General features: G+C 66.5%; 8 protein-coding genes and 5 long non-coding RNA genes across 86 annotated transcripts; 6 read left to right on the top strand and 7 right to left on the bottom strand.

Moving 5' to 3' along the window:
* Positions 1 to 56,287: 56,287 nt before the first annotated feature.
* Positions 56,288 to 70,175, bottom strand: IFITM10 (interferon induced transmembrane protein 10). The gene is made up of 3 exons (XM_070059820.2): positions 70,014 to 70,175; positions 68,787 to 69,239; positions 56,288 to 56,900 (listed from the first exon to the last, which is right to left on the bottom strand). The coding sequence occupies exons 2-3, from the start codon at positions 69,027 to 69,029 to the stop codon at positions 56,751 to 56,753; spliced, it is 393 nt and encodes a 130-aa protein (XP_069915921.1). The 5' UTR covers positions 69,030 to 69,239; positions 70,014 to 70,175; the 3' UTR covers positions 56,288 to 56,750.
* LOC138845911 (uncharacterized) lies at positions 57,119 to 64,227 on the top strand. Of its 2 annotated transcripts, none has more exons than XR_011383231.2 (3): positions 57,119 to 57,707; positions 58,282 to 58,836; positions 63,999 to 64,227. It is a non-coding gene; the product is annotated as an uncharacterized LOC138845911 (long non-coding RNA). The 2 variants fall into 2 exon arrangements; XR_016218779.1 differs by having other exon boundaries at positions 57,296 to 57,707; positions 58,282 to 58,856.
* A 2,592-nt stretch (positions 70,176 to 72,767) lies between the features above and the next one.
* On the bottom strand, positions 72,768 to 80,452 carry CTSD (cathepsin D). Its single transcript, XM_070059797.2, has 9 exons — positions 80,319 to 80,452; positions 78,561 to 78,747; positions 77,180 to 77,303; positions 76,794 to 76,912; positions 75,407 to 75,621; positions 73,936 to 74,058; positions 73,688 to 73,832; positions 73,495 to 73,593; positions 72,768 to 73,417 (listed from the first exon to the last, which is right to left on the bottom strand). Exons 1-9 carry the CDS (start codon positions 80,384 to 80,386, stop codon positions 73,250 to 73,252), a joined length of 1,248 nt encoding a protein of 415 aa, XP_069915898.2. The 5' UTR covers positions 80,387 to 80,452; the 3' UTR covers positions 72,768 to 73,249.
* Positions 80,453 to 97,913: 17,461 nt separating this feature from the next.
* Positions 97,914 to 99,090, bottom strand: LOC149128237 (uncharacterized). The gene is made up of 2 exons (XR_016218741.1): positions 98,966 to 99,090; positions 97,914 to 98,484 (listed from the first exon to the last, which is right to left on the bottom strand). It is a non-coding gene; the product is annotated as an uncharacterized LOC149128237 (long non-coding RNA).
* An 11,630-nt stretch (positions 99,091 to 110,720) lies between these two features.
* On the top strand, positions 110,721 to 121,303 carry SYT8 (synaptotagmin 8). 6 transcript variants are annotated; one of them, XM_070059762.2, is made up of 9 exons: positions 110,721 to 111,001; positions 119,257 to 119,364; positions 119,469 to 119,638; positions 119,872 to 119,961; positions 120,039 to 120,197; positions 120,283 to 120,450; positions 120,543 to 120,648; positions 120,745 to 120,878; positions 121,004 to 121,303. In XM_070059762.2, exons 2-9 carry the CDS (start codon positions 119,268 to 119,270, stop codon positions 121,235 to 121,237), a joined length of 1,158 nt encoding a protein of 385 aa, XP_069915863.2. In that variant the 5' UTR covers positions 110,721 to 111,001; positions 119,257 to 119,267; the 3' UTR covers positions 121,238 to 121,303. The 6 variants fall into 6 exon arrangements, with proteins under 6 accessions (XP_069915863.2, XP_069915831.2, XP_089167138.1 ...); XM_089311012.1 differs by having other exon boundaries at positions 110,743 to 111,001; positions 119,253 to 119,364; XM_089311036.1 differs by lacking the exon at positions 110,721 to 111,001 and adding an exon at positions 116,670 to 117,125.
* A 1,032-nt stretch (positions 121,304 to 122,335) lies between these two features.
* TNNI2 (troponin I2, fast skeletal type) lies at positions 122,336 to 124,498 on the top strand. Of its 2 annotated transcripts, NM_001082783.1 has the most exon segments (8): positions 122,336 to 122,387; positions 122,917 to 122,946; positions 123,136 to 123,142; positions 123,517 to 123,558; positions 123,651 to 123,779; positions 123,862 to 123,951; positions 124,052 to 124,228; positions 124,321 to 124,497. In NM_001082783.1, coding segments are annotated over 7 exon segments (549 nt in total). In that variant the 5' UTR covers positions 122,336 to 122,387; positions 122,917 to 122,938; the 3' UTR covers positions 124,417 to 124,497.
* A 5,874-nt stretch (positions 124,499 to 130,372) lies between these two features.
* On the top strand, positions 130,373 to 160,442 carry LSP1 (lymphocyte specific protein 1). Of its 24 annotated transcripts, none has more exons than XM_089309967.1 (12): positions 140,163 to 140,526; positions 150,915 to 151,028; positions 152,575 to 152,730; positions 154,244 to 154,376; positions 154,645 to 154,731; positions 154,976 to 155,019; positions 155,179 to 155,260; positions 156,156 to 156,290; positions 156,566 to 156,643; positions 156,769 to 156,871; positions 160,029 to 160,044; positions 160,143 to 160,442. In XM_089309967.1, exons 1-10 carry the CDS (start codon positions 140,192 to 140,194, stop codon positions 156,856 to 156,858), a joined length of 1,254 nt encoding a protein of 417 aa, XP_089166093.1. In that variant the 5' UTR covers positions 140,163 to 140,191; the 3' UTR covers positions 156,859 to 156,871; positions 160,029 to 160,044; positions 160,143 to 160,442. The 24 variants fall into 24 exon arrangements, with proteins under 24 accessions (XP_069915416.2, XP_069915391.2, XP_089166852.1 ...); XM_070059230.2 differs by adding an exon at positions 145,263 to 145,336 and having other exon boundaries at positions 140,314 to 140,526; positions 160,029 to 160,442; XM_089310522.1 differs by lacking the exon at positions 140,163 to 140,526 and adding exons at positions 144,842 to 144,883; positions 145,263 to 145,336 and having other exon boundaries at positions 160,029 to 160,442.
* PRR33 (proline rich 33) lies at positions 157,273 to 162,507 on the bottom strand. Of its 3 annotated transcripts, XM_089309869.1 has the most exons (3): positions 162,402 to 162,486; positions 161,867 to 161,962; positions 157,273 to 159,282 (listed from the first exon to the last, which is right to left on the bottom strand). In XM_089309869.1, the coding sequence occupies exons 2-3, from the start codon at positions 161,884 to 161,886 to the stop codon at positions 157,983 to 157,985; spliced, it is 1,320 nt and encodes a 439-aa protein (XP_089165995.1). In that variant the 5' UTR covers positions 161,887 to 161,962; positions 162,402 to 162,486; the 3' UTR covers positions 157,273 to 157,982. The 3 variants fall into 3 exon arrangements, with proteins under 3 accessions (XP_089165995.1, XP_069915764.2, XP_089165966.1); XM_070059663.2 differs by lacking the exon at positions 161,867 to 161,962 and having other exon boundaries at positions 162,402 to 162,507; XM_089309840.1 differs by lacking the exon at positions 161,867 to 161,962 and having other exon boundaries at positions 157,273 to 159,277; positions 162,402 to 162,479.
* TNNT3 (troponin T3, fast skeletal type) lies at positions 160,590 to 178,151 on the top strand. Of its 41 annotated transcripts, none has more exons than XM_089300717.1 (18): positions 160,590 to 160,762; positions 165,943 to 165,981; positions 166,124 to 166,137; positions 166,535 to 166,552; positions 167,579 to 167,596; positions 167,696 to 167,725; positions 168,497 to 168,517; positions 168,738 to 168,752; positions 170,073 to 170,108; positions 170,453 to 170,471; positions 172,394 to 172,439; positions 174,604 to 174,720; positions 174,799 to 174,876; positions 175,098 to 175,211; positions 175,313 to 175,422; positions 175,521 to 175,611; positions 176,896 to 176,936; positions 177,911 to 178,151. In XM_089300717.1, exons 2-18 carry the CDS (start codon positions 165,965 to 165,967, stop codon positions 177,963 to 177,965), a joined length of 840 nt encoding a protein of 279 aa, XP_089156843.1. In that variant the 5' UTR covers positions 160,590 to 160,762; positions 165,943 to 165,964; the 3' UTR covers positions 177,966 to 178,151. The 41 variants fall into 41 exon arrangements, 36 of the variants coding, with proteins under 36 accessions (XP_089156843.1, XP_089156741.1, XP_089156700.1 ...); XR_016211245.1 differs by lacking the exon at positions 160,590 to 160,762 and adding an exon at positions 163,986 to 164,040 and having other exon boundaries at positions 165,940 to 165,981; positions 176,307 to 176,936; XM_089300615.1 differs by lacking the exon at positions 160,590 to 160,762 and adding an exon at positions 163,986 to 164,040.
* A 2,420-nt stretch (positions 178,152 to 180,571) lies between these two features.
* On the bottom strand, positions 180,572 to 203,529 carry LOC149128236 (uncharacterized). The gene is made up of 2 exons (XR_016218513.1): positions 203,309 to 203,529; positions 180,572 to 180,898 (listed from the first exon to the last, which is right to left on the bottom strand). It is a non-coding gene; the product is annotated as an uncharacterized LOC149128236 (long non-coding RNA).
* MRPL23 (mitochondrial ribosomal protein L23) lies at positions 187,505 to 192,734 on the top strand. 2 transcript variants are annotated; one of them, XM_070058393.2, is made up of 5 exons: positions 187,505 to 187,539; positions 188,914 to 189,036; positions 189,435 to 189,517; positions 190,102 to 190,175; positions 192,526 to 192,734. In XM_070058393.2, the coding sequence occupies exons 1-5, from the start codon at positions 187,523 to 187,525 to the stop codon at positions 192,685 to 192,687; spliced, it is 459 nt and encodes a 152-aa protein (XP_069914494.1). In that variant the 5' UTR covers positions 187,505 to 187,522; the 3' UTR covers positions 192,688 to 192,734. The 2 variants fall into 2 exon arrangements, with proteins under 2 accessions (XP_069914494.1, XP_089167073.1); XM_089310947.1 differs by lacking the exon at positions 190,102 to 190,175.
* A 12,660-nt stretch (positions 203,530 to 216,189) lies between the features above and the next one.
* Positions 216,190 to 216,697, bottom strand: LOC127486901 (uncharacterized). The gene is made up of 3 exons (XR_007913452.3): positions 216,563 to 216,697; positions 216,354 to 216,479; positions 216,190 to 216,262 (listed from the first exon to the last, which is right to left on the bottom strand). It is a non-coding gene; the product is annotated as an uncharacterized LOC127486901 (long non-coding RNA).
* Positions 216,698 to 260,852: 44,155 nt separating this feature from the next.
* Positions 260,853 to 267,256, bottom strand: LOC149128235 (uncharacterized). The gene is made up of 2 exons (XR_016212182.1): positions 267,023 to 267,256; positions 260,853 to 261,083 (listed from the first exon to the last, which is right to left on the bottom strand). It is a non-coding gene; the product is annotated as an uncharacterized LOC149128235 (long non-coding RNA).
* Positions 267,257 to 270,546: the final 3,290 nt, after the last annotated feature.

Below are 270,546 nucleotides of genomic sequence, written 5' to 3'. Positions count from 1 at the left end.
GGCCCTCAGGTCTAGGCAGCAGCTCAGGAGGGGAAGCAGGCGAGGACCCTCCCGTGCAGACCCTGCCGGGCGCCCAGGAGGCTGCGCAGCCACACAGGCGGGGACTCTGGACTCTCCCTGCCCAGGCAGTGCCGCGGGGCCTCCTGCGCCCTGGGAGCTCCTCTGCCTCTGCTGCTTGCTTCTGGCGCAGCACTTTCTCGTTCCTGCTGCCTCTTTATTCATCTGAAAGGCACACAGACAGACACACAGACAGACAGACGTCTGCCGTCCGCTGACTCCCTGCCCACATCCAGGGCTGGGCCCCGCCTAACCAGGAAGCAGCAATGAATCCAGCCTCCGTGTGGGGGCAGGAGCCCAGGGCTGTGCCATCACCCACGCAGAGTGGCCGGAGCGGATTGGAAGCTGAGCTGGCACTCGGACGGCTCTGACACGGGGTGCAGGGTCCACACTGAGGATTTTTTTGTCTCAAGATTTATTTTATTTTTTTGAAAGACAGAGTTAGAGAGAGAGATGGAGACAGAGAGAGGTCTTCCACCTGCTGGTTCACTCCCAGGTGGATGCAACGGCCAGAGCTGTGCCTATCAGAAGCCAGGAGCCAGGAGCTTCTTCCAGGTATTGCACGTGGGTGCAGGGGCCCAAGGACTTGGGGCATCCTCCACTGCTTTCCCACGCCACAGCAGAGAGATGGATAAGAAAAGGAGCAGCCGGGACAAGAACCGGCGCGAATATGGGAAGCCGGCACTTCAGGCCAGGGCTTTTATCCCCTGCACCACAGCACCGGCCCCCCAGTGCAGTCTTAACAGCTGTGCCACAGCCGACCCTTTGACTCACTGAATTTCCAACCCCCTCCTTGCTGGCCTCAGTTTCTACATTTGCCACAGGGCCAGATCTCTGTAGCAGGTGCAGTGCTGCCTGCTAGCGGGTCCACGGAGCAGCTGGCCGTGTGGCCGGTGCCCAGGTGCTGGTTAGAGGACGGACAGGAAGAGAGGGCAGTGGGGGGTGAGCGAGGACAGGAGCCTCGGGGACAGGGGGAGGCACAGAGGCTCGGGGACTCCAGGACTCAGAGGACAATGAGACCAGCGCGAGACAGCAGCAGTGTGGGGAGCGAATTTATTGAAGGACCCTGGGGGACAGCTCGTGTTCAAGAGACAGCATCAGAGAGAACAGGTCCCTACTGGGCCAAGAGGGTTCCCTAGACCTGGCCTGTTGAGTGGTGAAGGAGACTTCTGTCTCAAGAGTGTCTCAGCCTGGGTGTGTGGGAGGCACCATCTGTCTCCAGATCATCCATCTGCATGGGTGTCGGGAGGCAGGGTAACCACAGGGAGGCTGCCTTCAGGGTGGGGCCCTGAGAGGCCGTGGAGTTGATGAGAGGCATCGCTCACTGAGAACAGGAGAGGCCGAGAGGCCACGGTGAGAGCCCTGGACGCCCCACGGTCGGGAGACTCTGCTGCCCTCAGCTGGGAACTGAAGACCCGGGGGGAGGGGCTCAGGGGTGGGGACGCAGCTCCTGTCAGTGTGGGGAGTGAGGTCGCAGGGCTGATCTGAGCTCAGTGCCAGCTCCTCCCATCTGCCCTGGAGCCACGGGGCTCCGACCACGGCATTGGGGGCAGCAGGGCTGGCGGCAGCCGGACTAGGAGCAGCCACAGCTGGAGCAGGAGCAGGCGGGCACACAGCAGCACACGGGCTTGCAGCAGCACACGGGCACACAGCAGCTGGAGCCACAGCTGCCCTGGCTGCCCCCACAGGAGCCACAGCTGGCCTGGCTGCCCCCACAGGAGCCACAGCCCCCACAGGAGCCACAGCTGGAGGAGCAGGCGGGCACACAGCAGCACACGGGCTTGCAGCAGCACACGGGCACACAGCAGCTGGACTGGGAGCAGCAGGGTTTGCAGCAGCTGGACTGGCAGCAGGCACTGGAGCCACAGCTGGAGGAGCAGGCGGGCACACAGCAGCACACGGGCTTGCAGCAGCACACGGGCACACAGCAGCTGGAGCCGCAGCCCCCACAGCTGGAGCCGCAGCCCCCGGAACAGCCAGAGCAGCCCATGGTTCTGGAGGTGGAGGGGAGTGGTCGCAGGAGCAGGTGAGGAGGGAGGTGTCTGTGTGGCGCCTCCCCCTGCTGGGCCCTTTATATGCCTGCCCCTTGCTCCTGAGAGGCACTGGCCACCTTCCTGGTGTCTATTTTTGTATGTTCCCCAGGGAATTGCGTGTCATTTAAAATAACAAAAACACTGCCTGACCTGTGACATTCTTCCTATTAAACATTGTTTCCGTCCCTAAGGCGTCATGGTGTTGCCCCTTCCAGCTGTGGGGTCCCGGTGAGCGCCCAGCCTTGAGGTTTCTAGCTGAGTCCAGAGGTTCCCCCTGCCTGGGACTCTAATGCAGGGACCAGTGTTTCCTCCTGTCCTGGTGGGGGGGGCCAGAGGTGGGGCGTGGGCCCCACCCAGTACTCCCCAGACTCAGCTCTGGAGGTGGGCATGGGGACAACTCTGGACTCTGTGTCCTCACTCTCTCCGTGTCTTCGGCTTTGGAGGTCCGAGTCCCTGCAGAAGTCCTTGCTCTGATGCCCCAGCCTGTCTGCTCCTCTCCCCGTTGTGCCCGCCGCTTCCACCGCCTACACAAGGAGCTGCAGGTCTCAGGGCGCTGCCCGTGCTGTGTGTGCTGAGACCGCCACGTGGACCAACCTCCCAGAGTCAGAGAGCACACAGGACCCGACTCCAGGGACGGCGCGGACATCCAGTTACGCTGAAACTGTTACAAGGAGATGTTGCAGTTTGTGTAAAGACGGATTTTACCATTTCTGATGGAGACCATTTCCAGGTGGTTAATAACATGTTAATACACACTTTCAAAATCCTCATGGTAGTAACAGAACATCAACTTCGATCTTGGGTCAGTGTAACTTTGCATTAACACTCAACCTTCAGAAAACTCTGCAAACAATATTGAAAATCGTAACTTTCCTTCTAGGATTAATTACTCTCACACTTAGTGTGAGTTGCTCACACCTTTCTAAAGTTAAACTCAGGGCCTGCATTGAGGCGCAGGGGTTAATGCCCTGGCCCCAAGTGTTGGCATCCCACATGGCCACTGGTTCGAGTCCCAGCTGCTCTTCTTCCAATCCAGCTCTCTGCTATGGCTGAGAAACCAGTAGAAGATGGCCCATGACCTTGTGCCCCTGCACCCGCCAGGGAAACCCGGAAGATGCTCCTGGCTCCTGGCTTCGAATTAGCGCAGCTCAGGCTGTTGCAGCCTACTGGGGAGTGAACCAGAGGATGGAGACCTCTCTCTCTCTCTCTCTCTCTCTCTCTCTCTCTCATTTTCTGTTTCTGCCTCTCTCTGTAACTCTGTCTTTCAAATAAATAAAATAAATCTTTATAAAAAAGAAAGTGAAAGTTAAACCCTCGCTCCTGTCACGTCGTCTTGAGTTGCCATGGATGCACAGCCTGTGAGCACACACGTTCAGGAGCCCAACAGTCGTCCTTACAGCAGTGAAGGTGCTAAGGGCACACACGTTCCCTTTGCGCAGGTGTACTTAGCAACGACGCTAGATGACGTAAGACCATGAGATACGCATGAGTACCACGCCGTCATCTGGATGAGCTTAAGGTCAAAATGACACCTCCATGTTCTAAGTAACGGCCAAGGACAAACCCACCTGGACAGCACACACAGACACTAGTGCGTGTTGGCAGCTTTGGAAAGACCTTCATGCTTGAAGGAAACACGTTTGGACACATCACCAAGGACACAGGCGAACCGAGCGAACCCAGCGGACCCACGGGCGGCAGGACTCACCCACTCGGGAAGCTGCTTGCCGGGCTTCCTTTGTCAGCACCACAAAGGCTGCACACACAGAGCTTGCTCTCATCCCTGTAAGCCCACTCTGTCTGGACAGCAGCCTGAACACAGCACAGCTCCCACATGGGTCAAGCCTTGAAATGCACGCTCCGTAACCTGAATCCACTCAGACAGCTGTGGTGTAGCAAATTCAAAGTCTCGTCCTTTGAGAGTTCCTGGGATCCGACGGGGAACCTCAAAGTGGGAGACGCGGTTCGGAGTCTGTAGTTCAACCTGAGCACTTGAACCAGGCTGCGGCCAGGTCTGATCAGAGGGAAGGGAACCTCTCAAGCATGAGAAACAGAGATCACACAGACCCCTTGTTTTTTCACGATTTATTTTATTTAGGTGAAGACAGAGTAACAGAGAGAGAGGTAGATAAAGAGAGACAGAGAGAAATAAGGAGAAGTCTCCACCCGCTGGTGCACTCCCCAGTGGCCTGCAACAGCTTGAGTTGCGAGTCTCCGAAGTCAGGAGCCAGGAGCTTCTTCTGGGTCTCCCATGTGGGTGCCAGAGGCCCACACACTTGGGCCATCTTAAGTGCTTTGCCAAGCGAAAGCAGAGAACTGAGACAGGGAGTCCTGGGCGGGGTCAACCCTGCACCACAGGACCCGCCCACAAGGCAGCACTCGAAGAGCATGGCCAGGAGGAAACACTGGTCCCTGCATTAGAGTCCCAGGCAGGGGGGAACCTCTAGACTCAGCCAGAAACCTCAAGGCTGGGCGCTCACCGGGAACCCACAGCTGGAGGGCGCTGCACCATGACGCCTTAGGGAGGGAAACAATGTTTAATAGGAAGAATGTCACGGGTCAGGCAGTGTTTTTGTTAGTTTAAATGACACGCAATTCCCTGGGGAACATACAAAAATAGACACCAGGAAGGGGGCCTGTGCCTCTCAGGAGCAAGGGGCAGGCATATAAAGGGCCCAGCAGGGGGAGGCGCCACACAGACACCTCCCTCTGCACCTGCTCCTGCGACCACTCCCCTCCACCTCCAGAACCATGGGCTGCTCTGGCTGTTCCGGGGGCTGCGGCTCCAGCTGTGGGGGCTGCGGCTCCAGCTGCTGTGTGCCCGTGTGCTGCTGCAAGCCCGTGTGCTGCTGTGTGCCCGCCTGCTCCTCCAGCTGTGGCTCCAGTGCCTGCTGCCAGTCCAGCTGCTGCAAACCCTGCTGCTCCCAGTCCAGCTGTGGCCAGTCCAGCTGCTGCAAACCCTGCTGCTCCCAGTCCAGCTGCTGCCAGTCCAGCTGTTGCAAACCCTGCTGCTCCCAGTCCAGCTGCTGTAAGTCCAGCTGCTGCAAACCCTGCTGCTCCCAGTCCAGCTGCTGTGTGCCCGTGTGCTGCTGCAAGCCCGTGTGCTGCTGTGTGCCCGCCTGCTCCTCCAGCTGTGGCTCCTGTGGGGGCTGTGGCTCCTGTGGGGGCAGCCAGGGCAGCTGTGGCTCCAGCTGCTGTGTGCCCGTGTGCTGCTGCAAGCCCGTGTGCTGCTGTGTGCCCGCCTGCTCCTGCTCCAGCTGTGGCTGCTCCTAGTCCCGCTGCCGCCAGCCCTGCTGCCCCCAGTGCCGTGGTCGGAGCCCCGTGGCTCCAGGGCAGATGGGAGGAGCTGGCACTGAGCTCAGATCAGCCCTGCGACCTCACTCCCCACACTGACAGGAGCTGCGTCCCCACCCCTGAGCCCCTCCCCCTGGGTCATCAGTTCCCAGCTGAGGGCAGCAGAGTCTCCCGACCGAGGGGCGTCCAGGGCTCTCACCGTGGACTCTCGGCCTCTCCTGTTCCCAGTGAGCGATGCCTCTCATCAACTCCACGGCATCCCAGGGCCCCACCCTGAAGGCAGCCTCCCTGTGGTTCCCCCTGCACCCCGACACCCAAGCAGATCGATGGGCTGGAGACAGATGTTGCCTCCTACACCCCCAGGCTGAGACACTCTTGAGACAGAAGTCTCCTTCACCACTCAACAGGCCAGGTCTAGGGCACCCTCTTTGCCCAGTAGGGACCTGTTCTCTCTGATGCTGTCTGTTGAACACGAGCTGTCCCCCAGGGTCCTTCAATAAACTCGCTCCCCACACTGCTGCTGTCTCGCCCTGGTCTCATTGTCCTCTGAGTCCTGGAGTCCCCGAGCCTCTGTGCCTCCCCCTGCCCCTGAGGCTCCTGTCCTTGCTCATCCCCCACTGCCCTCTCTTCCTGTCCCTCCTCTAACCAGCACCTGGGCACCGGCCACACGGCCAGCTGCTCCGTGGACCCGCTAGCAGGACCAGCACTGCACCTGCTACAAGGATCTGGCCCTGTGGAGAGTATAGAAACTGAGGCCAGCAAGGAGGGGGTTGGAAATTCAGTGAGTCAAAGGGTCGGCTGTGCCACAGCTGTTAAGGCTGCACTGGGGGGGCCGGTGCTGTGGTGCAGGGGATAAAAGCCCTGGCCTGAAGTGCCGGCTTCCCTTATTGGCGCCGGTTCTTGTCCCGGCTGCTCCTCTTCTGATATAACTCTCTGCTGTGGCGTGGGAAAGCAGTTTAGGATGACCCAAGTCCTTGGGCCCCTGCACCCACGTGCAATACCCGGAAGAAGCTCCTGGCTCCTGGCTTCTGATCTGCACAGCTCTGGCCGTTGCATCCACCTGGGAGTGAACCAGCAGGTGGAAGACCTCTCTCTGTCTTCATCTCTCTCTCTAACTCTGTCTTTCAATGAAATAAAATAGATCTTGAGACAAAAAAATCCTCAGTGTGGACCCTGCACCCCGTGTCAGAGCCGTCCGAGTGCCAGCTCAGCTTCCAATCCGCTCCGGCCACTCTGCGTGGGTGACGGCGCAGCCCTGGGCTCCTGCCCCCACACGGAGGCTGCATTCATTGCTGCTTCCTGGTTAGGCCGGGCCCAGCCCTGGATGTGGGCAGGGAGTCAGCGGACGGCAGACGTCTGTCTATCTGTGTGTCTGTCTGTGTGCCTTTCAGATGAATAAAGAGGCAGCAGGAACGAGAAAGTCCTGCGCCAGAAGCAAGCAGCAGAGGCAGAGGAGCTCCCAGGGCGCAGGAGGCCCCGCGGCACTGCCTGGGCAGGGAGAGTCCAGAGTCCCCGCCTGTGTGGCTGCGCAGCCTCCTGGGCGCCCGGCAGGGTCTGCATGGGAGGGTCCTCGCCTGCTTCCCCTCCTGAGCTGCTGCCGAGACCTGAGGGCCTGGAGGGTCCGTTCCGTGCTGTCCTCGAGGTCTCCCTCGGCCCCGGGGTCGCAGTTCAAGTAGCTGAAAGTCAAACAGAACACAGTTCATGGGTGCAGGACCGTGGGTTCAGGGGTGCTCTATCCATCCTCACACAGCCTGGGGTCCCGGCAGCCACAGGAGCACAGGGGGACAAGCGCTGTCGGACTAGGAGCACCTGCCGGGTGCTGTCACCCAGGCCAGCGCCTGGTCTGGACCCAGGATTTCCTGCTGTGTGCCGGGTCTGTACCACCTCCTGACCCCGGGTGGCTCTGCTGAGGAAATGTGTCGTCTCCCCGTGCAGGAGGGGACGGGCCTGCGGTCAGGGGGCAGAAGGCCTGCTCACCGGATCGGGGACCACGCCTGTCACACCATTGCCAGTCCTGCCCCTGCTCCCCCTGCCTCCTCCTCTCCAGTGTGGGGTGTCCTCAACTCTCTGAGTTGGGCACCGAGTGACATGACGGCCACCAGGTTACCCAGGTAACCACACTCAACCTTTAAACCTGAGGATGGCCTGTGGCTTAGGGGACACTGCCACCACCCACAAGGCTGGCACCCACGTGGCGATGGTTCCAGTCCAGGCTGCTCCAGTTCCTACCTGTCGCTCCCCGTCTTCACGGAGGAACGACACAGGACCCTGCGCTGTTCTTTTGTCTGCTCGGCCCTCCCCGGGTTTGCTGCTGGTTCTTCCCGGGTTGGCTACCGACCCTTCCACCTCCGTGGAAGGGCGGTTCCCCCTGCCACTTTCCCCACTTCCGCAGGGGAGCGGCACGCCGCCGGCCGGCTCTCTCGGGGGCTGCACAGGTGTTCCTTCAGATAGATGTTCCCCTTAGATGTTCCCCGTGCATGTTGTCTCTCTCCTCCTTTATAGTCCTCTTCCACCAATCCCAACTCTGCTACCCACACGCCGAGTACGCTGCTCTCCTCCAATCAGGAGCAGGATCAGCTCCTGCAGGTCATCACTCAAGTTGTCGAGAGACAGCTGTGTAAAAGCTGTTTCCTCCTCCCCAGCGCCATATTGTGGGAGAGCAGATGCATAGAATAAGTCTTAATTCCAGTAACTTAGTCTAGTCCGAGTTGCTCCCCACACTACCCAGCTCCCTGCTCATGCGCCTGGGAATTGCACTGGAAGATGCCCAAGTCCATGGGCCCCCATCGCCCACATAGGAGGCCCTGATGAAGGTCCAGGCCCTGGCTCCTGCCTGGCCCAGCCCTGTCCACTGGGGCCATCTGGGGACTGAACTGACAGAAGGCAGATCTCTCTCTCGGAGCCTCTCTCTGTAACTCTGACTTTCACAATAAATACATCATTTATTAACAAAACTATATCACTGTGTTTCATAAGATTCTCTCAGTGTAAGTTAACATTCTCTCCTTTGCACTACAGCATTGTTCACAGACACTGGGGGTTCCACGTGGACCCGGGTTCTGGCTGGGTCACCTGGGCTGCTCCCATCCCCGGAACGCCCACTTTTGTCCCACAGGCAAAACCCTTCACCCCGCCCCCAGAACCTTCCCCTGTCAGCCATGGCGGCGCTGACTCTGACATACCCCGCACCTGCCCCAGGCCGTGGTCTAAATCCTCTGCCCTCGCCCAGGTGGGACTCTGGACGTCACCGCCTGGAGCTGTCCCTCCCCCGAGAGTCTGGAACCAGAAGCTGAGTTCCTGCGTGCCAGCGCACGGTGGGAGGTCGCAAGGGCGTCCTCCCTGGGGAGAGCTCAGGGAGCCAGGGGGCAGCCAGGCCTCGAGGGCTCCACCCAGCCGGGCGCTCCCGCAGCCACACCCCGGGGGCCTCGGAGGCCCCGCGCCCAGCTCGGCGCCATCTCTCCCTCCTGCCCTGAAGCTGGCGGCCACGGCTGCGGGGTCTGGGCCGGGTCCTGCCTGTAGCGTCTCCCAGGCCATCCTGTCTCTGGTCCTCCCGTCCAAGCCACGGGGGTGCCCTGATGGTCTGACCAGGGTACCCGGGCTCTAATAACGGCCTTTCTGTCCCGGTCTCCTGGCCAAGCCTGTCGCGTCCACGTCTGCACCGACCCTGCCTTGAGGCCACGTGGGCTTTTTCTGTAAAGACCTCCCAGGCCTCCAGCCTCGCCGTCTGCCTCCGTGCGAGGCCACGGCCACGAGTTGCAGGAGCTTTGCTCAGGGACCCGCGCAGGGGAGTTGGAAGCTGCCCCTCCTCCGGCTGCCTTGGCCATGACCGCGGCGTGGTGGCGGGTGTCCCGGAAGTGCACGGCTGAGTCCTGCAGCCCGGGCGTCTCCAGCCAGGGCAGCCGGGATGCCCTCCTCGGAGCTGCAGGGCAGAGCTGGTGCTTCGCCTCCGTCCTCCGCGGTGGCCCCGCTCTGCAGCGCCCTGGCCGAGGCCCTCCTGCGGCTCTGCCCGTGCCTCTGCCCCTTCTCAGGACTCCCGGGATGCTCCGTGTGGTCCCCTGGCCACTGTCTCCTCCCGCTGCCATGGGCGGGTGCCTTGCCCAGAACAAGCTCACACGCATAGCTCAGCCAGGCCCGGCCCCGCGGCCGAGTCAGGACTGGGAGTGGGCGGTGCTCGGGGCCACCGCCAGCCCTCCCAGCACCCACGGCTACATGGGCAGTCTTCACCCCGCACCCTCGGTGGTGCTGTGATGCACCTGCCCGCGTGGTCTGCACGCTGCTCCCAGAATCCCTCACGCATGCACACAGGGTCTCTTCATGCCGTTTCCATGAAAGCGTTTTGTGTGCGTGGTGTGCACACGATGGAGCATGTGACGGTGCGTTCACATGGGTGTGTATATGGTGTGTATGCCTGTGTGTGAAGGTGCAGAGTGGGTGTGTGGTCATGTACGTGTGTGGAGTGGGTGTGGCGTGTGCACCGTGTGCATGTGTATGGTGTGCGCACTCTCGCATGTGGAGTGTGTGAGGATGTAACGTGGAGACTGTGTGTGAGCTCTGTGTGTCTCTGTACAGCGCATGTGCCAATACTGTGTGTCGTGTGTGCAGTGTGTGCTCCATGTGTGTGTGGCATGTATGCTGTGTGATGTACTGTGTACTGACGGATGCACACAGGAAGGGCATAGCGTGTGTAGTGTGTGTATGGTGTGTATGTGCCGTGTGTGTACAGTGTATGATGTGTGTGCTGTGTTTATACAGTGTGTGTACAGTGTGTGTACAGTGTGTGTGCTGTGTGTATACTGTTAGTATAATGTGTGTGTACAATGTGTGTACAGTGTGTGTATAATGTGTATGTACAGTGTGTATATTGTGTGTGTACTATGTGTATACAGTGTGCGTACATTATATGTGTATACTGTGTGTACAATGTGTGTGTACTGTGTGTGTATAATGTGGGTTTACTGTGTGTATGCAGTGTTTGTATAATGTATGTGTACTGTGTGTGTACAGTGTGTGTATAATTTGTAGTGTGTGTACGGTGTGTGTATAAAGTGTGTGTACTGTGTGCATACAGTGTGCGTATAATGTGTGTGCCAGGTTTCTCCCCTATTTCCCTTGGTCCCATAGAGACCTGGAAAATCTTCCACCTTTCGTTCTATTCTCGTTTTTCTTAGAAAGATTTATTTTATTGATTTCAAAGACAGAGTTACAGAGAGAGGTAGAGGAGGGAGTGAGGGAGAGAGAGAGAGAGAGAGAGATCTTCTATTGTCTGGTTCACTCCCCAGATGGCCGCAATGGCCGGAGCTGCGCCGAGCCAAAGCCAGGAGCCAGGAGCTTCCTACGGGTTCTCGCACACAGGTGCAGGGGCCCCAGGATTGGGCATCTTCCACTGCTTTCCCACAGCACAAAGGGAGCTGGATTCGAAGAGGAGCAGCCTGTGGTCGAACCGGTGCCTATCTGGGATGCCGGCGCTTCAGACCAGGGCTTAACCCACTGCGCCACAAGCCCCACCCCACCTGATTTTATATTTTCTCAGTGCCGTTGGCTGATGATCTAATGGCCTCCCCAAGGCCACCGTGGTGCAGGGCCGTGTCACCTCCACCCACACGGAGCTCCAGGGCCGTCTCACCTCCACCCACACGGAGCTCCCAGGCAGCTTTCTCAACCCTTAGCACATCTTTCCCTTGTGAGGTTACCAGCAACTCCCGGGACCATGACCACACGGTGCCCACGTCCCTGCATCACGTCCTGCTCCTCACCCTCACGTCGCTCCCCTGCTCGAAGCTCGCAGGCCTCCGGGCTGCATCTGGCACCTCCCTCTGCTCAGCCCAAGCCCCGGGCTCAGCACCCAGGGAGCGTCTCTGTTCCCAGGAGGAGCCGCTGCCCGCTCCCTGCCTCTCCAGCCCCGCCCCCACCCTGGCCCTGCTCCTGTGTCCCTCTGTGACCTGGGTGTGTAGGATCCCCCAGGCCTGAGATCCCTGAGGCAGAGAGTGTGGGTCCAGCCGGCCCAGCCCCCACCAGCTGGCCGGGTGACAGGTGCCCAGGTGCTGGTGCAGACACTGACGGGCAGAGGAGGCACTGGGGTGAGCAAGGACAGGAGCCTAAGGGGCAGAGGGAGGCACAGAGGCTCGGGGACTCCAGGACTCAGAGGACAATGAGACCAGTGCGTGACAGCAGCAGTGTGGGGAGCGAGTTTATTGAAGGACCCTGGGGGACAGCTCGTGTTCAACAGACAGCATCAGAGAGCACAGGTCCCTACTGGGCAAGGGGCTGCCCTAGACCTGGCCTGTTCCTGTTCCAAGGGGACTTCAGGCTACAGAAGTATCCCAGGCTGGGGCAGCACTGACTGCCACAGGCCCAGGCCTTCCCTGGGTGTCAGGGTGCAGGGGGAACCACAGGGAGGCTGTCTTCAGGGTGGGGCCCTGGGAGGCCGTGGAGTTGATGAGAGGCATCGCTCACTGAGAACAGGAGAGGCCGCGAGTCCACGGTGAGAGCCCTGGACGCCCCTCGGTTGGGAGACTCTGCTGCCCTCAGCTGGGACCTGAAGACCCGGGGGGAGGGGGAAGGGGGTGGGGACGCAGCTCCTGTCAGTGTGGGGAGTGAGGTCGCAGGGCTGATCTGAGCTCAGTGCCAGCTCCTCCCATCTGCCCTGGAGCCACGGGGCTCCGACCACGGCACTGGGGGCAGCAGGGCTGCCGGCAGCCGGACTAGGAGCAGCCACAGCTGGAGCAGGAGCAGGCGGGCACACAGCAGCACACGGGCTTGCAGCAGCACACGGGCACACAGCAGCTGGAACCACAGCTGCCCTGGCTGCCCCCACAGGAGCCACAGCTGGCCTGGCTGCCCCCACAGGAGCCACAGCCCCCACAGGAGCCACAGCTGGAGGAGCAGGCAGGCACACAGCAGCACACGGGCTTGCAGCAGCACACGGGCACACAGCAGCTGGAGCCGCAGCCCCCACAGCTGGAGCCGCAGCCCCCGGAACAGCCAGAGCAGCCCATGGTTCTGGCGGTGGAGGGGAGTGGTCGCAGGAGCAGGTGCAGAGGGAGGTGTCTGTGTGGCGCCTCCCCCTGCTGGGCCCTTTATAAGCCTGCCCCTTGCTCCTGAGAGGCACAGGCCCCCTTCCTGGTGTCTATTTTTGTATGTTCCCCAGGGAATTGCGTGCAAGCCTGGGGGTGGGCAGGCAGTGAAAAGGGGGCCGTGCAGGGTGGCGGCTGGCGGGACAGACTCTGGGGCTCCAGGCCTCAGGGATGTTCTGCTGTAGGCTGGACTCTGGCCCTAGACGCCCACAGCTCAGGAAGGGTGCCTCCTGGGGAGTGAGGCGGCCAGGGGAGGTCTGGCTCGGGGGTGTGATTGGTTTCGGGTCAAAGGCAGGCCCTGGCTGGCCCTTCCGCCACCCCTAATCACCGTCTGCTCCAGGCTGGGGCAGTGCCTGCAGCCAGAGGGCTCTATACGGGAAAATATTTATAAAAGTCCGTGGGAAATGGAATTAAAGAATATTTTTTTTAAGATTTTATTCATTTATTTGAGAGGCAGAGCCACAGATAGAAACAGGGAGAGACAGAGAGAGGTCTTCCATCTGCTGGTTCACTCCCCAAATGGTTGCAATGACTGGAGCTGGGCAGATCCAAAGCCAGGAGCCAGGAGTTTCTCCCGGGTCTCCCACACGGGTGCAGGGGCCCAAGCACTTGGGCCATCTTCCACTGCTTTCCCAGGCCATAGCAGAGAGCGGGATCGGATGTGGAGCTGCTGAGACTCGAACCTGTGCCCATATGGGATGCTGGCACCGGAAGCAGAGTCTTAGCCTACTACGCTACAGCACCAGCCATTTGGTTTCTCTCCACGTTGCCATGGCGGGTGAAGGAAGCACACTGGTAAGAGGTCAGGGTGCAAATCCTTGGGTGGGCAGGGTGGGGTATGAGGAGGAGGAGGAGGAGGAAGGCGAGGTGCTGTCCCTGGAGCTCGTCCTGCACTTCGGCTTTGCATGTGGCTGCGACGGGACAGGGAATCCCTGCACACCAGGAGCTCCCTAGCGGAGCCCTGTGCTGGGACACCACCCCCTCCGCTCCCCGCGAGGGAGGAGGGCGTGCACATGCAAGGAAACTGCTCCAGCAGGGAGGCCGCAAGGGGGCTGGGCAGCCTGGGGCTCCGGCCGGCCGCAGGGAAAACAGGGCTGCTTCCTTTCCAGGACCCCTGCCGCTTGCTCTAAGGACCCCTGGGGTTGGAGGGGGTCCGGTCCATTGATGCCAGCAGGTTTGGTTCTTTGAGCAAACAAAGAATCCCGCTGTGAGACAGAGAGGAGTGTGGGGGGGCAGCTCAGGTGAGGAGCCATGAACCACAGGGAGGAGGAGGCCCCAGGGCAGGCTGCTGGCAGACAGGGAACAACACAGAGAACTTTCCAGAGAGGGTACCCACAGGCAGGCTGGGGGCAGCCCCCAGCACTGGGGAGGGGTCTCCTGGGAGGGCTCCTCAGGTGTGGGTGTGCGTGTGGGCGGGGCTGCGGCATCCTGCAGGGACAAAGCGCTGTCAGGACTGGTGGAGGACGGAGCACCAAGTGACTGTGGTCCCTTTGGTCCCTGCTGGAGGTGTGGCTTGGGACAGGCAGGGGAGGGGACCCTCACCCAGGACACTACAGGGGTGAGGAGGAGGGACCACGAGAGTGACTCTAAGGTGAAGCCAGGTGTGGGCTTGGAGTTCTGCTTCTGGTGTTGAGGATGTATCAGGGCCTGCACGTGGGCCTCCTGAGGCCCGGGACAAGCGTCCTCAGACCTTGCACTGGCAGCACACGGGCACACAGCAGCTGGACTGGGAGCAGCAGGGTTTGCAACAGCTGGACTGGCAGCAGCTGGACTGGGAGCAGCAGGGTTTGCAACAGCTGGACTGGGAGCAGCAGGGTTTGCAACAGCTGGACTGGCAGCAGCAGGGTTTGCAACAGCTGGACTGGCAACAGCTGGACTGGGAGCAGCAGGGTTTGCAACAGCTGGACTGGCAGCAGCCACAGGAGCCACAGCTGGAGGAGCAGGCGGGCACACAGCAGCACATGGGCTTGCAGCAGCACACGGGCACACAGCAGCTGGACTGGGAGCAGCAGGGTTTGCAACAGCTGGACTGGCAGCAGCCACAGGAGCCACAGCCCCCCTTGGAGCCCCCACAGGAGCCACAGCCGCCCTTGGAGCCCCCACAGGAGCCACAGCCCCCCTTGGAGCCCCCACAGGAGCCACAGCCCCCTTTGGAGCCCCCACAGGAGCCACAGCCCCCCTTGGAGCCCCCACAGGAGCCACAGCCCCCCTTGGAGCCCCCACAGGAGCCACAGCCTCCCTTGGAGCCCCCACAGGAGCCACAGCCCCCCTTGGAGCCCCCACAGGAGCCACAGCCCCCCTTGGAGCCCCCACACGAGCCACAGCCCCCACAGGAGCCACAGCTGGAGGAGCAGGCGGGCACACAGCAGCACACGGGCTTGCAGCAGCACACGGGCACACAGCAGCTGGAGCCGCAGCCCCCACAGCTGGAGCCGCAGCCCCCGGAACAGCCAGAGCAGCCCATGGTTCTGGAGGTGGAGGGGAGTGGTCGCAGGAGCAGGTGCAGAGGGAGGTGTCTGTGTGGCGCCTCCTGGGCGGGGCCCTTTATATGCCTGCCCAGGTCAGGGGAGAGGCCGGGCTCAAGGCCGCTTCCTGGTTCCTGTTTGGGCCACTCATCTAGTGAAATTTTGAGGGCTTTGTTTTCTAGCAGTTGTGTTTTCGCTGAGTTTTTCCTGGATGTGCTGTCAGGTCTATTATGGGATGTCACACTGTCCAGCGGGCGGCTGCCAACTTCCCTTCCTGTGCCCAGGGGGCGGCACCATGGGCACGGTGCTTCCTTGGTGTCTAGGTCCCACCTTGGGTTTGTCCCCACAATGGCTGCAAGGTTCCTTTGCTTGGGGAGAGCCTGATCCTGAGTCCCCAGGACCTGGGCTTCCGTCCTCGGGGGTGCGACCTGCTTGTTTAAGATCCCGGGGGAGACTGGGTGATGCTGTGTGCTCCGGCCTCCCCACCACTGCACAGACCACCGGGGCTCATGGACTAAATGCACCTTTCATACTCTAGCTTGGCTGGCAGATCAAATACAGGATTCCCAGATAAACCAAGGACGTGTTAGCGTCCCTGCACCAACTGTTACCCCTGTGCCAGGAGGGGAGGTCCCCGCTGCTCTTCTCGCTGACGCCACACGGTGTCGCTGTGGAGAGCGGGTCCCTCTGTGTCCATAGCCCAGAGGGCTTCCTCGCGGTGGTCAGCAGACCTTGGGCAGAGGCCGCTCCAGGGAGGGGAGCCGCAGCCCCCGCCCCCTCCTCGCCCCCGACACCCCGCCTGGGGCTCCGAGTCCTGCATTCTGCCCGCTGGACGCTCAAGACGGCCTTTGAGGACAGCGGGTGTGAGCCCCGCAGGTGTCATACGCGGCTTAGACACACAGCGCTCCGGGCGGAGCTCCCCTGGGCTCTGTGAGCACCCAGCTTGGGGCTGGGGCCCAGGGAGGGCGCAGCTCCACCACAGAGTTTTTTAAAAATATATATATATATGTATTTGAAAGGCAGAGTTGCAGACAGAGGGAGAGAGACTCTTCCATCCCCTGGTTCTCTCCCCAAGTGGCAGCAACAGCCAGAGCCGGGCCAGGCCGAAGCCGGAATCGCCGCTAACCCAGGCACATGAGCCTGGCTGGAGCAGCCAGGACTCCAGCGGGCGCTCAGATGGGACGCGGGTTCAACCCACTGCTCTGCGAGGCCGGCCCCAGCTCAGAGCAGCCTTTGTCTGCCCCCGGCTGGTCTTGGGTCCCTGGAGCCTGGCACATCGTCCCTGGTGCTTCCGCTGGTAAAGCCCATGGCAGTCTCTGGATGGGCTCCCTCCCCAGCGTGCTCCGGGGACAGTTGTTGTGGGCCCCAGGGCTGAGCGGGCAAGGAGGGCTGGCGAGGGTGACAGCCGCACTGCGGCCTGCCTGGCCCTTTCACGGCCTGCACCCACCCAAGAGCAGCCCTGGGCAGGGGCTCTGAGATGTGTGCAGCTCTGTGATGTGCGTGGCCCCTGCTGAGCCACGCATTACATGGGAGTCAGCTTTAAGTTCCCATCTGTGTAGCCCGAAACGTGCACACGTGCGTTCTGAGGTTGTCTTTGCGTGCCCGACGCCGGGGACTGGACCTGGAGACCACATTCTGAACCACTTCTGGCTCAGGCTGGCCCCTTTGGAATGGAAGTCCTGCCTTGCAGAGGCCCGCTACAGGCACCAGAACATGACATATATTATTTTAAAGATTTATTGATCTATTTGAGAGAGAGAGAAAAAGAGAGAGAGAGAGGTCTTTCATCCGCTGGTTCACTCCCCAAATGGCTACAGCAGCCAGAGCTGGGCCGATCTGAAGCCAGGAGCCAGGAGCTTCCTCTGGGTCTCCCACGTGGGTGCAGGGGCCCAAGGACTTGGGCCATCTTCCGCTGCTTTCCCAGGCCACAGCAGAGAGCTGGAATGGAAGTGGAGCAGCCGGGACTCGAACTGGTGCCCATACAGGGTGCCGGCACTGCAGGCGGAGGCTTAGCCCACTATATCACAGCACCAGGTCCACAGTGCTTTTTAAACATGGGAAGGTGCTGACCGGTTTAGCCGAGCGAGGCAGTCTGAGGCCGGCAGAGGAACCCCGAGCGAGGATGTCGGGGGCAGTCAGCTTGGGATTAAGGGGTCGGCGGGCTGACAGCTCGCGCCCTGGACACGAGGTCACTGAAGGTCGTGGGCCCCCTCCTCCGGTGCCCAGGAGCCCCACGCCGCTCCTGCACTGCTGTGAGCTTGCTGCCCAGCTCCCAGTGCCGCCCCGCGGACTGGGGAGGGTCTGCTCTCCCCGCCCCCGCTCTGCCTCCTCGTCCTCAGGGTCCTCAGGCTGCTGGGGGTCTCTGTTCTTCCTCAGGCGGGGACCGCCCTGCTTTGCAGGAAGGGAGCAGCGCCTGCTGGCTCCCGTCGCCTGTCCCCAGGGCAGAGCTGCAGGCAGGGGTGAGGGCCAGGCGTGAGGGCCTCTCAGGTCCGGCTCGGCCCCCGACTGGGCACGGACTCTGCTTCCGGTTCCCAGACCCCGGGACCTGTCCCACCTGAGAGGATCTCACACGGCCACGCCCCTCCCCCCAGGTCTTGGGGAGCTCCTGGGAGCAGCCTGACTTGGATGTGCCTCTCAGCCCTCGGTCACCGACCGCATCAGCACCCGGAGTCGCGAGCCTCTGAGCTGCCCACCTCCTCTCTTCCCAACGGGACAAGGCCACCACGCCCCAGACATCTGCATTTTCCCTCTGACGAGTTAGCTGGGCAGGCAATACAATGAAACGGCAGCTCAGAAAAAGTGGCTTGGCTTCTAGAAAGCCGAAAGCTCACCTCACACGTGAGCAAAGCACGCGGGACTTGAACAGCACAGGAAACAAGTGAAATTAAAAGGTAAGGTTAGGGGCCCGCTCTGGTTAGTCCTCCGCCTGCAGTGCCGCCATCCCACATGGGCTCCAGTTCCGGACCCGGCTGCTCCGCTTCCCATCCAGCTCCCTGCTACGGCCTGGGAAGGCAGCAGAAGATGGCACAGTGCTTGGGCCCCTGCACCCACACGGGAGACCCGGAAGACGCTCCTGGCTCCTGGCTTCGGATCGGTGCAGCTCCAGCCATTGCGGCCAATTGTGGAGTGAACCAGCGGGTGGTAGACCTCTCTCGACCTCTCTCTCTCTGCCTATCTTTCTCTCTGTGTGTAACTCTGACTTTCAAATAAGTAAATAAATAAATCCTTTTTAAAAAATGTCCAAACCACGCAGTTTTTTCATGATGCACACAGCTATCAACTTTTCTGAAGACCCCTCATGTGCAGATTTCAAATTTTTTGCACCAAAACACACTTGAATTTTCATTCCATTCTCCAGGAACTTTTTTTTTTTTAACAGGCAGAGTGGACAGTGAGAGAGAGAGACAGAGAAAAAGGTCTTCCTTTGCCGCTGGTTCACCCTCCAATGGCCGCCGCGGCCGGCGCACCGTGCTGATCTGATGGCAGGAGCCAGGTGCTTCTCCTGGTCTCCCATGGGGTGCAGGGCCCAAGCACTTGGGCCATCCTCCACTGCACTCCCTGGCCACAGCAGAGAGCTGGCCTGGAAGAGGGGCAACCGGGACAGAATCTGGCGCCCCGACTGGGACTAGAACCCGGTGTGCCGGCGCCGCTAGGCGGAGGATTAGCCTAGTGAGCCGCGCGCGGCGCTGGCCTTCTCCAGGAGCTTTTTAAGATGCTTTTGTGTGCGTACAAGGAGTCTTGTTTCCTTAATCCACAATAGCCTTTAAACAATGAAGAGAAGGCAGAAAAACAGACCTTACATGGGAGTGAAACCAGCACACTGACTAACGGGAAATCAAACCGTGAACCAAACACTCCCTCCCTCCGTAGGATTCGTGATGACGCTGAGTTATGCGCACGGCCGGGCGGGAAGTGGCAAATAACAGCGGCTTCCGGGAAGCCCTTCCTCCTCACCCCTCCTGGGAGCAGGACAGGTGACCAGGGGAGTGCCAGCGCCTGACCAATGAGGAAGTGGCCCCATTTAGAAACCTGAAGTAAGGGTCAGATGGGGCCATGAGGACGGGACTTCAGCAAACACAGCCTCAGGGAGTACTGAGGTCAGCCACAAGGGGGAAGCAGTGAGGCCGCTCCCCGACCTGGGCAGGCATATAAAGGGCCCAGCAGGGGGAGGCGCCACACAGACACCTCCCTCTGCACCTGCTCCTGCGACCACTCCACTCCATCTCCAGAACCATGGGCTGCTCTGGCTGTTCCGGGGGCTGCGGCTCCAGCTGTGGGGGCTGCGGCTCCAGCTGCTGTGTGCCCGTGTGCTGCTGCAAGCCCGTGTGCTGCTGTGTGCCCGCCTGCTCCTCCAGCTGTGGCTCCTGTGGGGGCTCCAAGGGGGGTTGTGGCTCCTGTGGGGGCTCCAAGGGGGGCTGTGGCTCCTGTGGCTGCTCCCAGTCTTGCTGCTGCAAACCCTGCTGCTGCCAGTCCAGCTGTTGCCAGTCCAGCTGTTGCAAACCCTGCTGTTGCCAGTCCAGCTGCTGCAAACCCTGCTGCTGCCAGTCCAGCTGTTGCAAACCCTGCTGTTGCCAGCCCTGTTGTTGCCAGTCTAGCTGTTGCAAACCCTGCTGCTGCCAGTCCAGCTGTTGCCAGCCCTGCTGTTGCCAGTCCAGCTGTTGCAAACCCTGCTGTTGCCAGTCCAGCTGTTGCAAACCCTGCTGCTCCCAGTCCAGCTGCTGTGCGCCCGTGTGCTGCCAGTGCAAGGTCTGAGGCTCTGCTCTCGGGCATCAGGCGAGTCCCTGGTCTTGGTTCCAGCTGTGATGTCCTAGTGCCTCATGATGGTGGCCCCAACCTTTACCGATGGTCACGCCCTCCAGGTCTTGGGGGGAGGTCACCCCACTGTCTGCCGTCCCCATTCCAGCTGAATCGCCCCTCAGCCCTGGCATCACAGTGTCGTCCACCCAGCAGTCTGGCCTCTGCACCCGTGCGGTCCACCCTCTCTTTCCACCTAGGAGGCTCTTGGTGTGTGTCTTTGGTGGGGGGTGGATTACAGAGGCATCAGGCTGAGTGTTGCAAACCGATAAAAACAGCCGACAAGAGGCCGATCCGATGATTTCTACGCCATCCGTCATGACTCCTGCTGTTGATACTGCTTCCTGGTGTTTGTCCTTGGCACGTTGGAAACCCGGGAGAAGCTCCTGGCTCCTGGCTTTGGATCGGCACAGCTCCAGCCATTGTGACCATTTGGGGGGTGAACCAGTGGATGGAAGACCTCTCTCTCTCTCTCTCTCTGCCTCTGCCTCTCTGTAACTCTGCTTTTCAAATAAATAAATAAATGAATCTTTAAAAGAAAAAAAGAAAGCGGTGTTTCCTGGTGGGGTGGGCTCCAAGCCCAGAGGAAGGCAGACATCTCGGTCCTCAGTGCCTCTGGGGGCCAAGGTGCTACGTCGGGGCTGGCGGGTGGGGGGACGGTCGGGAGCTCAGACCTGGGGTGGGCACTGGTGAGGTCAGGCAGAGACTGGGCTGTCCTGGACTTGAACCACATGGACCCACGTGAAGCTGGGGACATTTTGTCCTCACCACGGCTTCCTGGCTCGCTGAAAGGCGCATGGATCCACAGTGGCAACAAACCTTCCCAGGACCCAGACCGCTGCTTTAACTCCGCTTCCCGCGTCCGGAACCTCGCGTGGGGGGGAAGGGACTGCGCATGAGCAGAATCATTAGAACCCCGAGTTGTCCCAGAGCTGAGGCCGCCTGACGGAAATCGGGGTCAGCCTGGCCAGCCGCGGGCAGCGCGCACCTCTCTTGCTAACAGGGTCTGAGACGCATGAAACGGGAGGAGGCTCAAACCCACGCGTGCAGGACCACAGAGGACACAGCTCGCTCTCCTGACCTGAGCGAGTAAAGAGGCGAAGCCAGCACCGACCGTGGAAGCCGAGTCAGGAGGCAGGGAGTGCGGATGTAAATGAAGGAGAAGCGGAGGAACCGGAAACACCGTTCTGTGGCCGGCGCCGCAGCTGACTAGGCTAATCCTCCGCCTTGCGGAGCCGGCACACCGGGTTCTAGTCCCGGTCGGGGCGCCGGATTCTGTCCCGGTTGCCCCTCTTCCAGGCCAGCTCTCTGCTGTGGCCCGGGAGTACAGTGGAGGATGGCCCAGGTGCTTGGGCCCTGCACCCCATGGGAGACCAGGAGAAGCACCTGGCTCCTGCCATCGGATCAGCGCGGTGCGCCGGCTGCGGCAGCCATTGGAGGGTGAACCAACGGCAAAGGAAGACCTTTTTCTCTGTCTCTCTCTCTCACTGTCCACTCTGCCTGTCAAAAAAAAAAAAAAAAAAAAAAAAAAAACACTCACCGTTTTGTAACCTGTCAGGAAGGAACTCACTGGCTCTCACTGGATGCAGCCAGATCAGTGCTCGGAGGAAAATGCGCAGCCGTGAAATCTGTGCGAGAATTAACACGAGCGGCTGAGAGGTCATGGAGCTGCAAGCCCGTGTGCAGGACCGACAGCCGCCACGCGGACGCGAGTGGGGTGGGGCCAGGGCTGTGTGGGGCAGTGTGAGTCCCCCTCTGAGATGGCCGGCGGCCCCTCTGGGGTGGGCGTGGGGGGATGCCCTGCGCCCTGGGCAGGTGCTTGAGGGACCCCAGCCATCGCTCACATCCACTGTTCCTTCTCCCTTGGTGACGGACGACCCACGCGCCACACGTCAGCTGCTGCTCCAGAGTGAGGACGCGCGGGGCTTAGCCATCGGCTGGCGTCTGGGGCTTTGCAGCCGGGGCCAGCCTGGGCCCCTGAGGTGCAGAGGGGCCTTGGCTGGGCCCCAGCGGAAGAGGGCGCACCAAGGAGAGCTGCCCCCGACCCCTCGGTAATCAGCTGAGCTCCCCCAGGAAGAAAATGGGCCAGGGGCTGCGTTGTGGCACAGGGGGTAAGCCGCTGCCTGTGATGCAGAAATCCCACGTGGGCAGCGTTTGGAGTCCCAGCTGCTCACGTCCGATCCAGCTCCCTGCTCCTGCACCTCGGACCGCAGCTGAGGGAGGCCTGGTGCTTGCCCTGCCCCCGCGTTGAAGGCAGGTGGAGCTCCAGGTGCCTGGCTTTGGCCACTGTAGCCATCTGGGGAGTGAACCAGCAGGTGGAAGACCTCTCTCTCTCTCTCTCTCTCTATCTCTCTGTCTCTCTGTCTCTCTCTCTCTAACTCTGCCTTTCAAATAAAATAAATAAATCTTTAAAAACAGAAAGAGGGCCAGTATTGTGGTACAGTGGGTTAAAGCCATGGCCTGCAGTCCAGCATCCCATACGGGCACCAGTTCGAGACTTGGCTGCTCCACTTCCATTCCAGCTCTCTGCTGTGGCCTGGGAAAGCAGTGGAGGATGCCCCAAGTCCTTGGGCCCCTGCACCCATGTGGGAGACCTGGGAGAAGCTCCTGGTTCCTGGCTTTGGATCGGCGCAGCTCTGGCCATTGCAGCCATTTGGGGAGTGAACCAGCAGGTAGAAGACCTCTCTCTCTCTCTCTCTCTCTCTCTCTCTCTCTCCCTCCCTCTCTCTCTCTCTCTCTGTCTCTACCTCTCTCTGTAACTCTAACTTGCAAATAAACAAAATAAAAATCTTCTTTAAAAACCATGGAAACTGCATGTTATGAAAAATGCTGGCTCTCAATACTTTGGCACCAACGCGGAGTTACCCTATAACTCCATTCCCCGCATCCTTTCTGAAGCATGACCACACGCATTACAATCTCAGTGACGAGTTTCGTGTCTTTAAAACAATTGCGACTTTCCCTCCTGCCCAATGAGGAGGAAAGGGGACAGGTTTAACTTTCAAGAGTCGGCTGATATAATTAGCTATGCTCACAACCTATCAAGGAAATTCACATGATTACCCCAGCGAAGGCAGAGCAACATTTGTTCTTGATTGAAAAACAAAAACAAAAACAAAAACAAAAACAAAAACACAACAGCAAACCAGGAACAGCAAAAACATCCCTCAGCCTGAAAAACAGGAGAGAACAGCAGCTCCGGGGCGAGGGAGGGGTGCGCCCCCTGGCGGCCTGTGTTGCACACTGCACTGGAGCTCCGGCCAGGCTGGCAAGAAAAGATTTAAAAAGCAATCAGGTATGATCTTTCCTGTAGATTCCCAGGGCGCGGTCGACAATCTGCCGGAATCAATAACCTAGCGAGATCAGAGGCTGCAGTCAGCCCCAGGAGGAGATCTTGTTGCTACAAACTGGCAAAGATCAGACAGTGAAATTCTGTAAAAGGGTGAGGGGTAAAAGGGACCAAGTATGTGTGAGATGCACACTCTGGGGACCCGGAGACGGTGGCGAGGAGCTGCAGGAAACCCGCGTACCAGGAAGGGTGCAGCCCGTCCGGGCACTGTCCCCAGTGGAGCCGCACACTCCGCACAGGACCGGCCGGGCTCCCAGACTGCAGCTTTGGGGCTGGGATTCAGACATTTGGTTCTCAGTGTTGTTAGAAAGCAAAGTGATCTCGGGAGAGGGCATGAGACGTCTCCTCCCCCGTGTGCACTGGGTACAGACAGACCCGCACACGCCTGTCAACCCACGCAGAGGCGTGTGCCCAGGCACAGACAGACCCGCACACGCCTGTCAACCCACGCAGAGGCGTGTGCACCAGGCACAGACAGACCCGCACACGCCTGTCAACCCACCCAGAGGCAAGTGCCCGGGCACAGACGTCTGCGTGTCAGCCGACTGTCACTGGAGGCACCAGGGATTCCCCTGGGATGAAGCAGCAGCTGGGAGATGACAAAAAACAATGGCTCTCACCCCTCCCTCACCCCGCACACTGGGGGCGGGGTCCAGCACTGAGCTCACCCCTCCCTCACCCCGCACACGGAGGGGGGCTGGGGTCCAGCACTGAGCTCACCCCTCCCTCACCCCACACACGGAGGGGGGCTGGGGTCCAGCACTGAGCTCACCCCACCTCATCCCACACGGCACTGACACAGAAGCCGAGACTCTACTGCGCCCCGAAGACAAACCCAGGAGGCTACTCAGAGGGGCCGAACTGGGCTCCGACACAGACACTCTGCTGGGCAAGCCGGAGAGGAGGGGAGTGTGGGCCACGGCAGAGCGGTGACAGCCACAAGGCGAGCACAGACCAGAGCGGCCCAAGGGCCAGTGTGAGCGCTTCAGACAGCGTGGACGAGTACGAGGAGCGGCGGATGGGCCGGGTGTGGAGCACGCCGCCGCCGGCTTCTCACAAGGTTCACGGTCCGCCCACGACCCTGGACGCCCCACCCAGTGGGCGAAGCCGCGCCTTCCCACGGGAACCACGGGGGCAGGTCCTGCACAGCCCCAGCGTCTGCGCCCGAGAGGGCAGCTTCCACCCCGAGCTCACGGCGCGGCCACGTCCAGGGAGGAAGCAGCGGCCGTCAGTGTCACAGCCACGGCCCCAGGAGGACACGCTCAGCCAAAGGCAGGGGCACACGCGCCCCCTGCAGGATGCGACTGTCGCCTCCGTCAAGCAGAATTAAGCGTTTGGAAAGTGAAAGCCCAGCAGCGGCGTGGCTGACCGGGCTCCGGGGGTCGTCCCGGGACGTGTCGGGGCCGTCTGCGCCTGTGAGATGCTCACAAAGGCCCTGAAGCCGACCGCGCGCGGGGCTCTGGGGGCTCCGACTCTGACGCGGCTTCGCAGTGGTGGTCACGTGGGCAGGAAGGAGCAGGGACAGCAGCCACGGCCACGGTGAGCCCGGGGCTTCAGCTTTGTCCCACGGGCTCAGACCATTCGTGCTGGTAGCCGGGGGGGGGGCAGGGAGAGTGGGACTGTGCATTTTTTTTTATTTATTTTTTTGACAGGCAGAGTGGACAGTGTGAGAGAGAGACAGAGAGAAAGGTCTTCCTTTGCCGCTGGTTCACCCTCCAATGGCCGCCGTGGCCGGTGCACTGCGCTGATCCGAAGGCAGGAGTCAAGTGCTTATCCTGGTCTCCCATGGGGTGCAGGGCCCAAGTACTTGGGCCATCCTCCATTGCACTCCCTGGCCACAGCAGAGAGCTGGCCTGGAAGAGGGGCAACCGGGACAGAATCTGGCACCCCGACCGGGACTAGAACCCGGTGTGCCGGCGCCACAGGCAGAGGATTAGCCAAGTGAGCTGCGGCGCCGGCTGGACAGTGCATTTTTAAGTATGGGGATTTTTAAAAAGATGTATCTACTTACTTGAAAGTCAGTTACAGACGAGAGAGGGGGAAGAGAGAGAGGGGTCTCTCATCTGCTGGTTCACTCCCCAGATGCCCACAACGGCCAGGGCTGAGCCAAACTGAAGCCAGGAGCCAGGAGCTTCATCCGGGTCTCCCACATGGGTGCAGGGGCCCAAGCACTTGGGTCATCCGCTGCTTTCCCGGGGGAGCAGGACAGGAAGGGGAGCAGTCAGGACTCCTACTGAAGCCCCCTGGGTGTCAGCACTGCAGGCAGCAGCTTCGCCCGCTACGCCACAGCGCCAGCCCGGAAGTAAGGGGATGGAGACTCCGCAGCGCCCAGGGGACAGCCGGGCCCCCTCCCAGGGACACCAGGGCCAGGACCTGGGCACCGAGCCCCCCACCCCCCGCACCCAGGGCGGCAGCTGCTCCCGGAGCTGCTGGGAAGCTGCTGGAGGAAGCTCAGCTTCTTATTACAAAGGAAAATCGAGGAGGAAGAGGCCGCACTTCAGCGCCGGGGAGAGTGGACCTGGGCCGCAGAATGACAGCTCAGGGGACTGGGAAGGCGTTGAAATAGCGCCGCCGTGCGACCCGGGGAAGCTTGAGCAGGAGTCGGCACAGACGAGGGACAAACACCTGGGCAGGTGCATAAAGGGCCCAGCAGGGGGAGGCACCACACAGACACCTCCCTCCTCACCTGCTCCTGCGACCACTCCCCTCCACCTCCAGAACCATGGGCTGCTCTGGCTGTTCCGGGGGCTGCGGCTCCAGCTGTGGGGGCTGCGGCTCCAGCTGCTGTGTGCCCGTGTGCTGCTGCAAGCCCGTGTGCTGCTGTGTGCCCGCCTGCTCCTCCAGCTGTGGCTCCTGTGGGGGCTCCAAGGGGGGCTGTGGCTCCTGTGGGGGCTCCAAGGGGGGCTGTGGCTCCTGTGGGGGCTCCAAGGGGGGCTGTGGCTCCTGTGGGGGCAGCAAGGGGGGCTGTGGCTCCTGTGGGGGCTCCTGTGGGGGCTGTGGCTCCTGTGGCTGCTGTCAGTCCAGCTGCTGTGTGCCCGTGTGCTGCCAGGGCAAGATCTGAGGCTTGGAGGCAGCTCCCAGGGCCCTGTCTGAGGCCAGCGCCCGGCTCGGAGGCAGCAGAGCCGCTCTCTGGCTCCATCCTGGCCCCAGAGTGCCTGCCTGACTCCCGACAGAGGGAACTCAGTGTCGCCTGCTCGCTGCCTGGCCCCCATTCTGGCTCCAGCTGCCCCCGTCCCCAGGACACCCCTGCACCTAGGCCCCAAGTTTCCTGCAGAGGCCCGGGGGCACCAGGACACCCCCGGCCTGAGGGCGGCCCCTTCCCAGGAGTACGGCTCCCTTCCATCTCCCTGGGTACCAAGCCCACGCCTCTAAATAAACTCTGCCCCAGCACAGAGCCCCTCCTCCCATTCCCCCAAGCCCCTCCCATCTGCCCTGCCCCCAGCCTGCTCCAGGCTCGACCATTAAGCCCCCAGGAGTCCCGCCCAGGAGCACCCGTGGCTCCCTGCATGGCTGCGCGCGGGCTCTGGGGCTCAGTGCACGGCTGGGCACAGCTAGGCGGGAACTGCCAGAGGCCGGGCTCGAGACCTGGCCACTTTCGCCTCCAGCCAGGCAGGGCTGCTGCCTGTGGGCGGCCGGGTCTCCCAGGGCTTTGCCACTCAGGCCCCTGCACACACACGGGGGCCACTGCCTGTGCCTCCTTAACCTTCTGATTGGGGTCATTTTTTGTTTTTGTTTTTTTTTTTTTGCTTTTTTCACAAATTGATTTACTTATCTGCGTCAGAGTTACAGAGAGAGAAGGAGAGGCAGAGACACAGAGATCTTCCACCCACTGGTTCACTCCCCAGATGGCCACAATGGCCAGGGCTGGGCCAGGCCGAAGCCAGGAGCCAGGAGCCAGGAGCTTCCTCCAGGTCTCCCGCACGGGTGCAGGGGCCCAAGCACTTGGGCCATCTTCTGCTTTCCCAGGCCACAGCAGAGAGCTGGATGGGAAGTGGAGCAGCCAGGACTCGAACCGGCGCCCATATGGGATGCTGGCCCTGCAGGTGGCGGCTTTCCCCGCTGCGCCCCTGCACCAGCCCTCGCAGTTTGGCAGGCAGGGTGCAGACGCCAGGTGGCGCGTGAGTGACAGGTGCGCACACCTGGGCACAGACCCCGGCCACACTGGGGGAACCCCAGGTAGATGCAGCAGCAATGGCAGGTGCCGCTGCAGCCCGTGGGGACAGGGCCCTGGCGAGCCAGCGTGTCTGTGCCCAGAGCAGACAGGGGCACGTCCCGCGGGGGCCGAGGACCCACTGTCCCGGCGCCGCTAGGACTCTGTGGGCCATGGCGTGAACAGCCAGGCCCGGGCGCAGGGGCCGAGGGTCCGGTGGGAAAGGCTGCCTTCTCACAGGGAGCTTCAGAGGGGCCGGCTGCAGGAGAGCGAGCGGGGGTGACGGGCTGCACCTGTCATGGGCGTGGGCCCCTGGAGTCACGAGGCCACGTTGGGGTCCTGGGCCTCTCCGGTTCACACTTAGACTCTGGGGTGTGCAGCGCGGTGTAGGCTGCTACCTGCGTCCACACTGCAGGCTGCACCTGGGGGCTCACTCCGGCCTTCGTCACGGTCACCGGGTTACTGCCACAGACTCGGCATGTGTCGCCAATACTCACAAAGGATCAGACACCAGGGGACCACCCACCTCTGGCCGGCACGCCCGGCCCCGCGTCCCGGAACACACGCAGTCACGTGTGTCCCACACGGCATCGAGGGGAGGGGACTTGGTTCTGTAACATGGTGAGGGCGTCGGGGCTCCAACACCAGTGCCCAGGGCCCGAGCCGGGGGCCGGGGAGGTCGCCGCCAGCCTGGGTCCCTCAGTGGGGCTGGGTCCCCCGGGGCCTCTCCCGCCCACGGAGACAGGACCCCTACTCCTGCTTCTCAGCGCCCACCCCTCCAGGGCCTTGAAAGATTTGTATAAAGGTCAGAGAAACACGCCCCCCCGTGACGGCGGCTTCCCCCAATGCACCTTCCTCTGGCCCTAAGCGCACCTGCGTGATCGGAGGTCACGTGACTGCTTCCTGCCTCCCCCGGCAGAGGGGGGAGGTGCGGCTCAGGCTGTGGCCCCCGGCTGGAGCCCACGCTCTATGCACCCTGCGGCTGGGACTCAGACGTGGGTGTGTGTGCTCACCAGCTGAGCACAGCACCACCCCTGCCTCCCTATCCCCCATTTCCCTCCATGCCCGGCCCGCTCCCAGGGTAGCGCCCCCAGAACAGGGCTCGTGGTTTGGGCCACCGCTGTGCCCTCTGGGCCAGCGATGGCGCCCACACTTAGTGGAAACTCGGTATTTGAACGCGCGGACACTGGGCCACCTGCTCCAGTTCCAGGTCAGAGCACCGCCTGCTCGCCTCAGAGCAGCCACCAGGGGGCGCCGGCGCTAACCGTTGAAGTCTTGCAAGTGCGACAGGTGGCCGGGGCTGTGGGTTGCCGGCTGGGGGGAGCTGGCAGCCTCACAGAGCCCGGTCCTTAAGGACACCCGGACGTTGTAGCCTACACGAGCCGGGCACAGTTTCCATTTGCGTTTTTCTCGTTTGTTGCACGAGCCAGGAGCAGGCCAGGGCAAAATGGCCCAGGGGCTGAGACCAGTTCAGGGAGGGAGCTCCATCGCGGGGGAGAGTGTGAGAAGTGATTTATGGGAAAAATCGTCCTATTGGGTGCACAGGGCGCTTGCCCCGGCGGTCCCTCACCCACCAGAGCGCAGGCTGGTGACACAGGATTTCAGGTGGGCGGTGCCTCTCCTGAGCCAGTGAGGAGGCGGGTCTCAGCACCCCCCCCCCCCCCAGCTGCTGCGTCTCTCACAGTCCCCACCCACTGAGCACCTGGCCTGCTGGGAGGGCAGCAGCCGCAGCCGGGGCAGTGACCGCAGCTCGGTCACTCTCAGGCGTCGCAGCGGGCGCAGGGCAGGACGCCGGGTCCCTCGGTCCAGTCCAGAGCCCAGATCCTTGCCTCCTTCAGCAAGTACCGGGCACTTACACAGCAATAAAACACCTTCTGGAATATTCCCGACAGTGCTAAGGGCAGGCCTGCGCCGTGCAAGGGTGACCGTCCGAGGGCGCAGAGCCAGCCTGGCGCCTGGGGGTGGACGGTGTGCGTAAATAGGGCCCAGCCAGACAGAAAGTGACCATGCCCCCAGCCCTCGGAAGGTGGCACGGCCCCAGCTCTGGCTTCTGCCTGGCCAGGCTTCGAGGACCACAGGCTGGGGAGCCCCGCCCCCTGCGAGCCCTGGGGCTGCGGGGAAAGCAGCGCCATGATGGAGGCAGCCCCGCGTGCAGGCCCTGGCCGGGACCGCGGCCCCGTGAGGCCTCCCAGAGGGGGACGGGGTCTCGGAGGCAGAGCCGTTCTGTCCCCGAGCAAAGTCGGCCTCCGCAGCCTGGTGCCCTCTCCTCGGCTGGCGTCCGGGCTCCTGTGCAGTGGGGTGGGGACCGCCGGGCGCTGCCCCCTGCGGAGCCGCGTCGCCTGCCTCACGCCCGCCTCGTGCAGGGAGGCGCTGTGGCCGGGCAGCTGTCCACGCCCAGCTTCAGCCGGGCCCTGCTGCAGGCCGAGCTCCCCTGAGCGGTGGCCCCGTGGGCCCGAGGTGTGGGGGAGGCGTGGGGGAGGCCGGCCACGGCCGCGTGGTGGACTGCACACTCCTGGGATCTCACTGTTCTGTGGCCATTGCCACGGCACACGCACAGCTTTCTAGAACATTCCGGCGTCTCAGCTCGAGGTCCCCGTTCCACGGCCTGGCTGCCTCGTTGCTTTGCTGGTTTTGTGGCTCTCCGGGGGGACTCCCTTTTCATTCTCCCTGTGTTCTGTCGTGGGGGCTTCTTGGTCTTCAGACGCCGGCCGTTGTGCCCGGCGATGCCTTCCCGGGAGGCTCACCTGGCCGGTGCCGCTCCCGGGCCTCTGCTCGCAGGGCGTCCTGTGCCGGTGGCCCTGTGCGTCGTGTGCGTATTCAGCCACGTCGGTGAACTTCTATTCCCGGAAGTGGTCCTCACCCCAGAGGGCTCCGGCAGCTCCCACGGTGTCGCGTTGCTCGGCCGGTTTCCCTTCCGACAGTCGCAGGTTGTGTTGGAGCAGAGGCCACGGACGCGGCGTCCGCTGAGCGGCGGCACCTGCGTCTCACCCGGGCGCACTGGGAGGCGCCGGACTCAGGGGAGCAGGGTGGGGTCCGGTTCCTGCCGCAGACACCGACTGCCGAGCGGTCAGCCCCCGGCCCTGGCGCCCGCCGAGCCGACAGGTTCATCTGATTTTCCCGACAAGTTCATCTTGCCTCAGACAAAGATGCTCTACGATCAGGAAAGGAGGGGAAAACGCTGATTTCCCGTGCGAGGCGTAAAAACCCGGGCACCACTAGAAACCCAAAACCGTGAGAGGCCAAAGCTCTGCTCTGGGGCCCCCGCCCCGCCGAGAAGGGCCTCACCGCGGGCCCGGACGCCGCGTCACGCACGTGGCCCAGAGCGCACAGCCGCGCACTTCGGAAAGTCTGAATTCTTGCTAGTTTATGTTCACTCGCTTGCAAGGCAGAGTGAGACAGAGACCGGGAGACGGACAGAGAGCAGAGCTGGCCCCTCCGCCGTTTCAGCCCCACACGCCCCCAGCAGCCCCATCAGGGCCCCCAGGCCAGGGACAGGGGCCCAGGCACCTGAGCCATCACCAACTGCCCCCCAGGCTGCTCGCTGGTGGGGAGCCGGGTCGGAAGCCGGGCTGGGACTGGATCCCAAGCCCTCTCTTGGGGAGCTCGGGCGTCCCCAGTGGTGTCTGACCGGCATCCCCACACCACCCTGACTCGCGAGGTTGCAGATCCTTGGCCGCCGAAAGGCCCAAGGCCGTTACAAGAAGCCGTCCAAGCCAGTCTCTGCCAGGTGTCCGGGCAGGAGCCCTGTGTGGCTGCGGGCGCAGGCGCTGCGGGCAGCCATGGGCGGCAAAGGCTGCGTGGCCGTGGGCACCTCTTCTCGCCGGGAGACAGGTGCCCTGGGCTCCGGGACTGCCGGGGTCTCCGTCTCCCTCGGCCCCCGACCAGCGAGGGCTGATTCCCTCGGCCAGCAGCGGGTCGTCCCGGCTCTGTGGTTCTACCAGAATGTTCTCGCGTGGGAGAAACGGACTCACCACGGGTTCTGCACTTACTCCCTGCCTGACTTCTCCCCCCAGGCTCTCTTGTCAGGCAGTGAGGCCTGGTGGCTTCAGCGGAGAGGGGCGGGGCTCAGGTCCTCTGCCCGGTGCCCTGGACCCGTCTCAACTTTGAATTCTTGCATTTCTGAGTGTTTTTAATGACAAAAGTCACAGTGGCTCAACAAGAAAAGGAAGCAGAGAACCATGGGAAAGACCTGGAGCTCCAGGGTCCCTGGTTTCCATGGAGATGGCCCAGGGGGCACCAGGAGACCCTCTGCTGCCTGAACACAGCGTCCCCGCAGGCCTGGGCAAGCCTGGGCGTGAGACCCGGGTTCTGGGGTGGCCAGGACTGAAGGTGAGGTTGCATCAGGCGCTGTGGACAGTGCTAATGTGGGGTGTTTGGGTTTTCACAAATGTTTATGTCTATCTACTTGGAGGACAGAGTGAGAGCGAGAGTGAGCAAGAGAGAGAGATCTTCCATCCACTGGTCAACTGCTCAAATGCCCCCAAAATGTTCAGATGTAAAACCATCTTCACAAAGGATCAGCTCTTACGGGGTCAGGGCTGTGGTGTAGCCGGTAAAGCTGCACCTGTCGTGTTGGCATCCCACATGGGCACTGGTTCGAGTCCCGGCTGCTCCACTTCCAATCCAGTTCCATGCTAATGGCCTGGGTAAGCAGCGGAGGACGGCCCTAGTGCTTGGGCCCCTGCACCTGCGTGGGAGACCTGGAAGAAGCTCCTGGTTCCTGGCTTCAGCCTGGCCCAGCCCTGGCCGTTGTGGCCATCTGGGGAGTGACCCAGCTGATGGAAGATGTCTCTCCCTCTCTCTGCAACTCTGCCTTTCAGCATTAGTCTTTAAAAAATAAATGACCAGCATCTCCAGGGAGCTTTTGCCTGCCTGAGGTCTCCTTTGAGTTGGTGACGCTGGCCACCACCAGAGGGCGCAGTAGCGGCGCCGCGGGGACTTCCAGGGAGGAGTTGGGGCAGGCAGTCGGCCCCAGCTGTTCTGCGCCTGTGCCGCCCGTGGCTCTGGGTGGCCGCAGCCGGGCTTGGAGGAGGGCAGCCTGTGCTGTCCACTGACCATGCCACAGCTCCTGACCCCAGGGTCTCAGTCCTCCTTTTCCCCCGCAGCCCGTGAGCACCTGCGGGGGCACACTCAGATCTGGCCCCCAGACCCCCCCAGCTCCAGCGTCCTGGAGCCAGCATGGGCAGGGGCAGCCAGCACCGGGCAGGCTGAAACCCAGAGCCAGCGGCTCCATCCGGGTCTCCCGCCCACGTGGGCCAGCGCCACTGCCTCCCCGGGTGCCTCAGCTGGGGCTGGGGTGAGGCGCAGCGTGGGGGTGTGTGTCCAGGGGCTGGGGTGCAGTGCGTGCCCGGCCTCCAGCCGGCCTGACGCTGCGGTGGGAGCAGACCCTGAGCGGCTGGGGTGGAGTTGGGGGGCGCTGTGGTTTTCAGGTCAGTGGGACTTTGCCCGGGTCCACGCCTGCAGGGCCAGGGTCGGGGGTCCAGGCCACAGGGCCAGCAGCACACACGGAGGACCCTGTCTGTCCGGAACATCACCAGAGGCGGAGTCTCGGCCATCACTGTATGCAGTGGTGCTCAGTAGGTGCGCGTCGATGGAGGGACCCCCCGCTGGGCGCTCCCCCAGGCCCAGCACCCGCTGTGGCCCCTGCCCGCCCGCCGGGCCTCATCGACATTCCTGGCTGTGCACCTGTCTGCCAGGGCTCTCCAGAAAGAGCCAGCAGGGACCAAGGTTCCAGAAGGTTCCAGGAGGTGGAGCTCAAAGCCAAGTTTGTTCTGGGGCAAAGCACGTGAAAGGCGGGGTAGTGTTTCCACGATTGGCAGCCGTGGGCTTGTGGAGACCCCTACGTCGTAAGCACGGATTTTTTAAAACTTTTTATTTATTTATTTGACAGGTAGAGTTACAGAGAGAGAGAGAGAGAGAGAGAGAGAGAGCTTCTATCCCAAATGGCTGCAATGGCTGGAGCTGGGCCAGGCTGAAGCCAGGAGCTTCTTCCAGTCTCTTGTGTGGGTGCAGGGGCCCAAGGGCTTGGGCCATCCTCCACTGCTTTCCCAGGCCACAGCAGGGAGCTGGATGGGAAGCGGAGCAGCCGGGACTTGAACCGGAGCCCATATGGGATGCCGGCACTGCAGGCGGTGGCTCAACCTGCTATGCCACAGCGCCGGCCCCGTATGCGTGGATTTTGAAGCGCTTGGCACCGCAATGAGCTTAGCTTGCGTCTGTCCCGAGGCCTCTCCGAGGGCCCTCGCGGATGGAGACAGCGCCCATCCCAGGGGAGCAGATGTCGGTGGTTCTGCCTCTGTGGCTCCCGCTGTCCGTCCACGCTCAGCTGCAGGTCCCAGGCGGAGAGAGGCTGGGACAGGAGCGGGTGTGTGAAGGAACTGTCTAGTGCCATAGTGGGAACGGGCAGTGCAACCCCACAGGGCGGGCCTGAGAGCTCCGGCCCGGATGCATGCTGCCGCCCGAGCCCCGGGGTTCCATCCTGCGTGCAGGGGCCTCGTTCTCCCTCGCTCAGGCCTTCACCCGCGGGCTGAGGCCCGGCCACCCTGCAGGGGTCGCGCACTTCACCCCGAGTCATAGCAATGCCCACACTGGTGCTAACTGTCCCGGGCTGTGGCCGGGCGCTGGCCCCCTCCCCAGGGGTTTGCTGCCCGTGCGGGAGGGGTGTGGCCGGGGCTGAGAGGCCGTGCCGTCACCAGCGCAGGTCTGGACAGTGGGGCAGAGGAGGTCTTCAGGGCGTCCTTTGCAGCTCTGGGCTGGACCAGGCAGCCGGGGCCCCCGTGGTCAGGGTGTCCGCGTCCAGAGGCGCCCACCTGGGCACTGGGTACCCTGGGGACAGCCTATCCCTGTGAGTGGGTGCCGGCGGCTGTGGGCGGGCATCCCGGCCATGAGTGGGCGTCCAGGCTACGAGTGGACGTCCAGTTCGTGGGTGGGTGTCCAGGGCCGTGGGCAGAGTCCCAGCTCCGTACTGTGAACCTCCTTCGAGTCACTGAAGTGGCCGTGACCACGGCAGAGCCACAGGCAGGGCGGTCGTCCTGCTGCGGCCCCAGTGGGGACAGGTGGAAAGCCCAGCCTGCCGCCCTAGCTGAGCCGGGGCCCTGCCCAGTGCTCTATGGGAGGAGGAGCCTCGAGAGATGAGCAGGGGTCTTCAGGAGACGGGAGGGAGGGGCCAGGGCTGGCCTCGGCGGTCACCACGCCCTGTGCCTGGCCAGGAAGGGGAGCCCTCTGTGCCGACACCTCCCCAGCCCCTCGTGTCGGAGGGGACACTCCGACGCCAGCCCCACCCCCTGACCACTCCCTGGCACCACTGGGCTTCCCTTGACGTGAGCACGAAGCCACAGGCCTGAGTGGTTTCCAGCCACGTGGGCGGGGGGACTGCGGTCACCTGGCCCATGTCCTCTCCCCGGGAGCCGGCCGTGCCGCAGCCGTCAAGGACAGGCCTGCCGTCCATGGAAGCAGAGGGGCTGCCCTGACAGCCCGCGCGCCCTGCGTGGAGCCCCCGGCCGGCTGGGGAGGAGAAGCGGCATCACCCTTGTTCAGGGCACCCGGACGGCGCTGCCCCAGGCTCTGCTGCTCCCTGGAGCGTGATTCTAGGAGCTTCAGCCCCTTACCCGGCTCTTGGCGCAAACGAGCCCAAGGAAGCACGCGGCACAGGCACCTCCGCTCCAGAATCTTAGCAACTGGGACCAGGGAGGCCTGGCCGCTGCAGCTGCAGGGTCGGCCACCAGGTGGCAGTGTTGTATGGCGGAAAGGAAGGGGAGCCCCCAGGAGGAGGCCGAGGGTTCCAGAGCTGGGGGAGCTGCGGGCTGCAGGGCTGAGTGACACTCTCCTTGGGTCAGTGCCTGTAGGTTCTCAAGGGGCCACGAGGCCCCCGCGCGCCCTGTGGGGTGCAGGACGGGGTGGCTGATCCCAGAGACTGCCCCCCAGCGCCCCAGACCCCTGAGAGGTTCCCTGTGACGGTGCCTGCCTGCCCACGCGGCCGCTGCCCTGTGCCCAGCTCTCCGAGCAGCGGTCAGGGCCTCTGCAGGACACGCCTGGCGTGGACACGGGACCGCACCAACACGCCGGACAGGAGTCTCTGGGCCTGCCCCCCATGCCTCCGCCCTCAGATTGCCCCATGCCTCCGCCCGCAGGCAGCCCCTTTGCCTGCAGGCTGTGGCCCCTGCCTTGCCTGTGGAGCCTGGATGGCCGGGAAAGGCTTCAGCCTGGGTCTCACGAGGCCCTTCCTGCCCCTCCCCCGTGCCGTCCCTCGGCGCTGGCCCCTCGCCGCTTGGGGCCGGCCGCTGCCCCGCGTGGCGTGTCCTGCCTGATCCCGGGGCCCCTGTGTGGGGCTCAGGCTGCTGATCGGCCCCGAGCTCTCCCGGTCTCGCTGGCACCAAACGCTAGGGTTCGTGTCTCCGAGTATTTAAACATTACCCGGAGGAGCAGAGCCTGCCCCGTGGTGCACAGCGGTGGCCACAGCGGATGGCGCCTGGTCCACAGGCACGGCTGCCTCCGCCTCGCGCTCTCTGCGTCTCTGGCCCTCCCCGTGTCCACGTCTCCCTGTCTCTGTCTCTGTCTGGGAGACGGGGCAGTGGGCGGTGGCTTTGCCGAGCCCCTGCCCCCCGGGGTGTGTGTGTCCAGGTCGGGTCTTCAGACTCACCGCTGACCTGGCTGCGGCTGTCTCGGCGCCCTGGCCAGGCGGCCACCGTCCACCACGTCTCTGTCCGCCCTCCAACAGCTGCGGCTGCGACAACCCCCGACCCCTGACCCCTGACCCTGCACTGCCCCCGCCCTGTGCCCACCCAGGGTGTTCCCTCGGGGTTGAGGGCCAGGCTCTGGAGCTTGGCTGCACAGAGCAGGGTCTGTGTGTTGCACGTGTGTGTGCATGCGTGTGTGCACATGTGTGGGATCCTGGCCCCCTCCCTCCCCATCTGGCTCTGCCCGCACCCCCAGGAGGGTGGAAAGTGAGGGACCCGGAGACAGAGGAGCTCAGAGACCCCAGGCTTGTGATGGACGCAGCCGCCTGCCCCAGGTGCCCTGTGTCCCCACCTGCAGGGCAGGGCAGGGGCAGGGACGGCCAGAAGGCCTGGGGAGCCTCTAAGCCCACGTGGGCCTTGGTGCCATCGGATCTGGAGGCAAAGGCGGTGGGGAGGGGACCTCAGCCCTCGGTCCCCATCAGCCCCCAGAAGGAGCACGTCACGGTCGGCTGGGCCCGGGCACTCCTGGGACCCGCGAGGCTCTGGGCGGGGAGAGGGGACAGCGTGGAGCCCGTGTGTGGCCGAGGGCGGCCACCCCCACACTTTGTTCAGGGACCCGGGGGCGAGTCCGGCGCCATCTCTGTCCACAATGATTCAGTGGCCCCTGAACCACTCCACACAGGGACAGGAAAAGGCCTCGGTGGGCTGGGGACGGCTGGGAAGGCGACAACCGGCTGGACCCAGCGTGGGCGTGGCCTGGGCTGTCCTCTCTTCCGCCGTGGAGACTGGGAGAGGCTGTGGCCCTGCCTCGAGAAACCAGTGAGCCCCACAAACCCCTGCGCCTCGGGAAGCACGGGGCTGACGGGAAAGATGGCGGTGGCCAGAAGCCCACCAGCACGGCCGACGCCGGGGAGACGCTGGGTGCAGAAAACCAAACCCGGCACCCGTTCCCAGCAGCGTGGCAAACAACCAAGCAACGGCCAAGACTCTCGGGGGCCCCGGCCCTGGGGTGAGGATGGGACGGCGCCAGGGCCTGCCCTTGGCCCCCAGTGTCTGCGCCGCGAGACCCAGCGGGGCCGAGCAGGGCAGGGGCTGTGCGGAGCAGCTCAAGTGCTTGAGGACCACGTCCCACCATCTCCAGCCACGGGCGGGGGCCCCCGGGAGGCTGGGCTGGGGGGGGACAGAGCGGCCCCCCGTCCTGTTGCAGCCAGCCCTGCACATCCGCCGCCCTGCCTCCTGTGAGCTCTCACCTCGTCTCTCACGTCGGGGACGCGCTGTTCCTTGGCTCTCGCGCTGCTCTGCGAGCCCACGGAGCAGCGTGTCAGCTCGGGCTCCTCCGCACAGGACGCCGCAGCTGCGGCTCCGCCATGGAGAAGCACAACAGCAAACACGCAGCGTGGAAGCCAGGCCCCGGCCCCCGCGGCTGGTGGGACACAGGGTGACGCCGCGCACCATGGGGACGTGTGCACTGTGTGTTCCCTGCACCGTGGGGACGTGTGCACAGCCAGGCTGACCTCTGTTCTCTGCTCTGTGGGGACGTGTGCACTGTGTGTTCCCTGCACCATGGGGACGTGTGCACGGCCAGGCTGACCTGTGTGTTCTCTGCTCTGTGGGGACGTGTGCACTGTGTGTTCCCTGCACCATGGGGACGTGTGCACGGCCAGGCTGACCTGTGTGTTCTCTGCTCTGTGGGGACGTGTGCACTGTGTGTTCCCTGCACCATGGGGACGTGTGCACGGCCAGGCTGACCTGTGTGTTCTCTGCTCTGTGGGGACGTGTGCACTGTGCGTTCCCTGCACTGAGGGGACGTGTGCACTGTGCGTTCCCTGCACCATGGGGACGTGTGCACGGCCAGGCTGACCTCTGTGTTCTCTGCACCGTGGGGACGTGTGCACGGCCAGGCTGACCTCTGTGTTCTCTGCTCTGTGGGGACGTGTGCACTGTGCGTTCCCTGCACCATGGGGACGTGTGCACGGCCAGGCTGACCTCTGTGTTCCCTGCACCGTGGGGACGTGTGCATGGCCAGGCTGACCTGTGTGTTCTCTGCACCGTGGGGACGTGTGCACTGTGTGTTCCCTGCACCGTGGGGACGTGTGCATGGCCAGGCTGACCTCTGTGTTCTCTGCACCGTGGGGACGTGTGCACGGCCAGGCTGACCTCTGTGTTCTCTGCTCTGTGGGGACGTGTGCACTGTGCGTTCCCTGCACCATGGGGACGTGTGCACGGCCAGGCTGACCTCTGTGTTCCCTGCACCGTGGGGACGTGTGCACGGCCAGGCTGACCTGTGTGTTCTCTGCACCGTGGGGATGTGTGCACGGCCACGCTGACCTGTGCGTTCCCTGCACCTTGGGGACGTGTGCATAGCCACACTGAGCTGTGCATTCTCTTGTTTTAGAAATAAAAAGCAGCCGTAGACACGTGGGCAACAGCACAAGGAGCCAGATAAAACCCGCCCCACGGGAGCCGCCATTCGTTGGGGGGTGTGGGCTGCCGTGGGGAGGGCCGGGAGGAAAGTGGCCCAGCTGGTCTCTCCACCAGTGTGTGTGCGTCCAGTGGCACCGAGCACGGATTCCTCCCTGCTTACAGGGAGAAGAGTGGAGGGGAGCCGTCCTGGCCGTTTCGAAATAATTACAAGCGAGTCAGGAGCAAAGCTTCCGACAGCACACTCCACACAAGAAAGACAAACGCGTGAAGAAACAGAAGAGGAGGTCACACAGGAGGCTGAGTGGGCCCAGGGCTGCTGTCCCGCAGGGCGTGGCCGGGGCAGCAGCATCCCGTGCCGCCCCACGCCCCGGCGGCCCAGGCTGGAGAGCGGCTCCTCGGCCCCGGCATGGACACAGTCCGCATGAGGCCAGCACGGGCTGGGCCCCGGCAGCCTTGCGCCGTCACGGCACCAGTGGCTCAGTAATCATGGACAATGGGATGAAAATGGGGCTGGTGCAGGGGCGTGGTGGGCTAAGCCTCCCCCTGAGACACCGCGTCCCATGTGCGCGCTGCTTCGAGTCCAGGCTGCTTCCGATCCAGCTCCCTGCTACTGCACCGGGAGAGGCAGCCGAAGATGGCCCAAGTGCCTGGTCCCTGCCGCCCACTGGGAGACCAGGATGCAGCTCCGGGCTCCTGGCTTTGGCCTGGCCCAGCCCCGGCTGTTGGGGTGAAGCAGCCGATGGCTGCTCCTTCTCCCTCTCTTTCTAACTCTGCCTTCCCAACAAATAAAACAAATCTTTAAAAACAAGAGACAAACACGGCTTAGATGGGAGGGAGGAAGGTGGGGGAGCGGTGACTTCGTGGGGAGCAGGAGCTCCCAGCAGGGGAGCAAGGCTGGGGGGCACACAGGGCAGCCCCTGCGCAGTTCCAAGGTGAGAGACAGAGAGCAGGCCCAGGGTGACTCAGTTTCCCCCCAGGGACAGTGCTGTGCAGGGGCGCTGAGATCTGGGAGCCCCGGTCGGCCTGGGAACACGCGCTGTTGGGCAGTGGGGGCCGGAGGCTCCTGCGGGGGTCGCTTGTCCACAGCCAAGGGGAGAGGGAGAGGGTTCCAGGGAAGGGGCAGAGGCCAGGACGGGGAGACGGAAGTGGAGGCAGGGGAGGGGCGGGGGGCATCTGAATTCTGGGTCTGCTCCCTGGGTGGAGGGTGTGGAGCGGGCGGGGGACAGGAAGGCACATAGCGGTCTTGGTGAGGACCGACCCCACCGGCTGAGAGGGCCAAACTTCCATGTTTGCATAGCCCCGGCCCCTGGCCACACGGGGACAGGCAGAGGGCAGCTGCCCAGGCAGGGGCCGGCCCTGGGGACCCCACGCGGCAGCCCCGGGCCATCATGGCAGGGGCACGCACTCGGGCAGCAGGGGAAACGTCTGGGAACACATGACCCGGAAGTGACTGGGGAGGCCGGGGTGGGCAGGGGCCCGGGAGGAGGGTCAGTGTCCCCCCGGGAGCCGCAGGGCCCCAGCGGCCGTGGCCGGAAGCCAGCGCGGAGCCCGCTGGACCCCGCGTGCCTCCCAGCCCCTCTTGGCCGCCCCCGATGCCACGGACCCCGCTCTGAGGCCGGGCCGGGGGCACTCACCCCCTGCGGGCTGGGGCCTCCCGCGGTCCCCACGGTCCCAGATCCAGGCCCCTCTCCCAGCCTCTGCTTCCAGGACTCCCAGAGTTTCCGGGGTCCTGCCCTGGTTCCAGGCGTGCAGATGGCCCCCTGCCCTCACAGGGGCCAGCAGAGGGTCCCAGCCCCACCCCCGACCCCAGCTCCGCCAGCAGCCGAGCCCCGGCCTGCCCGGCCCCCGCGGGGCCCTGGGCCTGCACAGCGTCGGCGCCAGCGCAGGGCCGGGAGGAGACGCAGGCGTGCGCTGCTGTAAACAGTCTCGGCGCAATGCAAGCCAGACTCGGCCACGACGCGGGGCCCACGTGCGCCAGCCCCGGCCCCGCGCCTGCTCTGGGACCCCTCACGTCCCCGCCGAGACGGCCCTAATTAGCCCAGATCGGGCCTCGCATTCTTTCGCTAAATCCCCAAGATTTGGGCCATTGCAGGGCTCCGCAGACGCAAACACTGGGTGATTGAATGACATGGGGGAGAGGGGGCCGGGGTTCTCGCCCGGAAAACGCCACGCGGGGCGCGGCCCTGCCTCCCACCCGGCCTGCTGGGCTGGGGCCTGGGGGCTGGGGGCTGGGGGCCGGGGGCCGGGGGCCGGGGGCCTCTCCACCCGCCCTGCAGCGGCCTCGCCCCTTCTCCCGGGGCCCGGGCAGCTGCGCGGGGCGGAGGAGGCCGTGCTGACCTGGCTCTCTGATACCAGGGCTGGGGGCCGTGAGGCCCCTCATTGCGTCCAGCTGTGCTGGCAGCGGCGTGGACAGCGACCTTGGCTGCAAATTCCAGAGATCAGCTCCCCGCACTGCCGCAGGCCCCCACCCCGGTCCTTGAATCCTGCCTGAACCCCAGGCCCATCTGGGCGGGGCGGGGCCGAGGGGCCCGGGCTGGGCTGAGCTCAGGAGCAGGATGCTGGCTGGATGCCACACTTCTGCCTTTACTCCATTTACCTTCTCCCTCCTTTTGCATTTTATTTAATTTTTTTGAACACGCAAAACTTTGCAAAATCAGAATTTCCTGTCCTCACCCGTGGGTGCCCGCTCTCTGCTGCCTGTGTGCGGGAGGACCTGCGGTCCTGTTTCTCTGCTGTCCACGGAGGCCTCGGGACACGATCCTATTCTCCTTGCAAAGCTCCTCATTCTAAAAGTGTGCATGCTGAAATACTGAGATTTTAGAAACTGTACAGAGAGAGCCTCTGGACCCTAACGCAGTGAGCCGTTGGCTCGGGGCACGGGCGGGGGGCTTTAGCATAGCACGGGGGCACCAGGAGCAGCACAGCCACATGTGGGAGCTGGTGCCCTGGGAACTCAGCCTGTGCAGCCACGGGCCAGCCCCAGGAGACAGCACCCGGCACCGCACGGCCCTAGGAGACGGCACCCGGCACCGCACGGCCCCAGGGCTGCACCCCCTTCCCGGCCCCCTGAGCTGTCTGCCCTAGCTGTTTGGGGCAGGTCACGGGCATGGACCTGTGTAGCCATGGAGACTGGTTCTTTCCAGCCCGGGGCAGCCGTCGGCTGGCCCCTCTGTGCCACACGCGCTGGGTCCCTGGGTCCCTGGGTCCCTGGGCCCCCCGACCCCGGCCCTGGCTTCCGTGCTGGCTGCGTGCTCCCGGGTGGCACCGGCGGGGACGTCTGCTCCATCCGCAGCCGTGGCCCAAGGCCTCCGTGAGACCCTGCCCCGCCTCACGGGTCTCGGTTGTTGATTTTTTTTTGTTTTCCCTTAAAAGCAGATGCTTTGGGTGAGAATTCTCCACCCGGGCCTGCACGTCCACTCCACGCCTTGCTCTCGACTTTTACAGGTTTTTTTTCAGGTGACTTTTGCAGAGGCTGTGAGCTTAGGGCTGAGGCCACGGTGCCGATCTCACGGTGTCAGGAAGGCCGCCCGCTCCTCCGCCGGGCCGTGCGTCCACCCCCACCCGGGGACGTCCCTGCCCAGACCCCCTGCTGCGGCCGGGGGGCCCGCCCCTGCCCTGGATCCCAGCAGCACGACTTCCCACTTCGCCCCCCACTTTGCCCTCACGTGCAAATTTCAGAATCAGTTTATCGGTTTTTGTTTGTCAGTTTGGTGAGAGCGCCCCGGGGTCAGCTCCCCCGCGGGTGATGGGCTGCCAAGCCAGGGTCGGCAGAAAGCTCACAGCAAATGTGCATTACAGAAAAACTGTGTGGATCAGCATTTTTTTTTTTTTTTTTTTGCGGGGGCATAGGCCTGCCTTTAATTCCGTTTGCCCCTAGTGCTGGGGAGTGGTGGTCTTTGCTCACTGCCCCGTGTGACCGATGTGGGCGCTGTGACAGGGCACGTGTGCACGGCCGTGCTTGCTAGGACATTGCTCTGTGACCGGGAGTGACAAGAAACTCTTGCAACTGCAACAGCCCCCTCCTCACTCTCCCCCTGCTCCTGTGTTTCCCGCTCTGCTTCTAAGGACCCCTCCCCAGGACCCAGCCACGTCCCCCGCGTGTCCCTGCAGGGCTTCTGTGGTCGTGTCTCTGTCCGCCCGAAGTCGCTCGCGTGTTTGAGCTGAGATCTCCTTGGTCTACTTGGAACGAGCGGCGAGGCTGGCAACGTTTTCTCAGCCTCCCCCTCCCTGCCGGCTCGAGCCCCAGCGCCCACCGCGGAGGCCTGGGGCAGGTGGGCTCCCGGGGGCCCCCGGGCGGACCGGCGCCGCCGTTCTCAGGGCTGTGGCTCCCCGGGGATCATCCATCACCCGGCCTGTTCCTCCGCGGTTCACTTTCAGAGCTGGAACGCCGGCTCGTGCACGTCCGGTCTGGTGAGAATTGCACAGAGCACTTGGCAGGACAAAATAGTCATTTATTTTCCTCTGGAATGGCGTTAAATGTACAGATTCCGTGCCGGGGAGGCGAGTGCTGGGCCTGCCGGCGCTCTCCGCTCGCTGGAAGGCTGCCCTGCCGTTACTAAATCACGGCGGGACGTGGCACGGGGCGGCTGCTCCGTGCGCTCTGCTGTTTCTGGACTTGGCGTCCCGTCCCGGGCTCCATCTGCCCTCCCCGTGGTATTTCTGCTGTTTAACTGTTCTGTCCGTGTTTACCTTCCATTTTTCACAGGGCTGTCATCTGCAGCAGTGTTAGCTCGGGCAGCCGCACTGTTTTCCCCTCACGGTTCACCTTTGTATGAATTTAATAGCGATTTTTCCTGGGCGGCTTCCAGAAACGAAAGATATTGCCAGTGTTATACGGTTTCTTTCTTTCTTTTTCCTAAAGTAAAATCTGAACTTGAACCTCTTGAACTGCATAGTACTTGACACACCTTTGCAGCTTGTGCTCTGACCTGGTCACTTCTGGGGCTGCAGGGCCACCCCCGTCCCTCTTTCTGGAATGAGGCAACTCCAAGCCACACATGTCATGGACGCCCAGGGAGCACCCGGCGGGGGGCACGCAGGAACCGAGGGGAGGATGTGGAGAAGGCCCCCCCCCCGGGGTCAGGCGGGGCCTGCTGAGGTTGGGGGGGGTCACGCTGAGAGCCCCAGGCCCGGGCCCCGCAGTGAGGCCCAAGGTGAGGCCTGGGCTGGGGGTTCCGAGCCTGGGCACCGAGCCCACCCCCGGAGGCTCCCTCCCTGGCCTCGGCCTGCCCCAGCGCCCCCTGCTCTCGGCAGGCGGGGTCCCACCCTGCTACTGTCCCTTGTGGATACCACGGGGGGTCCCCTAGCTTCCGGTGCAACCGCAGCCGTCTGTGCCCAGGGCCGGGTTCCCCTTGGCCGCCCCTGCCAGCCCCTGTTGCAGCCGTGTGTTGAGTCCGACTCGGTCCCTTTCCCATTCGTACTCTGCTGGGCCCACTCCCTCCCGTGGCTGTGCCCTGAGGAGCCTGGGGTCCCGGGAAAGCCTTGTGGGGAGGGGGCAGGGGAGTCCCCGGGAAAGGCGTGAGGGCGCCCGGGCTGACGCCCACTGCCTGAGGGCTCGGTGGTTTCTGCCCCCGGGGTGGGGCGGGGTGGGGGCGCTCAGGGCCCTGCACGTCGGGAGCGAAGCAGAGCAGTGGCGGGTGCCGCAGGGGTCCCACGTGTTGGAGGAGGCACACGCTCTCGCCTCTGGCGGGGTCCAGGCCCAAAGGCGTCCCCCACCCCATGAGGAACCTTTCCCTGGTGGCACGTCCCCCGCCACAGTTAGCCTTTGCCCAGGGATGGCAGCGGGCGGCAGGGCCCTCAGCTACTTCTGATCCGGGCATCTCGGGCCAGCGTCCCTCCTGCCGCCATCCTGGTGACCGCGGGGACCGAACCGGAGCGGGCAGGGGGTGGGAGGGGCACCGTTAGCACACTAGGGACGGTAGGGTTAAAGGGGGCTTATGAAAAACCAGGTGGGCGGCAGAGCCTGGGCCGTGGATGAAATCACACATCCAGGGCGAAGCCTGTGACAGCCCCCGCCAAGAGAGGACCCCGACCCTGCCCAAGCCCAGGGAACTCGAGAGCATTGCCCAGCTGCTCCCCCGGCCACCGGAACCAAGGCCACCGCGGCAGAGCCACGACGGCCCCGCCAGGCCTGGTGCTGACTCGTGTAGGCGGACCCGTGGGTTATCTACAAGATGTGGGGATGAGCTGGACTTGGAAAATCCTGAGTAATTCTCCCTATCGACGAGCTAAGCAGAAAACTCGCTGATGCAGGGAGCTTTCTGGAGGGGTCTGTGCCAACGCTGGCTCAGCTGGAAAACAGACATCTCGTCCACTCTGATAGGGAGGCTCCGAGGGGAGACAGGCCAGGGCTCCACGCCCAAACGTGCAAGACTCAGCGCTCCCCGGAGACAGGGAGCCGCAGGACCGCCCACGCCTGGCCCCTCTGGTTCACGCTGGGATGAGATCCTGGCCAGGGCAGTGGGGCAAAGACAGGCAAACAGATCATAAATCAAGCAGTCGGGGAATCCCAGGGGATCTTGCAGATGCCGGAGCTCAGAGCGAGTTCAGCAAGAATGTGGGGTACAAGGTCAGCCTGCAAAAGTCAGCTGTCCGCAGTGGGACAGCAAGCAGGCCGGTGACAAACACCCAAGGTGTCTGCACAGGAGAGGCCGGTGGCCCCGGGCACACGGAGACGGGCACACACCTCCCCGGGAGGAGCGGGTGGCATCTGGGGGACAGGCAATGAGCCCTGGCGTGCCGCTTCTGGGGGCACACATGTCCCATCGCTAGGGAGCTGCCTGACAATGTCACACACAGGTTCCTCCCCCAACTCTGAGTACACACACCGACACGCCACACGGCGCTGGGGCCGGGGCCCACGGGGCAGGAAGGGACGCTGCTTCTCCAGGGGGTGTCCGGCTGATGACCGTGGCATGCACCCTTGGGGTGGTAGTGTGCGTGAGCCACGCCTCGGCCAGGCCGCCGGAAGTGGGTTCCATTCCCGTAGTGGAGCAGCTAACAGCAGAACTGAACCAGAACTCCAGACACAGTCACACAGCCAGTGTGAGGGGCCGAGACCCCTGGGAGCATGGCAGCGGGAGGGCGGGGAGCAGCAGGGACACAGACCCCCCACGGGGTCCCCCGCTGGGTCATGGCCCTGACACGTGGGGCGGCAAACCCCTCAACCCACGGGCAGAGCCGAACCCGTCTAATAGGAATGGCCAGAGATCATAAAATTCCCCCCCAACGTCTCTCTCTCCATCTCTGTCTCTCTCTCTCTCTTTCTGGCTCTGTGTCCCTCTCTGTCTCTCTCCCCCTCTATCTCTGTCTCTCTCTCCCCCATCTCTCTCCCTCCCTGTCTCTCCCTCTGTCTCCCTCTCTCTCTCTGCCTCTCCCCCTTCTCTCCCTCTCTCTCTCTGCCTCTCCCCCTTCTCTCCCTCTCTCTCTCTGCCTCTCCCCCTTCTCTCCCTCTCTCTCTCTGCCTCTCCCCCTTCTCTCCCTCTCTCTCTCTGCCTCTCCCCCTTCTCTCCCCCTCTATCTCTGTCTCTCTCTCCCCCATCTCTCTCCCTCCCTGTCTCTCCCTCTCTGTCTCCCTCTCTCTCTCTGCCTCTTCCCCTTCTCTCCCCCTCTGTCTCTGTCTCTGTCTCTCCCTCTCTCTCTCTCTGTCTCTCCCTCTCTCTCTCTGCCTCTCCCTCTTCTCTCCCCCTCTATCTCTGTCTCTCTCTCCCCCATCTCTCTCCCTCTCTGTCTCTCCCTCTCTGTCTCCCTCTCTGTCTCCCTCTCTGTCTCCCTCTCTCTCTCTCTCTCTCTCTGTCTCCCTCTCTCTCTGTCTCTCCCTCTCTCCCTGTCTCTTTCCTTCTCTCCCCCTCTGTCTCTCTCTCCCCCATCTCTCTCCCTCTCTCTCTCCCTCTCTGTCTCTCCCTCTCTCTCTCCCTCCCTCTCCCCCCGTCTCTGTCTCTCTCCCCCCATCTCCCTCTCCCTCCCTCCCTCCCTCTCCCTCTCCCTCCGCCTCCCTCTCCGACAAGCCCCCCACGCCTGTGCCAGGCTGAGCAGAGGTTCCCTGTGAGGACTCATTTCTGTGTCAGCCTGCAGGGGTTCCTGGGCCAACTGAACCTCTGGGTGGGCTCCGGGTGAAGCTGGGTGTCCTGCGTGACGGGGTGGCGCCCCAGCCACGGAGCGGCCCGACCCGGACCTCCGGACCGGCCTTCCCGAGCGAGGAGAACCTTCCCGCACGCCCAGGCCCTGGGTCTGCAGCCGCAGCCCGCCTGCCTCCTGCAGCCTCCACAGAGCCCAGGAGTGTGTTCCTTCTAAGGAGCCTATGTGTACACACGGATGCACACGTGCACACACACACACACGCGTGCAACACGGCTGCCGAGGGCGGCAGAGCGCTGAGCTGGACCCCGCGTGTGGCTTCCCCAACGCCTGAAACCACACGTGTGGCGGGAAGCCGGCAGGGCGGCAGGATCCGGCTGGAGGGTCCACCCTGCCAGATGTGGGGGGGAGCCAGCCCCCGGCAGGGCCCCACGATCGATCAGCCCTGGGCTGGGACCGCGCAGGGTGCGGCCGCGAATGAGGCCCACCGTGGAGCCCAGCCCGACTGAGTCACCGCGACCCAATGTACTCTCCCCGCTGCCAAAACAGGATGTCAGCGGCTGGGGGGGCGCCCCCAGGTCCCCGGCCCGCGGCAAGCGCACAGGCAGCCTGGCCGGCTGAAGCCCCCTTTTCTCAAATGTGAGTGGGGGTGAGCGCAACCCCGGGGTCACGCCCTCACCCTCTCCTCGCCCCTGCCCCCCGCAGGACGTGCTCACGGGAGTGGGGACAGGGACAGTCACAGGAGGACCAGGCCCCCGAGCAGGGCGTGGGCGCCCGTGGTCCCGGTGGTGCCAGTTTTCTCTCGGAACTGGGAAGCCGCGCTGCGGGATCTCACACGTGGACGCCCAGGAGATCAGCCGAGCGCGGGCAGCATGGGGACGACACGCTGGGCCTGCCCCTCCCGCTCCCCCGGTGGCCCGGCCGGGGACAAGGACTTCCCTGAATGGCCTCCCTCCCTCGGGCCTCAGGGCCTGACTCTGCACCGGGAGATTTGAGCCTGGACCAAGCCCCCGGCGGGTCCTTTCCTGGGCCTACCGTGCCCCCCCCCCCGAGAGCCTCTCCCTGCCCTGCGTGCTGTGGGCCTGTGGGCGCGAGTAGGTGTGGGGTGTCCGTGCCTGGCCCTGTGCTCCAGCCGTGCCCTCCCAGGGAAGCACACCACAGCCACTTACACACGCCTGTGCGTGTGGCACTGAAGCCCGCGCTGGTGCCCCCCGGGGAGCGGCCAGGGACGCAGCCGACACGAGCAGGGCGCTGCCGCCCACCCCGGGCGGTCTGCTCTGTCTCACGAGGACGGAGGGGGCTCTGGAAGACGGGGCCTCCCTGGCGGCGTCCTCTCCAGCATGGACGGCTGCACTCTATGGACTGAAAACTCCCGGCGCAGGGTGGACGCTGCCTGACCCCGGGCTCCGCGTCCACGGCAGATGGCCCCAGGCCTTCCCGGACAAAGATGGCTCCTGCCCGGGGACGAGGACTCAGCCACGGGTCTGCGCAACACTGCAGCCTGCGTGTGGGAAAGTGGCCGGGACGCCGGGTAAGGAGCCGGAGCTCAGGTACCCATGCGACTCCACCGCTGGTTTGCGTTTGGCCGAACGAGAGCCATGCACTGTGGGGAGCCATGGCTGCAGAGCAGGGCACAGTTCCAGGGTCAGCCTGGCCCCGGGGCTGAGGGTCAGAGACAGCAGCACCCTGCGCCCTTGTCGCTCGCTGGGATGGCACGAGCGCTTCTCAGAGGGACACAGCCAGCACCATGCCCCACGCACACCTGGGAGGGGACGAGGCCGTGGGAGAGGCCCTGAGCCCAACACGCAGAGCTGAGCTGGGAAGACAACGCGGCAGCCTCTGGGGTCAGAGCAGGGGCAGCCCAGGCCCGGGCCCCTCGGCCCCGCCCCGCCCAGATGGGCCTGGGGTTCAGGCAGGATTCAAGGACCGGGGTGGGGGCCTGCGGCAGCGCGGGGAGCTGATCTCTGGAATTTGCAGCCAAGGTCGCTGTCCACGCCGTTGCCAGCACAGCTGGACGCAATGAGGGGCCTCACGGCCCCCAGCCCTGGTATCAGAGAGCCAGGTCAGCACGGCCTCCTCCGCCCCGCGCAGCTGCCCGGGCCCCGGGAGAAGGGGCGAGGCCGCTGCAGGGCGGGTGGAGAGGCCCCCGGCCCACGGCCCCCGGCCCCCAGCCCCCAGCCCCCAGGCCCCAGCCCAGCAGGCCGGGTGGGAGGCAGGGCCGCGCCCCGCGTGGCGTTTTCCGGGCGAGAACCCCGGCCCCCTCTCCCCCATGTCATTCAATCACCCAGTGTTTGCGTCTGCGGAGCCCTGCAATGGCCCAAATCTTGGGGATTTAGCGAAAGAATGCGAGGCCCGATCTGGGCTAATTAGGGCCGTCTCGGCGGGGACGTGAGGGGTCCCAGAGCAGGCGCGGGGCCGGGGCTGGCGCACGTGGGCCCCGCGTCGTGGCCGAGTCTGGCTTGCATTGCGCCGAGACTGTTTACAGCAGCGCACGCCTGTGTCTCCTCCCGGCCCTGCGCTGGCGCCGACGCTGTGCAGGCCCAGGGCCCCGCGGGGGCCGGGCAGGCCGGGGCTCGGCTGCTGGCGGAGCTGGGGTCGGGGGTGGGGCTGGGACCCTCTGCTGGCCCCTGTGAGGGCAGGGGGCCATCTGCACGCCTGGAACCAGGGCAGGACCCCGGAAACTCTGGGAGTCCTGGAAGCAGAGGCTGGGAGAGGGGCCTGGATCTGGGACCGTGGGGACCGCGGGAGGCCCCAGCCCGCAGGGGGTGAGTGCCCCCGGCCCGGCCTCAGAGCGGGGTCCGTGGCATCGGGGGCGGCCAAGAGGGGCTGGGAGGCACGCGGGGTCCAGCGGGCTCCGCGCTGGCTTCCGGCCACGGCCGCTGGGGCCCTGCGGCTCCCGGGGGGACACTGACCCTCCTCCCGGGCCCCTGCCCACCCCGGCCTCCCCAGTCACTTCCGGGTCATGCGTTCCCAGACGTTTCCCCTGCTGCCCGAGTGCGTGCCCCTGCCATGATGGCCCGGGGCTGCCGCGTGGGGTCCCCAGGGCCGGCCCCTGCCTGGGCAGCTGCCCTCTGCTCTCCTGGGCAGGCGCCGGCCTCCCCCGAGCCCGCACCACCTCGGCTGCCCCCCGGCCCTTCCCGACCCTGCCCTGGCTCGGGGCCCTGGCTGCTCCACCTCAGGCCTAGCTCTGCCCTGGCCGTGCCAGCTCCCCAGGACTCCCAGGAGCTGACCCAGCAGCTCAGCACCCCTGACCCCATTTCCTGCCAGCAGCCTCTGGGCCACTGGCCACTGCCCCACGCTCCTGCACCTCCCGGCCGCGCTCCTGCCCCCCCGACTCCTGACTGCCCTCGGGCCCTGCATGGCTAGGCTCCCAGCGTGCCACGTGCGGTTTCTGCCATCCACACTGCCAGCCCCGCCACGTGCCTCAGCCCACGCCCACAGCCCCGGCTCTGTCTTTGCACTCTGAGCACCAGGCCTCACCTTGGTCTCTGTGGGGCCGCCCCTGCCTGTCCCCTGTGCCCCTGCAGAACTGGCCTGGCCTCAGGGCCCAGCCCCACCCACAGGCTGCCTCATGGTGAGAGGACTGTCACCACAGTGGCGTCTGGGTCAGGGCCCAGTGGTCCTTCGACAGGCCCCCTCCGTCCCCCTCGGCCCCAGGGCAGCGGGCCAGGCTGTCCCCACACCCTGGCTCCTCAGTTGAGTGCTGAGGCCACTCCTGATTCTCTGCTCTCCCCTCCCCGAGACACCCCAGGCCCCGCCCCCACCCCGTGGAAGTGCCACTCAGCCCCCCTCCCCCTTGTGCACGGAGTCCAGGCCCGAGGCCGGGACAGTCTGGGGCAGCTGCGGAGCCCACGCTTCTGAGCACAAGCGGCCTGGGTCCTCCCCATGCTGGGCTCCCGTCCCTATCCCGGCCTCTGTGTGGGAGCCCAGGCCAGAGGTGGCCCAAGGCCGCCCTCTGCTTTGTCCCTGTCCTCGTGACAGAACCGCGGAGCTGCACCGGGCCTCTTCCCCAGCCTGGCGCTGGCAGCTGTGGGCACCACCCGGCAGCCCCTCGCCCTTCCGCCCGGCCCTCTCTCTTCCTCGCCCCCTCCCTGGCTTCCGCAGTGTGTGGCGGGGATCATGACACATGTATGACACACGTAGCACACGGAATGGGACTCCCACGACACAGGTAACGTCATCTACTACACACAGGACACATGCAAAAACATAAGACTATGCCACAGGTGACACTACACATGTGACACTAAAGTGAAAAGGAGACTGAGCAGTGCAACACACATGACACAAGTGACACGCATGGCCCAGGTAACACCAGCATGGCACATGCGATGTGACACATGTGACACATGTGACCCTGGTCGGGGCTTCCTTCCGCCTTATCCTTGCTCCCATGTCCAGTGCGTTCTCGGCTTCGCGGGTTTCTAGACACCAGCGGCGGCAGAAGCGGCCCTTGTGCCTGACAGCGCCTCACGGAGCCGGGCTGTCCGGCCGGGAGCCCAGTTCTCTGCTTAAAGGTCAGGGTTTGGTTCCCGCTGAGTAGCAGGTCCAGCCGGGCTCCGCCGTGCGGTACAGAGTGCGCCTCAGAAATGGTTGTTGCAAGGAGGGGCGACTGGCCGAGTGGTGCGGGGTGGACAGACCGGGGAGTGGGCCTGACCTGCATTGCCAGCGCCCCGGCCAGTGGGGCTGGGTGAGGAGGGGCCGCGTTTCCAGGGAGGCCCTTGCGGGGGGGCAGCTGGAGGTCTCCAGGACCCTGGGAGAAGCCGCGGTGGGACACTGAACCAGAACAGGAGGTGCAGCGGCGGGCAGCGCAGAGGCGGCGGGCGCCTGCGGCGAGGTCCCGGCCACTTCCCACCTCCCGGGCACCGGGCGTTCTGCCCTCCCCGCTGTGGGTCCTCATAGCAGCCGAGGGAGGGACACTGAATGGCATTCGTCCACCAGGACCCTGAGGCCCAGGGGCTTGGGCCTACCTGGAGTCGCTCCCTTGGAAACGTGCCTTCTCCACCCCGCCAGGGCAGAAGCCCCCAGGGGCCTGACTCGAAGCAAGGTCAAGGCATTGGCCAGCATCTGGACCCAGCCCGTGGAGAGCCCAGTGGACAGAAGCTCACTGGGGGAAACCGCTGTGTGCGTCTCCTGCCACCAGGTGGCGCCATGCGACACACACGCACGAGCCGCTCCAGGAGCCATTGCATTTTCTCCAGGGTGAGGCCGGGCCCTGTTACAGCCCTGCCGTCCCGCAGCCGGGAACAGGAGGCTGCGGAGCATAAGAAACCGGGGGACGTCACCAGGGGGGCAGTGGTCACCCGGGACCAGGTGGTGGCCGCTGAGCGGTGGGGCAGAGGCTCAGGTGCAGGGACCTGGAGGGAGGGGATGGAGTGGGGAGACCACCCAGCAGAGGCAGGAGCTGCTTCCCAGGGGGGCCAGGGCGAGGGGCAGCTGGACCAGGATGGAGGCCCGCGGCAGCTGGACGCTCAACAGGAGGGCGTCTGGTTGCCCGTGTGCAGGGCCTTGCTGCTCTCGTGGTTCCTGCCGGTCCCAGGAGGGTGTGATGGGCAATGCAAGGCGCAGGCAGGAAGACCCCGTGGAGGCCAGGGCCAGGAAGGGGTCATGGCCCCCGGGCTTCCTGGCCCCATAGCCGGCCTGTGCCGGGCCCCGTGGGAGCTGTGGGCACCCAGACCCTGAGACCCCCACCCACGACCCCCTCCCGGCCTGGTGCTCGCCCCAGACGCTCACTGCCAGCAGGGGGCGCCCATGCACCGCTCAGTGCCAGGATGGCCAGCTCTGTGACCTCTGCTCCTTTGAGAAAGAGAGGCTGCTGAGTTCAGAGAAACAGGAGCCGCGGGGGCCCTGGGCCCTGGGGTCCCCGCCTGCCCAGGAGGAGGCCAGGCGCACCCCTGGCGGTCCTTCTACCAAGGGTGGACTCTGTCCTGGGGGCGTGCCCAGGCGGCTGTCGCTGGGAGGGGGGTGTTGGGGTCCAGAGCAGGAGGAAGCAGGACTAAAGTCACCCCTGAGATGCAGCCTCGCACGCAGGCCCCCACCTGGAGGTTCCCGTCGCGCGTGCACCAGGGCATGACTGACCACTGGCGTGGGACCCACAGACAGCACACACAGGGATCAGGGCATGACTGACCACTGGCGTGGGACCCACAGACAGCACACACAGGGATCACGGGACCGAGCCAGGAATGTTCACCCACACGGGAGTGTGCGATGTCGCAGCCAGGGCACTGCGGGGGGTGGAGCTGCTGGGCAGAGGGCGGCGCCCCGAGATTAAACACGGAGCCTGCGCCCCACGGCTCCGGGTGCACACCCCACATGCACTGCAGGGTCCAAGGACACGCCAAGGTCACAACAGCACCCGGGTGTCTGAGTGCTCTGCTTCCGATCCAGCTCCCTGCTGTGGCCTGGGAAAGCAGCGGAGGATGGCCCAGGTCCTTGGGCCCCTCACCCGCGTGGGAGACCCGGAAGAAGCTCCTGGCTCCCGGCTTTGGCCCAGCCCCAGCTGTTGTGGACATTTGGGGAGTGCACCTGCAGAGTCTCTGTGTCTCACAGCCTCCAAATAAATAAATAAATAAATACAATCCTGTAGTCACCACAGGTGCAACCTTCAACAGCAAAGCTTCCGCCCTGCTCCAGGGTCCGTCCACGCCCGTCCAAACCCCAGGATGGAGGTGTGTGCGCCTCCCACGAGGGCTGGGCCACGCCCTCGTGGTCATCCTGCCTCCTGTTTTCCCAGGCCGAGCCCAGGGCCGCCTGTGCTGGTCTGGGACTTGCGGGGGACAGTGAGCGAGCCAGGATCTGAGGCAGAGGCTTGTGTTAGGGAAACGCCTGCGTGGGAGGGGGTGGAGAGGGGGCACCAGGGCTGAGGACTGGCCTGGACGGGACACGGCACGCCTGGTGCTGAGTGAGGGAGCGACGAGGGCGCTGTGGGCTGCGGAAAGCCGCGCAGTGCCTCTGGGGAGCGCTCACGCCCATGGCCCGCACAGCACCTGGCCCCTGGCAGGGAGCAGCCCACGGCTGGGGCGTCCACGCAGCTGCCGGGCCCTTGGATGGCCGCTGCTCACCGCAGCACAGGGCCCCCAGCGCCACAGCTAAGAGACGCCGCCTGCAGGCCACGTGGGGAACCAGCGCCACAGGTGTTGCTGTCAAGGAAATAGGCGCGTGGGGCACAGCTTCCGCTCACGGTGCCACCGGGCACGGGAACATTCTAGAACATTCCCGGAGGCTTGGCTGGTCGTTACGACCGCACCGTGGTGGCAGACGGGGAGGCTGGGGCGGCTTCAGCGAGTGGCAGTGGGGTTCAGCCGGACGACGGAGGCGTCTGTGGGCGCTGAGCGGCTGTGCACGGAGCGCGACGTCAGAAGTGCCTACACCTTTCTCTTCGCTGCCGTTCTTCACCGGGAATAAGCTGCAGGCTGGCATCCCACGTGGGCGCCGGTTCCAGTCCCGGCTGCTCGCCTTCCGATCCGGCTCCCTGCTAACGCACCAGTGGAAGGTGGCCCAAGTGCTTGGGCCCCTGCACCCATGTGGGAGACTCAGAAGAAGCCCCTGGCTCCTGGCTTCAGCCTGGCCCAGCACCAGCCATGGCAGCCATTTGGGGAGTGAACCTGCAGATGGAAGACCTCTCTCTCTCTCTCTCTCTCTCTCTCTCTCTCTGTAACTCTGCCTCTCAAATAAATAAATAAAATTTTTTAAAAAAATGTGCAACAAGGGATACCTCTGAATAGAAAAAACAAAAGCCAAGACTTTAGTAAAGGCTGGAAGAATGTTTTGAGAGACAGAGAGTGAGACAGGCAGACAGACAGAGCGATCTCGCATGGCCTGGTTTACCCACACAGGCCTGCAGCAGCCAAGGCCAGGAGCCTGAGGCTCAACCAGGGACTCCCGGGCAGGTGGCGGGGGCCCAGCTGCTGGAGTCAGCACTGGGAATGGGGCGGGGGCGTGGGCCCCTCACCCAGCATCTCTCCCGCGGCGCCAGGCAGCACAGGCTCAGAGGCGGGCGGGCGGGATGGAAGATGGAGGACAAGGCTCCTCTCTCAGCCTCGCTTCAGCCATGCACCTGTGACCCTGAACCTGTCACGGACACGCTGTGCCTGCCCCAAAGACAAGGTGGCAGTTCTCCTGTGGGGCTTGAGGGTCGTGGGGTGGGAGGGGCAGAGCGGGATGCCCGTGGGGAGGACGAGGGAGCGCCAGCCCCACTGGGAGAATGAGGGAGGAGGCCACGTCCCTGCTGTCACTCTGGGGAGAGGGAGGCGGCCGTGGCTGTCACTGAGCCGTCTCAGGGAGGGTCTCTGGGGCCCACGACCCTGTGTTTTTGCCACCCCTGTCTGCTCGATCGTGACTCACAGTGGAGCCTCCTGGCCTCGTGCCTGGGACCCGGAACCTCGACGACAGCGGGCGCGCTGGACGTGTGGACCGTGGGGCCCCTGGTGTTCCTTTGCCTCCGGTGTGGCCGGTCCTGTCTCCCTGTACCCCAAGGAGCAGCCGCCGCCATGGGAACGTCCCCAGCGAAGCTCATGCAGAAGTTACCCCACCACGTGGGGCCATTAGGACGTGACAGTCACACGGACAGAGGAGCAGGTGCACGAGTGGTCCAGGGGCTCAGACGCTACCCCAGACTGCGCCTCCCCAGACCTGCCACGGCGTCGCACCTGTGCCTCCCCCTCCCCCAGCCCGGCCGCCACCCCAGCGATGAAGGCAGATTTCTCGGGGTTCTGGTCCCTGCCAGAGAGGCTGCTGGGGGGCTTGCTGCTTCCGGGTGTCCGTGGAGGGGGGCCCGGTCCAGCAGCCCCCAGGCCCAGTCCTGACGGCGGCTGCTCAGGACCTGCAACCATCTCTTTGCTCCCCACAGGGAGCAGCCTGACTACCACAGCCCCATGCGTCCCATGGTCACTCCTGCTCCCCACGGCTGCGGCCCCTCCCTCCTTCACGTGGGCTCCTCCCACTGGCACCTGTGGACCTTCAGCATTCATTCCCCATCAGGACCCCCGCCCAGGGCCAGCTTCCTCCCCAGGCTCCTCTCCTGGGGGAGCCCGGGGATGCGACACCTCCCCTGCTGTTTGCACTCAGGCCGAGGACGCACAGACACCTGGTCACTTCTGTTTGTGACCTGGCGCAGGCCGGTGTGACAGCGTGAGCACGGGGAGGAGCACCAGGATGGAAGGCCCAGCCCCACGGGAGCCCACGGGGGCCCAGGAAGTGGACAGCCGCTGGGGGAGCCATGGCCAGGCCTCGAGGAAAGCCAGGCTTGGGGGATCCCACGCTGTTGAGTCCTGCGCGGGGGTCGGCCAAGACCCCGTGGACGGGTTCCCGCTGGCTTTCTGTGCTCGGGCTTCGTCCATCTCACATTCGTGGGAGCTGCGTTTGATCAGCGGGCGGGGGGGTAACCGTGCATAGGCTGTGTCCACGTCCCTGTGTCCACGTCATCTCTGGCCCACCCCCCACGTGTCTGTCTGCCAACCAGCCCTGCCACCTTAGCCCAGCTCAGCAGATGGACAGGCAGTGGGGGAGGGGAGACACCTGCCCCTTTCCTGCCCCAGAGTTGTCCTCTCCACCCCCTCCCCGTGCCTTTGGGCAGCTGCCTTCATTCCAAGGTCAAGGGTGACTGGGGGACCTGCAGAAGGCCCTGTGGCTTCTTGCGGTCAGAGCCCCCACCCCTGGTGCCGCCCCCCACCGAGCTACTTGGCTGTGTCCCGCGGGAGCAGGGAGGACCCACAGAGCACCATCCCTGATCCCTGAGCCCCGGCAAGAGGAAGGTTCTGGGGCGGGCGTTTGCACGCTTTGGGGCTCTCACATCCCAGGTCAGACGGCCACCTGGGGCAGCGCAGGGAGCCGAGGGCCAGCATGCCGGACCTCCCTCCCTTCCGCACGGGGCACGGACAGAAGTCGAGGCCGGAGCAGGGAGCCGGACGGGGGTTTTATTGAAAGGTCACAGGACGAGTACAGAGCAGGGTTGCAGCTCGGAGGAGGCGGGGACGGGGTGGGGGACAGTGACGCCCAAGCTGGTAGCCTTCCCGTCCTGGGAGCTCCCACATAAGCCCTTCTTGCTGGGTGTCAGGTCTGGGGGCCCCAGGAGCCTGGGTGGGGACCCCGCGGGGCAGGGCAGGCAGCCGCCGGCAGCCAGGGTGCACAGCACGGCGGAGGAGGGGGAGCCCAGGGCCCCCGCACAGGCAGAGGTCAGGAGGCGGCGCAGTGGCTGGGACGAAGCTCGCTGCTCCCCGGGCGGGTCGGCGTCCGGAGGCCTAGGTGCCGGCTCGCAGCCCCTGGGGCACCCAGGGCGGAAGCCCCTCTCTGCCGGCCCTCATGTGAGCCTGCACTTCCGGGGTCCCGCCGAGAAACGCGTCTCAGCGCCGGCTGCGGCTCAGTAGTCGGTGAGCGGGTACCGCAGGAAGATGAAGACCAGGATAATGCAGGACGCGGCCAGGGCCGAGCTGGTGATGTTGAAGAGCCGCGCGGTCTTGGCGTCCTCCACGGCTCCGTTCAGGTCATTCAGAAGTTTCTTGTCCCGGACCTGCAGCGGGGAGGAGGGGACGAGACCCTCGGTCAGGAGGGCGGCGGGCACGGGGCCAGCGGCCGACGCCCGGGGCCCACGGCTGCCGACGTCTGTGGGGACGGGAGGCGGCCGTGTGAAACGGTGCAGCCCCAGGCAGAGCCTCCCACGGACCCGGAACCATCTCCCGGGAACTCAGGACGGCTGAGGCATGAATGCTGGGACAGCTGCACATCGCCATCGCAGGTGCACGGGTGCCGGTCCTCGGACACAGGGGCTCAGCGTGGCCGCTGAGCTCCCAGCGGCGCCCCTGACCCGCAGAGCTCGCAGCCAAGGGCTTGGGGGCACAGGGCCCTCGTGTCTGGACCTCTGGCTGAGAGCTCACAGAGGAGGATTCGGGAGTGCACGCAGAGAGCAGATGAGAGCACACGCGACACACGGCTGGCATCTGGGGCGGCCGGGGGAGCGGCCACGGGAGCTCTTGGCTTCCGTCTTGGTTTTGCAACTTTCGGTGGCTCTGAGAAGATCTACGTGGGGAAGCCGGCCTCAAGGGCGTAACACGACCGAAGCCAGCGTGGCCCGAGCCTGCCCGATTGCACCCTTGTCTCCTGACTTCACTGGACGCTGGGAAGACACGGGCCAGGCAGCCGTCTCCTGGCCTCTGGGAAGAGACGCGGAGGAGCAGGGAGGGCTGGGGGCCAGTATCCACGCAGCAGGGAGGGAGACAGCGGACAGGACGGCACCGAGCCCCGCGGCCGCTCTAGCCCAGAGCGAGATCCAGGACGCCCACTGCCCGGAGCTCTGTCTCCAAAGTCCACAGAAGGACAGGTGTGGGCACGGCATGGTCTGAAACCGGGAGAGCAGAGAGCGGGAGCAGCAGGGCAGATGAAAGGGGAGGCGAGAGCAGCTCGAGGGAGGAGGCAAACGGACGGCGCCCAGGGGAGGGGGGCGCGCAGTGGGCAGCCCGAGGGGACGGGGCGGTGACAGGGCAGCGGGCAGGCTGCCTGGGGAGGACGGACGGTGGACACGGGACGGCAGACAGAGAAGCAAGGGCAGGGCGAGTGGACGGGCTAGGGTGGGGCAGGGTGGGTGGCATGGGTGGGCAGAGTGGGTGTTGTGACTCGCAGTGTGGGGCAGAGCGTGGTGGGCCCTGTGCGTGCAGGAGGTGTGGTGGTGGAGGAATTCAGAGGGAAGGAAAGGCACCGGCGAGGGGCAGCTCAGTGGCAGGAAGAGGGGCCTGTGGATGGGACTGGGCGCAGAGGGCGGGGGCACGGGGGGAGGAGCCTGGAGCCTGGGGGCAGGCGGCGGCAGGAGAGCCTGTGCCCCCTGAGCTCGGGGGCCAGGATGCCGGCTCCGCCGAATTCCGGCTTGGTCCCTTACTTCGCTTTTCACCCTAACGCAGAACTTCATTTCTAACGGACCTGGTTCCGGCCCACGGCCTCCCGCAGGCTCACGCTGTAGCCCGCTGACCCTCTGCGCAGACCCGAGCACGCCGGCCTCACAGTCAGCTGCAGTGCCCAGCAGTGCCCGCGCGTGGCTCCGGCCTCTGTGGGGTCCTCAGCTCAAGCTGGCGCACGGAGGCCCCGGGATTGCGGCTGCGCGGCGGCCAGGCGGGCGCCCCGCGGCCCCCACGAACGCTGCAGGCCTGTCCCGTTCCGTGGCTTCTGCTCCACAGGAGGTGGAGAGGACCTCACCCGTCGGTGGACACAACTCGGGGAACAGGGCACTGGCCGCGGGGCGCCCACACGAGGGAGCCTTCCGGAGTGGCCGCTGGGCAGGGAGCAGCCAGCCTCACCCTGGGGACAACGCGCACTCCGCTCTCGGGGGCTACGGTGGTGCCGAGACCATGGGCTCTCCCCGCTCCCACACTCCTGACCTTGCTGAAGGCCGCTCATGCGCGTGGATTTCAGTTCTCTGCACCCAAACACCTAAATGTCATTTTCTACCGACTGATTGAGTAAGACACGGCAGTGGGAGGTGGGTGTAGAGTGGGAGGTGGCTGTAGCACTGGGCGCTGGGTGGAGTGGGTGCTGGGTGCAGCAGCGGGAGGTGAGTGGATGAGTGGGTGCTGGGTGTGGGAGTGGGAGATGGTGTAGAGTGGGAGGTGAGTGGAGGAGTGGGCACTGGGTGTAGCAGTGGGAGGTGAGTGGAGGAGTGGGTGCTGGGTGTAGGAGTGGGAGGTGGGTGTAGGAGTGGGAGGTGGGTGTAGGAGTGGGCACTGGGAGTAGGAGTGGGAGGTGGGTGTAGGAGTGGGCGCTGGGTGTAGGAGTGGGAGGTGGGTGTAGGAGTGGGAGGTGGGTGTAGGAGTGGGAGGTGGGTGTAGGAGTGGGAGGTGGGTGTAGGAGTGGGCGCTGGGTGTAGGAGTGGGAGGTGGGTGTAGGAGTGGGCGCTGGGTGTAGGAGTGGGCGCTGGGTGTAGGAGTGGGAGGTGGGGTGGGTGTAGGAGTGGGAGGTGGGTGTAGGAGTGGGCGCTGGGTGTAGGAGTGGGAGGTGGGTGTAGGAGTGGGAGGTGGGGTGGGTGTAGGAGTGGGAGGTGGGTGTAGGAGTGGGTGGTGGGAGTAGGAGTGGGAGGTGGGTGTAGGAGTGGGCACTGGGTGTAGGAATGGGAGGTGGGTGTAGGAGTGGGCGCTGGGTGTAGGAGTGGGCGCTGGGAGTAGGAGTGGGAGGTGGGTGTAGGAGTGGGAGGTGGGTGTAGGAGTGGGAGGTGGGTGTAGGAGTGGGAGGTGGGTGTAGGAGTGGGAGGTGGGTGTAGGAGTGGGAGGTGGGAGTAGGAGTGGGAGGTGGGAGTAGGAGTGGGCGCTGGCTGTAGGAGTGGGAGGTGGGGTGGGTGTAGGAGTGGGCGCTGGCTGTAGGAGTGGGCGCTGGGAGTAGGAGTGGGAGGTGGGTGTAGGAGTGGGCACTGGGTGTAGGAGTGGGAGGTGGGTGTAGGAGTGGGAGGTGGGTGTAGGAGTGGGCGCTGGGAGTAGGAGTGGGAGGTGGGTGTAGGAGTGGGAGGTGGGAGTAGGAGTGGGCACTGGGTGTAGGAGTGGGAGGTGGGTGTAGGAGTGGGAGGTGGGTGTAGGAGTGGGCGCTGGGAGTAGGAGTGGGAGGTGGGTGTAGGAGTGGGCGCTGGGAGTAGGAGTGGGCACTGGGTGTAGGAGTGGGAGGTGGGTGTAGGAGTGGGCGCTGGGAGTAGGAGTGGGCACTGGGTGTAGGAGTGGGAGGTGGGTGTAGGAGTGGGAGGTGGGTGTAGGAGTGGGCGCTGGGTGTAGGAGTGGGAGGTGGGTGTAGGAGTGGGAGGTGGGGTGGGTGTAGGAGTGGGAGGTGGGTGTAGGAGTGGGTGGTGGGAGTAGGAGTGGGAGGTGGGTGTAGGAGTGGGCACTGGGTGTAGGAATGGGAGGTGGGTGTAGGAGTGGGCGCTGGGTGTAGGAGTGGGCGCTGGGAGTAGGAGTGGGAGGTGGGTGTAGGAGTGGGAGGTGGGAGTAGGAGTGGGAGGTGGGAGTAGGAGTGGGCGCTGGCTGTAGGAGTGGGAGGTGGGGTGGGTGTAGGAGTGGGCGCTGGCTGTAGGAGTGGGCGCTGGGAGTAGGAGTGGGAGGTGGGTGTAGGAGTGGGAGGTGGGTGTAGGAGTGGGCGCTGGGAGTAGGAGTGGGCACTGGGTGTAGGAGTGGGAGGTGGGTGTAGGAGTGGGAGGTGGGTGTAGGAGTGGGCGCTGGGAGTAGGAGTGGGAGGTGGGTGTAGGAGTGGGCGCTGGGAGTAGGAGTGGGCACTGGGTGTAGGAGTGGGAGGTGGGTGTAGGAGTGGGAGGTGGGTGTAGGAGTGGGCGCTGGGAGTAGGAGTGGGAGGTGGGTGTAGGAGTGGGCGCTGGGAGTAGGAGTGGGCACTGGGTGTAGGAGTGGGAGGTGGGTGTAGGAGTGGGAGGTGGGTGTAGGAGTGGGCGCTGGGAGTAGGAGTGGGAGGTGGGTGTAGGAGTGGGCGCTGGGAGTAGGAGTGGGCACTGGGAGTAGGAGTGGGAGGTGGGTGTAGGAGTGGGCGCTGGGAGTAGGAGTGGGCACTGGGTGTAGGAGTGGGAGGTGGGAGTAGGAGTGGGCACTGGGTGTAGGAGTGGGAGGTGGGTGTAGGAGTGGGCGCTGGGAGTAGGAGTGGGCACTGGGAGTAGGAGTGGGAGGTGGGTGTAGGAGTGGGCGCTGGGAGTAGGAGTGGGAGGTGAGTGTAGGAGTGGGCACTGGGTGTAGGAGTGGGAGGTGGGTGTAGGAGTGGGAGGTGGGAGTAGGAGTGGGCGCTGGGAGTAGGAGTGGGAGGTGGGTGTAGGAGTGGGAGGTGGGTGTAGGAGTGGGCGCTGGGTGTAGCAGTGGGATGGCAGGGCACGGCAGGTGTGTGGGCATGTAGGGGACGGGGCGGATGGACAGGTGAATAGATTTATAATGGTAGGTGGATGGATGGATGGGTGGGTGGATGAACTGGTGGTCAGGTAGGTGGATGGGTGGATTGGTGGATGGATGGGTGAGTGTGTATGGGAGACTGTGTGGGTGGGTGGGTGGATGGGTGTGGGTGGGTGGGTGGATGGATGGGTGTGTGTGTGGATGGATGGGTGAGTGTGTGTGTGGGTGGCTGGATGGGTGTGTGGGGGGGGGTGGATGGGTGTGTGTGTGGGTGGCTGGATGGGTGTGTGTGTGAGTGGGTAGATGGCTGAGTGTGTGGCTGGGTGGGTGAGTGTGTGGGTGGATGGGAGTGGATGGGTGAGTGTGTGTGTGTGTGGGTGGATGGGTGTGTGTGGGGGGGTGGGGGGTGTCTGAGTGGGTCGGAGGCAGGGCTACTGCTCAGTGCAGTGTAGACCAGTGGGTGGCACATGGACAGACAGGTTCACAGGCTCCTCCCTCACTGTGCACCTGTGCCTGCTCTTTGCAGTTGTTGTTCTAGGTCGTGGCCCTGTCACACGGAACAGAGCAGGGTCCATGCCCACACGGAGCTTCCACTCTAGGGAGAGGTCTGCAGGAGGCTGAACACGGTCACAGAGGCTGCGGGGGCACCGAGGGGCACTTCCAGCACAGTGGCCGGGGCGGGGGGGCTCCGGAGTGCAGGGGCCTGAGTCAGCCAACGTGGGACAGCCCCAGGCACTGCGGCCTGCAGGGACAGCGTGGCGGGCAGGGCACGGGGAAGGCAGGCGGGGCCAGAAGGTCCTCAGAGTGAGTTAGAGCCGGCGACACAGCCTGGCTGCACAGAGTCCCGCCTGGCGACTCTGGCCATCCTGCAAAGCACACATCGAGGTGGGGCAGGGGCTGGCTGCACGCTGAGACGCTGCGCTGCACACCAGGTGGGGAGTGCCTGGCTGGAGCTGGGGCAGCCGCTGGGCTCCTGGATACGCGCAGGTTGACAGGAGAGCTGATGGCAAAGTGGAGACCCGGCACACGTGAGCGAGCGTCCTCACTGTCCCACCCACCGCTCCATGTGAGCTTCTGATGGCGCAGTTATTGCGCACGTAGTAAATGGATGGGTGGTGGAGGGGCGCCGGGGCGAGTGAGTGAATGAACGGACAGGTGATGGTCAAGGTCGCAGTGAGGGACAGCGATGCTGACACAGCACAAGGGAGGGTGCGGGGAGGAGAGAGAGGGAGGACAGGTGTGATGGCTGGAGCCATTGATGGAAGGAGGTGGGTGAGGAGGAGGTGAGAACGAGACCAAACAATTCCCCCCACCGTGGTGCGTGACAAACTGCAGCAGAAATGGCGGGCAGATGAGGGGCTGGGGGGCCAGGTGCGGGTGGAGGGGGAGACAGCGGGCTGGAGGAAGGCAAGGGGGGCGGTGCCTGGGCAGATGCGTGGATGCCCGGATGGATTCGCACACAGGGTAGTTGGTAAGTCAAAGCAAAGTGGCAGGAGGGACTGCGGACACGCGTGGGGCAGGAACGCGGCTGGGAGGTGAGAGGTTCGTCTGGACGCGTGAGAAAGCCGGGAAGACCGAGGCCGGTTCATCCACGAGCCGGTGGGTGACTACACTGATGACGGCAGTGTCGGGACAGGCAGGAGTGGGGAAGGGAGGAAGAGGAGAACGAGGGAGGGAGGGTTCGGGGACACAGAGCTGGGAGAAGGTGGATGCTTAGTCAGCCGCGGGGCAGGTGGCCGAGTCAGCCGCGGGGCAGGTGGAGGAGCAGAGGGGACAGCACAGGATGGATGCATGAACTGACAACAGGAGGGAGGAAGCCGGGGGGGGAGGGGGAGGGGAGTGGGGGGGAGGAAGAGGAGGGGGAGGAAGAGGGAGAGAAGTGGGGGGAGGAGGGGAGGGGGAAGAAGAGGAGGAGGAGGAAGAGGAGGGAGGTGGAGGAGGAGGAGGAGAGGGAGGAAGAGGGAGAGGAGAGGGAGAAAGAGGGAGAGGGAGAAGAGTGGGGTGAGGGGGAGGGGAGAGGGAGGGGAGGAGAGGGAGGGGAAGGGGAGGGGGAGGGGAAGGAGGAGGGGGAGGAGGAGAGGGAGGAAGAGGGAGAGAAGTGGGGGGAGGAGGGGAGGGGGAAGAAGAGGAAAGGTAAGAGGAGAAAGAGGAGGAGGAGGAGGAAGAGGAGGGAGGTGGGGGAGGAGGAGGAGAGGGAGGAAGAGGAAGGGTAGGAGGAGGGAGAGGAGGAGAAGGGGGAGGAAGAGGAAGGGTAGGAGGAGGGAGAGGAGAAGGGGGAGGAGGAGTGGGAGGGGAGGAGGGGGAGGGGGAAGAGGAGGGGTTGGGGAGGGGAGGAAGGGGAGGGAAAGTGACTGAGAGGGAGGCACGGTGCTCCCACTGTCACGTGCATCACTTCTCTTGGCCACACGCCGAGGGAGGGGCACACCCATTCCTACAAGGAGGAAGACAGCACAGACCTAGCTACCCAAGGTCTCCCAGGCAGCGAGCGCCAGGGACAGGACTCGAACTCTCGCTCTGCGCCCAGCCACCGTGAATCCTGGATCACGGTCACACAGGACACAGAGGAGCAGAGAGAGAAGATGGAAAACTGGGTGATGAGTGACTCATTGGCGTGGAAATAACTGGGAGAAGGGGAGAGGGAGACGTCACGAAAGATCATCACAGGACCGGCGCTGTGGCGTAGCCGGTACAGCTGCTGCCTGCAGTGCCAGCATCCCATATGGGCGCTGGTTTGAGACCTGGCTGCTCCACTCCCTATCCAGCTCTCTGCTGTGGCCTGGGAAGGCAGTGGAAGATGGCCCAGGTCCTTGGGCCCCTGCACCCTCATGGGAGACCCAGAAGAAGCTCCTGGCTCCTGGCTTTGGATCGGCACAGCTCCAGCCGTTGCGGCCAACTGGGGAGTGAACCAGCGATGGAAGACCTCTCCCTCCCCCCCCCTCTCTCTCTGTGTAACTCTGACTTTCAAATAAATCAATAAATCTTTAAACAAAACCATCGGAGAGTGCAGAGATGGGTTTGTGGATGCATACGCTGGAAACGGGTAAACGGTTTGGTATTTTCATGGACGGCGAGGATGAGTTAAGCAGCAAAGGGGATCGGGAGGGAGGTTGGTGGGAAAGGGAAGGAAACAGGTGGGGAGACAGCTGGATGCACGGACGGCTTCACGACGGAAGTGCATGTGAGTGTGCACAGGTAGGCAAAGGATGAGCGGACCCACAGACCCGGTGAGCAGATGGACAGAGGGAGGGAGGGAGGAAGGATGGGTGGAGAGAAGCCTGGGTGGGTATGTGGATGGGTGAGAGAGTGGATGGGAGAGTGGGTGTGTGATGGGTGGGTGCACAGGGGGGTGGTGTGTGATGGGTGGGTGCACAGAAGGGTGGTGTGGGATGGGTGGGTGCACAGAAGGGTGGGTGTGATGGGTGGGTGCACAGAAGGGTGGATGTGATGGGTGGGTGCACAGACGGGTGGGTGTGATGGGTGGGTGCACGGGGGGTGGTGGGGGATGGGTGGGTGCACAGGGGGGTGGTGGGGGATGGGTGGGTGCACAGATGGGTGGTGGGGGATGGGTGGGTGCACAGGGGGGTGGGTGTGATGGGTGGGTGCACAGACGGGTGGTGGGGGATGGGTGGGTGCACAGGGGGGTGGGTGTGATGGGGGGTGCACAGACGGGTGGGTGTGATGGGTGGGTGCACAGACGGGTGGGTGTGATGGGTGGGTGCACAGAAGGGTGGTATGGGATGGGTGGGTGCACAGAAGGGTGGGTGTGATGGGTGGGTGCACAGAAGGGTGGTGTGGGATGGTGGGTGCACAGAAGGGTGGGTGTGATGGGTGGGTGCACAGAAGGGTGGATGTGATGGGTGGGTGCACAGACAGGTGGGTGTGATGGGTGGGTGCACAGGCGGGTGGTGGGGGATGGGTGGGTGCACAGGGGGGTGGGTGTGATGGGTGAGTGCACAGGGGGGTGGTGGGGGATGGGTGGGTGCACAGGGGGGTGGATTAGATGGGTGGGTGCACAGGGGGGTGGATTAGATGGGTGGGTGCACAGGGGGGTGGTGGGGATGGGTGGGTGCACAGGGGGGTGGATTAAATGGGTGGGTGCACAGGGGGGTGGTGGGGGATGGGTGGGTGCACAGGGGGGTGGTGGGGGATGGGTGGGTGCACAGAAGGGTGGGTGGGATGGGTGGGTGCACAGGGGGGTGGTGGGGATGGGTGGGTGCACAGACGGGTGGTGGGGATGGGTGGGTGCACAGACGGGTGGTGGGGGATGGGTGGGTGCACAGACGGGTGGGTGGGATGGGGGGTGCACAGACGGGTGGGTGTGATGGGTGGGTGCACAGGGGGGTGGGTGGGATGGGTGGGTGCACAGGGGGGTGGTGGGGATGGGTGGGTGCACAGGGGGGTGGATTAGATGGGTGGGTGCACAGGGGGGTGGATTAGATGGGTGGGTGCACAGGGGGGTGGTGGGGGATGGGTGGGTGCACAGACGGGTGGTGGGGGATGGGTGGGTGCACAGACGGGTGGGTGGGATGGGTGGGTGCACAGACGGGTGGGTGTGATGGGTGGGTGCACAGGGGGGTGGGTGTGATGGGTGGGTGCACAGGCGGGTGGTGGGGATGGGGGGGTGCACAGGCGGGTGGTGGGGATGGCAGAGGCTGATTTTCAGAAAGGGAAGCTTCCTCTCTCCTAACCCGTTCGTCCTCACCTCATCCTGCGCCTCTCCCAGCCCCAGGGCCTGGATCAGGCAGCCAAATGTCCTGGCTGCACCTGCCCCCATTCCCCGCTCTCTCCCGGGGCCCCCACACGGGGACCTACCCCTCAGCCTCTACCCTCTGCTGGTCCCCTTCCTCCTCGCCGGCTGCAGCTTATCCGATCCTCCTCTTCCGGTCACGGCACGGCCTCAGCCTTCCCGTGCAAGACGGTCTTCTCCAGCCCCCAGACGGGACGCGGCCCTGCGGATCCCCGCGACTGCCCGACGCCTGCTGCTCCCTCCTGAGCGGCTGCCTCGCCCGGGGCCGCCGCGAGGCGCTGCGTTCCTGAGTCCCTGTGAGGCCTGGAGGTTCCTGCTCGCGTCCACCATTCGGCCACCAACGTTCCTGGACCCTGTGCGGGTCAGGCCCACCCGGGGCACTGCTGTCACCGGAACAGAGCCTGGCCTCTGAACTCAGGCAGAGCCGGCACCCCAGAGTCACCTGGGACTAAGAGGGTGGAACCCAGACACGGAGCCCACAAGGTGGCCTAGGCACTGGGGCGCACGCTCAGCGGTGTCTCATGAGAGGGCCGGTTGTGGAAGCCCGAGTCGGGCCCAGCCGCTCCCTCCCTCTCTCCCTCCCTCCTTCCCTCCCTCCCTCCCTCCCTCCCCCTCTCCCTCCCTCCCTCTCTCCCTCTCTCTCTCTCCTACTTGGCTCACATGTGATCCTCCCTCTGCCCGCCCCCCACTGCCATCCACTACCCTCATCCGAGGCCCAGCAAACGGGCACACGAACCCCCCAAATGTCTCCCGGTAAAGTGAGCTGCCCAGGGGTTTCCTGACTGTAGGTGCTGGCGAGGCCGGGGCGGGCAGACGGGTCCGGGGGACTCAATGTCCCCGCAAACCCAGGTGTGCCCATGGCTCTCGGCGCACCTGCCGACTGGCTGGCGAGGCCGGCCCGGGACTCGAGGAGCACGGGACACCAAGAGGAGGAGGCTGGCTGTTAGCCAGCCCGCGCCAGCGTGCCAGCGGCCATCAGGAGGGCGCTGTGGGGGCCGCATGAATGGAGAATCAGCTTTCTGTGTCCGTTCCCCAGAGGCTGAGCAAAATGGGGCTGCAGTCTGGGTGTCCCACACCCAGCCTGCGCCAGCCCGCGCAGGCGGAAGGCAGACAGACGGGGTGATGAGCAGATGGACAGACGGCGGCAGGCATGGGCACAGCCCTGGCCTCACCCCCACGCCCTTGCGTGTGCCGGCTCGCATGCGCTTTGGTTCGGATCTTGTTTTGGGAACAGGCGAGGGGGCTGGGGCTCCGTGAGGCCGAACCCCAGAGCTGGGATTTGGCTGAGAGCTCCCGGCCCCGAGTCCATCCAGTGCCCTTGGAAGTGCCCACAACAGGCAGCTGCACCAACCGACGGGTGGACTCCGGCCGAGCCGGCGGCTCTGCGGCCCCGGATGGCAGCAGCTCCCCGGCACACCCCTCTCCTGGGGCCCCGCTGCCCCCAGGGAGGACCCGGGAGGAGCCACCCTGGGGCGGAGCACAGCCAGGGCAGGACCCCTTCTCACAACTCCTCCCCCCAGTGCGGGCCTGGTGCCATCTAGAAGCACCTGGCCTACCTACAGCCCGTACCAGATGGGCCTGCCAGGCCGGCCACAGCCGGAGCCAGTGGGGAGGAGGGACGGCTTCCGGCCAGGAGCTGGGGCAGCCAGACCCATGCCCGCGGGCCAGAGCAGGGCGTGGCCAGAGGGCAGCAGCAGGGGCGGAGCTCTGGCAGCCGTGGCCCCGGCTGGCCTGTGCCCCACATTGCTCTGAGGGCCCTGCACCCCAGACCCTGGCTGCCCAGCCTGTGCTGCCTCCTCTGCACACACACACACACGCACACACACGCACACACACCCTCACACATCTGCAAATGCACACGTGCAAAGGTGCACACTCACACCTGCACACACACCCACACACGCACAGCTACACCCACTGACAACGCGGCGTGCACACACACAGGCAGCCACGCACACACTCACACAGGACATTCTCACAGCGAGGGGGGCAGGAGGGCCAGGTGGCCGGGCCAGGGCTGGCACGCCGAGTCTGGTCAGAGGCGGGGCGAGTCTGTGACCTTCCTCCCGGAGTGGCCTCAGCCCTGAGCCCTCTCTCCTTGCAGCCCCCCTGCCGCCCCCCCTTCTCTGGGCAGCTGCCATGGCGGCATGCATCTGGCCTTGGCCGTCCCAGGCTGGGCGCAGGGGAACTGATGATCCGGCTAAACGTGAGCCAAGTCCCTGCTTCCGGAGTGGCGGGGAGGACACGGTGTCCCCCCGGCGCCCCCTCCGCCTCGGGCCGGGTCCCACTGCACAGGAGCTGCCAAGCCTCCCTCGGGGAGCTCTGCTCTGCCCTCAAGGGGAACGGGCTCTCCTCTCTGGGAGCTGCGCCCACTCGGGGTGTGCAGTGAGGGGAGGCTCGAGACTCGTGTCCCCTGCCCCCCCCCCGAGCTCCCACTGGGTGCCAGGGAGGGCGTGCCTCGGCACCTGTGTCATTCCTCCACCAGGGCTGGGATGAGGTCCCCAGGGGACCTGGCGTCACCCTTCCTCCCTTCCTCACCCCTCCTCAGCTCCACCCCCCTGCGCCCGGGGTGGCTGCTGTCCAGGCCAGAGCTCTGAGCTCGGCTAAGCCGGCTGTGCAGGGAACCGAGCCCTGGCGGCCCCAGCCCACCGGAGACACTCAGAGTACCCCTGTCTCTCTGGATCCCCCAGCAGGTGTCCCTCGGCCCCTGCCTGCCCTGCCCGTGGGGTCCCCAGGGAGGGTGGCACAGCCAGCGCTCCCTCCAGCCCGCCCGCGCCCCCCCGCGCCCCTACCCAGGGCTCACTTTGAGGGAGTATGCCAGGGCGATGAAGCCAAGGCAGCAGAAGTTGAGGTAGACGAAGTTGAAGATGGACCACAGGTAGTAGTCGTTGACCTCGGTGGTGTCCGGATACACCTCGATGACCGTCGTGGGGTTGGTCATGGTCTTCTTCTCGGCCAAGTGCTTGCAGGCCTGGGGGGCGGCGGCCGCACGCACGCTGTCCGTCTTGCTGCTCTTGGATTCCATGGGGAACAGGGTGGGCGCCATGGGGGGTGAGGCCGAGGGCTCGGGGCCAGGGGCCGCGGGCGCCTGCAGAGCCGGGGGCTTGGACACGCAGGCGAAGCAGCCCTTGGGGGAACCCGCCGGGGGCCTCGGGATCCAAAAGGCCCCGTCCAGGGGGCCTCGGCCTTCCTGGGTGCCGTCCGTGGTGCTGTCCGGGGCTCCCAGCGGGGCTGGGCACTGGCCGGGGCCCTGGGCCTGCAGGGAGGGCGAGAGTGAGGACAGGCAGGGCCCTGCCTGCCCAGTAGCAGCCACGCTGGAGGCCTGCAGCATCCCCAGGCCGGCAGCCCCATAAACAACCCCAGCTGAGCAGGCGGTCCCCGGTTGGGAGAGCGGGCAGCCAGCCGGCCACCTGCCTCTCCCCCTCCCTCCCAGCCACCGGCGGCCACTGCCCATGCCAAGGCCCTCCGCAGCAGCCTTGGCTGGCACATGGACACTTTTCATCACTTTGCCATCTGCGCACAAACACTCGGCCACCGACAGACACAGCAGCACCCTCCCCTGGCCCGGCGCACCCAGTGCTACCCCGCCTGCCACACTGTTGCCGGAAACGCAGCCCTTGCGCCCTGGGCGCGCACAGTGTGTGCAGACCCCAGCAACCGGCAGCGGGGCGAGTTCGCTGAGGCACCTGCCGCGCGCAGACCCCGGCCCTCGGCCAAGGCCACGCAGCTGGACACACACGGCGACACTGGCTGGGACGCCATCGCCATACGGTGCGGGGACCACAGACTCGGCGCGCATCGCACCACGCCAGTCCCCGCGGAAAGCGGTGCGGGACCCCAGGAGCGCAGCGCCGCACGGCCCCGCCCCCCCTCCCCGCCTCTCCGTCCTCCCGCTCCCCCGCCCCGGCGCCACACCGGAGGACCCTCTGCGAGAGGAGGACACTTCTCCAACGAGGCACCAGGCGCCCGCGCCCTGCGCCACCCGGCCCGGCCTGGGTCTGCGGCAGCCGCGGGACGGGCGCGTCCTCACCTGCTGGCGACTCCACGGCGGCCGCCCCGCGCGCCGCGCTCCGTCCGCCGCCGCCGCTCCGCGTCCCTCGGCCCAACCTTGGGGGTGGGGAGCGCGCGGGGCTCGGCGGCGCCGCTGCCTCCCCCGCTCCCGCGTCGCTCCGCAGCGCCCGGCCGGCCACAGCCAGCGCCTGACTCACGGCGGCGGCCGCGGCGGCGCAGCCTTCCCCGCCTCCCGCGCCGCAGGGTGGGGGCCCGGCCGGCCGGCCGGAAGCGCCGCCCGGGGGAGGGGGAATTGCGGCCGGCGCCCCTGCTCCCAGCCCTCTCGCCGAGCCCCCAGCCCGGCTCCTTCTGAGCGCCCCATCGGCCTCCCCAGGAGAGAGCCCCTACCCTGCTTCTTTAACTCTCCGTTCTGCGCCCACCCTCTTGGGACCCCTGCCCCTCGGCTCTTGCTCCTTATGCTAAGCTTCATCCCCGACCCTGGCCCCAATCCTTTCAACTCCCCACGAAGACCCAGTCCAGGTGGGAGCCTGCCGGGACACCGAGCTGTGCCCTCAGGCCCAGCCCGGCCCATCTGTGCCCGGTGCACCTGCACACTGTCCCTAACCAAGCCCCGTGATGCTCTGGCCCCTTCCAGCCCCCAGCCTCTGCACTCGGTCTCTCCCCAGCCCACTCCCACTTCCCGAGAATCTGACCCCCACCGAGCCGGCCCACTCTGGCTGACACAGGCCAGTCCTCGAGGGGGCAGCCTCTCCCAGGTCAGCTGGCCGGTACTGGCACAGGTGCCCCAGCCAGCTCCCCTCTGCTCACGGACCAGCTGTCCTGCTCCAGCCCTGGCCCCTGGCCTAGAGCACCTGCCCAGTGCAGCTCTGGCCCCTCAGCCCCGGCCCCCAGGCGTGCTCGGCCTCCAGATGCCCCCCCCTCCCCCCCGCCTGCTCCCTGCCCCTTTCAGACCCACCTACCTCTGGCATTTCCATCCCTCCCTCACTGCCGTCCTTCACGGATCTGCCAGCCCCCACCAAGCCCTGAACCGCCCACAGCAGCCTGGAGGTGAATGCACGGTGCCCCCAGGCCCCCCGCATCTCTCCAACCCCTGCTCCTGACCCAGCCCCGGCCTTGCTCTGCTCTGTCTCCAGTGCCCCTGGCAGTCCGCTTCCCTCTCCCCATGCCCGGGCCTTCCAAGGGACCCCCGAACTCAGTGGGTGTCTGTCCGGCTGAGGTCTGAGCCCTGGTCATCCCAGAAGCCCCTCCTCTCAGCCTTTGTGCCCCAGGACAGGCCCCGCCTCTCTCCAAGCCCCTCCCCTTCCCAAACCAGTCCCCACCCACCCCCGCCTGCTGACCCCTGGCAAGGCCTTGCCCAGGGCTCGCAGGATCCAGCCCCACAGACTGGATCTTAACCTGTGTTGAAACCCCAGGTGAGTGGGAAGAAGTCCCCAGCACCAGGCCCGCCCCCCACCCCTCCCATCTCCTGGGACATCCCAGACATCCCCTCACAGAGCCCAGGCTCCTCCAGGAACCCGCCCGCTGCGTGGGCAGGCAGGGCCTGCTGGGGGTGGGGGCGGGACAGGGCCCGGTGCTGCACACCCAAGTCCTGGCACAGGGGACCCCACACTCGGACGGTTGGGCCGAATGCAACCACAGGGCCCTCTCCACACCGCCTGTCTGAGCCCTGCCCTGGGCAGGCAGGCTCCCGGAGGGCCGATCTGTGCACAGGCCCCAGCAGTAGGAGGCGGGCCTGGGCGTGGGCGTGGGCCTGCCCAAGGGCACCGCCTCGCTCCTGCCAGCTCTCAGCCCCTGCTCTGAGCTCAGGTAGGCTCCAGGCCCGGGGCGCACGCCAGGAAACGCCGGGGAAACGGCTGACAGCACGGGCCCAGCTCCCACGGCGCCCCTCCGCCAGCGGCAGGCACCGCCGGCTCAGGCCGGTGAAGCCCCACGGCCGGACGCGAACCCCGCGTCAGACCCCAGAGCCCCGAGGACCTGGACCCGCGGGACGGAGGCCTCCAAGGGCAGCTCTGGGGCAGGAGGGGGCGGGGCCCAGGGCACCAGGCCCTGAGGACAATGGTCTCTCCTGGAAACCCTGCCAGTGCTGCGCTCGGATTTCAGTGCAGGGAACAAGGGCAGCAGTGTGCCAGCTTCCTCCCTCCCCTGCTGGGCGAACGCCACTCGGAGCTGCTGGTGCCTGAGCCCGGGAGGTCGCCAGCCCATCCCACAGGCGGGCAAGGCTCCAGGCCGACGGGCGTCACCTTGTTCCCAAGTGCACCTGCTGGGGGTGGCGGGCTCTGGCGAGGACTCCAGCACCACTGCCCCCAAGGGACCCTGGGTTCCACCAACAGGTCCCACACCAACTCCTACTCATGCTCCAAAGCCCCACTGGCTACTGCCATTGTTGAGTCTGAGCACAGGCGTTTCTGCTGGCCTCCGTCACTCCCGACCCTTCCCTGGCCACTTCCAGGGGCCCACGGGGCAGCCCTCCCGCCCCGCCCCAAGGCTCCTCCTCTCTGGGCCTGGGAGGGGCCGTGGGGGTGGGGATCGGAGGGTCTCCTCCGAGGGCAGCAGTGTCCTCTGCAATCGGGTGGTGGGCACCGTGCTTCGGTGCCAGCTCCACCCCAGCCAGCAGCCAGGGTCACACCCTCCCCCCGCTGTGGCCAGCAGGCAGGGTAGGCAGGGCGGCCTGGACTCCCACCGCTGCCCTCTCCCTGAGCCCGGTGAGTCAGCCCCCTGCCCCGAGTCTCGCCGGCCCCCGCTCCTTCCCCAAGCACACAGCAGAGACACAGAGGCCAGGCCAGAACACTGTATTCCCACCGCAGACCTGGCTTGGCCACCCCAGGAGGACAGCAGGCACCGGCCCCTGCCCCAGGGCAACACCGGGCCCCAGGGAGACCCACAGCCCCCACAGCTGGCTTTCCTCCTCTCCCGCGGCCAGCTCCTTCCTGCTTATCCACGGGGCCTCGGCGGGCCAGCGTCTCAGTGGTCAGGGACACAAGGACAGGTGGGGATGTGGCGCCTGGTGCCAGCTCCGGTTCGGGGGGAGGGACCCAGGGCGGGGAGGGGCCCCGGGGGAGGTCCCGAGGATGGCTGGGGGCACCAGGCACAAAGCCTTCAGCCCCTGTGAGTGAGGTCCACACGTGCCCAGGACGGCGCTGGACTTTCTGAGCCGGCGGGTGAGGCTGAGTGCGGGCCGTGGGCGGGCGGGTGTGTGGGGCAGGGGGAGGGGCCGGCTGGCCCCCACTGCGGTCTGCTCCGCCCCTCCGCGGGCGTCTAGAGCTTGGCAGCCTCCGCAAAGCCCACTCGGTTGCCGTCGCGGTCGAACACGGTGTAGTAGCGGCCGATGAAGACGTCGCCCAGGATCCAGAGGGGCCCGGCGGGCGGGGGGATGTCCATGCCCATGAAGCCGCTGAGGCAGATGGTCTTGCCGCCCTGTGACACCTGTAGCCAAGGGGGGGGGGGCGGGGTCAGCCAGGGTCGAGCCAGGCGTCCCCAACCCGCGGGGCCGCAGCGCCCACCTTGAGAGTGTAGTCCTCCGAGGACAGCGTGTAGTCCCTGCCTCCTAGCTTCAGGGTGACCGGGGGCAGGCTGGACACCTTCTCACAGGGGATGATGTACTGGGGGGCGGGGGAGCAGAGCAGAGGGTTGGGTTGCAGCAGGGGAGCCGCCTGTGCCCGCCGCCCCTGCCCCCCTGCCCCCGGCCCGCCTCACCTCGCCCTGGATGAGGGGCACCGCCCCGATGGCCCGCTGCAGCTCCCGCACTTCGTCCACGGGGCCCACGAGCAGGGAGGTGCCCGTGTCCACGATGGCCTCACAGCCCCCCTCGCACAGTGTCAGCCCGCTGCCCACGTTCAGCCTGGGGGCGGCAGGGGCCACGGTAGGGGGTGTCCCGGGGCTGCAGGGGGGAGGCAGGGCCCTTGTGCCCCACCCCATCCCGTCCGGCAGGGCCCCCCACTCACTGGTCCATGTGCACCTGCCAGTAGGCCTTGCGGGTGACGTTCAAGTAGGACAGGGAGCCCTGGTAGTACTTGGGGTCCACGCCGCCCAGCATCAGCTCACCCCCGGGCTGCGCGGCCGGGTCCCTGGGGCACAGAGAAGCCAGGAGTCAGCGGCTGGTCAGCAGGGACAGGCACCGGGGGCGTCTTCCCAGGAAGGGGCTCGGACCCCACACCTGGGTCCCCGCCGCTCTGTGCTGGCCTGGCCCAGCCTGGCCCCTGCCGATCTCACTCCTGCTCCAGGGTCAGCCACGGAGGACCCAGTGAAGCGGGTGTCGGGGCCCCAGGAGGGCAGAGACCCTGCTCACTCGGGGGGGGGGGGGCAAGCAGGCTTCCAGGAGGTGACCACAGCACGGCCCCGTGAAGCTGGCCAGCCTGTGCCTGCACCTGCTGCTCTGCGAAGTTCTCTCTGCCCTGGAGGCTGCCCTCACTGCCCCGCCCTGACCTCACCTCTACACAGACAAGGCAACAGACGCCTGGGCAGGTGGACAAGGGCCACTGCTGGCTCGGGTCTGTGGCCCAGAACACTCGAGGTTCTTTGTTAAATTGCCGGGAGGAGGTAGGGCTTCAACACCTAGCACATCCCACACCTCGGTGGGCACAGCTGTCCCGGGACTGCCCCCTGCCAGGCTGTGCCAGCTGCTGTCCCCCAGTCCCCGCCTCTCGGCTCCACCACGGCTCTGCCCCTCCTGCCATCACCTCTGACATCCTGGAGACTTGACCAGCCCTGCCCCCTCCAAGGACACTCACGCCATTGCACCCCCCCCCCAATCTCAGACATGGCCGACCTCCTGGGAACCCCTGTCCCTGAGGAGTGACCGCTGCAATCTGTGCCCTGGGCATCCCCGAGCAGGTCCCAGACTGGAGCCCCAGACTGGAGGCCACACTGGACGCAGGCCGGGGCGCGAGGGCCTCGGCAGGCAGGCAGGGTTCCAGGCTGGAAGGCCGGCATGAGTGTCCGGTCAGGGGTCAGGGTCAGGCTCGGAGCCCCAGGTGTCACATGGGCAGCGAGAGGCACTCCGGCCCAGGGCAGCGCTGGAGCGCGTCAGCGGGCAGCAACCAGGAGTGGCTCCGGGCAGGAGGCTGTCCGCTGACCCCACCCAGGCCAGGAAGCAGAGCCCAGAGGTGTGGTGCCCAGCACCCCTTACCTCAGGACCTGTGCCTGGCCTGGGAACAGGACACAGAGGCCAGGAGCCCAAGGTCCCCTCACTTCAGGTCACCCAGGCTGTGGCAGCAGCTGCCCGGGGCACGGAGGGACCAGGCCACCCTCCTGCTGGACAGCAGCACCGGCCAGGGAGCCAGCGTCCACACGCGATCATGGCCCACGGTCTCCCCCACAGCACCTGGGGTCCCCACCTTGGGAGCTCCCATCCCAGATCGGGAACCGCATGCCCAGGCCCCGCCCCTCCTGCCCCTCCCGCCCCTCCCGCCGCACCTGTTCAGGTAGAAGGAGAAGACGTTCTTTTCCACCAGCTTCTGCTGCATGAGGTTGTCGAAGACGGGCAGCACGTTGTTCACGGAGATGCGGGGGTAGGCCATGCCCAGGATGCCGTCGAACTTGGCGGCGATGAAGGTGATGCCCGGCTGCTTGGTGGCCTCCCCGAAGATCTGCTTCTGCACTTGGATGCTGCTGGACGCCGTGCAGGGCACCTGTGGCCGGCAGGGCGGGGGTCAGCGGGCCGCAGCCACCGGCTCACCCTGGGGCAGCCATGGCTGCAAACCCAGCTTGCTCATTGCGCCCAGGATGGTGAGATGGGCAGAAGGGGCCAAGAACAGCCGAGGACGGGGGCACAGGGGCCCGCGGAGTTCGGGAGCCAGGGCGGAGTCCAGGGAGCGGGAGGCCAGGATGCATGCTGGGCCCTGACCCCCTGCCGCCAGCCCCTCCTCCAGCCCTGGGACCAAGGCTGCAGATGGAGACCAGGGCAGGATGTGGTAAAGAAACGGCGGCGGCCAGGGGCTGACACCGGGAGGAGGGGAGCCGGGGGGCGACATCCTGTTTAGGCTGAGTGAGGCTGGGGAGGAGAAGCCCAGAGGGGCTGCGCCGGGAGTCCCACACGATCTGGACACCAGCAGTCCCCGTGGGGAGAGGCTCCCCGACCAGGCCCACACAAGACACGGATCGGGCCGCACCCGCAGAAACAAGACCAGCTGGAGCAAGGGGCCCCCTCGCAGACCCCCGGCCCTGCGGGAGGAGGCTGGAGCGGCTTCCTCTCTGCCCCCTGCTTGGCCTGAGCTGGTCCGGGGGCCACAGGGTGGCTTCCCCGCTGCTCACGATCCCCACCTCGTCCAGGGCCAAGAACCCGCCCAGTGGTGCAGGGGGCGGACAGCGCTGGCCCTCTCCTCGCAGGAGGGCACGCGACCCGCCCTGGGACCGGCTGTAGGAACCCGTCCATCGGCCAGCCTGGCCTCAGACGCCTCCAGAATGGAGCCGGCTGCTTCCCGGCAGGCTCCTCCTTCCACGGCCCGGGGCCTGGGGCCCGGGAGGCGGCTTCCCTCCAACACAGCCCAGCCGGCCCGGCAGGCCCCGCCCGGCACGCCTGCACCTGTGTCGCCACCACTGCTGGGTGCTGCAATTTCCTCTCCGCTCTGCTTCCTGGCCATCTGCCGCCTCCGGCCCATCAGCCCCGACTCTTGGGGAACCCCGGCCCTTCCCACCCTGGGGGTCCCGGCCGACCCTGCAGCCTGCACGGAGGACCAGGCCCGCTCCCACCCTCCTCGCTCTACAGCCAGGCTAGCTGCTCCGACCCCAGGGCCTTTGCTCCGCGGACATGGTCCCCCCGCTGGGTAGGCTGCTGGCTGGGAGAGGCCGGAGCGGGACTGACCGACACGGTGTCCTGGCTCAGGTACCCCGAGAGGCTGCCCGAGCCGTAGTGGATGTCGAAGGTGGTGCCGTTCTTCACGTAGGTGCTGGACTTCTTGCTGTTATACTTGTGATGTATCCCTGGGCGAGGGAGCGAGGGGCCGTGAGCCGCCACCCAGGCTGCCTCCCGGGACCGCCCTGCTCCCGGCCCCCAGCACCCACGAGAAACAAGGCAGCGGCTGAAGGAGCAGGGTTCCCCAGAAAGCAGGTGCCCGGGGGCAGGGCGGAGGGGCCAGGCCCAAGTGGCAGTGGCCAAGAGATGGGAGCTCTCCTGGCCAGGCCACCGGGGCCTCCCCCGCTCCCTCCCCTAGCAGCAGGTGCACAGGCGGGCGGGCGGGCGCCACTCACAGCAGGCGATGTCCAGTAGCTTGCAGTGGACGGAGGGGACCCACAGGTTGGAAGAGCCGGTGTCGAAGACGACGGTGAAGCACTGCGGGGGCGTCCCGATGCCGATCTCCCCGTAGTACTGGGCCTGGCGGGAGACGGCGGCAGGGTGGGGTCGCGGAAGGAGAAGGCAGCCCTGGCGCCCGCCCTCTGCTGAGCTGGGGTGGGGTAGGGGGGCCCTTGCCTAGGGACCAGGCTCAGCCCCGGCCTCTGGCCCTTGGCCCTGGGTACTGCCGCCCGCTTTGCCTGTCATACGGTGGACAAGCCGGGCGCCAGGCCAGTGTGGGCCCGGAAGAGCAGCGTCCTCCTCCCCAGAAGTCGGGGCCAGCTCTAGAGGCTGCAGTCCCAGCCCTGCCCCCGACCCCCGGGGCAGCCAGGGAACCAAGCACAGCGTGGAGGACGACAGCCCTGGCTGTGCTGGGCCTCAGTTTCCCCATCTGTCAACAGGGGCAGCTGAGGCTGCCTTAGGGTCAGGCAAACACAAGACGTCATGAACCCTCTGATCCTGGGGTCCCGAGGGCTTCCCCTGCTGTGGAATTCCGGGCCCCTGTCCCCTCTGCCCCCGCCCCGGGGCCACTGGACTGCTGACTCATGACCGACAGGAAGGCACCACGTGGTGGGATGACTCAGCAGTGTCCATGTGCAGAGGAGACAGGGGACCGGTCAGCAGGGTCCCCGTTCCCCCCCAGCCAGTCACATGCCCAAGTCTCAAGCTTCCTGTCCCGGCCAGGACCCAGGCCAAGCAGGACACAGGGCACAGCCCCGCCTCCCAGCCCTCAGGCCACAGAGCCCAGCCTGGGCAGCAGGGAGGGAGTCTTTGAGGCTGGGGGCAGCTCTGGCCCAGAACCTCTCCCCCATAGAGCTAGGACCAGGCCGACCAGGTCCCAGCTTGCTGTGTGTGTAGCTTCTGGAATGTTCCACCTCTGAGCCAGCTTCCCCTTGAAGGAGCAGGGGGTACCATGGGGGCTGCTGAAGGGCGTGAGGGGACAGAGAGTGTCCCCGGCGTCACCCAGGCCTCTCGGCAGGACAGGCAAGTGACGGGGCTGCAGGGCAGACCCTGACGGCCCAGGATCAGGGTCGCCCACCCAAAGCTCAGGGCCAGGGGACTGTGGCCGTGAGGACTGGCCATCGGCTCAGCCACGAGCAGGGGCTTGGAGCTGGGGACGCACAGGGGCGGCACCACCAAGGTGCTGTCTCAGCCCCAGTGGGGGCAAGTGGCCCCTGCAGGCTTGGAGACCCAGGGAGCCCGGGGCAGGGGAGCCAGGTGCAGGGCCGGGCCCCCACCAGCAGCACGTGTGCGATCCCACCGCCTCCCTGCCTGCGGCCAGGCCCCGCCCACACTCACATCCATGTAGTTTCTCAGGATCTCGGGCACGGGCTGCTTGGTCCCCACGGGCGCCTCCTGGGAGTACTTGGACAGGGGGCCCTGAGCTCCTGGCTCCTCCACGGGGCCCCGAGCAATTAGGTCCTCCACGGGCCCCCAGGCCTCCGACATGGTCCGCCGGATGGAGGTGAACTTGTGCAGCGGAATCCTGTGCAGACACACGGCGGTGGGGGCTGTGCCAGGGCGGGGCTCTGGCCGCCACAGCCTCTCCCTCCCACCCCGGGACCCGCAGCTGGGCGAGGGCAGCCGTCCCGGGGCCCGAGACCCTCACCAGGCACCCTCTGGGTGGGTCTAAGGAAACTGCCACGGGCACCTGGGGGTCCAGCTCCCTCTGCCCCCAGCCCAGGAGGCCTCACTCACCCAGCCCTCAAGGAGCCCACACGCAAACCAGGGGCCGCTGTGCCCACCCGCCTGCCTGTGCCGCCCTCAGCCCTTCAGTCTCCACCCTCCCCTGCACCTGCTCCTGGCTCTGCCCGGATGGTGGCCAGCAGCGTGCAGGGCTCCTCACCGCACTGTACCTGGCCTCCCAGCCACACCTCCCTGCACCTGCCTGTCCACCATCGGAGGGGTCTCTTCAATGCTAGCTCCCTGCCCTGAACCCTGACTGCCCCAGGGGCCCCCACCCCACTATGGGGCACTGGGGGTTCTGGGCCTCCTCCTAACACACCCCCCGTGCCCCTGCTTGGGGTGAGGCCTTGGGCACTGCTGTGCAGGAGAGCGCCCCAGGCCCAGGGCAGGTGTCCCGCGGGCTCTGATGCCCAGGGCCCCGCCCACTCGGTGTCTGGGCTCACTCCCCACTCGCCCAGCTCCTAATCACTCGGATGAGGTGTCGTCGTTGAGCCCAAGGTCACAGCTGGCTATTCCCGGCACGCCAAGGGCATGCTCCCAGTTGCCCAAGACTGGGTAGGCTGGGAGTCCTGGGCGTGGCCAGGGATCAAGGAGACAGGTGCCCTGAGTCCCACAGGACCTGGGTCAGGTGTGTGGGCCTCTCCCTCAACTGCCGGGCTCCCCAGGAAGTCCTGGGCTCCCTTCCCTACTACAGTCTCTGCCCTTCTGGCAGAGCGGAGGCTGTGGGTGGGGCGGGCAAGGCCCAGGCAGGCAGGCGGGCGCCGTGCCTGCTGCCCCACAGTGGCTGCCATGGAGCCTACCCCCCTCCCCAGGCTGCAGCCTGCCCCCAGCCCGCCCAGCCCGCCACCTTGGAGCTCACTCCAATGTCCTGTGCAACAGGCCCAATGCCCCCAGCACAGGGGACAGGTCCCTGGGCCCCAGGGCTCTCGACAGAGCCCCAGTCCCGGGGTGGGCAGGCTGGGCCACGCCCCGGGACCTCTCCACTCTCTGGCACCTGTGGGACTCCCAGGGCTGGGTAAGGTCCCCTGGGGGAAGCTGCCGGAGCGTCTTCCCCGGGCTCAGGGGCTCCAGGGCTTGCACCTGCCGGTGCCGCCTTCCCAGGTGAGTCCACACCTGACCCGAAGCAGCGCAGCTCCGCCCCACCTGTCACCCTGGGGCAGCGCTGCGCTCCGGGCTGCTGAACCCCCCAAGACGGAGGGGTGGCAGGAGGGTTAGGGCGTCCCGCGAGGGCTGAGCGCGACCCCTGCACCTACGGAGCCCGCAGGCGCTGGTGCATTCCCGCGCGAGAGACCACCAGGGCGCGGGGACCCCAGAGCCGCGCCCCCTCCCCCCGCGGCGCCCAGAGCGCGCTCCTGGGACCCGGGGCCTCACCTGATGATCGCGGTAGCCGACGCGGCCAGGAGGCCGAGGGCGAGCAGCAGGAGGCTGGGGGGCTGCATGGCGGCGGTGGCCCAGGAGCAGCGAGGTCGCGCGCTTATAGCCGGGATGACGGCGCAGTCGGGCCTGGTCAGCTGACCGCTTGTTTGCCCCCGGGCTGGTCACGTGGCCGCGGCCGGCGTGCGCGGGGCGGGGCGACCCAGTCCCTCCCGCCCATCTCTCCCGCCCCCGCCAGCCCGGCGCAGGCGCGCCCCGTCCGTGCCCGCACACGGCCCTCGGGCGCGCGCCCGCCGCCGCGCCTGTCCGGGCTCTCGGGGGCCCAGCCAGACTCACCCTAGAGGCCCTCTACGGACCGAGCGCCCCCGCCTGCCGCCGGGGCCAGCACGCGCGGGCGTGGGAAGCCCCCCCTCCCCCGCCGCAGCGCCTGCACCTGCTCCTCGCGCGCGTGCGCACGTCTTGCCTGGCGCTGAGGGGCTCCAAGGTGCCCTGGAGCATCCCGGTGCCTCCGCCATCCCGGCCACCCTGGCCCAGCCCCTCCCGGGAGCAGCTCCTCGCGGGGCTGCGCGGTGTCCTGAGCCCTCCTCCCTGTCCGTCCAGTCTGTAACCCGCGCCCTGTTCTCGACACCCGGACATTCAAAGGATGGCTGAACAAAACCAGAGAAGGGGTCTGGTCTCCCAGTGCCGGGCGGGGGCGGGGGTGGGGGGACCCCAGGATCTGTTTGCGGGGTGCCCTGGGCCAGAGGCCCTCGGCGCTACCCTCAGGCCATGCTGGTCACTCCTTCCCTGGTGTTGGGAACGGAGCGAGGCCCGGTACCTCCCTGCCTGAGCCGCGGGAGTGCCAGGCCTGCCCCGGGAGCTGGCAGGGGATGACAATGTCCTCAGGAGGCCAGCTGGGCAGTGGCGGAAGGTGGCTTCTGGGGAGGGGGACCGGCGTGGGTTTGTCACGTGCCTCCGAGAAAGCAAGGCAGGTGCCCGGGTGCTCAGGCGCTCACCCGTGAGGCAGCAGACCCTGAGCTGTGGCCGCCCCCCCCCCCCCAAGGCGTTCTGGGCAGAGGCGCCGCGGGACAGTGGCTGGGAGGCCCTTCCAGGAGTGGGCCGATGTCCGGCCGGCCGGGAGCTCCGCCTGGCCCCTGGGGGCTGCGGCCGGCTGCTGGGGGCGGGGGGGGGGGGGGTTCCCACCAGTGCAGTCTGCTAGTCCACTCACTAGAATCATCGGCCTGCTTCCCCGAGCCCGGAGGATTCTGGGAGGCCTGAAAGCCTGGGTGCTCCAGGTCCCGGAGCAACTGAGGCCCTGGGCTCCAGGAGGCAGAGGTGGCTTCTGACCGCTGACCTCCGGCTGCCTGGGCAGACCCCGCCCCGTCCAGGCCTGGGCTGGGACCCCCATGACCCAGGGCTGAGCTGCAACCGCGCCTCCAGGAGCCAGAGACACGGGAGCCCACCCGTCTCCCTGCCCGCTGAGGACAGAGACACGGGAGCCCACCCGTCTCCCTGCCCGCTGAGGACAGAGACACGGGAGCCCACCCGTCTCCCTGCCCGCTGAGGACAGAGACACGGGAGCCCACCTGTCTCCCTGCCGGCTGCAGCCCCCTGCCCCGGCCGAGCTGACCCGGGGCCGCTGGTCGCCTCAGGCCTGCCTGCGGGGCTCCTCAGCTGAGGGCGCCTACCTCCCCCTCTCTTCTTTTTAAAGGATTTTTTTTTTCATTTGACTAGAAAGGCAGATGGAGAAACAGAGAGAAATCTTCCATCTGCTGGTTCATTCTTCAAAAGCCAGGGCTGAGCCAGGCCGGGGCCTGGAGCTCACGGGGTAGGGAGCATTGCAGCCGTGGGGGTGCTGGGGAGAAGGGGTGGGGCTGTGTGGTGCACAACGCAGGTGTGGAGCAGGCCTGGGCTCTGGCCCGGCCTCTGCTGGCCAGGGCTCCTGCTGGCCTGGCCGGTGCCCATGTGCTTTCCACCCCAGACCTCTCCTGGCCGTTGGGCGCGTCCAGGAAGCAGGGGACGGGGATCGTGGGGAGGGAAGACGCAGAGAAGGGAGCCAGGTGTGCCGGCCCCCACTCTGCCAGCCCCTCCTGGGGGCGGGGGCGGCAAGACCCCTGAGGGGTGTCCCCAGGTGTCATAGCCAGGGTCCACCTGGGCGTGGCGGAGGCCAGAGAGGGCCAGAAGCCGCTGCCCTCAGCCAGGTGCCACCGTGCCTCCTGGGCCAGGCCGGCTGGGACCCTGAGCCCCCACGCGTTCGTCCCACACTCGACTCTGGGGCACCTGCCCCGGGCTGGGGACATGGCAGGCACAGCAGGGAAGTCGCCGCCTTGCGGAGTTGGTTCTAGACCAGGGCAGACCTGACGAGGCAGGAGCCATGCCGGGGACCTTGAAAGTGGGTGCAGGGCGCGGCACAGGAAGTGGCGCGGGGGCGGTGTTGCCGCCCAGCGGCCTGCTGGGAGCAGCCTGGAGGAGGTGAGGGGTCAGAGGACTGGGCAAGACCCACTGCCGCTGAGGTGGGGCAGGTCTGGCCTGTCGGGGGAGGGCCTGCCAGGTGACTCACCGGGCCTGCAGCCGCGGGGGAGGGGCAGTGTGGGACTGGGCGGGGCGCCTGAGTGGAGGCAGAGCCGGGGCCCACAGGGGCATCACCTAGGCTGCCCTGTGCGTGGAGCGAGTCTGGTAGAATCTCCCGACAGATGGTTCTGGTGTGTGATGGAGGGGCCGGCGAGGACACCGCAGGCGTCCACGCAAAACCACCGGAGGTGGCTTGTTACAGGCCCAGTGCCGGCCGGGAGGTGTCTCCCTCCTCCCCCAGCACGTGCACACACACACTTGCACACTCACACTCACACACACACACACATGCACATGGCTGCTGATTCCGGCCGCGGCAAAGCCTCTTGTTGTTTCAACGGTGCACCCACAAAAACAACACGCCTCGGAGAAGACACGGCAGTGAGAAGCCGAGCCCCGTCCTGGCGTGAAGAACTGGTCTCCCAGACAAAGCAGGCTTCCCGCGGGACGGCAGGAAAACAAACAGCCCGACCTAGCCGTGGGCGAGTGGTCTGAACGGACGCGGAGGCAGTGACGGGTGGGCCCACGGCCAGAACGAGGGCTCCTCCGGTGTGGACGGGGCACAGCCCCTTGGCTGCACCTGCTCTCGGCGTGGGGTCCAGCGATGCTGCCCTGGCGTGTGCTCGGAGATGCTGAGAACACGTTCCCATGTTCCCACGCGTGTTCGAGCAGCTCGACTGCTAACCGTCAAGAACGGGAAGCAGCCAGAGATGCTTCCAGAGTGGCACAGAGGGAGACAGAGAGAGGTCTTCCACCCACTGGTTCACTCCCCAGGTGGCCGCAACAGCCAGGGCTGGGCCAGGGAGAAACCAGGAGCCAGGGGCTTCGGCTGGGTCTCCCACATGCGTGCAGGGGCCCGAGCACTCGGGCCATCGGCAGGGAGCTGGATCACAAGTGGAGCAGCCAGGACTCGATGCTGGCCTCACGGGCTCTGCTGCAACACGGGTCCCATAGCCTTCCCAGTAAATCAGTGCACCTTAAGGAAAGAGAGGCTGGGGCCGGCGCTTGGCACAGCAGGTTCAGTCTCCACCTGCAGCGCCGGCATCCCTTATGGGTGCCGGTTCGAGTCCCGGCTGCTCCACTTCTGATCCAGCTCCCTGCTGATGTGCCTGGGAGAGCAGTGGAGGATGGCCCAAGTGCTCGGGCCCCTGCACCTGCATGGGAGACCTGGAGGAAGCCCCCAGCTTCTGGCTTCTGGTTCCTGGCTGCAGCCTGGCCCAGCTCTGGCCATTGCGGCCATTTGTGGAGTGAACCAGCAGATAGAAGATCTGTCTTTGTCTTTCTTCCTCTCTAACTCTGCCTCTCAAATAAATAAAAAAGTAAAAATCTTAAAATTAAAAAAAGGAAAAGAAAAGTGAAGTTGTAGACAAATGGGAGTGATGGAGTCGAGGAAAATCTGATGGTCGGAGCAGGGGGCCCTAAGCCCCCAGCAGGTGGGACGGCCACCACGGGCAGGGCCGGGCCCGGGGGTCGTGGTCCTCCTTTCCTCCAGCCCCCGCCCTCAGCTAGGGGCAGACGGGGCGCCGGGTTGGGGCTGTGGCCCGGCCCAGGCCGTCTCTGTTCACCCAAGCTCCATTTCCCGGGACTTGGCCCCATTTGACCTGGTCACACTGGGCAGGAGAGGCGTGGGTCAGGGGGCCAGCGTGCCTGGACGGGCTTCTCCCTCCTCACTGTCACGCAGTGCCTGGCCGCAGCTCTGCCCCGCGGAGTGGTGGGGCACGGGTATACTCTGGGCCCCCAGTCCTAGTCACACCCCCAACCCTCGGGCCTGGGACACCTGCTAGATCAGAGGGTGGGGGAGGGGGCGGGGAGAGGCCAAGGCCCCAGCTGATGAGGCAGGGGGAGCCCCGGGGCCCTGGCACCTGGATGGGACGCCTCCTGGGGCTCCCGGGGAGGGAGGGGCTGTGGGACTGGGGGCAGCTCGTTACGGAGAGGAAAGTGGTTTCTGGGCCCCCGCAAAGTGGGTGGGGAGGCCCAGGGGCCCTGAGTCACCCCCGTGTCCCGGCCCCTCCCTCTAGTTAGCCTGAGTCATCCCACTCAGGGCCCAGGCCACCGCCGGCCCCCAGAGGAAGGGGTTGGGGGGCGAGGCTTCCTGGGGCCATGGCCATGGGCCCTGGGTTGGTAGCGCAGCTGAGGAGGCCAGGAGAGGATTAGTCTCTGGTCAGCTGAGCTCCGCCAGGGGCTAGGGGGAGGGCCGGCAGCGATGGCTGGACTGTCAGGGGGAGGGGCACCCAGGCACAGGTGGGGAGGGGAGGGGGCGCCCAGGCACAGGTGGGGAGGGCAAGGAGATCCGGCGTAGCTGTTCCTGCCGCTGTCCTGGCCCAGGTCCTGTCCTGCTGAGTGCCCTGTGGGGCCCTGGCCTGGTGCAGCAGCCCCGCGCTGTGCTCCGCCTCGTCCATGATGGCCTTGGGGCCCCTGTGCCTGTGAACCTTAGTCCAGCCCCTTGCTCAGCGGGGGACCCATGGCCACACAGTGGGGGCCCTGGCTTGCAGGATTCCCAGGAGCACACAGAGCGCACAGACCCTGCGGGTGTCAGCTAGGAAATCGGGAATCAGCGTGTATGTGTGTGTGTGTGTGTGTGATGTGTTAGGAGGTCGGGAATTGGCCTCTGTGTGTGTGTGTGTGTGATGTGTGATATGTGTGTGTGTGTGTGTGTGTGTGCTATGTGATGTTAGGAGGTCGGGAATCGGCCTGTGTGTGTGTGTGTGTGATGTGTTAGGAGGTCGGGAATCGGCGTGTGTGTGTGTGTGTGTGTGTGTGATGTGTTAGGAGGTCGGGAATCGGCCTGTGTGTGTGTGTGTGTGTGTGTGATGTGTTAGGAGGTGGGGAATCGGCCTGTGTGTGTGTGTGTGTGTGATGTTAGGAGGTCGGGAATCGGCCTGTGTGTGTGTGTGTGTGTGCGCACGGGGCCGCGGGGCTGAGGAAGATGAAGGCCAGCAGCAGCTCACCTGGGAGCAGCCCAGGATTCACCCGACACGGTCCTGCCCAGACCCCGAGAACCTGCCAGGGCCCAGCCTCGTCCCCCAGGACAGCTCCCCGGGAGAGTCCTCTGCTCAGCCCCACGGGACACCCAGCCCGACACCCCACAGCCCCCGCCCCCGGGCAGGCCCCCCTAATGCACACTCAACAAACCCTTTGTTCTAGAAAGGAGGGAGGAAGGGGAGAGAAATGGTGGGAGGAAGTGGACCCTGAGCCTGAGAACTGGATGGGGCCATCAGGTGAGCTGGTGGGATGGGGCCATCAGTGAGCTGGTAGGATGGGGCCATCAGTGAGCTGGTGGGATGACGGAGTGATGATGGATGAGCTGGGGCTGGACAGAGTGGGCAGGCGGTCCCAGCACTTGGGTGGTTTGGCCCCCAGTCCAGCCTGAGCTTGTTTCTGGAGTTGGGTTCCTGACTGTCAGGGAGAGTTGAGCAACACCTGTTGATCTGCCCCGGGGTGGGGGCGCAGCTGGAGTGGGAGTTTCTCCTGGAACAAAGGCGCTTGTGCCCCGCTCCTGGCCGGGCGGGGGGGCTGTGCTCCCAGATGTGTGGCCCAGGCTGCTGGCCTCACTGGCCTCCCGCCCCGGCCCAGCTCTGGGCCGGTTGTTCTAAAGGACCTTGCTGCCCACCCAGGAGGGGGCCCTGGCTGTCTTGGCTCCGGGCCCTTCTGTCCACCCCAGAGGTCCCCATCTCCAGGTCCATGGTGGGTGCCTGGGAGAGGGAGTCGGGTGCCCAGGGCAGCTGCTGGCCACAGGAGAAGCTGTGTGCACACTCCACGGAAGGCCTTGCTTGCCCGCCCTCCACCCGTGGGTGGTGGTGGTGGTCAGTGCTCTCCGGGAAGGCCAGCTACATGGGTGCCATACCCCTCCTGGACAGCTGGACAAACGTGTCCGGGGCTGCAGGGCCCCCTCCCTCGAGGGTGGTGACTCAGAAGGACAGCAGGGAGCGGGGGTGGGGTCCTGATTCCTCCTGTCTGGACAGTGGGGGGCACTGCCCAGGGGGACCACGGTGCAGGGGGTCTGTGAGCTGGGCTGGGGGCAGGGTGGAGCAGCAGGCCCGGGGCCTGGCCCGCTCAGAGGCAAATCCTAAGACCTCCACGTTCAGGCACGGGGACTGCCAGTGGCGACCCCATTCCTGAGGGGTCCGGGACGGACCCCTGCCCAGCCCCTTTCGGTCAGCAGGAAGCACAGCTCTGGAGACAAGGAGACCACGCCCAGCAGCAGGTGCTCAGGGAGGCACCACCCCTCGCCCCCCACCCCCACCCCCGAGCTGCGGGCAGGAAGCCAGGCAGTCTCTACCCGCTGGGGCCACAGGTGGTGGGGAAGCGTGGGGGATGCCCGGTGTGAGCAGCTCCCGCTGGCCCGGCCGGATCCCAGGGGGCCCCTGGGGGCGGAGACGGACCCCCAGCTCCTGCAGCAAAGATGTGAAAAGCACGTCTCCGCCGTGGGTGGCACAGGCTCCTTCAGGAGGCAAGCCCCGGGGGACTGTCCACGCGTGTGCTGGGCATGTTTGGACGTGGGCTTGGACACCAAGGTGTGATCCACGGTGGCTGACCCAGGGCCTCTGCTCTGACTTCCCGGTCACTCCTGCTGCTGGCTGGAGGGAGGCCGTGGTCCCCTTCGTGGGGGCAGGGCAGCCTGTGGAACGTTCTAGGCCGTGGGGCAGCGGGGCTGTGGTTTCTGTGGCCTGGGGGCAGACGGGAACGCAGGAGCAGGCCAGAGTGGGCAGCACCCCAGGCGACCCGGCCACGTGCGCGTGCGCAGCAGACAAGGAGCCTGGCTGGACAGGGAAGGGCGCTGGGTCTGTGTGTGGCTGCGAGGACCAGGGCTTATGGGAGGCTGGGCCCCCGGCTCCACCTCGCTGTGTGGCTCGGCCCCGCCCATTCATCCCCTCCGAGTCCCTGGGAGCTGTGCCCAAGTCCAGGGGCGGCCCCGCGTCCTGGGTGCCTCCCCTGGGGCCCCTTCTCAGGAGGACTCCGTGCCAGACAGGAGGCAGTGTGTGCGCCCCAGAGCAGGCCGGAGCCCCCAGGCTGGAGCCGCCCCTGCGGGACGCTGTCCCCCGGGAGGCTGTGTGTGCCTCTGTTGTGGACTTGCAGTGAGCAGGACACGGGAGACCCCCAGGCTGGGGGAGGCACTGGCGATGCCGGTGAGGACTGGCGAGTGGGGGGCAGTGGCCGTGAGAGCAGGGCGGCAGGCACGGCCTGGGTGCAGGGGGGAGGGCCGCCTGGGACTCCCACTTCCCATGTGGGCGCTGGTTCGAGCCCCGGCTGCTCCAGTTCTGATCCAGCTCCCTGCTGAGGAGCCCGGGAGGCAGCAGGTCGCGGCTCAAGTGGTTGGGGCACGGCACTCATGTAGGAGACCCGGATGGAGCTCCTGGCTCCCAGCCTCGGGCCACGCTGTTGCAGGCATTTGGGGATGAACCGGTGGATGGAAGATCCTCTCTGTCTCTCTGTCTCTGTTGCTCTTTCAAGTAGGTACAAATAAACAAATAAGCATTACAGAAAAAACAAACAGGACTTTGGGGCAGGCACCACTCTGACCCCGGGGGACGACAGGTGGGCGGGGTGGTGGCTGCAGGCCCCGGGCGGTGGAAGGGCCCCAGCTGTGGCAGTGCCCGGCCCTGGTGACCATTGGCCCACATCCTGCTGACCTCCGAGCGCGTGCGGGCCCTTGCTTCAGGTCGCCGGAAGCCTGGCTCTGGGCAACTTCCTTCCCTTTGCAGGGCTGGCTGCTGTCCCCGCATGGGGGTCACGTGAGGCTGGCCTGGGCTGCCGTGGCTACTCAGCGTCCCTTCCTCCGAGGGGCAGACTTGCCTGGCTGTGGCGTCCACCCAGCGGGTGCCTGCAGAGCCGCTGTGGAGACCAGAGTGAGGTGGGGACAGGGTCCTGGCTGAGCAGGTGCGGAGTCACCCGCAGGGGTGGGCACAGCCTCCCCGGGGGCGCTGCACTTTGGTCATTAGTTTGGGCGTCCTCTGGAGGCCCAGAGGCTGGGTGTGGACGCCGAGTTGGGCGGGGTGGGGCTGCCGCTCAGTGCAGCCCCAGACTGCATCCCCGTGGCTTCATGGGCAGGGCCGGGTGGAGGTGCTCCCTGTCTCTCCGCTGCAGCTCAGCCTGGTGCCTGGCAGGTGGGACTGCCAACCTCCGCCGAGAGCCGCCAGAGGCAACGGCAAAACTCCTCTGCCTCCCACGGCGGCTTCTCGCAGGGACCCTTAGTGACAGAAACGGAAAGACCCACTCACACCTTCCATCCAGACCATGCCCACACCACTCACACCCTCCATCCAGACCACGCCCACCCCACTCACACCTTCCATCCAGACCATGCCCACACCACTCACACCCTCCATCCAGATCACGCCCACCCCGCTCACACCCACCCAACCAGACCACACCCACTGCCACTCACACCCCATCCAGACCACGCCCACCCCACCCACATCCATCCACAGACCACGCCCACCACTCACACCCATCCAGGGAGAACTGGGCAGCCCCCGCACCCCACCCAGGAACAGCCACCAGCTCCCCACCCTGCAGCTGCTTCACCCCCACCCGTCTCACCGCTGGCCCCAGAGCGGGGTGGGACCTGTCCCCGCCCCCAATGAGGAAATGCCACCCACCAGGTCAGGTGGGTGCTTTGCAGAAGTCAGCAGCCCCGCGGATGACGGTCAGGGCCCAGACGAGACGCGTTCCCCTTGCCGCGACCTGGGCAGTCCCGGACACGCGGGCGGCCTGTGCTTCTGAGAGGCACTTCCCCAGCCGCCCCAGCTTCCAGGGCCCAAGCTGGGGAGCCACGGCGAGAGCAATGCTTCCCCGTGGGCAGGGGCCTCTGCGCCCACGCGCCCAGCCTGTGGCCCGGGACAGCCACGTGGCCCCGTCACCCCCTCCTCCTGCCTCAGGACCTCAGCTGTGTCTGGTCTCTGCCCGCGGCTCCCACACACCCTTCCCGGACCCTCCTGGCCACCAAGACCTCCGTTCTTGGCCTGGGCCAAAAATGTCCCAGGAGGTCCATGCCCCCTGACCCTGAACCTGGAGGGCAGAGGTGAGACGAGAAGCTGGGAGGGGAGATTGTTTTGGAAGTCCCGGGGGTGGAGTGAGGGAGGTGGCAGAGTGAGACAGAGGGGAAGCCACGTGGCTGGCGGCGAGGAGGAGGACGGTGGCCTGTGGGCCCTGGGGGCTGCCGGAAAGATGGACCCAAGCCCCACGGAGAGCCCGTCCTGTTCACTCCTGCAACATGGCCGCTGTGGAGCCCTCTGACCACCCCCCCAGGGCTGTGAGGTGTTGACTCAGCTTCTGGGGACAAGTGTCACAGCCTGTGTCACAGCCCTGGTCTCCCAGGACTTTCCCTGTGGTCAGACCGAATCTGCTAGCCAGCAGTCGGTCACCTGCCCTGTCCCTCCGGTGTCCCTCATCCGTGGTAACAAGGCCCAGGAGGTGCCATGGTGGCTACAGGCTACAGAGGGACATCATGTGGAGAGAGGCAGCGCTGTCAGCCCACTTCACAGACGAGAACACTGAGGCAAGGACGGAGCCAGGGCCACCAGGTGGCCACGTCAGGATTCACCCTGGGACTCTGAGCGATGTCTCCCCCACCCCCAGCCAGGCATTCCCGAGGACATGGCCTCCGCCCAGGACCCCTCACCCCTGGGTGTCTCCCAGGCTCCTCTGCTGCTCTTTGCTGGGTCGCTGAGGCGTGGAGGTCCTTGGGGGTCCAGGCATCCCCAGGGCTCAGCCCTTCCTGCCAGCCAGCACAGAGGGCGGCAGCCCCTGGCCCAAGCCCCCCGGCCTGCCGTTGGGAGGGACCCAGGTGCCGTCCTGGCTCCACTGCCGGCTGCGTGAGGGACAAGGGGTGACCGAGTCCCTTCCTGGCCGCCCCTGCCCGCGCCCTGCGCCCCACACCAGCCACAGCCCTCAGGGCTGGTGGCTCCAGGGGTCCCCGGGATGACCAGCAGACACCCCTCGAGCCACCTGAGAGCAGCTTCCGGCCCGAGGGCGGCTGGCGTGTCTGTCAGGCTGGGGGCGGCCCTCACGGGCCCCACATCCCCGGAGGACACGCTTGTCCACTCTCACGCTGGCCCCTCCCTGGCCACCGCCCGCTGCGTGTCAGGCCGCGGCCTGAGTGACAGGTTGACAGCCAGGTCTGCTCGGGAGAGCGGGGTAGGCGGAGCTCAGAGCCCCGCGGCCGAGGACTGCCGGCTCCCGAGGCCTCCCTCCTGGGCTGGCGGCCGGAGTCTGCTGCCCGTGTGCTCCCGAGGTGTCCCTCTGTGTGTGTCTCTGTCCTCAGCTCCTTTATGACAAGGACACAGCCTGCCCGAGTGGCTTCGTTTCCACAAACCACCTCCCTGCGGGCTCAGCCTCAGGCAGAAGCTCAGGGCTTGGGGCCTCCAGGTCCAAGCCTGGGGACACAGCTCAGCCCCAGGCTCTGCCTGGCCCTCTCCCCTGCCCTGGACCCAGCCCCTCGGCCGCGCTGTCCGTGGGCACACAGCAGCCCGGCCTCCGTGGAACACCGAGATTACGTCTCAAGCCCCACGTCCACAGGGCACACGGGGCACGATGCTGCCGCACGGCGCTGAATCCCCTCCCCCATCCTGCAGACCCCCGAGGTCCCAGCATCCTCAGTGGTGGGACCAGCATCCTCTGGGGCAGCCCTCACCCTGCCCTGCAGGTGAAAGCCCTCTGCCCCTCCCGCCTCTACAGGCCCCATCCCCCGAGCCCTTGGTGCTGCAGGTTCTGCCTCTCAAGCTCCCCCAGCCGGGGACCCCCATGCCTGAGGCCCCATGTAGAGGCCGGATGCACGCCCGGGGGTCTCTGTTGAAGCCCCGACACCATTGTTGGCATTGCCTGCTCATGTGCTTCGCACGGTGGTAGAGTTTTCTGGTTTTTTTTTCCTAATGTTTTCTTTGGCGTGTAATTGATGGACAAGGAATCGCACCGTGTGAGGGGCAGTTGGGCGAGTTTGAGACGCACAAGGCAGGGAGCGGTGCACACGTGTGTCTGACATGACACCTGTTCTCTCACAGGTCCGAGGCCAGGATTCCCACACCGGTCTCACTGGACCCAAGTGGCTCTGCTCCCACCCCACCCCCCGGGGCTCTGACCCCTGCCTTCCACCTCCTGCTGGCCCTGCGGTAAGCCCAGATAATCTGGCCGTGTGATGGTCAGCTGGTCAGAAACCACACTCTGTCTGCAGCCCCAAGGCCGCCTGCCCGCGTGATCTCTCACAGCCATGGGGCCCGGAATCCGGGGCCCCAGCTCTGCCCGCCGCAGCCGGCCCTGGAGGAACCGACCGTCCATTTAGCTGTGGGAGGGACTTGGCTTTGGGGTGGATGTATGCCCGGGTTACCAGGGAACAGCTAGGCCGCCTGGTGCACGCATGGGCGGGCCTTAAAGAGGTGGACGTCGCTGGCCTTGGTTTTGTCTGGGGCCGGGGGTGAGCGCTGGAGTTGGTCTCCGTGCCTGCCTGTGATCCCAGCAACCCTGGTTTTGAAAGACGAGGCTCTCTCCACAGGGTCGCCGTGGAAAAGCCATGGACGGGGTGGGTGCTGCCTGGGACGGCACAGCCCGCGCCAGAGTGCGGGTTCCAGTCCCGGCTCTGCTCTCCATCTGGCTTCCTGCGAATGCTCCCTGGGAGGCAGCGGGTGACGGCTCAAGTACCCGGGTCGCTGTCACCCACGTGGGAGACCCGGACGGAGCTCCTGGCTCCTGGCTTCATCCCGGATCAGGCCTGGCTGTCACAGGCATTTAGCAAGGCACCCAGTGGGACGGAGGATCTCTCTCATGTTTTCACTCCGCCTTTCAAATTAAAGAACGATAAATAAGCCACCCCCGGCTGGGCCTGCAGGTCCACCCACGGCCCCGTGAGCCTCTGGCCCCTCGCTGGCTGTCTGTGTCCCTGCCGCTGGGTAGCAAGTCCCCTCGGCTTTTCCCAAGCCCTCCTCTCCATGTCTCCCAGTGTTGGTTCTCTTGTGGGCGGGTTCTCTCGTGGACGCCAGTGTCCACGTGGTCTCGGGCGCGCACAGGCAAGCGTCGGCGTTCGACTGCTGACCCCTGACCTGCCGCCCCGCCGCAGCCACACAGCAGTCTCTCCGTGGACGTGCTGGGATTGTCTGCGAGGGGACCCACGTCTTCCTCACGAACGGGCAGGTCCCCTTCCTCCTCCTCCCCCCACTTCCTTCCTCCACACAGGACACGCGCTCAGCAGGTGCCGAGTGGGCTCCCTGCTGGGGCTCCCCCCGCCTGCCGAGGACGGGTGCTGCCGTGCGGGCAGGGTGTTGTTCCTGGCAGCGCCGGGACTGGGTCTGATTTTCCTGCTCGCTCTCGGCCAGGGACCCCAGCTCCAGAGGGGTCCTGGCCGGAGGCCCCCGCACCTCAGCAGTGAGACCGGCACCCCCACCCTCTGCAGGAAGCTCTGTGTTGGGGGCTCCTGGAGCCTGGCGGCCCCCCCCGCCATCGCCCTGATTTAACTCAGCTCTTGAGCAACCTTAGTTGCACCTGCGTAATCCCCCCTCCCACCTCGTGCAAGGGCGCGCCCACAAATCCCTGGGAAGTGGAATTCCAGGATCCGCGATGGTGCAGGAGAAGTGTTGAGACCCCTGGAGTAAGGCTGAGGGCAAAGGTCAGGCTGCAGGGAAGGGGAGGGGGTTACGGCGCTGTCGGCCTCAGCCCAGTCCCGCGTGGTCCTTTCCCGGCTCTCAGCTCCAGATGCAGGGGTCGGAGTCCGGGCACGAGACCCCTTGCGTCCCCGTCCAGGCCTGTGGCGCGGCTGTTGGGGCGCTGAGGTCTGGGACTGCCATGCTGATGTCTCTGCCAAACTGCACGGCACATGCCTGGTGCTGTTCTCTGCCCAGTGAGCGCCGCCAGCCCCGCTCTGTGGATTGGCGCTAGCGGTGATCGTCTCTGTTGACTGGGTCTCCTTCTCCACGCACTCCCTGTTTCGTGAAAGGAGTTGGCAGGCCTCTCCTTGTCCAAGCAGTCCGCTGCCCGGCCGTCCCTGCTCTGACTGGTCGACAGCCGGCCTCGGCGAGCCAGCAGGGACACGGTGTTGGGGCAGCCACCCTGAAGTCCACAAGGGCTCCCTCCCGGTGTCGTCCTCCTGTGCGTCCTGGACCCGCCTCCGCTGGACCCCTGCCCCAAGGCCCGGCCAGCACGGCCCTTCCCCCGCCTCTGTGGCGTTGCCTTTCCCAGAGCGCCTGGAGCTGGAACCCCCACAGCAGGGCCTCCCGCTGCTTCCGCGGTCAGGCGGCCCCGTCTTTCCGTCGCTCTCCATCGCGGGGAGATGCCCGTCTGTCTGGAGATGGTGAACGAAGCCGCCGCCATCATCCGTGCAGGTTTTCGTGTGAACGCGTAACTCATTCAGCAGAATTGCTATGGCCATGGTTGGAGAACGAGAACGTTAAGGTTTTTTTTTTTTTTTTTTTAAGGATTTATTTATTTGTTCGAAAGGCAGAGTTACAAAGAGGAGGAGGAGGAGGAGGAGGAGAGAGAGAGAGGTGTCTTCCATCCACTGGTTCACTTCCCAAATGGCTACGATGGCCGGAGCTGGATTGATCGGAAGCCAGGAGCCAGGAGCTTCCTCCGGGTCTCCCACGCGGGTGCAGGGGCTCAAGTACTTGGGTCATCTTCCACTGCTTTCCCAGGCCACAGCAGGAAGCTGGACTGGAAGTGGAGCAGCCGGGACTTGAACCGGTGCCCGTGTGGGATGCTGGCATGGCGGATGGAGGCTTAGCCCTCTATAGCCCGGTGCCCGCCGGAATGTCAGGATGTATAAGACACGGCTGCACCGCTGCCGAGCTGTCTGTGCCGGAGCAGTGGGCGCCAGCTTCGGTGCCGTCACCGCTCTGGACGCGGCCCCATCTGATGGGCGGGGGGCGTCCGTCACTGTCGTCATCTGCAATTTCCCGGTGACGCACCAGGAGCCGCTCCTCGCACAGCCGCCGGACACCGCCGGCCCCTCCTGCTGAGCTGTCCGGTCAGAGCTTCCGCTGTCTTTGAGCCGTTCACCCCTGAAGTGTTGGGTTTTCAGGGGTCCTGCGGGAGTATTTTGGATGCAAGTGACTTCATATACGTGTCCCCCAAGTCCTCTCCTGGGGCCGGAGCTGTTGCTTGACATGCCCGCAGCCCACATGACGCTGCCCGCCCAGCTTCCCGGCGGTGTGCCTGGGAGGTGGCAGCTGGCGCCTCGCAACCTGGGCTCCCACCACCCCTGGGGGACACCTGGGTGGAGCTCCTGGCTTTCGGCTCTGGCCTGGCCCCGCTCCAGCTTCGCAGACATCTGGGGAGTGAACCAGCAGGCGGAAGACCTCTCTCCGTCTCTCCTCTGCCTCTCAAGCGAATAAATATAAAACTAAATTGTGTCTGAAATGTAGTGTCTTCAACAAAGAACTTCGTGGGAAACGTGTGAGAACGGGATGCACAGGGCCCAGAAATGAGCATGGCGTTTCCCGTGAACTTTCTCTCGCCGCCCCTCCCAGCCCTGGAAGGAGGGGTAATGACCCCCCCGGGGCCCAGCGGGGTGTTTAAGATGGGCTGGGGTGCGCGTGACTCGGGAGGGTGTGGGCCGCGATCCTGACCGCGATTCCGTCATTGTTGTTTCTGCTCCTCGGGCGGGACAGTCCCCTCCAGGACGAAACCAAACCCGGAAACCAAGGCTCAGCAAGACTGCGGACGCGGGGCCGGGCCCCCAGGCAAGGGACGAAGACAGGGCCGGGGCCGCCTGGGGAGAGGCCCCGTCCCCCGCAGGTGACGGCTTCCCACATGCCAGCCACGCCGGGCACAAGTCCAAAGGGCCTCGGGTGCGCCCGGCTGTGGGCGGCAGCTCCTGCACTAGGGCCCCAGGGCACAGAGCGGCCACTGGCCTGCAGGGCTGCTGGTCCCCAGGCCATCGAGAGCCGGGCGTGCAGCCTGCAGGCCGGTGCCCCGGCTATGGTGAAAGGCGGAGCACGGACTACCCTCAGCGTGCGCCAGAGACCAGCGATGGAGGGCGCAGCGGCTGCCACGAAACTCGGTCGGAGGGATGCGCGCCACGCTCGTCTGCTCACAGAAACCCTGTTCACAGACCAACGGGGAAACAGGCGGTCATCTGGGTGCAGCCACGTGTGGGCACCACCGTTCAGCACCCGGGCCACGTCTCGGGCCTGGGCTCCCTAAATTGCAAACATTTGTATCCCACAACCCCCCTGCAGGAATACATATCATTTATTTATTTGATGGAGTGACAGAGAGAGAGAGAGAGAGAGAGAGAGAGAGGATCTTCCATCCACTGGTTCACTCCCCCAAATACCCACAATAGCTGAAGCCAGGAGCCAGGAGCTCCATCCAGGTCTCCCATGTGGGTGGCAGGGGCCCAAGTACCTGGCCCGTCACCTGCCACCCACCAGGCCACGGGCAGGGAGCTGGACGGGAGGTGGCCGCAGGCTGCGGGCAGCCAGCGTCCCACCTGCCCACGTAACCAGCTGCCACAGCACCCAGCCGTCTGGGCAAGGCACTTATTTAAAGGACTTAAAGGAAGTGAGAGAGGATTGAAACCAACAAGCGCTGGAGACAGACAGCTAGGACCGAGTGAGGGCCAGGGTTTGCAGGGCCCGGGCCTGAGGAGGCGGTGTGGCTTCTGAGAGAAAGAGGACGGAGCTTGGGATGGGCAAGCAAATCCACACGGGGCAGCCACAGAGAGGGGCCCCAGATCCGCAGCCCAGCCCCTGGAGCCGGGAGGAAGCGGCCCCCCAGCTCACACAGGGTCCCCGCCCAGGGAGCACGGAGCAGGAGACAGGCAGACAGCCTCGGGGTCCCAGCAGCCCCAGGGCCATCGCTGGGCACCGGGCTCCAAGCACTGTGCCTGGAAGGTGCCCGGGGGATGCAGGCCCACAGAGAAGACAACATGCATTTTATAAACCTCCCTAGAAGTCGGGCGGGATTTCTCAACTCGCTTCACAGCCCGCCATGACCGCCACCACGGCCGAGCCAGACCGGGGCCTCCCAGTTATGTCGCGAAGCTTCCGAGAGGTTCCAGTCCTCCAGGCTCTGCTGCCTAGCCCTGTGGGCATGAGAGAGCCGTTTATGGGGCTGGGGCTGTGACACAGCGGGTAAAGCTGCCGCCTACAGTGCTGGCATCCTGCATGGGCACTGGTGCGTCCCAACAGCTCTGCTTTCGAGCCAGCTGCCGGGAGGCACAGAGGCCGGGGTGCAGCAGGGCACTCCGGGGACAGAGGTGAAGTCTCCCTCCAGGGCTCAGCTGGCCAGGTCAGCCGGTGGGCGTGCCCTGAGAAATGCTGGGGGGCCCTCAGCTGAACGTAACCCCACTGCGCCCCAGGCTCCCCTGGGTTGGATGCGGCTCCACTGCGCCCCAGGCTCCCCTGGGCTGGATGCGGCCCCACTGCGCGCCCAGGCTCCCCTGGGCTGGATGCGGCCCCACTGCGCCCCAGGCTCCCCTGGGCTGTGGCAGGCAGCCAGGGGCCTGGAGTCGCAGGCAGCTCGTGCTGGCGCTGGCCGCCGGGGACCCAGCCTTTGGTCTCTGGCATCTCAGCCTGCACCTGTGCAGTGTGTGTGTGGAGAACGTGTGGACCCAGGCACCTGGCAAGGCGAGATGAAGAGGAAACCTGGGTGAGCGGAAGGCTGGGCCAGCACCAGGAACCTCCATGTGGGTGAGATGCCAGTCACTGCACAGCCGTCCACGTGTTCAGCACAGCGCCAGCAAGCCACTCGTGTCCAGAGAGAGAGAGAGAGAGTCCTCCACTCGCTGGTTCACTCTCCAAATGGCCACAATGGCCAGGACTGAGCCAGGCCAAAGCCAGGAGCCAGGAGCTTCTTCCAGGTCTCCCACGTAGGTGCAGGGACCCAAGCACCTGGGCCATCTTCTACTGCTCTCCCAGGCCACAGCAGAGAGCTGGACCAGAAGAGGTGCAGCTGGGACTCAAACCAGTGCCCACATGGGATGCCGGCACTGCGGACAGAGGCTTGACCTTCCACTCCACGGTGCTGGTCTGAACATTAAGATTTATAAGAAACCGTGGCACTGGCGCTCCCATGAGATAGTGGTTTGCCCGCTGTGCAACAGTGCCAGCTCCAGGATTTTTTTACAAAAAGATTTATTTATTTGAAAGTCAGAGTTACAGAGAGAAAGGAGACACACACACACACACACAAAGAGGTCTTGCATCTGCTGGTTCATTCCCCAGATTGCCGCAATGGCTGGAGCTGCGCCAATCCGAAGCCAGGAGCCAGGAGCTTCTTCCGGGTCTCCCACACAGGTGCAGAGGCCCAAGCACTTGGGCCATGCTCCACTGCCTTCCCAGGCCACAGCAGAGAGCTGGATCAGAAGTAGAGCAGCCGAGACTAGAACCAGTGCCCATGTGGGACGCCGGCACTTCAGGCCAGGGTGTTAACCCACTGCGCCACAGCGCCGGCCCCGCCAGGATCAGTTTTGAGAGCAAACTCGGGAGGCAGCCAGCCTGGTTCCCCGACCAAACGTCCACACGGTGAAGCTGAGGCGTCAGAGACCACCACGGATCCACGGGGCTGCGGGTCAGGACGGAAGCTTCCAGAAATGGCTCCAAATCAGCGGAGAAAGGGCGGTCCATGCAGAGAAGGTGGGAGTGACGGCTCCACCGGGACCGGAGCCCTCTGCTGTTCAGTGTTCAGGCTGCTAGGAGTGAAAGCATAGGCGACCCGCTGCCCCGGGCGCGGCACTGTGGCCACGGCTCACCCCGAGACACTGAGCAAGCGACGCGCCTGGCCACGCAGCAGGCGAGAGATGCAAACACGCTTTGCCAAACCCACGCCACACACGCCCAGTGCCATCGGCGCCAGAAGAAGTCGGGCCACAGCTGGGGCGAGTTCCCGCCACGTGCCCGTGAGAGGGGCTCAAACAGAACAGAGAAGGCGGGCAGGACGCAGCCTGCGACAGCCCCTCCTCCGCTCCAGGGGGCGCCCCACACCCCTGGGCCCTGCCACCCGCGTGGGGACCTGGACCGACTTCCAGGCTCCTCGTGGCTTCCGCCTGGCCCAGCCGTGATGGCTGCAGGCGTCCAGGCAGTGACCAGCAAATGGAAGATGTCTCCCCGCCCACCTCTCTTCACTCTGCCTTTCAAATAAATAAAACCTCAAAAAATACAAAGACTTGCTGGAAAGAAAGACAGGCAGCATCGTGCGCTGCCGAGGCTGGCGCGGCGGCGTGGGCGGCCGAGTGTCCGGAGCAGTTTGGTGGGTGCCTCCCGGTGACCCGGCGCCCAGATGGAATGCCGCTACTACGGAAGAAAAGCATTTAAAATAGAAACACATTCTTTACTACGTTCATTTTTTGCTTTTGAAATTTTATTTAAAAGGCAGAGAGAGAGGGGCCGGCGCTGTGGTGTAGGCGGTAAAGCTGCCACCATCCCACATGTGCCGGCATCCCACACGGGCGCCGGTTCGTATCCCAGCTGCTCCACTTCCCGTCCAGCTCTCTGCTGTGGCCTAGGAAAGCAGTGGAAGATGGCCCAAGTGCTTGGGCCCTGCACCCACGTGGGAGACCCGGAGGAAGCTCCTGGCTCCTGGCTTCAGATTGGCGCAGCTCCAGTCGTTGTGGCCAATTGGGGAGTGAACCAGCAGATGGAAGACCTCTCTCTCTCCCTCTCTCTCTCTCTCTCGCTCTTGCTCTCTGCCTCTCCTTCTCTCTCTGTGCAACTCTTTCAAACAAATAAATCGTTAAAGAGAGAGAGAGAGAGAGAGAGAGAGAGAGAGAGAGAATCTCCCCTATGCACTGCTTCAGTTCCCAGACGCCCCCAAGGGCCAGGGCTGGGCCAGCCGAGGCCGGGAGCCTGGAGCTCCGTCTGGTCTCCCAGGAGAGTGGCAGGGACCCGAGGCCGGGAGCCGTCACGGCTGCCCCCAGGGTGAGCGTCGGCAGGAAGCTGGCCGGGAAGCAGGGCCGGGACTCACGCCAGGCCCCGTGATTGGCCGAGCAGCGTCTTCAGCCCTGAGCCCAGCCCCCCACCCCTGCCAAGTCCGTGCTCCGTCTCCCCACCTCCTGGGCAGCCTGGCCCCAGAGCCCCTGGCTCGGAGGCAGCAGGCAGCGGGTGGATTTCCCCCTTCATCCTGGCAAACGCAGCGTTCCATGGCGGTGAGCTAACGCCATCCTAAACGTCAGTGCACTCCGGCTCCTGGCCCTTCCGCGTTCTTCCCCCGACTGCCTGAGCTTCTGCAGCTTACCGTGGGGGAGGCTGAATTCCATGGGCACGGCCGCGTGGCCCCCGGGCGCCAGCTCCCCAGCCCCCATGTCTGGGGGGGGCCCTGTTCCTGGGGGAGGCAGTGAGACTCTGGCCGAAAGACCTGACGTCTGCCGCCGGCTCCCTGTGCCTGCGGGGGCTGCGGGAGGCGTCCGTGGGCGTCGGGGTCACTGCTTCCTGGCGCTCCCTCCTGGTGGGGGGCCGAGCTGTGGCCACTGCTGGGAACCTGGCAGCCAGGGCCGCGCGGGACACGTGGGCGGGGACACAGCTTCCCGGAGCTGCTGCAGGCTCCTGGCGGCTGCGGGAAGGCCCTGGCCCGGCAGGCACAGGGGCGCGCATTGTTCCCGGTTTCCGGATGATTCCAGGAGCGAGAGGGAAGGTGGCCTCCTTGCCACGGCCAGCTGAGGCAGGGCGTTCGAAGGTCAGCCTGTCTGGGGTGGAAAGTTCTAGAAAACGGGTCACACAGCGGGAGGCCGTGCACAAGCAGCCTCTTCCACCAAGCACTGTGGAAACAAGAATTATTCAGACACACGGAGCCACACAGACAGACAGACAGACAGACACACGGCACCCACCTGCTGTCCTCCACAGCCCGGGCCCTGGCTTCAACTGGAGCCAGGAATGCGACCAGGCCTCCCACGTGCGCGTGAGGGTCCAAGCCACGTGAGCCACCACTGCCGCCCCCAGGGCCCCGTGAGCAGGCAGCGGAGCCGACGTGGAACCCAGGCACTCCCGTGTGTGGGCGCGCATCCTCCCCAGCGTCTTCCCCGCCAGGCCCAACGCCCGCCTCTGGCTAATTCCTGGAGCAGCAGCCCCCTGCTGCCCACTGTCCCCCCGGGCGGCTGCGTCGCTCCGCAGTCCTGGCCCCACCCTGCCCAGCACGCGCGGCCGTCCTCCTCGGGGCCACGCCCCCCGGTGGAGGCAGCGACTCTCGCCGTGGCCGTGGCCGTGGCCCTGCTCCCCGATGGCTCTCGAGGCTGCGCTCTCACCGCTCGCTGTCCCTGGAGTTGCCGGGACGGCTGTGACATCTCCCACTTCCCTATCCCTCCGGGTTCTGTGTTCTTAGTGGTCGGCGGGAGTCAGCCCTTCACTGTGCACCCCCCCCCACCCCGCTTCGATCCTTTTCCTTTTTTCTAGAAAAAGGTGTACTTGTTGGAAAGTCAGAGTTCTACAGAGAGCAGGGGCGAGGGAGTGACAGAGAGAGAGAGAGAGAGAGAGAGAGAGAGAGAGGTCTTCCATCCTCTGGTCTGCTCCCTAAATGACCACAACAGCAGGGGCTGGGCCAGGCCGAAGCCACGACTCAGGAGCTCCACCGGGTCTCCCACGTGGGTGCAGGGCCCGAGCACTTGGACCACCTTCCTCTGCTTTCCCAGGCCGCAGCAGAGAGCTGGATGGGAAGAGGATCAGCTGGGACTTGAACCGGCGCCCATCTGGGATGCCGGCACTGCAGGGGGCAGCTTAGCTCGCTGCCCCAGCCCCAGCCCCCGTGTCTTCTGCACGTGCTCCAGCCTGCGCCCAGGACTCCTGGCATGCGTGGGAGCAAACGCAGCCTCCTGAGCGTGGACTGTGGTTCTCAGAGCGCAGCTGGCCCTCCCCACCGCCCTCTGCTGCCCAGGGACCAGATCCGTGCAGGCCCCTGCCCCACTGCTGTCCTGCACGGGGCCTCTCCTGCCCTCCCGCTGCCCCCTGCCCAGTGACCAGCCCCTTCCAGTCACTGAGCTGGGTCAGTGGAGCGGAAGAGGAAATCAGGGTCCACCCAAGTTTGACAGAGCTCCCCCAATCCTGGGAGCAAAGCCCCAGCGTCCCTCGATCTTTCTTCCGTGACAAAGAGTCTGGCAGGACCTGTGACCTGCTCCACCACTCTGCAGCTGGAGGCCGTGGGGTCGAGGCGTGTGCGGGGCCCTGGGGTCTTCCTGGGAGGCAGCAGCTGCTGGGCCCTTTGCCGGGGGCTGCAGCATGGAGTCTTCCTCCCTCTCTCTCTGTCTGTGTCTCTCTGTCTGTGTCTCTCTGTCTCTCTCTGTCTCTGTCTCTGTCTGTCTCTCTCTCTCTCCCTCTGTCTCTCTCCCTCTCTCTCTCTCTCTCTCTCTCTCTCTGTCTCTCGGGCAGAGCCGGTGGCCTGAACAGGTGCTGGTTCTCGCCCGCCCCTAGAGGATGCCTGCGTGCTGGGACGGGGCCTGGAAGCCTTGTGAGGGCCGGCACCTGTCGGCAGTTGTGATGAACAGCGGCTCACATAGCTGACGCCTGTGGTCTCGGGCCCCGGGCGCTGCTGGCCCAGCCCAGGTGTGCAGGGGCCGGCTCCTCCCCAGGCTGCTCCCCGGGGCCGGCGCACAGCGTCTCCTCCCACGCACCTGGGCCCTGGGCTCCTCTCATTTCCATTTCCCGTTTCTGTCTACCGGTCAGTGCTTGTCTCGGGGACGTGCTGCCCACCCTCTGGGAGCAGGTGCGCGGCGTGGCCGCTGAGGGCCGTCCCTGCAGGGAGCGAACCTTCCTCTGCTGGGGAGCCCCAGAGCCCTCGCTCGCACGTGGGACGTGGGGAGCCACGGCCACTCTCCAGGCCACAGGGCGCGGAGTGAATGCTGCCTGTGGCTGTGGCTGAGGCGCCGTGAAGCCACCTTACCTCCCCGAGTGTGCATTGATCGGGGGGTTTCCACGTTTGTACCACCCGATGGCTGCCCACGGTGTCTGAGCCGGAAGGCTGGTGCTGTGTCCGTCACCTTGATTGACAGATGCTCCGGCTGCATGAGGAGGACTCTGGGATTTCCCGCGGGCGCTGGTGTCGGCGTCTTCTCCGAGCGCTGGCCGGCCGTGGGCAGGGTGAGCCAGCCCCTCCCCGCCCGGGCTCGGCACCGCTGAGCTGCGCGATAAGAAGCAGCGGTTGTTATCTGCATTTCAGTACAATCGAGAAAACCCAGCACCCCTGGAACCAGCAAATATTTCCTAATCTTGTCGCCCAGAGACCGGAGGCCCCGGCACCCAGTGTGCGATCTCCAAACTCCCGCCCATGTCCCTGTCAGAGGAGCCGGGGTCCCGGGGTGCAGGGCATCTCCGAGACCAGCCCCGGACCCCAGCCCCCTCCCAGAACAAGGAGGCTGCCTTCCCAAACCACGATGTGGCCACTTGGAAGTGGCCAGAGACGTGGCCGCCAGCAGGTGTGACAATCACAACCTCAAGTCTCCCCAGACTGACAGCCTGTGCCAGCCCCTCCCCACGTGAGGGCAGAACCTGAGACCCGGGTGAAGACCCGGGTGCAGACCGAATGAAGACCCTCGAGCTGGCTGGGGGCGATTTTCCCGGGGACCTGACTGGGCGGCCGGCTCTCTGTACCCTGGGGCTGTGTGCTTTACTGGAAAGCCAGACACGGACACAGTCTCCACCGCTGATTCAATCCCCAGGCACCTGCAGCAGCAGAGCCGGGCCTCCCCTGTGTGCATCAGCGGCGGCAGAGCTGCGATGGACCCCAGGCACTCTGACAGGGGGCGTGGGCATCCCAGCCAAGGCACCAAGGCCCCGCCCCAAGCAGCGGTGACCGAGAGATGCCCAGGCCCTCTCTGAACTCCGACCTCTCGCTGTGGGCTTGGAAGAGCAAAGCGAAGTCTGCCCTGGGTTCCACGCCCCTGCGGGAGGGAATCCGGACACGGCCCCCACCGAGCTTGGGGCCAAGAGCACGCGGCGACTTTGGCCGGGCGGAGGGGGCAGCCGAGTGACACCAGGGTTCCCGGCCCCAGTGCAGCAAGGCCACAGGCGGGCTGACTTCGACCTTGGCGGTGACTGTGATTGGGGGGGGGCGCTAAGTACACATCAGAGAGTTTACCTCTGTGATCGCAAAACAGCTCACATGCTGGAAAGCCACCACTCTCTTCCCACACCGAGTGTGCACTGTGAGAAAGTGCATCTCTGCTAAAGAATTCTACAGGGTAGAGCCGGGCGAGGCCGGAGCCTGGCCCACACGGACACACTGCCGCCCGCAACTCCGGCATCCCCATGGGCGCCCGTCCGAGTCCTGGCTGCTCCACTTCCAATCCAGCTCCCTGCTGTGGCCTGGGAAAGCAGTGGAGGATGGGCCGAGTGCTTGGGCCCCTGCACCCGCGTGGGAGACCTGGAAGAAGCTCCTGGCTCCTGGCTTCGGATCAGCCCAGCTCTGGCCACTGCAGCCATTTAGGAAGTGAACCAGAGGATGGAAGACCTCTCTCTCTCTCTGCCTCTACCTCTATACCTCTATCTGTAACTCTGCTTTTTTTTTTTTTTTTTTTTTTTGACGGGCAGAGTTAGACAGTGTGAGAGAGAGAGACAGAGAGAAAAGTCTTCCTTCCGTTGGTTCACCCTCCAAATGGCCACTACGGCCGGCGCTGCGCTGATCCGAAGGCAGGAGCCAGGTGCTTCTCCTGGTCTCCCATGGGGTGCAGGGCCCAAGCACTTGGGCCATCCTCCACTGCAGTCCCTGGCCACAGCAGAGAGCTGGGCTGGAAGAGGTGCAACCAGGACAGAATCCGGCGCCCCGACTGGGACTAGAACCCGGGGTGCTGGTGCCGCAGGCGGAGGATTAGCCTAGTGAGCCACGGCGCCGGCCTGTAACTCTGCTTTCAAATAAATAAATAAATCTTTAAAACAAACAAAAATAATTACAGGAAAAATGTTAGATTTAGAAAATCAGTTTTGCAACCCTAAGGAAGTGCTGGCCCTGGGGCTGCAGTGCTGGGCAGAGGGCAGAGGGTAGTGGGCGGAGGGCAGAGGGCAGTGGGCAGAGGGCAGGGGGCAGAGGGCAGGGGGCAGAGGGCAGTGGGCAGGGGGCAGAGGGCAGAAGGAGTGGGCAGAAAACAGAGGGCAGGGGGCAGAGGGCAGAGGGCAGAGGGCAGTGGGCAGAGGGCAGAGGGAGTGGGCAGAAAACAGAGGGCAGGGGGCAGAGGGCAGTGGGCAGGGGGCAGAGGGCAGAGGGAGTGGGCAGAAAACAGAGGGCAGGGGGCAGAGGGCAGAGGGCAGTGGGCAGGGGGCAGAGGGCAGAGGGAGTGGGCAGAGGGCAGGAGGCAGAGGGCAGAGGGAGTGGGCAGAGGGCAGAGGACAGAGGGAGTGGGCAGAGGGCAGTGGGCAGAGGGAGTGGGCAGTGGGCAGAGGGCAGAGGGAGTGGGCAGAGGGCAGTGGGCAGAGGGAGTGGGCAGTGGGCAGAGGGCAGAGGGCAGGGGGCAGAGTGCAGTGGGCAGAGGGAGTGGGCAGTGGGCAGAGGGTAGAGGGCAGAGGGCAGGGGGCAGAGGGTGTGGGCAGTGGGCAGAGGGAGTAGGCAGTGGGCTTTGGGCAGAGGGCAGAGGACAGAGGGAGTGGGCAGAGGGCAGTGGGCAGCGGGAGTGGGCAGTGGGCAGAGGGCAGAGGGCAGTGGGCAGAAGGCAGTGGGCAGAGGACAGAGGGAGTGGGCAGAGGGCAGTGGACAGAGGGAGTGGACAGAGGGAGTGGGCAGAGGGCAGTGGACAGCGGGAGTGGGCAGTGGGCAGAGGGCAGAGGGAGTGGGCAGAGGGCAGAGGGCAGAGGGCAGAGGGCAGTGGGCAGAGGGCAGAGGGCAGAGGGCAGCGGGAGTGGGCAGGGGGCAGAGGGCAGAGGGCAGGGGGCAGAGGGCAGGGGGCAGAGGGCAGGGCTGCAGACTCGCTGGGCTGTCACTGCTCTGAGGTGCTGCTGGCGTCGGGTGGGCAGAGGCCAGGAGCTGATCTGCACCCTCCAGCCTGGGACAGAGTTATCTAGGGTGGCAGACAGAGCCTACCGTGACCTCAGTAACCTCTACCACTGCGAGGGGCGGGACTTGCTTCTGACGGGCAGATGATGACAAAGTGCTGACAAAGTGCTGGCTGTCGCAGCTGGGATCACATCCCTGTGCCTGAGACCCCAGCCACATTCACCCCTGCCGGCCTTGGTGAAGGAAGGGGGCCGGCACGTGGTGCAGCAGGTTAAATCACCGCCCGAGATGCTGGCATCCCACATGGGCGCCGGTTCGAGTCCCCACTGCTCCACTTCCCATCCAGCTCCCTGTTGATGACCTGGGAAAGCAGTGGAGGACGGCCCAAGTCCTTGGGCCCCTGCACCTGCGTAGGAGACCTGGAAGAAGATCCTGGCTCCTGGCTTCAGCCTGGCCCAGCCCCAACCATTGTGGCCATCTGGGGCGTGAACCGTTGGATGGAAGACCTCTCTCTCTCTCTCTCTCTCTCGCTCTCTCTCTCTCTCTCTCTTTCTCTCTCTCTCTCTCTCTCTCTCTCTGCTTCTACCTCTGCCTCTCCTTTTCTGTAACTCCGCCTTTCAAATAAATAAAAGTAACAAAGAAAGGAAGCGACCACGTGACTGCGTGTCATGTGACCATGTAACTGCCTGTGGAGGGTCCACCTCCCCAGGGACAGTGGGGGCCCTGCTGGGAGACCCCAGCCCCACAGCCACAGGCACTGAATTCTGCTAACAACTAAGCGAGCCCGGAGGCCGGCCCCTCCCCAGCCCGATCCCCACAAGGGGGACGCCAGTGTGTGGCTGTGACTGTGGCACAGACCAGGGACCCACAGCCACCAACGCGTCAGCCCCAGGTGCCAACAGGGCCCAGTGTGGGGACCCCGGCCGGGGTCCTGGCTCTCAGGGCAGTGGGCAGGGGCTGCTCGGCCCCGCCACTGGGGGGTTCCACCATGTGGGTTGGCTCCCAGCTCTGCAGGGCATGGGGGGTGGGGGGTATCTGCTTTGGGTCCCCCAGGCTGCTGTGGGACCAGCACCTCACCCCAGTCGTAGGTGGAACCCAGGTCCTCGTGGCTGCTGGGGGCTCCTCTCAGGTGCTTCCGGCGCCCCCTGGACAGCAGGCCCGGTGCCGAACTCCCCTGGGGCTCGGCCGCAACTTCCCCCAGCCGGCTCTGCTCCCCTCTGCCTGCCATGCCTGCGACAAAAGGCCTGGGAGAATCGGCTGTGACGGAGGGGGGCATGTCCAGCTCACACTTCGTGGGGCGCTGGGGCAGGGTCTGGCGTCTGCAAGGGGAGGGTGGGGTCGCGTGGTGAGCGGGGAGGCAGAGCCTCCCACCTCCTGGACCCTTAACCGGCGAAGCCTCCACTCCCGTGACTCAGGTCCAGGGGCCGACTGGCCAGCAGCAGGCTTTGGTTCTAGGACGTAACACACGCACGGGTGACGCCGTCCATCAAACTGTGTGTGCACAGGCGGCTGCTGAGCTGCCGGAAGCGTCACCAGCAGCTGCTAAGACCGGAGCTCCTGGGGATCCGGGCCATGGAAGGTTCTAGGCCACACCGAAACCCACTGGCTGGGCCACCCACACCGCAGGGCGAGAGACGGAGAGCACGCCCCCTTTCCCGCTCACGCTGAGACCCGGCCGTGAACCCACCAGGTCTGAGGTCTCAGGAGAGATCTGGCGCCCGGAAGAGCACCTGGCACCCGGCAGGGGCGCCATCCGGGAGCTGCAGGCGTCGGCCACACCTCGCTTCTTCACAATAAAAAAGCGGCAGGAATTCAGACAGAGGCAGGGAGAGCGCCGTCCCCTGGTTCACCTGGCAAACGCCCACCAAGCTGGGGCGGCGCGGGACCTCAGCTGAATCTCCCACGTAGGAGGCAGGAACTCAACTTCTCCAGCGTCACCACCTCCTCCGGGGTCTGCCGCAGCCCACGTGGGAAGCGGGCTCCTGGGTGGCATCTTGCCGAACGCCCATCCCCATCCCGGGACCACCTATGAGTCAAGAGGGGCTCAGGGGCCGGCAAGGCAGCGAGTGTGGCGGGGAGCTGGCGCCACCGTCCGCGAGAGCCCCTTGGGGGACACCTGGGCACCCCTGAGCCTTTTGTAGAGCTAATGCTGCGCTCAGGAGTGTGTGGCTGTGGGTGCCGGGGGCTTCCTTTCAAGAGAGTCCCCGTCTGTTGGAGCCCCGAGGACAGAGGGGCCGGCAGAGGACGAGGCGGGCGGGTGACCTGCGGGAAGTCGGGGCTCCTGTGGGGGGCGGGGTGGGCTGGGGTCCAGGTGGGGTCGCCGTGTGCTCTGCGCTTCCGTATGGACGAAATTCTGCCCGCGGGAGCACGGCCATTCTCTTCCAGTGACGGCCAGGCCAGCTAGCCCAGGGCAGAGGGGACTCACACAGAGACCCCGCAGTTCCCCCGGACCCCGGGGCCCCCGCAGATGTCGGGTGGATCACAGTAGCCTTGGGACCCCGCCCCTCACCGCTCAGCTCCCGGGCTTTCCCCCACCTGCGGGCCTGGCTGGCCGAGCACCTGACTCCAGGGCTCCGAACCCAGCCAGGGGCCTCGCTCCCGCCCCGTCTGACCTGGGCTCGGCCGACACCGGAAGGCCGACACCGGAAGGCATTTCCTGAGCCTTCAGCAGCAGGTGCGCGTGGACCCCGTGCAGCAGCGCCGGGGACGCCCCTCCCAGCGCAGGGGCCGGCACCGCCTCCCCAGCCGCCCCAGCCGCCTCTGCGCTCCTGGAGCCTGGAACCCTCCACGCCCGCATCTGCTGATGCGCTGGGGGTGGGGCTTTGCTTTCGCATAGGCCGAGCTGGACCTCAGGGGCTCTCGGCACCTCCCACCGAGCCCCCTTTCGTGCAGGGCTGGGGCCCAGGGTGGGCACCGCCGCTGGGAGCCCGCGTGCCCTGTCCTGCGCTGACCCCTGCAGGGACATGCACTGGACTCCTCCCTGGTTCCCTGGAGCAGCCCGGGCCAGGCCAGCGATGCTCTCAGAGCTTGGTGGGGGCCGCCCGGGGTCAGGGGTGGGGGGCGTCTGCATCCCACAGCCCGTCCACTCCGTTCTGCCAGCGTGGACTGCTCGGCTGCCTGGAGGTTCTTGGCACCGCAGCTCCCTCTCCTCCCTGCTCGGCTGCCCCGGCTGTGTCCCCGGGCTCCAGGGCCCCTGGAGCTGATGAGGTGTGACCAGCAAGGCCACAGGCGGAGCAGTGAACGCAGTGGCTTCGGGGGCCCTGTGCCGAGGGCAGAGCTCTGGGGAAACTGCCTGGCTGTGCTCACGGCCACAAGTAGCCCCTGGCCGGCAAAGCCTGTGCGCAGGCTCCTGTGCCCCACTCCTGTGGCCTCGGGCAAATCCTCTGGGCCTAAGGTCTCCAGCAACGTGGACCCGGACACTGGAGAGAGGGAGGGAGGGAGGGTGGACCGGAGGGTGGGGGACAGGAGGGTGGGAGAACAGGAGGGTGGGTGGAGGAGTGGGTGGACAGGAGGTGGGGGGACAGGAGGGAAGATGGAGGAGTGGATGGGTGGACAGGAGGGTGGGTGGAGGAGTGGGTGGACAGGAGGGTGGGGGGACAGGAGGGTGGGAGAATAGGAGGGTGGGGGGACAGGAGGGTGGGTGGAGGAGTGGGTGGACAGGAGGGTGGGGGGACAGGAGGGTGGACAGGAGGGTGGGCGGACAGGAGGGTGGGGGGACAGGAGGGTGGGGGGACAGGAGGGTGGACAGGAGGTGGGGGGGCAGGAGGGTGGATGGAGGAGTGGGTGGACAGGAGGGTGGGGGGACAGGAGGGTGGACAGGAGGGTGGGTGACAGGAGGGTGGGTGACAGGAGGGTGGGGGGACAGGAGGGTGGGTGGAGGAGTGGGTGGACAGGAGGTGGGGGGACAGGAGGGTGGATGGAGGAGTGGGTGGACAGGAGGTGGGGGGACAGGAGGGTGGGTGGAGGAGTGGGTAGACAGGAGGGTGGGTGGACAGGAGGGTGGACAGGAGGGTGGGTGGAGGAGTGGGTGGCGGTCGGGTGGAGAGAACTGATGGGTGGGCTCACAGAGACCAAGAGGTGACACAGGACACACGGGCAGCAGTGAGGACATGCTCAGAACGTGCCTTCACTCCCCAGTCTCTGCTCTCGGCACTGCCCACCTGGGAATCCATGGTTCTCCTGGCCGCCCTCGGAGGCGGGCACTGGTACCGCCCGCAGTGGTGGAGGGGAGCCGAGGTGCGGAGGGGTCCCCGCCCTGCTCAGAGCCCAGCGGACAGCCCAAGACGCCTCTCCGGGACCCACGGGCCCCTCGAGGCCGGACAGATGCCCAGCTGGGAGAGGCAGTGGTGAGCGACCCAGAAACCCAGGAGCTGTCACAGCATGCGGAGGTGGGCGGGGGCCCGGCAGGCCCACGCAGCTCGCCCCAGCCCCCACACACGGTCTCCGACTCGGGGGTGGTGCTCGGCGGGACACGAGGCTGGCGGGGTGCCTGAGAGCAATCGGGGCAGGGCCGGCCCCTGGCCACCAGCAGAGGTGACGGATGTCACCATGCAGTCACTCCAGGCCTGAGGCAGCAGCAGAGCTCCCCCTGCTGCCACCCACGGGCCTGGGACCCCAGGAGGATGCCCAGGGCAGGCAGGGGACGATGGCTGGCCCGCATTCTCGCCCCTGCCCCGTGCCCTCGCTTCCCTGGGCACGGATGGCGCCCTGAGACGGAGGCCATTCCCCAAAGGGCAGAAACAGGGAGTGGAGCCCTTGGCCAGGTCACCCAGGAATGCAAGCAAGGGGCTGCCGGGAGGAGCAGCGTTTCCTCGGGTCAGGTGGGCTCCTGGCCCTCGGGGGGACACCGACGCACCAGACGCTCCCAGCCCTGCGCCCGCCTTCCAGGAGCTGCCCTGCCGAGGTGGCGGGGGCCAAGGTGCCTCCGATGCAGGACGGACAGGCAGCGAGCTGGGTGGGGCTGGGCAGGGGTGCCGGGAAGGGCGGCGGCCAGGCCTCCTCCTCACCCAGCTGGACAAGGCTGGGTTTGGTTCTGGACCAGGCCCTGGCCACCGTGGAACCCCATGTGCTCTGTCTGGAACACAAGGCCGCGGCCAGTGGTCAGGAGCAGGGCTGGAGGCGGTGAGACCCTGGGCTCCAGCCGAACACGGCCCAAAAGCACCAGGCAGCCCAGCCAGCGCCCACGGGGGCCCCGGCCTGCCCGAGTCGGCTCACGGGGCTCAGGCACAGCCGCTGCGTCTCTGCACACCACTCGGAGCTGGTGGTCTCTGGGGAGCTGGGACCCCTTTCTCCCAGGGCAGGTTCGTGAGGCCGGGGCCGCCGCCAGGGCAGGGGGGTGGGGTGGGGGGGACTCCACGAGGACACTGGGGCCTCAGCTTTCTGAGAGGAGAGAGGGAGCGCATGCGTGTGCGTGTGTGTGCGCGTGTGAGTGCGTGTGCACGTCCCTGCGTGAGTGTTGCAGGGAAACGTGCCACACAGGTGAGGAGAGGCACCTGTACCTGCCGCGAGGAGGAGGCTGGGGCGCAGCAGGGGCTGCGGTGCTGGCGCCCTGGGCAGCTGCAGGCTGCCTCTTCCCCTCTGCCTGCCCCCTTCTCTGTTCCTCCTGCTGCACCTGCTCCCCACCCCCCACCCTGACTCTGCTTTCCTGGGGCTGACGGGGGCCGGGCTCCCGCTGCCTCCCCCAGCTGCTGGGGTGGCTCTGCGGTGCCTTTGATGCCCTCTGGTCAGGAATGCAGCCGGGGGCACCCTGGCTGGGGCCTGGGGGGTGGCCCAATCCTCTGCTGTGCCCAGGTCTCCTGGATCCGGCCAGCCTGGCTGGGTGGGAGAGGGTCTCGGGGAGGAGGGCTAGGGGCTCTGACTCCCGGGGCAGAGGCTGGCTCGCTCGCAGAGGCTCCTCGTGGGGGGCCAGGGGTCCCAGACAGACAGACAGGGTCAGGCCACAGGACACCTGCGTACGGAAGGGGGCGCCCGAATGCCTGCTGGGGCCGCCGGGGCTGAGCAGGCACAGGCGGAGCCGGGCTGGGCTGGCAGGCAGGAGCAGGGGTCGGGCGGGAGCCGGAGGTCAGGCCGCCTCCAGGCGCGGCCAGCGGTCGGCAGGGGGAGCTTGGAACCCGGCTGATTGCTCCCTGCTTGGTCACCTCTGCCCGGCAGGGCCTGCCCCCACTGACCTTGGGCTGTGCATGCCCCCAGGCCCAGCCGCTGCCCTGGGGTGAGCCCAGGGAGACTGAGAGGGGCCAGGGGAGGGGGACACATGCGGGGCTGGCCCTGGAGCAGCTGGGACACAGCTTGGGGTCACTGCCCTGTCACCTGCAGACCCCTCCCCTTGGGCCCGGACAACTTCAGGCTTCAGGCTTGAGCCTGTGGGTGCCCGAGCCCAGTGGCTGCAGCCCTGGACAGGCGTGAGTTACCGCCGCCTCCGCTGGGGTCCCCACGTGGCGAGGCTGTTCCCCTGGGGCTTTGGCTGGACCGGCCCTTCCAGCTGGGCATCAGGGCTTGGGCCGCCCACGGGGCCTGCCCATGTCTGAAAGGGCGCCTTGTCTGTCTTCCCAGAAGCCCTGGGAGCTGTCTCTGGGCAGCCCCTGACCTGGGGGGGGGGCTTGGGGTTGGGGGGCAGTGGCCCCATGGAGCACCCAGGCCAGGGAGAGGGAGAGACCGAGACCACCAGAGGGCTCAGAGCAGCCCCTCACCCAGGGTGCGGCCAGCTCCCCTCACACCCAGAGGACGGGGCCGGGGGGCTGCCCTGTGACAGCCACAGAGCTGGGTCAGCCCCTAGCGCACAGCCAGGGAGGGGGCTGTGTGACATCAGGCGGCCCCCGGTGGGGGGAGGGGGGCCACACGCACGTTCCCCTCTACGCTCCAGCTCCGCGGGGGGCCTCACCGGCTGCTTCCCCAAGGGAGGGCTCAGCGCCGAGACTCCTGGCCAGGGGTCTGCGGCATCAGAGGTGGCACCCCACAGCCCGCCCCCGCCCAAGCTGAGGCCCGGCAGCCAGTGGGTGGGCAGTGGGGCGGCCCAGGCAGGAAGCGGCAGCCAGGGCGGAGGGGTCTGGAATATTCCGCCCACCCTGCGCACTCAGCCACTGCTGCTGGCAGCCCGTCCGGGACGTGCCGCCCACCCCGCCGTGCCCCTGGCGGGCGGACACTGTGTGCTTTGGACGGGCTTCGATCACAGGGTCCCCCCGCCCCGCCACGTCTCCCGCCCGCCCCCCACCCGGTTCCCGCGCTGCCTAGCGCCAGCGAGGCCCGGGGTTTGCGTTGGCTCCCTGCCAAACCCCGGAATGTGCTGCTGGCTGCCCGGCAGGCGTTCCGGGAACGGGGCCACAGCGCACAGCCTGTCTCTGAGACGTGGGCGGACGGGGTGCAGACGGCCCTGTGCCGCGAGACAAGAATGAATGGGCTCACACACGCGGGCCCAGACACCCCTGAATGGGCTCGGGGCGGCCAAAGACGCACACGGCTCGGGCCTGCCCGCCCGCGGCCCCGACCAGGTGGGCCTACATGAGGCCCGGGAGGCCCGTGGCAGGGGCACACGTGTCCAAGGAACCCCGGCAGTGGGGAGCAGAGCACCCCAATACTCAGGCTCGCCAGGGGAGCCTGCCCCAGGCACCCAGCTGTCCTGTGCATCTGGACCTGCACAGAGGCAATGGGTCAGGGAGGGCAACGCACCCAGGGTCGTGGGTCAGTGGGTCCCCACCCCGCTCAGGTGCCGCTGAGACGGGTGGCTTGGGGCCTCCAGGGAAGGGGCACCGAAGGCCCATGGTCAGTGCGGGCAGCAGCCGCCCCGGCGCCGTGCAGGGACAGGGCAGAGACCCGGCGTGCAGGCGGGAAAGGACTCCAGCGGCTGTGGCTCACCGTGCAGCTGCAGTGGAATTTGGATCTGGAGCCCAGCGGTCAGGGGCTCATGGGAGAGATGAGCTGAGAGGAGAAGGCTGCCAAGGGCCCCTGTGTGCGAGAGACAAGCTGTCCAGACCCTCAGTGGACAAGGAAGAGAGGCGAGGGACTCGCACTGTGACGCCAGACCCAGCGTCGGCTGGATGCACACGCAGCTGCTCAGGGGCTGGGGGAGCAGCCTGGGACCCTGGAGAGTGGGCAGTGGCCTGTGGGGCTGGCAGCTGAGGTCCTGGGACCCGGATGTTCCGCAAGGAGGATCCGGACTGCCCAGGTCCCAGGACGCGGGAGCAGGGGCACCCACACGGGAGCTCGCTTCAGCAGGTGCAGGGAACAGGTCCTCAGCGGGGCCTTCAGGGAAACAAGAGATCCTCTGTCTACCCGCAGGAACAGACGCACCTTGGCACACGTGTGCAGAGTCCCCACACTCCCCAGGCCCCAGGACACACGTGTGCAGAGTCACGTGCTCCCCAGAGCCCAGGACACACGTGTGCAGAGTCCCCCCACTCCCCAGGCCCCAGGACACACATGTGCAGAGTCCTCAAACTCCCCAGGGGACCCAGGAACACGTGTGCAGAGTCCCCATACTCCCCAGGCCCCAGGACACACGTGTGCAGAGTCCCACACTCCCCAGGGGACCCAGGAACATGTGTGCAGAGTCCCCATGCTCCCCAGGGCATGTGCAGAGTCACGTGCTCCCTAGAGCCCAGGACACACGTGTGCAGAGTCATGTGCTCCCCAGAGCCCAGGACACACGTGTGCAGAGTCACGTGCTCCCCAGAGCCCAGGACACACGTGTGCAGAGTCCCCACACTCCCCAAGACCAAAGACACACGTCTGCAGAGTCCCCACACTCCCCAGGGGACCCAGGAACATATGTGCAGAGTCCCCACGCTCCCCAAGGCCAAAGACACACGTCTGCAGAGTCCCCACACTCCCAAGGGGACCCAGGAACACGTGTGCAGAGTCCCCACGCTCCCTAGGGGACCCAGGAACACATGTGCAGAGTCCTTGTGCTCCCCAGGCCCAGGACACACATGTGCAGAGTCCTCACACTCCCCAGGGCCCAGAACACACGTGTGCAGAGTCCCCATGCTCCTTGGGGAGCCCAGGACACACGTGTGCTGCCTGTGTTAGGAGCACTGCTGTAGGGGCAGCTGGAGCCAGGAGCAGGACACGGAGCAGAGCCACACGGGACAGGGCTGTGTGGGCCTGCGGGGTTCCGGTGGCTGGGTTACAAGCTGGCTGTTCACATGCACAGTTGAGCCCGGCAGCCACAACACAGACAGCAAGGATGACCAGAAGCCATGGGACTCTCCAAGGAATGGGTACAGACCCCAGAAATCAGCGAATGAGCAGAGACTCAGATCCCCAGACAACCACATGTGGGGCCCTGAGGCTCCAACTGATGGGGTTCAGGGGGCTCACACCCTGAGTGATGGCTACACCCTGAGTGATGGCTACACCCTGAGTGACGGCTCACACCCTGAGTGACAGCACAGCTCACACCCTGAGTGACAGCTCAGCTCACACCCTGAGTGACGGCTCATACCCTGAGAGACCGTGTGCAGGGTTGTGACTGGCAGTGTTCGGGGAGCAGACCCCCCCTCCCGATCTGCAGGGACCCCTTGGGGTGACTGGGTGGAGGCGGCTGTGACAGGTCAGGGCCAGACCCGGACACCAGCTGTGCCATGGAATGAGCGGCACAGAGAGCGCACACAGGGATGAATGGGACACTCACAGCCGTGAGGCGGCCTGGCACAGCAAAACCACGGGAACCAGGAGCAGCTGCAGGCCGAGGGCCCGGCACAGGCCAACCTGCCGCACGTCTGTGCAGGCGCTCAGCGGCCCTGGCTTGGGGAGCAGGCATCCGGGAGCTGTCCAGGAGCCCTGAGCGCTGTAGGACACCCTCTACCCCTGGCTCATGTATGTGGGGAGACCCTGCCCAGGTCCCCACCAACTGGGTGTGTTCCCCAGGTATTCTCAGGAGATGGAGAAAGTCCCGGGGTGTTCCGGGTGGACACGGCCGCTGGGGCCAGGCGGGGGTGGCCTGGGCTGGGACGTGGAAGGTGAGGCCCTGGCCGCTGGCCCCTGAGTCCCTTGGGAGCTGCCATCAGTGGGGCTCCCAGGGAAGCCACGTGCTCTGAGCTGGGGCTGCCGGGAACACACACAGGGCTGTGTCCCCAGATTTCCAGGGACAGCACAGACACTCCCAGGAGCGGGGCTCACAAGCCCGGAGACCCAGGCGGGCAGGCACGGCTGGGACCCGCACAGGACTTGCTGCCAGCACGTGCCCGCCCTCAGCCCTCTCCCCCTCCAGCCGTGGGGGTCTCCCGGGCGGGGTCACGACGAGGTCAGCGTGGGCAGTGTGTGCACATGCTGACCCAGCACGCCTGGCTCTTCTGCGCCAGCCCCTCGCGCCGGCCCCCGCCCTGCTGGCCCCGTGTTCCAACCTCAAGCATCCCCCAGGCGACCTCAGAGGAAGCGAGGGGCCAGGAGCCCCGCCAGGGTCTCCGCGGGGCGGTCGGCAGCCAAGCCGCCGGCTCGGGGCCGCGGGGCTGGCCTGGGGCTGCAGTCCTGTTGGTTTTCTCCTTCCTGCCTGGACCCCCCGAGGCGGTGGTGCCACAGAGGCGCCCTCTTCCCCGGGAGGAACAAAGCCCCCACACAGCCTCCGGCAGCTGCGTGCAGAGGCACGCGGCCTCCTGCCCCGCGTGGCAGGGAGCAGCAGCCCCTGCTGTGGGCGCCTGGAGCCACTGGGGAGCAGCAGGGGTCCCCACGAGCGCGCCTGCAGGGGGCCCCCAAAGCATCGTCAGAATCTGGGCGGCCTCCTCTGGAGGTGGTGAGACAGGTTCTGCCGTTAAGTATTAACCAGCCGGCCGCCAGCAGCAGATAAGCGGGCACCCTGGCCTGGGGAGGGACCCGCAGTGACCGGCTGGGCAAGAGAGAGGGGCTCAGCTTGGGGGCAGGCCCTGTGGGCCCCCGCGCAGCACAGGCCCCGAGCACAGGCTGCAGCAGGAGCTCCGGGCTCCCTCGCCCATGGGCCGCACGGCTGGGGCGCTGCTCACGGGAGACCAGGAGCGCCAGGGGCTGGGCCAGCCCAGGTGGCCACACGGCCACAGGCAGAGTGGTCCCCAGTAGCCGGCGCGGCCCCTGGAGGAGTATGCCCTGCACTGCCTACAGCAGTCCCGCGGCCACCCTGCCCGCTGCCCACCGTCCCTGGCCCGGTCCCTTGGGCAGCAGCCGCAGGGCGTCTGCCCAGAGAGAGATCCCCCCGCGGCCCCTCCTGTGGGCCAGCCAGACAGACTGTCACCCCTCACACACAGCCTGGTGACACTCGGAGGGAGCCCCGGCCCTCGGGAGGGACCTCCTCCCCGGGGACTTGCCCGGCTTCCGGCCGTGAGGTGGGGCTGCCCGCAGCCCGGCCTCCCACACCCCCTGCCAGTCACCAGAGGCAGTGCTGTCCCACAGGTGGACTGGCCACAGGGGACCCGGGGCCCGAGAGGACAGCCTGGGGCTGACCGCAGGAGGAGTGGGCATCAGGTGAGGCCTGGGTAGTCACCCCTTTCCGGGGAGTGGCCCTGGACACCTGTGGGCCAACAAGTCCAGGTAGAAGCGGCAGCTCTGGGGCCCAGCCACCCCTGCCTGTGGACGCCAGGGCTCCCGGATGCCGGCGCACCGTCAGCAGGCCCTGGGGCCGGGGGGGGGGGCCTGGAGGGCTCCCTGGAGGTGGTGGGGCTCACACAGGTGTTGAAGGGCAAGCAGAATGGGGTGGGGAGGGACGGGTGTGGGGGGGCTGCCCCCTTCCAGGCTTCTTTTCCTGAGCAAACTGCACCGACTCCCAGGGAGGGCTTCGCCCAGCAAGACCGGCTGCCCCCGGCTGCCCCCGGCTGCCCCAGCCAGAGTCCCTGGGATGGGGCAGGGGAGCCTGCACGTCTCTCGGCACCCGCGTGTGGCCTCTTCGGGGTCTGTTGCACTGGGCTCCTGGGCGTGGACCCTGCAGGATGGACGCTGCCCCATGGTGGGAGTAGCGGGGCAGACAGCGCCACCTGGTGGCCGCGTGCGGGCCTGAACCTTCACCACCGCAGGGACCTGGTGGTCCTGAGGGACCTGGGCCTCTCCAGGCCAGGGGATCCGCCCCCTGGGCTGGCCTTTGCCATTCCTGGGTCATCCAAGTGGGACACCTGCACGAGGAGGCTGGCTCAGGAAGCCGGCCAGGCCTGCGTTGCCGGTTCTCAGACCCCCAGAGACGAGGTATGTGCACAGGCGTGCCCAGGCCGAGCCTGTGCTGACCGATGCCAAGGCTCAGCCACAGTGGCGGATCCCCACAGATGCGCAGGCCCGGCCCTGTGTGACCCTCACCCCTCTGCTGCCATGACGGGGGCCCTGGCAGCCACGGGACAGGGGGCAGGACAGAAGGTGGGGCTTCCCAACACAGAGGGAAAGTGAGCCATGGCGGGCATTAAACCAGACCCCGTGCGCAGGGGCAGCCCTGGAAGCTGGCCCCAGGCTGTGCGTCCCTTTCCTGTCCCCCACATGCTCCTCATTCAGGAGGCCCACCAGGCCTGGGCCTCCTCGCCGACCACACAGGGGCGCAGGAGCCGGGACCCCTGGGGTGTGGTCTGCAAGTGTTTGGGGCTCTGGGCTCAGCCCCCTCCCCTGAACACTGAGGCCCTGGAAGGCTGGGAGCCGAGCCCGAGGAGGGGTGTCTCTGCCATTGCTTGGGGTCCCTCTCTGTCCCATCCATTGTGTGTGGGGGGTCTGGGCCCTCCTGGAGGGGGTGGCCTGCGCTGGGCCCCTGAGGCGTCGCAGACTCCTGGGGCCAGGCGCAGAGGCCGCTGGCTGCTGCAGGAAGTGGGTTGAGCGCTGCCCCAGGCCAGGGGTCACCGCGGCCCCCAGCCCCCTGCTAGGAGCTGAGGCCTCTCTGTGGGCCAGCGTCGGCGGGACGGGGGGCAGCCCTGACAGATTCACTCCCACCCCAGGCCCTGGGCAGGTGGGGTGCTGGGAGGGGCCCAGGCGGGCGTGGAGGTGCAGGCGAGCCTGGGCAGCCTGAGTCAGCCGCCTAGGAATGTCCTGGCCGCTCCCTGGCCCTGCCTGCCCCCACCTTGCCCTTGTCCCCAGGAGCTGCTGGCCCAGCCCCCCTGCCGGGAACACACCCTCAGCCCTCAGTGGGGGCCTGCTCAAACCAGCTCCCACTCCCTCCCGCAGTGGTCGGCTCCCCTCCCCCATGACCCCACCAGCCCCCGACCCCACATCCCAGGTTGCCTGGGCCTAGGCCTGGGCCTCCACATGTCCGCCTGTGCCTGCCCCGACGTGCTCTGGTGGGGCCTAGGGCCCCTGCTAAGCTGAGACATCCCCCTCACCCAACCCCAGGCAGGGCCCAGGGCCTGGGGCGGGCAGGCAGGGAGGGAGGGGACTTCCTGGAAGGGGTGGTGGGGGTCGCTCTGCGGGGGATTCCGGGGACCGGCTGCATGGGCCGGGCCTGCTTGGCTGGGGCTGGGGCTGGGACTGGGGGTGCTGGCCAGGGCCGGCCCGTGCCTCCAGGCTGACATACTCTGGCCGAGGCCAAGCCCCTCCCTCCCCTCGTCCCTGGCCACGCAGGCTGCCCGGCAGATGTGGCAGCGGGTCACTCCCCTCTGTGACCTGGCCCCCCTGGCCATTTCCTCCAAGACAGCTGGTGGGAGGATGGGGCGGCCCACGGAGACCCCCGGTGCCCCGGCCACAGCTGGCACCACCACGGCGCTGCCGGGGCTCATTCCAGACCTCGTGTCCAGGATCCACTGTGAGTGGCAGGACCCCCAGGGGGAGTGTGGCTGGGCCGGGCCGGGCGGGGCCGGGGGTGGCCGTGGCCGCCCGCAGACGCACCTCGGCCCTCGGTGCTCCCAGGGCCCCGCTGGGCACTCGTGGTCCTCGCTCTCGCTGCGGGAGCCCTTGTCCTCTCCTGCATCGTCTGCGCCGTGTGCTGCTGCCGCCGCCGCCAGCGCCGCAGGAAGAAGCCGGGAGACAAGGAGGCCGTGGGCCTGGGCAGTGCCCGCAGCACCACCACCACCCACCCGGTGAGCGGCGGCCCCGGCCTGCTCCATCTGGAGAGGGTGACCGCCAGGGTGGGCGTGGGGCAGCTCAGGCACAGGCCAAGGGCGAGCCCACCCCCCAGGGTGGTCCGAGTGGGGGTGCGGGAGTCAGCCGGTGCCCGGGTGGGTCTGGCCGGCCTTGCGTGGCTGAGCCCTCTGGTGGCCTGGGCGGGAGGCGAGAGCCTGGACCCACAGGGTGGAACCCCTGTCCACCGCAGGTGCAGCCGGAAGTGGACGACCTGGAGTCGGGCCTGCAGCCGTGGGGACGCCTGCAGCTCTCCCTGGAGTATGACCCTGCGGCCCAGGAGGTGGGCACCCGGCGGCGGCGGGGGGCGGGGCCGGCCCCGGGGAGCCCCTCGGCTGAGCCCACCCCGCCGGCTCCCAGCTCAAGGTGGGGCTGAGGCAGGCGGCCGCCCTGAAGGCCGCGGGCACGGTGGACTGCTACGCCCGCGCCAGCGTCTCCACGCAGCCCGGACACAGGCATGAGACGAGGGTGCACCACGACACGCCGTGCCCCGTGTTTGACGAAACCTGTTGCTTCCACGTGAGTCTGCGCCCAGCCGGCCGGGGCCGGGCGGGCAGGGCCGGGCCAGCAGCGCCCGGCTCACGGCCCTGCCCGCCGCCCTCAGGTCCCCCGGGCCGAGCTGCCCCGCGCCTCCGTGCGGGTGCAGCTTTTCAACTTCAGGCGCTTCTCGGAGCACGAGCCGCTGGGCGAGCTCCTCCTGCCCCTGGGCAGCGAGGACCTGCAGCACGTCTTGGAGCGCTGGCACCAGCTGGGCCCGCCGGGCAGCGCCGAGGTGAGGCCCTGACCAACCGGCGCCCGGGGCGGGGGCAGGGGAGGCGGGCGGCGGCTCAGCCCGATTGAAGCCCCTCTCCCTCGCCGCCCCAGCCTGAGCAGGTCGGGGAGCTGTGCTGCTCCCTCCGCTACGTGCCCGGCTCGGGCCAGCTGACCGTGGTGGTGCTGGAGGCCCGAGGCCTGAGCCCCGCGCTGGCAGGTGAGAGCCAGGCTGCCCCGCCCCCACCACAGTGGAAGGAGGGCTGGGGTCCCTGCGCCCGGCCCTCAGCCTCGGGGCGCCCTCTCGCCCACACAGAGAGCTTTGTGAAGGTCCAGCTCGTCCTGAACCGGAGGAAGTGGAAGAGGAGGAAGACCTCGGCCCGGAGCGGCACGGCCGCGCCCTATTTCAACGAGGCCTTCTCCTTCCCCGTGCCGCTCAGCCAGATCCAGGTGGGCCGCATGGCAGGGGCAGGGCGGGCTGCAGCCTCGCACGGCCCGGCTGACCAGGCTCGCTCGCTGTCTCCTTTCTCTGTCTCTCTCGCTCCTCCATGGACCCGCTGCCCTGCTCCGCCCAGAGTGTAGACCTGGTGCTGGCCGTCTGGGCCCGGGGCCCGCAGGCCCGGATGGAGCCGGTGGGCAAGGTGCTGCTGAGTGCCCGGGCCTCTGGCCAGCCGCTGCAGCACTGGGCCGACATGCTGGCCCACGCCCGGCGGCCCGTGGCCCAGTGGCACCGGCTGCAGCCCGCCCGGGAGGTGGACCGGGCCCTGGGCCTACAGCCTCGCCTGCGCCTGCCCGTGCCTCGCTTCTGAGCGCTGTGGGCGCTCGGCCGCTCCGCCCTGCGTGGGGACCCCCCAAATAAATGCCTTCTCTCTCTCCTTTGTGTCCTGCTTCTGCCCTGTGGGGACACGGTGGTGGGGGACACACCGCTCTGCCCTCCTCAAGGACGGGGAGGAGGTGGGGAGGGGAGGGGGCCTGGGTGGCGGCCGCGGAGGGAGGGGCGTCCCCTCTGCCTCCCGCGCATGAGCAGCAGGGGGCAGCAGACATCTTTGCAACGTGCAGGGGCCTTTGGGGGCCCAGCCCCAGCCCGGATGTGCTCCTAATCCCCGAGCATCTGGAAAAGTTCAGCGCCCCCAAATCCGCCCTCGTCAATGTGCCGCTGATCCTGCCCCGGGGGCCAAGCACGGGGCCCCAGCAGGGCGGGGCCTGCCCGGGCAGCCAGGCAGCCTGGAGCCCCTCGGGTCACACAGAGGTTCCCGGGCGGCGGTGCCGTTCTGCCCCCGTGAAGGGGCCCGCGGGCTGGGCGGGCGCAGGCTGGGAGCCCCCCCCACCACCGTGCGCACATCTCCAGGGCACCCGCTCCCCGGCGGTGGGGACACAGGCCCATGCGGCTCCCTGCCTGGGGCTGCTTGGAGGTCCGGGCCTTAGCCTGCAGGAGAAGGTGGATGTGGCCAGCGTGGGCCTTGGCCCTGCTCCAGGACACGGCAGGGGCCGGTGGGGGGTGGGCCTGGCTGCGGGAGGCTGGGGGGCCATTAGGAGCAGAGTTTCACACCGCTGGGCCAAGGCTTCGCGGGGAGCCCCGAGGCCCACGGGCAGAGCCGGCCGCCACGGTCCCCGGCCGCCGCGGTCCCGGGCCACTGTCCTCTCGGGCTCCTTGCAAGGATCAAGAAGGCATCTCGACCCCGTCACCGAGCCCTAAATAGAACAACCCGAGTGGCTCCCCCCACACGCATACCCAAGACTTCTTGGACGGGCCAGCAGCACGCGGCCGGCGGCGGCCTGGGCTGGGCCGTGGGGAGGTCTCTGGGCTCCGTGTGCCCCCATTGGTCTAGGGAAGACGCTGTCTCCTTTCCGAGCAGGGGCCCAGCCCGGGGGAGGGCATTTATAGCCTCGCGGGGGCCCACCATCCCAACTTGCCACGGCCAGCACGACCTCGCTCCCAGCCCTGGTCCCCGACGTTAGGTGAGGCTGGGCCCGGCTTCGAGGCCCGCGGACAGGGTGCTGCCCCGTGAGCGGCCCGCAGGGCTTCCCGGGGCAGGGGGCCTGGGGCTGGGGCTGCCGAAGAGCCAGGAGAGCGGAGCAGGGGCAGCTGCCGGGGGAGATGGCGCAGACCGGGCCGGGAGCCTGCACCGGCGGCAGGGGACCAGGCCTGCACGCTCAGGACCCCCGGGAGGGCAATGGATGGGTCCCACGACCCCAGGGCCTGCGCCCGGAGCCACACCGGGGAGGGTCCTCCCGCATGCCAAAGGAGCAGAGTTAAAAATAACCAGGAGTCCGGGCAGCCACCTGCGCTGGCCCGTCCCTCCTGCGGGACAGCTGCAGCGCCTCAGGCCCTGCCCAGGGCATTCTGGGAGCCAGTCCTCGCCCCGGGGTGGGCGGGAGTCCTGAGACATCACCCCTTGGGAGTGGGAGTATGAGGCCTGTGCCCCCCAGCCCTGCCAGGCTGGTGTCGGGCGGCGCCAGGCCCTGACCCCTCTTTCTGTCCCCACAGGCTCTGAGCTCCAAACCTCAGCATGGGAGAGTAAGTGGTGCCCAGCCCGGGGTCCCCCCCACCCCGCCTTCCCCTCGCCCTGCGGGGGTCCCGGCCCCCCCAGCAACTCCCCTGCCCTCCTCAGCCACCGCCCCCTCCCCACCTGCCCTGTCATACCTGCCACCGCTCCCCCAGCCGCAACCTAACCTCTCTCTCTTCTCCCCTCTTCCTCCTGCGCAGTGAAGAGGTGAGTACCTTAGGGACCAGAAGTGTGGGGGCTCCGCGCCCCTGTCACCTCGGGGCCGCTCAGGGGTCAGGGCTGCAGGGCCCTGGAGGCCCAGAGGAGACGCCCAGCACACACACACCCCGCCCCAGCCCCCCCCCCCCAGATGCTGATGAAAGAGGAAGTGGCTGCTGGGGGCCTGGTGGGGCGAGGGAAGTGCAGACGGGGCCTCCTCACTTCTTCTTTCTGACCTCTGCACCCGGCCTCCCCCTCCCCCAGCCCGGTCCATCCAGCCCAATGGCACCCACCATGCAGCCCCGTGCCCCTGGAGCAGGGCCCCGGGCGGGAAGGGTGTGGGGTCCCCCGGGCCCGGCCCTGACCCCCGTTCTCCCCTGCAGAAACGCAACAGGGCCATCACGGCCCGGCGGCAGCACCTGAAGGTAGGAGGGGGTCCTGGGAGGGGGTGGGGCGGCCCGCGGGTGGTCTCTGCGCAGGACACAGGCTCACTGCCCCCCTCCCCGCGCCCCTGCAGAGCGTGATGCTGCAGATCGCGGCCACCGAGCTGGAGAAGGAGGAGGGCCGCCGCGAGGCCGAGAAGCAGAACTACCTGGCGGAGCACTGCCCGCCCCTGAGCCTCCCCGGCTCCATGGCCGAGGTGCAGGTAGGGACCCCCGCGCGGCGGCCCGATGGGCGGGGCTCCCGCGGGGGCCGGCCGCCCACCCACGCGCGCCGCCCGCCCCCAGGAGCTGTGCAAGCAGCTGCACGCCAAGATCGACGCGGCCGAGGAGGAGAAGTATGACATGGAGATCAAGGTGCAGAAGAGCAGCAAGGAGGTGAGGGCCGGGGAGGGGGCGGGAGGGGCGCGGGGGCCGGGCCGGGCGGGGCGCAGCCGCCCACCTGCGCCCACCCGCGCCCGCCCACGCCCGCCCGCAGCTGGAGGACATGAACCAGAAGCTGTTCGACCTGCGGGGCAAGTTCAAGAGGCCCCCGCTGCGGCGCGTGCGCATGTCGGCCGACGCCATGCTCAAGGCCCTGCTGGGCTCCAAGCACAAGGTGTGCATGGACCTGCGGGCCAACCTGAAGCAGGTGAAGAAGGAGGACACGGAGAAGGTGAGCGCCGCGCGGGCGGGCGGGGCGGGGTGGGGCGGGCGCTGGTCCAGCCCTCTCCCACCGCACCTGCCTGCCTGCCCACCTGCCCCCAGGAGCGGGACCTGCGCGACGTGGGCGACTGGAGGAAGAACATCGAGGAGAAGTCGGGCATGGAGGGCCGCAAGAAGATGTTCGAGTCCGAGTCCTAGGCCGCCCGTGCCGGGGCTGGGGAGGGGGCTCCGGGGGTCCCCCCGCCTCCTCGCAGTGCTCAATAAAGGAGTCCCGCCCCCATGTCTGCTCTGGTCAGCTTCTGCCCCAGCCCACCCCCGCTCGTCTGCAGCCTCCCTCCCCACCTCGCGGGACCCTGCAGAGTGGGGGCTGCTTCCGGGGGTGGGGCATGGTCCCAGGCTCCCCGTGGACGCCCCCAACAACACCACAGGGCCGGGGAGAGGGCACGGGTGTCTGAGCAGGGGTCCCCGCGTGAACCCCTCCGGCCCTTCAGGGGTCATCCGAAGAAGGCCCTGCACTGGCCCGCAGAGACCCCGCCCCTGTGGGAGTCCAGGTGGTGCCCTGGGCAGCCCCGGCCGCCTTGTTCTGGAGGCCCCGTGTTCCTGAGTAGGGGGCCGAGGGGCTGCCCAGTGCCTGCAGCCAGGACTCTCATCTGGGGCCCTCCCCACCACGCACGAGGGCGTGGAGACCTGGGCCGTCTCAGGGCGTGGCCTCGGAGTTGGGCCGGGGTGGGGCGCTCTCGACCTCTGACCTCAGGTGCTCCCACGCCTGAGACTGGCGGCCACGCCAGGGTGGCTGCACGGCTGAGCACACTCCTGTCTCATCGCACTCGGCCAGGGCCCCAGGCCCCTGCTTGCCGTCCAGCGCGGTCCCCACGGGAACTGCCCCGGCCCCTCTGTGCGATCACGCAGCTGGGTCCAGCACGGTGGCCGTGCCCAGGGAGGGCTCCTGCCTTGCCCACTGGAGCCCCGGCACTGGCCCGGTCGGCCTTGGGCCCCTCCAGGGCCTGATACCAGTGCCGCCAGCCGCCCCACCCAGCCCAGGGATCTGCTCTGCCCCTGCCGGCAGCAGAGCCCCCACAGGCCTGGGGAGTCCCTGCCCTGAGCCTCTGGGGAGCCCCTTGCGCAGCTGTGAGGGTCCGGGGTGGGGGTCCAAGCAGGCAGAGCGGCGGGAGCCCCTAGGCTGATGTCAGTTTTGGAGAATGGGCTCACCTGTGGGCTCCTGGGCGGGTTTGTGGGTGCTGGTGACATTGTGCAGCGAACTGAACAAATGAATGAGGGAATGAATGAAGAGGCCCATGCCCATCAAAGCCAGGCCGCCCTGGCAGGTTCACTCCCTGCCTGCTCCTGCCACGCCCCCCCCGAGCTGTCGGGAGGGCCGTCAGGGGCCCTGACTGTCAGGGTGTCGGCCTGCATTCTAGAAAGATCTCTGGATAACAAGCCGTGAGGGGCTCAGCTGGAGGGGGCAGTGAGGCGGGCGCACCATGGTCCCCTGGGGGGGGGGGAGGCAGGGGTGGAGGCTGGCGGTGGAGCCCAGAGAAGCAAGGGGTTTGAGGGGAGGAGGGGCTTTGCTTTGGGGCTGCTGGGTCTGGGGCCCTGGAAGTCCTGGGGGACACACAGGGAGCTGCGGACAGCTGATTGGGACGTTGTGGGCAGTGAGGCCTGGGTGCACCTGCTGGGTGGGACAGAGGGGATGTGGGTGAGGCCAGGGGCTGGGGAGGAGGCCGCAGCCACAAGGGGCCCCAGGTGACCCTCACAGTGCCCAGGAGGAGGCAGGAGGGAGCCCCCAGGGCCTTGCTCTGGAAATCGAGGCTGCTGGACGCCGGCGAGGGCGCAGGTAAGCTGGGCAGCAGGTGTGACCTGTGCAGTGTTTCGGGCTATGTGTGCCGGGCGCCTGAGCTGCTCTGACACCCTGGGGGTGGGGGTACCTGGCGTGCAGAGCTGGGCCTCTGCCACCATCCCCGGCCAGGGTGCCCCGGGCTCCTCGGAGGCACCGGCGCTGCCCAGGCTGGGCGGGAAGTGCACAGGTTGGCCGGAGCACCCCGTTCCTCCAGAAAGGTGCCAGTGGTCGGAGCAGGGACGAGATAAAGCTAAAGGAGGTCATGGGGACAGAGGGCAGGGGTGTGTCGGGGTGGTGCCTGTAGGGTCGGGGTGTCACCTGTAGTGTCGGGGTGGCGCCTGCAGTGTTGGGGTGGCACCTGCAGTGTCAGGGTGACGCCTACATGTCGGGGTGTCACCTGCCATGTTGGGGTGTCACGTGCAGTTTCGGGTGTCACCTGACGTGTCGGGGTGTCACCTGCTGTGTCGGGGTGTCACGTGCAGTGTCGAGGTGTCGCCTGTAGTGTCGGGGAGAAGAGCTGTGAAGTCCTGGGGAGTGGAGGGAGGAGACGGCAGAGGGAGAGGCCTGGACAGAGAGACGGAGAGAGACACAGAGGCTGAGAAAGGCAGGCAGAGAGCGAGGGACAAAGCGAGCGGTGACAGGCGGTGACCAGTCGGGGGTGGGGGTGGGCACAGGCTGCCCCAGCTCCTGGGCTCTTGAAGCTCTTCAGTAACCTGGAGTCCCCCTCCCCTCGTCCCTGTCCCCCCCACCTCCTCCTCCCCCTCCCTCTCATGGCCAGTGACCCTGCCCTGACTCCACGCCTCAGGCCTGGGGACCGCCTGGCCCACGAAGACAGTGTCCTCCTCCCAGGACCCCCACCCTGTCGCACCCTTGCAAAGTCCACCTCGAGGTCCCTGCTACCAACCACCCCCGCCTCACTTCTCCAGAGCCCACTCCTCTGTCCGCCCGGGATCCCCTGGCCCCCAGCTGCCCCCAGCAGCACCACCCCAGGACCATGGAGGGCTGGGCCAGGTGCCCAGGGGTGTCCAGCCCAGCCCCACCATCTGGGCCTCACCTCCAGCCCCGCAGGCCCCAGAGCCTCACACCCCATCCCTGTCACTCCGCCTTGGGGACTCGTGTCCGTCCATCGCAGCCCCAGGTGCGGAGTCCCTGCCTCCTTGGCTAACCCTGCTCCCACCTCCAGGCCCCTCTTCTACTGCTTAGATGCCGTCACTGTCCTTACTGGCCTGACCACTGTCCAACTCTCTCTTCCGTTCCCCCCACGGCACCCATCAGTCCCCGGCTGTCACTGTAGCTGGGCATTCCCCATGGGACCCATGCACCTAAGCCCTGGAGGCCCTGGAGATGCACGGGGCACGCACGACTCTTGGCCTGAGGCCTGGGTGCCCCCTGGACACCCACCTGGATGACCTGCAGACAGAGTAGGTCCAAAGTGACCCTGATTCCAAGCAGAACCACGGTGAGGGACACGACTCAGCCCCAACAGGAGGAACCAGGCTGTGCCCCAGGCCTGGGGGGTGGGAAAGCTGGAGGGGAGACACCCCTTCCCCAGGCTGGATCCACCTAGACCCTGTGCCCACCACGCCCATGCCAGGCGGGGCCAAGGGGTGGGTCAGGGCAGGTGCCTCAGTCCATGCTCTGTCACCGTCGCCGGACACCTGGACGGGAAGTCTAGAGAATGGAGGTTTGCAGGGCCCCTGGCTCTGAGGCCCCGCCTCTGCTCAGCCTCTGGGGAGGGCCTGGGGCTGGGGTCGTCCCTGGGGGACAGAGCAGCAGCAGCACGGCCGGCACCTGCTGCTGCCCAGGGCGATTGGCAGTGGAGGAGCCAGGACTTGAACCAGGCGTGTCCTGTCTGGGCAGCATTGTAGGGGTGCCAGGCACGGAGAGAGCGAGCTGGAGCCCTGCAGGCCAGGACGGTGTGGGGACGGGCGGCAGCTGCAACTTGGCCTCCTGCCTCCAAGGCCTCGGGGCTCCTGAGCCCAGCTCCCAGCCGGTGCACCCCCTGGGGGCAGGCATGAGGGCTCAGTGCTGGGCCCCTGCTGCCCGCACGGGAGACCCGGCTGCAGCTCCCGGCTCCTGGTTCTGCCCCACCCAGGGCCAGCCATTGCAGGCATCTGGGGAGAGAAACAGCAGATGAGCTCGCTCTCTCTCTCTCCCTCTCTCTCTCTCTCCCCCCATCCCTCCCCCCCAGGGCTCTGTGAAGCCGTCTGCACCGGAGGTGGGAGTGAGGACTGGTGAGGTGGGGGAAAGCCCTGGGCTCACTGTGAGGTTTCATTTCCAGTCCAGCCCGCCCAGGAGGAGCCTCCACCAGGCCACTTGGAGAGCTTGAGCGTGTGTGTGCGTGTGCGTGTGTGTCTGTATGTGCATATGTGTGTGTGTCTATGTGTGTGTGCATGTATGTGTGTGTGCATGTGTCTGAGTGTGTGTGCGTGTGTGTATGTGCATGTATGTGTGTATATGTGCTTGTGTCTGTGTGTGTGTGTGCATGTGTGTATGTGCGTGTGTCTGTGTGCGTGTGTGTGAGGGTTCTGGTTGTCCGATGATCCTCTATTGAAACATCAGATTTTGTACTTGTTAGAAAATGTGTTCAGAGGGCCAGCGCCGCGGCTCACTAGGCTAATCCTCCGCCCGGCGCCGGCACACCGGGTTCTAGTCCCGGTCGGGGCACCGGATTCTGTCCCGGTTGCCCCTCTTCCAGGCCAGCTCTCTGCTGGGGCCTGGGAGTACAGTGGAGGATGGCCCGAGTGCTTGGGCCCTGCACCCGCATAGGAGACCAGGAGAAGCACCTGGCTCCTGGCTTCGGATCAGCGCAGTGCCGGCCGTAGCGGCCATCGGAGGGTGAACCAACGGCAAAGGAAGACCTTTCTCTCTGTCTCTCTCTTTCACTGTCTAACTCCATCTGTCAAAAAAAAAAAAAATGTGTTCAGACGCCGCTTTTCTGTTAAACGCCGGAGAGACAGCTGGTTCTCCCATGATGCCCTGCAGCCCGAGCGCAGGCACAGAGCCGGTCAGGGCGCCGCCTCCCAGCGCTGCTGCATCTGGGGTCCGAGCTCCCCTCCCGGGGGTTTCAGCGGCCACTGGCCACTGCGGTCCTGCAGAGCCGCCCAGGCGCCTCCTCTGGCCCCTCTGTTGCTGAGCTGGGCCAAGGCCCCGCATTCGCATTTCTCTCAGGCCCCTGTAGGCAGCAGGAGGCAGACGGCAGGGACCCTGCCCCCCACTGCCTCTTGTGGGGAGGGCCCTCCAGTTCCTGGCCAGGAGCTGGGGCCTGACCTCACTGCAGGCCAGAGGCGGGGCCCTGAGCAGCCCTCGTCCCGCCGAGGAGGGGAAGGCGCAGCCCCAGCACCCCCACAGATCACATCTGTACCCCAGCTTTGCTGTCTGGCCCCTCCCATAGCCGCTCAGCACTGCTCACGGACCCGGGTCCCTGTGTGGCCGTCCCAGCAGCCTGGATAGTCCCTCTGTCCCCACCTCGGAGCCTGTGGCCCTACCAGCCCAGGGGACAGAGGGTGAGAGGAAGCGGGTGCAGGAGGAGGGACAGAGAGGAGGCTGCCGCCCAACAGCCAGGAAGAGCAAGAACGTGGGACTGTGGGGTGCAGGAGACCCGGGCTGCACTGCGCAGCACCTGCAGCCCACATGGGCACCGGTTCGAGTCCCAGCTGCTCCACTTCCCATCCAGTTCTCTGCTGTGGCCCGGGAGGGCAGTGGAGGATGGCCCAAGTGCTTGGGCCCCTGCACCCACATGGGAGACCTGGAGGAAGCTCCTGGCCCCTGACTTCAGCCTGGCCCAGCCCTGACCGGTGCAGCATCTGGGGAGTGAGCCAGTGGATGGAAGACCTCTCTCTCCCTCTCTCTCTGACCTCTTGGTCTGCCTTTCAAACGCAGCAGTCCATGAATCCTATTATAGAAGACAGTATGTGGGCGGCCCCACGTGAGGCGTGTGGCCCAGGCGGGTGCTGGAGGCGGTGGCTGAGAAGCGGGGAGCTCCAGCGAGGAGGCTGAAGCCTGGTGGGGACCCAGCCGGTGGTGCCGGCCAGTGGGCGGGGCCCCAGGGGGCGCGTGGGGCGCCGGGCGGGGCTGTGGGATGCGCCCCCTGCCCCGTCACCTCTGGCCCTTGCCACTTGCTTCACACTTCCTGGCCCGTGGTTGGGTTTCTTGGTTTTTTTTTTTTTTCTTTCCTCTTCTTGCAGCAACAGAGTAAAACCCAGCACCCCCAGCACAAACCTCAACCTGCAGCCGGAAGGCGGAAGTGAAACCCAGCTCAGGGGGCCCGGGGCCGCCACCCCAGGAAGCACCTAGAGCCGCAGCTCACACGCACGCACACCCAGCAGGACCCCGGCCATGGCGCAGGCTCCCAGCGACCCCGGCTCCGAGGAGCGAGAGGACCTGCCGGAGGAGGAGACGGCTGGGTGAGGGCGCACGGCCGCGGGCGGCGTGCGGGGGAGGGAGTGCGGGGGGTGGGCAGAGTCTTCCCGGGACCCCCTTGTCACCGCGGGGATGGGTGTCTCTTTCGTCTGCCTCTGCAGCCTGGTCCCCTGGGGGAGCCTGGGCTCCCCCGTAAGCTTGTGGGTTCCAGGACGAGACAGGGGCATGGACGATGCGGCCTGGGCTGTGGGCCGTGGGCAGGCAGAGGGTGGGGCCAGAACCCTGGGCACCCACCCTGAGGGGCTGCCCTGCCTCGAGCCACCCCCCCCCCAGCCCCCAGCTGCTGCCCTGCCGGTGCCTGTGGCCGCCCAGGTGCTCGGTTGGCTGCTGGCTGGGTGGGGTCGCCCAGGGCTGTAGGTCCCCTCGGGCAGCTGTGCCCCATGGATACACCGAGCGCCTCACTCAGGCCTGGTGCCCAGAGTCCCCGAGGAGACGGCCGTCGGAGGCCAGGCCTCTGACAGAGCTGGGCCCAGCTCAGAGGGAGAGACGCCCACATGCTACACCCAGAGGCCGGCTCGAGGCCGCCAGGTGACCGTTTCCGTGGGTGCTGGCCCCACCCCAACACTGCTGGTCAGGGGCCTATGACGGCCGAGAGGGCAGAGCGTGGGGGACCAGGGAGGCCGGGGTCAGCGGCGCCCCAGCATCCGTGCCGAGCCCCTGACCCAGGGCGCCGGGTGCCAGGAGTGGAGGCAGAGGTGCAGCAGTGGCGGGGCCAGTGGTGGCCAAGGGCTGCGTGGGGGCTGTGGAGGTCACGCTGCCTGCCCTTGGGGGGCTCCACGGGGCCTGGCCCCCTAGGATGGACGGCCTTGCTGTGCGAGTGGCTGGAGGACACCCTGGCCGGGCGGGGCACCAGCAAGAACACGCGCTGGGGCGGAGGGGCGACAGCTGTGTCCCTCACGTCAGCACTGTGCCCGGCGCTGCTCTCTGCTCCTTGCGGCCACCTCATGCCCATAGAAGGGCACAGCAGGAACGTCCTGGCTGGGCGCCCCCGCCTTGCTCCTCGGCCCCTTCCTTGGCCACCCCCTCCCAGCTGTCGCCCTGGCAGGCATGGCTGGTCCCGGGGTGTCGCCGAGCGGATTGGGTGCCTGAGGCTGCACCTGTGCCGGGGCCATTGGAGAGGCCGCAGAGCCGGGGGGGCGGGGGGGCGGGGCGCTGAACACAAGTACAGGGCGGACCGGACGCCCACCTTTCAGAACGAAACTGAGACCAGACTGGGGCACGGTTTTGCGTCACACGGCGAGAAGGGAACCGGGGACTTTCCTGTCCAGAGAAGTCCCGGTGCCCAGGCACAGGAGATGTAGCCGGGGAGCCCCCACCTGGGAGTCCCCAGGAAGGCCAGGGCTGGGCAGAGTCAGCCTGCGGGCACCGTCTCCCCCTCCTGCCCCGCTCCGCCTGCGGGAGGCTGGAAACTCCTGGTCACCAGGGTTTTAGGAGACCAAGGCAGGACTAGACCCCAAAACCGGGGAGCAGCCCCGCCCCACAGACACCCAGGCCAGGCCTCCGGGGAGGGGCCCTGGCTGCCCTCCCCTGTGGGTACGCTGAGCAGCTGCTGCACCACCACTCTGGGGCGCTCGCTCCCTGCCCGGGCGGCCGTCGGCTGGGTCACGGGCATGTCCTTGGCCCTCAGGGCTTGGCAGTGCCCCGAGCCGCTGAGACTGCCTGGCTCCCTGGCCACACGGAAGGGGCCCCTCCCTTCTGTGCTCCTCCCGCACCCCTGCAACACTGGCCCGGCAGGGGTCCTCGTGCTCACTGGGGCGGACCCGGCCCCCGCCTGGCTGAGACCCCAGCCCTGGTAGACTCCAAGCCTTGCTGCCCGCTCCAAATGCCTGCCCAGCCCCCAAGGATGGCCCCGCCACTGTGGTTGGCCCTGTCCTTTCCCGTGGCTTCCTGCTGGCTGGACAGACCAGCCTGGGCAGGGTCTCTCCCGGCCACGGCCCCCAGCCCTGGGAGTCGCATGCTCTGCGGGGTGGGGGGGGAGGCTGGGGGGGCTGCCGGGCCCAGGACAGAGCATCCCAGCTCCCAGAAGCCCGACTCCACGGTGCCCCCTGCAGGAAGGGAGCGCTCCAAGCCCAGGCGAGTCAGGTGCAGGCCCTGACCCGGGGCCCAGGTTCCGACTACTGAGGGTGGGAGAACTGGGGGCCGAGGCCTGAGGCCCCCTCCCAACCCTACCTGGGAGCCCGTTCGGACCCCAGAACCCCCATGGGCCTCCTCCCCTCATCTCTCCAGGTCCGGGGTGGGCGCCCAGAAATTTCCCAGGGGCCGGGGGTGCTGAGCACGCCCAACAGTGGGCAGCTCTCTGCTGCCCCCACCCGGACCCCCCAGAGGAGTGGACGCCCCACCTCGCTCGGGGCCACCGCAGGCCTGCACCCCTGCCACGCGGGATGCCTTCTCCTCCCTAGGCCCTCGCACACATCCTGGGCCACACGAGGGCACTGCTGACGGCCAGGGACTGGGGCAGCGGTGCGGCCTCAGAGTCCCCAGCCCAGCTGGGGGTGGGTGTGGGGTCACAGCTGCAGCGCCCCAGGCACGTCGAGCACCGACTACTGTTCCCTGGACAGGGACCTTCTGGGACGAGTGGCCCCGCCCCCCCAGAGGCCTCAGTTTCCCCAGCGCTCCCTCCCCTGCCACCCGTGGGGTCGGGCTGGGGTGCACACAGGGCGTCCACGGCCAGGCAGCAGCAGAAATGGGACTTTGCTGGCTGGCGGGACTGCTTCTCCAAAGCTTCGTAGAATGAAACCTCAGCTTCTCGCCAGCCCAGCCCCACCCCCAGCCCTTGGGCTTCGGGGACCCCTCTCCTCAGGGGCTCCCCTTGGGGCCACCTAGCAACCAGCAACGCAGCTCCTAGGTGCCCCTGAAACAGAACTGGGCCTCTGTGATGACGCTAGCTGAGCCCTGGGGCGGGGCGGGGGGATGCCTCTGCAGGCCCCCCCCCCACGCTCAGGACCCCGAGAGAGGGGATTAGGGGGTCGAGGGAATCAACCTCCCAGCCCCGCCCAGCCCAGCGCAGCCCTGCTGGTGCCAGACACAGGCAGATAAGGGGGTGTGGGGGAGCCGAGGGAAGGTGGAGGGGGAGCACCCTGGGCCCTTTCTTGGGGCCTGGCCAGCCCTGTGCCGACGCCATCCCCTGCCTCCAAGTTTGGAAATGGTGAGTCAGTGGGGGAGGGTGACTGTGACCTGCAGGGTGCCAGGGAAGGGCTGCCCGGGAAGCAGGCGTGGCCTCTGCCCCCTTGGAGCCATCATCTCCCCCAGACGGATAGAGAGGCCTTGGGGAGCTGTGTGTGGGGTGCACACAGGGTCAGCCCTCACACCTGCACAGCTTGACACACATACCCCCCCCCCGGTTTCCTTGGCTACTGGGTGCGGAGGGAGGCGCCCCCTGTGCCTCTGTGTGCACATGCGCTGTGCGCACACACAGCCAGGAAGGGCCCCTGTGTGTCAAGCCCTGCCTGCTGGGGGCACAAGGGGTGCTTCACCCAAACCCCCCCCCAGAGCCTTGGCTTGCCCAGCTGCTACCCGCACAGGCAGATGGGGACCCCACCCCTTCCCATGATGGGGGAAGAGCACCCCACACCAAACGTGTCTACGACCCTCTTTCTTGGGTTCGACCTACTCTTTCAATGGTGTGGATTCAGAGGTGAGCCAAGGCTGCCTCCCGAGAACCACACGACAAAAGCAATGGACGTGAGATGGACAAGGGTAGCCTTTCTATTCCAGAAGGGTCTGGAAAGAATCTTTTAGCTTTTCTCCTAACCCCAGCCCCTGCCAAAGTCCAGACTTCACCTCCACCCAGGCAGGACCCCGATCCACTCTTCCTTTGTCAGAGGTGCTCGCTTGGGCAGAGGGACACAGGGGACAGAGGAGTGCCCTCAGCATGTGGAGGTTGCCTTCTCTGTAAACGAGAACCAGCCCCACACTCGCTCTCACCGCTCACTGTGCCTCTCCCTGAAAACTGCTTCTGTGAGCACATGCGTGGCGGGACGTGTGTGTCCCGGGCTCATGAATGTGTGGACAGGGACACCTTTCCAGTCCCTGCTCCCTTTCCACTGCAATACCCAGCTCCTGGGCCATGACATTCGGCTGTCTCCTTGGGCCGTGAGTTTATAAAGTACATCTTAGGCATAGAGCAGACATAAAAGGAAAATAAAAGAAGAATTAATGACGGAGAAAAGTATGAGTCAATGGAAAAGCAGATAAAAAGGCAGGAAGCAGGAACAGCTGGATGGGTGCATGGATGGATGGACAGGTATTTGGAAGGAAGAGAAGGGGAGGGAGGGAGGAGGGGAGGATGAATGGATGGGGGAGTGGAGGGATGGATGGGGGAGTGGGTGGATGAAAGGAAAGAAGGGAAGGGGAGGGGAGGGGGAAAGGGAGAGGGGAGGGGAGGGAGAAAGATGGGTGGGTGGATGGCTATTTGGAAGGAAGGAAGGAAGGGAAGCAGAAGAGATGGGTGCACATTCGGAGGAATGAGTGGAAGGATGGATGGATGTGCGGTAGGATGTTTGTGAGCGGCTGGGTAGGAGGATGGATGGCTGGGTAGGAGGATGCGTGCATGGTGGATGGGTGGGTGGACGGATGCATGGATGGGTGGATGGATGGAAGAATAAATGGATTGGTTGTATGGAGGGATGACTGGATGGGCGGGTGACAACTGGATGAGTCAGTGGATGGACGGATAGATGATGGATGGATGGGTGTTTGGATGGATGATGGATGGATGGGTGTTTGGATGGATGATGGATGGATGGGTGTTGGGATAGATGATGGATGGATGGGTGTTTGGATAGATGATGGATGGATGGGTGTTGGGATAGATGATGGATGGATGGGTGTTGGGATGGATGGGTGTTGGGAGGGATGCAGGGAAGTTTAGATGGGTGGCAGAATAGTTGGGTGGTTGGAGGGATGGATGAACTTGGGTGGACAGATGAATGAAAGGTCAATGGAAGGATGAATGAATAGATGTTTGGAAGTGTGGATGTAAGGATTGGTGTTACGCATGCTTGGATGGATGAGTGGATGGATATATGTTGGATGGATGGATTTTGGATAGGTTTATGAATGGATGGATGTTTGCATGCTTGGACGGATGAATGCATGTATGGGCATTGGGTGGATGGATTAATGGATGGATGAATTAATGTTTGGATAGGTTTATGGATGGATGGATGGATGGATGAGTGGATGGACTGATGGATGTTTGGATGGGTAGATAAATGGATGAATGTCTCAATGAGTGGATGAAGAAATGATGGATAGATGTCGGGGTGGATGGAAGGCTGAATGAATGGATTGATGGGTGTTTTGATAGGTGGATAGGTGAATATATGATTGTATGGGTGGATGTATCAATGGATGGATAAATTAAAGAATGGAAGGTAGATGGATAGATGTGTGCGATGGCTGGTTGGAAGGAAAACAGGACAGAAGGATGTTCTAATGTATGAACAGATGCATAAGTGATGACGGACACAAAGAAAATTTCATGAATGGATCCATGGACAGTGCATGGGTTCATCAGCCAAGGGACACAGGAAGGAACGTGGAACTGGCTGTGTGAATGGGTGAATAGGGGGATAAATAGATAGATAGGCAAAATAATACACACACACACACACCTGTATATATGTACATTTTAATGGATGCACGGATGGATGAATGTAGATGGGATACTGAAAATATTTAACAATAGTTATGGTACAGATAGTAACCTATCAAAAAGGGTGGTGACTTTAATCAGTTGAACATATTATATTCATATTCTTAAAGATTTATTTATTTATTGGAAAGGCAGAGTTACAGAGCAGCAGAGGCAGAGAGAGAGAGAGAGAGAGAGAGGTCTTCTACCTTCTGGTTCACTCCCAAAATGGGCCACAATGGCCAGAGTTGGGTTGATCTAAAGCCAGGAGCCAGGAGCTTCTTCCAGGTCTCCCACATGGGCACAGGGGTTCAAGCACTTGGATCATCTTCTACTGGTTTCCCAGGCCACAGCAGAGAGCTGGATCGGAAGTAGAGCAGCCGGGACTCAAACCACCACCCATGTGGGATGCCAGCACCCAGGTGGCAGCTTTACTCACTACTCACTATGCCACAGCACTGGACCCTATATTCATATATTTAACCACGATTATATTTATATACTCAACTGTGCTGTACCTGTCTGTATATACCAACTGACCATAAAACCCCAGATAGATGAAGGAACAGGTATACCAAAAGAGGGATGGATGGATGGACGGACGGAGGGATGGACAGACAGATGGATGGATGGATGGATGGACAGAGGGATGGACGGATGGATGGATAGATGGATGGACGGATGGATGGATGGACAGACGGATGGACGGAGAGATGGATGGACGGATGGATGGATGGACAGACGGATGGACGGAGAGATGGATGGATGGATGGATGGACAGACGGATGGACGGAGAGATGGATGGATGGAAGGAGGGATGGATGGATGGATGGATGGACGGACGGATGGACGGAGAGATGGATGGACGGACAGATGGACGGACGGACAGAGGGATGGACGGATGGATGGATGGACAGAGGGATGGATGGATGGCATAAACAGAAGATGAGATGAATTGGTAATGGGCACACAGGATAAAACATAGATAAGCAGATGCATGGAGTGTGGACAGGTAAATGACTGGACTTAACAGAATGATATCAAGAGAGGTGGACATATGGTTGCTTAAGAATAACGGATAGGTGGATAGGTGGGCAGATGGATGACTATAACGAGATGGATGGGAAAAAATCAGTGGAATAATGAACCAACAGAGGATGACTTGGTGCCAAATGAACTATTGAAAAGCAGGTGGGAGAACAGACAACCCTAAACCAGGGGTCTTGCGTTCTCATCCCAGCGGGACACTTCCTGCCACCATACGCAGCCCTCTGCTCTGCTCTGCTCTGCTCTCCTCCTCTCTCCTCTCCCCCCCTCCCCTCCCCTCCCCCCCCCCTCTATTTCTTTAGTTTCTTTCCACAAGGCTTTCTGGACTATCGTATATAAATCCTCGTTTCCTCCAGAGCACCGTACGCCCTTTCTCTGGTTCGTATTTTCTGCTGTGTCTACCACCATCCGATAATTCCAACAGGTAGTGTTTACTTATTTTTCCTGCTAAGGTTTCAGCATCACGAGAGTAGGGTCTTTATTAGTGCTGAATCCCCAAAACCTTAAAAGTGCCTGGAATTTAATAGAGCCACATACGTGAATGGAATTTAATACAGCCACACAGGTGAATGACGTACTAACGGTATCCTAAGCAGCAGAATATGTGGACGGATGGATGAAAGCAAGGACAGAAAGCTATTTGGAGACAGAGAATGTGTCGGCTCATTGGTGGGCCAGTAGCTCAAATAGACATTCAAGTTGGTGGGTGAACAGACAGATGAGGGGACTAAGAGGTGATGAGTGGTCATTGTGCTCCAAATGATGGATGTCTGGGGCTGGCGCCATGGGTCACTTGGTTAATCCTCCACCTGCGGCGCTGGCATCCCATATGGGTGCCGGGTTCTAGTCCCGGTTGCTCCTCTTCCAGTCCAGCTCTCTGCTGTGACCCGGGAAGGCAGTGGGGGATGGCCCAAATGCTTGGGCCCCTGCACCCTCATGGGAGACCAGCAGGAAGCACCTGGCTCCTGGCTTCAGATCGGTGCAGTGCCGGCCATAATGACCATTTAGAGAGTGAACCAATGGAAGGAAGACCTTTCTCTCTGTCTCTCTCTCACTGTCTGTAACTCTACCTCTCAAATAAATAAATTTTAAAAATGCAAGCAAATGATGGATGTTTTACTGAATACATATGGCTGTTGTATACCTACCAAGACATTTAAATGGGTAGATAGATGGATGGATTGGCAGATGGATGGATACTTACTCAATGAAGAAATGTAGAGATGGATGATCATGGGTGTGTGTATACATATAAATATATATAATTTATGTATGCTCAAATGGAGTGATTGAAAGGGGAGCTTATGTCCTTATAGATAGTTGGATGGATATATGTGTTGAGAAAATGAGGTATTTACAAACGACCCATGGAAAAACAGATATTTGTCTATAGAGGATGAATGGGTGGGTGCATGGGTGGATGTGTGGATGGGTGGATGGAAGGATGGATGATGGATGGATAGAGATGAGTGGTTGACAAATGAGTGAATGAGCGGATGGACGGGTGGATGGGTGGGGAGAGTGAGTGGGTGGATGGATGTGTGGGTGGGTGGATGTGTGGATGGGTGGATGTGTGGATGGGTGGGTGTGTGGCTGCATGAATAATGGATGGAGATACGAGTGGTGGGTAAATGGGATGAGTGGGTGGGTGGGGAGAGTGTTTGCGCGGGTGGGTGGATGGGTGGATGCACACGTGATAGAGGGGACATAAAGGATTCTGCCCTATTGTCCATAAAGGGAGGTGTCCTTTGCAGCACCGTGGCTCTTGGCTTCTGCCTTGGAAGAGCGGCTGCGGCCGCCTCCCACCACCAGCTCCTCCGCAGATGGCCGTCCTCTAGCGACAGGGAACTCCCCCCATCCCAAGGCAGCTGTCGCCCCCGTGGGAAGAGTCTTCCTTCCTCAGAACCAAAACACGCCTTGGCCACATTTCAGAGACTGGGAGGAGACAGGCGAGTGGAGACGCAAAGGAGGCCCAGGCTGGCTTCCCAGGGAGGGGCCGGGGGCGGCGGGCAGCCCGAGGTCGGCTCAGCCTGCTCCCTCTCTGCCCCCCGGCCCTGCCTGTGGACGCTGGCTGAGCGCAGTGGGCACCGCCGGATGCCGTGCCCTTGACGTTCCGGGGCTCGGGGGTGGGGCGACAGCGTGGGACCCAGCCTGGCCCGTGTGTGGGCTGGGGGTCCCGACTTCCCCACTGCCTGAGTCACCGCTGACCCGAGCGATGACCCACGTGGAATTCTCCCGGCACACACCTCCTTCCCGCCGTGATTCACTCGCACGTCCGAGTGCCTGTCCCTCGGTTACAAACCCACCCTCGGTGGATTCAGTGTTTCCCAGGTGTCTCCGCGGCCCTGTCTGCCCGGCCTAGCGAGGGTCCTACTAGCTCAGGATGCCGAAGGGGCCAGTGCCCTGGGACGCGGGGACGTGGGCAGCAGGGGGCTGGCCGGCTGCACGTAGGGAGGCGCTGGCCCCCGTGGCCACTGGTCGGCAGAACTGGCTCTGGCTCCGGCTCCGGGACTGTGGATGCCAGCGCTGCTGGCCCGCCTCAGTGTCCAGATCCAGGACCCGGGTACGGCGGCGGCGTCTGTCTCTGGGGGTGGCTGTGAGCGTTGGCGAGCGGACCTGGCTGCTGGTTGTAAGTAGAACCGCTCGCCCCGGGCCAGCCCGTGGCGACTCCCGTGAACGGGTCGGGTCCCTCCCCGTGTCCAGCCACCAGCCTCAGTGAGTCACGGCGACTAAGCCCAACCAGGAAAACAATGGGCTGGGCTCCCTCTGGGCACTGGCCAGGGGACCGGGCAAGGGGGGCTGGCTGGCGAGGGCACCGGCCCGCTCTGGTGCCCGCTGACCGCATCTCCGAAGCATGGCTCCCGGCGCCCAGGGCAGCTGCAGCGTTAGTGGCTTGGTGCTCTGAGCGCCATCCGCGGGGCGTCGGGGAGGGCAGCGGCCTCCCCATTTGGGGACCAGAAGGGATTCCTGGGGTGCCCGACTCCCCCTGGAGGTGATAACCAGAGCCCAGGCTGGGAATAAACAAAGGGAAAATGAGACCCGGGAGGGAGGGGAAGCAGGGAGGAGAGAGCGAGGAGGGAGGGGAGAGGAAGGATGCGGGGAGAGCCGGCGCTCGGGCAGGCGAGGGAGACAGGCAGAGACCTGGAGGAGGCAGAGAGGAGCTAGGGGCTGCGGGTCACCGGGCAGAGGGGGGCAGGCAGGTCCAGGGGGGCCGGACCCTAGGAGGAGGCCCACAGGGCCAGGCCCGGCCAGGGCAGAGGGCAGCAGGCCCGGGCACAGGGAGGCCCGGCACCCAGAGCCCATGGACAGGGGACCCGCGAGCGGCCCGAGGGGCGAGGCAGGAGCGGCCTCCGTGCTGCCCATGGAGGTGCGGTGCGGTGCGGTGCGGTGCGGCAGCGGGGAGGGCTTGCCTCTGACAGCTTTACTAGCCTGGGACGCAGGGGGAGGCCGAGGGGGGCGGGGGAGGGGGCTGGGGGAACAAAAGGGAAGCAGCTGTGGGAGGCATAGGGAGGAGAGCCCCAGAGTCGCAGGACCCGCAGGCAGGGCGCGGGGCTGGGGGCGGCCGCAGACCCCCTCCCCGGGGGCAGGGGGCTGAGACGGGGCGGCCGGAAGGTCGCGGAGATAGGCAGGGGCGGGCTGCGGGGGCTCCGGGGAGGGGGCGTCAGAGGCAGGGGCTGGCGGGCCCGGAGCAGAGCGCACAGGCAGCCGGGGAAGGGGGTGCGGGCGGCGGCGCCAGCAGCCAGGAGGCTCTGAAGCGTTCCCAGGGCCGGGGTCAGGCCAGGTCGCGGCGGGCGGCGGCATGAACGGCGCGGCGCTGCCGAGGAGGAGCGCGAGCAGCCAGAGCCTGCGCGAGCTCCTCAGGTAGGTCCCGGGGCGCGCCGCGCTGCGCCAGGCCCCTGCGCGCACGTGCGCGCAAGCGCGCGGCGGCCGCACGACGCCCGCGCCGCCGCCCCTTCCTCCCCTCCCACCTGCGCGCTCCCCGGGGTCCTGCTGGCCCCCCGGGGCACCACCCAGCCAAGGCTTTGCTTTGGACCTCCAAGCGCGACCGCCAGCCAGCGCTTGGCACGGCGCGGCTGCGGTCAGTGCTGGGGCCCCAGCCCAGGGCAGCGTCCTCTCTGAAGTCGTGGCGTGGTGACACCTGCCTGGCAAGCTCAGGGCCGGGGGCGCTGCCCCGAGCGTGGTCCCTGATGGCTTCTCTCCGGGCAGTCTGCAGTGCCCTTCCTCCTCCCCCGCGCTTCCAGGCCCGTAAGGCTCCCCAGTCTGCACTTCCTTCAAGAAGTCTGCCTTGGTTCTCCCTGCCTCCTGTGCCAGCCCGGCGCGGGGCACAGGGGCCGGACCCCAGGCCCAGGCGGGCGGAGCTGGACTCTCAGGGTCTTCATGGTACCGCAACATGGGAGAGCTGGGGTGTGGGGGCAGCCCGGTTGCCCCAGCTCCAGCTTGCTGGGTCTGTGCCGACATAGAGCGAGCGAGCGAGCGAGCGAGCGAGAGAGCTCTGTCCCGTCCCCACCTCCGTGCCGCTGCAGGGTCAGTGCCAGAGCCAGGGCTGGAGGTGGACCCTCCTGGCAGGCCCCCTTGCACCCGGGCCCTGGACCCCTGGGGTCGCCTGTTCTTGGGCTTCACTTGGACCTTCCCAGGTGACCGGGAAACCCTACACACACACACACACACACACACACACACACACACACCTGTGCAGAGGCCTCGTGCCTGCCTCAGGTCCCCAGGACAAGGAGCCCGGCTGGGATGTGTCCCCAGGGGAGCCTCTTGTCCCCCAGGGAGCTCTGTGGCCTGGGAGTTGTGCAGCACCTAGGACCCATCCCTCAGGCCACCTGCACTATTTAAGATGAAGGCCTGGGAGCGGGCGGCAGGACGCGCTGGAGAGGCCTGGCCACGAGCATCGTCTGGCTGTGGCTTTGGCCACATGTCCAATCCTGCCACTGGGCTACTGCCCAGACGAGCGGGGCCGCTCAGAGACCTGCCTGGTGGAGTGTGGAGCCAAGGACCTGGGCAGGAGGTAGGCGGGGTGAAGGGACTGTCCCTTTAAGCACCCTGGCAACTCCGGCATGGAGGAGGGGGTGGGCCGCTGAGAATGGCAGGGTGCACTCGGGGCACACGCCCTGCCCACACATGCACAGGCACGGGCCTTGCTGCTCCTGGGACAGTGATGCCCCTACTGCTGTGGCCGTGGCTCCTGTCTCTATAGAACCTGACTGTCCCACGGCCCAGCCCAGCAGACAGGCGCCTGTCCCCGAGTGACAGATGAGAAGCCCGGCTCAGAGAGGCTGAGTGACTAATCCACGGCCACACAGCAGAGGGTGGGACCAGCTTTGCCCCAGAACCCTCTCCGCCCCGGGGAAGCCTAAGGGTGCAGGGCTGGCGGGGGGAGGGGGCTGCACAGGCAGGCGCTGTGTCTGCTGTGGCAAGCTGGGGAGGGGCGAGCTGGCACCGGTGGCGGCTGGGTGTCAATTGGATCCAGTTGGAGCTCATTAAAATCTGTGGTTGGAGCCAGCGGGAGAGTGTCGTCCCCGGCCCGCCCCTTCCTTCCAAGTGGTGTCTGCGGGGGCTCGGCGGCACCCAGACTCCACTTCCTCCAGGCTGCGCAGGCTTCAGGCTGGCGACGCCCCTCCCCCAGCCCCGTGCCAAGCCCTGTCTCCTCCCAGCACTGGGACCCCCATCCTCCCGGCCTCCTGCCCACCCATGTGTGAGCCAGGGCTCTCCCCAGGCCCACCTCGGGCCAGGCCCGTGGGCGGGGGGTGGTCAGGGGGCCTCAGCACGCTGCCCCTCCAGTGGCGGCCCCCACTCCTAGCGGTCTGCCAGGGCGGGGGGTGGGGGAAGCTGGCGTCTGCAGGGAGTGGGGGTACCTCGCAGCCTGACCCAGGGCAGAGAGGCCGGGCCGAGGGTCCACCCTGGCTGGCATCCTTATGGCGCCTTCCAGCCGAGGCCTCTCGGGCAGCACGAGCCCCGCTGGACACCTGACTGCCTGCGGACGCGAGGCACGTGCCGGCCTCCCGGGGAGGAGCAGCCTAGGCTGGGAGGCTGGGGGGACTCTGGTGTGGCCGGTAGGAGCCAGGGCTGGCAGCCTGCTGGCCTGGCCCCGGAGGGGCTGGGGAAACCAGGCCTCCAAACCACACTGTCCAAAGGGGCGTGGCTCCCCCAGCCCCCTCCCCCCAAGACCCGAGATCCCGAGGGTGGGGTGGCCCCCGCCCTGGCAGGGCCGAGCGTCTGGCGGGTGGCACTGCCGAGGGCCCGGGTGGTCTGTCGGCCAGAGCCCGGGAGCCCGGCCGAGCAGGCAGCAGGGGGCACGGGGACCGAGCGGTCCAGCCTCCTGGGCAGGGCGTCAGGGCCGGAGCACCGAGGGCTGAGGTCCAGGCTGCAGTCCCAGCTGACGAATCAGAGCTGGGCAGATCGGGAGCCAGCGGCAGCCAGGGTGCCGCGGGCACCTGGGGACTTGCCTGCCACCCACGCCCCTGCCGGAGCCCCAGGGTGGCACCTGGGCCTCCCAGGACGGCTGGAGGGGCCCAGCCTCACCAGGCACCGTGTCCGGCTCCAGCAGCTCGGCGCTGAGCGTGAAGGCCGGCAGAGCACAGGTGGGCGCAGCGGTGGAGCCGGGGTCCGGGAGAGGGCGCTGCATGGCAGACCCCCGGGGTGGGGTGTGCAGGACGTGTGTCCCCGGGAGGAAGCGTGGCTGCGACCAGCAGGGAGGACCCTTGTGGAGGTGGGGGGGGGTGTGGGGCTGGGGTTGCGCCCCTCCAGGGAGAAGGGGAGATGGCGAGGTGGCGGGGATGGGAGCAGGGCGGGGCAGGGCCGGGCCGGGTGGGAGAGAAGGCCACCAGGAAGTGGCCAAGAGACCGACAGGCAGAGACCTGGGCGGGGGGTGGGGGGCTGCCGTGGCTGTCGTAACTAGACGTAGGACGTAGGGGTCTGCACCTCCCGTGTCCCCTCTCAGATGGGGACTGGGACCCCAGGCCGGGAAGGGCACCCAAAGGAGCGGAGGTGGCACCACCTGACCCTGTGCCAGGGCTGTAAAGAAAGGGGAGGAAGGAGGCAGAGACCCCAGGAGACCGGGAGGCGGCAGCAAGGGCCCTGCCCTGGGTGGCGGTGGGAGGTCTGGCCCTGGCCGGGGGCCCCCAGACTTCCCCAGGGGCCCCAACCTGATCTCCTGTGCCCAGTTCCCAGGGGTGGGTGGCTGGGAGCCTCGGTGTGCTTGTCCTCGGTGCTGCGGGTCGTGCTGCCACCATCCAGGCGCCGGTGCCATGGGTCACAGGCAGAGGACCAGGCAGAGCCGTGGACCTCAGCTGTGACAGCCAGACGTCCACCTGGGTCTCCCACAGCCCATGGCGGCTGGCCTTTTCCCCTCTCCCCAGGCTCAGTGGTGGGCAGGGGTCTCAGGGCATGGGCAGGGGTCTGCAGCATCAGTTGGGGGAGGGCCAGCCCGGTGCAGAGCCCCAGATCTCTGTTTGGCCACCGGCTCCCTGGCTCCCCAAAGTGACCGCCCCACTGGACCCTGAAGGGAGCCACAGAGGAGGGGCTGGTGACCGGGCCGGGTACCCGGGGCTCCGCCGGATGCCCAGGAATGGCGGGGGTTGGGGGGGGCATCAGTGGGTGCCGGCTGCTCAGAGCCGGAGGCAGGGACGTCCCTTCTGTGTCTGGGGCCAGGGGCTGTCCTGGCGGCGGCCAGGAGCGGGACAGGCAGTGGGATGCCAGGCAGATCTGCCAGGCCCCAGGTGGGCAGCCGGGTCTGAGCGCGTGGCTGCACGCAGGGAGGCAGCGCAGGGCAGCGGCCGTGAGCAGGGCTGGCGGGTGTGAGGCGGATCTGGGGACGACCGGCCAGGAAGGAGAGAGCGGAGGATGGCAGAGCCTCGAGCCGGCGCCAGCACCGTCGCGTGTCAGGGCGCGTGCCAAGCCTTGCGTCGGGAGCACGGCCAGGCTCGGCAGAGCAGCTCAGCCGAGGGAGCCACCGGCTCTCCCGGAGTGCTGTCGGTGGCACCCCCTCGCCCCGTCGCCCTGGCTTGGGGGGCAGCGACTCGCAGGAGCGGGGTGTGGGGGGAGGAGCAGCAGTGCTGGGCAGCCCTGACCTGCGACCCCGGCCCCCGCCCCGGGCAGGCCGACCTGAGCCGCGGGGGGCAGAGGAGCCGCAGCCCCCGGCGAGGAGGCTGCCACGGAGCACATCACGAGAGGTAGGGCAGCAGTCTGGGGAGGTGACAGGCTGGTCAGTGGGACAGCAGGCGCAGGGCAGGACAGACGGGGCCAGGCCCCGCCTCTGAGGAGCCCCAGGAAGCCTTGCGCCAGCAAGGTTGGGGCGTCTCCATTTTCTGATCAAACGCGGGATCTTCGAGGGGCTGGGGCCTGGGGCGCTGGGCGCTCCCGTGAGGCAGGTTCTGGGGCCTCCACGCGTGGGCCCCTGCCCATCCGCAGAGTGGGCGCGAACCCTGGAGGGCGGCAGGCAGACAGATGGGGGCTGGGGGAGTGGGCTTGGGCCTGGATGTGGGGATGCAGGCTGCAGGAGGTGGGGTATCCTGACCTCGCCCCAGATACCTCGCTCAGGTGGGGCGGGTGGAGGAGGGGTGTGCTGCCGAGGGCTGCAGCCGAGAAGTGGGGGGGGGCCCTTCCCCTGGGCCCCGGCCTGGACCCGCCCACTGCGACTCCAGGTGCCACACAGCTGTGCTCAGAGCAGACTTCCTGCTGGTCCCTCCCTCCCTGGGAAGAGGGGCCCCCCTGGGTGGGTGCGTCAGGGCAGGCCGGAACGTTCCCCCGAGGGTGGGTCCCCAGCACCTGGGGAGATCAGGTGCCAGGAAAGGAGGGACGGCACAGGGCCCTGGCAGGCCGGCCTGGAGCCCCTGGAGACGCTGGGATGTCAGTAAGAGCCCCCTCCCCATTGGAGAGACCCGGGGCACGGCTATACAAGCAGGACAGGGCTGAGTGGCAAGGGAGCTGGTGGGCGGGGCCCGCGGGCCCCTTGCCCTGGGAGGTTCAGGTGGGGTGAGGGGCCCCGTGGTGGGCCAGGGCCCCCGGTGATGGCGGCGGCTGTCTGCATGAGCCAGCAGGGGCGGGAGGTGGGACGGCAGATCCAGCCAGGGACAGGGGAGGGGCCTGGGCAGGGGCGGCCGCTCCCCTGGCGGCCCCTCGGCGGCTGAGCTCTGGGCAGTGGGGCTGGGGGGTATGGACTGCAAGACGCAGCCCTAGAGGGGTCTTGGCTTTGGGGGTTCTGGGTGGAGGCCCCTCAACGAGACCCCCCAGGCATGGCCCCACAGAGGAAGATGGGTGTGGGGGGGTCCCTTGTGTTGTGCAGATGGGGCTGGGGGCGAGGAGGGGGCGCGAAGCTTCCTGACCATGCTGCTGTCCCTCTACCTGGGGGATGACCGCCTGCCCAGGTCACACAGCGCCTCCTCCCCGCGGGATGGGGCGGGGGCGGCTCAGCCTCGGCAGGGCTTCCCTCCCCAGCCACTTCCTCTTACCCGGGGGACGGGGCTGGGTGTCCTGAAGGCGCAGGCCACCCCCCACCCCTGCAGGCAGCACTCCCCACCCCCCACCCCCATCTGTGCCCCGTGGCTCTGAGTGAAGCCAGCTGCTGACTGGGCCCAAGTGCCCCCCTCCTCCGGGGAGCCCTCCCAGATGTGATCCCAAAAGCTGGTCCTGCTCTCTGAGGGTCTCAGCTCTTATCCGGCTGGTGAGGGCGGCCGCCTCCTTTCCCAGCTGGATGGAGGCCAAGGCTGGGGTCTCCCCACTGGTTACCTCGGGCCTACGTCCCCCAGAGCCCCGCCCCTGCTTCTCCAGGTCGAGCTAGCCCCCCAGGAGCCCCAGGATTCTGGCCTCCACGCTACCCCCTCCTCCTGGGTGTGGCCTCATCCTGGTCCCCCCAGGGGCAGTCCCAGCCACCCCCACAGTCTGCCCCAGCCCCGTGTGCCACGTGGCAGCACCTCTTGCATTCCAGGCAGGGCTGAGTACCTCCCACAGGGCGGCCCACGCAGCCCAAGGCCCAGGGACTGCCTGAGTGTGCAGGCGGCCAGAGGCTGGGGGTGAGGCGATGGGGACTCCCGTTCTTGTGCCCCCCACATGTCTGCCACCAACCTAGGGAGCACCGCTGAGCGGGGGAGGCGCCCTGGGGCTGGGGTGACGCTGGCCAAGGCCACAGCTTCCTTTGTCCCCAACCCAGCTGCCCTTGGTCACCTCTGAGCCTGACAGGTTGCCGCCCTAAGGGTCTCTCCGAGGTCATCCCCCCCCAGGGTAGGCGGCCTCCTGCTGAGCCAGCTCCCTGTCCCCTCCCCGAGGGCAGCGGCGCCCAGGCCGGTCCCGATGTCTCCCCCAAGTCCGAGACCCACACTCTGCCTCTCACACGGATGGACCCAGGGCAGTGCTGGGCTGCCGCTGTCCCTGTCCCCGTGCCCCACGGCCAGCCGGTCGGTTCCCCTCTGTTCTGCCCTGAGCCTGCTCCGTGCCCCTAGGTCCCACCCCTCCGGCTGCACTGCCTCCCCAGCACAGCCAGGGCTTGCTCCTGACCCGGCGAGGGCCTGCCGGGTCCCCCGGGCCACAGGGACCCCTCCTCTCACCTCGGCCCCAGCCCCACTTTTCTTGCTCCTCCTTGGGATCTGAATTCTAGGTCAGCTCTGCCCGCGCAGGCAGCTCCCTGGGCAGCGGGGCTGGGGTCTTGTCCGTGGGCATCCAGCCATCCCCAGGGCTCTGCCCTCCCCCCACCCCCCGCCGCTGGCCTGCCCACACGGTGCCCCCGAGGTGCCCACCAGGGCAGAGCCGCACCTGTGGCCCCTCCCTGGGCTGCCCCCTCCCCAGAGCTAGGACTCCTGCCCTGTGCAACCCTGGGCCTGGTGGCCCTTCTTGGGTGGTGCCCAGAGCCATGGGGCACAGCCACTGCCCCAGCTCCCCCAGAGCCCACGCTCTGCCCTCCTCGTGCTGGGAGTGCGGGCTGCTGGGCCTCTCCCCTCTGGGAGACGCCATCTTTCCTCCCCTGCCCTGGGCCTTGCGGGCCCTTGAGGGACAAGTGTCCTCCCCAGCCACGGTGCGTGAGAACCCAGGGGCGGCTGGCACCCCCCGGGACCGAGACCATGGCGGCTGGTGGGGCCCCGTGCCGCCTGCCACCCCCCACCCGCCGCCTTGGAGCTGAGCTGCCGGGCAGGGGCCTTTGCAGACGCCGCCAGTCGGGGGCAGGGTTGGGACGGGACTGAGGGCTGCAGCCCCTTGTGGAGCCCCCTCCCCCGCCCCGCACCGCGGGGGCCAGCCCAGGACGCCCACCCCTCGCTTTGGAGGGCCTGGGGTGCAGGGCGCAGGAGCCGGGCTGGGGTCTGCGTGGCGTCCCTGCGTGGGAACGGGCCCCGGGGCGGGCCCCAGGCCTGTGAGGGCGCGGGGCACACGGCCCCCAGCCGGCCCCTCGGGCTGGCCCCGGGCTGCGGGAGCCAGAGCAGACACAGGAAACGGCCTAATTGCATTTGCACAGGGACAGCAAATCCCCCACAGCTGCGCCGGCCGGCGGGCCAGAGCCTGACAGCGCCGCCGCGCGCGCCAAGGGGTCTGGGCCGCTGGCCGGGGGGCGCCTTTCCCAGGCCAGAGGCCCCCACCCCACCCCAGGAGAGCCGCCCCCCTTTCAGTTCCCAGAACGGGCCCAGCTGTGGAATAGTGAGGGGGTGAGGTCATGGGGAGGGGGCCCATGACTCACATCCTGGGGCAGGCAGGGAGGGAGGAGGCAGGGACGGGGCCAGAGGCCGCCTGGTCCCCAGGCTGCTGGGTCAGCAGCTGGGGGCCCCGCGGGCTGCTGCTCTGCGTGGCACTTGAGGGGGGAGCACCAGGAGACCCCCGGCCCTGTCCCCCACGTCCTTGGCAGAGGGGCCGCTGAACTGCCCATGGGGCTGGGAGCTGGGCTGGTCCCCCCAGCAGGGGCAGGCGGCCGGGGGTCCCGGAGGCCGTGCCCCAGGCTGGGGCCGAGTAGGAGGCCCCAGCCCCACAGGGTGGTCTGCTCATGCACGGGGCATCTGTGTATGAACATGTGTGTCAGTGTGTGTGACTGCTGTATGCACATGTGTGTGGGGTGGGTGTTGCGAGTGTATGTGTGACAGCAAGTCGTGTGTGTGCACGTGTGTGAGAGCGTGTAAATTGTGTGTGAGGTGTGTACAAGCACACATGGACATGTGTGAGAGGCACCGTGAGCACACGTGCTTCAGCCTGCGTGTGAGCACATGTGTGAGTGTGTGAGAAACGTGCACATGTGTGTGCGCATGTGTCTGTGTGACAGAACATGTGTGCATGTGTGTGAACTCACGAGAGACAGCGTGAGCATGTATGAACACACATCAGAGGCGTGTGTGTGCATGTGTGGGTGCGGGCGCGAATGCACACGGGCGCATGTGGGCGGGTGTGAGCCGGCTGTGCCTGCTCCTGCCCGTGTGCACATGTGTGTGCTCTGGGGCTGGGCCCCGGCTCCCTCGTGGGCTCGTGTGTTGGGTGTGAGCTGGGGTCTCAGTGCTCTTTGCTGCTTACCAAGGCCCCTGGGGTACCAGGAGCAGGAGGGAGCTCCCACAGGGAGCCCATGGCCCTCTGGGTAGCTGCACACACGCGTGTGCACACTCCAGGACTTCTGCAGACTTAGACACGTGTGGGTGCAGACACACAGAGACTCAGTCTGGGGAGCAGAGTGGCCAGGTCAGCCCCTCCGAAGAGGGTCCCTGCGCTTGGCAGGCTGCGGGCGCACGCAGGGGGCACGGCCCTGCCCGCAGGCCTCAGCTGCAGCCCCAGGAGCCCCCCAGCTCTGCCTCCCTGGCCCCACGGCCCCCAGCCCAGCCGAGGGCTGCACACGCAGGAAGCCCCGCTTCTCCCTGTGCGCGGGGCAGGGGCACGAGAACAGGAGGGAGGGTCTGCCGTCCTGGGCCCAGGCTGTAGACTCGGTTGGGGGTAGGGCTGGGGGTGGGGGTGCGGAGGTAGAAGCGGAGGCCCTGCAGCTGGAGCCCCACGTGGCAGCAGTGGGGGAGCCAGCCCTTGGCCTCGGGCCCGTGAGGACGCCTGGTTTTCATCTGTGAGGCTTAGGGGAGACCCGAGAGAGAGAGACAGATCGTGTGTTGCAACACGGCCTGGCCAGGGGGCTGGAGGCCCGGCGGGGAGCCAGCCGTGGGGTCATGCGGCGGACACGGGCCGGAGAGGAGACCCTGCGGTGGAGAGACCCTAGCCCTGGGCTCTGGCTCTGGGTGACGGGCAGCAGTGGACGAGCTGGGTCAGGTCTAAGGATGGCTGTGCCCAGTCGGGGCTGTTGCCTCGGTCTTCCCGTCTCTGAAATGGCCCAGGGAGTGTCCACGAGGCGCTGAGCTAAGGGTGGGGGTGCTGCACACCCCCCGCCCCAGGGCCCTGTGAGTGAGGGGCAAGTGCCTGGTTTTCATCTAAGCTAAGGATGGGGGGGCTGCTCTTCTCAGCCCGGCTGCCCCCTCCCCACTGGCTGCAACGCCCCCAGCCCAGGCTGCTAGGGCTCGGCTGGCCAAGGTCAGCTCTCCCTGTACCGCTAGCAGCCATGCTGTCCTCGTGTCCACGGGGTGCGGGGCTTCCTCAGGCCTCCATCCGGGTCACCCTGGGACCACCCCCTGGGGCCAGAGGCCGCCCTCCCACCCGTCTCACATGGCCTCTGTTTTGGAGATGGGTAAACTGAGGCCTAGGGGCAGGGGCAGGGGTTGTCCTCCGTCCTCAGCACGTGGCCCCAGCAAGCCTGTTGGGGTGCAGGTGGCCCCTTGTCCCTGCTGGGGCCTGACTGCCGCCCTGTGCCCCCAGGCTCACCACTCAGTGGGGTGCAGAGGATGAGGAGGAAACTGCCCGTGAGCCCCTGCAGCAGCTGCAGGCCCAGGACCACCGCGCAGCCGGCCAGGCCCCGGAGCAGGAGATCCCGTAAGCCCCCCGGGCCGCGACCCCCACTTCCTGCGGCCCCATGCCTGTGCAGAGAGGGGTCCCAGCAACAGGATGGGGTCGAGGGGGCCCGAGCCAGCGCAGGGTGGGCGTGGGGGTGTGCTCAGAGCTGGTCAGCAGCCCTGGTGACCCTGACCACTGCATGCTTCCGGGAGGGGCCGCAGAGCAGAGCGACCACCAGGCCCCGCCCGCCCGCCCAGGTCCCTGACTCGGGCTCTGGATGGCGACGTGGTCCCAGCCTGTACTTGGACGGCCGCTGACCCCAGCTGAGGGGCCCGAGCTCCCCACTGCCAGTGACTCACGGGCGCCACGTCCAAGTTGGCGGCCACGGGCCGCCGCGTTTCCTCCCTGGGCCCAGGGGGCCCCCGCGGCTGGGCTGGGCTGTTTTTCCAATAATGCTCCCTTCCCCCAGGCCCCACTCTGTTCCATTTTCTCAAGTCAGCAGCTTGGGGCGGGGCAGGGCGCTGCAGCGGTCACGGCCTCTGCTTGGCCCACGGGCGCCCAGCCTCGGAGCCCTGCACAGCCCAGCCTGCCCCGAGCCGTGCGGGCACCCAGGAGGCCGGGGCAGCCTTGGGACCCCAGCCAGACGGGGGGTACAGGCGTGTTCTCCCCAGACTGCTGGAGGAGGCACAGCTCCGCCCTCAGGGAGCCCCAGACTAATGGTGGAGGCAGAACCCTGCTCCTAGGGAGCCCTAGACTGATGGGAGAGGTATAGTCCTTCCCTTGGGAAACCCTAGACTCCTGGAGGAGGCACAGCCTCACCCTCAGGGAGCCCCAGACAGATGGGGGAGGCACAGCATCGCTCTCAGAGAGGCAGGATGATGGCAGAGGCACGGCCCTGCTCCTAGGCAGCACTGGACTGATGGTGGAGGCACAATGCTACTCTTACAGAGACCCAGACTGATGGAGGAGGCACAGCCCTGCCCTCAGGGAGCCCCAGACTAATGGTGGAGGCACAACCCTGCTCCTAGGGAGCCCTAGATGGATGGGAGAGGCATAGTCCTATCTTGGGGAGCCCTAGAGCGATGGAGGAGGCACAGCCCTACTATTAGGAAGCCCTAGACCAACTGAGAATGTACAGCCATGTCCTCAGGGAACCCCAGACTGATGGAGGAGGCACAGCTCTGTTCTCAGGGAGTCAGGCTGATGGTGGAGGCACAACACTACTCTTACAGAGACCCAGAATGATGGAGGAGGCACAGCCCTGCCCTCGGGTAGCCCTGAACTGATGGAGGAGGCCCTCAGGGGGCCCCAGACGGATGGAAGTCACAGCCCTGCCTTCAGGAAGCCTTAGACTGATGGAGGAGGTTCATGTCCACCCTCAGAGAGTCTTGGGCTGATAGGGGAGGCACAGGTCTGTCCTCAGGGGCTCTCCAGTCTCAACAGAGACACGGCCCTGCCCGCAGAGCCACCTCTGAGGCCGACGAGGTCTCCCACCCGGAGCCCAGGGTCCTGGCGAGGGGCATGGGGCGGGGGGCTTGGTCAGTGAGCCCCATGCAGGACCCAGCCCGATCTCCCGCACTTTCAGCCCCGGCCTGAAGCCCCTGCAGGCCCCAGAGCCGGACGAGGACGAGGGCTTCAGCGACTGGTCCCAGAGGCCCGAGCAGCGGCAGCAGTCCTGGGGGAGCTCGGACAGCGGGGACCCTGCTCAGGGCGAGAGCCCAGAGCGGGAGCAGGAGAGCAGGCAAGTGGGGGTGGGCTCGGCGTCTGGGCAGGGGCTCCCCTCCTGCGTCTGAGCCACGGCCTGCACGCCCCCTCCCCAGCCAGCCCCCCAAAACGTCCCCGCGGCCGTGACAGGGGCAGAGGGAGGGAAGGGAGGAAGAGAGCTAGACTGCAGGGCGGCCGGCGAGGGGGCTGCGGGGGGGGGCGGTGAGGAAGCCTCATTCCTGGGCTCCCCAGGGCCCCCGGCCACGCCAGCCCGCAGCTGCAGCCCACTTACGTCATGGAGGCCCACAGCCCCCGGCCGCCCGCCCCTTCCTCCCTCGGGGCTGGCTGGACTCCATTCCCACGGAGGGGAGCAGGTATTTCCAGATGTGCAGGCCGCGGGCCGGCAGGGGGACACGCTTTCCAGATGTGTGGACGTGCGTGCTGTCTGAACCTGGCGGCCGGGGTGGGGGAGGGGCCTCACCTTGACACAGCCCACACACCCCCCTCTCACGAGAGAGCCGCGCTCCCAGGCCTGTGGGCCCGGCAGTGGGGGTCGCAGCCTTGCTCTGGCGTGCTGGGCTGGGAGCTCAGGGGCCCCCTCGGCCTGGAGGGGGCCGCAGCCCCTGGCTGATCTGGGGGCCTCCGGGCCTCTCAGAGGCCCCTAAGCCGGCCCGGAGCGCTGGCCAAGTCTTCCCCTCCACACCCTACAAGCAGCTCCACTCCTCCAGAGCCAACGGCTTTTTGGGGGCCCGGGCCCCAGTTTCCCCTCCTGCCCTCGAGGGACCCCCATGCCCAGCGTTTCTGAGCAGGGCAGCCCCCTCCCCACCACCCCCCAACTCCCTGAGTTGCCCCCTCCACCGCCGGCCTCCCTGAGCCCGGAGCCCTGCGCTGCTCCCGAAAGACAGCAGGGGGCACTTTGACACTGCGTGAGCCTGGCTCTCCCGCCTCCACTCCCCACCCCCAGCCATGCTGGGCCTGCCCATGTGGCTGCCGCTGGCTCCGACCCCGGCCCACCTTGGGCGGGCTGGGCCTGGGTCTTGGCTGGCACAGGCACCGAGAAGCCTGAAACCCTGGAAAATGCCAGAATCCCAGCCTCCTCTCCATCTCAGCCCCGCTCAGAGGCAGGGCTCCCCGCCCGAGGCCGGAGGTCTGCCCCTCCCCGCACTGCCCCGGCCTCGGCCCCAGCCCACCTACCCCCGAACGCCCACAGACCCTCACTCACTCCCACCGAGCCCCGTGCCCCCACAGTGAGCAAGGCCAGCGGCCCGGGGAACAACACAGCCTGGGGCGGGCCTGGGGGCTGCAGCCTGCCTCTGGGTCTGTGCCCTCTTGTTCTGCAGAGAGCTGCCCGGGGAGGTCGGGGCAGTGGCCGCTGTTCGGGAGGGGTCTCCAGCCTCAACGCAGAGGCCCAGAGAGGCTGGGGTCCCAGGACCCCACGGCACTCGGCTGGTCTGATTGCCTCCATTGAGAGTTGGGAAATCGAGGCTTGGGAAAGGGACCAAGCCGTCTCACGGCCCCGTGTGAACTCTGCCTCCCTCTCCACCCACTAGGCCCCTGCAGGACGGTGGCGAAGTGAACCAAGCCAAGGACCACCTGGAGGGGCTGTGTCTGAGCCAGCAGGGGCCGGGCCCAGGGGACACGCGCCCGTGCAACGCAGGGGTGGCGGAGGCTGACGGGGCAGAGGTGACCGCTGTGCCCTGGGCTCTGGGCTCTGCAGCCCCTTCCTGGGGTGGGGGTGGGAGGGTGAGGCCGGAGGCCCCTGAGCAAATCCTTGCCCCGTGATCACGGGACGCTCCCCTGAGGCTGGGGCTTCCGGAGCCCGGCCGGGCCCAGGCCAGCCAGGAGCTGGGGCCCAGGGTGGGAAAGCTTCCACTCCCACAGACCCCGGGCCGGGCAGGAGGGCCCCAAGAGGTGGCCCCGGGTCAGCATGGGCTCTCACTGCCACCATCAGGAGGGTCAGCAGCCCCGGACGCCCAGCCCCTCGCCTGCAGAGGCACCCGACGAGCCGCGCTCACCGCCCCTGAGCCCCACCGGCAAAGTAGGTCAAGTCCAGGGCCTGCTCCCCTGCCCCCTCCCAGCTCTGTGGCCCAGCCTGCGCGCGAGTCGGCCCTGGGAGGACAGGGGCCTGTGCTGCGTGCTGCCCCGCTGCTCCCCCACCCCCCACCAGGGCCCAGCACTCAGGACCCCCCGGGGCATGAGAACGGGGAGCGCTGGGGAGAGGGGGCGACAGCCTTGCTCTGGTTCCTCTCCCCCCAACGCCTCTGTGCTCCCTCCGCCCACAGCTCGTCGACAGGACGGAGTCCCTGAGCCGCTCCGTGGAGAAGAGGTTGGACGGCACTCCAAGCCCAGAGCACAACCTTCTCCAGGGAGGGGTGGGGGGCAGTGCGAGGGAGGGCACCTGGGCGGGATCCAGGACAGGCTCGGGGCGCACTCGGGGCACACGGGAGGACTCGGGGGACATGAGGCTTGCCCCTTGCCCCTCCAGCAGCAGCCCGAAGAAGGCCCAGCCCACCTTGCCCGTCGCCAGGATTGACGAGCGGCTGGAGCAGTACACCCAGGCCGTGGAGGTACGCCCGGGGCCCCTGTGCTGCTCCTCCCCGTCCGCACTCGCGCCACCTGACAGAGCCTTCCATCTGGCCAACACCCACCTCCCATCCAGTCACGGCCCCCTGGCTCCCCAGGGTCTCCCTTCCACCAAACACCCCTCCCACGCCCCTGCAGCCAACCAGTCCCCGTCCCCTCCATCGGGGCTCACTCCATCAAGCAATGCTTCACCCACACACATCACCCCATCCACGCTGCTCCATCGGCCCACTCCCGCAGCCCACCTCTGCCCGTGCCCCCGACACGGCCCCAGCCAGCCAGGACCCTCTCGGCCGGGCAGCGGCCCTTCATCCTGTTGCCAGGCTCCCTGCCAGCCCAGGCCCCTCCGAGCGGTGCCCTCCGTCCACTCACTGCCCCACACCGACTCATTCCAGCACTGCGCACCCATCTACTCAACGCCCACTCCTGCACGCGGCCAATGCCCCTCTATTCCGCCTGCATTGCTATGCAGCCGACACCCCTCACCCCTACCCTCCTCCACCCAGCCAACACCCCTCACCCCTACCCTCCTCCACCCAGCCGACACCCCTCACCCCTACCCTCCTCCACCCAGCTGACACCCCTCACCCCTACCCTCCTCCACCCAGCCGACACCCCTCACCCCTACCCTCCTCCACCCAGCCGACACCCCTCTAGCCATTCAGTGCCCCTCATCCAGCCCAGGTTCCTCCAGCCCCGTGCCAGGAGCCCCTGGCTGGGATGCCACGAGTGTGCCCTGTAAGGGCAGACAAAGGCAGGAGGTTGTGTGGGGTACTCGGCCTGGCCCTGGCTTGGGAAAGCACCTGCACTGTCCTCACAGGCTCCCCCGTGTCCCACGGTGGCCTGCCACCAAAGCCACCCAGCCCTGTCTTCCTGCAGACTGCTGGCCGGACCCCCAGGCTAGCCCGTCAGACCTCCATAGAGCTGCCCAGCATGGCCGTGGCCAGCACCAAGAGTCGCTGGGAGACAGGCGAGGTGCAGGCTCAGTCTGCAGCCAAGGCCACCTCCTGCAAGGTAGGGCCCCTGCCAGGGCAGGGCTGGGCCCGGGGGGACAGAGTGGGCTCGAGCTACAAGGCGCGCCCGTGCTACCGCAAGTGTGGGGCCGTCAGGGACGAGGTGAGGGTGGGCAGAGCGCTGGCCAGCTGGAGGGGCTGGCCTGGCCCTTCTCGTCGGCGTGGAGGGGGCCGGGCGGCAGCAGCTGAGTGGCCACAGGTAGCGCCTCTTCCCCTGGGGTCTCCCGCACAGCCCAGCGCCCAGCGCCCCATGACGGCCCTGTCCTTTGCACCCAGGACATTGTGGCTGGAGACATGAGCAAGAGGAGTTTCTGGGAGCAGAAGGAAGGCTCCAAGACCTCGTCTACACTGAAGGTGGGGTCTGAATGCAGCTGGGTGGGGGCGCGGGGGGCTGCCCTGTGTCACCGGGAGGGCCTCCTGGGGGCAGCGGCACCTTCCGCCGGCCACTCTCACCTTCGCTCTCGGCCCCTCCCCGGCAGAGCACCCCGTCTGGGAAGAGGTACAAGTTCGTGGCGACTGGGCACGGAAAGTACGAGAAGGTGCTGGTGGACGAGGGCGCAGCCCCTTAGGCCGCCGTCCCCGGTGAGTGCAGGGCCGGGGGAGTGGCGGGGTGCACGGGCCCACTCCACCGGGTGAGGGGCTGCACAGGGAGCCCGGAGGCCCACAGCCCGACCCCCTCGCCTCACCCCACACGGGAACCCGCATCCATCTCGGCAGGGCCAGCCAGGGCCCCACACAGGGACACCCACAGCTCCCTGGGGCGTCCTCCCAGTCAGCCGGGCACCTTAGGGGAGTGGGGGCAGGCACGGAGCCCCCGGAACTTGGCATCCCCACCAAGATCGCAGGGACCCAGAGTCTCCAAAGGGACAGGACCCGGTCTCGGAGTCTCCCGCCCCAGCTTGGGCCCCTCCCCGGCTCAGGGCCGCGTGGGGCTCCGCACGTCCCCAGCCCCAGCCCTTGGTGAAGACAGGAAGTGGCGGCCCTGTAGGTCAGCTGTGTTTATTAGTGCCAGGGCCCCAGACCCACAGCCCCCGCTTCCTTCCCCTGCCCGCGGCTGACAGCGTCGCAAAGCTGGGAGTGTTGCACACTGGGGGCTGCTCCCCCAGGCCCTGCTGTGCTCCCAGCCCTGGCGCTGAGCACGCGGCCCATCCCTGGCCGAGGCACGTCTGGTCGCCTGCGCCCGCTCCCCTCAGTGGACCCCCACTATGCCCCTCGGCCTGCAGCCCCCGATGCGCCGGAGCTGGGTCTCTAGGATCAGCCTGCCCACCACTTCCTCCTCATAGCCCTGCTCACGCCCACCCAGGCCTGGGGTCTCCGTGCTGCACACCCTGGCCCTGGGATGGGGGGAATCTGACTCCCCACCGCCTGCCAGGCAGCCATGCTGTGGCCACAGGCAACAGCACCAGGGCCTGAGTCCTACCCTCCAAGGAACAGGAGGCCGGTCCCCTAGCTCTGCAGGGCAGCAGAGGCTCGAGCTGACCCTGCCCTCTGCCCCCAGGAGACCCCTCCCCAAGATGGCCCCATCAGCCCCCCACAGACCCTCCGCGCAGACCCCGCTCTGTCCTTGCAGCCACCTCCTCCTCCAGCCACCATCCTCCTCCTCTCCACCTGTACCCTCCTCCCCGACCACCACCTCCCCCTGCAGTGCCCCTCTGTCCACGCCTGGTCCTGGGCCCTGGCGGCCATCGCCCCCTCACGGGAGCTTCCAGCCGGTAGCCGTCCGGTTGAAGTTCATGGGTTGCCGGGGCAGCCCCGGGATGGTGTGGAGTGAGGGAGGGGGCCGGGCCGCCTCCCGCAGCTTCCGGGCATCGAATCTAGGCCTGCACAGGAAGGGCAGGCGGGAGAGGCCAGACAGGGGCCGCTGCCCGCCCTCGGGCCCCCCGGGGTGGCTGCGGGACTCGGCCACGGACATGCGGTACAGCACCGCGTCCCACATCCGGGAGGCCCGGGAGGCTGGGGGCCGAGGGCCGGCTGGGGCGGGCGCCTCCTGCTGCGGGGGTCCCAGGCTGGGCTCCGGCTTGGGCTCCGGAAACCGGGGCTCCTCCGTCTCTTCCATCAGCTGCTTCTTCAGGCGCGTCCACCCGCTGACCTGGGGCTTGGGTGCAATCCTGGGGACAGGGCTCGGTTGGGGGCTCGGTTGGGGGCCCGGAGGGGGCGAGACCCGGGGGGGCGTGGACACCCGTCCCGCTTCTGGGGCAGGGCCAGCCCCTGGGGCATCCTGGGTGTTCACAGCCTCGGGGGCCATAGCCGGGCTGCAGGGTGAGCGGTAGGTGGGGGCTATGGGCACCACAACCCTGGTGCCACCTTCTCTGGGCACTGTGGCCTGGAAGCTGGACGGCGGCCTTGCTACAGGTGGCTCCTCGGGCTGGGGACTGGCTGCTGGGACTCCCGTGGGCAGCGGACGGATGTGAGCCACTGGAATCAGTGGCGGGGGCTTGAGAGGGCTTGTGTCTTGGTCCCTGCCGTTGGGGCCCCCTCCTGGGGCCATCCTGGGGGGCTCAGGGGTCCCGGTGTGCAGGTTCGGGGACAGCCGCAGGTGCACATGTGTGACATGGGTTCCTCCCGCGGTGGGGGCCGGCACAGAGGCAAAGCCGATGGGGGTGCGGGCGGGTTCTCGGGTGGGGGCAGCCGGAGTTGCATGCGCGCTGCGGCGGAAGGAGAACGCGGGCCTGTGCGGGGGTGAGGCGGAGTGCGGGACCACGGGCGTGTGCGGGGAGCGGGGCGCGGCGGGGACCGGGGCTGCGGTCTCCGGCGGGTCGTGGCTGGCCTCGCTCACGGGGGACAGCGAGGCGCGGAAGGCCAAGGGCGCGGCGGGCGGCCCTGGCGCCGCGGTCCTTCGGCGGGCCGCCCTGCGCAGCAGTTTCTGGAGCCGGACATTATCCTTGCCGGGCTTGGGTAGCAGGGGCGGCGGGGGTCCGGGTGGCCCCTGGGCGCCGGCGCCGCCCGCCTCCAGGGACACCGACGTGGCCGAGATGAACATGGCGCAGCCTGGACTGGGAGGGATAGAGGGGTCTGGTCAGGGGTGGACCCGAGCCCAGGTGGGAGGCCTGAGCCTGGCTGGCTGCCGGGGGCCGTGGCCGCGGGCAGGAAGAGCCGGCCGCCCGCAGACACGTGAGGGGCGCCGCGCAGTCTCGGGGCCGACCGCAGGCGCGCCTGTCCGAGGGAGCCAGCGGCCAGGGCCGGCGGCCAGGGGGCCTCCGCGGCGGTGCCCGGGCCGGAAGGTGGGAGCCGTTTTTCGCTGAGCTCTGCTGAACGGGACCCCCCCACAGCCCTTCTGGCCGGGGTGGTCCTGGCCAAGCCGCCTGCGTTTCTGGGCGCCACGTGTTTGCAAGGACATTGACAAATGGCGTTGGGGCCGAGCCCGGGGGGTTTGGCTTGGAGAGGAGGGAGGCCCCCCGGCTGCCGCAGAGCAAGCTGTGTGCTGGGGGAAGGGCCCGGAGGAGGCCTCCCTGGGCTGCCTTCCAGCGGGCCTGGCCCCGGGGGTCGGCCAGGCTGGCAGGCAGCAGGGGGCAAGTGGAGGGCAGCCTCCCCCACCCACCGCAGGGCCCCAGACCCGGCCCAGGGAGCAGATCTCCGAGGTGGCGGCTGAGGCTGGGGGCCTGCTCCCGACAGGGGGAAGAGGGTGAGCCAGAGAGGCCAGGGGCGTGCAGGGGGAGCAGGGGCTGGGCCCGGCGGCCGGCAGGGCTGGGGCCCGTCCTCAGCCCGGCCTCACGGGCCTGCACCCCCGCCTGTGTTTCAGGTACCCTGGACTGCAGGTACAGGCGGCTGTGCCCTCCCCCGCCCTAGCTCAGACGGCGCCTCCTGTTGCCAACGCGGCACAGCCTTGGCCCTCCAACTCGCCTTTTGCTCCCAGGCCTACCCCAGCCTCGCTGCTCTCGCTCTGTGTGACCCAGCAGCCCTGCCTCTCACAGCCCAGGGCTGAAACAGAGACCCCTGAGCCCTGGCTAAAGGGCCCGCCACCCACCAAGAGGCAAGAGCTCCCAGGGAAGGTGGACGCCGACTCGGACCCCGGGGCACCCGCGAGGTGACCCCCAGATCGACAGCCACAACACCTGCACCAGGTGCTCAGGCCGCCACGTCCCTCCCTCCCCCCTCCCCGCTGCAGCCCCCGCCTGCCTGTGTCCTGCATAATAAAACAACCCCTGTATCCCCATGCGCTGGCTCCGCCCACACTCACTGCTCCAGGAGGGGGGGGGGAGCGGCCAGGCCACCCCGCCCCCGCCCAGCGCCCGGTGGCCTGAGGTCCAGGCCCTCTGTCCCGTCCTGTGGCCTCCTGCAGGATCTCAGGCGTGCTCGCCTCAGTCAGGCGCACACGCGGCTGGGGCCTGGCCTCCCGCTGTCATGGCGCAGCCTCCCAGCACCTGAGGCCGCGTGCTCCTGGGAGCTACACCCTGGTTTGTGCCCCCTGACGGCAAGAGCCACCGTGGGGTCAGCCTCCATCCCAGCACTGCGGACCTAGCCAGTGCAGCGTTGGTGGGTGGATGGGTGGATGCCTGGGTAAATTATGGATGGGTACGTGGATGGGTGGACGGATGAACAGGCAGATGGATGGACGGGTGTGTGTGTGTGTGTGTGTGTGTGTGGATGGGTGGATGGGCGTGCAGATGAGTGGGTGTGTGTGTGTGTGGATGGGTGGGTGGGTGGATGGACAGGTGAGAGATGAAGACGTGTGGACAGTTGGGTGATGGAGGCAGAGGGCAAGAAGGAAAGAAGAGGAAGGAGGTGGAGGACGTGGGAAGGGACGTGGTGCGTGGGGGTGGGAGGCGGGGCTGCTGCCCCTGCTTCCTGCTCGGCGGGGCCCTGGCGTCTGATGGTCTGTGCCACTCAGCTGCTCGCTAGAGGCCTCAGTCACACTCTGCTGCGCAAGCGTGGACAGCGCAGGACGGCCACACCCCAGGGCCACGGTCACGCGTGTGGGGAGCTGGCACGGCCCCCAGAGCCACGGCCATGCGTGTGGGGAGCTGGCACGGCCCCCAGGGCCACGGCCATGCGTGTGGGGAGCTGGCACAGCCCCCAGAGCCACGGCCACACATGTGGGGAGCTGGCACAGCCCCCAGAGCCACGGTTACAGGTGCGGGGAGCTGGCATGGCCCCCAGAGTCACGGCCGCACATGTGGGGAGCTGGCACAGCCCCCAGAGCCATGGCCATGCGTGTGGGGAGCTGGCATGGCCCCCAGAGCCACGGCCACATGTGTGGGGAGCTGGCATGGCTTTCTGCCACACCCCTCTGCTGACAGAGCATCCAGGCCATGGTCTGCCCAGCTGGGGGCTCCCCCACAAGGCTCCTTGTCTTCCTGGCCAACCCGGGTGGCGTGGTGGCCAAGGACAAGAGGCAGAGCAGCCACAGGCCACGGCCGGTGCCAGACACTGAGCGCGGGTGGTCCCACTGCCGCTGGGCCGGGTCTGCCCCTCCTGACCGTGGCCCGGCCGTGGCCCAGCTCGGGTTCTGGGTGCGGTACCCACCCTGTGGCCGCAGGGATGTCCACTCCTGCTTCCCAGAGGCTCCCCAGGCCCAGGGGCTCGCGGGTCCTCTGCCCACGCAGCACCTACAATGTCTGCAGACAAAAATCAACGAACCTGCAAGACCCAGGGGGCATGCGGGCATGGGGGCAGCGGCCTCGTGGCTGGGGTGGCTCAGTCCACAGTGCTGCGTCAGCGGCTCCTATCCTGGGCCTGGCAGGGCACAAACCGGGGGGGAGGGGTGGGCAGGCTGGGCCCGCTCAGACACTTGGGTCAGCTCGGGGCACCCAGGCAAGACTTGGGGTCCTGTGGGCTCTGGCGCCCCCAGCCACGTGCCCTGGGGGCAGGAACCCACAGCGAGGGACACCCTGGGGGCCACCCTTGCACTCAGGCCATTCACCCTCCTACTGCCACCTCCCTGCCTCCTGAGCGCAGCTCTGGGTCCACCTCCAGAAGTGTCCTCAGCCCCGACCCTGCCGTGGGGCCAGGCCCAACGCAGCCCAGCTCCAGGCGGAAGGCAGTCCCCAGCCCAGCCAGCTGGGCCACCCCGTCCCTGGCCTGCACTTCAGACAGTCTCCAGTCACCTCTCTGCCCCCGCGGGGAGGTCCCCGCCCTGCCCCCTCCGGGTCAGGTGGGACCGGGGTGAGGTTACCTGTCGAAGGCCTGTCGTGGCCGGTCCCGTGGTGCCCGCTCTATACCGTCCTGCTGCACCTCAGGCCCCGTGCCCCGAGGGAGAGGTCGCCCAGACCCAAAATAAAACCTGCCCGTCCCTCTGACCTCACAGGACGGCACCTGCCAAGGCCGAGGCCCATTGAGCGGGCAGCTACCCTCCCCTGCTGGCCAAGCAGGGTCACTGCAGGGCCCCTGGTGCCCCCAAGGGCGGGCACGCCCCAAAGACCTCCCTGAGTCCCCAGTGCCTGCCCCGACACGGGCACCTGGCCATGCGCTGAAGGTCCTGGTGGCTGAGCCTGGGGAGTGACCTGGGGGTGCTGTTGGCTCCCCAGGACTAGGAGCCACTCAGGGCCTTGGTGCAGTGGCTCCACAGAGGACCCTGGGGGGCAGAGAGCCAGTCCAAGGTGACCAGGGGCGCGGGTCACCCACCCTCGGCCATCTGAGGATGAGGGCTGGTGCAGGGGGCCCAGGGCACCAACCTCGGGAGACTTTGCAGAGGGGCGAGGTGGACCCACCTGCCCCAGCCCCGGCTTATCTCTAGCACGGGGGGTTCAGGTGAGGCCCCGCAGAGCCTCCCACGGGGCCTCAAGGAATCTGGGGCCATCCCTCATCCCTCATCCAACACAGGGCCCTCGCCTGCCTCCTGGGCCTCACCAGCCACAGGCACTGGCCCTGCGGACCCCGACGTGAGTCCTGGATTGGGCAGCTCTCCCAACCCCATGGCTGTGCCCACCTGCAGACCCTGGGAGGGCTCCGCTCCCGCCACTCAGGGCCTCGATTTCCCCGACCTGGGAGCCTGGATGGAGAACAGCCCAGGCTCGGCTGGCACCAGGGAACGTCTGTCCACCCTGAGCGTCCCCCTGCTCTGCGCCTACCAAGGTCTAGATCCCCACACCGGGCGCCCCCAGGCAGACAGCAGAGGCTTGGCCCTGGCCTTGCAGCGGCAGCGGGGGGAGGGGGGCAGCGGCCGTGGGGAGCACTGCAGAGCCCGCTGCCTGGCACCCCTCCTGCCTGCTGCCCTGCGCCCACCCACGCAGCAGCCCAGCCTCGAAGCAGGGCTCCGACACCACAGGGCTGAGGACGCAGGGTCCTCTGTCCCCAGGGGTCCCCGGGACACAAAGCTGCTCCTTTGACGGAGAGGCGGGGGCCCTGGATGTGATGGAGCCCCCACTGGGCAGACCCTTCTCCGGGTAAAATGTCCACTCCCGTGGGACACCTCTCAGGGAGGGGGGCCCTGCTCTGGGGGTCCCCAGGGTGACCTGACCCAAGGAGAGCCCTGGGCTCTGTCCCCTGGGCCACCCAGCACCCTCCTCCGCCCCCCCCACCCCCGCCCCGTCCATCAAGACCAAGTCGGCTGCTGGAGGTAAAAATAGAAGCTGACACTTCGGGGGGGGGGGACCTTGCCACCTCCTCCAGGCCTCCTCCATCCTTTCCTATACTTGGTAAGGGGCCTGCATGGCACAGCCCCTGCCCCTGCCCACGCCCGGCTAACCCGCCGCTGGCCAATGGGCTGATGGGGAAGATCAGGTGTCCCTATAACATGAGGGCCGGAGGCCCAGGCAGTGCCTGCAGCCCGTCCCACCGACAGGGAGCTCAGACCTTCTCAGATCAACCCGTAGGTGGGTACCGGCGACAGCCGCCCGCCAGGCAGGGGCAGACGGGGCCTCCTGCAGGGGCCAGGCCACCTGGCACTCGGGGGGCACTCTGGGGCTCGGGGTTGGCAAAGGGAGGCCTGAGCCTGAGGGGCTGGCCCCACACCTGTCGCTCTCTGCGCCAGACGGCGGTGGGAGGGAGGCCGGCTGGGGCCGAGGTTTCCTGAGGAGGCCCAGGGTGAGGGTTACCTGGAGGCCACAGCCAGGGGCAGCAGGGAGTGGGAGAGGCGGAGCACCCGCGAAGGGAGCTGCCCGGCGCCCCATGGCCTCCCCAGGGGCGCTCCCAGGAGCCGACAGGGAGTGCGCATAGCTCTGGCCCCTGCGTGGCCCTGGCCTCCAACACTGCCGTTCTCACCTCCACCTCGCCGTGCCCCAGCGGTGGAGGTCAGGGTGCAAGTGGCCAGGCTGCCAGCCGGACAGAGGGAGGAAGGGTGCTGGGCTCCTGTCCCACCTGGCCCGTGGCTGGGGGGAGCAGGTGTTCAGCAGGAACCCCGCCCACCCCTCCTACCCTGCTGAGGTCAGCGCCTGGGCACCCTCGCCCACCGGAGGCTGGGGGGAGGTGACTTTGATGGGGTGGGGAGACGGCCGAGGGGCGTGGCCATGTCCCACAGCAGGTGAGTGGCAGGAGGAAGAATGGTTTCTGGGCCCAAGGAGCCAGACCTCGCCCTCCAACCCCACCCTGCAGGCAGAGCCGAAGCTGGACTCCCGCCCAAATGCCAGTGCAGGGAACAGCACCCCGGGGTGGGCAGGAGCCTCGATTTCCCTGCTTGGAAAGTGGACTTTGGCACTCTCCCGCTGCGAGGGCCTCTGGGGGCACCTTGCAGGGCCGGAGTGGGGAGGGCTGGGGGCGGGGCACCACCCCACCGTCTTGGGTTTCGGGTGGAGGCATCTTGCTATTTCTGGACATCTCAGCTGCTGCTGGCGCCTTATAAATAACCCAGCCCTGGCACCCTCCGGGGGCCGACAGGTGCTACCCCCCCACAGGCCCTGCAGCCCCTCACTACCCCCCCAGAGGGGCCCCTGGATGAGTCAACATGGCAGCAGCCAGTGGGGGGACTGGGCGGGATGCAGGGAAGAGCGGGCTGTAGCCTCTACGTGGCCTGGTCGTCCTGGGGGCTTGGAGGGCAGCTCCCACCTGAGACCACGCTGGGGGTGGGGGGAGTTATAGAGCCCAGGTTTGCCTGTGGGCTGTGAGATGCTGTGACGGAGCTCATCTGGCCAAACCCCGGCCGACACGGTGCAGGCGTGTGGGGCAGCCGGCTGGTCCCGGGGGCCAGCGGACCCCGCACCAGCGCCCCCAGATGGGGGACGCCTGCCTGCCCCCACCGGGGGCTTCCTGTAGATGGTGACAAATACAAGAGCATCTGTAGGGCCTGGGAGAGCTGGGGCTCCGCCCACCCGGTCCCCAGGGGCACACATGGGCCTCCCCCAAGGGCTCTGGGCTGGGAGCAGCACAGAGCTCGGGCTTCAGCCTCCAGGTGTGGTGGAGAAGGGGACAAGAGAACAGAGCCACGGCCACGCCCTGTGGCTTTGGAAGAGTGGCCCACTGGAGAGAGGCCCCCAAGAAGCAGGTGTCAGCTTCCATCAGGGCACCCCCAGCACCCCCAGCAGCAGGACAGGCCCTGGATGGAGCCACCCCCTCTGGCTCCTCCTGGAGCTCCCGGGCCCCCCGCTGCAGGCCGGGGACCAGAATGTGGGGTGCAGAGGGCTGGGAGCGGCCTGATGAGGCCTCCCCGAGAGCACGGGGTGGACCTGCCCAGGCAGAGTGGACCTGCACCCCTGCCCGCTGCAGCCCCCTCCAGGGCCTCCCCTCCACCTCCAGGGGAGCAGCTCTAAGCCTCCACCCCGTGGGCCCTGTCTCCACAGCAGCAGCCGGCAGCCAGCAGCCACCATGTCTGACGAGGAAGTGTGAGTACCCCCAGCCAGTGTCCCTCCCCTCCGGCCTCAGCCTCTGCAGAGACCCGAGGACCAGCGTCCCCGGCAAGCTGCCTTACCCAGCCTCTCTCTCTCTCTCTCTCTCTCTCTCTCTCTCTCTCTCTCTCTCCTGCAGTGAACACGTTGAGGGTGAGTGTGTCCACTACTCCCTCTCTCTAGAGCTGCACCCTTGGGGAGGGCTTGGTTGTGGACAGCACTTGCCCCCTGGGGACCCCTAGCCTGGCCACGTTTCCAAAAGTGGGCTCCGGGCTCCCCTCCCACAACACACCCCCTTCCACCTGCTCGCCCTGCAAACGCGTGGACGCCGGCGTGGCAGAAGAGACAGAGGGTCAGCTCCACCTCCTGGCTTCATCCCCCTCCACCACCGCTGGCCAGCCGACCCCTCCCCACTTCCTCCTGCAGCCCGAGGGCCCCGGCAGCCATCCCTGGCCTGTCCAGGGATGGAACTTGCTGGTCCTTGGTCCTCCTCCCGTGGGGGCCGGCCCCGGCTAACATGGCCCCTCTCTTTTGTTCCACCCCAATACAGAGCAGTATGAAGAGGAAGGTAACCCCGGCAGCCGCAGGCCCCTCCCCCTCCCCTCCTAGCGGAGCCCCTCCCTGCCCGCTCCTCCTCGGGCTGGGCCATTAGCCGCCGCCTTCCTCACCATTAACCCTTCACCAATGATCATCATCAATCGTTAACGGGATTAACGATTAATGATGCAATCATGAGATTAACGATTCACGACTCGATCGTTAATTAAGTCTCCAGCGCCGTTAACCTCCCCTCTTCCCTGGGCTGCAATGCACGCATCGTTGTGTGTCCATGGTGTGTGCGGGGGGCTGGGACTTGGTCACTAAGATTCTCACTCATTAACACCACGGGCTTGGGCGGGAGGGTCTCTCTCCCTCCCTGTCCCCCTGCCCCTCTGTCTCTGTGTCTCTGTCTCTATGTCCCTGTCCCACCGCTGCCCGGTGCTGTGACCTGGGCTGGAAGCTGAGACCCTCCCGGCCTGCGGCTCAGTCGTGCCCGGGAGCTCTCCCAGCCCGGGCACCCACTTAAGCCCAGAGCGCCCGTGCCTGTACCAGGCAGGGCCGTCCTCCATGGAGTACTGGGTGCTATGTTGTGAAAAGATTTTGAAAACACTTGGCTGCCCTAACAGCGTGAGCAAAGCACTTTTTTTCTTCCAAAAAGGTAGACAGCAGCAGGTGTCCTCCGAGGCCCCCTGGGGCCGGCCACGGCTCTCCGGGCCCCAGGAGGCTGAGCCGCCCCAGGCGGGCCCCCGAGCCCTGGGCCAGGGCCACAATGCAGCCGTCTGCAGCGGGCGCCTCAGCCAGAGCCTCTGGGTGCCCCCACCTCCGTCGGGGTGGGGGGAGGCCAGGCCCCCACAGGGACACTCGGGTCCCACACCCCAGGCCGCGTCGGGGACCCTCTGGTGGGAGTCCCTGCGGGCCCTCCTGCTCGGGCCGGGGGCCCCTCGGGCTCCCTCTCCAGGAGGCAGGCTCTCAGCCCCCTCCCTAACACCTGTCCTTGTCGCCTCTCTCTCTCTCTCTCCACCTCCTCCTGCTGCCGGGCTTCCCCCCTGCTCAGAAGAGGCCCAGGAGGAAGGTAAGTGGGGCCCAGCCCGGCCCGGCCCTGAGCCCACCTCCCCCCACAGCAGCCGCCTCCTCTAACCTCTCCTCTCTCCTCCCGCCCTGCACGCCCCAGCTCCCAGCCCTGCAGAAGTCCATGAGCCAGGTACGAGACACAGGACTTCTGGTCCCCATGTGGGGCCCGGGGCCTGGCTGGAGCCTCGCGGGGTGGGGGCAGGGGGACAGCGAGGCCCAGCCAGCCAAGGGGCCCCCACATGTGGCCCCACGTAACCCACTAACCGCAGCCGATGCTTCACCAGAAAGGGCGTGGGACCCCCGGGCCCGGCCACTCCCTGGGGCCATCATCTGCCCAGGCTGCAGTGGGGAGACCATGGGCCGGGTGTGGGCTGAGCCCTCCATCCCAGGGTCCCCACGGTGGTGGCCGAACCCTTGGCCAGCCCGGGGCCCCAGGCCAGGTGCCACCCTCACTGTGGACTGCTTGGGGTGTAGACAGGAGGATGGACAGAGCTGCCCTCTGCCCCAGGGGCTCCCAGCTCCTCCGAGGCTGAGCAAAGGAAGGGGGTGTGCGTCCAGAGGGGCGGCAGGGCGTAGGGAGCCGCCGAGGCAGCCCTGCACGGCCCATGGTGCGGCGGGGCTGGGGAAGGCGGGAGCCGGCACCCCGGCACCCCGGCCCTGGTTACCCCGAGGCAGGGAGAGGAACTCAAGTCTCTGTGGACCTCAGGCCTTGGGGATGTGGTGGCTGGGACGGCGGGGGGCGGGGACACCCAGGCTGGTTCTGACCGGTTTCTGCTCGCTTCCTGCACACCTCCCACCCCTCCTGGGCTGGAGGGGCACCTGGTTGTTTCCATTAACCTCGGATCCCTCTCCTTTGACCTCTGACCCGCGGTTTGGCCTCTTGTTCCACGGCCCTCCTTAGCCCCCGAAGTTCATGTACCAGGTATGTGACGCGCCTCCCCCGCCACGTGGCACGCATGGCCACGGGGGCGCGTGCAGGAGCCGGGCAAGAAGGAACAAGGGCCGCGTAACCTACTCACAGCCTGGCTCTGCTCGGACCCCGCCCCTCCGCCCTCCCCCCCTTCCCTCCCCCACTCTCCCCACTCGGCCTGCTCACTCCTGGTTCTCTCTCTCTCTCTGCCCTCCATGGTGCTGCTCCACAGAGGAAGTCCACGAAGGTAGGCCCCCCCACTGCATGCACCTGTTCCCCCTCCCCCTGTGAAGCCTCTGGACTGGACACAGAGTGGGACGGTGCAGCCTGGAGCAATGGCCCAGGGCGCCTGGCTGGCACGGGCAGGCTCTGTGCCCCTGGCAGGGAGCAGTCGGAGCCGGGAGCAGCAGGGCCCCTCCTGGGCAGCAGCAGGGAGGCGGAAGGAGCAGGACGGGCAGTGCTGAGGCCAGGGTATCCGTTGGGACCCTCGGGGTCTGCCAGGGTGGGGGTGGGGAGGAGCAGAGGGGGCGAAGAGGGCAGGTGGCCTCCACCTGGCTCCGGACCAGACCAGAGGAGGGGAGCAGAGCGGGTGAGGCCGCAGGGCAGTGCAGGGCCGGGGGGGAGAGGCAGCAGGTCAGGCTGAGGCCGGGGCGGGACGCTGGGGACCCGGCGTGGCCGAGGGCATGCGTGCAAACGCCCAGTGCTTCAGGCCCTGCATCTCTCCTGCCAGACACACCCAGGCGGGCATGGGGGGGCCCCAGGGCGGGGGCTGCTGGGCAGAGGGAAGGCAGAGTCCAGTCAGGGGCCCTGGTACAGGGCTATTAGCCCCCTGTGGGCACAGCCACAGCCCCCGAGGCAGCAAGGGTCCTCCCCACTGGGCCTGAGTTCCCCCCGAGGGTGAGAGCATTGTGTGTGCGTGGACAGTGGCCAGCCACAGCCCCCAGCTGTGCCCGGGCCGGGCCGGGCCAGGCCGGGACCTCCCCAGGGAACCCAGGGCATGGATGGCCCTGTCCAAGGAAGCGGCACCCGTGGACAGCGGCAGGGTCAGCCCAGGCAGTGTGCAGGCCTGGAGGAGCTGTGGAGCCGTGGTCCACAGAGGCCTGGCCCGGCCTCCTCAGAGCTAGAGGGGAGAGAAAGCCGAGGCCGTGCATGGAGCTGGCCTGGGCTTGGGGGAGAGAGGCTGTCTAGGCGTGGCCTCGGGGCTGCCCCCGGATGGAAGGACCTTGAAGGCAGGGGTCAGGGTCTTAGGCATGGTCCAGGGCGGAGGCTGGGCCCCGTGTTGCAGGAGGTGGAGGTGGTCTCGGACTCGCTGGGGCACTGCCAGCCAGGGCCCTGGGACCCCGCCATTCACGGCCAGGCCATCCCGAGCGGGGGTCCTCATTGGCACCCAGCTGCGCCCACCCTGTCCCCAGACAGAAGTCGCCAGCCCGGGCCAGGGGCGCTCCTGGGGCCAGGCCTGGGCGCGGGGCAGGGGAGGGGGGCGCCCGCTGCTCTGCTCGCGTGGCCGGACGCTGCCCGCAGCCGCGGCTTTTCTCTCGCACGTGCGCTTGTGCCTCGCGCCACGAAGACGCCCTCGAGGACATGCGGGAGGAGGAGGAGGAAGGTGAGAGCCCGCTGTCCCCGTCGCGGCCGGCCGGCTCTGCCCCCTGCTCTGCGGCCTGGCCTCGCCGCTTCGCCCGCGTGCGCCTTGGCCCCCCCGCCCCCTTCCCTCGTCTTTCCTGTGTTCCTTGCCCCTCTGTGTCTCCACCCCAAGCCCCTCTCCTGTGACCCTGGAGTGAGACAAGACCCTCTTGTTTCTCGAGGCCCCGGAGGGAAAGGGTGGGCTCAGCTGAAGAGGCAGGCGGCCCCGCGGGTGGGAACCCAGTAGGCCCCCACCTGCAGCCCCCCGCCCGTCTCTCACCTGCTCTCTCTCTCCCCCTCCCCATGCCGCATCGTTGGGGTCTCCAGAAGAGAAGCCAAGACCCAAGTGAGTACCAGCGTGGCCCAGGGCTGGGGTGCGAGGGGAGAAGCCCAGGGGTACAGGACGGGTGATGCTGAGGTGGCCCAGAACACTGACTGGGGAGGCCCAGGGCAAGCCAGGAGGGCTTCCTGCGAGAGGAGGCTACAGCCAAAGCGAGGAGGGGTCCAGCAGGGTGGGTGTCAGCGGGAGGAAGGAAGAGGCGGGAGCAGAGGAGAGGTCGGAGGTGTTGCCTCTCTGGACCCCACTCCGTGAGCCCCAGTACTGGTGGTAGGGGTGGGGGTCTCCCAGGCAGGGCTCTGAGTGTGCAAGTGAACATGGAAGGAGCTGCCTGGGTGGGGTGGGGGCTCTCGGGGGGGCCCCTGAGCCCCTTCTCGGGGGTCTCTCAGAGATGGATTTTGGAACGCAGCTTCCCCTGGTGCCGGTTGTGGGAAGGACCTGGGGGCCCCGGCTGGTGCGCCCCAGGGGCTCCTGGGAGAGCGGCCGCCGCGTTTGCACTTTACAGAACGTGGGGCCGGCTCCCAAGATATTTTCTCATTTTAGAAAAATTGTTTGTGTTTTCATTATGAAAATAAAACACCTCATTAAGGGAAATTTGGAAAATACGTGAAAATCAAACGAAGAAAAAAACGTTAAAAAGCTCGCCTGTGCGTCTGCGCCCAGGGCCGGCCGCCGTGGCGGCGGGGGACATGAAGAAGGCCTCCTTTCTCCCGGCTCTTTTTCCATGCGTCGGGCTTGGAAAACAGACTTCAACCCTGTGTGTTTTTCAAACACCATGCTGTGTATATGACCTCGAGATCTGCTTTTTTAAAACTTAGCACTATTCATAAGTATTTTTCCATGTTTTCACATAGTCTCCTTAAATATTTTGAATGGCCACATAATATTCCATCAATTGGACAAACCGGCATTTTGCTAACCTCTCCCGGGCTTGCCCTAATATTTTACGATCATAAATAACGCCAAGGGCAAGGTCTCTTCCCTCTTGAGGGCTGTTGCCTTAGGCTGCGTTCCCAGAACTGGAATTACCCGGGCAGAGCGCGCGGCCGGCCTGGGGGCGCGGGGCCCCCACCGCTGGGCTGCCTTCCCCACGGCTGGCTGGGCTGCCGTGCCACCCCCTGCCCTCCAGGGCCACAGGCGCGCCCGCCCTGATGGCCGCCGGCCCCGCAGTCCTGCCTCGGCTTTGTCCGTGGGCCGAGCCCCTCGCTCTCGCCCTGCTCTCTTACTCCTCGGTTTGCACGCGGGCACCAAGTCTTCCCGGGGTTTGGGGAAAGCGCTTTTCCTGGCCTGGGCCGCTGGTTTTTTTTTTTCCTCGGACGCGCGATGCTTCCGCAAGCATCCGTTTCTCATTTGCGTGCCGGCATCTGGTCTCCCTCCCTCCCAGGGACCTCCTGTGCTGCCCCGTTTGACCCACGCTGCACCCCGCTCTCTGCCTCGGCTTCTTTTTAAGGAACTCTCGCTGTCGCTCACTCCTGGCTCCATCTGGAATGGATTGGGGTGGGGGCTTGCTTCCTCTTCAAAGCACTTTCCTCCTAGCCACCTCCCCGCCCTCCTCTGGGCCCCCAGAAAAAAAGGCTGGGGAGAGGCTGCCGACGGCTCCGCAGAGCAGTGTGCGTTTCTCGGGCACGGGGCCAGTGCCGCCCCGGCCCGGGAGGCCTCCTTGGTCCACCTGGCCGCTGGTGTTGGGGAAGAAACCGGGGGTGCCCGCCTGGACGGGCCCAGGGTGAGGCGGGCCCGGCAATGGCCAGGTCCCCAGGAAAGTAAAACGGCTGAGATCCTCCCGAGGGGCCAGGCTCTCGGGACGCAGGGCTATCCATCTGCTAAGGGCGAGGTTCAGGCCAAGCGTGAGGGTGCTGGCGCCAGCCTGGGTCTGGGGCAGGCCGGGGCAGGCCAACCTGCTCACCAGCACCCCCACCTCCTCTCTCCTGCAGACTCACTGCTCCTAAGATCCCGGAAGGAGAGAAAGTAGACTTCGATGTAAGTTTGCACCCAGATCGATGTGCTGGCCACCCGCAGGCCCCACCCCCAGGCTCCAGGCACGGCCTCAGGAGGCCTCCCCCTCTTAGGAAGGCAGAGCTGGGTGGTCCCGGCTCCAGGCAGCTCTGCCATAATTCATTCCCGGATCAGAGGAAACTCTCCTAAGAATAGACAGCCCCTTCCTTCTCCTCCATCCATCATCCACCCACGATCCAGCCATTAACCCACCCATCCCTCCATCCTCCATCCACCCGCCCACAACCCACCCATCATCGATGCATCCCTCCCTCCACCCACCCACCCATCCCTCCACCCACCCACTCATCCCTCCCTCCACCCACCCACCCATCCCTCCCTCCACCCACCCACCCATCCCTCCCTCCACCCACCCACCCACCCATCCATCCCTCCACCCACTCATCCCTCCCTCCACCCACCCATCCATCCCTCCACCCACTCATCCCTCCCTCCACCCACACACCCATCCCTCCACCCACTCATCCATCCCTCCACCTACTCATCCATCCATCCCTCCACCCATCCATCCCTCCACCCACCCACCCATCTCTCCACCCACTCATCCATCCCTCCCTCCACCCACCCATCTCTCCACCCATCCATCCCTCCACCCACCCACCCATCCCTCCACCCACCCATCCATCCCTCCCTCCACCCACCCATCTCTCCACCCACCCACCCATCCCTCCACCCACTCATCCATCCCTCCCTCCACCCACCCATCTCTCCACCCATCCATCCCTCCCTCCACCCATCCACCCATCCCTCCACCCACCCACCCATCCCTCCACCCACTCATCCATCCCTCCCTCCACCCACTCATCCCTCCACCCATCCATCCATCCATCCCTCCACCCACTCATCCATCCCTCCACCCACCCACCCATCCCTCCACCCACTCATCCATCCCTCCACCCACTCATCCATCCCTCCCTCCACCTACTCATCCATCCATCCCTCCACCCATCCTTCCCTCCACCCATCCATCCCTCCACCCACCCACCCACTCATCCCTCCACCCACCCATCCATCCCTCCACCCACCCATCCCTCCACCCACTCATCCATCCCTCCCTCCACCCACTCATCCCTCCACCCACCCATCCATCCCTCCACCCACCCATCCCTCCACCCACTCATCCCTCCCTCCACCCACCCACCCATCCCTCCACCCACTCATCCATCCCTCCCTCCACCCACTCATCCCTCCACCCACCCATCCATCCCTCCATCCATCCACCCATCCCTCCCTCCACCCACTCATCCGTCCCTCCCTCCACCCACCCACCCATCCATCCCTCCACTCATCCATCCTTCCACCCACCCATCCATACATCCATCCATCCACTCATCCATCTATCGATTCTTTTACAGTCCACAATCCACCCACCCATGTACTCATCCACAGTCCAGCCACATATCCACCCATCCACTCATCCAGCCACCTCATCCATCCCTCCATCTGCCCATGCCTTCATTCACAACCCATCCACTCGTCCACCTGTCCATCCGTCCACCCGTCCACCTGTCCATCCGTCCACCTGTCCATCCGTCTACCCGTCCACCTGTCCACCTGTCCATCCATCCACCTGTCCATCCATCCACCCATCCACCCGTCCACCTGTCCACCTGTCCATCCGTCCACCTGTCCACTTGTCCACCCGTCCATCCGTCCACCTGTCCATCCGTCCACCTGTCCACTCGTCCACCCGTCCATCCGTCCACCCATCCGCTTGTCCACCTGTCCATATGTCCACCCGTCCCCCTGTCCATCCGTCCACCCGTCCACCTGTCCATCCATCCACCCGTCCACCCATCCACCTGTCCACTCGTCCACCTGTCCACCCGTCCACCTGTCCATCTGTCCACCTGTCCATCCGTCCGCCCACCTCCGCCCTTCCACCTCTGCTGACACACCCATGTGCCCTCTCCAGTCTGCCTTCCGCCAGGTCCGTGTGGGGCCTCTGGGGGGACAATGAGGCCAGGGATGCTGCTGACCTCATGGCTGCACAGGGCCCGGCTCACCCTGAGTGGCTGGGAGGGCAGCAGCGGGGGCCGAAGTCCCCCTGCCAGTCTTAGTTTGCAGGCGGCTGCAGGGCCGGGGCCTCTCCGTGGGTGGATGGCGGGCTGACCACTCCCGCCCACAGGACATCCAGAAGAAGCGGCAGAACAAGGACCTCATGGAGCTGCAGGCGCTCATCGACAGCCACTTCGAGGCCCGCAAGAAGGAGGAGGAGGAGCTGGTGGCCCTCAAGGAGAGGATCGTGAGTGGCAGCCCCCAGCCCTGGCGCTGCGGGGGGGGGGGGGGCGGTGGGGCCCGGCTGACCCCCGTGTGGCCTCAGGAGAAGCGCCGGGCCGAGAGAGCGGAGCAGCAGAGGATCCGGGCCGAGAAGGAGCGGGAGCGGCAGAACAGACTGGCGGTGAGGCGGCCCCTGGGCCCCAGCCCAGGACGGGGCTCCCCTGCTTCCGCCAGCCCCCAGGAAGGGCGCCCCCGCCTTCCGCCCAGGCCCTGCTCGGGGCCTCTGGCTAAGGGTCCCCGCCTTGCAGTCCCCTCCACCCCCCCCCCCGAGCCTCCTTCCAGAAAGTTCTAAACCCAGGCAGGTGCAGCCCTGAGGGTCTTGGGGCGCGGGGGTCTCCACAGGAGGAGAAGGCCCGGAGGGAGGAGGAGGACGCTAAGAGGAGGGCCGAGGAGGACCTGAAGAAGAAGAAGGCGCTGTCCTCCATGGGCGCCAACTACAGCAGCTACCTGGCCAAGGTGAGCCGGGTGCTCAGGTCCGGGGGCAGCGCCCTCAGGCCTCACTGGTGCCGCCGGCCCCCCCTGAGACCCGGCCCCGCTGCGGCCCTGTCCCCTCCCAGGCCGACCAGAAGAGAGGCAAGAAGCAGACGGCCCGAGAGATGAAGAAGAAGATCCTGGCCGAGAGGCGCAAGCCGCTAAACATCGACCACCTGAGCGACGAGAAGCTGAGGTGCGCGCCCGCGCCGGCCTCCCCTGCCCCGGCTGCCCCCGCCGCCCCCGCCGCCCCCGCCGCCCGGCCAGCCCAACGCCCCTCTCCCTCCTCCCCAGGGACAAGGCCAAGGAGCTCTGGGACACCCTGTACCAGCTCGAGACCGACAAGTTCGAGTTCGGGGAGAAGCTGAAACGCCAGAAATACGACGTGAGTCCAGGCCCCTCTGGCCCTGGGCTGCTCCAGCCCCGTCCCCCCCCCGCCAGCCGGGGCCACCGCCCCGTCACCCTCCGGATCCGCCCCTGCGCGGGGCACCTGGGCCTGGGAAGGCCTGGTCAGCTGTTCCCAGCCGCCCAACGCCCACCCCCGCCCGCTGCCGCCAGTTCCTGGGTCCTGGGGGCGGGGAAGGGACGCGAGGGTGCGGGCCTGGCAGAGCCATCCCGGGATGCACTTCCTGAAGCCACCAAGGGCCAGGCGGGTGACACCCACCCACACCTGCGGCTGGGAAAAGCCTGCAGGGCTGCAAGGCAGGTGCAGCCTTGGCGACCCCCGCACGTGGCCACTGGCGCTGCCTGGGTGGGACGGGGGTCTCCTCACTCACAGGGCAGGTGCTCGGCCTCTTTAAGCAGGGAGTCTCCCGGGAGCCCCTGGTCGGGGCCGCCCAGTGGCTGCCGGCTGTGGCCCCTGGTCTGTGCCCCAGGTTCGTCACCTGAGCACTTGCAGGAGGGCCACACCCCCGCAGCTGTGCCCTGGCAGGGCTGCACCGCCCACCCTCCAGGCCCTCCACGGGGCAGGCCCAGCGTCCCCTCTGCGTCAGGGACCCCTGCCCCCAGATGCACTCCCAGGGCCCCTGCTGTCCCTGAGCACGGAGGGGCCCAGCCCCGTAACCGTCTTGGTCTTTGTAGATCATGAATGTCCGGGCCAGGGTGGAGATGCTGGCCAAGTTGTAAGTAGCCAGGCCCGCGCTGGGCCGGCTCGCGGTGTGCACTGCATGGCAAAATCTCAGGTCACCAAGGACGCTGGCGGCGGGGGCCGCAGCCCGCCGGGCCCTTGTCCCCCCCCCCCCACTCTATGCCCAGGGGTCCCTTCTGCCTGCCACGCTGGCCCCCGAGGCCCGATGCCCTTGGCGGCAGCCAGCGAGGCAGCAGGAGGGAGCCCTGGGACGAGGGGCAGGGGAGCCCCCTCCCTGGGGTGGCCCTGATTTAGCGGCCAGCAGGGGGTCCGGGCTGGAAGGAGGGGCCCACCCCAGGCCCCTGCCCCGCGTCCAGGCTGCAAGGTAAGGGCTGGCTCCTGAGCGGCTGTGTGGGAGCGGGGCCAGTGCAGACCAGCATCAGTCGGAGCCTCGAGCCCCCGTGCGAGGAGCCAGGAGTCCGAGAGGGAGCGGCCGGCCCTCGGGCCAGCACAAGAGGCTGCGTGGCCGCCGTGAGGACCCCGCGGGCTCCCGGGCGCACGCCAGGCCTGGCCCAGCCACAGTGAGTCCTGTGTCCTTTGCAGATCACCAACCTTAGGAGCCGCATCGACCAGGCCCAGAAGCAGTGAGTAGCCTGGCCCACCCCTGGCTTGCCCACGGGGCTGGCCGCCGCCTGCCCACCCGCGGCCCGGCCATTTGGGGCCCAGGAGAGGGCCAGTGCGGCCGGCCCTCAGCAGGGCGGTAACAAAGACTAACCACCCCTCCATCACCACCCCGTGCCCTGGGGCCAGCAGTCTCCTTCCTCACCTGTACGCAGGAGGGCCCAGGCTGGGGCGTCAGGACGAGGGGGCGGGACAGTGGTCCTGTGACAAGGGCCGGAGCCCCCCCCCCAGCAGGTCCACCCCACGGCTGTGCCAGCCACCAATGTCCCGTGGGCCGTCTCCGCCCCAGGAGCTCCGTAGCTCCAGGGCTACTTGGGGGTGCTGTGTTCTAGGGGTTCTCTCTCCATTGCCACTCCCAGGGACCAGCTCCCTGGTCACGGTGTCCCCACAGCCCCGCCCTGCCCCAGGTCCCTGCTGTGCAGGTCAGGGGTTGGAACAGGTCCCTTGGAGAGTTGTGTGTGTGTGTGTGTGTGTGTGCATGCGTGCATGCGTGTGCAAGAGCATGCGTGGAAAAGCTTGGCCTCGGCTGCCCGGAGGCCTTGCTGAGCCCCTGTCCGTGTCCAGGGCTAACGCTCCCCTCGCAGCCACCGCCTGGTTCTCGGGCCTGAGCCGCAGACCCGAGCAGGCCAGTGTGGCGGGGAAGGCAGTGGCCGCGGCAAGACAGGGCAGGGAGGGGCCCCAGCTCGCTGCGCCGGCCCTCGCTCCTAACCACACTAACCATCCAGGTGCGCGCCCGCCAGCCCAGGCGCAGGTGAGTCCACGCAGCTTGCACAGGAGCCAGCTGTGTGCCAAGGAAGTCGGGCGCCGGGCCGGGCCCTCGCCGGGAGCACAGCCGGAGGGGCCCAGGCTGTTAGGGCAGAGGGTCTGTGGGGCTGGGGCTGGGGCCAGGGCTCGGCCCGACCCCGGCTCTCAAGAACGACTCGCTTCCCACTTACAGCAGCAAGAAGGCTGGCACCACGGCCAAGGGCAAGGTCGGCGGGCGCTGGAAGTGAAGCGGCCGCTGAGACCCTCCGGCGGCAGAGACCCTCGCCCCTTCGCACTCCCAGGCCCACGCCCTGGCTCCTGCTGGGGCTCCGTGGTGATCCTGAGGGTTTAGGGGCCACCTCTGTGCCCCCCTACGTCTCTGTCCCTGCTGTCCCCACCCCCTGGGATCTGCAAATAAAGCTGAGACCCCTTCCGCCCGCCGTGTGCTCTGTTGCAAGGGGGCCAGGGCGAGACGGGCGAGGGGGCTAGGGGCCACCTCAGTGCAGCATCAGGAGACAGCCCGGGACAGGCCGGGGCGCGTCCACCTGCCAGGCTGCGTACGTGCACACTGGGCCTTGACGCCCTGCCCGGGGCTCTGCAGGGAGGGGTGAGGGAGACGCCCTGAGACAGGTGGGGCCCTGGGCCAGGACGCAGGCATCATGAGACGCAGTTCTGAAGGGCTCCGCTGCCCCTAGGGCCAAGGGCCTGACCTGACCGGGCAGACGCGCGGGGAATGCGAGTCACAGAACAACCCGCAGGCACTGACGGCTCTGGGGAGGAGACCCCGCTCCCCAGGCCAGGGGCCGAGGGGCCGAGGGGCCGAGGTCCCTGCGCCAGCGGTGCCCGCCCCTGTGCACCCCGACGCACACAGCAGTGCCGTCCCCAGGCGTGGACCCCGCTGAGGGGATGGCAACCCCGGCCCTGAAGAAGGCAGAAAGGGGAGGGAGGGGGTCGGGAATGGAGAGTGAGGAAACACAGGAGGAAAGGCCAGGGCGGCGGGTGGGGTTCTGGCCGGACTGCCCCAGCAGGATTCCTGCTGAGAACAGGCCTGGGTGACCAGATGTCCCCCGGGCGCTGGGGGAGGCCGAGGCCCCTAATCAGATGCTCACCGGGAGGCCTGACCGAAACCTGGCCTCACAGGGCATCTGGGTCAGCAGAATCAGAAATTCCAGAGGGGCCAAGCGGACGCACAGGCCCAGTGCGAGTGGTCAGCAAGGGCGGGAAGGACCTGGAGGGGAAGCGAAAGTTTACAAGAAGTCAGATGAGCAAAGCAGAAAGGGCGGTGGGGCGAGGAAGGACGTCCTCTCCGGGCACCAGCGAGCGGGCGGGGGCGTCCGGCCAGCGCCGTCTGTGGCCGCGCACACGGCCCTGGACGGAGGAAGGTGGGGGGCTGAGGTCGCGGGAGTGCGCACCTGCCCGCTGCTCACGCAGTTTAAAGGGTGGCTTGAAAGTGGTGCACGTGACCGCCTTCCCCGGTGACCCCCTTCAGAGGAACCCGCACCCTGGGCCGCCCGGGAGGCGCCCTGAGCAGGGCAGCGGAGTGTGGGAGCCGCAGCCAGGCATGGAGAAACCTTGCCTGGCAAATCCAGACCCCAGGGGCCCCGACTCCACAATGGCCGCAACCTGGCAGCCAAAACTAGAGCAAAGGCGGCACTTGTTCTGGATTGCAACACTGGGTGACCTTGACCACTCACTGCAAGCAGGCATGAGCCTCCACCGTGCGTCCAAACCACGGGGCAGGGGCCGGCGCTGGGGCGCAGCGAGTAAAGCCGTGGCCTGCAGCGCCAGCACCCCACACGGGTGCAGGTTCCAGTCCCGGCTGCTCCACTTCTAATCCAGCTCCCTGCTCTCGCCTGGGAAAGCAGTGGAGGGACGGCCCAGGTCCTTGGGCCCCTGCACCCGCGTGGGAGACCAGGAAGAAGCTCCTGGCTCCTGGCTTTGGCCTGGCCCAGCTCCGGCTGCTGGGGCCCTTTGGGGAGTGAACCAGCGGATGGAAAACCTCTCTGTCTCTCTTTGTAACTCTACCTTTCAACTAAATAAATCTTTGAAAACAAAAACCAAGCACGGGACGTCCCAAGACATTAGGGGGCAGTGGTGCCGCAGGAGCCCACGGCTCAGCTGGAGCCTGGCCATCCCTGGTCAGCAACGCAGAGGGCCACCCATCAGCCCGGCGGCTCCCCTGCTGCGGGCAGATCACTGTTGGTGACTGTGACAACATCAGGGAAACTCCAGACACCCCAGGGCCCCGTGTGGTGTGCTCATAGGTGGGTTGCACGCGGTTGAGACCCCAGCCCCCAGCCCCCAGCCGTGAGGCTGCGGCAGGAGAAACAGCTGGCGGCTGCTCATCTCTCAGGATTCCACATTTCAAAGGCGCATCGCAGGCCGGGGCAGGGGTCCCCTGCGAGCCCCCCACCCCCACCCGGCCTGCGGTATGTGGGCGGGGGCCCTTCCCGCTGTTCTCTGCCCTTTGTGGTTTATCTCAGCCGGGCCATGGCTGCCGGCGAGGGGGAAGGGTCCCTGCTACCAGGCAGCTCTCAGCCCTGGAAAACACAGAACAAAAGCGGAGGAACTGCGGAGAACTATAAATAAGCCCTTCCATTATCAGTGCGGCCCCGGGAACGCGGGCCCCGCAGCCCCGGCCGGGGAAGCCAGCGCGGCCGCCTGCTTTTGCCATTACCGCTCGGCCCTCGTCTGGAAGCCCAGGACAATGCAGGGGACGTCAGACGGAAACGAGATGTATAACTTTTGCAGAGGAGGGGTCCCCCGCGCGCATTCCTGGGGTCCCGGGGGGGCCGGCGGGAGAGGCTTCAGAAAGAGCGAGGGAGCCCAGGAAGGCAGCCAGAGCCACAAGACATCCTGTAAATCAGTGCGTTTTATTATTTCCCACCAACAGCCGGCCAGGAGACAAAGCAGGACTGGGCGAGCTGAAGGCCACAAGAGGCCAAGGCGGCCGCGGGAACCGGAGGTGTCGCAGCGCTCCGGCCTGGGCCTGCTGAGCTGGGGATAAACTGAGATCTTAGCCGGAGCTGTGAGTGACACAAAGAAGGCATCGTGCCTGGCAGGGCGGGGGTGGGGCCCTGCGTCCCCGGCACGTCTCCTGTGCAGAGGACGTTCCAAGCCCGTGCCGCTGGGCCCCTTCTGCATACAGAGAAATGCGTGGGCTGTGGAGAAAATGACGAACCTGGATGAGGGAGGCAGAGATAAGATTTTAAAAAGGAAAATAAATAAAATAAAGCACACAGTGTGTTTTGGGAGTAGAGAGTTTGACGCTGAACTAAAATCAGTTTTCAATCAAAAAACCCGGTGAGGGTGACTGGGGCTGGGGGAGGATCTCGAATCTGCAGAGCAGAGGTCGTAGGCAGGAGGGCTCAGGGAACGCAAAGGACCCCCACTTGCCTGGTCCCCTGGCTCCCAGCAGGCCCAGCATGGGCAGCCCCGGCCCCCACGGTGGCCCAAGCCAGCGGCCTGCAGAAGCCAAGACCCCAGCCTGGAGCAAAGTTTCCCCAGCTCCCTCAGGCACCCCCCCCCAGCCCTGCAGCCTGAGTCTGGGGTCCCGGCGGCGGTGTTGGGGGTGGGGGAAGCCGAGCAGATGGGATGCAGGGGTCTCCGCACCAAACCCCAAGTCCACTCCGGAGCATTAGGGAGCTCAGTGTGCAAAGAACACTTTTCTGTCAAAAACAAAGCCAGAGAGCGACGGGGGCGCAGGCATCGGCTCCCCCCGACACCGGGACCTCACGAGGGAGCCGGGAAGAGGCCGCCCCCTCTCTCCCAGCTGTCAGGGCCGCAGCCGAGGGCCAGCAGCGAGACGGTGAGCGGGCACGGTGCTGCCAGTCCACACGTCCCAGCACTGCCCGTCCCTCAAGGGCTCGGGGACACGGCCCGACACGGACGGAGCACGGGCCAGGGCAGTCAGAGCAGTCCTCGTAAGCTGAAAGGGATCACACAGCGGGTGTCTTGGCTGTGCCGGGATTAGATGATAAATCGCTAATGGGGACCACAGAAGGATCCCCGGAAAACCCAAGCACTTGGGATACAAATAGCACACTTTTAAATAAGGCACGAGTGGCTGGCGCTGTGATGGAGTCGGCTGCGCCTCTGCCTGTGACTCCAGCGTCCCACGTGGGCGCCGGTTCAAGTCCCGGCTGCCCCACATTCCTCTCCAGCTCTCTGCTGTGGCTTGGGAAAGCAGTGGAGGATGGCCCAAGTGCTTGGGCCCTGCACCCGCATGGGAGACCAGGAGGAAGCACCTGGCTCCTGGCTTCAGAAGGGCCCAGCTCTGACGTTGCAGCCATTCAGGGAGTGAATCAGTGGGTGGAAGATCTCTGTCTTTCTCTCTCTCTGTAACTCTGCCTTTCAAATAAATAAATCTTTTTAAAAAACATATAAATAAGCCACAAGTCAAAGAAAAGTGAAAAAGGAGATGGGGCAGCATTGTCAACTGAGAGACAGCAGCACGGGCATTGGGGAGCCCTGGGGACCCAGCACCCCCAGAGCCCGGGATCAGAAAGCACACAGGGGAGCCCCTCACCCCAAGGGCATCAGAGAGGAGGGGGCTGCACCCAGAGGACGAGACGAGGCACCCTGAAGATCAAGCAGAATCTGGGGGCACAGAAAATAACAGAACACATATTAAAAAAAAAAAAAAAAAGCCATAACTGGCTGCAAATCCCAGCAAAACAGGGCAGACGTGAGCAAAGCCAGGAAACAGGGAGGTGGCACGGCGGATTCCGGAGCCTGCAGAAGAATGAAGGAGCGCCATGCACATCAAGTCTGACAAGTTAGCGGAAATGGACACTTCTAGAAGCGGTCAGAATCCCACAGGGTCAGCTAAGCTGGATAAGCCCGTGTCTGCCAGGGGTCGAGAGGGCAGCGGCGACTTCCCACGGAGCGAGCTCCAGGCCCACCTGGGTTCCCCCTGACACAGCAAACTCCTCAAGCAGCGAGGAGGAGGGGACGTGGCCCGGCCCGGGCCCAGAGCACCCTGACACCAGAATCGGAGGCAACGCAGCCCAAGTGCAGACCTGGCTCCCTCACAAACACGCGGGCAGAGCTGAGAGCCGCTGGGAGCAGTCAGAGCCCAGGGCAGAGCTGAGAGCCGCTGGGAGCAGTCAGAGCCCAGGCCGGCAGCACAGGGCCTGGCCGGCACCCTGGCTGCTTGGGTGACCGCAGCGTCGTCACCCAGTGAACCAAGAACAAAGGGAGGCACGGGCGACTCCACAGAGAAAAATAACAGTGTGCACCACTGACGAAGGAAGGAAAGTCTTCATCAAGCTAGGGACATGGGGCCCCTCCCGGCCCTCGTAAAGGGCCCACGGTGGCGGCGGGAACCCTGCGTTCCCAGGGGCACAGGAAGGAGCCCGGGGCGCCTGCTGTCCCCACTCCCACCCGGTGTTGTCCTGGAGGCTGCTGCTCCTGCAATTAGGCTCAAAAAAAGAGCAACAGGCGGACGGGTCGGAAAGGAAGACGGGGGCTGCTGACGTACACAAGCACAGCCATGTCACGCAACGGAACCCGTAAAAAGAAGGGGGCAGGGGACCCAGAGGTGGGGGCCGCCGCTGGGCGGCTGAGCCACCCAAGGCCAGTACCCTAGCAGGGTCCAAAGCACAGTTCGGCCGCGAGCCCAGCAGACGCCATGGGTCCGAGAAGCTGCGTGCGTGACCGTTGCTAAGCTGTCCGCCCCCCAATCCCTGTGACTGTGCTGAGCCAGCTGCCCGCGCTGCGCCAGACAGAGCTGGAGCCGGGAAGCAGTAAACGGGGTCGGCCCAGGCCTGCCCGTCCGAGATAAGGACTTTCCCAGGGCCCGCGGACCGTCCAGGGACATTCCTTTCCGACCTCCACATGCCCTGGGCTCCGCACGTAAGCAGTTTGTTTTCGACATTCTTGAGGACATCAACAATCCACGTAAGATGCTCTGCCCGGAACTCGGCCCCCCGGCCCGGGCGCCCGCACCCAGCTGCTGACGCCAGCCCCTGCCTCCAGGCCCTGAGATCAATCAACGGGGGCATCAGAGGGCGCCCATAAATGTCTTCTTTTCAGCCTGCAAAGCTTCCGCGCGCCTCCGCCCCCCCGCGCCCCCTCCCGGAGGCTGCCCGTGAGTCCCTTGCGTCTGCTGTTCCCAAGGACCAGCTCTGTTCATGGAATTCGTCCCTGCTCCCTCCTGAGAGCCCGGCCCTGGGAAAGAAATCCTTGCAGCATTGCCACCCAGGGCCAGAGCTAGGGCAGCCAGAACAGGTCGCTGATGCTGCAAAGCAGAACACTGCCTGTGCAGACCACTGACTGCTGACAAAATCCCAGTCACCAGCCAAGCAAAACCAAAGCCCCAGAACCCAACAAACCCGGGTCCTACCTCACCACGGCTTACAAAAATGCACCCCACAAGGGTCCCGGTCTACACATCAAACTTAAGAACCAAGGGGGCTTTGTAGCTTACACTGGGCAGAACTATTGTAGCCATGACACTGGACGCACACAGCCCAGGAAGGGCAAACAGGTCGGGAGACGGGGCCCTGACCGGGAGGAAAAGTCTTAGTGTTTGGTCAAGAGCTGACGCAGAGCAGCCAAGGGCGGCCCGCAAACCTCCACGGCAGGGGACAGATTGGAATCTCGAACGTCAGGCATGGAGGGTCGAGTCCCGGGCAGCCCTCGGGCCCACAGGCGAGGCTGAAGCAGGGACTGAGCGTACCACCCGCTGGCCACATTCAGGCCCATGCAGGCCGGCCGCGTGTGACGCGAGGGCCCGGCAGGGCCTGCGAAAGCCAGGCCCAGCCCTGCCCCGTGGCCCCGGGCATGTCGCAGGTCGGCCTCTGTCCTTCAGAGATTTCCATGTGAGCGTGGCCCTTTCTGTTTACTTACACGAAAGGCAGAGAGACACAGAGAGATCCTCCACCCAATGGTTCACTCCCCAAATGCCAGCCACAGCCAGAGCTGGGCCGGGCCGAACCTAGGAGCCAGGAGCTTCACCTGGGTCCCCCACGTGGGTGGCAGGGGCCCCAGCACTTGAGCCTCCCAGGGTGCGGTGAGCAGAGCCAAGCCTCGAACCCAGGGATTCCGATATGAGATGCAGGCGTCCCAAGGGCTGGCCTCACTCCCACCCCAAGCAGAAGCAATGATGGGCGGCTGAAGTGCAGTGTGCCCGAGCTATGCCCCTAAGCAGGGCATCCCGGGGCGGGCACCAAGCCCACCGTGGGACACCCACTCCCCTCCAGGAGCGCTGGCTCAAGTCCCGGCTACGCTGCTTCCTGCTAACGCATCCCGGGAGGCAGCAGGTGCCAGCTCAAGAGCTTGGGTCCCTGCCACCCACGTGGGAGATACAGTGGAGCCCCTGGCTCCCAGCTTCACCCTGGCCCAGCCCTGGTATTGCAGGCACTTGGGGAGCAGCAGCAGCTGCCTGTGTCCAAGGGAGACCCCGCAGACGCTCTGTCCCCGTGTCCAGCCACTGCCACCCCACCAGGCCCGGTGGCTACATGCGCTCAGAGACACAAGGCCCCCAGGCCATCATCATGCTGGGCAGGAGGACAGGACGGCCTCCCCGCCCTGCCCGGCCTGAGTCAGGCGTCCCCTGCCATTCACCCAGCACCAAGCCGGAAGGGCGCCCCCTGCCCCCTTGGAGGCCTGTGCCAGGTCCGGGCTAGGACACAGAGGCCTGGTAGCAGCAGGGCCTGCCTCCCCGAGCCGCAAACCTGCAGTGGGCGGGGTCCCTCCTGCCCCTGCCCCTGCCCCTGCAGTCCGGGCCAGGCAGCAGGAGGCCCCGGGGCCCTCCCCGCCCCCCACCCTGCTCCTGAGAGGCCACCCTCCTCTGATGTCGTGAGAGAGGAGGGGGCCCAGGGGCCTGTGGTGTCCCTGCTGCCCAGGGCCCCGGGACCTGCTGTCCCCCAAGACTTCCAATGCCCCCCCTGTACCCGGGAGTCCTGGCCTTGCTTCACTGTGGAGGACGCTGGCCCGCTGGGTATCAATGGGGTGAATGAATGAATGATTGAATGAATGAATGAATGAGGGCACTGTGCAGCCCCCCGTGTCTGTGACCCTCTAACCCGTCCCTCATCCACCAGAACCATCTGGGCCCTGCAGATCCTGACCCATGAGCGCCTGTGCCGGCACTTAGGAACTGCGTGCCCATTAGGACGGCACAGGGTCATCACGGCTGCTGGCAGCTGTCACTCCCGGCCGAAAGCCATGACCACACCCCTCTGACGGCAGGACCCAGACGTCCTGACCCCAGGTGTGGCCCACGTGAGCTGGAAATTCGGGTCCACACGCGGCGTCTGTGGCACAGTGTGCATCACCACCTGCCTGCGTGGCACCTGGTGGGCTAAGGACACAAACGGGGGACCCCGTTCCCCTTTCTCTCTGGGGCCTCCCCGAGGCCGGGAGGAGGCTTCGGTGCACAGGGCCCGCCTGGCGAGGCCAGTGGCTGGGGGACCCCTTGGGGGTCCCCCTCGGAAGAGGCAAAACTGTGCCGATGGCGCCCGGGTCACTGGTTGCCACGGGAGGGCTGAGCTGGGGTGTGGTGGCAGCGACACGGCGACAGACACGGGGCACCGCACGGGCACAAGCTCTGAGGCCCGGGGAGGGGACGGGGGAGGGGGCTCTGGGAACTCTGTTTTCCATCAGTCAGCCTCCAATCGTTCCGAGGGAAAAAAATTAAATAAATAAAACGTCTGTTACAGAAACGGAGAAGAAACAAAATCGTCCGCGGTTCAGGCGGATTCAAATCCATCTGGGCTTCCTCTATGCCAACCGCCAAAGACGGGCGGACGGCAGGGTGTGCCGGGTGGAGAACGGGGTGGGGGTGGGGGGCGAGACCCTGCCCACCTGGGAGCCAGGCCGGTTCCGGTGGGGCCGTCAGAGAACCTGGCAGCTGAGCCTGCTCCCTCCAGCCCCCAGCCCCCTGCGCAGACTCCGCCCTGCTCCAGGTATGGCCCAGCTTGAGGCCGAAGTTCACACCCGCGGGCTGCAACGTGGCGCCCTCCTGGGACCCCCACGCCCCTCCCAAGCCCCCCAGCTCTCCTGGGGCCCTGGCCCGGTGTGGCTCAGCCCCCAAGGCATGGACCCAGCCACCCCAGCCAGGTGGGTCTCTTGCTGCCAGCAGCTGCTCCCTCTACAGGATGGACCCCGGGGGTCCCAGCCATCATCATGTGCACCCCTAAGTGGGGCACTACAGTCTCAGAGCCCCAGGCCCAGCCTGCCCTGGCCCGGTCTCCCCGCCCTGGTTGCGAGGGTCCTTTGGCTCCACGTCCCCAGCCCCATGGCAGACTTCACGGGCGCAACGGGGCTCCCCAGGGCACACGCCGGCGCGTGGGAGAAGTCAGGTGCGCCGGAGCACCCAGCCTCCTCCCGGGCCCTGGCAGCAGTAGAGGCCACCAGGGGCTGCGTGGACAGGCCTGGCGTGTCGGGGGCGGCTGGACGGGCAGGGAGGGGAGGGAGGGGCAAGCAGCCCAGGCCAGGGGAGAGAGGGCATCTGACCCCGGCCGTGGACACCCCTCGGCCACCCCACGCCCACAAGCCCCAAGGTCTCGGGCTGGGGGTGGGCGCTGCTCCCACCGAGGCCCTGAGCCGTCCGAAGCCAGGGGGCGCGGCGACCCCTCGTGCGGTAGTGTGTCGTGGAAGACAGGGCCCCGGAGTGCGGACGACGGCGGGGTCCCCCCGCGCGTGGTGGGCATGCGAGGCGCGGTGCCCGCCGCGGAGGGGCAGTGCGTGCGTGCGCGGGCCGGCTGCGGCCTCCTGCGGCCAGGGGGCGCTGTCCGCGCGCGACCGCGCCGGCCGGGAGCCGCTCCTTCCGCTGCCGGCCCGGAAGCGGTGCGGCTCCATGGCGCGGAACGTGCTGTGAGTGGGGGTCCGCGCGCGGGGGCGGGGCCGGGGAGGCTCGGCCGGGGTCGCCGCCGCGCTGGGGGCCGGGGCCGGGCCTGGGGCGCGCACGGCCGCGGGGCGCGTGGCCTCGGCCCCTCCCGAGGCCGGCGGGGCCGCCTGCGAGCCCTGGCGGGGGGCCGGGGCTTCCCGGGTGGCTGGGGGCAGCCCCGAGTGAAGAAGGGTCGGAGGGGCCCCTGGCGGGGGGGCAACCTGGGGACCCCCGCGCGGCTTCCCCCTGCCGAGGCCCGGGCGCCCCTGCAGCCCCTCGCGTGCCGCGGGCCAGGGTGGGAAGTGCGTGAGCCCCTGTGGGGCCCGGTTTGGGGTGGGGGCCGGAAGTGAGGAGCCATTTGCGGCTGGAAGGCCTCTGGAGGTGGCCAGGGCGCGCAGGGCGACCCCAGCGGGGCAGGGTGGGCCAGCCACACGTGCCGGGCCTCCGGACGGCGGGGAGGGGTCCCCCGTGGGCCTCGGGGTTTGGAGCGGGTGGGGGGCGGGCCTGCAGTCCACGCCCTCCCCCACCGGCCTCGGGCCTGCAGGCCCGCCCCCCTCGGCGTTAGATGGGGAGCCGAGGTCTGTGCACGCAGCTGCACCCCCTTTCCCGCCGGCACGGGGCGGGTCCCCACACTGTCCATGTGCAGAGCCACAGTCAGTCACCAGGGGTCCAAGGGCGGCCCGACCTGGGGGGAGGGGGTGAGACAGGGCCCCTCCCCCACTCAAAGCCGCCCTTGCTTCTCCACTGCCCACCGCCCAGCCTGCAGCGCAGCCCCAGAGTTCGCGGGGCCGGGGCGGGGGCCAGCCTGCGGTGTCCGCCTGGCCAGCGTCCCTGGTCCTAGCTGGGCTGCCCGGCGCAGTCAACACCCCAGGCTCAGGACGGCCAGCCCGGCCCCTGGGGCCCCACGCCTGCCTCGTCTTCCCTTTAGAAGCCGGTGGCCTTCGTGGCGGCCCCGAGGCTCAGTGCAGCGTCCGTGCTCCCCCCAACATGGTGCTGGGTGCTGGCCCAGAACTGGCCGCGTGCAGGGCCCCAGCTCGGTCCCCATGTGCCCACGCCACCCCACCTGCCTTGCCCAGGCTCTCAGACGCTGCTTCCCGGGCGCCTGCCCTAGCGGCCAGCGGCCTTGGCCTGGGAGGGGACACTGCTTTCGCCACCTGCCCAGCTCAGCCTGCGCTGTGCAAGGGCCCCCCACCCACAAGGGAGCCTGTGCGTGGGGTCCCCGCCTGTCTCATAGGTCACTGTTGGCCCTGCCTGGGGGTCCGTGGCCCCTTTGCCCCCAGACCCACGCTGGGTTGGGCCGGGCGGGCCCATTGGGTGTGGAGTCCCGGTTCTGTGTGTGACTGGGACCCCAATCTGCGCAGGTACCCCCTGTACCAGCTGGGGGGCCCCCAGCTCCGCATCTTCCGAACCAACTTCTTCATCCAGCTGGTGCGGCCTGGCACGGCCCAGCCCGAGGACACCGTGCAGTTCCGGATCCCCATGGAGTAAGGCCTGCCCGCCGGGGCCCCTCCTGCCCAGAGCCCGGTGCTGCTGGTGGGCGCCCCGGCTCGCTCTGGTCTTGAGTTTCCCCGGGGCCGGGGCTCGGGAGCCACTGGCGGAACCGCCCGAGACAGTGGCCTCTCAGGTTCTGAGCTCACTGCCAGGCAGCCATGGTGCTGACCCGGGGAGCCTAGGCTAACCCCGGGCGCCAGTGCTCGGCTCCAGGGCCAGCCGGGCGCCGGGCAGCCAGGGACCCTGGCGAGTGAGAACCCCTCTGCCGCCCCGAGCCTGAGTGTGTGGAGGAGACGGCCGGGGGGCCCAGTGTCCAGCGGGTGGAGCCGGGGGGGGGGCGTGTCCGTGCGTGCCCCACTCCAGAGCCCGTTCCCTGCCCGTGCCTCCCCAGGATGACCAGGGTGGACCTCAGGAACTACCTGCAGAGCATCTACAAGGTGCCGGTGGCCGCCGTGCGGACGCGGGTGCAGCACGGTGAGTGGCAGGCGCCCGGGCCGAGGCTGGGCAGCAGAACCCCTCTGTGCCCCCGACACCCCTCTCCCTCCCCTCGCTTGCCCTCTGGCTTTTTTCTGAATTTGTGTTATTTTATTTGGAAGGCGGAGGGGGTCTCCCACCCAGTGGTTCACGCCCCACAAGCCTGCAGCAGCCGGGCTCCGTCCTGCGTGGGGGCTGCTTGAGCCGGCTCTGCCTCCCAGGTGTCTGCGGGGCGCACGGGGGTCCCAGGGGCTTCCCCGCCTGGTCTGGCCAGTGTCCCCGCAGGGCCTCCTGGGCCTGGGCCTGCCCTGCGGGGGCTCGAATTCAGGGCCCAACCCCGGAGAAGTTGCCTTGGTCAGTTAGACACCGATTTTTTAACAAAGATACTCGTTTTTAACTTTTCTTTCTTTTCTAAATGCTTTTGAAAAAATGTGTTATCTTTTAACAAAGCCGTGTTTTTTGGCGGCCTTGGGCCGTGAGGCTGTCAGGGGTGGTGGGGGCGCTGCTCCCAGGTGGGGGCTGGGCGTGGGGGTGGAGGGGCCCCTGCTGGGAGCTGGGGTGAGGTCCCCCGCACTTCCCCGCAGGCTCCAACAGGAAGAGAGACCACAGGAACGTGCGGCTGAAGAAGCCGGACTACAAGGTGGCCTACGTGCAGCTGGTGAGCGGGGCCCGGCCGGCGGGGGAGCCAGGGGGCTGCTGCGGCGCTGCGGGGGCGGGGGCCTCGGGACTTCCTGGCGGCCTGGATGTGCCTGGTGGGCTTGGGCTGACAGAAAGCAGCGTCCAGCACTGCCGGCCCCCACGTGCCGCGCGAGACGCCTTGGACCGGCTCCAGGCACCCAAGCTCAGCGCCACATCTTGCGGGCAGACGCCACCACAGAGGGGGACTGGTCCCCCAAGTCCAGCCCTGCGGGTGGGGGCTGGGGTGCAGTGCTGTGCACTGGGGGCTCTGGCCTGTGGGGGGCTGGGGTCCAGCGCTGTGCACTGGGGGCTGTGGCCTGTGGGGGGCTGGGGTGCAGCGCTGTGCACTGGGGGCTGTGGCCTGTGGGGGGCTGGGGTGCAGCGCTGTGCACTGGGGAGGGCTCTGGCCTGTTGGGGGCTGGGGTGCAGCGCTGTGCACTGGGGGCTGTGGCCTGTGGGGGGCTGGGGTGCAGCGCTGTGCACTGGGGAGGGCTGTGGCCCAGATTCTAGCTGCCTCGTGGCCCCCTCCCCCGCCTGGCCTCTGACTCCTCAGAAGGCGGGCTTTGTCCGGGGAGATGGTGCGCTCAGCCCCTGCGGAACCAGACGGGTTTCTCTCTCGTCCCTTTTCGCGCCCTCCCGGGCCCCAGAGGCACAGAGCCGGCCCTGCCGCGGGGTCCCTGAGCTCTGCGGAGCCCCCACCCCCACCCCTGGGAGGCCCCCCTGGGAGGGTCTTGGAACCCACACCGTGGGGGCGGGGGCGCTTCCTGCCTTCCCTGCGCTCGTGGCTGCCCGGGCCGCGAGGTGGCAGTAGCGCTCTTAGGAACGCCCCGCCCGGCCTGTCCCGGGCCTCAGGCAGGGTGCAGGGGAGCAGGGCGCGGGCACCTTTCCTGACTGACAGGCACGGTTGCCGCCGTGACCGGGGCCTGGGGCCTCCATGCGCGCAGGCAGCCAATCCAGGTGGAGCAGGCTGCCTTGTCCTTATAAAGGCGTCTGTGTGCCCGCGGGCAGGCCCATCTGTCTCTGTCGGGCACGCGGTCGGCGGCCCCGCGCCTCCCCTCGGAGGCGAGCTATGGTTACACGTGGCTTGTCAGTCACCCGAGCCCTCACGTCGTTCCCGGGGGGCCGGCGCGCCCTCCCTGGGGTGGGCGGGCAGCTGGGAGTCCCCCGGCCCTGGTGGGCACCGCCCCCGCTTCCAGAAGTGCAGGCTGAGAGGGCTGCGCTCCCCCACCCCGCCCCGGCGGGGACCCCCAAGCCCCGCAGGCGCCTGCCCAGGGCAGGGGAGCAGAGTAGGGGTGCTCAGCCCCTGCCACCTGTGGGAGCCGCTGTCCTGTCCCTGCCGCCTCCCGTGAGCCAGCGCCGGGTCACCCACGTAGCAGCAGGCGCATCGAGTGAGCGGGCCGCCAGCCGCGTGCGGCCATGAGGGCTCGTGTGCAGAGCGAGGCGGCCGGCCGGCAGGAAGTCTCTGCCCCGTCCTCCCCGGGGGAGCCCCACACCCCCAGCCGCCTGCGTGCTTGCCTTCCACAGTGTCAGTTCTGGGGTTCCCCTCCCGGTCGCCCCGCGCGACATGGCTCGGCCAGCCCGAGTCCTGGGCCTCCGTGCTCGGGGCCGGGGCCGCCCCACGTCACACCTGGCTCCTGCCCAAACCCGGGGTCTGCGGAGCCAAGTGCACGGTGCCGCTTTTCCTCGGGAGGGTCTTCCCGAGCCGGGGGTCCGGGCGCCCCCAGCGCTGCTGGCAGGTTGCGGTGGCACCCCTGAGTCTGCCTGGGCCCCCCGACCCCCACCCCCACCCCCGGGCGGGATCCCTCCCCGGCCCACAGGCTCGGGGGCCCCGGGCGGGACTTGGCCGCGCTGAGCTCGCAGCGAGAGCTAATTTGCAAAGCCAGCCTTGATTTATAGACTGTGTGCGTGTACGCTGCTCTGTGCGCTCTGTCTCATGTGCCAAGTTCCGCACGGGGAGGAGGGCCGCCTTTCATGTGGGTGGAGGCCGCTCGGTGTTTGGATGGAAAGTTCTAGCATGGCACCAGACGCTGTTTGCGTGTTTCCCCGCGCCTCGCTGCTGCCCCAAGCCCGGCTGGGCTGCCGGGCTCTGGTGAATGGGCCCTTTGCTGGGCCACTTTTAATGAGCCCAGGCCCGGTGCAGATGTGGCTTGAAGGAGATAATTCCCCTGAAAGGGGGCATTGTCCCCAGGAAGTGGCTTCCCCGCTGGATAAAAGCTGCGTGTTGACTTTCCAGGCAGGGACCCTGCCCGGGGACTCCGGCCTCACCTCCCTCCCGCGTGAGGGGCTGGGGCCGGGGGCCTGAGCCGGAGTCCCCTTGCTCCCTCTCGCAGGCCCACGGACAGCGCTTCACCTTTCCCGACCTGTTCCCCGTGAAGGAGCAGGGCCCCCAGGACGGCCCTGAGGACGCCCGGCACCACCTCCTGCAGGCCGAGCGGCAGCGGCTGAGCGCCGACCCCCGGCGTGGTGGGGTTCCCGGCTGGTTCAGCCTGTGACAGGGACACACACCCCAGGGGCAGCTCAAATAAAAGTCGTACTGGAACCAGGAGGAGTCGGTTTCCTGCCACGCGCGGGGCCCAGGCACACGCCGAGCCTGGGAGCCCCCTTCCAGCAGGGGAAGGCGATGCCCTCCGGCCCCCGACCGGCTCAGGGAGGGGATCCCCAGGTCGGCTGGCGGGAGGGGTCTGAGGAGGGGCTGCAGCGGGGAGAGGGCGGGCTGCTCAGGGGACGGGGCCCTGGAGTTGGCCGGGCCGGCAGGCCTGGGACGTGCAGCCCACTGCACACGCACCTTCCGGACCCTCTGCCCTCGCTTCCCGCCCGGCCCAGGCCCCACGCGGCAGTGCCGTCCCCAGGGCCCCACGTATGCCTGTCCTTGGCGCCCCGACCCCGGCCAGAGCACGGTGACACATCGGGGTCTGTGTGAGGACGGTCCTGGGCAGAGCCGCCTGGCAGACCCCAGCAGGCTCTCATCTCTGGGTCGACACAGGCCGCAGCCCCAGCCCTGCCCCGTTGGGCACCCAGTGGCTGAGGTGGCTCTCGGTGCCGGGGTGCGTCTTCGGGGGTGCTGGGCCCAGGCTACGTCCGTTGGGTGCAGCTGGCCCTGCAGGGGCTACCCAGGTGTGGCGGGCCCTTCTGATGCAACCATGGTTTGCACACGGTCCCTGGGAACAGGCGGTGTGGGGGGACTCCGGTGTGCGGACGGCGGGGCCGCGCGTGGACACAGATGTGTCACAGGGGACACAGGAGGCTGTGTGTCTACCCGTGTTTGCATGCGTCCCGGAGTGGGTTTGAGATTGAGGGGCCTGGTTTAGAGATCTGGGAGGGAGCAAAGAAACCCAGCTGGGTGCTCGGGACAGGCCTTGCACCCCTGGGCCCGGGGCCGGGGGGCACATACCCCAGGACCAGCAGCCTCAGGGTTGGTGGTGGGGGTCCTGCTTCAGGGACTGGCCCTTTCCTCTGTGGGGCAGCCCCCCAGGGGTCTCTCGGAGGAGACAGGAGCCCGCAAGACACCCTGGGCTGGAGGGTGGAGGCCGGGCCAGCTCCCCCTCCACTGTTGACTTAAAGGGAGGGAGGGTCAGGAAGTGGAGCCGGAGAAATGGCGGCGACTGCTTTCCTTAGAGAAATAATTCATGGGGCCCTGAAGCCCCGGGACCCTCCCCCCCCCCCCGCAGTGGGGGGAGGGCCGTGCTTCATCCTCTGGGCCTCAGGGGCACTGGGCGGTGCAGCCAAGGTCGCAGTCCATCAGGGCCCCGACAGCCCACTCCTCCTCTGGCTGGCTCTGCCTGGAGACCCCGCCCCCGGCCCAGCCCCCACCCCAGCCTGTGCTGTACGCGTGGCAGCCCCAGCGTCCCCCACACCAGGCCCTTCCTCCCCACCAGGGCCAGGCTGGGGGAGGGGTGGCAAGCCGCCGCACCCCCAGTCCCGGGTCCAGGCAGCTCCCCGGGGGTGCAGCGGGCAACCCCAGCTCCGGGCAGTTTGGGCCCGCGTGCTTTGGGGCCGTCTGGGCAGGAGCGCTGGGAGCAGCCTCAGGAGTGGCCCTTTCATTTCTCCTGCTGGCCCCGGAAAGGGGCCGGCTGGGAGCGGGGCCTCAAGAGGGGACCTTGTGGTCCCCCCTGCAAGCATGCAGAGTGGGGGTGAGACAGGAGAGGGGGTGAGTGACAGGGAGGAGAGAGGGAGTGGACAGTGGCCGCTCTCACCTCTCAGGGAGCGACCCCGGCCACAGCCAACACACACAGCACCCCACGACGCCTTAGGGCTCTGTCCAATCCGGGGGGGCCCCCAGGGCACCCCCTCCAGCTCCCATGGAGCTCTGCTCACAGCGGCACAAAGAAGGCCTGGCCGGGGAGGGAGGGGCTTGCAGGATGCTGGCTGCTCGGGGACCTTGGAAGCGGGCCCAGTCCCAGGGGCCCCACCAGTCTGGGTTCTCCCATCTCTGACAGCAGCGGCCTGGCCCCCATGGTCCCGGGCCCCCCCGGCGTGGTGGGGGGCCTTTGCCTTCACCCCTACTCCTGCCCCCGGGGGCCGCCTCCTGTTGGGCTGAGGGTCGACTGGTCGTTGGGCAGGGGTCGCCCATTCACTGTGCCAGAGGGAAGGTGAGGTGCTGGCAGGGGCCACCCCTCTGCCCCAGGCCTGCCCACGTGCTCCCTGGCCCATGGTGGACACGCTGGACCCCAGCAGCTCCAGCTAAGAGTCGGGGTGCCCTGGGGGAGGGGAACCCCGCTGGCCAGCCACCATCTGGGACCTGGCTCTCCTTTGTGGCCCTGGCCTTGGAGGCCATGGCCAGGGAACAAGCCACAGGGGCCCAAGCTTGGAGGGCCCGGGGCCTGGACACCCTGCTCTCCTCACCCCCTTGCTGGAGGCAGCCCCGCACCTGGGGGGACCCCATCTTCTAGCATCCATGTCTAGCGTCCGTGTCCTCTGTGGCCGGTGACCAGTGATCCGCCAACCCCGGCCATGGCTTGGTGGAGGGGAGGCCGGCTGAGTAGCCGCTGCGCATCTGCCCATTGGCTGCTCCTCCCGGACAGGAGGCTTGGGGCAGGTGGCGCTGGGGAGAGGACTGGGCGCCCCCGGGTCAGCGGCAGCGGGGCTTCCTTCTCTGTGCCGCACAGGACTCCCACGTAACGTGGGCGACCCCGTGGCTCAGTGCGGTTCCAGAGTGCAGAATTCTGTCCTTGGTCCCTGTCCTGTATCTTCCCGGTGGCCGCAGCCCTGTGACACGTGGCCCTTTATGACATGCTCTCAGGGTTCCCTTTCTAGGGCCGAGGAATGTTCCGTGATGCAGAGGGTCCCACTGTGCCGGTCCCCCTCCGCCCGGGCGCGCCCCGGCTGCCCCCCACTCTGGGCCGTGCTGGGCTGCTCCTGCCTGTCACAGGGAACACGGACGCCAGAAGACGGGGTACCCCCAGGTGGGGGGGCAGTCTGCAGCATGACTGGGGTGGGCAGAGCAGGCTGCCAAGGCCTTAACAGGGCCTGGGGGCAGCCTCCGTGCCGAGAGAGGAAGGGGTGCTGGCCCGGGCTCGCTCCGTCCCTCGGCTGTCCTCGCGTCTGTGGCTAGGATACCTGCACCATCTTTGCACCAACAGTGGCACAGCCACCGCCTCAGGCCGTGTTCCCTCCCCACCAGCCCCCCTCGCTGTGTCCCAGCTGCACCCTGGGGGAGGGGAACGAGGTGTCCGGGGCTCCTCTGCTCCCGGGAGCTGCACCCCGCGAGGCCCCGGCCTTGGAGGCCAGCGCCTGAGTCCTGTTCAGCATCTGCGTCTGCCGCCCCCACCCCGCCTGAGATCATCCCCAGCACCAATCCCCCCAGATCACTGCGTTATTTCTTTGTCAATAAGGCTTTTCCCGGTCCAAGGCATCAGCGTGCGGGATGCAGCCACATCTGGCTTTGATTGGCCTCGGGCTCTGCAGACGCTGGGGCCCTGGCTCTGTGACCGCCGGGGACGGCCAGGCCTGGCTGTGCTCTGCTCCCATCCCTGGGCCTCCTCTGCACGTCTGCACTGCCCTGGCTCTGCCTCGCCAGACGCGGGGGCCCCCGGGGGGCTCCCTGGGGCTGCACTGCCTACGTGCGCAAGTGAGCGCGCCCGAGACAGAGCCACCCTGCCCCCTCCATCACCGAGGGACGCGGGCAGTGAAGGGGCTGTCCCCTCCCCTGGCCCTCCGCGGGGACTTCTGGAGGCGGGTGAGGAGGGTCCCAGGCGCGTGTCCCAGAAGCAAGACCCTGGCGCCTGCAGCCGACCCTTGTGCAAGGACAGAGGCGGCCGTGGCATCCACGTCCCTGGGAGGGCAGGGCCAGCGGGTCCCAGCAGGCTCCCCTGTCTTGCTGTCCATGCCACCTGGCACTGCACCGTGCCCTGGCACTGCACCGTGCCCGCCACTGCTCAGGGCTCCCCCAAGAGGGCCCTAGGATGAGGCCTGGTCTGGACCCTGGCGGGCAAGCCGGGCCTGTCCCTTCTCTGCCCACGTGGCGGGCAGTGCTGTCTCCCTCTCCAAGTGTGGGTGCCCCCACAGGCCTGGATGGCCAAGGTTCTGTGTGCCGGGCCCCCGAGCCCCGTGTCTGCTAGGGGGTGTTGGAGTGGGGGCTGGGGAGGGGTGCCACGTGCCGGGCAGGAGGAGGTGCCTGCGAGGTGCATCTCGGAGCTGCGCCGGCTGCCTGGCCGGGAGGGGGTCCCCTGCTCTCTCCTTGCCTGCTGCGCCCCCATCCCTGAGTCCCTGGGTGCAGCCCGTCCCTGCGGTGGGGGCAGGGCAGGGGGTGCTCAGCCCGCATCCCGGTCCTGTCGGCAGCGGCTGGACGCGCCGTGCCCGCTTCCCTCTGGGACAGGGCCCTCAGTGATTCTTATAAACCCGTGTCAGCCACAAAGTGTGTGATGTCTGATTTGTAGCCCTCATAAAACCCCATGCCTGCTGCCCGAGGGGGAGGGGCCGGCCATTTCCCACCGGTGTGCATGCACGCGGGTATGAGTGTACGTGCACACATGTGTGCAGGCATGTGCACATGTCACGTGGTGTCTGCGTGTGCAAATGTGCATGTGTGAGTGAATGAGGGGTATCCCTGGGGAAAGGGCCCTCCCAGACGGCAGCTCCCCTTCAGCTCCAGCCGGGGCTACAGCCCCGCCCACTTCCTGTGAACCCCAGGGGCTGCCAGTCCCCGTGTGGTGGCCCTCACGGCTCTGTTGCCACAGCCACGGCCGAGGAGGCAGTGGGAAGGGCGGCCTGCCAGGGCAGCGGACTTCCCCAGGGGCCGGGGGCGGTGCAGACCCTGCCCGTGTCCGGCCGTCACCCTGAGGCAGGAAGGACTGTGGGGTATGGCCCGGGGCCGGAGGTCCAGGGTCCTGGTGTCCACCCTGAGCTTGCAGCCTTGCGAGCATGGAGCCTTGTCTGAGGCTTATCTTTTCTCAGGACATGGAGGCCGTGGTGCTGGGGGCCTGGGGCGGCGGTGGGGGGGACACAGAAGGCCAGGCCGACGGGGGGAGCCCTGTGTTCTTGGGGGTGTCAGATCAGGATCCCAGCAGCCACACCCCCTCTCCTTGGCACTGCTTGGCCTCTCTGTCCCCCACACAGCCACAGTGGGGCGGAGTGTAGCCGGGCTAGGGCACCAGAAGTCCAGGCCCAGAGGAAGGAACCCTGGTTCCTCCGTGGTGGCACCACCGCTGGCCCTGTGTGCTGGCCCTGGCCTGGCCAGGAGGTGGCGTGGCCGGCCCGCCCAGGCCCCGAGATGCCAGCGACTTCCCTGTGCCTGTGGGCAGCTGCTGCCGCCCCATCAGGGCCCAGCTGGGACCCCGGTGGCGTCTCACTCCCCTCGGGTGCTCACAATTCACCAGCACCAGGCTCCGGACCCATGGCTACCTCTCATGCAGTCTTGTCCCTGGCCAGGACGCCGATGCAGGGTGCACGGTGCTGGCCCTGCCCCCTGGGGGTCCTGCTGGCTCCCCTGTTGTCAGCCTGCAGGCTCTGGGCCAAGGTCTCCCGCAGCACGATGGAAAAAGCCACCGTCCAGGTGTGCGCCCTCCTTGCCCTCCTGGGTTCCCGCAAGATCTCCCCCCAACAGCTGTGGGGCCCTGGGTGGCAGTGCTGAGCCCAGTCTTGTGGCGGCCCAGAGGATGGGGATGTGGGGACTCCAGGGAGGACCACCGGCTCCCTGCTGGGAAGCTGGAGGCAGCCGGGACCCCGGCATCAGGGGAGCTGGGCCCCCAGCCCCCAGCCTAGAAGCGGGCGGCGCACGCGGTGTCCCAGGACCTGGGACGACCTGGTGGCGGTGGGGCCTCACGCGCTCTAGAAGAGAACTCCTAAAAATAACAGGCGGGCAGGCGGCCCCGGAGGAGGCCCGCAGGGTTAGGAGCAGCTGCCGCCCGTCCTCGCCTCCCAGAACGGCCCCCGGGCCTCCCCCAGCTGAATCCGCCAGGCCCCTCCGCGGGGACATAATGGGGAAACTATGTGTTCCGAGCCTCAGAGGGGCTTTGGCGGAACACGGCCACTTGTGCCGGGTGAGGGCAGCCGACAGCTGCTGGGTTGGGGGGGCGCCAGGAGGGGCACCAGGAATGCCTTCATCCGCGACGCCATCGGCCGGAATAGGAGCCGCTGTGTGCAGAGGGCACAGGTGTCCCCGTCACTCAAGCTGGCCCCGGGCACTCGGCAGCTTCTGAAGTCGGCCGACCTTGGATTTTCCTGGGGGCTGCTGCCCTGAGGCCTCTGACCCTCAGCTAGAAGACCCCCAAGCAAGGGGGCTGGGAAGGGGTCGGCGGGCCGGCCTGTCCGTCTCTGCCGCCCAAGCTGAGCCGGTCACCCACGTCCCCTCCCTGGGCCGACGTCCTCACCCACTTCTCCCCACCCCGGGGCCCCCTCTGTGTGCAGTGGGACCTGGATCAGGGGCCAGTGGGGGGAGCACCCCAAGGTGTGGAGGGGCACAGCGGGCCGGGAACGAGGGAGACAGGGCTCCGGAGGACCCCAGGACTAGGGTGAGCAGGAGGAGAGGCAGGCGCCAGCCTGGCGGGCTCTGCCCGACACGTGGGGTCCCATGCTTGCCCCCAGGCTCATGGAACATTCCTGCCGAGGGCTGGGGCTGGCCCGAGGCTCCAGAGTCCTGGGAGGCGGCCGGGTGCTACTGCAGGCCACACGGCGCACGCACCCGGCACACTGAGTCACCTCCCAGGTGTGAGTCCCTCACCGGGGCAACGGGCGGGAGGGGCAGGCAAACAGACCACAACAGAGGGGCCACCTCCCGGGGCCTGGAACGAGGGGGGCACTGCCAGGTTTGGGAGAAGCAGCCCAAGGCTGGTGCCCCGCCAGCTCTGCCCACCCCCACGGACTGGGGCCAGCGTGCCAGGTCTTGGGGTCCCCCAGGAGCTCAGGGGGGTGTGGGAACGGCGTCCGGGTGCTCCTGGGCACACAGCACAAACAGCCCTGTCCGTTAAGGAGACCCCGCCATCGGACGCCAGGGCCTGAGGCTAGCGGAGGGTGGCAGGCAGGGTCCCAGCCAGGCGGTCTCTGGGGGAAGCGCTGTGGCCCGGCCGCCTGGTGGGGGCGGTCGAGGAGCACGGCTGGACGACTGGACGCTGGCCTCAGGCTCTGTCCGATGGGCCTCTTGACCGAAACCAGGCCGAGTCCCTGAAGGGGCACCTGCCTACCACCCCCACCCGAGAGGGGGTCCCAGAGCACAGGGTCTTGCACACGAGCAGCCTTGCCCCCGGGGGACCTGCACTGCCCTCGCCCGGGGCCTTCTGGCCTGGACAGCTTGGGCTCTCACCGGGGGTGCAGGGGAGAGTGAGTGCTGAGGTCCTCTGCCCGCCGTCCCCCCCACCGCCCGATGCCGGCACCTGGGCCGCCTGGGCAGCCCCGAATCCTCAATGCCCACAGCCCCGGTGTGGCCTCAGCCTGGACCCACAGCCAAGCCCAGGCCAGGGTGGGACATGCCCAAACCTCAACCCAGGGTGGCGCTGTGGGACCAGGTGGCAGCCGGACAAGGGTCGCCTGCGGTGATGGCCAAGGCGTCTGTTCCGGCTTAGCTGTCCGAAACCTGAGCCCTGCGGGAGCCTAAATCGGGCACTGAACCAGGGGTCAGCAAGCCGAGGCATCTTCGGGAACCTGAGCCCCGGGCACAGCGGCGTCCAGGCCGGGCAGCCCAGGGCACCCAGAAGGGCACGCCGCCCCCCGCCCCGCCCTTCCAGAACCCTCAGACTGGGCCGCCAGGGCCTCTCAGGAGTGAGCAGTGCACCTCCCCCAGCCGGCTGCTTCCTGCTGGGGGGAGGGCTCCGCTCCCTCCCTCCCCACCCCAGGGCTGTGTCTTATCTGGGTTTCTGACACTAGATGTTCTAGCTGAGATTCCCAGCCCGCAGTTGCAAAAGTATTCCCCCCTCCCATAACACCTGGAGGGGAGGGGGCAGAGGAGCCGTGCAGTCTGCTGCCCTGGCCACGTGGGGGTCCCTCTGCCGGCTGGTGCGGCTGCTCCTCCCCACCCCCCGCCAGCCCCATCCTTTGTTCCGCTGGCCGGCGCCGTGCCGGCCCCCACTCTCCCCGAGGGGCCGGGCCAGGGGGGCCGGGGACCCTCCGTGTGGTGTGCGCGGGGGCCCTCAGCTCGGGCCCTGCGTGCGGCGGGCGGTGGGAAAACCCTGCTCTTTGTGTTTCTTCCTAATTGAAGGGTCCGGGCCTGTTTGCCGGGTCATTTTGATTTGGGGCCACCGGAGGTCACCCCGCCGACCCCTGCCTGCCTCATTATGTCACAGCCAGGTTTCGGTGGCACCTGATGAAATCCAGCGGGAGTTGCGGGAGGGTGGGGAGGCGGGGGCGGGGCAGCCGTGGTGCTCACCCCAGCCCAGTGCCCCGGGGCCACTGGCCTCCCTTGCAGCCCAGCGGGATGCCCCATCCCCTGAGGCCCGTGGCCCAGAGTCCCCCCAGTTACTGGCCTCATCTTCCCTGGACCCTTGCCTGGACACTGCCCCTCCCTCCCCCCCACCCCCCAGGGCTGGGGCAGGGAGTGACCCTCCAGCCCCACCTCCCACCTCTCCTCCCTCCCAGTCCCCACCTTGCACTGTTCAGGCCACCCTGGGCCTTGCTCGGCTCCCAGGGGTCACCCGCAGTCCTGTTCCCCAGCCAGGGCCCCTCTCCTCTGTCTCATGACCCCTTCCTGGGGGGATCACTGGGCTCAGGTCAAGCCCCCCGCCCCCCAGCTATGATCTTCTCGGGCCCTGCAACCGCAGCCCACGGCAGGTGCACAGCTTGGAGGGTGGGTGTGGGGACGCTGGACAGAATCACCCTAGGGGCGAACCGTGGAGGGGAGGCCCAGCCTGCCCCGATCTCAGCTCCTTCCTGCTCTCCGCCGGCCAGAGCTGCACAGGGCCCTGCAGCTCGGTCCAGAAGCCATCTCCTCTGCTCCCAAGAGGGATGGGCTGTCCACGGCCCCCCAGGGGGGTGACAAAGCCACGCGGCCGGCGGCTGGACGTCTCCCCGTCCTCCCAGTGAGGCCCGAAGCTCAGCAGCAGGCGTGCAGGCCAGGCCGTCCCCGGGTGCCCTGGAAACAGGAGATGGATGGCCAGTGCCTGGGGCCGGGCAGGGCGCGGGGGCTCCATCTTCCTTCCTGTCCCTCCGGGCCCAGCCTGACCTGCAGGGCCTGATCAGGGGGTCAGCAGTTTCTGCGAACGCCACACACAGCAGGCAGCTTCAGGCCAGCGGGTGCAGGGCACACACCGGCAGGGCGGGGGCGGGGGGAGCCGGCCAAGGCCAGCAGGGCCGGCGGGCCCCGGGTGCCAGGGGCACGGCCACACTGCCCTCCCCACGGGCCCTGCGTGCTGCAGCCTGTCCACCCTGCCCCTGGGGACACCTCTTCCCTCTCTGCCCTGCCTCCTGCACAACCCAGCGAGGAGCAAAATGGCCAGAGCCCTTGCGGGCCGGGCAGGAGGGTGGCCACGGCCCCAGAGGGCTGGACCGGAGGACTGGCCGGCGGGATCCCCCTCGTGCTCAAGTAAGATCCCGGTGGTCCTGGCGCGGGCGTCGGGTCGGCTGTGCACACGGGCCAGCGGCAGGCCCACGGTCCACTCCTGCTGGGGGCTCACAGGACACAGGGAACCCCGGGGCCGCTCCGTGAAGGAGGCAGCACTGCCCACGGGGACTCCAGGGCAGGAGGGAGCATCTCTCCCGCAGCAGTCGGGGGTGTGGCCACACGCAGAGCTCCGGACCCCAGGGTACCACTCACCGTCCAGCCACGCCCTGGCCTGCCTGCTTCCAGGCCATCCCAGCCGGGTTTTCCCACTGGGCTCCCCATGCCCCCCGCAACGCCCACGCCCCTGGCCAAGTCCCCAGGGCACCATCTCCGCGGGCCCAGAGTCCCTCTGATCCTGAGCTTGCCTTCTGCCCATCACTGTGTAAGGAGGGTCCAGGAAGCAAGCAGAATGTTCGGGGTGGGGGGGGATGGAGGGCCTCCCGGGGTGGGGGCCGTGGACGTGTGGAGAGCGACCGGGCGTGGGCTGCTCTCGGCTCGGGAGCCCTGGGCAGGGCTCAGGGTCTGGAGGTCCAGGGCAGCACTGCCCGGCACCACTGGGGGCTTCGACCCCCGGCCGGGCCGAGTGGCCTGAGTGGCCAGAGAGCAGGACGCTCGGGCCCAGGTCTGCTCCCTGCAGGTTCCCCCGGGCCCCCGGGCTCCCTGTCCCCCGTCCGGAGGAAGCCCCAGAAAAGTGTTAGGCGCTGTTGATCTCAAGATGGAGGGGCAGGAGGGGGCGGGGATGGGGAGCGGGAGGCACCCAGCTCCCAGCCGAGGTCTGTGGGGACCTCGACTCCCTGGGCTAGCGGTTCCCCAAGTCGGGGCTCCCTGCCCGTGAGCACGTCAGCCTTCCTGTGCCCCGGGAGGGGGGAGCCAGGTCGGAGGGGCCTCAGGACCCCCGTGGAGGCCGGCGGTGGGCTTGAGGGGCAGTTCCTGGTGCCCCAGCAGGAGCCTCAGAGCACCAGGTCCCAGCTGGTGGCCATTCCCAGGTGAGGATGTGGGTTCCCTGCTGCCACCTCCTGTGTGGGGGCCGCCTCCCGCCTGGCCATCGTGGGCAGTCCTGGGGCTCCCCGGGGGTCGGGCCCGGGCCGATCTTGGAGGACTTGCCGTCTTCACCCCCAGAGCTGCAGCTTGGATGCCTTGGAACTGACCTGTCCCCAGCCCGGTGGTGGCCGTGCCAGGCTCCTGCCCGTGGTGTCCAGGTCCCTGCCGGGGGGCCTGGGGGCGGGGGGTACTTTCCAAGGCTGGGCCGCAGGGACGGCGAAGGTGTCCTCCATCCCTGCCTCGTGCGCCTTCAGCCGCAGACGCAGCCCATCCTCAAGCGTCTCGCCTCGGGGACCCACAGTGGCCGCTCCCCCACCAGCAGGCTGGGGAAAGGCGCGGGGTGCGGGGCACGCACCCGGCCGGCCGGGGATTGGTCACTGCCGGGGCGTCCCGGGCGGGTGCCCGTATGCCCTTGGGCAGCCTTCCCCTCCAACAAGCTGTCCAGGCCCGGAAACGCCCGGCCAAGGGGATTAAGAAGGAAGCACACATCCCTGTTCCCTTGGCGCCGGTTTGCGCCTCATTTAGTGCAGATTTGCCCAATGGGGCCGAGCACTGAGGTGATGCTGCCAGAGGCCCCGTGTCCCCTGCTCAGGTCAGCCCCGCCCGGCCCCGCCCGCCCTCTGCCTCTCCCAGGAGCCATCTGGCACATTCCGCCTGCAGCCGGGCCACCGGGTCTACCGATGGGTGTGGGGACCCTCAAGGCGGGGTCCTAGGGCTTGGGTGTGGACCCCAGGGCCTCCCTTGCCGGCCTCAGCTTGTTGGTTTGGGGGGGGCAGCTTCGAGCCAGGCACACCCTGCAGACCTGATCCAGACCTGAGCCGCCCCCCCTACCCTGGGATCTGAGGGTGCGGCTGGGACGCGGGGGGCTCTGGGTGCCGGCCGGGGCAGCTGCGCCCTCTGCTTGGGGGCTGTCACTGTCGGCAGCTCCTGGGAGGCTGGACTGGGCAGCGGCTGGGGCAGAGCGGGGGGCTCCTTCCTGGGTGCCTATCAGAATTAGGGGCAGTTTGGGGACCAGGAGGACAGGGCTCTGAGCCCCCACCCTTCCTTCCGGCCTCCTCTGCCGCAGAGGGCCCCAGGGCCCTGGGTGGGCCCGGAGCACGTCCCCAGTGCAGCTTGGAGAGGGGGTGGGGCTCCCCAGCCTGGGGCGGGCCCTTCCTCCTCCCCTCTCCCCACTCCGGGCTAATGAGGCCCAGGTGGCCCCACGTGCGCCTCCATCCTCTGGCTGCGGGCTGAGCCTGCCCGCCCGGCCTGCCTCCCACCGGCAGTGGCTAATGACAACCAGAGGCTGGGAGGTGAAACCATCTCTGCTGTCAGAGCTGTGCGGGCCCCTCAGCCGGCAGGTGGGCAGTGGGGCGGCGAGGCCCCGGGCTCGGGCAGCCGGTCACCTGGGACCAGCCCCGCCTGGCCCTCGGTCCTGCCCGCGCCGCGCTGCCTGCTGCTTCCCGTGGGGGCGTCCGTGCCTTGTGGCTTGCAGGGAGCTGCTTGCCCTGTGTGTCCACGTCCACACACAAACACGAGCAACCCGGTGACCCTTACATGAGGTGTGCTTTACCTCCGGGGGGCCGTGGGAAGGGCCAGGCCAGGGGGGCCGGGCTGTGTACTTCCGGCCAGCTCTCAGGAGGGGGCTCAGGACCTCAAGGCCTCTCTGGTGGTCCCTCACCTGCCCCCTCTCCCCGCCCTGGCCTGAGGCCTCCAGCTTCCCGGCCCCCGCCCGTCACAGAGTGGGTGGCTGACTGTGGCCAGCACAGGGCTCTGAGGGAGAGGGTGCAGGCCATGGACAGCCCAGGCTGCTGTGGGCCTGGCACAGTGGAGGCAGAGGGACGCCCAGCAGGGCAAAGGCGGCCACGTGGCTCCCCCAGCCATGTTGCTTTACTGCTACAGAGAGGAGAGGAGAGGCAAGGAAGTGAGACCCCCCCCAAACAGCAGCCAGCAGAGCCCCACGGCCAGGCAGGGGCCCGCAGGGGAGGCCGGGTGGGGGGTGGGCGGGAGCAAAGGCGGAGCTGCGCTGAGATCTGAGGATAACTGCGGGAAGGCAGCCGATAAAGCACCAGTTGCGCAATTAGGCGCTGATTGGGATGGGGGAGGAGGAGGGGTCCAACCCCCCACTGCCGGCCAGGCAGAGAAAGCCCCTGTTATCAGCAGTCCACCTGCCCTCCCCCTGCAGGCCAGGCCCGCATGACCACTTAGGCCACAGCAGTGGGGCCTGGAGTTTGTCTCTGCCTCAGCCTCGGCCTCCCAGGCACCCAGGCACGCCGAGGTGGGGGCGTGGGACCACAGCCGGCACCTAGCCCACCCTGCAGAACCCCTGTAGCCTTGGCCTAGGGCTCCTCGGGCAGGACCCTGGCTGGACACGTTGGCACCCATGCTTGGAGCCAGGGGGCTGGGGCATGGGCAGATGGACGCTTTGGGCGGGGCCTGTGTCCAGCTGGGAGTCCCGTGTGCATCTTCCCAGGGCCTCCCTGGGGCCCCCAGAAACTCTGGGTAGCCGCCTGGTGGCTGTCCCATGACGCCCCCGTAATCCCGGCTCTGCCCCTTGGCAGCCCCGTGCCTCCCAGCTGCCCGGGCACGGCCAGCTGCTCCCGGGCCCGCCCCGGGCCGGAGCCTGGACACGGGCGGCGGCAGCGTTTCCCATGGCAGGGGGGGGGCTGTGGGGGGCAGCGAGGGATTTGAGGAGGGAACAGCAACGGCCTGAGAATTCGGAAAATGTGCCGAACGCCTGGACTCTCTGGAAGAAGGGCGGGAGGATTAGGGATGTGGGATGTGGATGCCTTCGGCACGGTCCTGGGTGGGCCGTGACTGATGGGGCAGCCGGGGGGCTCCGGCGTGAGAAGGAGGCCCGTCCGCGCAAGGGCCGGCAGCTGTCCCCATCCGTCAGCCTGTTCCCCGCTCCCACCACCCTCTAGTCTAGCCCCAGAACCTAGCCCCTCCCCCACAGCTTGCTGGCTACCTCGTCAGGCCTCCCACCCTGCAGAGGGGGCTTGGGAGGACGCCATGAGCTCCCGGGTGGGGGTCCTTGGCGCCGAAGGCCCCTTGCAAAGCCCCCCGGCCACTTCCCGCACAGCCCCATCTCAGGGGCCCCCGAATCTCCATTTGGCGAGGGTCGGGAGCAAGGGTGGTAGCGGGCAGTGGGGGGCTTCCCTCGGGGAGGGGGCCGGCAGCTGTGTGTCTGCTTCTTGGAGCCCGGTCCCTCCAGGCTAAGCCCTCCGAGACTGATGGTGGCGGCCGTTCCCACGGAGGGGCCAGGGGCCTCCCCTCCTCCCGCCCCTGCCCGCCCGTGGGCCAAGGGGCAAGCCCTACCCAGGCCCCAATGTTCCCTCGCTTATCTGCCCCTCTCCTGGGGTCTCAGGGCCTTCCCCAGGGAGGCGGACGCCCCCTCCTCCTTCAGGGCTGTGCTGACGTCAGTCGGTACCCTGGGAGGCCAGACTGAGGGTGGGGGTGGGGTGGGGGTCTCAGCTGCCTGCAGCTCCCTATCCAGCTCCAGGTTCAACCCCCTGGAGGCAGAGCCCCATGCTGCCCATGCTGGGAAGAGTGGGGCCCTGCCAGTGTCCCCGGGGCAGCCTTGGCCAGAGTGGGGGGCCGCCTCGGGGGTCCTAGAGCGGGGAGCCCCGGCAGCAGAGCTGTGGGGAGAGGCGTGGGGCCGCGGCGCGGCCCTGACCCCCGGCTGCTGGTCTTTGCTCGGCCAGCTCTGCAGACACGAGGCCCACGACGAGGCCCCGGGTCATTGACTCCTGGGGGCCTCCTCCTGCGGCCCCATCGATCTGCCCACCCCACCCCTGGAACCTTCTGAGTGGTGCCTGGGAAGTGTGGCTCGGGCCTTGCTTCCTGCCATCTGGGGGCTCTTGGCACCTGCCCGGGCTGAGGAGAGGGCCCCCACTGGGCTTGGGCTACAGTCCCTCGGGCTCCCCCACCCCAGCTGGGGGACTCTGCATGGGCTTGCCGTGCACAGCCCCCTGGCCGCTGTAGCTGGACAGGCCAGCGTTTGGCGCCTGCAGTTCCCAGGCTCAGGCTGCCGCGTGGGGCCCCGGGGGCGCCCTGCCAGAGGTGGTGGGTTCCCAGCCTCCACCGCCTGTCCTGCTGCAGAGCAAGCTGTAGCAGTGTTGGAAATGCAAGCCACATGCCTGGAGGTTTACACTTAATTCCACACAAGCGCTTCCTGGGCCTTTGATGTGCGGGGCCTGGGGCCTTTAGTGCTTTGTGGGCTGGGGCACAGGAAGCAGGGAGGGGGGCATGGGAGCACCCCCGCCCACCCTCGCAGCTCATCCTTATCCCGGGGCAGCTTTAGGGTCCCAGGGCCAGGTCCTTTGGGGGGTGGGGGAGGGGCTGCCTGCCTGCGGGGGAGCGGAGAGGCTGGGACCCCAGGGGAGGGGCTGGCTGGGAGCTCTGTGCACCTCCTGTGATTGGCCTTGCTACAGCCAGCAGCCCCACCGTGGGCAAACAGGAGCCTCTTCCAGGAAGCCCCAGGGTACCCCCGGGGTCAGCGGAGGGGTCACAGGGGTCGAGAAAGCAGCAGTGAGATTTGGAAACCAGGCTCAGGGGCTAGGTCAGGGCCTGGGTCAGGTGTGGCCCCAGGGAGGCCTGCTGATGTCCAGACACCCAATCAGAGGGCTCCGGCCAGCCTCAGGCCATGGGGGGCACACAGGGGCTCACTGCCCGCCAGGCGGGAGCAAGGGCCACCTCGCACGTGGCCGGGGGTCAGGCCTCCTGGAAGTGGCCTAGGGCAGGGGCCATCCAGCCTCCACCCGCAGGGCCTGCGGACACAAGGCCTGGGACCCTCGGTGTCCCCTGGGTTGGGCTGGGGCTGGGGGCAGCCCCTTGTGGGTTCTGAGTGGCCGCGGAACGCCTCCTGGAAGGAGGGCGCCCGGAGGAGGGTTGGGGTGGCCGGGAGCCCGGGGTGGCCGGGAGCCCAGCCCGCCAGAGGCGCGAAAGCTGCCCACTGCGCGGCACACGCATGGCCGCAAGGGTCCTCAGAAAGCACGCGCCAGGGCGCCGGGCCCGGCCGGCCAAAACCAGCCACCCCGTGTGCGTGCGTGCGTGTGTGGCCCTGGCCGAGCGGGGCTGCGGACTGCGGGCACCCCACTGGGGAGACCCCGGCCGGCCAGTGTCCCCGCTGCATGACCCCCGGCCCTGCCCCCCGCGGGGGGCCGTGCAGGGTCTGGCCAGGGGACAGCTGTTTGCCTCGCGCATTCCAGACGCAGGGTCAAGCGTTGAGGGGAGGCTGTTTTTCTTAAGAAATGTCACTGGAAAATAAACAGAGCTATGATTGACCGAGTCTCCCGGAGGGCAGCAGGCGGGGACGGGGCCTGCCTGCAGTCGCCCAGGTGGCCAGGGGCTCTTCCGGGTCAGAGCGGCCTCTGACCTTCCCGAGCAGGCCACGCCACGTGGCCAGACCGGCGTCCCCCAGGCCCCCACCCCAGTGGCCACCCCAGAACCGTGGAGAGGCAGGACACACACACACAAGCCTTGTGGGGTTCCTGGGGAGCCCATAGCCAGTGCGGTCCCTCCTCCTCCTGCCCCACGGTGCCAATAGTCCCCTGCCACGTGGCACTGCCCCTGGCCCGTCCTCCCCCTGCCCCTGCAGTGTCCCCACCCCAGGGTGGGCCGTGGCTCCCACATAGCCTGTGGCCCAGGACCTGGGGCGTGTCTGGGGAGGGGGTGTTGGGGTGTGCAGAACCCAAGCCCCTGCCTGAAGCTTGGACGGTGGTGCCCGTGGTGTCCACTCGCAGGGATGGCTCCACCCCACCTGCCCTGTGCACGCCCGGGCCATGCCAGGTGGGAGGAAGGACGGCGGCTTTGTGGGCTGGGGTCTCCCTGCCCGGGATCCCGCCTCCCTCACTCATCTGGGCCCACGGTCTCCACCTGGGAGGGGGTTGCCCCTTGGGAGGGGCTGCCCTTCCCGGGGTTCTCGGGCTCCCCGTGGTCAGCAGGAGCGAGGAGCAGCCTGCCTGAGGCCGCTGTGTGTCCACTATGTCAGGGCTTGCGTCCAGACGCAGCTTTGCCTCCCAGGTCCCTGTGTCTGGTGCGGGGAGGCCAGAGCATACCCCTTCCCGGCCACTGGACACCACGGTGCCCCAGTGCCCGGCTTTGGGGCCTGCTTCTGCCCTTGGTCTGCACAGCCACAGTGCTTCCCGAGGCTGCTGGGGCTGGCGCCTCCCACCTAGGCCCCCACGAGGCTCCTGGGGCACTCCCAGCCCGGGATAGGTGCCTGCCGTGGCCTGAGGCTAAGAGAGAGACACAGGGGCCCGGCCAGGCCCAGGGCTGCTCCCTGCTGCGCGGAGGCAGCGGAGGGCTCTGGAATCTCAGCTTTTTTTTTTTTTTTTTTTTTAAGAAAAGATTTATTTATTTAATTGAAAGGCAGAGGGGAAGACAGAGAGACAGAGAGATGTTCCATCTGCTGGTTCACTCCCTACATGGCCAGAGCGGCTGGAGCTGGGCCAGGCCAAAGCCAGGAACCGGGAGATTTTTCTGGGTCTCCCACGTGGGCACAGGGGCCCAGGCACTTGGGCCATCTTCTGCTGCTTTCCCAGGCCACAGCGGAGCTGGAGGGGAAGAGGAGCGGCCGGGACTCAGACCAGCGTTCTTACTGGCTCTCGGCGTTGCGGGCCATGGCTTAGCCGCTGCGCCCAGCGCGGGCCCTGGAACACAGCTTTTCAGTGCCCAAGGGCCTGGGGACGAAGCTGCTGGCCATTCCACCAGCGTCATTCTCCTGCGCCGGCCCCAGCACCCTCGGCCTCTCCTCCTCTCCTCCTCCCTCCACCCCCACCCTCCATTCTGGGGCAGACTTGGGGGGGGGTGGTTGGGGCAGCTGCACTGGAACCAACTGTGGCCCCCTGCCCCGTGCGGCCCCCACCCCAGACTCCCCTGGCAGGGGGCTCTAGCCCCCAGGGCAGCAGGGAGGCAGCCCCACCTTTCTCCAGAAGACCCCAGGGAGCCCACCACGGGGCTGACCCCAGGAGTCCAGGCAGCGGCCGTAGCAGCTGCTCAGAGGAGGGAGTGGACAGGGCGCACAGACCCTCCGCCCTGGGGGCCCTGGTGGGCATCAGCCCCTGGGTGAGCAGAGGCAGTGGGCACTCGGTGCTCCCTGGGGCCTCCCCCTGGGGCCGGCTGCAGGCTCCCTGGCCGTGTCCACCGCTGGACTGTTTCCTCCCCACGGAGGGAGGCCCAGAGGGGCAAGTGGGGGGCCTCACTCTAGGACCCCAAGCGTGGGCTGAGCAGGTGGGTATGGGATACCTGAAACCATGTCCCCAGGCCACGCCCACCAGCCACACAGGTCCCCCATGCGTGTTCGCCGTGGCACGTGTGTGAGTAACCCTCAATTCTGGCATTCTAGGCCCCTCCCCACCATCGGCCCGGCTGTAGCCCAGGGCCCTTTTGGGCAGGGGCTGAGCCACAGGACACAGGGACAGGGGCTATGGTTGGGTTGGGGGATGGAGACAGCAGGACCCTCTCCGCTCACCCAGGAGAGGCTGGGGCGACGAAGCTCAGCGGGCGCAGGGGCGGGGCGGGGTGCAGGGGCGGGGGGGTGCTGTGCAGCTGCTCAGCTCGTGCTCAGCGCAGGGGCGGGACAGGAGGGGAGTCCACGGCCCCAGAGAGGCCCCAGAGCCTTGACCCCCGGCCCCACAGCCCCCTGCTGGCTCCGCGCCTGCTGGGAAAACAGCCTCTTTATCTCCTCACATCCGCGAACTGCAAACAGCAGTGTCCCCCGAGGGCTGCTCTTGGCACACATGCCCTCTGCCCCAGGCCCTGGGAGGCCGTTCACCCAGGGTGGGGATGGGGACAAGGGAGCTGGGGGGGCCTGGGGCTGCTGGTGGCAGTTCCCCCATTCTGCTCGGGCCCTGCGAGGGCCACGGACGCTGTTCACTGGGTGACGGGCTGATGGACGTGGAGTGGAGGAGGAGGCAGGGCCAGCCTCTCCGCTCTCCCCTCCTGCCACCCACCCCGCAGGCTGGGGTCTCCCTGGCTTTCCTGTGCGCTGAAAGTCGGTCCCAGAAACCAGACGGCCTCCCGCTGGGAGCCAGAAGCCTCCACGGAGAGGGGAGGCAAAGGCCTAAAATCAGACCCCCCAGCGTGACGAGGGTCAGAGGTCGTGGGGAGGGGGAGCGAGGCCCCCCTCCGTCCGCTGGGGCCAGCTCCAGGCCCCCAGCGCTTGCTCTGCCTGCTGCACCCTTGCAGCTGGAAGCCAGGCACTTCTGGAGGGACCTGTGGGGCTCAGGGAGGCCCCAGTCACCCCGAGAGCCCCCCCGAGGGCCCCCCCTAGCCTCCTGCAGGATCCTCCTGCCCCCGGGAGTGTCACTGCCACCACGGCCACCCTCCCTGTCCTGCTGCTGACCCACGGCCCAGAGCAGCGCCAGAGGGGAGGTCAGAGGGGGCTTCTCCAAGGTCCCGAGGGGAGGGGCCCCCCAGAGCCACCGAGTCCTCAAGGCCGTGGACTCAGACGGTGGAGGCAGAGGCCAGGCCCACAGCCCCCAGGCTCCGCTGTTGGAGCCGCCGCCGTGCCGGGGCTCTTAGGGGCGGGTGGAAAAGCCAGTGGCGCCAGGGCACTGTGGCGCGGCCTCCCCCCAGACCCCCAAACAGTGGGCTAGTGTGTGGGCCGGGGTGGGGTCGGGTCCCACTCCATAAACCCCCGCAGACCTTGCGGGTGGGGTGTCAACGCGGTGATGTCACGGGCAGCCAATGGGGGCCGCCGGGGGCTCTGCCTGCACGTGGCGGCTCCCAGTGCCACCTGAATAAACCAGTCTTCCCGGCAGGCAGGCAGGCAGGCGGCTGGGGGAGGGCGGAGATGGGCCTGCCACCGCCTCCCCAGGCCCCCACCCCCAGTCCTGACCCCTGCGGCCCCTCTGTCCGTGGGTGCCCCCCGCCCTGGCTGCTGAACGCAGCAGGCCTCTGTCAGGCTGAGCCCCGCCTCCCCGCCATCCTGCGTCCCCCTCCCCTTATTTCTGGTTCCAGGCCGTCTGCCTTCCAGGGAGTCTTCACACCTGCCCACCCGTGGGCCTTCTGCACCCCAGACCCCAGGAGCCCCCTGGGAAACCTCCAGGCAGGCAGCAGGGGCCTGCAGCCGCCCACCCCACAGCCCCGCCCATCCCGCTCCCCGGGGGTCTGCGCAGAGCCCGGCCCGCCGTCCGGGGCCTCGGCACGTGCCTGGCAGAGGCCGCGGGCAGCAGGCGGGGGCCGGAGCCTGCCCTGGCGCCCCGCTGCCCGCCCGCGCCCAGCCAGGTGTGGGGAGATGGGGCCGGCCCGGGAGGACAAGGGGGCCAGTGTGTGCTTTCTCTGCGAGCACGGTGCTGACAAGGAACAGAGACCCGCAGGCCTGCTTCCAGGAAACCAGGAGAGCAGGCCCCTTCCCAGCAGGCCGCCCGCAGGTGGGCTTCCTGGAAGGGGGCCCCCCGCCAGCCCTGGCCAGGGGCCAACAGTGTCACCAGGAGCAGGCTGGGGAGCCGAGGGGAGAGGGGAGAGCGGGGAAGAGTGGCCAGGGGCAGGAAGAGCAGAGGCCCCGCTCCTCCCGAGGCCCCCTGCCCCCTCCTGCGGGGCCCCGCCGGGGGCTCGGGCTCACCGGGCTAGCAGGGGGTCTCCCACACCCGCCTGCTCTAAGACTGGCCAGGTGCCCCTCGGCCTGACGGGCGGCTGGGGCCGCGGTGCTGGGGTGCTGGGGTCCCCCGTCAAGGCTCTGCAGAGTAGGAAGCTGCGGGAGGCCCGGGAGCGCCGGTGGGGGGGGGCAACACCCCAGCCCTGTTTGGTTCCAGACCTGCGGGGCGGACTCTGGCCAGACCGCATGTCACCTTTGCTCCTTTAAGGGATTTGTTTCCTTTGTGGTATTGGGATTTTCTGTCCTCACCCCATGGGGTGACATATGTCCCCGCCCCACCCCCACCTAGGCAGCCCCTAATCCCTGCCCAGGGTCGCTAAATCCTGCCAGGAAGGCCCACCCCCCAGGCTCAGAGGTCCACACTGCAGGGGCCATGGGCCCCACATGGCCATGGCCACACCTGGGGCCAGCATCAGCCACAGGCCTGGCCACAGGAGCACACGGCTGGGCACACTGAGCTGCTCACAGGTGCCCGGGGGGCGTGCTCGCACACGGAGACACTGTCACACGTGGAGACATACAGAGACATGCTCACACACAATCACATGTGGACACACGCATGGACTCACACGCAGACACACAGAGACACGCACTCACACACGGAGACACTGTCAGACACACACGTGGAGACGTGGCAACACTGATGCAGCTTCCCCCCACGTAACAGTAACTGGGGACACGGGGTGGGGTGGGGCCTGGCGTAGACCCCTCACGGGGTGGGGGAGGCCGCTGAGCTGGTCCCCCCCAGCCTCTCTCCCAGATCTCCAGGCCCCTGGGCCGCCGGCCGCCCCTCCCCCACAGCGAGCCGGCTCTGGGAGTGAGCCTGAGGGCTGCACAGCAGCTTTGGGTGGGGTCCGAGCCTGTCCTGGAGCCTCCCTAAGCCCCTCTTCTGAAAGGCAGGAAGCTGGGCCAAAGGTAAACACGGCCCCCACCCCACCCCGGGAGGGGGACTGGGGGGACCCTGCCCCTGCACCTGCTGGCAGGAGCTGTGCCCCCACCCCCGCCCCGGGAGGCCCTCAGCACTGCTCTATGGGGGGAGGCCCAAGAGAGGTGCAGGCACTGCGTTCCTGGGGTACGGTCACACCCAGGGCGGGCCGAGCGGGGCCTCAGCCGGCACTCCCGGCCGGTCCTCTGCTCGCCCGGCTTTGTCCCGCTCCCCAGGTGGAAGCCCCAGAGTGACAGCGTGCAGTGGGACTGGAGTCCCAGCAGGCCCAGCTCAGGGCGCCCGCTGCTCCCGGCCCGTTCCCTGCCGAGCCTGCTCCCACGCCCTCCGCCCTCGGGCCCCCTCGGGCCACCCCCTGGGGAGCCGGCTTTGATGTTCCCTGCAGAGGGTCGGATGTTTATAATAAAGGCCATTTATAGACCCAACTCTCGACACCTAATAGATGGCAGCCTCATCCTGCGGCCAGACCCCCACTTGGGAGAATCACCGGGGCCGGGGTCAGGGAGGTGGAGGCCTTCCCAGGGAGCAGCCTGCATTCCCAGCAGACCCTAGGGCCTGTGCGGAGGGGGAGGGGCCCAGGGACTGAGGCCCTCACTCACTCGCCCGTGGGGTGGGGTCTCGGCCCTCTGTCCAGGCACCTCCCTGACTGCTCTGAGCTCTGGGGAAGGGGACAGGGCAGTGGGGCGCCCAGGCAGGGCGTCAGCCTCATTCCCCCAAACCCTGCCTTCCCCTCCATGTTGGTTCCAGGGGTCTGCACCGCTGAGCACCCAGAGGTCAGGGCCTGGAATGGGCTCTGGCCTCGGGCCGGCTGCTATCTCTTGTGGAGGAGCCACGAGTCCACAGGGCACTGCACGTGCGCCCCAGAGCAAGACCCCAGCGAGGACCCCTCTGTCCCAGACTCCCCTGCCACCTCTCCCGGCTCAGCCCCTCTGCGCCTTCCTCACCCCGACCTCTGCCCCCCTCGCCCCCAGGCCATCCTTGCCCCGACCCCTGTGCCTATCCCTGCCTCTCTGTTTGGCCCCCACTCCTACCCATAGCACAGTGAGGAGAGGGTCTGCCTGGGCTCAGCCCCAGAGCTGGGCTGGGGTGGGGGTCCCGACAGTGAGGGGAGGGTCTGTGTGGGCTCAGCCCCAGAGCTGGGAGTGGGGTGGGGGTCCCAGCACAGTGAGGGGAGGGTCTGTGAGGGCTCAGCCCCAGAGCTGGGGGTGGGGTGGGGGTCCCAGCACAGTGAGGGGAGGGTCTGCCTGGGCTCAGCCCCAGAGCTGGGAGTGGGGTGGGGGTCCCAGCACAGTGAGGGGAGGGTCTGCCTGGGCTCAGCCCCAGAGCTGGGGGTGGGGTGGGGGTCCCGACAGTGAGGGGAGGGTCTGCCTGGGCTCAGCCCCAGAGCTGGGAGTGGGGTGGGGGTCCCAGCACAGTGAGGGGAGGGTCTGTGAGGGCTCAGCCCCAGAGCTGGGGGTGGGGTGGGGGTCCCAGCACAGTGAGGGGAGGGTCTGTGAGGGCTCAGCCCCAGAGCTGGGGGTGGGGTGGGGGTCCCAGCACAGTGAGGGAGGGTCTGCCTGGGCTCAGCCCCAGAGCTGGGGGTGGGGTGGGGGTCCCGACAGTGAGGGGAGGGTCTGCCTGGGCTCAGCCCCAGAGCTGCGGGGTGGTGGGGAGTGGGGGAGGGGGCTCCTGAACAGGACAAGGTACTGGCCAGAGGGGGAGGCTGAGGCCACGTGGTTCTCCTGGTGTGGCGTGGCCGACGCTGTCCCGTGTGTCCCCCCCACCATTTTATGCCCACTCCCCACGAAGTGATCTTGAGTTTCACCGACCCCTTTCATCGCCAAAGATGCCACCCGCCCCCCACTCATCCCAGAGATCCCCACATGGGGCCTGCTGTCGACTCCCCCCACCCCGCTGCCCCCAGATCTGTCTGTGTGCCCCCTCCCACCCCATCCGAAGCCAAGAAGACACGGGACTCAGGCGTCCCTGAGACGAATTGCCGGAACTGTGTTTATTGATGAGGCCAGGGCTCCTGCTGGGGCCCTGGTGGGGAGGGGCACAGGGCGAGAGGGGCCTTGTGGGTCTTCTAAGGCAGCTCCGCTGGGCGGGAGCACCCAGGCCAGGCGAGGTGGGGGCGAGGCCTCAGACACACGGCCAGCGCCCAGGACCCCGGACAGAGATGGGCGGATAGGCAGGTGCCGGGGCCGGGCTGGCCAAGGGCTCGCACACGCGCGCGAGAGACTCAGGGCCGCCGCCGACTCCAGACCAGTGCCGACGACTTAGTGCAAAATAAACGTGGAGGGGATGGGGGGCGGAGTCAGGGGTGCTCCGAGTCTCTCAGGCAATGGGAGGGCAAACACTCAGGCAGAGAGAGAGAGAGAGAGAGAAGAAGAAAGAAAGGAGGGAGGCGGTGGGGGCCACCCCGCGGAGGGCCCAGCTCCGGGAGCACCCGGATGCCGCAGGGTGGCTGCGCAGGTGGAGTGGCAGGGGGCGAGGGGTGGGGGCGTTGCTGCTGCTGCTGATGGCAGTGTGGGCGAGGTCTCCTTCCTTGGGCGTCACCTGCGGAGAGAGACAAGGCTTAGGCTTGACAAGGCTCGCGGCAGAGCCGGGCGGGGGTGGGGGTACAGGCATGGGCGGGGCCGGCGCTCACCTGGGAGCTGACTCCTGAGCAAGGCTGTGTCGAGGTTCCAAAGGCAAAGTCTTCTTGATTCACAACAGGACGGACTCACGAGTCCCCGGGTTCGAGGGCCCAGACTTGAGCTGGGCAGCACCATTTCTGCAGTTTGGGGGGGTCTCGAGGTCACGGGGGAGCGGTGGGTGTCCCCAGGCCCCGCCCAGTGTGGCAGGAGGGCGCCTCACCTTTCTCTGAGAGTTCCAAGGGTCCAGAGAGCAGCAGTAGTGGGTATGTGTGTGTGTGTGTCAGCTCCTTGGGCGACGGAAGGGACAGAGACTCGCTCCTGATGGCAGCTCCCCCGCGGTGCCCCCGAGGATGTTCTGGGCAACACATGGGAGGGACGGGCTCAGCCAGGTGGCCAGGGCGGGGCCACACACCCTGCACACCCGGGCACAGGCGCACACTCACCTGGAAGGCCGCACGGCCAGCCCCTCTGTCCTCACCGTCACACCGGACCATGTCATGTCCCTCGGCTCGCCTGCACCTGGCGTCCGAGCCTCCCGTGGCCGGCGGGCACAGCTCCCCCTCGCTGCAGGGGAGAATGGAGGAGGTGCTGGCTGGGCGGGGCGGAGGCAGACCAGGAGCAGGTGACTGCGGGGGCGGGCGGGACAGGCACTCACCGTGGTCTCCACCGGGAACGCAGAGGCGCCGATCACTGCTCCGTCGCTGCCCGCAAGGCCCGCCTTGGCCGCGGGCTCTGGAGGCCAGCGCCCCGCTCCTTGCCCCTGCCTGCGCCCCACCTCCCCCCTGAAAGTGCTCACACACGCCACCTCGCCCGTCTCGCCTAGCCTGGCCTCGCCTGTGCCCTTGACTCCCCTGGTACTGTCTGTCGTGCCAGCGCCCGTGGCTGAGCGGGGAGGGCATATACTGTGGGCCCTCCCCTCTCAGCCCCTGGGCTGCAGTGCCACGCGGCCACCTCCTCTCTGCCACGCCGCTGCACTGCCCCTCTTCTCCGCTCTCCAGCCCTCGACGCCCCGGCGCGGGCCTGGGAATGCCCAGCCAGGGCGTCTCCTGTACCTGCTTCTAAGTGGGTTGCGGTGGGTGAGATGTGGTGGTAGCTGGCGACCCATCTGTCTAGTGTCCTGTGCCCTCCCCCCTCGTCCTGTCCCGCCGGGGCCTGGGGTGTCCCCACACCTGCTGGGATCCGCCCTGCGCTCCCTGCGCCGTGCTGGCAGCCCAGCCCGCTCTCTGCCCTGCCCTCCTGCAATGTCCCTTCCTCCCGGGACGGGCCCACAGGGCCCCCCCCGGCCTCGCCCCGTCTCGGCTCCCCCCGAGAAGATGTCACCTGCGCTCGCTCTCCTGCGCTCTGTCCTGCTCCGCCGGGAGGCCAGCCGCTTCTCCTCGCCGGCCCTCACGCTGCGAAACCTCCTGGCTGCGGAGGCCCGGGCGCCAGGGCCGGGGAGGGAAGGGACTCACCTGCCCACGCTGCCGGCTACACCTCCGCTGCCCCAGGCCTCCGGCGTGCACCCTGCCCGACGACTCCCCCTGTCCGACCAGCTGCCACGTCCTGAAACCAAAAAGTGACCGGGATGAATGGATGGCACCCCCTTCCTCTCCGCTAGCTCGGGCCCCTCTCTCTTCCCTCCGGCTCCTCGCCACTCTTGCCCGAGCCAGCCCTCCTCCTCCCACACTCCACCACTCTCCTCCTGCTCCCCATCTTCCCCAGTTTCCCCCGTAACCCCCCAACCCACCCACCCACCCCCCTCCCACACCCTGCTCTTCGGGCCCTAGCCCGGGCTTTTTCTAACTGGGATGGCCCCGCCCAGAATTCCCGCCCCTGCCCTGCCAGCCAATCAGAGTAGGGTCATGCCGGGGGGCCCCCGCAGGGCCCACCTCCGCCCCGACCGTTCCAGCGCACGTCCCTCTCACCCCGCACCCCTCCCTTGGCATCCCTCAGACAGGACTTGGCATTGTCCCCAAAACCCCCCCGTGGGTCGAGAACTCCCACCCCCAGCGCACCAAGCCAGTGCTGGGCGTGCACCTGGTCCCCGGTGAGGAGTCCGGGCTGGAGTTCGCGGTTGCTGTAGGGTTCCCATGGCAGGGGGTTGGAGCGCTCAACCTGGGCCGACGGGGGCGCTGGGGGTGCTGGAGCCCCCGCAGCCGGGCGGCCGGCTCCTGTCCTGGGTCCCGTCTGTCTGGTGTCTTCCAGGAGCCCCCACCCCGCGTCCCGGGTCCCTCCACCCCTCTCCCTCTCTGTACGCGGCTCGCCTGGGGCACCGCTGAGTCAGGGGTGGAACAAAGTCCGGTGAGCTACCAGTTCCCCCGCCGTCCCGGCCGCGCCAGCCTCCGCTGTTCCCACCAAGTCTGGGGTTCGGGTGCTGTGGCGGAGGCACTAGTGGGTGGGCATGGCAGGAACCCCAGGGCTGGGGGACCTGGAGCTACCGGCAGCCCCCATGGCAAGGGCCTCAAGCAAGAGGGGCTGCAGCTCCTCCCGGGACCCCCTGCCCCATAACGCCCACCGAGCACGGACCCCAAGGTGGTCAAAGGCAAACTCCAGACTTAACCGTGGTTAGATTCTCGACTAGGATGCAGAAGGACCCCACGCTCAACCTTGGCAGCTGGAATCTGGCTGCCACGTGCGAGTCTGTGCTGCCGCCTCGCGGTCACTGCAGTCCATTAAACCCGGACGCGGGCTCGCCGAGCGGTCGGCACCGTGGTCAAAGGGGGCGGCCGCGGAGACGCTCCTGCGCTAGGCGCGGTGGCCTCTGTGCTCCTCTGCCTGCCGAGATCCCGCGGGCAGGGGTCCCTCAGAGCCGCGGTCACCATCACACAAGGCATGGGGACCCTGCTGCACCCCAACATCCTTTGCCGTCTCCCCAGCTTCCCCAGTGCAGCTCAGGGGCCTATCAGGGCGGCAGCTGGGGCTGGTTCCCCAGAACGAGCCCCACCCACCACGACCCCCGTGGACCCCTGCGGAATCACGTCTCGGAGACCCGGGCCGCGGCCACGGCCACGGGCGAACCCCAGCCCCTGCCGTCTTTGGGCAGCCAGGATGTGCGGGTCTGTGCTGCCATCTCGCGGTCCCTTCTGCATCCGACACCCGCGACCGACTCCGTGCCACTGCCGGGGCGAGCCGGGCTCGCTGGGGTCCACACCGCCGAGACCGAAGAGGGAGACCCCAGCAGCGCTCCCTGGCACGGCAGACCCCAGGACCCCTGCGCAGGGCTCCCTCTGGACCCTGGGCTCAAGTCCCTTGGGGCACCCACTTTGTCCCGCACCCAAGTGTGGCTCCTGGGCACCACTGGCACATGTACCTGTACACACTAGCACACACACACACACACACACACGTAGGGCGGGTGTGATGGTCTCAGAGGACCACGCAGGGACCCCCAGGCTCTCCGGCCTGCGCTCAGGCAACCACTCAGCTCTTTAGCACCTCAAAGCCCCACATTAGCATCTCAAACCCTGAGCTGAAGGGGAGCTGTTAACCCCAAGGACCCGCCCCAGCCACTTCCAGGGCTCCGCGGCTGGCTGGGAACTGGGGAGGCTGTCCCGGCGGTGGTCGGTGGTTGCGGCTCGGGTCAGAGCAGTGCTGCCGCGGTCACGGTGCCCCGAGGTGTGACCCGAGCCCCACGCAGAAATACTGACGGCGGACTCGTGCCGAGCGGACCCGTGGCCCAAGCTGGAAACCTGGTGTGGCTCACCTTGAGCGACCCTCAGGAACCACGGGACGCCCGGGCTGCGTGACCTGGAACCTGGCTGTGGGCGAACCCTGGCCGCAGCTGTGGGCCGCCTGCGGGCTGTGTCGTGTAGGTCTGTGCTGCAGCCCCCAACACCCGCAAAGGAACCCACGCCATCCCGGGGCTGATGCGGGTTTTCTGATTTGGGGGCCCGAAACCGAAGGCAGAGACCCTAGAAAAGCACACGTGTCCCACCCCTGATGGCTGCGTGAACCACCGCGGCACTTGGCGCGGCGACAGGGTCCTTGCCGCCGCGACCCGGTCCTTGCTGCCGGCAAACCCCGGCCTCGGCCATCTCGGAGCTGCCGCGTGAGCATCTGCACTGCCGCCCTGCGGCCACTGCTGTTCCCAACACCAGAACCACATTGCCGCCGCGCTGCCGCGGGGCGAACCTCCAGACCGAAACGGAAGACCCCAGAGACCCCTCGTGCTCCCATGCCTGCCACGACCCCGTGGGCGCCCTCTGACCCCAAGGCTCTGGGACCCTGATGCTCCCCAACTTCTGCCGTCTCCCAGCTTCCCCAGTGCAACTTGGGGGCTTATGGGGTGGTGACGGGGGCTGGATCCCCAGAGCGACCCCCACCCGCCACGACCCCCGTGGACCCCTGCGGAATCACGTCTCGGAGACCCGGGCCGCGGCCACGGCCACGGGCGAACCCCAGCCCCTGCCGTCTTTGGGCAGCCAGGATGTGCGGGTCTGTGCTGCCATCTCGCGGTCCCTTCTGCGTCCGACACCCGCGACCGACTCCGTGCCACTGCCAGGGCGAGCCGGGCTCACTGGGGTCCACGCCGCCGAGACCGAAGAGGGAGACCCCAGCCGTGCTCCCCGGCACGGCAGACCCCAGGACCCCTGCGCAGGGCTCCCTCTGGACCCTGGGCTCAGGTCCCCTGAGGTCCTGGTTCTGCTCGTCCCTAGATCAAGGGGACACCTCGCAGTCTCTCCTAGTGCTCAGGGCTCCGGAGCCTTGGCCAAGGCTTTTACTCCTGGGCAGCGCCTGGTGCCCCTTCACTGGGGGCTGCTCCTTGGGGTCCACATGGGTGACAGCACCGTGCTGGTGCTCCAGGCCTGGAGCCGAGCGCTCCGGGGGCTTGAGGGGCATCTCCCTGCTCCCCAGTTCCCTGGGAAATTCCCAGCTGGGCCTGAGCAGGCTGGAAGCTGGGCACCCCGCAGGGAGCATTTGCAAGTCCATGGGGCAGAGTGGAGGGAGGGGCTTCAGGGGCCGGGCACCTGGTGGCAGCCAACCGGGATGTTTTCCGAGGAGGGGCTGTGTGGTGGGCTGGGCTTTGGGGGCCCTAGGGTAGGGTCTCATGATCTTGGTGCAGGGACCGGGGGTGACCCAGCAGGACAGTGGCCTGGGACCCCGTTGTGGGTGCACAGAGCCTAGGGCTCCGCAGGGAACAAGACCCAGGTCACAGAGACGGCCTGGAGTAAGACCAGGTCAGGACGCACGAGGGAGGGAGCCTGGGGCGTCCAGGGCTGGGTCAGGGCGACGGTGAGTGGGACGTCAGTGTGTGTCCAGCAGCAGGGTCAGCAGAGAGCCACGGTCACCTCCACAGGGCAGCCTGCAGGCCTGGCCCCCGTGCCCAGCCCCTCCGCCCCATGCACACCCCCACTGTGCAGGCCAGGCCAGGAGGACGCACGCCAGCGCCCACAGGGCCAGCCCTCGCCTCTCCCCACACGGCCAGCCCGGGCCGGGCGGACCCAGACAGGACGGGCCTGTCCAAGCCCAGGATGCAGAGGTGCTACACCCAGCCGGCACTGCCCTGCACTGTACACACCTCCACCCCAACCCAGTAGTAACCTCCACTGTATACACCTCCACCCCAACCCGGAACTGCCCTCCACTGTATACACCTCCACCCCCACCCAGTAGTAACCTCCACTGTATACACCTCCACCCCAACCCGGCACTGCCCTCCACTGTATACACCTCCACCCCAACCCAGTAGTAACCTCCACTGTATACACCTCCACCCCCACCCAGTAGTAACCTCCACTGTATACACCTCCACCCCCACCCAGTAGTAACCTCCACTGTATACACCTCCACCCCCACCCAGTAGTAACCTCCACTGTACACACCTCCACCCCCACCCAGTAGCAACCTCCACTGTATACACCTCCACCCCCACCCAGCACTGCCCTGCACTGTACACACCTCCACCCCAACCCAGTAGTAACCTCCACTGTATACACCTCCACCCCCACCCAGTCGTAACCTCCACTGTATACACCTCCACCCCGACCCAGTAGTAACCTCCACTGTACACACCTCCACCCCAACCCAGTAGTAACCTCCACTGTATACACCTCCACCCCCACCCAGTCGTAACCTCCACTGTATACACCTCCACCCCCACCCAGTAGTAACCTCCACTGTATACACCTCCACCCCCACCCAGCACTGCCCTCCACTGTATACACCTCCACCCCAACCCGGAACTGCCCTCCACTGTATACACCTCCACCCCCACCCAGTAGTAACCTCCACTGTATACACCTCCACCCCAACCCGGCACTGCCCTCCACTGTATACACCTCCACCCCCACCCAGTAGTAACCTCCACTGTATACACCTCCACCCCCACCCAGTAGTAACCTCCACTGTATACACCTCCACCCCCACCCAGTAGTAACCTCCACTGTATACACCTCCACCCCCACCCAGTAGTAACCTCCACTGTATACACCTCCACCCCAACCCGGCACTGCCCTGCACTGTACACACCTCCACCCCAACCCAGTAGTAACCTCCACTGTATACACCTCCACCCCAACCCGGAACTGCCCTGCACTGTATACACCTCCACCCCAACCCAGTAGTAACCTCCACTGTATACACCTGCACTCCCACCCGGCACTGCCCTCACTGTATACACCTGCACCCCAACCCGGCACTGCCCTGCACTGTACACACCTCCACCCCAACCCAGTAGTAACCTCCACTGTATACACCTCCACCCCCACCCAGTAGCAACCTCCACTGTATAAACCTCCACCCCCACCCAGTAGTAACCTCCACTGTATACACCTGCACCCCCACCCGGCACTGCCCTGCACTGTATACACCTCCACCCCCACCCAGTAGTAACCTCCACTGTATACACCTCCACCCCCACCCAGTAGTAACCTCCACTGTATACACCTCCACACTCACCCAGTAGTAACCTCCACTGTATACACCTCCACCCCCACCCAGTAGTAACCTCCACTGTACACACCTCCACCCCCACCCAGTAGTAACCTCCACTGTATACACCTCCACACTCACCCAGTAGTAACCTCCACTGTATACACCTCCACCCCAACCCAGTAGTAACCTCCACTGTACACACCTCCACCCCCACCCAGTAGTAACCTCCACTGTATACACCTCCACACTCACCCAGTAGTAACCTCCACTGTATACACCTCCACCCCCACCCAGTAGTAACCTCCACTGTATACACCTCCACCCTCACCCGGAACTGGCCTCACTGTATACACCTCCACCCCCACCCGCACTGACCTCACTGTATACACCTGCACCCCCAGCCGGCACTGCCCTCCACTGTATACACCTCCACCCCAACCCGGCACTGCCCTCACTGTATACACCTCCACCCCCACCCAGTAGTAACCTCCACTGTATACACCTCCACCCTCACCCGGAACTGACCTCACTGTATACACCTCCACCCCCACCCGCACTGACCTCACTGTATACACCTCCACCCCAACCCAGTAGTAACCTCCACCGTACACACCTCCACCCCCACCTGGAACTGCCCTCCACTGTATACACCTCCACCCCCACCCGCACTGACCTCCACTGTATACACCTCCACCCCAACCCGGCACTGCCCTCCACTGTATACACCTCCACCCCAACCCGGCACTGCCCTCACTGTATACACCTCCACCCCCACCCAGTAGTAACCTCCACCCCCACCCAGTAGTAACCTCCACTGTATACACCTCCACCTCCACCCGCACTGCCCTCACTGTATACACCTCCACCTCCACCCGGCACTGCCCTCACTGTATACACCTCCACCCCAACCCAGCACTGCCCTCACTGTATACACCTCCACCTCCACCCGCACTGACCTCCACTGTATACACCTCCACCTCCACCCGCACTGACCTCCACTGTATACACCTCCACCTCCACCCGGCACTGCCCTCCACTGTATACACCTCCACCCCCACCCAGTAGTAACCTCCACTGTATACACCTCCACCCCCACCCAGTAGTAACCTCCACTGTATACACCTCCACCCCCACCCGGCACTGCCCTGCACTGTATACACCTCCACCCCAACCCGGCACTGCCCTGCACTGTATACACCTCCACCCCAACCCAGTAGTAACCTCCACTGTATACACCTCCACCCCAACCCAGTAGTAACCTCCACTGTATACACCTCCACCCCCACCCAGCACTGCCCTGCACTGTATACACCTCCACCCCAACCCAGTAGTAACCTCCACTGTATACACCTCCACCCCAACCCAGTAGTAACCTCCACTGTATACACCTCCACCCCCACCCAGTAGTAACCTCCACTGTATACACCTCCACCCCAACCCGGCACTGCCCTGCACTGTATACACCTCCACTCCAACCCAGTAGTAACCTCCACTGTATACACCTCCACCCCCACCCAGTAGTAACCTCCACTGTATACACCTCCACACTCACCCAGTAGTAACCTCCACTGTATACACCTCCACCCCCACCCGGCACTGCCCTGCACTGTATACACCTCCACCCCAACCCAGTAGTAACCTCCACTGTATACACCTCCACCCCAACCCAGTAGTAACCTCCACTGTATACACCTCCACCCCCACCCAGTAGTAACCTCCACTGTATACACCTCCACCCCCACCCGGCACTGCCCTGCACTGTATACACCTCCACCCCAACCCAGTAGTAACCTCCACTGTATACACCTCCACACTCACCCTGTAGTAACCTCCACTGTATACACCTGCACCCCCACCCTGCACTGCCCTCACTGTATACACCTCCACCCCCACCCAGTAGTAACCTCCACTGTATACACCTCCACCCCCAGCCGGCACTGCCCTCACTGTATACACCTCCACCCCCACCCAGTAGTAACCTCCACTGTATACACCTCCACCCCCAGCCGGCACTGCCCTCCACTGTATACACCTCCACCTCCACCCGGCACTGATCTCACTGTATACACCTCCACCCCCACCCAGTAGTAACCTCCACTGTATACACCTCCACCCTCATCCGGAACTGACCTCACTGTATACATCTCCACCCCCACCCAGTAGTAACCTCCACTGTATACACCTCCACCTCCACCCAGCACTGCCCTCACTGTATACACCTCCACCTCCACCTCCACCCAGCACTGCCCTCACTGTATACACCTCCACCTCCACCTCCACCCAGCACTGACCTCCACTGTATACACCTCCACCCCAACCCGGAACTGACCTCACTGTATACACCTCCACCCCCACCCAGCACTGCCCTCACTGTATACACCTCCACCTCCACCCGGCACTGACCTCCACTGTATACACCTCCACCCCCACCCAGCACTGCCCTCACTGTATACACCTCCACCTCCACCCGCACTGACCTCCACTGTATACACCTCCACCTCCACCCGGCACTGACCTCCACTGTATACACCTCCACCTCCACCCGCACTGACCTCCACTGTATACACCTCCACCTCCACCTGGCACTGCCCTCACTGTATACACCTCCACCCCCACCCAGCACTGACCTCCACTGTATACACCTCCACCTCCACCTGGCACTGCCCTCACTGTATACACCTCCACCCCCACCAAGCACTGCCCTCACTGTATACACCTCCACCTCCACCTCCACCTGGCACTGACCTCCACTGTATACACCTCCACCTCCACCCAGTTGTAACCTCCACTGTGTACACCTCCACCTCCACCCGCACTGACCTCCACTGTATACACCTCCACCCCCACCTGGCACTGCCCTCACTGTATACACCTCCACCCCCACCCAGCACTGACCTCCACTGTATACACCTCCACCTCCACCTGGCACTGACCTCCACTGTATACACCTCCACCTCCACCTGCACTGACCTCCACTGTATACACCTCCACCTCCACCTGGCACTGACCTCCACTGTATACACCTCCACCTCCACCTGGCACTGACCTCCACTGTATACACCTCCACCCCCAGCCAGCACTGATCTCCACTGTATACACCTCCACCTCCACCCGCACTGACCTCCACTGTATACACCTCCACCCCCACCTGGCACTGCCCTCACTGTATACACCTCCACCCCCACCCAGCACTTATCTCCACTGTATACACCTCCACCTCCACCTGGCACTGACCTCCACTGTATACACCTCCACCTCCACCCGCACTGACCTCCACTGTATACACCTCCACCTCCACCCGGCACTGACCTCCACTGTATACACCTCTACCTCCACCCAGCACTGACCTCCACTGTATACACCTCCACCTCCACCTGCACTGACCTCCACTGTATACACCTCCACCTCCACCCGGCACTGACCTCCACTGTATACACCTCCACCTCCACCCGGCACTGACCTCCACTGTATACACCTCCACCTCCACCCAGCACTGACCTCCACTGTATACACCTCCACCTGCACTGACCTCTACTGTATACACCTCCACCTCCACCCACACTGCCCTCACTGTATACACCTCCACCTCCACCCAGCACTGACCTCCACTGTATACACCTCCACCTGCACTGACCTCCACTGTATACACCTCCACCCCCACCCCCACCCGGCACTGACCTCCACTGTATACACCTCCACCCCCATCCGCACTGACCTCCACTGTATACACCTCCACCCCAACCCGGCACTGACCTCACTGTATAGACCTCCACCCTACCCGGCACTGACCTCCACTGTATACACCTCCACCCCCACCCAGTAGTAACCTCCACTGTATACACCTCCACCCCCACCCAGTTGTAACTTCCACTGTATACACCTCCACCTCCACCCAGTTGTAACCTCCACTGTATACACCTCCACCTCCACCCAGTAGTAACCTCCACTGTATACACCTGCACCCCCACCCAGTTGTAACCTCCACTGTATACACCTCCACCCCCACCCAGTTGTAACTTCCACTGTATACACCTCCACCTCCACCCAGTTGTAACCTCCACTGTATACACCTCCACCTCCACCCAGTTGTAACCTCCACTGTATACACCTCCACCTCCACCCAGTTGTAACCTCCACTGTATACACCTGCACCCCCAGCCGGCACTGACCTCCACTGTATACACCTCCACCTCTACCCAGTAGTAACCTCCACTGTATACACCTCCACCTCCACCCAGTTGTAACCTCCACTGTGTACACCTCCACCTTCACCCGGCACTGACCTCACTGTATACACCTCTACCTCCACCCAGTAGTAACCTCCACTGTATACACCTCTACCCAGTGGTGACCTCCACAGGGTCCTAACCCCATCCATGACTAACCCCCATTGGTGTCATCAGCATCCTGGTATAGTCTCTATATAGCACTCCTCTCTGCCCAGGTCCTGGCCTCCTCTCTGTGTTAACCCCCTCCCACTTGCGAGTCTGCACCCCTGTACCCTCCGCCAGTGAGTACTCCCCTCCACCAACCTGACACCCCCCGTCTCCTCCTGGGCACTGGCCTCTCGCTGGGGGCCATCCCCTGGGTGCACATGGTGCCGCCCCCTGGGCACAAGTCAATGATGTGATCCACATGCCAGAGCTTGGACTGTGGGAGGAAGCAGCCCTGTGCACCTTGTCCCCAGAGCCCTGCCTCTCAGTGCCATCTGCACTGCATGGCCGCCCGGGGGTGGGGAGCGGCCCTGGGCCTCTGAAGTCAGTGTGAGCAGAAGCTGTGCCATGGGGGCGTCACCCTTGCCCCCCCCAGGCACTACCAGGCCTGGCTCCCCTGCTTGGGCCCTGGAGCTGCCCACTGGCTTCCTGCCCCCCTCCCTCCCGTGACAGCGCCTCACAGACCCAGCTGCCTGGCCGGCAGGAACACAGCTCCCACGTCCCTGTTCCGGGAGTGGCGGGGACACAGCGGGCTCCAGGGGACAGTCTCCCCCCCAAGCTCTTCCCGTGTCTGGGGCTCCACATCCAAAGCCCCCGCCCGCCCCGACTACAGCCGCACCCTTTCTCCTTTACTGGATGGGCGTGTGGTGTCCTCCGACGCAGGCCACAGCACCAGTCCCAGGGAGACGTGATTTAGGGGGCATCTTTCGACCAGTGCAAAGTGGCGAGACACAGATCCAGAAATCTCCAAGGTCCCCCGATGCCTCATGCTGCCCCCATTCTCACCCATCTTTCCCTGCAGCCACCTCTGCTGGCCGTGGGCCCCACCCAGAACCCAAGAGACAGCCGGGGGGCTCCCTGTGGCCCCTCCAATCCGAGGATGGCCACGCATGGCCTCTTGCCCACAGGATCACTCACCGGCTCTGCTGCCCAGGACGTCCCCAGCCACCTTCCAGGTGCCCAGTGGGGAGACGCGTGAGCCCTGCAGGGTCCCCTGCATCGGCAGTCACAGTGCTGGCCCGGGGAAGTGGGCAGCCAGCGACAGGCAGGGTGGGAGCCCTGTGCCAGCCGCATGAGCGTTCTCAACACCGCTCAGAGTCAGGGCAGCAGAGTGGCCGGCATGGCAGGCCCCACATGTGGCCCACACAGTGTCCCGCAGCAGCAGGGCCCCCGAGGGAGGGCCGGCCTGGCTCATCCTCCCACCCTCCGCTCCGGCTTCTGCCGCTGAGCACCAGACCCCAGCGCTGACCTGTGGGGAGGTCAGGGTGCTGGCGGCCCCAGCCATCCTCGGCAGCCATGGGGTTTGGTGAGCTTGGTTCCCACACCTGCCTCTCCGCTCCACGGCACACCCCGCCCATCCGCCAGCCTCTCCTGCCCCAGGGACCCCACCTCTGCCCTGCCCCACCGCAAGGGGCCACATCTGGGCCTGTGGCTTCAAAGGCTGCTTGGGGCCACAGCCTTGAGCCATCTCCCCAGGGATAAGCGCGGGGCTCCTGCTTTGTGGGGTGTCAGTTGGGGCGGCCTACGGCTGCCACTTTCAGCTCCAAGCCCAGAACCCGCAGGTGCCTTGGCCTCTGCTTGTCCCGGCCCATTCTCTGGCTGTGTCTCACTCTCATTCTCGGTGCTCTCTGTTCTCAGAGACCCCCGCGGAGCACTGGTGTCCTGATGCAGCAAAGGTGGCAGACCCGTCTAGAAGGCAGGACCTGGCGGGGGGGGGGGCGCCCCAGCCTCTGCCAGTGCTGCAGGAGAGACCCGGGGGCACAAAGCGTCACCAGGAGGGAGAGGGGTGCCCTGGGCAGAACTGCGCACAGGGCTGGCACCTGGGCGCTTGACGAGGGGTCGGGGGTGGTTAGGGCCTGCCCGCAGGCCTCGCCCGTGGCAGGAGCCCGAGCCGAGTCGCTGAGCGGGTGGAAGGAGCGGATGGAGCGATGTGGGGAAGCGAGCCGAGCGCGGCCTGCCCTTCCCAGGGCTGGGGGCCGGCTTCCTGGCCCGGACTCAAGAGGGGACAGGGGCCTCCTTCCCGCAGCCCCGTGGATTGCTCCTGGCCCCTTCCCGAATCATCTGGAAGTTAATCCTTGGAAAACAAATATTTCAGCCATCTCAGCAGCACAGGCCCTCCAAGAGGGGCCCGCACAGATGGGCCAGAGGCCTGGCCGCTGGCCACAGTGCTGAGGCGTGGGCTGACCAAACCTCCCCAGCCGTGTCCATGGGGGCCGCCGGCCACCTGCCTGGGCCCCTGCTCCTGGGCCCTGTCCATTCTCCTTGGCAGTTCCAGCCACAGACATTCCAGAAGACTGAGCCGCACATGGGGGGCCTGGACCAGGGAGCCGGGGGGGGAGGCTGTATCACCCCAGGCTGAGCCCCTCCCTGCCACCCTCCTTACCTATACGGGGTCACCGGGATCCGGGGCCCTGCCTGCCTCCCTTCCCACAGTCCGTGCCAAGCGGGCCCACAGCGCACAGGGCCCCCCTGGGCAGCACGGCAGTCTGGCCTTGGAGCCGCGGGCTGCGGCCTGGTGTTCTCCTGCCACGGGGTCCCCTCCCTAGTCCTGGGGGTGGGTGGGCCGCACCGGCCCCTGACCTGGAGATGAGGCTGCTCTCGCTGAACTCCTGGGGCCCTGCCTGGGAGCTCGGCGCCCTGAACACCCGGAAGTCATGTTCACCGGCACCTGGGCACGGCTGGTGGGAGACCATGGGCACTGCCGTAGCCTCAGGTGCGTGTGGCCTCGACATTGCAGGTGCCTGGGCCCCCCGCTCTGAGCTGGGCCCCCCAGAGCTGAGCCCCTACCCTGAGCTGGGCCCCACCCTGAGCTGAGCCCCCACCCTGAGCTGGGCCCCCACCCTGAGCTGAGCCCCCACTCTGAGCTGGGTCCCCCCTATCCTGAGCTGAGCCCACCTACCCTGAGCTGGGTCCCACACCCTGAGCTGAGCCCACCTACCCTGAGCTGGGCCCTCTCCCAGCCTGAGCTAGGCCCCCACACCCTGAGCTGACGCCGGGTGGTGACCGCCCAGAAGGGCAGGTGGGATAAGTCACTGCCTCCCTGCCTGCCCCAGTGTCTGTCTGTCAGCCGCGGGCACAGCACAGGCAGTGCCCGGGAGCGCAGCTCTGGGGCCAGCTGAACCGGGAGTTCACCGTCCTTGTGGCCTGGTCTGTCCAGACCTTGACCCTGGCTGGTGCCCTCTGTCCTGCACCAAGGGGGCGTCCAGGGTGCGAGGAAGAGGAAGGAAGGGAGGGGCAGAAGGACATCCCAGAGGCCGCGGTGCGTGGCCCCGCCGTCCCTGCCAGGGCACCCTGCACCGTGGCCCCCGGGGCCCACTGCCGAGTCCAAGGGCTCTTCCTTCATGGCGGGGCCATTTTGGAGAAAGCGCCTGTTTGCGCACCTCCTTCCCGACACCTGGAGCCCCGCTGGGGAGCCCTCCCCGGGGCGCCCCAGCTTTGCACACAGCTCCCCAGTTCCTGTCGCTCCCTGGCCGGGGCCCCACCTGGCCGGCAGGGCCCCAGGTCCCCGAGGCTGGCGGGATCCGGTGGACGGGCCACGTCTCTCTGCACGTGCAGCCCCCAGCCTCCTCTCCCGGGTCCCCCTCACATCCGCTCTGGCCAGGCCGCTTCCCACACTGGCGTCCAACAGCTCAGCCCAGCTCCAGGCTCCGTCTCCCCTTCCTCCTGGCTTCTCATCCCTGGGCCTCCCTCGTGGGGCCTGGACAGGAAGGAGCGCCTCGTGCTTGCGCGCTCGCTGCCCGGCACACCTGGGCCCCAGCCTCGTTCCCACCGTCACGGGGCCAAGGACCCCGGTGCCCGCAGCCAACCCTCCCTGGGGCCCCTGCTCTCTTCCTGGTGTCCTCAGGCTCCCTCCTTCTCCAGGTTGTCCTGGGCTGACCCATGGGCCCCACACCCACACCGGAAGCCCCAACACCAGGACCTTGGCAGGCAACTGATGTCGGTGGCCCTCACCCGGTAGCACTGGGGGTCCTGTGAGGAGAAGGGGGGACTTGGACACACACAGGGAGATGCCGCCATCTGCAAGCCCAGGACAGTGGCCTGGGAGCAGCCGGCTGGCTGGGCTGTGAGACGGGGCCACCCCAGGTGTGGCTTCGTCCCCGCGGCCTGCGCCGACCACGGCAGCCTCAGTTTCCCCCCACACCTCTGCCTGCTCCTTCCGTCTGACCAGTGAGACGCCCCCCCCGCCCTCCGTGGGCACAGCTGCCCTGCTCATTCCGAGCCGGGCTCTGGGGGTGGCCGACTACACCCCTCCAGGCTTCGACTCCACACGCAGGCCCGCGTTCTCCCTGCCTGCTCTGGGATGCCGGACACCGCCGGGACCCCCTGGCCTGGGCAGAGCCCTGGGTGGGTAGGTAGGGGATCCAGCCCTTTAATGATCCATGGTTTAGCCACAAGGAGGGGGCAGGGCTGGGATTCACACCCCCGCCCGAGCTCGCCTCTGGGCCAGGGCTGCCGTCAGCAACAACCTCTGGCTGGGCGATGGCAGGGCGTGGACGGGACAAGTCACGCGAGGCCACAGCACCTGCCCCATCCTGGCTGGGACCCCCAGAGGGCCGCGGCCTTGGCTGTGGAGGAAGCGGCCCCGCCCCTCCCCCCACCTGGGGACTGGCATGCCCACAGCCACGCAGCCCAGGGGCGTCCCCTCCCGTGTGGTCTCCGCTTTGCAGAAGTGCCGCAACGGACGTGGGCGGTGGGTCTGGCGCCCACCTCCCACCACCCCGGCCTCCGCAGCAACTCTCACAGAGCCTCCCGAGGCCCTAGGCTGCCTGGGGTCTTCCGGCTGGCTAGGGGCGCTTGGGGTCAGGCCCGGGAGGCCCTCGTGGGGGTTAGGTCTCCCTGTCCCTCTAGATGGTGCTGGACCAAGAGGTCTGGCGGAGCGTGGGGTTCCGGGAGCCATCCTGGGCCAGGGGCGGGCCGGGCGGGCCGGAGCCAGGTCCTCGTGGTGCAGGGCTGTTGACAGAGGCGGGCTCTCTGTGCTGGAACCCGAGGCCTGGCCCCTGCTGGGAGACCTCCTGGGGCATCTGGGGGCAGCCGAGACCCCTGGGCTCCCAGAATGCATGAACTCTACTGCGGGTGCCCGGATGCTCCTCCGGGGGGCCCCTGCGGGCCCGTGGGGGTGCTGTGGCTCTGGGGAAACACCTCAGGCTACGGAGCCCCGGCTCCCACCCTGGACAAGTAGCCCTCGGCTGTGCTCTGTAGGGGCCGCTCCAGTTCCCCAGCCCTGTGGTGTGACCTGGGCGCTGCAGACGCCCCACGCGCATGGGGCCAAGCCTGCGGGGGCCTCTTCCCTCCCATCTCAGGCCTCAGCGGTGCCAAGGAAGGAGGGAGCCCAGGCCACGAGACCCTGGAGCAGCCCAGTCGGGGGCTCCGGGTCCTCGTCCCTGCCCCCAGCGTGGTCCACGTGCCCCTCGCCGTGGGGGGGTGCTGGGTCCCTGGGGCCTCTTGCCCTGCTCCACATGTGGTCCTCCTTCCTCCTCCTCCTCCTCCACCAGCCCATCTCTGCCCTAGGCCGTGGCGGGCCCCAGGGCCGCGGCTGGCTCAGCACCTCGGTGCCCAGGCCAAAGGGTCCTGGACAAATGAGAAAACAACAAAACCTCTCTTTGCCTCGTGCCTCCCTCCTCCCCTCCCCCCTCCCCTCGCCCTCCTCTCTGCCCCCCATCCCCTCCTCTCCCTCTCCCCCTCCTCCCCTGCAGTCATAACACAAAGAATTTATTTTTCGCGTTGCACTGAGGGCTGTAGCCACGCCGGCTTTCTCGCTGCGGGGGGGGGGGGGGCAGCCGCAGTCCTGGGTTTATTTTGGGGGTGGGAGGTAAGGGGCTGGAGGGGGCCGGGGATGGTGCTTGTTTTCTATTGCTTTTGCAAAAAAAGAAAGAAAGAAAGAAAGAGAGAGAGAGAGAGAGAGAGAGAGAACGGGAGGGGCGCAGCCGCGCACGCGTGCGGAGACCCGGGCCTCTCTGTCCAGGAAGGGGAGCGGGGGCCGAGGGGCTGTGCCGGCTGCGGCCCATCTTCCCTCAGCCCCTTCTCCCTTCCAGGGGCTGAGGTCAGACGGAGGGCAAGGGCCGCAACCTTTCCCCTCTGACCTCCGTGAACCCCAGGGAGCCTTTGATGTCTCCAGGAGCTGCCCACTCCGGGGGCCACCCTCTCCCCCGGCGAGGGGCAGGCAGCGGGAGTGGGACTCTGGAGTTGCCCCCTTGGGCCCCCCCTCACTGGGCCAGAGCTGCTGCCTCCCTGCTGTCCCTCGCCCCCGCCTCCTCAGGGGGTCTTCCGGAAGATCAACCCTTTTAACTGGGGGTGGAGGGGCTTCTGTGTGTCGGGGGCAGGCTCCCCCCACCCAGGGCCGTCTTCCGGCTCGGCTGGGGCCGGGGTCCCTGGGCCCAGGTCGGCTCTGCTGCACCCCTGCCTGCTGGGCCCACAGTGGCCGCCCCGTGGGGCAGCCCATCCAAGATGGCGCCACTGCTGTTTTCAGGCCCTTACGGGGTGGACTGGGTGGTCGGGGGCTGGGGGCAGGACGGACTCCAGAGAAATGGCGGTGGTGGTGGGGTGTGTGTGTGTGGGGGGGGTGAATCTGCCCCCAGCCCCGTGCGCCGGCCCGGTCCCCTGCTCCCTCTCTGCCTCCATTTCCCCATCTCCTCTGTCCCCGCCGCCGTGAACGCTCGGCTCCCACCGCTGGCCTCACTGTCTCCCCTGCCCCACCCTGGCCGGGGCATCCCGGCCCTCCTAGGCTGCCCCATCCCCCTGCACACACACGGGCGTCCTGGGGCGGGGCAGGCAGGTCCCGGCTCTGCCTGGGTGGGCCTGGGTCTGAGCCCCCCAGGCTGCCCGAACGGCCAGACGGGCCGCTGTGGCCGCAGGGCCGGGTGGGTGGGCGGAGGACGCCAGCGTGGCCCCTGCTCCCAGCCAGGTTTCTGAGGGGCATTGTTATTAATATTATGGTTGTAGCCGTTGCAAAAACACAGCGCTAAGCCCCGAGAGTGATTTATTCAGCGGGCGGCCTTATTGATTAGGGCCAACTTTCCACGCTGGCGGGGGAGGCCGCGCCTCGGCCTGCAGGAACCTCGGGTCGGGGAAGGGGGGCCGCCCGCCGGGCGCCTCTGGGCAGACACCAAGACTCGGACCTCCCGCCCCCGCTCCAGGGGAGGCCCTGGCCCCCCAGATGGGAGGGGAGGCCCAGCAGCCCTTAGGGCTGTGTCTTCAGGATCCCCCTCCCCATTCGGCCCTTTCAGGAACAGGGTCCACGGAGACCCCCGAGAGGCCGGGCCTGGGGCTCCAGCCTGGCGCTGGGGTCGACACCCTCCCCTGTGCACTCCAGGCCCCCGGTTCCAGGCCAGGGCAGTCACTCCCTCCCTCTGGGACAAAGTGGGCAGCGCCCCCAAGCCCAGGAGGGCCGCTGGCGAGCCGTGGGGAGGGGGCTCCCCCACGGGCCTGTCTTGGGGCTCAGGATTTGGAGTTTGCCTCGAGTGCCCGGCCAGCAGCTTCTGGAAGAGCCTTCGCACTGGCCTGCCCTGGCCTCCCTGCCTCTCCCCACAGCCCCCCAACACACGAGAAGCCGGGCAGCTGGGCACCAGCCGAATGAGGGCTGTTTGGGGGGAGCGGCCCTGGGGGCAGGGACGGGGCACCTTCCCGGGCTGAGGAGGGGCCCCACGGGGCTGGGGAGAGGGGTTCGCGGGCTTAGCTCTGGGGAGGCCTGGGGGGCTTCCCGGGCGTGCACCCCGGGGCGTGGGGGAGGCAGAGGGAGGTGAGGTGTAGCGTGACGTTTGAAGAAGGCTCAGAGAGCCGGGAACCCCTCCGTACGCGGCTCGGACCCTCATACCCCCTTTAAAGCCCCAAAGCACAGGGTCCTGGGCCCCCCTCACCCCCCAGCCACGCCCGAGCCCCGGAGGCCCAGGGCGGCGCTGGGGCTCTCGGAGCAGGCCCCAACCCCAGCACGCCCGCGTCTCCCCTCCTGCCGCCTTTTACGACTAATAAAAGGGCTTATAAAGTGCGAGCGTGTACAGAGCGCACCCTATAAATGGCTCCCGGTAATGATGGCGCGCGCGGGGAGCGGGGAGCCCACCCAGGGACGCCCCCCACGGCGGGCACGGCTGCACCCGCGGGAGCTGCGGGCCTTTGTCCTGCCCTCGCCCCCAGGCCTCGGTCTCCCGCCTGACACGCAGGGGGCAGCCCTGGCCAGGAGCCCCCCACCCCACCCCGGACCACCACAGGGGCGGGGGTGCCCGCAGGCCGGGGCTCGGCTCGGGAGGCGGCGGGGATTAAGTCTTGTTTTCCCTTCTCCCCAACATGCTCCATCTCGCAGAAGTGGCCCCTCCAGGACACCCATCCCCTTTTAAGGTAAATTTCCCACTAGGAGTCCTCAGCGCTCGGAGAACACCCGCTGGAATGCGCCGTTCCCTAATCCCACCCGGGAGAACGGTAGGCGCCGGCCCCGCAGCCCGAGCGACAGGTCCAAGGCGGCCCCTGGGGGCTTCGGGGCCCGGGCAGCTGCCTGGGTGCCCGAGCGAGGCCCTCTGTGCGCGTGCGCGTGTGTCCTGCGTGCGCGTTTCCGTCCTGCTCCCCACGGGTGCGGGGCCCCGACGAGGCTCTCGGGGAAGACCCGCTGTTGGCTGTCCGCTCCTGGCCCGGTCGGGAGCCACCGGTGCTGCCTGGCGATTGCCTCCCTCCCGCCTCGCCGAGGGCTCGGGGCTGCCCAGAGGTCTCTCCATGGCCTCCCTGCCCACTTCAGGCACTGCACGCACCTCTGTCCCGTGGCCGCAGGCCTTTCTCCCCCTGCCCATACCCCAGGGCGCGCTCCGGGCAACCTCGGGACTGCTGGGTGGGGGCTCTCCACGGCCCGCCTGCTGGACACAGGGCCTTGGTGCCCAGCCTGTCTCTCAGCTGCCTTGTCCAGTCAGGTGCTTTAGGACTGGCCACCCCCACCTCCCCGTGGGCTGCTGAGCCAGGAAGGTCCCGGGGCTCAGAAGCCGGACATGAGGCATCTGTCATGCGGATTCATGGTGGGGGTCCCGGAGTGGCCCGGGGTCTGCCTCTCAGTGCCCAGGTCGGGCAAAGGCTGGGGGTCCACATGGTGGGGGATCGGGGGAGCCCCCCACAGGGGGCTGCCATGAGCTGGGGGCGCTGGGAGGGAGGGGCTGGCCGAGGCTGTGCTGGCTGTGCTGGCCGTCGTCCAGCTCGGCTGTGGCCCCTTCCTCTCCCTCCTGCGGCCGCCACCCGGCTCCCATCGCCTCACGCCTGCCCTGGCTCCAGGCTGCGCACACTGGGAGGCCTTGGGACAGAGCTGCCTACCCCCAAGTCTTTCCTCCCCGACCCGAGTTGGGGGAGGCCCTGGGAGGGTGGTTGACCCCTCTGCATCAGGCTGTCCTGCCCCGAGTCCTGTCCTGGGGGACTCGGCTCAGACCCCCTCTGGCCGTCCGCAGACCCCTGGGGGACTCGGCTCAGACCCCCCCTGGCCGTCGCAGACCCCTGGGGGACTCGGCTCAGACCCCCCCTGGCCGTCCGCAGACCCCTGGGGGACTCGGCTCAGACCCCCCCGGCCGTCGCAGACCCCTGGGGGACTCGGCTCAGACCCCCCCTGGCCGTCGCAGACCCCTGGGGGACTCGGCTCAGAGCCCCCCTGGCCGTCGCAGACCCCTGGGGGACTCGGCTCAGACCCCCCCTGGCCGTCGCAGACCCCTGGGGGACTTGGCTCAGACCCCCCCTGGCCGTCGCAGACCGGCACTGGGCATGCTCTAGATCGCCCCGGCCTCACGTGCTCCAGAGCCTGACACGAGGCTGATGGGGCTTCAGTTCTCGTCAGAGCAAACACTGCAGGTGGCCAGGGGCCGTCCCATGGACAGCAGCCTTGTAGCAGGTGGGGTTGGAGAAACAGCTGGACTCGCTGGGTGCCTGCTCCAGGGCTCGAGTCACCAAATACACACAGGACAGCCACGGAGACCTGAGCCACAAACTGACAGTGAGACTGTCAGTGTGAGCGTGCCACGTGACTGTGCACCATGTGAGTGCCACGTGGGCGTGCACCATGTGAGTGCCACGTGGGCGTGCACCAGTGTGGGTGTGCCACGTGGGCGTGCATCATGTGAGTGCCACATGACTGTGCACCATGTGAGTGCCACGTAGGCGTGTACCATGTGAGTGCCACGTGGGCGTGCACCAGTGTGGGTGTGCCACGTGGGGCTGTGTGGTGCCCCGAGTCGGCTTTCCCACGCGTGTGGACCAGAGGTGCCTGTGGGATGCACTGCGCTTGCCTTTCTCCTTTTTGACGATTTTGGTGGAGTGGGGACACAGGCCTCCCTGGCCTCCAGGGGCTGCCGGCCGGGGCGCCTGGGTGGGTGCACACGCAGCGGACGGCCACCCCTGTGCGTGGGGCGTGCTCATGTCTCCTGTCCTGTCCCCCGCTGTTCCGCCCGCCCACCCTGTGCCGTGCAGACAGGCAGAGAGGACGAGAAAAGCCCCAGGGGTCTCCGGCGCTCTGACCCTCCTCCCCACTCCAGTGCCCCGGGCTCCTCGGGGCCACCTTCTGCTCTTAGGTGCATGCTGGGAGTCCCAGCTGAGACCCTAGCAGCACAGCCCCTCCCCCTGCCACGGCCCTGAAGCCCGGCTGGCCGGGGCCGTCCCTGCCGCCACCACGGCCGGTCAGCGCAGGGCCAGGTGCTGGTTTGCCGGCACTGGTGGGTAGGGAGGGCCCAGCCCATCCAAGGCACAGGTTCCTGCCAGTGTTTCCTGTGTGCCCCCCGGGGGGGCCTTCCAGAGCGCTGGTGGGAGAACAGGGTGGGGCTGAGCACTGGCCAAAGGCATTGGCTTGGTGGGATGGGCAGTGGGGGGGTGGCAGGTACTTAGGAGGGAGGCACTGGTGGCCGGTCCAGACCCGGACCTGCGACCAGTAGGCCTTCCTGCCGCACCAAGTGGGTCCAGTCTCACTGCTGCACTCGACACATGCGGAAACAGGCCCAGAGTGGGCGGTGGGCTTGCCCGAGGGCAGTGCCAGGCGGAAGGCCTCACAGCCGCTGGTCGCCCTGACACCAAAGCGTGTCTGTCTGCGGCAGGGGGCAGGTGCCGTGGTCCCAGCCCCAGTCCCCGCCGCAGCCCGGGGCCTCTGCATCCACCGTCCCTGTGGGCATGGCGCAGAGCTGGGAGCGGGGCCCCGGGAGAACGCTGCCAGGCATCCAGGAAGCGTCTTCGGAGGAGCCGGCTCCCCGGCCGCCCGGGCCGGACCAAGGACAGCAAACACGGGAAGGGGGAAGCAGTTGAAAGTGCGAAACTTTAGCAGGCAAGCGTGCGCGCGGGCAGGGCCTCTGGGAGAGAAACCTGGCGCGCACGGGACGCCCGCCCACCACGCACGTCCTTTCTACTCCCCAAGTTCCCCGGCCCGGGCAGAGGGAGCAGGGGACCTCACCGTGCAAGGCCCCTTCAGGGCAGGGCTATTTTCATCCTCGGAGTCTTGGAGCCTCTTCCCAGAGAGGCAGGAATGTGGGCACCGGGACAGCTGGGAGGGCGGAGCCCCGCGAGACCCCAGAAGGGCACAGGCCTCCGAGGTGGCCGGGAAGGGGGCAGGCAGCCGGGCTGTGATGCCTCGGGCTTCGGGCCAGAGGGGAAGGGGCGCTGGGTGGCACCGTGATGGCGTGGGCCTTGGGGGGATGCTCCTGCAAGCTGGGGGCTCCTCCCGCTGACGGGGCCACCCGGTACCCTCGGTGGCTCGGGGCCGGGAGGAGGCTGCCGGGGGATGCAGCTCCCCCTGCTCCCTGCCCCGGTGCCCCTCTCCCCTGCTCCTTGTCCCCCCTGACTGGCATGCCCCTGCCTTCTGCACTGCCTTGGACCAGTCACCCACGGCAGCCCCGCCTGGGCCTGGTGCCGACCCCCGGCGCCCGCTCTGCCCTGTCACGTGTGCACTGGGGGAGGCCGCCAGCCTTTTCTGGGCCTGTCCGCGGCAGGGCCACCTGTGCCCACTGACAGAAGCCAGTCAGCACAGCCGTCTGCACAGGCACGTGGGCAACAGGACAGCAGCTATTTTGGGGCCCGCTGTTGGTCCCCCGTCCTCTTCCCAAACAGGAAGGAATGTAGACATTCTGCCGGGGCAGGCGCCAGCCAGGCGCTCCGAGACCCCAAAAAGGGCGACGAGGAGGGGGGCGAAGAGGTCAGCTCCGGCCCAGCCAGCTGCCCTTTCTGCCATGAGCTCACCAATTCAGCCCCTGGGCAGTTTCAAGGCCCCCCTCCATCCCCGCTTTCATGGCCTCCCCAGAGCCTTCTGGGAGGGTCCCAGGAGCCGGCCCCTCCCCCGGGCATGGGCACAGGTGGCTGCAGCATTCCTCCCTGTCCTTGTGCCCTCCCCACCTTCCCCCTCAGGGTTCCCACCTCTGCCGCGGGGGCCCAGCCTGGGGTCTGCGGGGGGGTGGGGGCACAGTCAGTCAGACTCCGTGGTTTCGCTGACAGGTGGGGCTGGCACGGGATGAGCTGAGCCGCTGATGTGCAGGGAGTGACGTGTGGCAGGCAGGCCGCTGCCTTTCCTCCGCGTCTGTCCCTGGCACCCAGAGCGTCCAGCGAGGTCCCACGGCAGACCCTCCCCGCCCCACCCAGGGAGGAGGGGGGTGGGCGAGACGGAGCCAGCCGCTGTGGAGTGCGGGGCTCCTGCCGAGGGCTGTGCCCTCTGGGGCAGACACCCTGGTCGGGGCTGAGAATACCTGACCACTGTCGAGAGCCCAGGTGCTGAGGGACAGCTCTCCCGGGCCCTCGCTGGAGCCCCTCCCCAAATAACAGAGCCAGGGCCACCGGAGCCCCCACCCCTGCCCTCCCCCACCGGGCACAGTGGGAACCAGGGGCCAGCGACTTCCCCTGTGTGCAGTGGGGCAGCCGTGGGGCTGAAGTCTCTCTGGCCTGCAGGGTCTGGCCGCTCGCTCTGGAGCTGTGGACAGCAGGTTTCCTAGAGGCAGAAGCCAGAGTTGAGGAGCCGAGAGGACCCGTGTGCCGGCGGGCAGAGCTGGCCGGCCCTCGGGGCCCCGTCTGCAGGGCGCTCGCCGTGGCTGTGGGCAGCCACCAGGCAGGCCCTGAGGCCCAGGGGGACAGCGAGCGTCCTTCTCGGCCATGAGCTTTGGAGGAGAGCGAGCCCGAGCCTCCGAGTCGTGCTGCGTCCAGCCGGCCTGCCTGGACACCCCGAGCGCCCTGCAGCCCCACGGGCCCAGGAACGCGTGGCGCCCACACACGTCCCACCAGGAAGCGGCCGCGTGGCCAGCGGTGCCCATCTGGAGCGGCTGCCCTGGCGGCCACTGAAGCGGCCCAGTGTGTCAGCAGCCGGGCCCCAGACAGGGGCACACTGGACCCGTGTCTGTGCTCCTGAAAAGCTGTGTCAATAAACCCTCATTCGAAATGCACCAGGAGGCCCCCGGCGGGGGCCCTGCCGGGGAGTGACCGTGGGCCTCGCGCACGTGGGCGGCTCGCCTCTGGGAATTTCTTAATGTGGAACTCCCCACCCCAACCCCGGCTCCGAACCCCTGGTCCCTGGGGTTCCGTGTGGGGGACGAGGGGTGGGATCCCTCCAGGGCCAGCGAGCCCGGCGGGGAGAGCGCGCTGGCCGCGGCGGCGGACACAGCCCTGGCCAAGGACGGCGGCGGGCAGGCCGGGGCCTCCGGGTGATGAACGGCTTCCCCGGGAGCCACCGCTCTGCCAGGGCCTCCGCAGGGCGCTGAGGCCCAGTCCGAGCCCTCGGAACAGTGCGGCTTTGTGGAGGGGCCGGGCGGTGATTTAGGGGGCGCTGCTCCCGGCACGGTCGGCACGTGCAGAGCTGGCAGCAGGGGCACCAGGAGGCCCTGGCAGCCCGGGCTGGGAGGCTCGGCTGCTGGGGACTGTGAGGGCCCCGGCGATGGGGGAGGAGGGGGTGGCACCTCAGTCTCGGGGTTCCCAAGTACAGAACCCCATTTTGAAGTTCGGTTCGGAAACGGCACCCGGCTGGGCTCCCATCATCCTGTGCGGGAAGGGAGGCCTGAGATGAGCAGAGAGCATGCACGCAGCCCCTCTGCCCGCACGAGGCCGCCCTGCCCACCCTGCCGCGGGGCCCCGCACCTCATCTTCCTCGCCTGGTCCACTCCACCCCACCCCGGGCCCTCCGCGCTCGGCAAACCCTTCGCTCCACACCAGAGAGAGTCTGGGCAGGCTGTGCTGCCTCCAGGGACTGGACCCGCGCCTCCCCCAGGAAGCCCTCCTGGTCCCCTCGGGCCCGAGGCCACGTCCTCTGACCACAGAAGCTGGAGACCCCATGCTTTGTAGCCACTGCTGTGCCAGCAAGGACCCACGCCCTGACCCCCAGCGCAGAGACCTGGCACGGCAGGGTGGGCTGTCCGCGTCAGGGGCTCTGTGTGACAACCAGGGGTTCAGGCCACTCCTGTGCTGGGCCCGCCACAGGGCCCTTGCAGACTGGAGGAGCCGCGTCCTCGGCGCCCTGAGACCCTCCGGCGCTCCTGGGCCGGGAGGAGGCGGCTGGGCCTGCGCGGGTTCTCCCGGCCCTCCCACGCCTGCGGCTCCAGGTGGTCTTTCTAAGAAATCCCTCAAGACCGCCGGCGGCAGGAAGGGGCCGCTTCCAGGCCGCAGACCCCGCTGCCGTAGGCCCCGGGCACGGGACTCCCCAAACCTTGCCCCAGTGTGACACCCTGATCTCCACCTCCACTGGGTTCCTCCTCACCCACCCAGGGGCTGCAGCGGCAGGGCCCGGATCAGGGGGCCGGGCTTGTGGGCTGGGAGGCAGAGCCGCAGACACACATGTCCCCGGCACCCACACACGTGTGGACCCCCCTGAGCCTCTGCAGCTCATCGGAGACCGTGAGTCGGCCTCACGGAGCCGTACCCCCACCTCCACCCCGACGGCTGGTGGGGCCCGGGCCGGGAAACAGGGAAGCCTCCCAGAAAACCAAGGGGCGCCCTTGGCCAGGTCCCCTGCCCCGTCTCCCATGCGCACCCTGCTTCCTGCGCCCAGGCCCATGGACACAGGGCTCGGAGCCCTGGGGGCTGCTCCTCCTGCTGGCTGCCCGCCCAGACGCCTCTCCCCTCCCTGACCAGACCTGCTCCTCCAAGCTCAGGGTGGGCATGGGGGGCTCAGCGCCAGCCCCTGCTCCTGGGGGCTCCCCCTCCCGCAGCAGAGAAGCTCCGGCCCAGGGACGGGTGTGTGTGTCTGAGTCAAGCCCCGGGCAGCGGGAACTGGGGGCCAGAGGAGCACTGGGCCCGAGGGGGCAGAGGCCGTGAAGGGCCTGTCTGGCCGTGGAGAGGCCCCTCGGCTCTCCTCCACTCGTGGGCAGGGGCTCCCCAGGGGCAAGCCCCACGGGGTGACCTCTGCCGGGTCGGGTTGGTGAGCGTCAGAGCAAAGGCAGACGCGGAGCGAGACCTGGGGGGGCTGTGGGAGGGCCATGCTCCACTGGGGCCTCCAGGCAGACACGGGACAGGAGGCGTGACACTCTGTGACACTCTGCTGTCTCCCCCCGCCCAGGGGTTGTGCTGCACCGGGAGAGAAGCTTGGGAAAGACCAGGAGGGGCCACACACGAGGGGCGTGGGGCACTGTGGGCCCTGGGCAGCCCGCTCTGTCCCCAGCGTTTCCACCCTCTTCTGCTGTGGGCCTGAGGGAGGTCCTAGGTGCAGGGCGTGGGCACCCCGGCCCCTCCTGCTGTGGTCCCCTGGGCGGGGACCCCCAGTAGTGTGGGTTTGAGATGTGGCTCCCCCACCCACCCCAGGGCCTCATGGGGTGGAGGACGCAGGGGTTGGGCCACAGGGACATGTGTGCGTGTAGGGGCCAGGGTGAGGGCAGGGGCCTGAGCTGGGAACAACGTGAGGGTTTTGCCGTGAGCAGCAGACGTCAGGAAGAACGTTCCAGAAGACTGAGGCCCTGCGAGGAAGTCCAGTCCTTGGGACAGAAGCTCTGGTTGAGGACAGTGTGGCCCTGTGGCTGGGGGGGTGGATGGCAGGACCCGCATCTGCCTGCCTGAGCTGGCCCGCATTGCGTGTGTACGATGGATGGCTCCAGTCCTGGGGCCTGGGGGCTGTCTGGGGGCCCCAGGGGTGTGCAGCGTCCTTCCTACCCCTCACCCTGGCTCCTCCTACCCAACTGTCAGACGCCCCCTCCTCTGACTGCACCCCTGGCCAGAGCCCCTCTGGTTTGTGGGTGGGGCATTCCACTGGGCGGGGTCTGGGTCTGGGGAGGAGTCTGGCCCAGCGCTCGCCCTCCAGGGGCTCCTGGCCTGGGCAGCAGGAGCCGGGACCGCACCCTGGCCCCCAAGGGCAAGGGGAGCCACCACCAAGGAGCACATGAGCCCGTGCTGGGCGGCCCGTGGGGCCTCTGTGGCAGGGACTGGGTGGCCCGTGGTCCCCACGCAGAGGGTGGAGCAGGACCCCGCAGCTTCCCGGCCTCCCTTCCTTCCTGCAGGAAGCCGGTCCCAGCCCTCTCCTCCAGCCCCCACCCCAGCTGGCCCCCCAGCCCCGGTGAGGCCTCTGCCTCTGGCCCGCGCCATCCTAGGGCTGAGTTCAGGCTCCGGAGCCCCTCGCCCACCCTGCACTGGGGGCGGGGCTGCCTCGACACGCCACCCCTCCCTGCCCTGAGCCCCCTGGCTGCTGGGAGAACGGGGCCACTGCCACGCCAGGGTCCCTGCTGGCTCTGAGGCCTGCAGGCCTCCTCTCTGGCCCAGCCCCCCACCCCCATTCCCTGGGCCTCCCCTCCCCCCCAGCCGGGGCCCTCCTCCTCCAAGCTGCGCACAGCAGGACGGAGGCAGCTCAGCCCAAGCCTGGATTCCAGGCCTCGGGCCTCAGCTGGCTGCAGAGATAAACCGAGGAAGTCCCCCCCACCCCACCCCCAGCCCCAGCAGCCCCCCGCTGCGGCAGGCGAGGGAAAGGAGAGACCCCCAGGCCCGCTTGCTGTCCTAGCTGGGCCCCCACCATCCCCTTCCTCTACCCCGGCCCTGGCCCCTCAGATCCGAGGGCACTGCAGGAGCCCAGGCCTGGGGGAGGGGTGGCGAGGGGACGCCACTCCCAGCCCCTGCTGCTCAGGGAGGGCCCAGGGGCATGGCCCCACCCCCTCCTCAGAGCCAGGCTCCGCTCCACAGGGGACTGAGCACGCCCCTCCTCCACGAGGGCCGGGGACCCTCAGGAAGGGGTCTGTGTGTTCCCACGGAGCCCTGTGGGTCACGTGGGCATCTGCTGGGCGCACCAGCCCCTGGGTGCGCCAGGCACCCGCCGTTCCCTCGCAGACACCTAACTTTCTCCCCGGCCCCCTGACCGTATCCCACGGTCCCGCGAGGCCTGCTTCTGATCTGGGGGTTCTGGGAAAACTCCCTGACCCACGGGCCGGCCAGGCACTGTCCCCTGAGCCTGCTCCTTCCTGTCCTTGAGCTCACGGGCCCCAGGGACCATGGCCTGGGCGTCCTGCTGCTCGAGGTTGACCAGGCTATGGGGGGGGGAGGGCACTGGCAGCAAGCCTCCTCCTGGAGGCTTCTTTCTGGGGGCACCTCTGTGGGTCCAGTCTCCTGGGACCCGCCCTCTCCCGTGGTTCACGCACAGAGCAGTGTGTGCCCCAGCCCCCTGCGAGGCCGCCAAGGACAGTGGATGCCTCTCGTCACACCCAGGGTCTGAGTGGGCCCGGGGCTCCCAGGGCCTCCGTCCCAGCATGGAGGGGAGAGCAGCCCCGGGGAGCACCACCTGGATCTGGGGGAGTAGCCCTCTTCTGAGGCCCCTGGAGGGCCTGGGGAGAAGGAAGGGCCCCACTTTGGGGGACCCCAGTGGGGCAGGGGTGGCTTCCTGCCTGCACCCCCCAGGAGGCCCCACCTCACTGGGCACAAATGGGTGTCATGACACCCACTGACCTCACGGGGGCGCAGGAGACAGCAGAATGTCCGCGCATTGAGAGGCTGTGCGGGAACTGGCGGCTGCAGGCTGGCCTCTTAGGAGGGGTGCCCCTGCCGCCCAGAGACGCCAGCCCTGCTCCCCAGCCTCGGCCCGCTGCTCGCTGGCCCCCAGCGGTTTCCCCGTGGGCACCCCCAGACCCCACAGCCCCTCTTGCCTCTGACCCCCCTTCCCCTCCCAGCCTCTCTCTTCTCCTCTGCTCTGGCTCCCACCCCTCTCAGGGCCTGGGGGCTGAGACTTCCGGGGGAGCAGCTGGGGCCAGGCCACCGAGTACTTGGGGACAGCTCCGGGGTGCAGGAGGGGCTCTGGGGAGGGCCTGGAGGCCCAGGGGGCTGTGGATGGGGCCGGATGGGGAGTGGGCTGGGAAGTGGGGCAGGAGGCAGCCCAGGATTCCAGAGAATTGGGGGGGGCGCCTTCCTGGGTTTCAGAGGTAGCAGCCCCAGGGGCGGCAGGAGGGGCCGGGGGCGACGTCCTTGTGGTCCGTGGCTGACGGGAGCAAGGAGCAGGGACATCCAGGGACCCTCCTCTTCCAGGTACAGGGGAGCCCGGCGGCTAGGCTGGCAGCTAGGGCAGCCCCTGGGACCCTCCCCGGATCCCCAGCTCTGCCAGGGTGGGATCTGGGAGGCACAGCGCCCCTGTCGTGTCCAAGCAGGGGCCCGCTGGGCCACCTGGCATCCTGGTGCACGGGTCCCTCTCTCCCAGCTGGCCCCACTCCTAAGGGGCCTTCCCAGGAGGCTGGGAATGCACCCTTGGTGGGGGTGGGGAGTCAGCCTGCATTGGGTGTGGCCATGGCAGGCCCCTCCCCTTCCCAGCATGTCCCAGGACCCTAGGCTCCCTGGCCCAAGCCCTAGAGATGCTGGGGGAGGGGTGGAGCAGAAAGACCCCCTGCACTCAGAAGGACGAGAGGCAGGGGTCCCCCAGGTCCTGGGGGCCACAGTGGGTTGCATAGCAAGGTCAGGGGCGAGAGCGGAGCAGGGTAGAAGGCCCACCCACCCTGCCCACACTGACACCCCCACCACATCCTGTCTTTGCTGGTGGCTGTCACCCCCTCAGCCTGCGCACACGCCTTCCCCACCCCCACACCCCCGCCCGCTCTGCACTTCCTTCCCCACGGGCGCTCAGCTCCTGGCAGAGCAGGGCATGACTGAGACCCCCCCCAGATGTGAGTCCCTGAGTGCGTGATGGAGAAGGACCTGCGTCACATGGGGGCCTCTGGGGCTCCTGGGCCTCGCATCCCTGGGGCCAACACTGTGGCACAGTGGGGAAAGCCGCCGTCTGCAGTGCCGGCATCCCACGTGGGCACAGGTTCGAGTCCCGGCTGCTCCACTTCCGATCCAGCTCCCGGCTAATGGCCTGGGGAAGCAGCAGAGGATGGCCCAGGTGCTGGGCCCCTGGACTCTCGTGGGAGACCTGGAAGAACCTCCTGGCTCCTGGCTTTAGTCTGGCCCAGCTCTGGCCTTTGCGGCCAATTGGGGAGTGACCCAGCAGATGGGAGATCTCTCTGTGTGCCTCCTTCTCTCTATGTATATCACTGTGTCTTTCAAATAAATAAATCTTTAAAAAAAAATTCCACCTATTGAAGCCTGGTCCCCACGCTGCCCAGGGTTAGGGTTAGGGTGGGTGGGGGTGAGGGTGGGGAATGGCCTTGCAGTGTCCTGGGCCTCTGCCTCCTGGTCCCCGGTGAGGGGCTGGGGGTGGGGCGAGCAGCCCCTCAGAGCTGGGAGAGGAGAAGGTAGGGAGACCCAGACAGGTGGGGGACGACCTGTGGGCGGGGCACCTGGCCTGGGGCAGAATCTGTGGGTGGGGCGCCGGGCTAGGGGAGGGTCTATGGGCGGGGCTCCTGGCTGTGGGGCTGTGGGTGGGGCTCCAGGTTGGGGGAGGCCTGTGGGCAGGGTTCTGGGCTGGGGGGTGCATCTGTGGGCGGGGTTCTGGGTGGGGAAACCTGTGGGCAGGGTTCTGGGCTTGGGGGTGCATCTGTGGGCGGGGCTATGGGTGGGGGAACCTGTGGGCAGGGTTCCGGGCTGGGGGGAGCATCTGTGGGCGGGGCACCAGCCTGTGAGGCTGTGGGTAGGGCTCCAGGTTGGAGGAGGCCTGTGGGCAGGGTTCTGGGCTGAGGAGGTGCATCTGTGGGCGGGGCTATGGGTTGGGGGAACCTGTGGGCAGGGTTCCAGGCTGGGGGGAGCATCTGTGGGCGGGGCTATGGGTGGGGGAACCTGTGGGCAGGGTTCTGGGCTGGGGGGTGCATCTGTGGGAGGGGTTCTGGGTGGGGAAACCTGTGGGCAGGGTTCTGGGCTAGGGGGTGCATCTGTGGGTGGGGCTATGGGTGGGGGAACCTGTGGGCAGGGTTCCGGGCTGGGGGGACATCTGTGGGCAGGGCACCAGGCTGGGGGGGCTTTGGACGGGGTGAGGGGGCGCTGGGCTGGCCCTGAGGGGGCGGGGAGCTCACGGGGTCAAAGCCGCCCTGATTGAATTTGCTGTTCCCTGACCTTTGTTTCCTGCTTGTGAAATGCACGCTCTCTGCAGCCTTCACCTTGGCCTGGGGGACAACTCGGGGAGCCCCCAGGCCAGGCGCTGAGGGAGTGCTGGGGCCCAGGGAGGAGGCCCAGGCAGCCGCCTGCCTGTGTCAGTCAGGGCTGCTGGCGGCAGGGGGCTCGGGCAGGGCCCGGCAGACATCTTGGCCAGCTTAGCTGCTTGGGCCGGGGCTGGGGCTGGGGCTGGGGCTGGGGGTGCGGCTGGTTGGCTGGGCTGGGGCGGGCGCCCCGGGTTGGAGCCAGTGGAGACAGGCAGGTCTGTGCATCTGGGCGGCCGCAGGGGCCCTGCAGAGAGCGTCCCCGTGCGTTTGCTCAAGTGGGCGACTGCCCTAACTCTCCCCATCTCCACAAATCCTCCTCGGGCTGAGGCCAGCAAGGGGCTCTGGGAGCCAGAAGTGGGGAGAGCAGGGGAGGGAGAGGCCCAGGCAGGGCAGAGGCCGAGGGTGGGTGCTGGCAGCCCTGGCTCTGGGCCTGGAACAGGGTGCTGGAGGTGGCACCTATGGAACCTCCAGGCCCAGGCCCCTCCACAGTGGGATATGAGCTTGGAACTAGAGGCCCCCTGGGAGGCCCTCCAGGCCGGCCCGTTGCCCCCGGCCCTGCCCGATGCCCTTGGTTTCCCACCGAGGGTCTGTGAGCCACACGCCGGGCCCGGGGGCTCCTGGCATCCCTGCCCCCAGGGCCGTCCCAGAAAGGCCTGCCCGCCTCTCGCCGTTCCCCTTGCTGGGGCCTGGGTGGAGAGGGAAACCGAGGCCTTCCTTTGTCTCCCTGCCCACAGGCACGCCTACCCCTGGGGCAGCAGGGGCACCCTGCAGATGCATGGTCACGAAAGTGAAGAGCCGGCGAGCGCCTCCCAGGCCCGGGTCACACTGAGAAATGGCGGCACGCGGGGTGAGTAGACGCGGGGCGCCGTAGGGTCCGGGCCGCCTGTCGCCTGTGCCCAGCGCCGGGGAAGGGTGGCTGCGCCACAGGAGCTGAGCACCTGGCCCCAGGAGGTGCTGGGCCCCCACCCCAACACCTGCCCAGCTCCCCACTCCCGACCCCGTCCTCCACGGCTCTGGGTTCCCCTCCCTCCCTGTTCCAGATTCTTCTGTCCATGGTGTTCCCTCCGCTGTGTCAGCCCAGCCTACACGCGGTGCTGCGCTCTGCTGCTGTCCCACTGTCCCTGCCGCACCCTGGGCTCCTTCCCGGCCTGCACGCTCACACCATCTGCACACTGCATTCTGCCTTCTCTGCCCCTGTGCCCCCCACCCCGTGCTCCCTGGCCCATTCACAGTCTCCACTCCATCCCAGTACCCAGCACCTCCGGGGCACCTGCCGCGTGTCACCGTCCACCCGCAGCCCTCTCCATACCTGCACACTCCCTGCACTGCCCTGCCTCCTTTTTAAAAGATTGACTTCAGGGCCAGCGCTGATTTATTTCATTTATTTGAAAGGCAGGGTTTCGGGCCGGCGCTTTGGCTCAGCGGGTTAACGCCCTGGCCTGAAGCGCTGGCATCCCACATGGGCTCCAGTTCCGGACCCGGCTGCTCCTCTTCCAATCAGCTCTCTGCTATGGCCTGGGAGGGCAGTGGAAGATGGCCCAAGTCCTCGGGCCCCTGCACCCATGTGGGAGACCCAGAGGAAGCTCCTGGCTCCTGGCTTCGGATCAGCGCAGCTCCAGCCATTGCAGCCAATTGGGGAGTGAGCCAGAGAATGGAAGACCTCTCTCTCTCTTTCTCCTCCTACCTCTCTCTGTAACCCTGCCTTTCAAATAAATGAAATAGCAGGGTGAGAGAGAGAGAGAGAGAGAGAGAGAGAGAGTCTTCCATCCTCTGGTTCACTCCCCAGTTGGCTGCAATGGCCAGAGCTGTGCTGATCCGAAACCAGGAGCCCAGATGCTTCCTCCAGGTCTCCCATGCGGGTGCAGGGCCATCGTCCACTGACCTCCTGGGTCACAGCAGAGAGCTGGATCGTAAGAGGAGCAGCCAGGACTTGAACCGGTGCCCATATGGGATGCCGACGCCGCAGGCGGAGGTTTAACCTGCTGCGCCGCAGCGCCAGCCCCGCACTGCACTTCTCCACTGCCCCAACGTGGCATTCCCGCTCTCCAGAGGGTGTCCGCGCACCCCAGCCTCTGTGACCCGGCTGCCGACTGCACCCCGCTCTCCAGAACCCGCAAGCCTTGTTCACTGGCGGTGGTCTCTGCAGCACGTTCTGCCTGCGACCTGGTTGTATCCGGTTTCACTCCGACTCCCACACCCACACACCCCCTTCACCCTCCGTCTTGTGCTCTCCCCCGAAAACTCCGCGCCCCAGCCCCAGAGCCCATCCCCCACGCTCTGCCTGCTGCCTACGCCACGTCCCAGCGCCACGTCCTGTCCCCCTGCCCCACCACCTGCCACAGGCTGCTACCCTCACTCCAACTCCGAGATCCGTCCATCTGCCATCTCCACGCCGGGGTGCCATCTCCACCTCTGTCCCTGCTTGCACACACCAGGGTCACGTGTGCACACGTGATCCCCACACACGGGGGCTGAGCCCACACCACCTGCTCCTTCCTCACTCCTTTCTACCCACTGTTTCCTGCACGGGGACCCTGCTCCCGGGTCAGAACCCAATCCCAACTCTGCTCTTCTTCCCACATATACGCCGCCTCTACCTGTGTCTACCCTCACGCAGTGTCACATCTACACCACATCTCCACCCTCACGCAGTCCCACATCTATACCACATCTCCACCCTCACACAGTGTCACGTCTACACCACATCTCCACCCTCACTCAGTCCCACATCTACACCACATCTCCACCCTCACTCAGTCCCACGTCTACACCACATCTCCACCCTCACGCAGTCCCACGTCTACACCACATCTCCACCCTCACGCACTCCCACATTTACACCACATCTCCACCCTCACGCAGTCCCACGTCTACACCACATCTCCACCCTCACGCAGTCCCACGTCTACACCACATCTCCACCCTCACACAGTCTCACGTCCACCACATCTCCACCCTAATGCAGTCCCACACCTACACCGCAGTCTCCATCCTCACTCAGTCCCACGTCTACACCACACTCTATCCTCCTTCAATCCCCACTTCTACACTACAGTCTCCACCCTCACTCAGTCTCACGTCTACAACACAGTCCCTACGCTCCCTCAGTCTCACGTCTATACCACATCTCCATCCTCACAAGTCTCCAGGTCTACACCACACTCTCCATCCTTACTCAATCCCCACGTCTACACCACATCTCTATCCTTACTCAGTCTCATGTCTACACCGCACTCTCCATCCTCCCTCAATCCCCACGTCTACACCACAGTCTCCACCTTGCTCAGTTCCCGTGTCTACAGCACAGCCGCCACCCTCACTCAGTCTCACGTCTACACCATAGTCTTTGCCCTCACTCAGTCCCGTCTACACTGCAGTCTATCACTCAGTCTCACATCTACACCACAGTCTTTGCCCTCACTCAGTCCCCACGTCTACACCACAGTCTTTGCCCTCACTCAGTCCCCACGTCCACACTGTAGTCTATCACTCAGTCCCCAGGTCTACACCGCAGTCTCCACCCCCCGGCCCGCCTGCTTGTCCCGGTGCTCGCCAGCTCGCGCCCTGCTCCCTCCCCCTCTGCACGCAGCGCGCCACAGCCCGGCCTCCATGGTCATCTTCTCCGTGTCGCCCCTTTGTTCACCGTCCAGCTCCACCGTCCCCTCTCCTCAGCCTGTGCTGCCCACCCCGGCCCCGCGTTCCACCCATCGGGCGGGCTCTGTGCTGCGGCCTGCGCTCCCACACACCGTCTGCGTGGTTCCGCGTGGTTCCCGCGGCGCCCACCTCGCTGTCCACTCGGCGCTCCCCGTGGCGTGCTCCCGGCCCCACGCCTCGCTCTCCTTGTTTTCTGCTCCAGGCTTTGTCCTGTGCTCTCCATGCTGCCCCCACCCCCACCCCCACGTTCCTTCTCCAGGCTCCATATCGCAGGCTTCCTCCTCCGGTCCACACCTAGACTCTGTTTCCACTCTTTTTTTTTTTTTTTTTTTTTTATGCACTTGGAAGGCAGAGTAGCAGAGAGGCAGAGAGAGAGAGGGAGAGAGAGGGAGGGGGGAGAGAGAGAGAGGGAGAGAGAGAGGGAGAGAGAGAGACAGGGGGAGAGAGAGAGAGGGAGAGAGACAGAGAGAGGAAGAGAGACAGAAGGAGAGAGAGAGAGGGAGAGAGAGAGACAGAGAGAGGGGGGGAGAGAGAGAGGGAGAGAGAGAGGGGGGAGAGAGAGAGAGGGAGAGAGAGAGACAGAGAGAGAGAGGGAGAGAGAGAGAGGAAGAGAGAGGGAGAGAGAGACAGGGAGAGAGAGAGGGAGAGAGAGAGACAGGGAGAGAGAGAGGGAGAGAGAGAGAGACAGGGAGAGAGAGAGAGGGAGAGAGAGAGGGAGAGAGAGAGACAGGGAGAAGAGAAAGGGAGAGACAGACAGGGAGAGAGAGACAGGCAGAGAGAGAGAGGGAGAGAGAGACAGAGAGAGAGGGAGAGAGAGAGAGGGAGAGAGAGAGACAGAGAGAGAGAGAGAGGGACAGAGAGGGAGAGAGGGGCTTCCATCTGCTGGTTCACCCCCCAGGTGGCCGCGACGGCCGGAGCTGCGCCGTTCCGTAGCCAGGAGCCAGGAGCTTCTTCTGCAGGGCCCAAGGACTCGGCCGTCCTCCACTGCTTTTCCGGGCCGCAGCAGGGAGCTGGATCGGAAGTGGAGCCACCGGGACTCGAACCAGCGCCCATATGGGATGCCGGCACTGCAGGGGGCGGCTTTACCCCCTAGACCACAGTGCTGGCCCCTCTCCATCTTGCTGTCCACAGTCTGCCTCTCTCTGCATGCCCGTGCTGCAGGTGCCTCTCTGCTCCGTGTTACAATCCCCCCCTCCGGACAGCACTCGTCACGCCCCTCCTCCACTCTGCACACCCTTGCTCGCTTGCCCTGGCCCACACTCGGCTTCTCGGCTCCGTGTCCTGCCCCCTCTCCGCCCCGCCGTGTTCCACGCTTGAATCTCCATGCTTCCTTGTCTATATTTTTTATTATTTACTTATTTGAAATGTATTATTTCTTGTCCTTTTTTTATTATTCATTTATTTGAAAGTCAGACTTAGAGAGAGAGAGGGAGGGAGGGAGAGAGGGAGGGAGGGAGAGAGAGAGAGGTCTTCCATCCGCTGTTTCACTCTCCAGATGGCTGCAATGGCCAGGGCTGGGCCAGGCTTGAAGCCAGGAGCCAGGAGCCTCATCAGGGTCTCCCACATGGGTGCAGGGGCCCACGGACTTGGGTCATCCTCCACTGCTGTCCCAGGCCATCAGCAGGGAGCTGGATGAGAACTGGAGCTGCCGGGACTCGAACCAGTGCCCTTGTGGGTGGTGGCCTCACAGGGGGAGGCTCAGACCACAGCACAGCTGCGCTGGCCCCTGCACTCCGTTTGTGGTGCTCCACGCTCCGCCCTTCCTTCTCCCACTCCACGCGCCACGTCCGAGCCCCACAGTCAGCACGCCTTCTCTTCTCTGGGTCTCTCTGCACTCTCAGCCCCGTGCTCGGCTCACGGCATCTCCACGGCTCATTCTGCACAGCACGCTGTCTAGGGTCCCTGCTCCAGGCTCCCAGGGCTGCAGCCCTGCCCGGGGCCTGCGCCTCCACTCAGCTTCACCGCTCCATGCGCCTTGGCTGCGTCCTGTACCCCCTGCCTCCCCATCCACCCCGCCTGCCCCGCCCTGCTCCCTCCAGGCTCCGCCTCCCACCTCCCTTTCCCCCTTTGCCAGAGCTCCTGAGTGCACCGGTCCCGCCATCTCCACTCCCTGCTTGGCTGTTTGTCTGCCCCGTCCCCCCTCCCCGCAGCGCCTCCCGCACGCTGCAGCCTGCGTCTCCACTCTCCCTCCCCGTGGCCCGGGGATCAGTTCTCCAGTTCTCCATCTTCCTCACGCTTTCTCCTCTGCATTGTCCACAGAGTCCCCCTCAGCTGCCTTCTCCACGGACCATTCTCTGTTGTCCGCCGGCCACAGCACACTCTCCATCCTCCACTGTCCCTGCTCCGTCCGCGCCAGACGTCAGAAGCCCACCGCCCTCGCCGCGCCCGCCCCATCTCCTTCTCCAGGCTCCCTCTGCGTTCTTCACAGCCGGCGACTCCAGTCTAGATTTTTCCATTCACCACACTCTCGCATTCTTTGGGCTCCGTATCTGTGAAGATTTATCTGGAAGAGTGACGGGGAGGGGGGGAGAATCTTCCATCCGCTGGTTCACTTCCTGGGCCAGGCCAAAGCCAGGAGCCAGGAGCTCCACCTGGGACTCCTACGTGGCTGGCAGGGACCCAGGCACCAGAGCGGGCGTCAGCAGACGTCTGGACTGGAAGTGCGGGCAGGACTCCACCCAGGCGCTCCCAGCTGGGCTGTGGCTGGGCCAGGCAGCGTCTTAACCGTGGTAACCAGCTGAATGCCCCGTCTTCCTGCCCCCAACTCCACCCCAGCTCTGCAGCCCGGTGCCACCCACTCCCCGTGCCCTGCCGTCCACACTGCATCCCCAGTGCCACATCCCACGCTGTGGTCCCACCCCTCTCCATATCTGCGAAGGCCGATCCCCATCCCCCTCCCCAGACCGGCCCTCGGCTCTGCTCTCCACGCTGGTTCTGGGCACTCCACTTTCCGTTCTGTTTCCAGACTCCATTTTCCACCTCCAGTCGTCTGTTCTCCGGGCTCATTGTGCGCACTCACTCCTCTCCTGCCTCGGAAGCCGACTCCTCTGAGGCTGCCTCCCTCCCAGACCAGAACCCCCGAGATTGCACGCCCAAGGCTTCGGCAAAGGTGCAGATTTACCTCCTAAGAGCGTGTCCCATCGCTCTCCTGCATGGTCGTGCTGGTGGCCGGGATGGAGAGCCCCGCCCTCCCCTCAGCTCTGAGACTCCGCCCTCATGGGCTGCTGGGTTTCCGTGGTGACTGACCTTGCTGAGCCACTGAGTGCCCTTGGCTGAGGTCCCCGCCCCTTCCTGTGGAATGTCGAGGGGCTGAGAACTCAGATTGCCACCCTGCCTTTTCCTTCTTGGTGTTTGGTTTAAGATGCCTTGATCTGTTTGGAAGGCAGAGTTACAGAGACAGAGCGATCTTGCATCTGCTGGTTCACTCCCCAGATGGCTGCAACAGCCTGGTCTCCCATCCAGGTGCTCCATCCGGGTCTTCCACGAGGGTGCAGGGACCCAGGCACTTGGGGCTTCTTCTACTGCTTTCCCAGGAGCATTAGCAGGGGGCTGGATCGGAAGAGGAGCAGCTGGGACCCAAAACAGCGATGCCGGCCTCGAAGGCGGCGGCTCAGCCCGGCGCCACAGCACCGGGCCCTTGTGTTTTCATTCTTGGTGGAGCGGAAGTTTTAGTCCGGGAGGAGGCCAGGCTGTGGCTTCGCTCCTTTGAGCATTGTTACTTTGTTGTCTTTGCCTAATCCGTGGCCACAAGTGTTTTCCGAGTTGGGTTTTACGGTTAAGCCTGCCCCACTGGGTTAATGCTCATAGATGGTGGAGGTGTGGCTGGGGCTTAGCTTGCTCCTGCAGTGTCCGGCTGTGTCCAGCACCCACCCTGCTCCCCACAGCACGGCCCGTGCACCTGCTCGGAACCAAGCTGCAGAGGCTGCGGGTGTTTCTGGCCCCGGGGTTGACGCCCGCATCTCACGCCAGGGTCCCCGCGCTGCAGCCCCGGCTCCACGGCCGACTCCAGCTTCCAGCTCGTGCAGGCCCTGGGAGGCCGTGACGAGGCTCGAGAGGCCGGGTCCCTGCCGCGCACAAGGGAAACCTGGGTTAGATTCCTGGCTTCTGCCCCAGCCAGAGGCTGTCCCAGGCATTTGGGGAATGGCCCAGAGGGTAGGAACGCTTGGTTGCCTGTCTGTGTCTCTGCCTCTTAAATAGATACATCACTTAAAAAATAACTTGTCTATAAATATTTGGATTTGTTTCTGAACTTGCTATTCTGTTGCCTGGACTCCTTTGTTACGCTTACATTAATAAAAGAGTTGGGGGAGAGGGGAGAGAGTTTCATCTGTTGGTTCGCTCCCCAGATGGCTGCAACGGCCAGGGCTAGGGCAGGCTGAAGCCAGGAGCTTCCTCTGGGTCTCCCACACAGGTGCAGGGGCCCAAGCACTCGGGCCATCTTCTACAGCCTTCCCAGGCCACAGCAGAGAGCTGGATCGGAAGTGCAGCGGCCGGATCTCGAACCGGCACCCATGTGGGATGCCGACACTGCAGGCGGAGGATTACCCTGCTACGCCACAGCGCCGGCCCCTCCTCCCCCTCGTTTCTGAAGGTGGAAGTCGAGGTCCCGGACTCAGCGTCGTGAATCCCTCTCCTCACCGTCAGCCGCTTCCCGCGTGGACGCGTCCTGCTTTCCTCTCCCTTCCAGCCAGCACCGCCCCGGCTCCGCTCGGCTTTCTCCTCGGTCCCTGGGCCCTTTAGGAGGCTGCTGCTGTGTTTCGAATATTCGGGAATTTTCTAAAAAAGTGTTTCTGTCTATCGATTTCCAGTTTTATTCCTCTGTGGCCAGGGAACATATTTTGTAGGGCTTGAGTCCTTCTGAGTTTACTAAAAACTGCTCCGTGTCCCAGAACGCAGTCCGTCTGGTGAGCTCCCCACGCGCTGTCACGGAGGCCGTGTGCCCCCGGCCGTGGGGCTCCGTGTTTGGGGCTGTGTGGCCTCTACCCTTCACTGCTCGGTGTGGGGGGTCCCTGCCGCAGGGGCCGAGGACAGAGGGGACTGCGTTTGCCTCTTTCTGTAGCTGCCAGGTGCATCTTGTTTTTTAAGTTTATTATTTTTATTTGAGACGTAGAGCTACAGAGAGAGAGACAGAGAGAGAGAGAAAGAGACAGAGAGAGAGAGAGAGGTCTTCCATCTGCTGGTTCACTCCCCAGATGGCCTCAGTGTCCAATGCTGAGCCAGTCCAAAGCCAGGAGCCAGGAGCCAGGAGCTTCTTCCAGGTCTCCCACGTGAGTGCAGGGGCCCAAGGACTTGGGCCATCGTCCACTGCTTTCCCAGGCCACAGCAGGGAGCTGGATCAGAAGTGGAGCAGCCGGGTCTCAAACCGGCGCCCACGTGGGATGCTGGCGCTGCAGGTGGCGGCTTGGCCCACCGCACCACAGCGCCGGCCCCTCCCTCTCACTCAGAGGTTTCTTTCTGCGTCCTCGTGTTTGGGCGAGGGCTCTGCCGCCTCCTGGAGGCCTCTTTCTCGCGCCCGTCTCTGGGCTGCTCTCCCTCCTGGCGGCACCCACACGCCACGGGCTCCGTGCCTGTGGTTGGCGCCACGCCTGCGACTGTCATCCTCCCGCCGACCTCGGTGGCTCCACTGGGCTGTGCTCAGTTCCTGGCTCAGGGAGGTGTGTGGTCACTCGGGGGTGCGGGGCAGGGGGTGTGTGGGTCACTCAGGGGTGCGGGGCAGGGGGTGTGTGGTCACTTGGGGGTGCGGGACAGGGGTGTGTGTGGGTCACTTGGGGGTGTGGGGCAGGAGGTGTGTGGTCACTTGGGGGTGCGGGGCAGGAGGTGTGTGGTCACTCGGGGATGTGGGGCAGGAGGTGTGTGGTCACTCGGGGGTGCGGGGCAGGGGGTGTGTGGTCACTCGGGGGTGCGGGGCAGGGGGTGTGTGGTCACTCGGGGGTGCGGGGCAGGAGGTGTGTGGTCACTCGGGGGTGCGGGGCAGGGGGTGTGTGGTCACTCGGGGGTGCGGGGCAGGGGGTGTGTGGTCACTCGGGGGTGCGGGGCAGGAGGTATGTGGTCACTCGGGGGTGCAGGGCAGGGGGAGTGTGGTCACTCGGGGGTGCGGGGCCTCTCGGGAATTAGTGAGTGAGTGAGTGGGTGAGTGAGTGCATGCAGGATCTGACACTGAGGTGGACAGGGGTCCTGGAGCTGGTTCCCCGGGGTGTGTGGGAGTCTCTGGGCTCAGTAGATTCGTACCCTATCTGCCGCTCTGCAGGAAGTCAGTGTGCCGGGGCCCAGCCAGGAGCACGGGCTCAGAGCAGGGTGCATGAAATGGAGTGGCTGGGGTGCTGTGGGGTCATTGATGACCTCAGCTGGCCGGAGTGGCCACAGCACCCCCGAGGAGATCTAGAACCTTCCTCTGCCTCAGGCCTGGTGCAGCCTGCTGAGATCAGGCCCAGCAGAGGGGGCTGGCAGTCTCTCAGACCCCCGCCACCGGGGCCCCGAATCAGCCTCGTCCCCAGTGGGTGCTCTCATGGAGCGATGTCAGGTTGGAACCTTCTGGAAGGGCGCCACGTCCTCCTCCTCCTCCTCCTCCTCCCCATGCATCAGACCACAGGCCTCGGGTCCCGCCTCAGGCCCAGGGGCAGGGTCTTTGTGCGGCCTCGGGGGATAAGGAAGGGGCGTCTCTGGCCGTCTCTGGCCGTCCCACTCCCCGGCGCGAGACAGTGGGAGGTGAAGCCATCGCGGCCACGGGGACTTGGGTTCAAAGCAAATATTGTCCTTGGTGGCCCGGGGATGCGCCTGTGTGTGGTTGTGTGTTTGTGCGTCCGTGTGTGTTTTCCTTGGGAGCCGTTGCATTGACTGTGGCTGCCGGCCAGCCCCACAGAGGGACGCGGGGGCCCCACGCCCGCACTCCCATCTGGCTCTGCCTGGAAGCCCGGCACTGCCCACCTGCCTTGGCCTGTACCGGTGGGCGGGGCAGGTGCCGTCTGAAGGCCCCAAGGCTGGGCAGGCAGAGCCACGCAGGTCCAGGTGCAGGAGCTGGCGCTGCAGACCCCAGGGTGGCCATGGCCACCAGCCCCTCCCCGGCTGTTCCTTGGGATGCTCCCCATCCTGTGTGTCCTGCGAGGGCCCTGGCCCGAGGGGAGTGCGGCAGCCAGGCCCTTCCCGCCACAGGGTCAAGTTGGTCCCCAACCAGCCAACTCCAGGGCCAGAGGCCAGGGCCCAACAGGGCAGGGGGAGAAGGGGGAGAGGCACTCTGGGCCAAGCACGACCTTAAGACCACCCCTCCGGGACCCTGCTGTTCCCCGGAGTGCGGCGAGGACGGGGTCAGTGGCGTGGGCTCAGCCCCCTGTCTCCGTGGCCTGGTCCACAGCTGAAGTCCGCCTGGCCCCTGGGACGCCACCCGGGCTGGGAGGGCACCATGGCAGCCGATACCGGCAGCCCCGAGGACAGAGGGACCTGCCGGGAGCTGTGGGCGCTCCACTGAGGAACGTGTTGAGAGCAAAGGAGTGAGCCCCCCATGGCTGGGAGACCCCGGGCAGGGAGCAGCCGGCGGGTGCCGGGGCCAGGACGTCCCCGGTGCTGACAGCTGGGTGCCTGGTGGTCGGAAGACCCAGCCCTTGTCGAGGAGCCCCGCCCCATGCTCGCTGTGGCCATTTGCTGGCCTGTGGCACGAGCCCAGGGAAATCCCAATCCCACTGCCCCTCCCCAATGTGAGGAGGCCCCAGGTCCACCCCCACTGGGGTTGAATTTCCCTCCCAGCGCAGCGACCACTCGGAAAGGTTGACTTCTCTCTCAGAGTTCCTCCAAGGGGCTGAGGATGCCTTTAGCCTGTTTGCTGGATTCCCAGCCGGCGTAGCTGGCTTCGCCTCCCTCTGCCACCTGCACTCTCCCCCAGCCCCCCGTATCTCCCAGGCCAGACATGCGGGCAGTGCCTGGACCACCTCCGTTTCTACAAATAAAGTTTTATTGGAACACGGCCCCTCCATTGCTTAGGCATGGGCTACGGCTGCTTCCAGAAGCGGAGTGGAGGACTCGGGCTGGGCCGCCTGAAACCTTTGCCCTCTTTCTTTTACCTTGAAACGCCTGCCGGCTGCCGACTGGCACAGTTGGGCACACACAGCAGCACGGAGCTGTGCAGTTTTCCCTGTTGTCCACTTGCAGTCCACTGACTGCAATAAAGCCACAGAAGATCAGATGTAAAAAAATCCAACTGTTCGCTCTTAGAAAACAAAGACGTCCTGCACGACTGGGACCGGAGCGGCTGTGGGCTCTGCCGGCGCGGCCCGGGGTGGGCTGGGGTGAGTGATCCCAGCAGAGGTGTTCGGAAGCAGAGGCCACGGGGTCCTGCCCACCCAGAGACCAGGCAGGGAGGAACGGGCACAGGGGGCTGAGCCGGGCCCCGGGGGACAGCAGGTGCGGTGCCTGTGCCGGAGCTACAGCAGCCCAGGGAGATGGGGGCTCAGAAGGGACCCTTGGTTACCTTAAGGCCATCAGAGCCTGAACAAGGACTGCCTGGGGCGGGGGGGAGGGAGGGTCCGATGGGTGGGGTTGAAAGGGGCCAGGCAGGTGAGGAGTAGACTCCGTGTGCAGCCATGCGGCTGGGGACGCAGAGGGACTTCTCAGAGCTGGGGGGCGGGGTCTGGCCACAGCCCCTGGAGCGGCTTTCCTGCCAGCTGGCAGCCCCAGGCTCTCGCCACGCAGGGCAGGCTGGACTCTGGTGCGTGGGCTGCAGAGACAGCATGGGGCAGCCTCTGCGTGGCCTCCGTGTCCAGCCCCTGCGCACCCAGAACCGTGAGACAGGCCCCCCCGGGACCTCGCTGAGCCTCCCCAGGCTGCTCGCCTGAGGCATAGACAGCAGGATTGTAGCTGAGAGACCGTGAGGGCGGGTGGGCGGCTGCAGAGCTGGCCACAGCAAGAGCAGCCAGGCCGGGCCCCTTCCCGGCAGCTCCAGGAGCCCAGACCCAGGAGGCCGGGCGAGAGCCCGTGAGAGAGGACGCGGCCTCTGCTGAGACTCAGAGCCCCAGCCCCAGCCCTGAGCTGCACACGGAGCCCCTGACGGCTCCCAGCATCCTTTGCACAGGGCTGCAGGATCCCTGCTTTCCGGGAAGGCAGATCAGCTTGTCCGGATCCGGGATCTGACAGCACAAGTGGTGTTGACTGCTAGTTTTTTGTTTCAAAGACTTATTTATTTATTTGAACGGCAGAATGACAGAGAGCGGGAAGGAGGGAGAGAGAGGTCTTCCATCTGCTGGTTCACTCCCCAAATGGCCACAATGACCAGGGCTGGGCCCATCCGAAGCCAGGAGCCAGGATTTTCTTCCGGGTCTCCCACATGGGTGCAGGGTCCAAGCATGTGGGCCGTCCTCCACTGTTTTCCCAGGCCATCAACAGGGAGCTGGATGGGAAGAGGAGCAGCCAGGACTCGAACCGGCGCCCATGTGGGATCTGGTGTTGCAGGTGGCGGCTTCACCCTCAGAGCCACAGGGCCGGGCTGCCAGCTGGTGTTCCACCCCTGCACCTGCCTCTGGGCCTCAGGCCTTGTGGCCTGCTAGGTGGGTGGGGCCCAGGAGCTGGGGCAGGGGCCACTCTGACCCCCTCTGGTGCTAAGCATCCCGTCCAGTGGCCCACCTCCACCCCGCACTCCAGGAAGCCAGGCAAGCCTGAAACAATTCAACAGGGGCAAAAGCAGGGGCTGTTTTAAACAGGGGCAGCCCCGCGGTGCCAGCCAGCGCCGCTGACCCAGCCCTGCCCCCCGGGGGACGCCGGGCCAAGCAGGCCCTACCAGCTTTGCTGAGAGGCCTCGAAGGACTGGGCGACCCCTCCATCTCCCCCCAGCAACCCTGGCCCTGGCCTGGGCTCCCACCCCCACCCTGGTGTGGGAGCTCCCTGCCGTCCACCAGCCCCGGCTGCACAGGGGGTCCTGGGGGGGTCTGGCCCTGACCCTCTGTACAGACACTTGGCACTCAGCAAGTAACAGCCTTCAGTGAGGCTGCAGGTGTGGAAGGCAGGCAGGGGCAGGGGCCGGCTGCTCCCTGGTCAGGGGTCCCCTGAGAGTCCTGGTTCCCCAAGGGGCATGGCCCCAGAGCTGACCTGGTTAGCTCGTCTCAGACCACACCCTGTCCCTGGGCAGGGGGTCTGCACACTCAGCAGAAGCAGGGCCTCCCCGTGCCCCCACTGTCCACCCCCAGCCTGACCCCCAGGGCCGGCAAAGTGCGGGGCCCCCTTGTACAGTGTGCGGGGCCCCCTCGTACAGTGTGCGGGGCGGGAAGCTGAACCCCACACAGCGGGGACATCCCCGGGGCTTGGTACCCCACCCGGCCCTGAGGCCCAGGCGGCATAGGGACCCTCGCACTCCCAGCAATGGAGTCAGGGCTTGGGGCTGGGCAGGGAAGGGATCATGTGGCAGGATGGGCCAGGCCACAGAGCCCCCATTTCAGAGGTGCCACCGGGCGGGGCTGGACAGCACCAGGGGCTGGGGGTGTGGTCATTCACTTGATGGAGGCCATGGCACCGAGGGGAGGCCACACCCCCTCAACCTCCCCCTGCAGCCCAGCCTTCCTGACCCTGTGCCGTGCAAACCCCTCACCTGTGCCCTCCATGTGCCGGCCCCACCCCCTTGAGCACCTGGACCCCTGCCTGTGCCCCCAGAACCAGCTCCATGCCGTCATCTCCCCATGAAGCCCACCTCCCCTCCCACCTGCCCTGACCCTCAGGCACCACCCTGGCCACCCCGCTGCCCATCAGGGGCTTGGCAGCGGACGTCACGCTCGTTCCCCAAGTCCTGACACTGGATCCACAGAAGGGCGGGGTTGCCGGGCCCCCTGGTGTGAGCACTTCTCTCTCTGGGGGCGTGGCTTGCCGAACATGCCCCTCCCCCCACTCCAGGGGCAGGGGCGAACCCCAGGCCCCACAGGTCCAGTGGCCGGGGAAGCGGCAGAACCGATTTTGAAATCCTGAAAATGTTTTTCCTTTGTTTTGTTTTATTTAGAAATTTCCCAAATTTTTACCAAGTTAAAGAGACAACCACAAGAATGTGTAGCCCGGGTGGACGGCTGGCATAAACAGCCCCTCCCCACTGCCCAGCCCCCGCACCCCCAAACCACGGCCCCCAACTCAGCAGCAAAAAATGCCAACCACGTCTAGGGAAAGAGGCAGCGACCCGGATGAAGCCGGCCGGGGGCACGGCGCGCCAGGGCACATGTGTGTGTGTGCGTGTGTAACACATAGGTACACCAGCACAGTGCGTGCACTCACACGTGAGCACACTCGCTGCCGGGCACGGGAGCTCGGGGCGGGGGGTGCAGCTGCTGGCTGCAGCCCCCGATGGCCCTCCCAGCCCTGGCCCAGCCCCTGCCTCTGTGCCCCTCCACATACCTCCCAAAGAGCTTTGGGAATCCTGGGGGCTGGCGGGTCGGAAGCCCTGCTGGGCGGGAGGGGGTCCAGCTCTCGGTGCTGGGGACCCCAGGACCGTCCAGGCCACAGCAGACCCACCCTGCACAAAGCCTTAGGTTGCAGAATGCGGGACTCCGTTCCCGAGGAGAGGCCCTGGGAGACGCAGGGACAGCCCCAAGAACTGGCCACGAGGACCACCTTTAGCCTCGCCCAGGCTGCACCCCGGGGCGGCTTGGCCCCCAGTGCTGAGGCTGCAGCCTGGACACGGCCTTCTCGGCCCGTCTGTGGGCCCGCCTCTCCCACAGAATCTACCTGGTCAAGTGGATTCTCGGGGGCCATGGGTCTCACCATCCCCCACCCTGGGGTCTCACGCATATAAGAAACCACGCTGGGATGGCACCTGGGACTCCCATCTCCGAAGCCCCTCCCAGGCACCCAGGAACCGGCTGTGGGCGTCCCAGGCCCGGCGGGGGGGGGGGGGCACCGCACACCCAGGCCCTCCCAGCGCCGCCTCACCTCTGGGCAGCTGAGCTGGCCTCGGGAAATTTTCCTGGCCCAGAGACAGGAAGGAGAGGATCTCGGCCCTTCCGGAATGTTTACTACACCAGGAAATTAATTCACTCGGCACGGGCCTCGGTGACGAGAACAGAAACACCCAGGAACAGAGCAGACTGGGCGCCGGGCTCCCCGCTGCGCGGGGGAGGGAGCTAGACTCCGGCCGCTGGCTCGGGCCACGACCCCCCACCCACCAGGTCTCCGTCCGCCCAGACTGCACCGAGCCGTTGCCGCCCGTCCCACATGGCCGGCTCGTTTCTCCCCTGATACCCAGGCGCCAGGCGTGGGGCACTGACTCGCGAGTGCGGAGGGGCACGCCCAGCGCCAGCCCCGGCTCGTGGGCCAGCTGCCCAGCCGCTCAGCCCGGCCCGGGAGAGCCGCTGGGACCTGCTGCCTGGGCTGGCCCAGGCCTGGGCGGGAGGTGGTCAGCCGAGCTGGGGTGATGCTCCCGGCCAGCTCTGGGCCACCAGCTGGGCCTCACACGTCGCTGGGGGAAGGGCCAGGGAGACAGCAGGCGGCACCCAAGTTGCAGGCAGGATCTGCACCGGGACAGAGCCCGGCTCTCTCGGACACGTTCCCTCGGCCTCCGTCCCTGGGGTGGGAGGCCCCACGGAGTCCCCTGGCTGCCAGTTGCCAGTCCCCTGCCTCAGGCTGCACCTCAGCTTGGCGCTGACAGCCAGACCACCCCTCCCCCTCCCTGCCATGTGCGTGCACCTGTCGTCCGTGGCTGGGCCAGCTGACCGGGCACCAGGGGTGAGCGGAGGGCTGAGCGGCTCCCGGCCGGCTCCCGGTGCATCTTGGGCACCAGATCCGGCCAGACAGCCCCTTGCTCGCCTTGTCCCTTCAGGCTTCCTGCTCCTCTCGGCCCCACACCAGCTTGGCCCAAGCCCAGGGCAGCCCCAGGCTCTCTTCTCTGCCCGGGAGACTCACGTTCAGAACCCCCAGACCCTGGCCAGCGCCCCGCTTACTGCCTCTCCAGCTGCCCAGGGGCCCAGGAGCGACGCAGGCCAGCCTGGGGAGCCCAGGACACATCCTGGCCCTGGGAGGTTCGTCTGCAAGTGGAAGCAGGCGGGGGCCGTGCGTGGACGCCCTTGGGCCCCCATGGGTCAGCCAAAGGGACTTGACCTTGGCAAAAGCTCGGGCAGTGGACGTTGTGGCACAGCTGGTTAAGCCGCCGCTTGGGACACCCCCGTCTCATATCAATGCACAGTGCCAGCTGCTCCACTTCCAATCCAGCTCCCTGCTGACGCACCTGGGACACAGCAGGGGGTGGTTCAAGTGCTCGGGCACCTACACCCAGGTGGGAGACCCAGATGGAGCTCCTGGCTCCTGGCTTCAGCCTGGTTCAGCCCTGACTGTTTAAGGGCATCTGGGGACTGAACCAAGTAGATGGAAGACACCCCCTCCCTCAGGGCTGGCGCTGTGCTGCAGTGGGTTAAGCCACCGTCTGCAACACTGGCATCCCATTTGGGTGCTAGTTGGAGTCCCGGCTGCTCCACTTCCCATCCAGCTCCCTGCTAATGTGCCTGGGAAAGCAGCTGGAGAGGGCCCAAGTGCTTGGGCCCCTGCACCCACCTGGGAGACGTTGATGAATCTCCTGGGTCCTGGCTTTGATCTGGCCCAGTCATGGCCATTGCGGCCATTTGGGAAGTGAACCAGTAGATGGAAGATTCTTTCTCTGTCACTCCCTCTCTCTGTATAACTCTGACTTTCAAATAAACAAATGTCTTTTAAAGATATCCTCTCCCTCCCTCTCTCTCTCTCTCTCTCTCTCTCTCAAAATTTATTTATTTATTTGAAAGTCAGAGCTTCACAGAGAGAGGAGAGGCAGAGACAGAGAGGAGAGAGAGAGAGAGAGAGGTCTTCCATCCGCTGGTTCACTCCCCAATTGGCTGCAACAGCCAGAGCTGTGCTGATCCAAAGCCAGGAGCCAGGAGCCTCTTCCGGGTCTCCCACGCGGGTGCAGGGGCCCAAGGACTTGGGCCATCTTCCGCTGCTTTCCCAGGCCACAGCAGAGAGCTGGATCGGAAGTGGAGCAGCTGAGACTCGAACCAGCACCCATATGAGATGCCAAGCACTGGAGGCGGCGGCTTTACCCACCACGCTTCTGTGCCAGCCCCTCTCTCTCCTTTTCAAGCAAATGAGAAAATAAAAACTTTTAAAAGCTCAAGACCCCTTTGCTTCCTGAAGCAGACAAACTGCCCACCCTGTCCAGGCCCCGCCCCTACTGGCCCCTCCCGCTGTGTCACCGAGCCTTTGGGGAGCTCCCAGTGTCACCCCTCCCCTGGGAGATGTTCCCCCCCCCCCCCCGCCAAGGGTCCTGCTGTGGCTCCAGCTCAGCCAGGATCAACCTGACCCTGCCCGGCACCTGTGGCCCCATCCTGACACACACGGCCCCAGCCACGCCATCCCCCATGGGTCCCCCAGCACACGGAGCCCCCTGATGGCAGCGACCCCTCCCCCTTCCTCCAGGGACAGCTGAAGAGTCTCCTTCTAGCAAGGATGCACCCACCTACTGACAGTAAAGAAGCCAGGTCTTCCAGAAGTTTCCATGGTCTCCAAGATCAAAGGGACCCCAGGCTCGTGAGAGACCCACAGGGAGATGGCCAGGGGGCCGGCGGTAGGGAGCCCACTCCCATCGCAGCCCCAGCTCAAAGGACCAAACCCGACCCGGCTGCACTGCGAGGAGGCGGGGGGCCCCTGTTCCTGCAGGGCCCTCACCCTCGGGGGGCAGGGAGGACCTCCTGGGCTGCAAGGGGACAAGGACTCCCTGGTGTTCTCAGGGCTCCCGGGAAACCTGGCGGTGGGGATGTGGTGCCACACAGGCAGAGTGGCGGCCGGCTGGCACCGGGCGTTGCTCCTCTACCAAGGGCAGGAGGCGGAGGGCCCAGGACCCTGCCTTGCTGGGCGTCGCCCCCGGGGTCCTGCTGGAGCTCCAGGGATCCTGTCCAGGGCACTCGGCTCCCACCCTCGGCCCCACCTGGTACCCTCCGGCTCCTGCCCCGCACTGTGACGGTCACTAGCTCCTGGGCCTGCGCTGTGGCCCATGTCCCCTCTAGATCAAGTGCCTCATGGGCAGAATACAAACAGAAGCCTGGACACAGCCAAGAAGCCAGACCCAGCTCGGGGCAGGGCCTCCCTCCTTCCACTGCGAGGCCGTGCCCAGGGCCACACTGAACCTGAACCCAGAACTCCACCCACAGTCAGCCTGGTGCCCCCTCACACCCCCCTTCCCTTCCTGCGCCCCCTCCCCAGCCCCTGCAGTCCCCTGCAGCCAGCTGTCACCACCCTGGTGAGCCCCCTCCAGGCTTCTTATGAACCCCTGGGCTCGGCACATCCACCAGGCCCCACCCTGCCCACCCTCCAGAGAGCCAAATCCAGCCGCACCTGCTGCCTGGGGCCTCGTCCTGTCCCACATGGGGGCATCAGATCATCAAGGGCTCCTGACCCTGGCTGGATGTCCGCCTCCAGGGATGGCGCTCCACCTGCCCGCCGCTGCCATTGTCAAGTGTAACTGAACCCTCCACGTCAGCCCTACCCTCTGGCCTGGGGCAGCCCCTGGGAGGCATGGCTCCACGGGGCCGAGGGGCCGACTGTCCAGGCTGCTGGACAGGGCGCACCCTGCACTCCCCTGCCCATTCACCCGAGGACCACGCCCCCACTGTGGCCCTGCCCAGAACCCGGAGGCTGGGAGCCGTGGGTGGAGCTTGTCTGAGGATGGTGCCTGCGCCTCTGACCTCCTGCTAGCCAGCGGGGAGCCTGGGTGGACCGTGGGGAAGGGTGGCCACTGCACGCCGTGGCCCTGACCCCCAGGAGGCCTCAGTGGGCCACATGGGGAAGTTCCACTGCCATGGCAGTCAGGCCTGGAAGGCGCAGCCCCTGGGCGGCCTGAGGCTGGCCGTGGTGGGGTAGAGCACACAGCAGGAGCCCAGCTCCTCTCATGTGGATCCCCAGGGCCCCCCCTCGGAGAGGCCCCAGCATCCTGCCCCACGCCCCCTGCCCCAAGGCCATCTCGCTTTGGGACCTCATTCAGCCCCCGTTTATTCATCGGGCATCTCCCGGACACCTGCTGCTTGCCCCCGCTGGGCTCCAAGAGGTGTGCTCCCCACCGGGGGCAGCTTGGCCCCGACACAGAGCAGAGGCACCCCAGGCCCACCCCCCTGGGCACCTGCAGCCCTGCCTGCTTCCCTCGACCCAGCACGGCCGGGATCACAGCGGGAACAGGATGGGGCAGGTGCCAGGACACCCGCCAGCTCTCAGACGCTGACGCCACCGTCTGCAAGGAGGGCCAGCGTCCAGGCCCGAGAGGAAGCCCGCCCAGCACAGGAGGGGTACCAGGCCCCTCTTGGAGCCCGCTGGGCCCGGGGAGCCTGGACCCGCTCTACGCTCCGCCCAGTCCTCCTGGGCCAGCCTGGCCCTGCCCCATCCGGCAGCCCTTGCCCAAGTTCAAAGCTTCCAGGATAAGCACCAGGCCTGGCTGGCTGCCCAGGCCCACATGCTCTGCGGAGCTCCCGAGCGCAGGTTTGGGGGGTAGTGGCTCTGGTCCAGGGGTCAGGATTTATCTCCAAGGGTCTTTCCTGCTGCCCTCTGTCCACGGAGTGGGAATACCACCTCCCTTACCCCTGGCCCCTCCTGCACCAGTGTGGGATGGAGACGGGAACAGGGAGGAGAGGGAGCTGGGGGGAGTGAAGGGGCAGGGCCTGGGGTGAGGGCTGGGTAGGAGGGTCAAGCTGGCCTGAGCTGCTGCGGGCGTGGGCCAGGAAAAGGGCTCAGGGCAGATGCAGAGCGCAGAGCGGAGGCAGCAGGGAAGACGCAGGTGCACCGAGAAAGATCCGGCACCTGCCAGCCAGGTGCACCCAGCAGGGCCTCCTGCACAACCCCGACACGCAGCGGGGCTCCAAGGCTCACCCTGTTCTCCACACAACTGCCCCTCGTGGAGGTCACTGCGCACCCACTCCCCTCTGCCCCCACCCACAGCTGTGCCTTCTGTCCAGGCTCCTCCAGGAACCCTGCCTCTGTCCACCAGACAGCCCCAGGGGTCCCAGTGGCAATCAACCATTTGGCCTGGCTTGGGAGACCCCTTGGCCCTCCTCACAGTCGCCCACTTCCCCTTCAGCCACACTTATGGCCATTTTGGCAAAGCTGCGCCAACCTCCTTGCCGGGTCCCCTAGCTGTCCCTGCTGGGATTCCATCCTCCCTCCCCAGGGAGACCGCCGCTCGGGGCCGCTTTCCAGACGCTGTTTGGGGCTCAAGGGTTCGGCTCAACCTCTGAAGAAGAAAAACCCGAAAGACTCACCTCTCAGCAGCACTCCAAGGTCTCAGGCATGCTCCTTCTCCCTACCAACCCTCGCAGCACGTCTGGGGACCCACTTGGTTAATTTTTAATGTTCAGTTATATTTCCTCTTTCATCCACTTGAAAGAGACGGGATTTCCATGAGCTAATTCACCGCCCAAATGACTGCCACAGCCAGGCCGAAGTCAGGAGCCCTGAACTCCATCCGGGTCTCCCTCGTGGGTGGCAGGGATTTGAGCTCTTGAACTACTGTCACCTGCTGCCCCTCAGGGGCATTAGCAGAAAGCTGGAGCCGAAGCAGAAGAGACGGACTTGAACCGGAAGTCCAGGGTGGGATGTGGACATCCTGAGAGGCAGCGTACCCTGATGCACGATACTATCACCCCTCATGACCCACTGATGGAGGCGATTTTCTAAGACCCACGGAGCCAGGAGGGACCCTTCCCCATCCCAGCAGCCGTGGGACGCCAGCCCTCCTCATGCTCTTGGTATGTGTTACTCATCTCCGTTATAGGAAAGAGAAGTCCCCAAAGAGCTCCATGGCTGCGTTGGGCTCAGCTGTGACTCAGGAGGGACTGAGACGGGGCAGCATTGTTTTCTTGGCTAAGGAATCTATCAAGAAGTTTCTTAGCAAAAGGCTTCCAATGATAAATGTATGTGTGCGTGTACTGATGGGGGTAATGGCTGGGTGAGGCTGGATATATGGATGCCTAGATAGGTGTTTGGGTGTATGGACGGATGATGGAGGGGTGATGGCAGAAGAATGGGTTAACTGGTCATTGGTTAGATAAGGAGGTTGTACAAAGAGAGATGAATGTATCAAGGGATAATCGGAAGGAAGGGTCACTGGCTGGAATGATGTGATTGATTGCTCTGGGCACACAGACATGATCGGGGGACTGCATGGATGGGTACGTGGTGATGGGATGACCAACAGACAAAAAGGAAAACTGGGTAAGTAGATAAGTGGCTTGGCAGACAGAAGGATGAGGGGATGAGTGAGTTAGTGGTTGGTTGGGGTGAACAGATGGATGGATGTGTGGGTGGGTGGATAGGTGATGGATGAATGATGATGGATGGATGGATGGATATAGATGTACGCACATATGGATGGATGGATGTGTGGATGGCTGGGTGATAGATGGGTGGGGGGTGGAGGGATGGATGTGTGGACAGGTAGGTAATGGATGGATGGGTGAATATAGATGTACATATGAATGCATGTATGTACATATGGATGGATGGATGTATGGATGGGTGGGGATGGGTGGGTGATGATGAATGGATGGATGGATGGATGGGTAGATGTATGTATGGATGGATGGCTGGATGTGTGGATGGGTGAGTGATGGATGGGTGGGGGATGGATGGATGGATGGATGTGTGTAAGGAGGGATTGTAGATGGGTAGATGAATAGGTGGGATGAAGCTGACCTGGAAAGAGGATGAGGGGGTGGGTAGAAGAATGAGTTACGAGATAGATGCGGGGTAGGATGACTGTGGAAATACAGACAGCTGGGGGGTGAGTGGGGGATGAACGGGTCCATGTGGGCATGTGTGGAGGCCGAGAGGTGTGTGGCTGGCTGGCTGGACAGGCTTCTGAGTGGGTGGGGCTA

This window comes from Oryctolagus cuniculus, chromosome 1 (assembly GCF_051225735.1).
Source record: "Oryctolagus cuniculus isolate XC-2025 breed Fujian yellow rabbit chromosome 1, ASM5122573v1, whole genome shotgun sequence".
Lineage (NCBI taxonomy): Eukaryota > Metazoa > Chordata > Mammalia > Lagomorpha > Leporidae > Oryctolagus > Oryctolagus cuniculus.
This window is presented reverse-complemented; position numbering and strand designations above follow the sequence as displayed.

Excerpts from the sequence above, each read along its gene's own strand:
- IFITM10 (XM_070059820.2), bottom strand. The coding sequence starts at position 69,029 with ATGGCGCCCACCCTGTTCCCCATGGAATCCAAGAGCAGCAAGACGGAC. Across the intron at positions 56,901-68,786 it reads CCCTGGCATACTCCCTCAAA|GTCCGGGACAAGAAACTTCT; the intron begins GTGAGCCCTGGG and ends TCCCCGCTGCAG.
- CTSD (XM_070059797.2), bottom strand. The coding sequence starts at position 80,386 with ATGCAGCCCCCCAGCCTCCTGCTGCTCGCCCTCGGCCTCCTGGCCGCG. Across the intron at positions 74,059-75,406 it reads TTCTCCTTCTACCTGAACAG|GGACCCGGCCGCGCAGCCCG; the intron begins GTGCGGCGGGAG and ends TCTGTGCCCCAG. Across the intron at positions 73,594-73,687 it reads TGCCCCTCATCCAGGGCGAG|TACATCATCCCCTGTGAGAA; the intron begins GTGAGGCGGGCC and ends CCCGCCCCCCAG.
- SYT8 (XM_089311012.1), top strand. The coding sequence starts at position 110,765 with ATGTGCTCTGTCTGGAACACAAGGCCGCGGCCAGTGGTCAGGAGCAGG. Across the intron at positions 111,002-119,252 it reads ACCCCTTTCTCCCAGGGCAG|ACAGCTGGTGGGAGGATGGG; the intron begins GTTCGTGAGGCC and ends ATTTCCTCCAAG. Across the intron at positions 120,879-121,003 it reads TGCCGCTCAGCCAGATCCAG|AGTGTAGACCTGGTGCTGGC; the intron begins GTGGGCCGCATG and ends TGCTCCGCCCAG.
- TNNI2 (XM_070072261.2), top strand. The coding sequence starts at position 123,657 with ATGCTGCAGATCGCGGCCACCGAGCTGGAGAAGGAGGAGGGCCGCCGC. Across the intron at positions 123,952-124,051 it reads TGCAGAAGAGCAGCAAGGAG|CTGGAGGACATGAACCAGAA; the intron begins GTGAGGGCCGGG and ends GCCCGCCCGCAG. Across the intron at positions 124,229-124,320 it reads AGAAGGAGGACACGGAGAAG|GAGCGGGACCTGCGCGACGT; the intron begins GTGAGCGCCGCG and ends ACCTGCCCCCAG.
- LSP1 (XM_089309967.1), top strand. The coding sequence starts at position 140,192 with ATGAGACCCGGGAGGGAGGGGAAGCAGGGAGGAGAGAGCGAGGAGGGA. Across the intron at positions 155,020-155,178 it reads AGCCGCTCCGTGGAGAAGAG|CAGCAGCCCGAAGAAGGCCC; the intron begins GTTGGACGGCAC and ends TTGCCCCTCCAG. Across the intron at positions 155,261-156,155 it reads AGTACACCCAGGCCGTGGAG|ACTGCTGGCCGGACCCCCAG; the intron begins GTACGCCCGGGG and ends GTCTTCCTGCAG.
- PRR33 (XM_089309869.1), bottom strand. The coding sequence starts at position 161,886 with ATGCCCCCTGGGTCTTGCAG. Across the intron at positions 159,283-161,866 it reads ATGCCCCCTGGGTCTTGCAG|TCCAGGCTGCGCCATGTTCA; the intron begins GTTCGTTGATTT and ends TATCCCTCCCAG.
- TNNT3 (XM_089300717.1), top strand. Across the intron at positions 174,721-174,798 it reads TGGCCCTCAAGGAGAGGATC|GAGAAGCGCCGGGCCGAGAG; the intron begins GTGAGTGGCAGC and ends GTGTGGCCTCAG. Across the intron at positions 175,423-175,520 it reads CTGAGCGACGAGAAGCTGAG|GGACAAGGCCAAGGAGCTCT; the intron begins GTGCGCGCCCGC and ends CCTCCTCCCCAG.
- MRPL23 (XM_070058393.2), top strand. Across the intron at positions 189,037-189,434 it reads CAGTTCCGGATCCCCATGGA|GATGACCAGGGTGGACCTCA; the intron begins GTAAGGCCTGCC and ends GTGCCTCCCCAG. Across the intron at positions 189,518-190,101 it reads GCGGACGCGGGTGCAGCACG|GCTCCAACAGGAAGAGAGAC; the intron begins GTGAGTGGCAGG and ends ACTTCCCCGCAG.